At 44.1% G+C, this 288,358-nt stretch overlaps 8 protein-coding genes across 10 annotated transcripts; 3 read left to right on the top strand and 5 right to left on the bottom strand.

Moving 5' to 3' along the window:
- Positions 1–68,106: 68,106 nt before the first annotated feature.
- On the bottom strand, positions 68,107–72,242 carry spry1 (sprouty homolog 1, antagonist of FGF signaling (Drosophila)). Its single transcript, XM_086158227.1, has 2 exons — positions 71,642–72,242; positions 68,107–70,289 (listed from the first exon to the last, which is right to left on the bottom strand). The coding sequence occupies exon 2, from the start codon at positions 70,232–70,234 to the stop codon at positions 69,104–69,106; it is 1,131 nt and encodes a 376-aa protein (XP_086014353.1). The 5' UTR covers positions 70,235–70,289; positions 71,642–72,242; the 3' UTR covers positions 68,107–69,103.
- A 2,732-nt stretch (positions 72,243–74,974) lies between these two features.
- afg2a (AAA ATPase AFG2A) lies at positions 74,975–214,801 on the bottom strand. Of its 3 annotated transcripts, XM_086158224.1 has the most exons (17): positions 214,626–214,801; positions 211,402–211,526; positions 210,540–210,697; positions 208,925–208,983; positions 207,293–207,892; positions 206,525–206,654; positions 206,382–206,438; positions 205,800–205,923; positions 203,113–203,214; positions 202,522–202,675; positions 184,651–184,805; positions 174,454–174,663; positions 167,564–167,617; positions 167,178–167,257; positions 160,328–160,454; positions 95,110–95,274; positions 74,975–75,654 (listed from the first exon to the last, which is right to left on the bottom strand). In XM_086158224.1, the coding sequence occupies exons 1-17, from the start codon at positions 214,756–214,758 to the stop codon at positions 75,472–75,474; spliced, it is 2,616 nt and encodes an 871-aa protein (XP_086014350.1). In that variant the 5' UTR covers positions 214,759–214,801; the 3' UTR covers positions 74,975–75,471. The 3 variants fall into 3 exon arrangements, with proteins under 3 accessions (XP_086014350.1, XP_086014351.1, XP_086014352.1); XM_086158225.1 differs by lacking the exon at positions 95,110–95,274 and having other exon boundaries at positions 214,626–214,797; XM_086158226.1 differs by lacking the exon at positions 211,402–211,526 and having other exon boundaries at positions 214,626–214,778.
- Positions 214,802–215,877: 1,076 nt separating this feature from the next.
- nudt6 (nudix (nucleoside diphosphate linked moiety X)-type motif 6) lies at positions 215,878–225,250 on the top strand. The gene is made up of 5 exons (XM_086158221.1): positions 215,878–216,162; positions 217,162–217,365; positions 222,179–222,234; positions 224,100–224,154; positions 224,678–225,250. The coding sequence occupies exons 1-5, from the start codon at positions 215,934–215,936 to the stop codon at positions 225,058–225,060; spliced, it is 927 nt and encodes a 308-aa protein (XP_086014347.1). The 5' UTR covers positions 215,878–215,933; the 3' UTR covers positions 225,061–225,250.
- fgf2 (fibroblast growth factor 2) lies at positions 223,471–233,618 on the bottom strand. The gene is made up of 3 exons (XM_086158223.1): positions 232,918–233,618; positions 229,086–229,189; positions 223,471–227,485 (listed from the first exon to the last, which is right to left on the bottom strand). The coding sequence occupies exons 1-3, from the start codon at positions 233,318–233,320 to the stop codon at positions 227,300–227,302; spliced, it is 693 nt and encodes a 230-aa protein (XP_086014349.1). The 5' UTR covers positions 233,321–233,618; the 3' UTR covers positions 223,471–227,299.
- A 4,183-nt stretch (positions 233,619–237,801) lies between these two features.
- Positions 237,802–241,375, bottom strand: bbs12 (Bardet-Biedl syndrome 12). Its single transcript, XM_086158220.1, has 2 exons — positions 241,245–241,375; positions 237,802–240,180 (listed from the first exon to the last, which is right to left on the bottom strand). The coding sequence occupies exon 2, from the start codon at positions 240,166–240,168 to the stop codon at positions 238,252–238,254; it is 1,917 nt and encodes a 638-aa protein (XP_086014346.1). The 5' UTR covers positions 240,169–240,180; positions 241,245–241,375; the 3' UTR covers positions 237,802–238,251.
- A 203-nt stretch (positions 241,376–241,578) lies between these two features.
- cetn4 (centrin 4) lies at positions 241,579–244,456 on the top strand. Its single transcript, XM_086158533.1, has 5 exons — positions 241,579–241,648; positions 241,909–242,064; positions 242,147–242,275; positions 242,542–242,679; positions 244,213–244,456. The coding sequence occupies exons 1-5, from the start codon at positions 241,646–241,648 to the stop codon at positions 244,300–244,302; spliced, it is 516 nt and encodes a 171-aa protein (XP_086014659.1). The 5' UTR covers positions 241,579–241,645; the 3' UTR covers positions 244,303–244,456.
- Positions 244,457–252,622: 8,166 nt separating this feature from the next.
- il21 (interleukin 21) lies at positions 252,623–255,483 on the top strand. Its single transcript, XM_086158535.1, has 6 exons — positions 252,623–252,751; positions 252,836–252,877; positions 254,257–254,370; positions 254,462–254,503; positions 254,601–254,681; positions 254,781–255,483. The coding sequence occupies exons 1-6, from the start codon at positions 252,623–252,625 to the stop codon at positions 254,808–254,810; spliced, it is 438 nt and encodes a 145-aa protein (XP_086014661.1). The 3' UTR covers positions 254,811–255,483.
- A 15,239-nt stretch (positions 255,484–270,722) lies between these two features.
- adad1 (adenosine deaminase domain containing 1 (testis-specific)) lies at positions 270,723–276,258 on the bottom strand. The gene is made up of 9 exons (XM_086158157.1): positions 276,213–276,258; positions 274,267–274,389; positions 273,526–273,649; positions 273,039–273,212; positions 272,760–272,835; positions 272,438–272,594; positions 272,027–272,261; positions 271,532–271,664; positions 270,723–270,898 (listed from the first exon to the last, which is right to left on the bottom strand). The coding sequence occupies exons 1-9, from the start codon at positions 276,256–276,258 to the stop codon at positions 270,785–270,787; spliced, it is 1,182 nt and encodes a 393-aa protein (XP_086014283.1). The 3' UTR covers positions 270,723–270,784.
- Between the last annotated feature and the right edge of the window lie 12,100 nt (positions 276,259–288,358).

Raw genomic sequence — 288,358 nt, 5'->3', positions numbered from 1 at the left:
TCACCTTTTTTTTTTTTTTGTAGGGGGGAGGGAGGGCTGGCGTTTCCTACCGAGCCATTTCTACAGTCACATGCGGGCGGCAACAAAAGGCGACATCTGAGGGGGTGGGGTGCCCGGGGTCTTAGGGGCAAGGGGGCGCTTTGTGCAGGGGGGATATTGTGAAATCAGACGACTCCCATTTCCTTTCAATGGGTCCGTGTAGGAAATTCGGCCTTCTTCTTCGGCATTCTTCGTCATGACAAAAGTGCGGTTTCCCCATTGACGGATAAGGCCCGAAATCACTTTAAACGGATCAGCTGATTACGAGTGTGAGGGGGAAAAAAAGAAAACAGAAATTCCGTATATGTCGTTCACGTCCCGGCGCTTATTTCTGGATGGGTTAAAAAAAAAATCAACGCGATAAAGCGTCGTAAAAACATATCCGTGTGTAATAAAGCATCTATTAATCTGTAATTATATATTGTATATTTCCTGTGCATCGTGTATTTGCAAGTGTATTTGCAGTCCCTGTGTCCTCTATTGTAAGTCGCTTTGGATAAAAGCGTCTGCCAAATGCAATGTAATGTAATGTAATGTAATCCCGATCAATCGCGCCATTTTCTTTCCATTTTCCTCTTCTCTACAATTATTTGGTTTCCTTTTAATTGCCTCCCTTTTTAGGGGATCCTTCTTTTTCTGGCTTCTCCTGCAGGGAGATGAATTATTTTGCCAGCTGAATGTTTTCATAAGAATATTGGAGAAAGCCTGAAGAGAATAATGGCCAGGAAGTTCATTGAGCGTGTTCCACTGATTCTATTTCTAAGCCAAGAACCAGAGTCATTATTTTTCGGTCCGAAGTAAGTCTTTAAATCCCACGAGTGGTGCGTTTATTTATTGTTACAATAAATCCCCGGTCTTTCAACTCCTACGCCACCAGCGTGAGTAGAGACTCACGGTGCCGTTGGTGATCCCGTATGTGACTCGAATCTGACTTGTTTGCGAGTCACGTTGCCTCAGTTGCTGACTAACGCTGTTTCCTCAGCGACCTTCTAAATATATCGCTTATTCATCTGACGTCCTGTACGTGATTTTATGGTCACATCCTGTCGGTATCCTATTAATAGGAGCTTTTGTGCTGAGAAACATTTTTCAACAATGTAAGAAATCCTAAACTTCCTGCTTAGTTCTCACCTTGCGTGACCCCTCCACAAACTGCCTTTCCTAAGAAGCTCATTGCTTTTACCCGGAAAGAAGATTCGGAAAGAAGAGGGTCAATATCGTGTTCTAACTCTAAAGGTGGTTGTGTGGGTGGTTTGTCTCAGATATGAATTTTTCCATCACTGAAATTGCTTTATACATAAGCCAGTGCTGTTCTTAATATCTGAAAAATATACTGGTACGCAAACCCACTACCGCTTTCAACCAAATTCTAAAAATACATCGATATGATATTCAGATTTCTCTGCAAAAACGGGTTGGTGATAATCATTGTTTGTACTAAATAATATTAAATTTTTAACGACGTTCAAACAAGCCTTGACTCGGAGGTCTGCGAAATAATTTGCAATAAAATGAGAGACTGAGTGAATGGTTGTCCATCAGTGCACGTGGCCCCGCGACCCTCAGACGAATATTATTACTCATCTGTTTTTCAGTTTTCCTCCAATAATTTCAACAAATTAATAATGTTGAACCATTCGAGCTGTAAACTGTTTTACTTTTCTTTTTCTGAAAGCTTTCAGATCTTTGACTTGAAATGTATAAAGGCTGTACAGTCAACCCAGTGTTAAAAAAAAAACAGAAATGCTATTAATCTATTTCAATTTGGTTATGTCTATTTCTATATTTCAAAATATTTCTCCTATGCTATTTGCGAGCACAGGTAGGAGAAAAGTCTGAAAACCCCTGATCTACTACATGAAGCAGGAGTGTCAAACTTATTTTCACTGAGGGCCGTATCAACACAACGGTTGCTACATTTAACAGTAACAGTATAAATGGAATTAAAAGTCATGTAAAATAATATGTAACGATTCCCTAATGTTAATCAACTCTGAATGTATTATTCATTCCATGCCAAAATGTTACATATGCATCCCCATCTTCCTTGAAACAGCCTTCCATCCGCATCAACTTTTCTCTTCCTGCACATTTAGGGATTATTTGTATTCGTCAATTCCACTTGTTGAAAATACCGTGGATTCACTGCGATCTAATGGAGGTTACGTGATCGGCACGAATTGGGGGAAATTGTGCGTTTGACTCGTTTATTTTAAAACAACAGACCTTTTAAGGCCACATAAAATGACGTGGCGGGCCACATTTGGCCCGCGGGCCTTGAGTTTGACACGTGACATAAAGGATAAGATACACAACTCCATGTTAAAACTGAGTTTTAAGGTCTCACTCAATGACTGTGTTTTTTTTTTTTTTTTTAAACTCCCTCACAGCAATTTTTGGCAACTTTCTGCATTTCCGCTTTGACTCCCACGGCCTACAGAGGGCGCGTGTATCACTGTTCGGCATGGCCGGGACGAAAAATGAGGTGTATTATTTCACCCGGGGAAAATGTAATCAGATGGCTGTCTGATACGCGGAGCGGACCTCAGGAAGGATTTTACCTCCTGCTCCTGCGACAGTTGTTGAAAACAGCCCGACTCAGTTCCTGCAGATCCAACCCCCCCCTCCTTGTATCCCCATCCCTGTGACACATGTGACATGTTAGTGCATTTTTCACGACGGAAAGGCCGCCTGTCCATGTTCAAAAGCGCTGTCAGGGGGCGGGGAGGCAGTTCAGAAAAAAAGAAAAAAAAAAAAGCAAGAATAAACTTCCTGTGGGAGGAATGCGGCTGCTACCCATCACAGCGGGAATCTGTGGGATCACATACCAGGGGAATGGTAAATATTTAACATTTAATTTCCTCGCTGTAAGGTAGACCGGACACAGAGCAACAGCGCCTCCATATTAGAGACGATCCCAAACACGTAGACCGTGAGGGTATAGATTGAGAAGAGGCTTTTAAAATATTTAGGTTATAATTCCAAGCGCCTCTGGAATATAAGCCCTGCGGTGTCAATATCGATGGAATTTTTTCAGGTTGTGCTAAGGGACCATCCTGGTCCAAACCCTTGCATGCGAGTGATTTTAACTTTGCTTTAAGTCTAAGCACATTTAGATGATGTTCCACGTCCTTAACTGCAAAGCAGGGTTTAAAAAGATACACACAAAATACCTGTCCAAAAATAACTGAGAATACTGTCAGTTTACACAACAACGGGTAAAAAAGCAAAACTTTTATTGCGTTTCTGTATATATTGGATAATGTATATATCCTGTGCATCTTGTATTTGCAAGTGTTATTTGCAGTCCCTATGTCCTCTATTGTAAGTCGCTTTGGATAAAAGCGTCTGCCAAATGTAATGTAATGTAATGTTTCTGCTCGACCGATAGCATTTGTTGTGCCTGTAAGATTTGAAAACACCTCTGTCACCTCAGAAAATGCGCATCCACGTTAAGGTTGGGTCTATCGGGTCAACCACAACAGCTATGGCGGCATCTCAATCTGCACTCACTTGAAATTTACCCCCTTTGTGATTTAGAGTCACTCGAAGCAATGATTCCACTTCACTGTCAGTCCCTCAATATACTCGATTACTTCCCATTGCTGTTGCTGATGTCTTCCTGAAGACAGGAAGTTTCTCTAGTCATGTGCGTGTTTTATTTCATCAAAACACCAACTATTGACCCCAGAGTTCCCAATGTTTCCTACAGTCTGATGTGCACAGAGATTGTTTCCAAAAGGTTGCAAACTGCATGTAGAGGTTTTTGAAATGGAGTCTTGTCATGTAAATGATCTGGACATTGTGTCTACCGCTTTCTTTTAAAATGATTCCGTTGCCTTGCTGTCTGGTTTCGAAGGTGAATTTTAGCCAAATTATCATCATGGGTTCTTGGTTGGTCAATCTGAACCATTTGGAAAATGATGTCCTGCCACGTGAAAGTAAAATATTTTGAAAATGTTCAATGACTGTGTGTTACATTTCGGAGGCAATCAGGAGTGAAGCACATTTTAATAGAAACATGCTAACAGCTAGCATGATTAGCGTTAGACAGCTGTCTCCTTTGTAGCCTCTTAGCAGAAGCCTGTGCTAAGAACGCTTAACTAGCCAGCTTGCTAATAATAATAATAATAATAATAATAATAATAATACATGGGATTTTTATAGTGCTTTTCATGACACTTAAAGACGCTTCACAAGTAAAAAAAAAAAACAGAAGGAACAGAACATACACAGAATTATTGGGAAGAAGTCAAAATTGCAGAGTGTGGCGATGAGCGCCAGTCCAGGGACAAGCTGGAGGAGCTTCGCCGGTGTGCAGCTGAGTGTCGTGCTGCTGTGAGGAGGCAAGTGTTGGAGCTGGATGTCGGAGATTGATTTTTGGTGGAGGGAGAGATGGTGGAGCAGGAGGAGCAAGAAGATTTCGGCCCATGGAAATGCCGTCTTGCTAGGCGCCATCGGGATCCGGAGTTTCGAGAGGCTGGCCGGCTAGCTAGCCAGCCTGCTCAGGTTGCCGTCGGGATCTGGAGTTTTGAGAGGCTAGCTAGCCAGCCAGGTCGGAAAGCTAGTTTGGTAGCTTGCTGGACATTGTCCAGTTGAGCCTTTGTCTTTGGTTTGGTTGATTGGTTGGAGAGCGGGAAGCGGCAGCCAAACGCGCCAGCGTCCTCCCGCCTGCCATCTTGCAAAAAAAAAAAAAAAAACAACATGCAACATTGCATGCTAACATGCAATTTCTGAACACTAGGCAATGTTTTCACACTTCCACATTAATTTGTGCAGGGACTGTCAATTGTAGTTCACAGGAGGAACGAAAGAGGCCTCGTTCCGCCAATCAGAAGCCGGCTTACCTTGAAAATAAACAAAAAGACGGTGAAGTCGCTTCAGGGTGACGCAGCAAAACGTTGTCTTTCCTTTGGTTGTGAATTCCAAGATGGCTGCCTTACGGCTCCCCTTCTCCCCCCAGCCTGACTTCATGAAGAGCCCATTGTGCTCCCATCCAGTTTCCTTGGCGATGATTCATGGTCTGCGCCAACCAGACGGTCGAATAACAGACCCGTCCGCATCTTTGCTCAGACAAAAGGAAAGCCAAGACCCCGGGACCCTCAAGGCAACACTCACAGCAACCTGACGAGTTTTTTTTTTTTCCCCCTTTCCAGTCACCTAGCAGACATCCTTTTAATATCAGGTGCTGCAGCGGAGGGATATTCATATCCGCTCGTCGGGCTTCAAAGCTTCTTTTTGGCTTCGTGACATTATTTCACGTTTTACCCGCTCCGCTGCCGGGCTCAGGTTCGAGAAACAAAATTCCGTGAAGCGCAAATGTCGCATGAGCAGGTATTTAGTGCTCAGAGTACTGATGGGGGCCGGACTTTCTCAAACTTCATTTTAATGAGGAATATTTAATTCTGAGCAACTCTTTCAAATTCCTTAAAAAAGGAGAAAAGAGAAAGAAATAATCTGGAAAATAACCACAAATTACATATAAAAAAATCTTCAAATCCAAAGGAAATTACCTTTTAATGTGAAAGAAATATCTCATGTACAAATTTCATATCAACAGGAAAAAAAGGATTTTAGTCATTTAAAAAAAAAAAAAAAAAAAGAATAACATTGCCTCAGAATTATGATTCAAATTTAGGTTCATATTTTGTTAAATATTACCCCCCAAATCAGAAGATCAATGATCTTTCAAATTCCTTAAAAAAGGAAAAGAGAAATAAATCATCTGGGAAATAACCACAAATTACATTGAAAAGAATCTTCAAATCCAAAGGAAATAACCTTATAATGTGAGGGAAATATCTCATGTACAAAGTTCATATCAACAGGAGAAAAATTGATTTTAGTCATTTAAAAAAAAAAGAAAAAGAATAATATTGCCTCAGATATATGATTCAAATTTAGTTTCATATTTTGTTAAATATTACCCCCCAAATCAGAAGATTAATGATCTTTCGAATTCCTTAAAAAAAGGAAAAGAGAAAGAAATCATCAGGAAATTAATAAGAAATTACATGAAAAAAAAACTCTTTAAATCTGAAGGAAATCACTTTTTAATGTGAGAAAAATTTCATATCAACAGGAAAATCCAGTCATTTGTTTTTAATCCTTAAAAAAAAAGAAAAAGAATAATATTACCTCAGAATAATGATTCAAATTCAGTTTTATATTTTATCAAATATGACGCCCCAAATCAAAAGATTGATAAGTTTATGATATGAAATAAACTGAGAATTGAAAATAAAGTTTATTAATAATTACAAGAAATTAATGAAATTATGATTACATGGAAGCACATAAAAATTTCATTCAGTTTCCACCAGCTTCTGAAACTGAGAGTATGTTGGATGTGTGTATCCAGTTACTGCGTAGTACTTTAGACGTTTTTAGCAGTCACTTCTCTTGTTTACAGAATGACTTTTTGTGTTTGGATGACTGCGGTTGCATCAAAAACACGGCCAAATTATTAAAGAAAACAAACCCAGATGTCCAACCCTTTCTCCCCAAAACACCGCGACGGACGCTACTCCTTATTTGGCCTGGAAGCTCCTGTCTCCTCGGGAGGGATTAATCTTTGTACACAAAAGCTGAATCACTCGATTCCCCTAAGGTTCTGTGTCACGGACTCCCAGAATGGATGGTGCGCTTGTGATACATGCAGTCTCCTGCGCTGAATCACGACTTGAAACACAAGAAAGTCACTCGAAAGAGTCGGTCAGCAGATTCATTGAAGACTCTTAAATGGCTGTAAGCGTGAATAAAAGGGTGAATGGTTGAATGTCTTAAATATGGTGGCTGATAGGTGACCTGTCCATCTAAAACTGTGTTTCTCCACCCAATTTTTCAGCTTGGACCGGCTCCAGTTACATCATGACAGGAAAAGGTGCCGGGACAAGGAATGAATGGATGAATGAATTATGTAACATAACATGTAACATTACATATCACATCATATGTGTTTAAAAATATACATAAACACATATCATCCATGTTCTGCCATGGAGCGAGTGGCGTGGTACACACTGGTCACATGTATACAGACACACAACCGTTCACACACTCGCTCATCGGGACAATTTTGTTTTTTTTTCTTTTCTTTTCGGCTACTCCCAACAGGGATCACCACCACGAATAAAGCTCCTCCACACCATCTAACTCCATACCCTTTTTCACGGCGTCCCTTTATCTTCTCTCTGGTCTTTTTCCTGCCTGGAAGTTCCAACCCCATCATGTTTCTACCTATTTGTCCACTATCCCTCCTCTGCACAGGAACGAACCATCCTGGTCTGGCTTCTCTGACCTTCGCTCCAAAACATCTAACATGTCCCTCTGATGGACTTGTCCGTCCCCATCACCTCCAAAGAGAACCTCAACATCTTCATTTCTGCTCCCTCCAGCTCTGCTTCCTGACTCTGTCTCCAAACCATACAACATCGCTTTGTCCCTTGAGTACCTTTCCTTTCCTTCTGGCTGATATTCTTTTATCACATATTACCCCAACAGTTTTTTTCCAACCTGCTTCACCTCTTTTCCTTGCTTTGGACTGTTGACCCAAAGCCCTTAAAATATATATCCTTTTCTGCTGTAACTAATCTTCATTCCTCTCCTTTCCAGAGCAAACCTCCACCTCTCCAGATTTCCCTCCGCCTGCTCCCTGCTCTCTCTACAGAGCACAATGTCATCTGCAAACATCACGGTCCCAAGATTCCTGTTTAGCCTCATCTGCCAGTCCACCCATCATCACTGCAAACAAGGAGCTCAGAGCTGACTGATGGACTTCCTCTTCTACCTTAAACTTCTCCGTCACACCTCACCAACCTCACCACTGCCTCCCAGCTTGCATACATGTCCTGCACCAGTGTGATATACTTCCCTGCCTTACCGATATCTCTGTCCTATGTATATATATATATATATATATATATATATATATATATATATATATATATATGTATGTGTTGTAATGTGTCACATTATACTGTATTTTATGATCCTGTCCTATTTCAACCAGATTTGGTTCCATTACACTTTATAGCCTTGACTTTGACACTTTATAGTTTTATTTGTATTTCTTATTCACCCTCCTTTTTTTTTTTTACTGTTATACAATTTGCTACTATTATTTATTATTGTTGTGTTTTACTTGAAACTCTGGCACAACAATTTCCTTTGGGATAAATAAAGTTGTTCTTATTCTTATTCTTATTCTTATTCTTATTCTTATTCTTATTCTTATTCTTATTCTTATTCTTATTCTTATTCTTATTCTTATTCTTATTCTTATTCTTATTCTTATTCTTATTCTTATTCTTATTCTTATTCTTATTCTTATTCTTATTCTTATTCTTATTCTTATTCTTATTCTTATTCTTATTCCCCATAAGCCTGAGTGCAGGATAAGCGACAGAAGATGGATGGATGGATGAACAATATTTAACCCTTGTGTTGTCTTGCGGTTCAAAAGTGACCCACTACCATGTTTAGCTGAAGAAAAAAACACCTTAACCTATTTTTTTCCCAACTTGAAATATTATGACTTTTCCTAAAGAGACCCCATAATTAGAAAAAGTGATACTTCTTTTTTGTTTATGTTTCCATGTGGGCTGTACACTGCTAGGGTACAGAGATTGTCTTATGGGTCATTTTTGACCCGTCGGACAAGGGGAGTAAACACAATGTTAAGATCGCACGAGGGTTAAAGGATGACATTATTCCATTCTTTAATGTTGTTACTGCAAAAATGTTTGGAAAGTGACATCAAAAACCTTGATATTGTCCTTTTTTTTTTGCTGCGCTCATCATTTCCCGCATTTCATTTCTTGTTGTTATACCAGGAATAACTTAACATGTCCCTCAAGAAAGGTGTATCTCACTTTACAAACCGCTTTGTTTTGGGTTCTTTGCATATAGAAAACGTTTCCACATTTCCTCATATTTGATCCCCAGTGCATCGCAAGAGAGGAAAAGCGAAGAGTCATGGGAGCAAGAGCGCTGAGGAATGAGTGGGTCTGGAGTCCCTCACTGATATCCCTCCAGACTGTTTAGTTGACTCACCGAATGACGCAGGATCCGACGGAGCTGCTCCTACTTCCAGGAAGTGGAGTGCCGGAGTCGCCTCGCAATTACTAAGACGGACCATCACAGTTCCCCCCCGCTCATGGAAACTGTGAAAAAAAAAGAACTCCTTCGCTCCTCGCTGACGTCGCCATCGCTAGGCAGGAAGCGCAGAAACATCTGGACCTTATTTTCGAATAAAAGCTTATTTTCAAAATGTTTGGGGTAACTTTGGCGCTCACTGCGTTGTGAGAATTCAGAGGCTCTGCGAAAATGAAGGAGTGTTCTTTTTTTTTTTTTTTTTTTTTATAGTTTTATTTGTATTTCTTAGTCCCCCTCCTTTTTTTTTTTTTTACTGTTTATACAATTTCCTACTATTATTTATTATTGTGATGTTTTACTTGAAACTCTGGCACAAATTTTAAATTTAAGTTTTGCTTTTCTTATAACTCGCAACTTTGCAGGTGTTTTGAAACCAAAATGCGCCGATGACAGACGGCGCGCCCTGCGGATCTTGCGAGGAAATACAGCGGGAGTCGATTCTCTCAAATAAGATAAATCCCCTAAATGAAAACATTTCGCTAAGGAATATAAAGTGGGATATTGAGACATTTATCTCCTTGTCGTCATGGCTGCCATTCGTTCTCCACGTGGAACAACTACGTAACCCTGGCGTTGCGTTCACTGTCAAACCCGCCTCAAAAACGAGCCGTACTTTTTAATTTACATTTCTTATATTTTGATTTTACTGTCATTTTGCAGTAACAGACACATAGACGCGCCGTTTTTAAGAGGAAAAACAAATCCGCAAACGCCATCGATCTGGGATTCGTCTCCCACACTTAAGAGATTGTACATCGGAGGCTTCCTGTTTATATGTCCTAGTTGCTCCGGGGGGAAAAGGGGGGCGGGGGTGTGTGTGTGTGTGTGTGTGTGTGTGGGGGGGGGGAGGGGGGGGGGATCACGGCTGCATCACCGAGCTGCAGCCCAACAGCTGGGAATGGCCTCCGAGCCCGACGAGACATGCCGTTCCTATGACAAAATACCCGTAGAGCAACAGTAACATGTGTCTCCTACCACTGTGAGTCGACCCCCCCCACCACCACCACCACCACGCCACCCCACCCCAATCCACACACACACACACACACACACACACACACACACACACACACAGACAGTAATGCAAAGTATACTTAATGAATAGCACACTTGAGGCTGCAGGGTTTTTTTTTTTTGTTTTGTTTTTTTTGCCGGAACAGAGAGGGAGGGAGAGCGGCGGAGGGCCTCTGGATTGGAACCGGCCCCCGGTGACCTCCGAGGGCCATCTGAGATAATAAATCCACAACCCCGGGTTCCGGAGTGCTTTGGGCAAGGTCGGGGTGGCAAATTTCCCACTTCCACAATATCAGATGTTAATGTTAATTCCTTTTCGCCCCAATGTGTCATGGCGCAGGAATGTCTTCTCCTCCGGCCTCATCCGAAGGCCTGGTGGAATCTGTTGAAAATGTGTGACAGCTGTGAAAGTTGGACCCCCCCCCCCCCCCCCCCCCCGCACACACACACACACACACACACACGTACACGCATACACCCCTCCCTCCTCCCGGCCTGCAAATGTACACGATTTGGACTCAGTTCAGGACTCGAGGAAGGAAAAGCGGCGGGGAGGTTTAGGGGGTGCATTGTTTCGTTGCCGCGTTCATTTGCTCAACCCGCTGGTTCGATTCCTTTTTTCTTCTATTCATCTGTTTTTTTGTTGTTTTTTTTTCCTGGAAAAGCGTCCAGAAATAACCTTTCCATCCAGTGGAAACGCGGAAATGGTGTCGCATCCTCTCGTCTTCAAATTAGAAAATGGCGAGAGAAAAAAAAAAAAAAAGCTGAAAAGTGTTTGTCTATATGTGGCCCTGCGATCGATGGCTATTCCGCCTCTCGTCCAATGACAGCTGCATCCTGGAGTCCACGTTAAATGGTATTGATAATAATGGATGGGTGGAGGGTCTTGTTCATGCCAATACACCTGTCGGAAAATACAGATTTTAAAAATAATGTCTGCTGCTGCAGCTATCTGTTTAGCATTTCATTCATTAGCAACTCCTTATCCTGCACTCTGAGTCGTCGGGTGAAAGTCGGGGTTCACCCCGGTTTGGACACGGATGGGGATCCTCGTTTCCTGCCAACGACAAGCATAAAGGAGCAGCCGCTGGAACCCATGGTTTTATTTTTCTCAAGGTGGCAGTAAACAGGGGTTCAAAAAGGGGGGGGGGGGGGGGAGTCCGGGTCGCTCCTTAGAGCCCGAATCCAAAGACTCCCCAAGAATCGTGTTCGCTCTCGTGCTCGGCGGACGCAAATGGAAGGAGCCGTTGGTAACAATCATCAATGGAGCCACGGGATGTGACACCGGCATGGCTCTGGCCGCCCTCCCCTGCTGTCGTCGTCACTCTCACAGGCAGGACGGGGGCCTGGAGGGGTGGCGGTTCGGGGGAAGGTGGGGGCGCAGATAGTATTTCTCCTGGGCCAAAATGCACCCGCCAGACAGAGAGGGCTCTTTGTTGCCCCCCTCCTTTCTCAGAACGCCTTTCCCTTTTGCAATTGTGGAGGTAATTGCAGAGCTGTGCCCCCTAGAGCACCCCCTCCCCTCCCCTCCACACACACACACACACACACACACACATGTATGTCGATGCCCAAATCGTGACCTGCAATCGCAAAGAAGACCTTTCAGCCGTGGTGGCCGGGCCCGGAATGCACGACGAGTTTGTGCCGCCATGATGGCGTTACGTTACTAGGACACGCACGCGAAAAAAAAGGTGTTAAAAGCAGGCCTTGTCAGGGCGCGGGGTCAGGTAGGGTGGGGGCGCAGGTTTCCGTTACCCGTTTAAACACCAGACACCTGTTTAAATGGAGTTAGGATTATAAAACAATGTTTTAGAATTCCAAAGTGACCATTTCTGCCTGGATTTTCTAACCGAGATCAACACGTCGCCTTCTCCGGATCTAGAATTGACAGATCCCGTGACCGTGGTTCACTGACTGTCAAATGTTTTTGTGTGAATTTTTCTATTTTTTTTTTATTTATTTATTTTTTTACTGTTTTTACAATTACCTACTATTATTTATTATTGTTATGTTTTACTCGAAACTCTGGCACAACCATTTCCTTTGGGCTAAATAAAGTTGTTCTTATTCTTATTCTTATTCTTATTCTTATTCTTATTCTTATTCTTATTCTTATTCTTATTCTTATTCTTATTCTTATTCTTATTCTTATTCTTATTCTTATTCTTATTCTTATTCTTATTCTTATTCTTATTCTTATTCTTATTCTTATTCTTATTCTTATTCTTATTCTTATTCTTATTCTTATTCTTATTCTTATTCTTATCTCTGCTTTCATTGGCTAGTGTGTCCCTTTATCATCTTAGTTATTTTACTCATTGATCATTTTTATTATTTGTCACAGCATCCCCGATTTGCCATCTCGCAGCCCATTTTGCCACCAGAATAGAAACAATAAAGGACATTGATGCAATTTTGGCATCCAATGCAGAACCTTTGGAGCACAAACTTATCAGATTTGAAGAATTAAGGCTTTGGACTATTGTGAAATGTTGAGGTGTTTGGACCTCAGGCGCCCGCAGGAAACTCCCTGCGGATAGAATTGGTCATCAAAATAAAATCTCCAGGAATGTAAAAGGCACTGAAGATTCCTTACAGAGGACACTGAAGATGCTTTTCATCAAAAAATCAATTGATAAAAAAATATATTAACGTATCAAAATAATCAGAGGTAAAAAAAAAAAAAAAAAAATCACAGCTAAATTCAAAAATAATTATTCAGATTTTTGGAATCCTGAATTACATGAAATAGTTCACAAGAGGAGGAGGAGAAATGACAGGGAAAATTAAGAGATCTGGAAAAAAAAAAAAAAAAAGGGGGGGGGGGGGGGGAGTTGTCACACACACTCCTGTGCTTCCCCTCGGCGAGCTCCACGCCGTCCTATTGAGGATGCATTCCTGGCGCGACACACCCAAGATCATTGTAATGAAAATTCCTGCGCCGATGCCAGAGGGATCCAATTGCCGCTAATCCTAACGCGGAGCATCACCTGATCCGGGTTGGGGGTCGGGGGCGGCCGGGAGGTCGGAATCGCAGCCCCTGCCGATGGAAGGAGGATTCTAAACATGGTGTTTGTTGGAAAGGGGTGGTGACGGTGAGTAGCGGCGGAGTCGACATCTGTTCAGCAGTTATTTCACGATACCCTCGTAACTTTGCTCGGTCGCTGCTCCGCCTTTTCCCTCCCAAATGCTTTCTTAAGTGATCATCACGGACGCCGGTCGAGACGCTCTTATCGACGCTGAACTCTCGGATGACGCGGTCGATTAAATCCAGGATGTTTACAAACACTCAGATTCATTTTTATTCTGCCTTAAATCCACATGGAGTCAAGATAGCTCAAATAGACTTAAAGCTTTCATTTCTCAGCCTCGGAGCGTTATAATAAAAGCAACTATTGCGGGAATACCTTTTGGTCTGATCACATTTGGAAAGTCTTGCAACCCTGAGTTGCCCTGAATTCCCCCAGAGTCAAAAACTCCTTAAAGTGGTTCCTGTCTACAGCTGCTATTTGTAGTTTGACACTCGAGGAAATACAAAATGAAATTCCTGGCTCCGAAAAGCTACAACCCTGCAGGTTTTGCTGTAGGTACACGGCTGTGGACATCAGGACTTAATCGTATAACTCCTTGACCACCAGTTGGTCACGTGTGACAATACAGAGAATCGGGGGGGTTGTCAGGTGTCAAATACATTTTATCGTTTGGGGTTTTTAAATAGTATATAACAGAACCCTTAGCTGATCCCCTGGCGCCGCGAGATGGCAGCCGACTGCTCATGGTTCATCCATGATGGGTTAAATGTAGACAAGGAATTTCCCGCAAGGGATCAATAAAGTTTAATAAAGTATCATAAAAAAAAGATTAAAAAAAAAGAAATCGTCCCCATATGAGGACGCACTCTGTAATTTCAGGGGCTGCAAGGAATTAAAAACAAATAAATGCATGACAAACACAAGTTCGGGGAGGTTAAACCATTCATCTCAAGTTCAGTAAAAATTTTGAAATTTTTCCTACTAAAATTTCAAAAGAACAAACAAAAAAAAACACATCGTCTTTTTCCGAGAAAGGACAAATAAATAAATTTGGTAAAACAGTAACAACAGGAAGAAGAATGTAACCATTTTCCCTGTTAAAGCAGACAACGTGTGTCTGGCGGGGCGTTGCAGGAACTCGAAGAAAAATAAATAAAGTCCTCGGATATTTAGACGCCTAATCTGAAGGATTTTTGTTTGGGTCATGCCATTAGAAATTGGTCAAAATCATTTTTTAGCTGAATAGATCCAAAATAGGCCAAAATAATGGCTCTCCATCGATAATATGACGGGGGCAGCTCCGGTTGATTCCCCGATCGGCCCACGTTCATGTCATCTAGCTGCGGTACCTTCAGGCTGCACGTCAGATTCCCTTCAGCGAGGAACCACAAACCCCGACCGCTGTTTTACGACTTGCACATGCGCAGAGAGCTGGACACGGAATTTCCATGTGTTCACCGGAATTCAGGAAAAAAAAACGAAAATGTGAGTCTTCCAGCTGAGATAACGATATAGGATATTTTAGCTGTATTAAAACTTTATAATCATTTTATTATGGTATATATTATAAGTAATGACATGACAAAACTGACAAAATAGTTAATGTTCAGGGGCAGTTTTTCTTATTTGCTTTATTTTGCAAAAATCCTACTTTGACGATAACTCTGATTTAAATGTTCACCTTTAGTATCACAAAGTTGTCAAAAAGAAAAACGTCAAACTTCCAATTCTCCAAATTCTTCCTTTGAAACTCACTCATAACTCTACTGCCCATAAGAGAATTTAGATAAAGACAAAACTTTTTTTTTTATTATTCTGCTTTTTCTGCATCTCCCATGCATGATTCAACATAAACTCCATACTCTTTTGCAGCGCCGCGCACGTGTGTGTGTCAAGCGCTGCGCCTATATCCGATTACCGCTTATAGACCCCGATAAGCCAAGATGCTTTTCTCTTTTTTTTTTCTCTTCCTCTCTTTCTCCAAAATCTTGATTTAAAACAAGTCCGCCTGCTTCGAAGCGTGGAAGAAATCGCTAATGAAAACTTGGCAGGAAGCGGCCGTCTATATATCAACCCCTCACATGAGTGTTACACGAGCTTTTAATTTACAGCATTAAAACATGCTAGGACCGCATTACTATTTACCTTTCCATATCCAATAGCCCCGGCCGGTTGCCTAGGGGTTTCAGTCATATCCAATCCCAGCCCATTTGGCACACACTCTTATCTCTGTTTAAATATCCGGTTACTTCCCCCTCTGGTCCAGGCACACAGAGACATGTCATTAAGAGCAGTATCTCTCCCCCCGGCCTGGGCTTCCTTCCTGTACGCCTGGTGACGGATTGATTTTCTCCGGTAGGGATCCACTGCAAGAAATATTCGGCTGTACAGGTTATTTAATCTAGTGTTGAGTTCAAAAATGCCCCCCTCCTCCCCTCCCTCCACCACCACTATACACACACACACACACACACCTTCATCTAGCCGCACCACCTTCGTCCTGGAGGGAAAAAAAAAGTGAAAAACACAGCAATGCTTGTGTTTGCCAGTAAAGTTTCTGAGGCCAGTGTATAGGCGGGGGGTTTATTATCGAATTTTTAAATAAATGAGTAAAGCCATACTTCGAAAATAAAGGGAAAATATCAAAAGCGGAGTTATGTTATGTATCAGCTTTACAAGCGATGGCGATGGTGAAACAGCAATTTACAAAGCTGGAATTGGTTTGTTCTGAATGCATTTGTTTTTTTGTTTTTTTCTTTATAAAAAACATTTGTGCCCTAAAACACAACTTTTTTTTTTTTAGACTTTTGTATTTTCTATTTTACAACTGTTACAACAAAAAATGAATAAAATCAAATCAGTGGGAAACACTCCTATTTCCAATAAGCATTCATGTAAAAAGATTTCCGAGGAAAGCACAGAGATGGGGACTTGCTGAAGAACCTGGATGACAAATGATGATGATGAGGAGGAGATGTTTGGACCAGCTGCGTCTACCAGAAGAAGACAAAATAAGAGAAAAAGCGAAGAGGACACACCCCAAAGAAGTATTAAATAGATAAAAAAAATTCAATAAATATATTTTCATGTCAAAGATCATCATCATGAATTATATCAAGTTGCCTGCTCAACTCAGTCGCCAGAATAAGAATAAGAATAAGAATAAGAACAACTTTATTTATCCCGAAGGTAATTGTTATGCCAGAGTTTCAAGTAAAACATAACAATAGTAAATAATAGCAGGAAATTGTATTAACAGTAAAAAAATGAAAAATAAAATTTAAACATTTTTTTAAAATTTTTTAAAAATGAATGAGTTTTAAGCTAAGGGCGTGAGTTAAGGCGAAAGTCAAATTGATTGTGTTGGACAGCATTTGAGTTTAATTCATATTCTTAGCAAGAGCGGATGATGTCGTATCGGAGGAAACATCCATTCATTATCTCTGCTACTTTTCCCGCATTCAGGGTCACGAGAGCGTTTGGAGACCAATGGGCGACAGGTCGCCCGTGATCGACTTCACATATAGAAAAATAAAACCAGAAACTCTCTCACGCATATGTCTGGCCAATTTAGGATCTTCAATAAAGCTCCTGCATGGCTTTTGACCTTTGGAGGAAAACCAATGAAGACACAGAAAAAACACGGAGACTTGACACAGAACGCTCACCCTGTCAGAAATGAAGCAGGGATCCTCTTGTTATGAGGCAGAAGTGCTAATCGCTGCATCGCCTTGATAATATCTCGACCAAATGATCGTCGTCAATTTCGGTTGAACTCCTTTCCAGCAACATTTTCTATTAACCTTATTTCACCTTTGCAAGGCTCTGTCTATCGGTCGATGTGACCTGCGGTGCATTTAGCGACCCGAAAGGCATCATGCAAGCTTCTTGCATGTCCGATTGACAAGCGCTAGCAGCTGAGTTGAAATGCAGCTGAAATGGAGCAGGCGGCATGTTAGCTCAAGGAAACAAACTACAAACAACTTCATGTTGAACAAAATCTCATACACGGAGACATCACAGTGTTGAGGAAATAAGAAAACTTTAAAAAATTAACAGAAACACATAAGAGAAAGCAGCAGTTGCGGGAAAATCTCATATCACGGTCAGGTTAATGAACAACTCGTCCTCGAGGAAACATAGCGTAAACTAATGAACGTTACATCATTGCTCTCTTTTGGATCCGAAATGGCTGAACCAAAACGATGTGGATCAACAAAATCTCAAACCAGGACAAACCCCAATGAATGGTGGCAACGGATATTTCATAAAGCGGGGCTTCAGGCCTTAAACCCAAACTCCCCGCAAGCACTCGGGGTCAAATCCCCTCCAGCTGTTTTCCTCACAGTCCAGCATCTTGGGTGATCAATGGAGACGCTTCCCCCCATATTCAGCATGGACCCAGGGGGGCGTATCGATGACAGCCGCATGCGCGTTGCATTCCCACGTTTCCTCGCCGCTTGTAAATACGCGGGTCAACGACAGATTTCTGGGCTCCGTCTGGGAAGGACACGCTGGGGGGGGAGGTGCCTCATTTCTGAGGGTTCGCTTTTTCATGCTTGTACTTAAAACCCTCGGTCCGACCGGGGCGAACACTCCGAAATGGCACGTCTGTCTCGAAGTATAAAATTTTCTTTCAACACCCCCCCGCCGCCCCGGCTCTACCCGGGGTTCATTCCCCGATCGTGTTTCTCGGCGTCAAAGCGTAAAAGGGGAAAGGGGGCGGGGGGGGGGGGGGGGGGGGGGGGGGCTGCGGGCCCTTCGCACGTCTTTATCGTAAAAATATGTTTGTCCATTGTATAGATGCCCCGGAGTTGAACCCTCGGGGAGGGTAAACACAGGAGGGGGTTTTCGGGGGGCGACGCAGGCCTTTCCTTCTCTTTCAGCTGCGCTAATGATGTTGTGCCGGATCACAGCTGTTTCTCCGCGGCAGGTGTGCGTCGGGAGCTACTGCTCGGCTAGCGTCGGAGCGAATGCCAAAAAAACAAGACGGCAAGGAGGGGAGCCAGACGGGGGGAGGCGGTGATGGCACGCTGCGAGGCGCACATCCACGCGATATCCAGTCCCTCTGAGCGCCCCGAAAGCCGGATACAATATTCAATTGAGAACACACAACCCCCCCCCCTCCTCGACACCTGGCCACCGCCATGAGTGGGATATTGATGTGGGCTCCGGAGCCAGGGAACCACAGCTCAGCTTATTCCGAGTCCTTGGGCGATTTCACGCGGAATTTAGCTAAGAACCTTTGGACAACGACTCGCCTGGAGTTCTTTCCTTGGCGTGAAGACATGACTCCCCCCCCCCCCTTGCTTGTTCATCTGGGCCATGAGGACAAACCAGGGACTGGCCTTTCCCTGTCTGGAGCCAGAAACTTTGGGGGTGGGAGTCTATGGGGGCAGAATTGGAGATCTGTTTGTAAAATGTGGAACGCTCTTCACCAAGCATGTCAAAACCTGCTTTTTAACAGTCGGAGGTGTAGATCTTGTCGAAGATTATCTGTTAGCAACGGCCGTGCAAACGTTCATTTGTGCCACCGACAGCTAAACTCAGACGTTACGTAATGATGGACCTGCTTGTTTTGCAAATTGAGGCCTCCAGTGATGCAACGCGCTCGCTGTAACCTTTTACCCCGAGTTCCTCGGCTCAATTATAAACTATTACACCTCCAGGGGGAAAAAAAAGAAATAGGTAACCTAGCTGATCCAGAAACCCAGATAGGTGTCGGACGCTATCCCTTGTCGACTCTGTGAACTTTAGCATTCGCTGCAAAAGTCAGTACACTTCGGATCCGCCATTCTTTTCCGGAACCTCCCTCGCCTTATCTGATAAAGTGGCAAAATCTTTTCAAAATCATTTATTCGTGTCGGAAGCGTGACCAGGGTGAGACTCCCGTTCCCCCTCCAGCTAGCGCCTCTGGCTAATATTAAAGCGAGGCCATACGTGGTAAATATTAGCTTTTCTCTCTCCGTGTTGACAGTGTGTGCTTTTCCGCATACACACTGAACAAAGGTCTGCCATGTTGCACACCCACCGGGGGGGAACTCGGACGGGTCAGAGTGGAGGTAGGCGTTTGCTGCTTAACAGTGGTGGCTTTTCATTGTGTGACTTATGATTATGCAGTTGAAAGGCCCCCGCAGACCGGATGTGTCATGTTGATAATGGGAACAGGAGGCTCATTTTGCTCCTGCGCTGGATAAAACCGCTTGAGAAAGAAAGAAAGAAAGAAAGAAAGAAAGAAAGAAAGAAAGAAAGAAAGAAAGAAAGAAAGAAAGAAAGAAAGAAAGAAAGTATTCCATGTGCAGGCTGTGGAAAATGATCTGGAAGAAAAAACTGTCCATTTTTTTTAGAAAGGGCAACTTTAAAAAAAAAACGCAGATAACTTAAAAAAAATCACAGAAACACACCATTGACTTTAGTCATGTTGTAAATTCATATATTTTTTATCTGATTTTGTTTTATTTTACTCCTTAATGATAGAAAATACCTTGGAAAATAATGGCATCGGAAGTTGGAGCAACCAATCAATTGGTGTATTTTTAATTTTCTTTTTTTTTTTTTGGTTTGCAGTTTTTTTTTGGTCAAACACAATGTTTGAAATATTTTACTACATTTTCAGATTTTCATATAAATTTTCATTCTCATTTTTTGGCCTCCTTAGATGTGAGTCATAACTCAAAATTAGCATTTAGACAAAGTGAGAAAATAAGTCACCAATCCTTGGATCCTCTTCGGCACAAGACTTCTCTGACCTTCTCTTGAAAACATAACATGTGCTTGCCCTCTGATGGACTCGTTCCTGATTCTATCCACCCTCATCACTCCCAAATAAAACCTCAACGTCTTCATCTTTGCCACCTCCAGTTCTACCTCCTGTCTTCATCATTGTCACTGTTTCTAAACCATACCGCATCACTGGTCTCACCACTGTCTTTTACAACTTTCCTTTCATTCTGGCTGATAGTCTTCTATCACATAGTCTATCACATAGACACTTTTCTCCACCCATTCCAACCTGCTCGAACCCGTTTCTTTAACTCTTTTCCACACTCTTCATTGCTCTGGATTGTTGACCCTGAGCACTTGAAATCCTCCAACTTCTTGATTTCCACTCTCTGTAGCCTCACCGTTCTAACTGGTTCCTCTCATTGTTGTCGCTGTGACTAACCTTGATTCCTCTCCTTTCCAAAGCATACCTCCAGCTCAAGAATTTTCTCAACCTGTTCTCTCCTCTCACTACAGATCACAAAGTCATCTGCAAACATCACGGTCCATGGAGATTCCTGTCTAACCCCATCCTTCAGCATGTCCATCACCACTGCAAACGAGAAGGGGCTCAGGGCTGATCCTTGATGAAGCCCCCCCTCCACCCTCTGTTACACCTACAGCACACCTCTGTCTCACAGCTAGCATACATGTCCTTGCACCAGTCTAACATACTTCTCTGTTATCCCACTATAGTGACCACAATTCTGCACATCCCCTTTATTCTTAAAAATGGGCACCATCACACTTCCTCTCCATTCCTCAGGCATCCTATCACTCTCTAAGATCCCGTTGAATAATCTCGCCAGAAACTCTACTGCTGCCTCTCCTTGCCTATTCTATTCCTCCACAGGTATATCATCAGGACCACCTGCCTTTCCGCTCCGGATCTTCTTCACTGCCTTCCTCACATCACTTTTATTACTCTCTGCTACTTTGTGGTCTACAATTGTCACCTTAGTGGTCTACAATAGTTCTCATTATTCAGTTCTTCAAAGTTTTCTTTCCATCTTCCCATTACTCTTTCAGCATCTGTCAATACGTTTCCCTCTCTATCCTTAATCACCTGGACCTCCTGTGCATCCTTTGCATCTTTTGCTCTCTGTTTTGCCAACCTTCCTCCTTACTTTCCAAATGAGCATACTAGTCATGGTACGCCCTTTGTTTTGCCTTTGCCAACCTCTGTCTTTACCTTACGCTGTATCTCCCTGTACTTGGGTCTGTGCTCTTCAGTCCCCTCTAAGTCCCACTTCTTCTTTGCCAGCCACTTTCTCTGTATATACTCCTGCACTTCCCCATTCCACCAACAATTCTCCTTATTTACTCTCCTTCCAGACAACACACCAAGTACTCCCCTACTTGTCTACCTCATCAAACTAGCTGTAGTTGTCCGGTCATCTGGAAGTTCTTCCTGACCACTCAGCCTTTCTCAACTCCTTCCTGAAAACTATACAACACTCCTCCCTTTGCAGCTTCCACCACTTTGTCCTCTGCTCAGCCTCTGTCCTCTTGATCTTCCTTGATCACAGAGTCATCCTACAAGCCACCATCCTATGCTGTCTGGCTACACTCTCACCTACCGCTACATTGCAGCCACTGATCTCCTTTAGATTACCTGGTCTGTACAAGATGCAGTTCTCCTCTGGAAAAAAGTATTCACCGCAGCCATCGCCATCCTTTTCACAAGGTCTACCACCATCTGCCCGTCTGCGTTCATATCCTGGATATGAACCTGTCCGTCACTTCTTCATCACCTCTATTGCCTGGACCAACATGTCCATTGAAGTCTGCACCAAGTACTACTCTCTCATTTCTGGGGATATTCTGTATCACTTCATCTAACTCATTCCAGAACTTCTCCACCTCCTCTAACTCAGTTAACCAACTCTCTAACTTTTCCTGTCATCGTCCCAGTATTCAAAGTCCCTATCCTCAGTCCCAAACTCATGCCTTTCAGCTTCACGCTCTGCTTCCAGCGATTTCCACCGGTACCCTGTGGGTTATTGGCACCGATGGCGGTCGCTGGTAACCCGGGCCTCGACCGATCCGTTATGAGATTCTTAGGTTCAATTCGCATGTTTGGTTTTGGCACGAGTTTTACACCAGATGCCGTTCCTGACGTAACCCTCTACATCTACCCGGGCTTGGGACCGGCTCAGGGAGACACTGGCCTGTGCACCCCCGAGGCTGCATTCCTTAAAAATAAGTTATGTACCTTAAGTACAAACACACACAAATATAAGGCGTCTGCTTACTGTTGTGGTCGGACTCCATCATCATTGGCACCAAAATCATCTCCCTCTTTTGAAAAACCTTAAGCCTGACAATCTAAAACAGCCCAGTGTATTTTTTTTTTCTTTTTTTTTTCTCCCTGGAGCAAAGAGCGGAAACAAACAGTGCCGTGGCTCAGCTTTGCGCCGTCCTCCCCGTCCATCAGCACTTCCTGTCCCGAGCACCATGTATTCAATGTGACTCGACTCGGAGGCTCCTTGACTTGCAAATCATGAGTGTACGTGGGGTGGGGGGGCATTTTTCTCGTCGACCATGACAAACGACGATTCAGAGAAGTAGCATTCTGGAAGTTTCTAATTGGACTTTGAGTCTCAGTTCTGTCCCGATGCCTCGCATTATTTGTTTGACTCAGATCAACTATGAATTATTCATCAGTATATTCATTTATTCATTCATTATTTACCACTCAACCTAGGAACACGAGGGGGCCGGAGGCTATCACAGCTGTCATTGGGCGAGAGGCGGCGTTCAGCACCAGAACAATCGCCAGTTGATCGCAGGGCCGCATACGGAGACAAACACCCATTTACTGTCTCACTCACACGTCCGTGCAATTTAGTCTCCGATGAACTTGATGCATGTTTTTGGACTTTAAGGGAAAACCAGGGGAGCCTGGAGGAAAACATGCAAACTTCACATAGAAAGGCCTCCGAGTCAGAGTGGATCCGGGGACCCTCTCGATGTGAGGCGAAAAATGCTCTAATTTTATGTAATGTATTTCAGTCAGGTTCGGCAGCAGCCCATACACACATTATACTCATACGTATGAAATTAATTGTCTTAAAAATCCAGTTTAGAATGAGAATGAGAACGAGAACAACTTTATTTATCCCGAAGGAAATTGTCGTGCCAGAGTTTCAAGCAAAAACATAACAGCAATAGATAATAGTAGGAAGGAGGAAGAATAAGAAATACAATGAAACATAAATTGTCTTACCTGTTTTAAGGTCTTAACTACAAAAATTTGAAGATTCCCTGCAGCTGAGGGAAGAGGAAATAAGCCCTGTCCCTATTATGTTTTTTAAAAGCTCAATAGAGGTGCGATACAACTGGAAAGTTTTTCGCAGTGCCCGATGTGCTGCTGTCAATCCCTTCACCGGGCGGTTTGGTCAAGAAAGCAGTTCCAGGCTTACTTTTTGTATTTTCTTGTTTACAACACCTCCCAAATTGCTGATTGTGTGTGTTTTCAACAGCTAGAGACGGAGGATCTGCAAGATTATGCTGTCCTTTCCATAGGATACCATAGGATGCCATTCACTGTGCTAAGCTAACTAGCAAAAGAAGTTGCTTGCTGTGTATAAACACAGAGAAGAGTAGGGCATCTATCTTCCCGTCCTGCCGTCAATAACTGGATGTACAGCTGACACCAGATTCGGCAGATTTACACGAAGCGCTTACACACGTTACACACACTTTCCCGCAAAGACGTGAATAAAAACCCCGCTGCTTGTCGACTCAGGTGTTTTACTTACCTACCTGAAACACTTTGGCTCGGAAAACAGCGGGGGCTCAGTCAGAACTGCTTTTTTTTCCAGCTGAAAACATCAGCTCAGATCTGAAAAAGAAAGAGAGACACTTTCCTTAAACCAAAGAGCTTTTTTTTCTTTTTTGGGGGGGGAAAAAAAGCGAGCATTCATTGCTCAGGTGTTAGCAAACAAACTGTCTCAGCATGTTCCTTGGCACGGAGTTGTAGGAAAGATCAGAAGTCAGTTTCCTAAAATCGGCCAAAGCAGCATAAGCGGGGGCCCCCTATCAGCCTCCCCCCCCACGCACACACACACACACACACACACACACACACGCACACACAAACACACCCCAGACCACCTTCTGCCACTCCCTCCTTCCAACTTCCTCCCCACTTTTTTCTTCTCTTCCGCTCTTTGGCCAGCCGATGTGGTTTTTCCTTGGCCGACTGATAATAAGAGACACAAAAATCCTCTTAACCCCCCCACCGTCCCCCCGCCCCCTCGTCCCCCTCGTCCCCCTCGTCCCCCTCGTCCCCCCGTCCCCCCCGTCCTCCCCGTCCCCTCAACACCCCACCTCCCATTTTTCTCTCTGCTGAAATGAGTCACTTCCTTGCCAGGGTTTTGGTTGCTGGACCGCTGCCAGGAGATACCCTGCTATTTATTGCCCCGTTTTCCATCCCAACAAGAGCGAGTGTGTGTGGGTGTGTGTGTGTGTGTGTGTTGGGGGGGGGGTCTTTTTTTTGGGGGGGGGGGATTTAGTTTTTTTTGTTTTTCTTTTTCTTTTTCAGAGCACACCCCCTCCACACATGGACACACACACATAGAAATTCACCCTCCAGACAAAGATATACAGAACTTGAAGAAAAGATGCGCCCCTACTCACACACACACACACACACACACACACACACTTCCTGTCCTGTTTTCAAGCATCCAACAGAACACGTCCTCCCAACCTTAAGAAAATAGCAAAATTGAAGGAATCCTCCCCCATCGCCCATCGACTCCCTTTTCCGTGACATCCCACCGCGAGTCGTGGAAATAAATGTCGCCCCCCTTTCTTTTTCCTGACCACACATGCAACACACAAACACGGTTTTGTGAGGAGACGCACAAATAAGAATCATGAAAAAAACAGAGGTTGTGAAGCAGCATAATCCCAAACACAGATGTCTCGCGCTCTTGGTCTCCGTCCTCCGAGGCTCCGGCTGGATCTGTCGGGACCAGGGTCCCACGGAAACCCACCCCGTTTGAAATCTTCCAAAACAGATTGAATGCACCATCCTGGTGATCTCAACATGGATTTGCCTGGAGATTCACCTGCAGCTAAATGGTCTCCCAGTTCCAACTATAAAGTTGGTAAGAAATGTTCTAATAGCAAAAATAAGCATGAAATTTTGATTTTTTTTTTTTGAGAAATTTTTTGAGGAAATTTCTGCAGGGTATCGGAAAAAAAAAATCGGGAAAAATTTAGGTTTTCTAATATTTTTATGTTTTAATTTTTGCTTTTTGGAAAGACTTTCTTCTTTATAATAATTTAGAAATAAATTCAGAAAAAAAATGAATTATGCAATAATAAAGATAAATCTATTGAATGTCGCTGGTAAATTATTATGATATTGGAAATTGAATTAGGGATACAAACGTGCTAGCAAGCAAGCGAGCATTAGCTGCTGTACGCAAATGTTCGCGAAAATCTCAAACCTGAGGCCATCTCAAGTAGTCGGTGGGTGGCGTTGAATGTGTGTGTGTGTGTGTGTGTGGTGTGTGTGTGCCTGCATGCATGCATGTGCATGTCCACTTAATACACACAGTGCAGGATTCACACAGAGCTTCAGAAACACACTAACTCAAAGAATTAGACACCCATGTACTTCACACTCACAGTCTAACACGGACGCATGCACTCACACACACACACACACACACACACACACACATACACACACGCACACAGGATCCTCGTGAATCCAAAACATTCCTTTTAGCTCAAGTTCAGGCACGTCCCCCTAATAGAGGGGTTTGCATTTTTTTTATTCATGGGCCCTTCTTTGGAATATCGCTGCTTTATAACTATCAGCCTGTTCTTATCTTTCTTCTTTCTTTTTATCTTTTTTTGCACTTCACTCCATTGTGCCTCCCTGGTGCTCACTCCGGAACGCAGGGGGATCGTGATTTAAATGGGCTTACGAGAACTGCTAATCCACTGGAGGTGCATAAGTCACACAAAAAGGTAGCTCCTCTAAGAAAGGGAAAAAAAAAAAAAAAAGAAAGTGGAGCGGAATTCCACAAGGCGAGGGGGACGACTTAAGATCCGCGCTTGAGAGCCAACGGAGGCGACTTATTCACGGAATGATCTGGACCGGTGTGAATGGACGGCGGGGGGTGACGAATGGCGACGGGCTCAGGTGGCTGGAGATCATGCTAACGTAGCGTGACAAAAGGGACACGGGGGGAAAATGGAAATTCTTTGCCTGTCTTTTGGGTGAAAGGGGACCGGGAAGCATTTCCAGGCTTTCCAGGTCTCATCTTGGGTTTGTAGTCTAGAACAATACAAAACAATAAACATGGTTTATTGTTTTGTAAACATGGTTTATTGTTTTGTAAACATGGTTTATTGTTTTGGCATCTTTTCTAAGTTTCTATCTATCTATCTATCTATCTATCTATCTATCTATCTATCTATCTATCTATCTATCTATCTATCTATCTATGTGAAAATTAATTCATGGCAGACCTTCAGTTTAATTCTGTTTTTGTAATGGAATTAGCTATTTAGCACATCTGAATATAGGCCGCACAGGAATAAAATAACTAAATAAATATGTGTGTGCATATATAGCTATAAGCCGCAGGATGTAACCTGGGGTATTTACGCAGAAACATTTTTTTTTTATTTTTAATTGAATATATGCCAATAACATTTGTACAGGAAATTAAATTTGTCGGTGTTTACTGGTGTATTTGTTTTTTGCTTTTTTTATAGGATTTTAAAATAATTTGTCACCTTGAATCAGGGAAACAGGTTTAATTTTAGGAAATTTCCTCCTGATTGCTGGATAACTCCCTACTTATTTTTGAGCTTGTGATCATTTAAAGATACGTTCTTGCCAATGTGTTCAATAATTTTCCTATATTTTTGGGTAATTTCTAGTAAATCATCATATAATGTCTTGGCATTTCTATTTTTATTTTTCTGAATTGTTCTATGACTTCTTGATTGTTTCATTAAGATTTTTTCAGATTTTTCAGTCATTTTTCTTGGAAATTGTTGGCTAATTTAAGATGATCTCACATTTAGCGGTGGCGGCGACTCCAAAATATATAAACTAGGAAGCCAAATAACAAGCTCAAGTAACACCAGATGTCCACCCTTATTATTTTTTTAGTGAATATTAAAGCTATCATTGTATCACTTCAGCTATAACCAGGTAACTACCAGCGCCACTGATATTAGTAGTAATAGATTATTTATGCCTGTCTCTCCAAACCCTCATTTCCCCTCTCTCTATGTATCTGGTGGTGTATAAAATCAACTGCAAAACCATAACAACTCCGTTCAAGCGTTCAAGCCTTTCCCTGGAGTCGGTAACAAGAGCAATTCTCGGTGAGAGACGAAAAAGAGATTTTTGAAGCTGGCAATTAGTGGGACTGGAGATTAAACTTTTAATTTCTTGCTTTCTCTATTTTTACCCCGACCAGTCAAGACAGAAGGCCGCCCACGTTGAGCTTGCGTGTGTCCGAGGCGTCTGCACGATGAAAAACGGTTTTTACCGTCCAAGATGTCATGATGTTTGTGACATCTAATGTTTGGGTTGTATCATCACCGAAATCCTCATACGGGGACACTGGATGAATCTCCCTCTGGAATATTTAGGCCGGGCCATCAAATAGTTAATTCTCTTACCACAACACTCCAAAGCATCGGCGAGTCCCCTGGAACAAGTACTGCCTGTTTAGCATTGTCACAGACCATAATTTGTTTTTTATTTTGTTAAAGTAACCAAGCAGGTAGGCTTTTTTAATCTCCGCAGGGTGAGGCTTCCCCTCCCACACTTTTGTGGGACCCACATCGCTACATCAAAACAGAAACTTTGATTGGGAATAGTGTGGAATTGCATTGGGTGATGTTTTGGATCACCATGGTAACCAATACCACCAGATACCACACATAAAAAAAAAAAAAAAATCCCATGGGACTGAATGAGAAGTTGATTTGGACACAAATCGCAGAGATCGAAATCAATTTGAGATAAATGTTAGCGATGCTCTGGGTGACAGTGGCAATAGAAATTGGCCAAAAAGCAACGAAAACGGCAGGAAACTCCACCAATAGCTTCGCTTGAATCCAGACGTGCATAAATAATGTACATCTTGGACAAGACACCGGTGAAATTAGTTCGGGGGCAGTTTTGGGTAACCATAGCAACCCCCCCACAAAGACACACACACACAAAACACACACACATATACCCTTGTCCCCCCCTCTCCACCAACAACAGGCATCCTTACAAACTTCACATAGAAAGGCCTCCGAGTCAGATCGCTCTCCTCAAAGCTTCTCGTAAAAATTAATAATGTATTTTATCAAGACGCCCCTTCTGATCCACGCAGGTGTGGTTATGTTTTGAGTTGCCATGGCAACAAAATAACCAAAAGCCAATAAACTTCCTCTAGGTGTCAATGAGAGGTGAACTCATAAGCGATGACACATATGGGTCTTAAAGAGGCTGCTTTCTGTGTTTCTGTGGGAATGTAGTTCTTTTTTTTAATGTTCTCCCAGATATTTTCTGCGCGTGCTGTTGTTCCAAAGATGCTTTGTTCCCCGTCCAGCTATTCACCTGGAACATCCAGCCGTCGTACATTTATTCCGAAACAGATGGGAAGAGGAAGAGTGATATACTGGCATGTGAAGGAGACGGGAGGGGGATGGAAGAAGCAGTCGAGCGCAGTGCAGAGTAGTTTTCCCCTTTTTTCGGTCAAGGAAGTCAACGGAGCAAGTTTCCTCTCCTTGACCAAGTCCTCTTTGTGTAGGCTCTCCATGTTCTCCCCGCCTGGTCCTCTCCTGGTTATCCATGTTCCTCTCGTCGTCCAAAAACAGTCAGTAGGTTCATCGATAGGTGTGTATAAAAGAGTGAACGATTGTTTACCAGCGACGTGCAGTCAGTAGAGGCAGGTGAGGCCGGGCCTCACCTGGCATCGTGGTAGGAAAAAAAAGTGAAATGAAAAAATAATTTGAATGGTTCTATTTATTCAGTGATTTGTACTATAAAGTTATTTTCAACCTAACGTCACCATTTTTAGTCATTTTTTTTTCAAAATCGCTGAAAAGAAATCACATTTAGGATTTAAATATGAAGAAGAGCTGTGCGGTGACACGGCAGCCAGCGGAGCCCGCCGTGGATTGCGCAATGACTGTGCTGCCATGCTATGCAATAGACCATATTGCTGTCTCTGTGGATGTCACTATTAAAATTTTCAAACACTTCAAGCACTAATATATGAACTAAATTTCCATACTTTAGCTGATGTGTATAACTTTTTTCGTCAACAACCATAACGTGTTTCTCGTGCCGAGCGATCGCGAAGCGGCAGCGAAGACACACTAAGTGAGGCACGCAGTGACCGTGCCTCATGGTAGGGGGCACCGGTGATCCCAGGGAGCCTTTTTACCACTCGGCTAAAGAATAATAGAGTTTGCAATAGCAAGCTATTGTAAACAGTTAGCAAGTCAAGTGCAGCCATCCAGGTATTTTTTACTCTTGCTTGGCTTTATTTCCAAATGGAGGATTACATGGCTAAACTGAAAGAATTTTCTAAACTGGACTTTCAGTCAAAGAAGGAGATAATAAGTAAGGGAGGACCGACGCCGGCGCTAACAGATTTGCTTCACACTACGAAACGGAGGACTCAGTCTTTTCAAACAGAGTGGTACACACGAAAAGGCTGGCTGTGTGGATGTTCAGTAAGCAAGCGCCTTTTCCGCTTTTCCTGCATTCTTTTCTTAACTTCTGACAATCAAACATGAGCGGTCGGCCACTGCCATTCAAAGTCAGATCGGGCTAAAAACATTCGGGATGTCAAGGATAGATTTGGCTTTGAATGAACAGCAAAGATTCAACATCGGCATCCACAATGCTAAGCTAAAGGAAAACCACTCAGCGGCACATGGACATCATTTATGAGTAAAGGGAAGAGATGATAATGTTTTTTCATGTGCTTTTTTCTACGCTACAGTTTGTATATGTAAAGAATGCTGATATGATATTTTTAACAAAACACGTTAACTGCTGCCACTAAAATGGTGAATAAGCTACTCGGTAGGTTCCATATGTTTGTAAATCTGACTGATGTGTATGTGAACTCGTGTAAGTGCATTTTCATGCTGAATTTCCAGTAACTCCCCAGCACATTGGGTTAAATAAATCATTTTGTTTTCATCCCTCACAATGCATGTGGCAGTAAAATGGTGGATGGAGTTATTTTTACCGTCACGGGAACGCAGGAACCATCCATTGAGATTCATCCCGAATGTAATCCGTTTGGCCGCGACCACATTTGAAAATGGGAGATTGAAACCGTTTGTTCGCCGCCGGCGCCCCCCGATCCACTCCGCTGGGTTGCACGGTTTGGGCGACGGTAAAAATTCACGCGTGGCATCCGGGTGGATGTGGAACCGCCAGGCCCCACGATCCGACCACCATTTAATGTTTACCCAGAAAATATGTAATTGCAGACTTCCAGTTAATAGACTGTTCCAGAATGCTGACCACAATCCTCCCCCTGTAACATTATTATTATCTGCAGGCATTTTGGGACTCAGTCCCTCACACACACACACACACACACAGCCATAGATGCGTCTTTAAATAGAGAGATGATAAAACCAAACAAAAGTCATGGCAAAAGTTAGTTCCCCTAAATCTCTGCTGATTCTACTGACTTCACTTCAGTTGTTTTTTGTTTTTTTTTAAATTAGAGCAGTGTCACAAGGGCTCACTTATGATTATTGATCAGATTTCATTCATGCTAAGTTGGGTTTGATCCAGAAATGTGTGATTCATTCATTCATTTTCTGTATTTCTGTACATGCCAGGATAGAGCATCCCTGTCAATCACAGGGTCTATATATAAAAACATACAATATTCACTCAAATTCACACCCACGGATAATTTAACATTTCCAATGAACCTACTGACTGACTGTTTTTCAACTTTTAGGAAGAAGCAGAAGAACCTGAAGAGAACCCAAGGAGAGCATGAAGAGCCAACAAACAGAAAACCCAGTTAGAATTAAACTAGGAACCCGTTTTTACCTGTGAGGTGGTATATTTAGATATCGTTGCATTTACAGTTTTTAACATCATGACGATATATAGATCATTTTAATTCATCCACGCATCTATTGTCTTCTACTTATCGTTCGCTCAGGTTCACGGGGAATGCTTGAGCCTATCCCGGCCGTCATTGGCCCAGATGCAGCGTACATCCTGGACTGGTACTAAAAAAAATATTTGCATCATTATTTTTATTATATATTTATTATTATTATTATCATCCATGTTTTAACATTGATTAATTGATTTATTTATTTTTATAAATATTTCTCATTATTATTTTATTATATATTTTATTATACATTAATGCCAAATTCTCTAAAATGTTTGATGAACAGTCAGTAATTTGTCATGTACTTGTGTGATATGATATTTAGTTTTATTAATTATCTATTTGTTTATCTTGGTTTTCTTTTGGAGGGCTGAATTTTTTAAGCACTTTAACCACATTTATCTAATCACTTCAAGCCATTTTCCAGCCAAAAAGCCAAAAGGACTCCTTTCAGTTTCTTGCCTGTTGTTTGTGTTTTCTTTCTATCAATACCTCCCTCCTACGAGGGAAATAGAACTTCAGGTGTGAGACGTTATTTCCTGGACGTTCTCTGAGCTCCCAAGTCTCCTCTTTCACCCAGTAGCGCGAATGCGAAATACTAATATTCAGGTCTTATGGAAAGGAAACTCCCAGGTTTCCGGCCACAGCTGTAATTCCCACCCTGGATCCCACCAGAGGCCTGAGCTCTCCAGCTGTAACTCGAGGAATTATTACTTTACACCGGATTATTTTTACACCCGGCGTTCTTGTCACTCTGCGGAGTGAAGCCAAATCATGCCATCACTCCCCCTGCCCTTTTCAGAACGTCCCTCGGAGCAAACATCAGGAGAGAGAGCTGCGCCGCTTCCAGTACGTCATTAGCAGCTGCCAAACTGGAATATAATCCAGAGAAGGGTTACATTCCTGGATGGGGAAAAATAAAAGAAAGGAAAAAGATGCTGAGTTAATCCATGTTCATAAAGAATCTCACCAAAACTCAAACCTTCCTCCCACCTCGCAAAAACCACCGGTCGGTTTATTGACAGTTCTAAGTTGTCCTTGGGAGTGAATGAATTTAATGTCTCCGTATGAAGCCCTGTGATTGACAGGTGACCCGTCCAGGTAAAGCCCCGCCCCTTGCTCCAACATCCACCGTGATTGGCTCCAGAACCCTTCAACCCTACTGCCAGTGTAAACAACAGCCCCTTTCGCACCATCTGAACTTTTTGCAGCCTCTTGAACCTTTTTAAGAACTAGGATGTTTTTTGGTTCCTAGAACCAACCAGCTCCTTCTCCAAGGCAGGGTATTTTTAGACTTCTATAGGTACTGAAATGATGTATGTAGGTGCCTGGTGGTTGATAGAACTCATAAGTTATGACCATTACCAGAGACTACTAGCAGTTCAGCTGTTCTGATTCTGGTCAGCTGTTCTTTTGGGACAAAATGGGCAGCATCAGCGAGAAATTGACCAACAAAGAGGTCCAAGCTCTTCTAGCTTCTAGCTATGTTGTGTTCCCATGTTATCCAAAGTACAACGTGAGTCCAGCTGAGTTTAATAACACTTAACTTTCATGAAACAATCCTCCACACATCAACTCCTTCAAAACGAACCTAATCGTCCGCTAACCCATCTTTCCGTGCCACCAATGCTTCCAGAATAAGAGCTGTTAATATGACACCAACACCACATCTCCCTTTCCTCAAATCAGAGGCTGGACTGCCATTGTTTCCACAACCTTCAGAGGGTTATTCTCCCTCTATGCCGAGGAGGTTTGTGACTATCTGAATGTGAACAAGTAAAGAAACATTTGACTTGGAACCTCATGCAACATAGAATCACCTCACTGTTCTCCTCTCTCTCTTTCCTCGAACATGAACGAGGTTTTCAACGTCTCTAACATTTCCCTTTCCAAATGTCTCTGTCTCACAAGTCCAACCTGTTAGGTTTCACCACAGCTCTCCCCAATCTGGTCCTAGGAGTGGATGGTGGTTCTGAAGTGGTGGTTCTGTGTGACCCCTTCCCAGGGCACTCCCCGGGGTTTGCGGTGTCAGGGTATCACACCTGGATCCAATTTGTAATCGGCGCCAGCTGCAGCAGATGCCGCTAATCAAGATCCCTATAAAGGGCAGCGGCACGCTCTCCCTGGTGCAGGGGGATTGCAGACCACTGACCATCCCTGCCACGGCTGGACCCCATCCCTGCCACGGCTGGACCCCATCCCTGCCACGGCTGGACCCCATCCCTGCCACGGCTGGACCCCATCCCTGCCACGGCTGGACCCCATCCCTGCCACGGCTGGACCCCATCCCTGCCACGGCTGGACCCCATCCCTGCCACGACTGGACCCCTACCCTGTTATGACCGGACCCAGCCGGCCGGTGTAACATTGGACCCTGCCGTGACCCTTCCTGAGATCCTGCCGTGACCCTTCTTGCCTTCACCCCTGCCTGGGGCCCGTCCTGGTGAGACCCACCCCTGTGCAACTCTGTCTTGGGGCCAGGGGCTTACCAGTGACACCCTACCTGCCGTTCTACATAATAAAGCGCTTCTATCCAGATTCCTGCTCCGAGGTGTGGTTCCCTGCCCGAGTCCGCCCCCGTGACATGCGGTACCTGTCTGGTGGTGACTCTATGGGGACGATATGACGGCAGTTTCGACTGATAGTCCCTCCATGATATAAGAACGAAGGGAAGGTTAATTGCCAACCACAACACTGGGGACACCTTCTGACCCTGGAGCAAGCTTGTCACGACTACGTGCCCGGTGGCCACCATACTGACCGTAATGTGTCCTCTGCACTTTACCACTCCCAGGTGGCCTTCATGTAAACTGGTGAGAACATCATTTCTCATAGCTGCTGGAATAACAAGCCTGCTTCCTTTCAGCAAGAGGCCATCTTGCACTGTGAGAAATGCCCTTTCTGCCCAATACAGTTTGAGTCCTGGTTCATCCTTGCTGCATACATGTCATTCCTCCTCACACGACGGCATCACTCTGCTGCAGATACTGTCTCTCTTCAGCTTGTCCAGGTAAGTAGTGCTTGCTGGCAAATTGTCCACATCGATATTCGTGTCTTCCAAGAACTTTTTCTCTACCGATGTTACTTCACTCCTCACGGGAGCCCTCGACAGCATGTCTGCTGTGCAAAGTCTCTTCCCTGGGACATGTGTGATTGGGTAAGATAACGCATCAGGCACATTCGGAAGCATAAAATCAAAGAAGGGAGAGTATCCAGTGGCTTGCAGCAGGAGAGACTAATGGTCCAGCTTCTTCTGGAAGTGTTTGCCAATGAGAAAGTTTTGGAACCTCTCACATGCCCTCGTCAAGTTCAAGGCTTCTGTCTCGGCCTGTGTATATCTCTGCTCCTTAGGTGTGACCGACCATGATATATATGGTCTCCATCCTACCTCCGCCCCATGGAGAAACACTGCACCTAAGCCATGAAGATACAGCATCTGCTTAGACTCTGCACTCTTTGTTTGCATCATACATACACCCTGGTGGGGATGTCAGTGTATCTTTCAGGTCCTGGACATACTTACTAGGTCAGAGCCTGCAGTTCCTTGTCTCTCAGCCAGCCAGCGCGGGATGAACTACCCCAACTGGTTCACCATGCTGAAAAAGCGTCTCAGCTCACTTATACTCGTGGGCTTTTTCATCCCCTTCTCCGCCTCAGTCTTGCTCGGGTTCGGGCTGATGCTGATGGATCCAGCTGCATTCGCTCTGACAGCTTGGCATCCCGGTGGCAAGCCTGTTGCATTTCAAAAACTGGTGCACTAAAAGGACAAAGCACACAGGCACAAGATAGAGAATGTGGTGTATGCTGTCACTTGCACTGAGGATTGTGATGGTGTCTACATTGGAGAGACCAAACAACCTCCACACAAATGGATAGCCCAATACAGGAGGGCCACTAGTCAGAACAGGCCGCTGTAGTCCATCTACACCTGAAGGACAAGAGCCATTAGTTTGAAGACAGCAATGTCTGTATTCTGGCCAGAGAAGAGAGATGGTTTGAGAGAGGAGTCAAAGAAGCCATCTTTGTCAAAACAGACAAACCATCTCTTAACAGACGAGGGGTGCCTCGGACAACACCTTTCACAAACATACAACGCCAAGATGGAATTTGGACACACGGACCAAGACCTTCTGCACCCTCCGAAGAACCAGGAAAGACCCACCACCAGAACCAGCCCCTTGTAACGTCCCCATGAGCTTAAGTTAATATGAACAGGTTTCACTCCTTTGTTTAGCTTTACCTATTCACGTTCCAATCCAGGTCATCCCACTAAATTGCTCTTTTGTTCAAATGAACAACGCCCCATTAGCATAATAACCCCCCTTACACCTAGTTTCTGCGGATCCACTCTTCCATTTAACGACAAGCCACCATAAGACCTTCCCCAAACCCTGGCAGTTACATTTGGAAACTCCCTATAGGTCATTAGAACTGAGGAAGCCTCTCAGATGAAGGTTGAAACATCTTCCAGTGAAGAAATTCAAGTCCAGATGCCAAGACAAGAAGATTTTCAACAAGAATTCACCATGACCTGGATGACTGAGAGCCTCAACAGACAAAATAACGTGGTGTTCACCTGAGTTTCCTCCACGCAAGCGCTCAACTTACTTGCGACACGAAATTTCTCGAATCGCCTTATCCATCTGGACCAATCCTGTGGCTTGGAAAAGTCAGCTCCGGCGGTTGGATGCTAAACATAGCGCTCGGTCCTGCCATTAGTTTCCATTGTTCTGCGCATCGGAACTCTTCATCCTTTTTTGCGAACATCCAAAACTAACCTAACAGCCCCCGAACTCTGACGTCATCTTGCCGGGCCACCACTGCTTCCAGAATAAGAGCTGTTGATATAATACTAATACCACACCACAGAGGGGTTTCCAGGGCCCGCGGTTGAACATTTTCCCCCGAAGTAATCCGCTAACGGCAGGTTTTACATGGCAAAGCAGTGCAGGGAGAAAATAAAAACACTAAAAACACAAAATAAAATCTTTAAGGTTCACACCTTAAAGATTATCTGTACAACTTCGCTGTCTTCGAGGGAGGCGCTTAAAGTACGCACTGCAAACACTGTCTGTGGGAATGCAACGCTAAAAAATCCCTTGAACGAGGAGAGTTCTTGGAACCTCATTGGAGGAAACAATGAGATTGGATTCTTATAACTCTTTCTAGAACCTTTGTGTCCGAAAGCGGCTAATCGACAATTAAAAAACCGAGAAGCTTAAAACAGACTCTTATTAATTATTATCAACTTCCCGTTGGAGTCTGTGAATGTCATTTTCTTGGCCAATTTTGTGGCCCTGTGATTGACACGGCCAGGTTGAACCAGAAGCAAATTAAAATGTTTTCAGAAAAATAGACAAATAGCTGATCTTTGAAAGACTCTCAAGTAATTAACTTAGTTAATAATTTTTTTGAATATGCCAAAAAAGGCCGGGATCAATTCAACCCTACCAGATTTAATCGCCCCCCCCCATTCCCCCAGCCCCACAAGAAAACAGGAAATTTCTGTCTTCTGCTATATGAGCTTGATGCTATTCCCTGCCCGTCGGCTGAACTTGTTTGCTTCCTCCGGAGCAAAGAATTGCAGCTGTGAGACTCAAACATCGGTATTTTCTGCCATGACGGGGATGCGAGAGGGGGTGAAATTGATTTCAACATTTGTAAGCCATATGTTCACATGATAAACTCAGTGACACTGGCTCTCACACACATTTCATGACTTTTTTTTTTTTTTTTCTTTCCAACTTTGACCTTGGGCAAGATTTGTATTTACCACATCATAATTTCATTTATTTTATTTTACTTATTTTTAATCCTCCTCCCTTGAAATCAGATTTCAGCAGGTACCCCTCTCTCCTCCACCCACCCAGCTTTGAATAATCACCTGTGATATACATGTCAAAACATGTGCCTCGATCTGTGGAAGCGCTGAATTACTTTTGGCCATAAATCTGGTAACTATGGTAATAAATATCCCCATTAAAATAGCAATCAGAGAAAATAAAATGCAGATGTCCAATGGTTGTATAATCCCTAATTTTATGTCAAAACATGCATCTTGAACAATGTGCATGTGTGTGTAATGGCTTTTGCTGATCTCATGTTAACCATGGCAACAAATATCAACATCAAGTAAATGAATAATATCGCCCAGGAATTATTGAGAAGGGAATCTTGACCACTCTTTTGGCCTCTTATGAATTACAAGTCAATTGGAATGGCTTTGCGACAAACACAGTACAGGTATGTAACAGAAGCCTGTATCGATTCGTACAGGCAATCAATGGCTTTTGTCTTAGTCTCCTGTCGCCACGGCGATAAATATTTTCTATAATCACACAGTTTCATAGGAATGAACTTATCATGCATTTTCAACTTCGTCACCAACTAGTTCAAACAAATGTGTAGAAACATGACTGTTCTCCAGATCATGATTTATACAAATGGCTTTTGGTCATCTTCGAGTAACCATGGCGACAAAAGTCACCTTAAACAGCAAAAATAAACGAACATGGACCTCACATCCCACTGCCATGGATAAAGCTTTCCATTTTAGATATGAAAATGTGCGGCTAAGACGGCGCATGTTGGAAATTGCTAAGAATGATGTTTTTAGTAACCACGGCAACAGAAATCAGTTAAAAAATAACGCCCCATACTAATTGCTACAGTAAGAATGAAAAAGGAATGGGTTTCAGGCTGACTCCTCCTGTAGCCTTGCAAACCCCAACCATTAAGTTCTCATAACAAATTGGACGACTGTCGCTTTGGTTATGTTTCTTGTATCCATGGCAACATCACCCCTTTTTCATAGAAAATTCCACAGGAATGAATGAGAATTGGATTGGTGCTTCTGCTCCTGGAGCACTGCTAAACCTAAGGATATATATCTCAAAACATTGTTCAGGACAAGCAGGCATTGGGATTTGGTTGTGTTAGGTAACCGTGGCAACAAAAAAAAAAAATTGAAATACATAATTGATTAATGAACCCACACACACACACACACACACACACACACATAACAAGAATTTTGTAGGAATGAGGAACGGATTTGAAAATGATCAGGCTGTCGTGTCTGAAGAGGCTGATCAACAAGAACATTCAGATTTTCTGAGTAGGATTCTCTAGTTATTATTTTTTTATTGTCATCGCCGTCCGTGGCATGCTTTAACATGCCGTTCATCCTCCAGAAAAAGAAGCAGGGGGGGAAAAAAATGCATGAGCGTGCTATGCTAGTCCAGTAAAACAGCACATAATCACTCAAAAAACTTGAGAGGATAATTGCAGTTTAGAAAAAAAAAACCTGGCCAGCGGGTTTTCAACATCTTTCCTATCGGTTGTGACACCGGCGTGTTCGTCATTTTCGCGGGGTGAAATTACGAAACACGAGAACAACACCGTAAATCTCGCCGAAACTAACAAAAAATGACTACATAAATCTAAAAAAAAAAAAAATTTGCCATCATTTCACTTGCAAAAGAGCCAGCGGGTTTATTTCATGCCCTCCGTTGTTCCAGGAAGACTTCAGCGAGGAAATTGATGGTAAGAAAGACTCCGATTGTATTAAAGTCGTGATTTTATTGAATACATAAGGTAAAAGATGGGCGTTTTGCTCGTTCCTGAAGCCATTAAACAGCCCCGTCAAATAATACCGGGATAATAATACGTGCATTATCGTAAATAACCAGGATTCTGGAGTCTTTTTTTCTTCTTTTGGGGAAAAAGGGGGTGGTGCTGACATCCAGTGCTGAAAGAGAGCTGGAAGCTGCAGGCAAAGGGTGGTGGCGGGGGGGCATTCCTTGTATTTCCTCCCCCCTTTTCCTCTATAAGCGACCCGCCGCATCCAGACTCCGCCCCCTTCCGTGAGCCCAGCGGAGGTCGAGGAAACCGCCATTGAGGCCGAATGGAGTGGAACTCCTGGCATTGTCGCCCAACCCGACCCACCAACCCCCTCGCTCCCCTACACACTCCAAAGAATGTCCCCCTGTGTGTCCTTGCGAGTCACCAGAGCAAAGGGCCAGGTGGGAAACGCAGAGGAGCAGCGGAGCGGCGATGAGGAGGCCGGAAGCTGGAGCGCAGGAAAGTCAGAGTTTGGTCGTTTGAAGATCTTGGGACTTTCATGAAGGTCACATGACGTTGAGAAAAGGTGGTTTTTCTGTCTTTTGGTTTCGGTTCGCAGTGAGATTTGGGATCAGGATCATAGCGTTTCAAAAAAAGAAACCTCAGAAATCCAGAAATCCTCGTCCGAGCTCTAGAGAACCGTCCTCCGCTGCAGGACAATCGACCTCCTCTTTTTCAAGTCTTTTTTCGCAGAAAAGATGACCAACACCACAATTGCAATTCCGCGGTCTGGCCACTGGGAACATTTGCGTCCGTCCGTTTTCGGGCTCTGACGGAACCCTTGATTTGTTTTCCAAGCCTAATGGGGTAACGCTACCGTTCAGAACCTACATGTCGTCATAGCGACAGCCCATGAACTTCACGTGCTTTCGAAACTCGCATCCTGTGAATTTTCCGTCCACGTGCTCTCGCCCACTTGAAAACGCCACTTAAACCATGGTAATCTGTATTAAGCCACGGCGTGATGACTTTTCACGCCGGTGTCTTACGAAACCGCCTGCGTGCTTCCAGATAAAAAAAAAAACGCGTCCTGTGACGTTGGACATTTCGACCGTTCTAATTGTCGCATCGAAGCCGGCAAGACCTCAACAACCGGATCAAATCGACCGGTTCCACCAGCAGACCGTGCAAAAAAAGGCATCAGGATGCAAAACTCTCCGAGTCAGACTTCACCGTCCCAACGCGGACAATTGATTCCAGTTCCAGATCCTACGGTTACCATGGTTACAGTAACAAATATCTAGAAAAGATCTTTTGGTCGCTAAAAACGACCGCAAGAATGGCTCGGGTGACGATGTAAAAGAAGGTTGCGACTCTGCACTGGTTTTTTAACCCCAGACTTACGACAGGAAGCTGCAAAGTGTGAATCTGCACGCCGGCGTCCTGCTGTGACGGAAGCAGGAAGTCGGAATAAACAGCGCGTGGTCTTTGTTTATTTAATCCCCAGTGTAGGCAAAGAAATTTCATTTTCACTGTTAATATATATATGTATATATATATATATATATACATGTATATATAAATATACATTTTGTTTTTGTCAACTTTCAAGTTCTGTCCTAAACTTTGCTTGCAATATTTAATTACCGTAATTGCCGGACTATTGAGCGCACCTCAATATAAGCCGCACCGGCTAGCCGATCGCTATCTCGGCCTTCCTCCTGCGCACTAAAACCGTCAAAGTCGTCTTCTTCGGTGTCGGAGTTGAACGGACTCGGAATTTCCTGGTCATTTCATTGGTCCGATGTGACGAGGAGAAATGTTTTAGCGGCGTGAAGCTCATTAGCCCCCCAAAAGAAGTATATATGTTAGCCGCATCGTTGTTTACATGAAAAAAGTCGCGGCTTATCGTCCGGAAATTACGGTAGATTTGATGAATCCGATTCAATTCCACCAAATTCTCTAAATTTCATTTAAAAATATGACTTCTTAGCACAAAAAATATACATATATATTGTTTTTCAGTATTTTTTTTATTTGTATGACATGGATTTTTTGAGATCTAGAAAAACAAGGTCCCTCAGAATGGATAGACTCTCAAACTATTCTTTACTTCAATACTACATTTCTTGAAGTACTGAAGAATCGGTGAGGTTATAATACAGCTAGTATTGTTACCTCACCGATTCTCCCACATTTTTTCTTAGAAAGTACAAGTACACCTGAGTACTGCGATGGCCGTTATCACAGCGGGTTTGCCATGGATCGTAAACGTGACATTCTCACGAGACTGGTGGGGTGGATTTGATGCTAAACTACCACTTGGATCAGTTTTTCCAATTGGTTCTAGATATTAGGGCAACAGAAACTGGAAAGGTACTTTAATCCTAGTTTGTTTGTTTGTCGTTTGTGCCGATTGTTTAACCCGGGCCACTACCAGCAGGTGGCGCCATGGCTGCCATTTTGGCAGGAGATCGCCAACAGAGGCTGAATGGGAGAAGAAGTTTGAAACGTTCTGATGGCTTGCGAGATTTGCCTCCACGCAGCAAATGAGCCAGAGATAAACTGCCAAACTTTTCCTCTGTTGATAAAACCTTGGTGGGCTTTGAAAGAAAAGCTCTGATTATTTGGGGATAAACTCGGGGTGTTCGGTTAAAGAAAGGTTGAACGGTCAGGAGTGCGATGGATTTTTCCACAGCTAATAGGGAATGACCAGCTGCAGCATTCTGGTCCACAGAAGTTTGTGGTGAGTTTTGTTTGGTGTTTCAGGAATAAAGCTTGAGCTCATCCATGGCTCCCCCATCATTCTTCATTGTACCACTTTACTGACCCCGACATGAGCAACTCCACTTTGGCTAAGCAAGCCATGAAGAGTTGCATGACCACCCTGCAGAATGATTCGCCGTGCTCAGAAGACTTCTGCTCTGGAGGTACAGCCTGTTTGCTGTTGAGCGGGCGGAGAGGCTACTTTACCTGTCTGATTTGGGTAACGGGTCGGCAGTGGACCCGATGGACAACACGCTGTCACTACTGGGATCCGACAAAGGCAGGTTCCTTCTCCGCCATTGGCGGGTTCCAACACAGCCTCATAGTCAACCGGGCTCAGCGTCAGTTTGAACTGCCAGTGATTGACTTCTTGGGCCGTCGCATTTCGCCGCAAGGCGCAGTCCCATTGCCTTCAAAGGTGCAAGCAGTGGCAGAATTTACCTGTCCGGCATCTGTCAAGGCATCACAAGAGTTCTTGGGCATGGTGAACTTTTACAACCGCTTCCTCCCTCATGTTGCCCACCTTCTTCACCCACTTTATGGGGGTTTGCGGCTCGAGAAGGCGGGCGTCACAGTGAAGTGGACCCCATGCCCTGGCTAATGCAGCCTTCTTTGCCCATCCCGCACCCACGGCGTCCATAGCAATTAATAATGCATCTGACACTGCCATTGGGGCTGTAGTTGAACAACGTGTGGCAAATGTGTGGCAGCCTCTTGCATTCTTTAGCCGCAAACTGCATTATAGCCAATGCAAGCACAGTGTTTTTGACGGGGAAATGTCCACCGGCCGTCTCTGCCCGGTGGTTCCGGTGACCTGGCACCATCGTGTTTTTGACTCGGTTCACTCCCTCTCACACTTGGGAGTTCAGGCAATGGTGAAGGTGGTGAGCTCAAAGTTCCTCTGGCCTGGCACCCATAAGGACATCAAGTACTGGGCGGCTGCATTTGTGGTGTGCAAGTGTACTAACATTCACCAGCATGTTAGGGTACCCCAGACTCTTTGTCCATGTCGACCTTTGCAGCGTTTTGCACAGCGGGTGGCTGGAGGCTTTCCTGCGACAAGGCTGTTTCTTTCTTCTTGGGTCGCCCATTTCAGCGCCCCATCAGACGTCACTTCGGACAAAGGTCCACATTTCGAGTCGGTGTTCTGGTCGGCACTGGCGCGGTCATTGGGTCGACCCATCCTCAGACTAACGGTTTTTGTGAACGGTTCCACTGGACCCTCAGGGCAGCCCTGCCTGCTGCGTGCTCTCTGGGTGGAGCGTTTGCCGTGGATTATGCCGGGGTTGTGTTCAGCTCCTAAAGACAACCTGGTTATCGGTCGGCCGCCTAGAGTCCTTAGAGAATTTTTGCCCGAGAGATCTGCTTCTCCACCCCGTCCGGCCACAAATCCTTTCTTGCCCAGTCGCTCTCGGGTCCCAGTCCCTATTCGCCACTGTTTTCTGCGGTGTTTCATCCCTGCAGAGCGGATCACGCTGGACTTGCCGAAGCCAGCGCACAGGTTTCGCTGGCGAAGTTGTGTTTCGTTTCCATGTTCCCCGTCGAGGTTGCCCTCCTTTCAAGACCCGAGCATTGCTTGCGCGACCCCATCGCCGGTGTCTCCTGCCTCTTCGAGCGAGGGACGACGCAGTCATTATGGCAGGTTGTTTAATCCTGCCATGAGCGACCAGGGGCGCGGCCTCTCACCACATGGGACTCGAGACTGGGGCGTGGTTTAGGTCCTGGGCGTTCTGGTCCACAGAAGTTTGTTGTGAGTTTTGTTTGGTGTTTCCGGGATAAAGATTGAACTCACCCAGGGCTCTGCCATCTTTCCTCGTTGCACCGCAACATATGGACGTGTTTGCATTTAGAAATAATCAGCCTGCACATTTTCTGCTCTTTCTGATGCAAGATGTGATTTGCAGGAAGGAAAGGGAAAGCAGAAGGAAAAGCTCCAGCCAGAGCCAGAAATTAAATGTGCACGTGTCTCTGTGTGTGTGTGTGTGTGTGTGTACGTGCACTGAGTCTTTATGAGCCTCTGTCCCGGCTCTCCCATCAGACGGGGACTCGTGGGGTCCTGTTGCTCCTATCAGACGCATGGCGCAGTTAAACGAAATGACTGAAAAGTGCACTTTGAACTCGGCCCCTGGCCGAGCGCCCATTCAGGCAGAAATGTAAAAGTTCCTGTCCTCCAGGGGGGTAAAGGGGTTGGGGCAGAGGGGGGTGGGGTCTTCAATAAAAAGACTTATGGCAGTTTGGCAAGGGGCCCATGGATGGTCCGACAAGCCCTGACGGGCATTATTTCCTAGTGGCTTCTTTGTTTGGTGAAGCTTTTTTATTTTTTTGGCAGGGTTCCTATTGCGGCGAGCAACTTCCCATTGAGACCTCGCCCCGAACCCCCTGCCACATCGGCGTCGCCTCGGCACCTCGTAATTCTGCTCGGAGATGCCGTGTTTCTCATTGAACGCGCGATTTGTCTATAAATGAAGTAGCACCTCCGGGGTTATTGTTATCGCTGCTTTTTTTGTGAATGGCCTGCAAAATCAAAGTTCACCGTTGCTTTATTATGGAAGGACGTGGGGGTGGGGGGGTAATTTATCAGAGCTCCAGGAGTTAATGGTTCCCTCGCCCGCTTGTAAAAAAGAACCAGTGCGCCTAAATGAAGTTTTGGAGCACAACTTGTAATTTGCCAATAATGTGGAGTTACACTCTATTACCGCGCAGGCCCCTGTAAAAACTTTTGTTTTTTAAGAGTTTATTCATTCCCTCGCGAGCTATTTCCGAACAGGAATGGCTCCCGGAACGTCAGACGGAGTCATTTGAAGTAAATGAGCCACGGGTCTAATTTTTTTCCTTTTTTTTTTTTTGGAAAGGGTTGGCACGGTCCGGCCCGTCAGTCACAGTCTGCAAGCAGAGCACAGTAGCACCTTTGCGTTGCCCGGACTGCCTGTCAGCAGCCACATTAAGCCATTACACAAGTGTGGAAACAGGCCTTTTTTCGCTGGCCCACACATTCACTCTGTGTATATATGTGTGTGTGTGTGTGTGTGTGTGTGTGGAGGGGGCAGGGGGGGTACCATAATTACCCCCACCCTTGCCACCACCTTCACACACACTCAACTTCATACCCATCTCCCCTGGCAACTGCAATCATACAGGCCAAATAGCTCGGACTGATTCATAACTCCGGCAGAGGGAAGTGGGCCGTCCGTAATGACACCAATTGCTCCGACCTTAACGCCGTAATAGGACCTCTCACCGCATCGGCGAGGAAATGACCACAATTGAGGTTCTTCCACTTCCTAGCAACCGGAGTCAATGATTTGAAGGCAACTCGTAATACCTGCGCCCCGGAGATGGAAAACGAGGCCTTAATGAAGGCGGGGTTGTTAAGAATTTAGCAGAGTTGGGTGGTGGTGGCAGGGCAACAAACAGAAAAGTGGAAGCATGTGTGTCAAATGGTCTCTCTTGTTTCGTTTCGGCAGCCGACCAACGGTCAGATTAGAAAAGGCGGCCTTGGGTTCTCGCCTGGTCGCGCAATCAGGAAAGACCGGAGGGGAAACAAACACAGGCTGTGTGTTTGGGTCCCCGCTGGACACGAAGGAGGAGGCGGAGGAAGGGAAAGCGGGGGGGTTTGGAGGCTGACGTTTAACGGCAAACAGCTCGGGTCGGTGTTTTGTAAGTCTGACCCGGGTCAGATAATATTAGAAAATGCGTATTTTATGATGTGTTATATATCGCTCCGGTACCAGAGGGAGACGGGCCGGCTAGAACCCAAATGGAGGATTTCATAGGAGCAGGGAACCATGGAAATTCTCATTTATTTAACACAATCTGTGGGGGGGGGGGGTGGCTTATAAAGAGTAAGAACAACATTTACGGGGCACAAGGTGTGACTTTTACTGCACTATTTCAGAGAATTTCACCCAATTTGACAAATTAAATCAGTCGATGGTAAAGAGGTGAGATCTGAGAATTTTTACTTTTATTAATTCATTTGGAGGGTTCGGGGTGGGAGGGAGGGTGAACAGAAGTTCAGCAAAACCATTAAAATACCAACACGATTAATGTCGACTGAGTTGATTGGCTGGGATGTTAACAGCGCGAACGTATCCAGACTTTTCACGTTCAGGTGTTTCCCGCAACGCTCGTTTCCTGCGAATGTTTCAGATGGGTTCTTCGCCACCACAATTGCGAAGTAATGTAACAATGGTATAACAGTGATACTTTGTTCCACTGCCAAAAAAAATTCAAGAACGTCCAAAAGATCCTCGGGCCTCCTGCACATTTAACACGGTAAAACTCATTAGTTGACGAACTGGTCGATTAGCAGTCAGCGTAGAGAATGCATCGACCTTTTATGGATGCGTCGGTTCACTTCAAGCCGACACATGACGCGTTATTTGTTACACGTGTTTGGAACCGCAGCCCTAGAAAGTGAACTCAGCAAAGCAGATGTGTTCACTGACATGCTATCCCCACTTAGCATCACCTCAACCAGCTTTGCGAATCACGGGCCGGTTTTTGCGCTGGATGGCGTTCCCCACGCTCCCATTGGTTGGACCTCAATGAAAGTGCCGGCCGGTCGGCTGGATACCTGCAGGGATGATGTACGGATCCAGGAGGAGAATGTTATCTGGCGGATCTTCAGTCAGCCCAGAACGAGCCCGGAGCCTCGCCGGGCCAGAACAGCGTTCCACTGTCGGGCTGGCGAGCAGCTGGGAGCCAGGAGTTCGATCTTGGAGGCCCCACCCCGCTCACTGGCGATGTAGCCTAGTAGCCACAGAGCTAGCTTCCAGTCATGAAACAATTGTGGTTTCCCACAATAGATTTGTTTTTGCCGATGTCTGTTTTGTTTTGTTTTGTTTTTTTCATAGGTCAATGAAATCACAATAAAGTAAGAGACAAGAGATACAGAATTATTGGAATAAAATCGTAATATAAAGGAAATGTGGCTAGACTTAACTAAATAAATTCATATTCTGTTCTAGAATGTTATTTAGACCACACGTGTGGTTGTTTTATTAGCATTAGCATTGAGCTTGTTATGTTATGTTATGTTATGTTATGTTATGTTATGTTATGTTATGTTATGTTATGTTATGTTATGTTATGTTATGTTATGTTATGTTATGTTATGTTATGCTATGCTATGTTATGTTATGTTATGTTATGTTATGTTATGCTATGCTATGTTATGTTATGTTATGTTATGTTATGTTATGTTATGTTATGTCATGTCATGTCATGTTATGCTATGTTATGTTATGTTATGCTATGTTATGCTATGTTATGTTATGCTATGCTATGCTATGCTATGCTTTGTTATGTTATGTTATGTTATGTTATGTTATGTTATGTTATGTTATGTTATGTTATGTTATGTTATGTTATGTTATGTTATGTTATGAATAAGATGATACAATGATAATATAATATATACTTGTCTCACGTTATTTGAATATTATAATATATAATTTCCTGCTACTGTCATTAGCGGGCACTAACAAGTCTTTCTGCCGTGTCCTGCCCGATAGCCGTGTCCCTATATGAGGCCACTGGGTAGTCAAAGGTCACATTGTTTTTTTTCTTGAATTCTTGAATGAAAGGTATTTCCTTTCAAATCAGGATGTCTGGGTGAAAATGTATTGTACATTTATTTTTATTTTGTTTTCATTCTTGCAAAACCTTTCAGATCTGATAGGTTCAAATGAAACCTTCGGCCTCATTGTTCTTCATGGGATTTTTTTTTTTTCCAGAACCGGCCCAAAGGAAATAAGGTTTCGCACACGGCCTTGACTGATCAAATCTCACTTCCCCACTCTCTGTTTGGAGGAGAGAGAAACTAGAACGGGTCAGACTACTTCTAGAACTTTGGCTTGGGTTGCTGCAGGGATCTTCTGGCAGGAGGATTTTGCCCCTGCTGAAACACTGGAGGCATGGAGGAGATAACAATTGATAGCGCCCTCATTTAATGGACTGATAACATCCGCAACCAACCACTTTAAACCGCACCTGGGATGTGGATCAGACGCAGGTGTTGCAAAATGAGGTTGCGAAAAGTTTAAAGAGAAAGAATCGGGAGGATGGATCCGGAAGTCGCCCCGGAGGGAGAAACCGGGCTTCGACGGAGCTTTGGAAATGCGTTCTAAGTGTTAGCGGACTGAGGTTAAATATTAGCAAACCTCAAATGCCAAATTATATCCAAGTCGAGACGGGAGTGTTTTGTTGTTTTTCTTAAAGTGACGAAATCGTTTCTTTTTCTGTTTTCACCAACTGCGTCTGGGTGGTTTGGAGTATTCTTTGTTTCTGTCTTTCTCGTACTGTATCGGTCATCTCTACTTTGGGCAACAAACTTCCACAGCATTTTCAAGTCTCTTAGCTTAGCTTACGCTAAGATTGGCGAAGCATGCACCTTCTACTCTTGTGTGAGCCTGATAATGGTTGCTGAGAGACCCTGTCATTTGATCTAATAGAGTCCAGATTGGACCAGACACTGGAATAGTGCATCATCGCTCATTGGGTCCAGCTAGCCGAGGGCTAATCCCGATGTTTGCGGCAGGAGGTGGCAGCTCGCTCCCTTTTTGGACATCCATGGCGGGACATGAAACATGTACGTCTAAGAGTATTTTTCTGAAATCCCAGAATCGACCAACTTGCGGCCCTGACATCAAGTAACTGACATGTTTATAACCCAACTGGCATTGGATTTCCACGCTGTTCGCCTCTTTGATGTTTATTATATTGGCTGGGACGCAGGGAAACGACAAGAAGATGGTGAACGTGATGAAAACAAAGACGCGTCGAGCAAAGTGGAGAGCCGCCCCGAATCCGGACGCCATTTCCAAGTGAAAAAAATAACATGCGGATGGGATCGGGAAGAGGTGAGGCCGTTTGGCGTTCGTGGCCTAGAACCGGCCCCCGGAGACTGGCCAAAAACTTTAGTCGGCCTCTGCACCAGATGTCGGCCGTGATATGCAGTTTGGGTTGTTTTTTTGTTGTCCTGCCAAGGGAAAAGGGAGTGGAGAGCACTAGTTTAATGTGGTTCAGGTGTTTGACGTCTTCACCCCACAGCCCGCACAACCTGCAAGTCACTTTGTTTGACAAAAACACTAACCGGTTTTTCCTTTTTTAAGAAAGGAGATGTGGCGATAATAATCGAGCGGAGAAGGGGGGGCACCAGTGCCACCGCTTCAAGTCACGTCACGTAAACAATGGCGCTTCACTGGGAGAGTCTCGTCTTCCTTCCTGCCCGGCTTCCCATCCATCGTTCTGCCTGACTTGGCAAACTCAATGTCCCACCGGGCCATACACCCCCCCCCACACACACACACACACACCCACATCCCCACCTCCTCCGCACACACTCCTTCACCAGCAGCCACGGCTGGAGCAGGACATCCACAGGGTGAATGCATAAATAAAACCTGACTTATTCATTTATTTGTTTGTTTGTTTGTTTTACAGACTTTCAATTTGCGCTCAAAATCTTTCTTTTCTTTTTCTGTTTCTGTTTTTTTTCTAGTTCTTTTATTGAACTTTTCTATAATTTCTTTATGAATATTTTTACTTCGTTTCCAGATTTGTGACAACATTTTCAGAAAAATTTGCCCTTATTCATTATTTTTGGCCATTTATTCATGGTTTTACCAGTTATCAGATTATCTTTGTCCCGTATCCATATTTTAAATGCTTTAAAGCATAATTGAAAAACCATTGATTATTTATGATCTTATGAAATTAACCAAATAATTTTAAAAAAAAATCAAGAAATTCTCTATTAATTTTTTTTTAATTACGTCTTTATTCAAACTGAAAATAAATCATGTTTTCATTATCTTTTTTTCCTGACCAGTTTTGTTTATTCATTGATTTATCTATTGATTGATGTGTCTTCATTTTGCAAATTTATGTATTTAATATGAGTGTGAGTTCCCCGTAAAAGAAAATAATAATTATGACACATGAGTGCCTTATGGGGGTTGGGGGGGGTGGGGGGTCCTTGGTAGCTGGGTGGGTAGAGGTCCTCCCTCCTCCATCAGCTGGCTGATTATAAACCACAGAGAGGAAGCGAAAGGACGACGACAACGACGAAATGATAAATGACAGGATTCTCCGGTGGAAGCGGAACGTACCAAGTTAAAAAGCGGGGTCCTTTGACATGCAGATGATGGTGTGGTGTTGCTGGAAGAGCGGGAAGGGGGCTTGGCACCTACAGGGCACTAAACTTTTAACCCCGCCCACGACCTCCAGTCCTTTCTCATGCGGACCCTCGGAGCAGATTGATGGCGGCGGTGCACTTCCTCTGCGGGGGGCGCGACCTCTGGCCCAATAATGGCCGACTGTTGATTAGCTCGTCTCATTACCATCCGCGGCTCCTCGCTATTGTTCGGGCCTCCGGTCTAGGAAATGATAGATTACAAATTTGTCAAATCTCGCTCAGAGGAACAATCGACATCCGAGAGTGATTTCTGTTTTTTTTTTTGATTCATTCATGATGTCCACCAGTATCAATCCTCATTGCCTCTAGATGAAATGTAGCAGATTACTTCATTAATCCCTTGCAGGAAATTATTTTCTTCATTTTCCCCATCATGGACGACCCATGGGTGGTGAGCAGCTACGTAGCAGTGCTGGGGAGCCGTCATTGTCACACTTCAGCAGGTTAAGAGGAACTCGAGAATTGAAACAGGAACGTCCGATTACAAGACGTTGCTGTCCCCTACTTGAACAAGATCCCAGAGATAAAAACAACAATGATAACTATAACAATAATAGAATAGATGATCAATGGATTAAGGAAAAAATGATAATTTTATTGAAGTAATAGATATTGTATTTATAGTTATGACATAGGAATAATATAGTCTTGACCGGTGATGTGCAGTCCTTGGAGGCAGGAGAGGCTGTGCCTCACTTGGGAAAAAAATTGAAAACTAAAAAAGAAATTAAATGGTTATATTTATCAGTAATTTCATTTAACTTCACCGTTTTTTTCATTCCGAATCGCTGGATTTTCACATTTATTGTTAATGTATGTGTGGTGAGCCTCAGTAGCAATTGTGCAATGACAGCTTACTGCTGCCCCGCTGGAAGGCATTAAGGCCATATTGCTGTTTCTCAATATGTCACTGTTAAAATATTTAAACACTTTTGCGATATGAACTACTAATTTCTAATGTACAGTGTTTTTTGGCTACTACTGTATGTGTGTTAATACTTTCTTGTGCTGAGTGATCATATAACAGCTGCAAAGAGCACCAAAGTGAGGCACGCAGTTCTCCTGCCTCACGGTGATTCCAGGGATTCTTCCCGCAAATCCTCAGCTGCAGAATACTGCAAGTAAGTCGAGTGCAGCCATCCATTTATTTGTTCCTCCTTTCATCCCCCTTTTAAAATGGAGGATTATATATCCAAACTTAGACAATATTCTGAATTGGACTCGCATTGCACTTCATTTGTAAGTAAGAATAATACTATAATAACTTTTTTAAATCAAATGTGCTTTTTTGTGTGCTACCGTTTGTATGTGTGAAGAAAGCCGATATGAGATTTAAACATAAACCATTAACTGCCAATCAAATGGTGAATAAGCTGCTCTGTCGGGTTCATATGTTTATGAATTTAATTGCAATAAAGTCAGTGCCAAACCAGCCACGAACGTCACAGCACGGCACTGATCTTGGCATTCGCTGCAAAAATGCCCAAAATATGTCCATGAATGTTTTTTTGAAAGAGCCTTGTTTATATTCATAACTACCAAGTGATTATCCAAACTACTAATTTGTGTTATTAGAACTTCTGTAGATTTATGTTATCCAGCAATTCAATTTGAGATTTGGACAAGAAGGAGCTAGAAAGAGAAAATTATATGCTGAATAGAAAACGTGAAAAAATGAAACACTTGAATTGAATTGTGTTTTCAAGTGACGCGTTATTCAACGTTCATAAACACTGACATTGTTTACACCCTCTGTTTCCTGTAGATGTGAGTCGATCTTATGGTTTTATGGAGCGATATTATCTGGGTCCACAGTGGAAGGGCACTTCTGGCCTTCCTTTGGCACAGCTCACCGTCTCACCCGGTTCGGGGCATCATGACGGTGAGGTCATCTCAGGTGGCAGATAACCAGCAGAATGTTAAAAACCCATGTGTGAGGGAAACACATGGGTTTTTAGCAGTTCTTGAGGTCATTGCAAATGGGGTCAAATTGCAATGGGTGCAAACTCAGGTCAGTCATTGCAAAGGTGCTCTTCAGATAAGAACTTCTATGATATCAAATTTAATTTAAAAATGTGGTTTGAATTAAATCCAATGCTTTATTCCTTTATTTATTGGACTACTGGACTTGCAAGTATAGCCAGAGTGTAATCAGTTAATTATATTTAAAAAAAAAAAAAAACACGGTGGAATAACCCCAAATTTGAGATATCTATACGTAATGTGTTTTTTATCCATAAAAAAAAACTTGGATATTTTCAGGTGAATTGTTAATATAAGGTCATTTCTTTCCCTGCTTTTTATTCTTTTTACTCGTGAAATGTTTTGATATATTTTGATAAAACATTTTAGCAAAGAGTATACTGAAATAACCAAAAAACTAAAGAATCATCAATAAATGAATCTAAAAAATAACTAAGTTTTGATTCTTTAGCTATTGACGTCATGATAATGTTTTCCCACATAATTCCTATTTTAGCATTGGCTTTTTTTTTGGATTGTTTATGTGTCTGATCAGAATTGAAAGGGCTTTACAAGGAATATAAATTTCATACCATTTCTTGACAATACTTTCTTGAATAGAGGCCTAGCCTTTGAGCGAGTTCTTTAGTTTGTTTCCTTTTTTTTTTCTTTTTCTTAATTCGTTCAAGTTCTTCATTTCTTGATTTATTTTAATGTGCCATCTGACAGTTCAACGCTCATTTATTATATCCTGGCATCAGATACAACATAATAACATAATAACAAGAGGGAGGGAAAAACAAAAAAAGAACACCAGCCGAGAGATGGAGGGGATTTTCTTTTTTCAAATCCAGCGGCCTCGAATGAGGACTCTTTTAAAGTTACACCTGTATAGGGGCGGTGAGCAGGAAGGGGGTCTGAAGGCTTGTTGAGAAGGCCCCCTCAGGATAGGAAAAAATTGTGATGTGTGTGTGTGAGTGTGTGAGTGTGTGTGTGTGTGTGTGTGTGTGTGGGTGCGTATGCGCGCACAAACCTGTTGGGGTCTTTGTTGTCATCGCTCCCGACACTTCATTTATAAGTTTTAAAAGACTATATATACAGCAGGGAGCCCCTGCCTCACCATCACACCACACACACACACACACACACACACAAGGACACACACTCACTAACACACACTCACCTCAATACCGCATCTCTGATCTTCAAAAGGCAAATTGAGCATTTGATTGTGGACCAAATACGGACGCCATTACGAACACCAGCCTCAATTTGGTTGTAAAGACGAGGCGCTTCTAGACAAATCTTGTTCTCCTTCTTCCCCTTTCGGCTTTTCCCTTCAGGAGTGGCCACAGCGAATCAACCTTCTCCATCTAACCCTATTCTCTGTATCCTCCTCTCTCACACCAACTACCTTCATATCTTCTCTCACTACGTCCATAAATCTTCTCTTTGGTCTTCCTCCAGACCTCCTGCCTGGCAGCTTCAATTCCAGCATCCGTCTACCAATACATTCCTTTTCCCTCCTCTTTACACGACCAAGCCATCTCAGTCTGGCTTCTCTGACCTTCTCTCCAAAACATCTAACATGTGCCGTCCCTCTGATGGACTCATCCCTCATCCTATCCATCCTGGTCACCTCAACATCTTCATCTCCCGTCTTTTCGTCATTGTCCGTTTCTCGTCCGTACAGCATCGCTGGTCTCACCCTTGTCTTGTCCACCTTTTTTTCTTTCTGGCTGATAGTCTTCTGTCACATAGCACTCCTGACGCTTTTCTCCACCCATTCCTACCTGCTTGAACCCGTTCCTTTACCCCTTTTCCACGCTCTCCATTGCTTTGGACTGTTGACCCCAAGTACTTGGACTTGGAGACAGATGGTTTCACTTTTTCCCTTCACCATCTTCTTCCTCTCGCTCTCCCTCTCTCTGTCTTTGCTCTCCTTTTGTTCGAACAAAGCGTTCCACCCTTGATTCATTCTGAGTAATGGCGTGATAAGTTTCCTTTCAACTTCTCCTCCGCAGCTGCTCCTCCGCCGAGCAGGAGCACATGCAGACACAAAGATCCAGGCCTCCCAGGAACACCTTTTTCTTCCCCTCGGCCTGTTAAATTTGAAATATATTTGCAGGGGGGCTGATCGCGTTAAATGCAGGTACGTCGACGGGGGGTCGCGGGTTGGGGGTCCCGCGTCGCCTTTTACTCCCTTTTGATGTGATATTGGATGTTAAATCACGTACATTTTTCTCTGTTTCTGCATCACCTGATGTTCCAAACCTCCAGACTACTATCAGCCCCCAAAATAGAATTGTATCTATCTATCTATCTATCTATCTATCTATCTATCTATCTATCTATCTATCTATCTATCTATCTATCTATCTATCTATCTATCTATCGAGCCTTGACTTTGACACTTTATAGTTTTATTTGTATTTCTCATTCTCCCCCCTTTTTTTACCGTTTATACAATTTCCTACTATTATTTATTATTGTTATGTTTTTCTTGAAACTCTGGCACAACAATTTCTGTAGGGATCAGTAAAGTTGTTCTTATTATTCTTATTCTTATTATTTTCTATCTATCTATCTATCTATATATCTATCTATCTATCTATCTATCTATCTATCTATCTATCTATCTATCTATCTATCTATCTATCTATCTATCTATCTAGCAAGCAATCATGCTGAATATAGCATTTCCACTCTAGGAACACACAAATAGTGGTTTTGAAAGTATCTACTGCATTCTGTGATTCTATCTGAAGATCTATTCTGAGATCTATCCTTTAACAGCATCTATGTTTGCAAGTGTGCATGTGTGTTTGTGTGCACGTGCATGTGTGTGTGTTCTGTTGATATCTTCAGACATGTTCAGGTTCAAGAGAGGATCACTTTGGAAATTAATGTGACAATGAATATGTGATGCTATTAACAATAATACATTGGATTTGAATAGCGCTTTTCATGGTACTCAAAGACGCTATTACACACACACACACACACACACACGCATAGAAACACACACACACAAAGTGATGGGGCCGTGACCTCCCTGATTGTCTGCTCACATCCGGCCGAGCGCCAATCACGCCAAAGTGATTGACAGGTTTGTTATTACGGCCTCACAAAGTCACGTCCGGTTATTTTACAGATAAAGTGACTCAATGCCAGTTTCTCCCTCGGAATCGAACCTGCCTCCAAAGGAGACAAGGTATAAGGGGTCAAAACCCGACATAATCAGTTTGTAAAGTGATTTATCTTATTTTACTTTGGCCCACCGGGAAATTACAGATGAAATAGTGCAGTGGTTGAGTGAGGCAGGTTCAAGAACCACCTATACAAAACGTCAATCTCTCAGAATGCTAAGCTAACAGGGCGACACAGCCTTATTAGTCTTCCTCTGTGCTGGTAAACACACCAAACCCATTCTTGGCTGATCACCTGCGTACCTGAGTCCCCCTAGTTCACCCCCCCCCCCCCCCCCGACCCCCGACCCCCGACCCCACCCCGACCCCTTCCCTCTTCTGACCCCCTCAGGCTTGAAAGACGGAGATGAAAAGGGGAGACGGGGGGTTCGGGTCCGATCCTGTAATTCCTCAACACATTTCTTGAAGCCTGTGCTGGAGCGTGAGCCTAAAATCAACAACAGATAAGCCTTTTCTGTGTCCGCTCCCTTTGATCCGGAGATGGAGGGGGAGGGGGGCCCTTAAGCTTCCTGTTCTAGACGACCCCCCCCCACACACACACACACACACACCTCTTTTCTCAGGATTTAGGAGATACTTTCCACAGGGTCGGATTCTTGGGCTGCAAAGACCTGTGACGTGATGATTATTAGTGGAAGGATTTTCAAGGAACACGATGCGATGCAGGAAGTTGTGCTGAGCACCCACTGTTTACCGGAACGTCATAAAGTGCGTACGATTCGTTCATACAGGACAGAAAAAATAGGTGGAAAAACTGCCGGGAAATTAGTGATAGGAATTAGTGTGCGAGATTGAAAAAAGAAAAGTCAAGCAAAGAAAGGGAGATCACAAAAGGGTGAAATTGGCAGGAAAATAAATGGAAAATGGAAAATTAAAATGTGAAAATCAAAAAAAGAAATTCTTGAGTAAAAATAGAATAACAACCAAAAAAACAACTCAAATCATCGGTCCTGAAAGCGACAGGAACTATTTCCTGGAACTGAACTCACTTATATTAAAAGAAATCAAATATTATTAATAGTGGGTTAAACGCAGAGGTGGATTTTGCGGATGCTGTGCTGTACGTATAACCGAACGTGACAATATAAATCATCTTCATTCATTCATTCATCCATTCATTCATTATATTTGAGGGTTGCGGGGGTGTTGGAGTTTATCCCAGCTGTCATTGGGCAAGCGGGCTCTCCGTCAACTGGTCGCCATTTGATCAGCGCGCCACATATAGAGACATACAACCTTAACCCTCTCATTAACGTCATATGGAGACACAACCATTCACCCTTTCACTCATTTGTCACAAAGAGACATATAACCATTAACCCCTTCCTTCATAGCCATAAGGAGGAAGACAAGCATTCACTCTCAGTCACACGCCAAGGGAAATTTGATGAACTTCCCATTCATTCATTCATTCATTCATTCATTCATTACATTACATTACATTACATTACATTACATTGCATTTGGCAGACGCTTTTATCCAAAGCGACTTACAATAGAGGACATAGGGACTGCAAATACACTTGCAAATACACGATGCACAGGAAATATACAGAACAGTAACCCTGGGTTAGTGAGGGTTTTTTTTTTTTTTTTTTTTTGGACAGAGACACACAAACGTACACACACACACACACACACTGCATAGCCTAACTTGCTGCCAACCTGATCTGGGGCATCAGCGCAGTAAAAAGTCCTGAAAGAGAAACGTTTTTACCTGTTTCATTCATTCATTCATTCAGTCATACAGTCAGTAAGTCAGTCAGTCAACCGTTCATGCATCATAGATTCTGTTTATCCTGTACTCAGCATCGCAGGGGTGCCTGTCCAAGCTCCAGATTCCAGATGGACCGATCACCATTAAATCACAGGACCACATACAGTATAGGGACATACAAGCATTCGCTCTCGAATTCACGCATCCGGCAAATTTTTGCGATGTCCAATGAGCCTCCTCCGTGGTTTGGGACCGTGGAAGGAGAACCCAGAGGAAAGCCATGCAGACCACGAGAAGCAGAAACTGAAAGGACCCGTGTTGGAATTAAACCGGGGACCTTCCGAATGTGAAGCACGGCGCCAGACGTGGACACCCTCGCTCAGACGCTGTTGCTCACGCCTCCAGCCTCCCGGCCACCCTAAATTCAAATCGTGGAGGGAAAGCGAGGGGGCGACGTGAAGTGAAACTGAACACGGGCACGTTATTTTTATTTTTATTTTTTGTTTTTTTATGGGTTTACAGCTCCGTCGGAAAGGAGGGAAAATTAGAGAAACGTTGTAAAACCAACATCAGAGTATTAAGAAGAGTCGTCTGCGTATCATGAATGAGCTCACAGTTTGATGTTTGTGTTAAATTTAATTAAAGCGGGTTGCTGCGTCGTACCAGCAGCGGCCACAGCGGGAGGGAAGATGCCAAAGTTGTGGTTTTAATGTCACGTCCCGACCGCGCAGCTTCTGTTTGAAAAACACTGCTTTTAGCAGAATATCATTAAATATATCTCTTTAATATGATTTGAGGACCCAAGGAAAAATAGTTTGAGTCTCGCCTGTAAATCACTTAGTTTCAGAGCGTGGGTTAATGCTTTAATTATAACGTATCGCCGCGGCGGTCGACGTAGCGACCGGGCTTTGAAAGCCACGTTAAAAAAACCACCAGCGTCTGTTTCTCAGACGTGCGGCTACGCTAAAATAAGACTTTAACAAGACTTCTGAGGCAAGGGTCCCCGCTTGGAGACCAGTCTGTTTATGCGATGCCACTGAAATCTCGACGGCAGACGTGGAGCCGGAGGAGGTTTTCTGATGAAATTAAAAACTCCAGGGATCAGAAGCACCGATAAAAACATCTGTAAAAATGATCACGTGCCCAAATAAAAGTCTCTTAGTAACACAGGCTACACAGGCTACACAGGCTTCGACAATTGCAGAGGTTCATCTGCTAAAATAAAATAAAAAGTGAGGAAGCGCCGTTGCTCAAATGTTTTGTTTTTACTACCATCATTTTCAGACTGCGACAAAGAGACAGCTAGCGCCGAGGCTATAGCTGACATTCGAGCTATGCTTTATGCTCACTAATGTTCGCTAAAGTTAGCTCTGAGGCTAGCGGTAACTCTCTAGGTCTGTTGGATAGCCCTCGCTTTTCACAACTAACTGAGCTACAAGTAGCCTTCAGGCTACAGTTTGGCATTTATGTCCCAGCTATCATTCTGGCTACAGCCACATCTTTGCCATGACACTCTGAATTCAGGCTAAACCTGGCTCTCAAGCAACAGCTAGTTGAACAAACTCTTTATGACATAGCTAGCATTCAGGCTTCAGTTTACACTAATGCTACAGCAATCTCTCATGTTACTCCAGTCTCCTTTACTAAAAGCTACTTTAGCTCTAAGACTTGAGATCACTCCAGCATTCAGGTTACGGCTAGCTAGCTACATGGTTAGCACTCGAGCTGCAGACTTGTGAGTTTTCAGGTAACAGCTAGCTGAGTAAGCTCTTCAAAATACAACGCAAGTGTTCAGGCCGCAGGTGGCTCTCATCAATCATATAGGATACGCATAACTCCTGCATTACATCTAGCGCTCATCCTCCAACTTTCTCCTACATTCTACGGCAGGGGTGGGCAAACCTTTTGTCTCAGGGGCCGCATTGACTTTTGAAATTTGAAAGACGGGCTGGGTCACCACAAGGTACGATACATATAAAAATAAATGCATTTGTTAACAGTACATATCAGACTCGTCTGACATTCGCTTTGACAATAAAACCAGCTCGGTTTTGAAGGCTCTGACGTTTGCTTGCATTTCAGTGTTTTTATTGTGACTTCACGTCCAGCTCATTCATTTTTGTCAGTATGTCCTCAATAGAGGCTAAATCACAAAGCCAATCTGTGTGATGCAGCTCGGGAAAATTCTCAAGTGTTCTCAAGTAGCTCCAAAAATGAAATAATCCATTGATCCAATAAATCGATCGTTCACATCAAGCATGAATTCCGTACCAATCTTTGGGGGGCCGAATTAAAAAGACCAACGGGCCGGATGTGGCCCGCGGGCCATAGTTTGCCCACCCCTCTTCTACGGCTAGCTTTTGAGCTAAAGCTAACTCCTGGGCTGCATCTAGTTTCCAGCAAGCTCACAGGTCAGAGTTAGCTCAAGGGGTTCAGCCACCTTAATATCACCACAGCAACCACTACAACTCGCAAGTTCAAGCTAGCGCACAGGCTACAGCTTGTCAGGCTTTTTGTCGGTACCCAAGGCTGTCCCATTATAAAGAAATGGAAGATTCAAATGTCAGGAATGAAAAAATAGGAATGGGAATCAAACTACAAACTTTGCCAGGGGATATGTGTGTGTGTGTGTGTGTGTGAGAGAGAGAGAGCGGGAGAAATAAAGGATCAGCAAACCAGCAACTGGGAGGTTAACCATGGTAGTGGGTGGTGGTGGTGGCGGGGTGGGGGGTGGGGTCTTTCACTTCCAGCCGGTGTGACTGGCTGACTGATGGAAAAAAAGAAAAAAAAAAAAAAAAAAAAGAAAGTCCCTCGTGACCCCCCACCCTGTCGTTGCCCCCCAGCCGGGAAGAGCCGGACGGCACTAAAGCCCCCCATTGTTGTCCCCCTCAAACAGGATCACCAAGGGCCCGGCATTGAGAGGAGGGGTGGGGGTGGGGGCACTGGAGAAAGGACGATGTGTGTGTGTGTGTGAGTGTGTGTGTGTGAGAGACAGTGGGAGCGGGTTGAGGGGGCAGGGGCTCGGGGGGGGGGTTGGGTTGGGGTCGGCCCGCTAGCTCAAACGCAATCGTGTGATAGGACTTGGCCCTATCTAATCAAGGGCAGGAGGTCACTTCCGAACAACTGGGCAATAAAAGATTATTTCCAGCCACATAACAGAGGAGCCGTTAGGAGAAGGGGGATGGGGAGGGGAGGGGGGGGGCGGACGAGGGGAGGGGGCCGACTATGAGGGGAGGAAGTGAATTGAAAAAAGCCAGCAGACAGGAACCATCTGTCTGGATGCATCGTCTAATCTTGAAAAAGGAGAGGAGGCAGGGGGGGAGAAAAGTTGGAGGGAAGGGAAAACAGCAAAAGAGCGGGAGTGGGAGGGCTCGCGTCCCCTTCCCCGCAAATCTATCGATCAATCTATCGATCTGCTTGTCGGCCGTGCAAGCGCGCGAGATGCTCTTTGTTGTTCGGGCTTCAGGTATCAAAGGAAAAAGAAGGATAAAAGTGTTTGCGGGTGGAGGGGGAGTTGAGGGGGTTGGAAGGGAGAGGGGGGTGTTAGTGGAATGCAGCCACACAGAGATGCACCCCACACACACACACACACACACACACACACACACACACTCCTGCTCTCAAACACCTCCGGGGGGGACGAGGACATGATCTTGTCAGCATTAGGAATGTGAGGAAAAGTTTAGGCAGCAGAAGGAAGTACTTTGTTACTGAAGTAACGCTTTGGTTATAAAGTAACACATGAAAGTAATCGCACTGTCTGACATGCAGTATAGTTACACATTAATCGGTTATGTCATTGCTATGTTATGATTGCAGAATTAACCACTGAATTTATATTTATTTCTCACAGTTCTTGTTGTCATTGTTCTATTTCTTTTTTTTTCCACAAATGTTTTCGATTGATGATTTTATACCTTCTTTTTTTTTTTTTTATCTAGAGGAGGAACATTATTTGGTCCATGAAAATTTGAGGACTTGATTTTTCAGAATTTCCCCCCTTTTTTTTTTTTTTTTTTTTTTTTATGTTTGTAAGCCAAAAATAAATCATTTGACAGCAGGGATTTCAAGATTGTTTAATTTCAAATCAGTCAGCTGATCATTTAAAAGGAGCGATAGCAGAACTGGAATTCGTATGGACACGTAATTTTGGTTAATTTGGAATATGTTTAATTTAAGTCCAGAGCAAAGTCTGACTTTTTCACGCTCACAGTTTCCAATTAAAGCTAATATCATTAACAGCCATAAGAAAAAGTCTCTCTTGGGCCTCCGATCTAAACGTTGACAAGCCGATTGATGAAATATCAGCCGTTGATTAAGACCCAATCAAGACTAGCGCTCCCGACAACACATGGCCATCGCTCGCTAGAGTTGACCGTCTCGCAGGGATGGCCGAGGTTTGCTTATTCTATCGACCCGACATCGTCGTCCTCATCATCGTCGCCGCCAGCCGACGGGCCTTTTGTCCATAAAAGGAAAGACAAAGACAAGGCACAGGAAGCGAAGAGAAGAATGTGGTATCAGATAACTAGCTTATAGCAGGTTAGGAGGGGAGGGGGTGTGAAACTTTTACACTCCTGTGTGTGTGTGTGTGTGTGTGTGTGCATGCACCCAGGAGCAAATGCTTTAAGAGGCTCAGGCCCCCAGTGAAACACCTCAGTTGTGAATGGGCCCCTTGACACCTGATAAAACAGCGGCTCGTCCCTACAGGCCCTTTACGGTACCGAAGCAGGAAGGAGAGTCATCAGCTGACACGACAGGAAGTCGTAGGTAGTGGCGGCGACGTGATATAAAATTTCTTTTCATAAAGTAGTAATAGTTTTAGAAGTAGAGTAAAAGTATTAAAGAAAAGTGTCGCAGAAAAAAAATGTGATAAAATAAATTGAATAATGTCATGTAACTTGTGTGAATATGTCAAACCATCAAAATGAAAATAAGAAAAGCACGTTCAAAATTGTAACATCTGCTTTGAGGAATATGTTCTGCAATATAATGACATTTAAAAAACCATAAGATCAAGATTGAAAATAGAAGTAGTGTAAAATCTTTCTAAAAATCTTATTTTACTCTTACTTGAACAGTAAAATTAAATGAAATTTAAATGAAATGAAATGAAATGAAATGAAATTAAATGAAATGAAATTAAATGAAATGAAATGAAATGAAATTAAATTAAATTAAATTAAATTAAATTAAATTAAATTAAATTAAATTAAATTAAATTAAAGTAAATTAAATTAAAGTAAATTTTAAGCTTCAGTAGATCGTTTAAAAGAATGTGTCCAGATCTGCTTGACATGTTAAGTGTCATGATAAAGCTCTGTTATGTGTTGACGCTTTGTAAATATTCCAAGTTGACTTGATTTTGTTGTGATATCACCACATGTGGTTGCTCTTGAAAAAATTAAATACAGTGTATTGGGCTGAATCCCATGTATCTTGTCTGGATCTGGGAAAAGAAAGTAAAAGCTGAACAAAAAAAAGAATGATTTTCCTATTTCCTATTATCATATTATCCTATTCACATTTCTGTGAATGAAAAATCAAAAATGAAAAATCACGCGTGCGTTTTAAATACATATAGTAGTAGCAGTAGAAGTAGTGGTTAATATGACAGATATTGATATTTAAAATAATGATAAACAAAAGCTAAATTAATTTGATTCAATTAAAAAAATACAACATGACCAATTGATCTCAAAAAAGAAATAATTATGAAAATAAAAATCAACTGAATACATAAGAAAATAAAACAAATAAAAACGGTTATGTGCACAATGAAAACATGAAACATAAATAATTTTTTGATATAAAATTGATGTCATCACAAATAACAACAAATAAAAACAGAATTCTCATTGTTTAAGTTTCATGCTGACAAGAATTAAATTAAATTAAATTAAATTAAATTAAATTAAATTAAATTAAATTAAATTAAATTAAATTAAATTATCAAACGGTTGGTTTGAAACTCTGCAAATAAAATAGAAAGTCTTCCCAGAGGTCCACAGTCCTTGCTCCTCCTCTTATTGCTAATTTCTATTTTTAGGCCATAAGGGGAAGTAATGAAAACCAGATGAGGAGGAGGAGGAGGCAGAAAAGGAGGAGGAGGGAGGATGACTGTTTATAGAGTTGGTGGCTCAGACAGCAGTGATGCCCTGGCATAGAGCAGGATTGCCCTGTGTGTGTGTGTGTGTGTGTGTGTTTTGGAGGTTCCTCTATGACTCACGTGTGTGTTTGCACTTTTGTGGCCCTAAAAACCCCAGAGTGGTGTGGACGGACCCGCCGGGGCCGACAGCTCCCAGAGGCATGACGTCGGCGTGTAGAGATGCTAAATTTACCCGATGCAGATGCAGAGGGGGGCAGGAGGAGGAATATTGAGCATGTATATCCCTCCGTTGACTTAATAGTGACTCACTTCTTTTTTTTTTTCACAGAGGGAGGAAATTGTGAATGAGCTGGAAGAGAGACAAGTCAATGAGTGACTGGGGAATCGTATAAAAGTAATGCCAGTCTTTTAGAACTGACCAGAAAAACCATCGTAGGGATAACTTCAGAAAATAAATAAAAATTAAAAAACCGTTAAAAAAAAACAGGTAAAAACAACCAAAAATTAATCAACTAATCGGGGGAAATATATTTAATCAGAAAATTAGTTTGTGAAAATCTTTTCCTTTCAGCTGATCTCTTCAGCAGTCACCACAACCAACCATCTGCCTTCATTTAATCCTCTTCTCTCACATCAACTGACATCATATCCTGTTTCACTCCATCCATAAATCTCCTCTTCGGCCTTCCTCTAGACCTCATGCCTGACAGTTCCAACCTCATCACCCTTCCATCAAGATCTTCCGTATCCCTCCTCTGCACACTACTAAACCGTCTCGAGCTGACTTCTAAAATCTAACATGCGTTGTCCCTCTGTCTGTCCCCGCACCTTTTCCCTGGACTCCCTACAGATTACAATGTGCAAACATCTGCAAACATCGAGGTCCAGGGAGATTCCTGTCCAACATTCAGCTGTCAGTCAGCCTGTCCATCATCACTGCAAATAAGAGGGGGCTCAGAGCAGATCCCTGATGTAGTCCCACCTCGCTATGAACTTCTCGGTCACACCCTCGGCACAGCTCGTTGCTTTCTCAAAGTTTGCATACATGTCCTGCGCCAGTAACACACTTCTCTGTCAGTCCAGACTTCCTCACAAAGAACCATATCTCATCTCTCAAAACCCAGCTGTATGCTTTTTCTAGATCTACAGGGGCACAATGCAGTTCCCTCTTACCTCTCTATCAAAAGTTGAGTTCATAAAGTAATGAATTGGTCAATAAAGTTGAAGAAAATTATGACTATTTATACATACATACATATGTATATACGGTGTATATAGATATATACAAACATAATAATATAAGACATAATAATAATTCATTATGTATAAATAACTGCATAAATATTTATATATTTTTCTTTAACTTTTTTAATTATATTATATATTTAGATTATTTATTATTACACATAAATTTATAATTTTATTCATATACATATTACATTAAATGAATATATTGGCTCTAATTCTCTCATGTTTTCATGAAATCAGTGCAACAAACTATTGATGCAATCATTGAAAAAATCATGAGAAGGACGTGTTGAAGTGTTGGCTGAACAGCACAATAATTGGGAGACAAAAGTCTCTCAGATAAAAAGTAATATCATTAATGAGGATTCTCTGAAAATTTGCTGGAAATCTGACGTCTGCAGTGAGAATATAAACCAGCTGAAAATGAGCAGATAACTCTACGTGTACTTATATAAGCCAGGCTTGTCTATAAGCCACAGGTTTCCACGTTGTAACATGAGATATTTACACAGAAAGATGTTACACGGATTTTTTTTTTTTTTACTTTTAATTAAATACATAAATGCATACAAACATTTTTTTTTTTTCTGAACAGAGCCTGTAATACGGCGAATGAAAAAGATGAATAACATAATAATACACCTCGCCCGTCTCCTCTCTGTGCGTTCGCCCAGACGTTTTCAAGTTCGGGGCATTTTTTTAAATTTATTTTCTAACCTCTGAAACCTTTGTCGCTTTGTTGCAATGAGTCAGTTTTACACGCTGCCGTTTCCAACGTTTCACCATCGATACATCGATGCCAAGCTTACGTGCAGCAGCTCTATTTCCTTCTTTGACAGCCAGGTCAATCGCCTTTAACTTATAGGCATTTCTTCGTGTGTTTTCCATCACGGGTGAGTGTGAATGAAGCGTCATCTCATTGGTCCATTGGTGTGATGTGGCTGAATATTTTTGCGGCATGAAGCTCGTCGGCCCCAAAAAAATACATAAATTAGCCGCATCACTGTTTAAGCCGCAGTGTTCAAAGGATGTGGAAAAAGTAGCGGCTCATAGTCCGGAAAATACGGCACTAAAATTCAGAATCAACTACATTTTTTTAATGAATTAAATAAACAAATGTGATTTTTTTTTTAAAGAAGACATTAGTTGTCATTGCAATTTAAATTGTCCAAAAACATTTTTTAAAAACGGAAAAACTATAAAAACTCTCCTCTGAAACGAGGTGATGACAAAAAGAAAATGAAAAGAACAAAGAAATATTTTTTTAAAAACTAAAAATCATGGGATCATAGGGAATTCTACAAAAAGGTATTAAAAATGGAGTGTTTTTACATGCACAGTACCAAAATATAAAAAATAATTACATTAAAAACCTCCCGAAAAGAAGGTAAAGAAGGGAATTCCGATAAAAGGTGAGAGGAGGATTAATTTCTCAGGGAAATATCAATTAAACACATCCTTCCTGTTGGTACCGTCCACATTTCTGCTCCTCCTGAAACCTGAAGGAAAAAAAAAAGCCCCCCACTCCCTATTGTCTGCTGTCGTCCAGGAGCCCTGAGCCAATGGGGCTCTCGGATTGCAGCTCTGAAAGGCAACAGGAAATTGACAAATCGCTAATCCGCTCCCGTCTATTCAGGGCAACAAAAGGTACATTCCACCCCCCCCACACACCCCCAAAAAAAGGGGGGTGTCGGTACAGAAGGTGGCAGGACGCCTCATTTAATACATTAAAAAAAAAAGGGCTGATCAGGTGAAATAAAGCAGCTGGTCATTTCAAAAAGTAATCCGAAACTAGTTCCCCTCTCATGTAGAGAGGTGTGTGTGTGTGTGTGTGTGTGTGTGTGTGTGTGTGTATGGGGGGGGGGGTCACTACACTACTGGCGGCACGTGACCTCAGACAAGCACATTTTTGAAAATCTGGATTTAAACGGTAAATGTCTGACCTGTAAATTGAAGCCTGGTTGGGTTGACCTTTGACCTTGACCCATAACACAACACATAGACATTCTTATATATATCTTGAATCCTTAACCTGAATTTTTTTCTTATACATATATATATGTATATATATCCATCCCATATATATATATGAAAAAATATATATATGTATAAGAAAGAAAAAAAAAATCTTAATTTTATATATTATATTAATTTTATAAATGAATCCCTTTTTGTTTATTTACACACTAATTTCCAGTTTTGAATTTCACTTTTCAATATGTAATTTTTTATTTTAATTTTTTTTTCAAACAATTGAGTTCAGTGTCGATTTTCCTTCACTTACTTATATTTTAAGTAAGTGAGTATTTTGAGTAAGTTACTTATATTTTATCTATATTTAGTTTATGAAGAATTATTTTATCCATCAACGTGACTTGGACTTGTATAACAAATATATGACATCACACAGTTGGGTGTGCATGGAAGGGCAGTTTCTAACCCTTTTTTTTTTGCAGCGGCATTTCACACCTGGATGGGGGGGGCTGACTACTTAAACGTGTTTTCCAGCCAGTGCGGTGACTCCCCCCTTCACACACGCACACACACATGCACAAAAAAACCCTAAGCCATGGTACCTCACCTCCCACTCCCACTCCACCCCTTTTGTTCCAGAGAATTTCCTGGTCACTGTTTGTGAACTCGCCCCCCCAACTATTGGTATTTCTAGCTGACCAACCAACTTACAAAATGATGATCTCATCCCCTGGGGGGCCCCGGAGGTGGGGGCTGGGGGTCAGCAGACTTCCCAAGTGATAAATTCACTGACAGAAAAAAGGCCAGCCAAATGGGGCTATGTGTGTGTGTGTGTGTGTGTGTGTGTGTGTGTGAGTCGGTGGTGTCGGTCGTTGCCTTTAATGCAGGAACTGTGCCGTAAAAGCCCCCAACATTGATGGCCCCGGTTTATTATCTTTGAACAGGTGGCCCCGTGACTCATTATGGTCTCTCAAACACACACACACACACGCATGCTTACACACATGCACACACACACACACACACACACACACCTGTCAGGCTTGACAATACGAAGGCCATTTGTGAGTTTTAGGAACATTCGGGTCTTAAGTTTGTTCTCGAAATAAAGAACCAGCAAATGTTGAACCCTTTCAAGTAACTTCTCCTCGTTTGTTTCTTTTTCTTTTACCAAAAACAGGATCTATTTCAAAAGATGATCCAACAGAGACAAATGCCACATATTATTTTAACATCTAGCTCTAAGAAATACTATTTTGACATAATGAAAAATTGGAACAAAAATTAATAAAAAAAACTTTTACCAGGTAATTTTGGGAAGCCAATCCCCCCCATTAAAGGATGACTTTAAAAACTGTTAAAATTACGATTTCATAAAATACTGCATGGTTTTGTCTCGCTGTACTTTGGGTTTCTGGGTAAAATCGTGAGGGGGCTCTCTGGCGCCCCGACGCGACACACCGAGTTATTCCGCCCCTGCCTGAGAGTCAAATATAACATGGTATTTTGTGGTGGTTTTGAGTGGGAGTTTGCAAGTGGGGTGGGACGGAGGGGCGAGTGGGCGGGTCCGAGTGGCAGAAGGCGACTTCCTGTCGGCGTGGAAATATGGAGGCTTCGGGGATAATCATGTCAATGACCTGTATTGTTTAGCTTTCAAGGTTAGTGAGGAGAATCGCAGCGGAGAAACCCTGCAAGAATGTAAACAATCACATGTCAAGCTGTTTCAACTCTTTGCAGAAAATTTTCACCAGGACTCAGAACACACACACACACACACACACACACACACACACACACACACACTGCAGTGAATCGCCAGTGAATGACCAGCATCCTCCTTAAAGGGACAGTTCATCCCCCTGGAAAATAGGTACAGATAGAACTCTCTTCTTCCCGTTCGTTATATAGAGATAATGTATCGAAAAATTCCATTGTTTGACTTTGTGTTCTATCAAACACAGTGAAAATTTGAAAATACATGAAACTTGATTTTCCAAATTGCCTGAGGATAGCTGGCAGAGGCTCCAGCGAGTGCAGGATAAGCGGTAGAAGATGGATGGATGGATAATATAAATAGATAGGAATATATGCATATTGATAAATACATGTGATCGGATGCACGGTCCCTTTCGACAAAAAAAAAACAGACACACCTCTCGTAACTCCAACAATCGCCACAATCAAGACACCAGACCAAAGCTATTTTTCATTAATTAATATATTTTCTGCATTAAAGTTAACATAGTTTTCTTTTGTGCCACCCTTTAATTTTTCAGTAAGTATTTGATATTTTGTTATATTCAGACATGAGTAAATTTTAAGACTGTCTCTTGCAATAAATATCATAAAATAATAGAGCTTCACATAATAAATATTTTTTACAACAAAAAAAAAAAATGTTTTAAACAGACATTTTTTTCTTAAAAATAGCCAGAATTCCTCTTGGGGATTTTTTTGAGCATACAATTTACATAAAAAAAAAAAGAAAAAAAAAAAAAACAACAAAAAAAAAAAAAACAAAGAATGGGAAATGCCACAGAATGTGTAATGATGGGGTGGGAGAAGAGAAACATATCCAGGTGGAGGCGGGGAGAAAAAAATACTATGAGATGGATGTGCTTTTCTTTTTTTTTTTTTTTTCGGAACAACGAGCGGATGAAGGATGAGGGGTCGGAGGAAGAGGAGGAGGAGGTGGAGGGGTTAGTGTGGTAGCAACCAAAGACTCAAAACATACCTGCTCGCTATGAATACCAGGTAACAGCTACATAATCGCCCTAAAGTAGATCGTCCTTCACAGATTTGGTGGGCGGGAGCTCCCGGCGGGAGCTGCCTGCCTATAGAAAAAATAAAAACTTTCCATATATGCATGTCTTTGTATGGACATATACATATGTAATGTTGTTAATGAGGAAACTGAGGAGAGACATAGAAAACAGTTAAGGCAAACACTGGTCTGTAAAAACATGGTCCTGATCCAGAAAAAAACAAAAACAAAATAAAAGTTAAAAAAATAAAAATAATCGAGTGGTTTTCCGTTACTCCTTTCTGCCGAGCTCTTCGGGGTTTCGCAGCCGGGAGGAAGAGGAGGTGCTTAGAAAGTCTGATGAACGCCGGTAATTTTTTAATTTTTTTCGTTTCTGTCACTGTCGACTTAAAGCCCCCCTCCCGGTCGCCTCCCCCCCCCTCCCGCCCCCCCGAATCAGGAGGGCTTCTCCCGGCCCGGCGGGGCCCAGCTCTCCAGTTTGCAATACACAGTGTTGGAGTTCTTGCAGCGGCAGCCGGGCCGGTTGACCCGGTCGTAGCAGCCCTGGCACGCCTTCAGACAGCCCTTGACGGGCGGGTAGCAGAGCAGGCAGGGGAAGAGTACCGACATTAATCCCATGCACAAGAAGCGCGAGCAGCAGTGGGAGCGCGAGAGCGAGCACGGGTGGTCGGCGCACGAGTCGCCCTCGTCGTCGTTGGAGCAGTGGTAGAAGATGCCCTTGGCCAGGCACATGCACGTGCCGTGCTCCAGCGCGCTCTCCGCCGAGCACAGGCACTGGCCGTTGCAGGCCAGGCAGGAAGGCAGGCTCCTGGGCGCCGTGCAGTCGCCGCACTTGCATTTCCCGCAACGCTCGCAGATGAACTGGTGCCCGGACGTGCCGGCGGCGCCCGCGGGCGAGGCCGCCGTGCTCGAGAAGTCCGACTTCCCTTTGCCCGGGGGCTTGAGGGGAGCCTCTAGCAGAGAGCCCTGCTGGGCCGGCGAGAAGCCCTTGGGTTTGGGCTGAGTCCGAACGGGCCGCTCCGCCCGGTGGTGCTGATGGTGGTGCGAGTTCACGCCGGGTCTAGAGGGCGGCGTGCGTGCCAGGAGTCCCTGCTCGGAGGAAGCGCTGCTGTTGCTCCCCGAGCTGGCCGCGCTTCCGGTGCTAGTGGAGCGGCTGAGCCCCGGCACCCGGGACCCGCCGTGCTGCTGTCCCCCCGGCGCCGCCGCCGCCGCCGCCGCCGCCACACCGCCCCCGACGTGATGGTGCAGGTGGTGGTGGTGTAGGTGCTGGTGCTGCCCCGGAGGCCGGGACTCGTAGTTGTTGTTCACATTGACAAGGATGACCTCGTGAGTTCTCTCCTGCTTGTCCTGCGGCCTGGGCAGCGCCCGCGGCGCCGGGGGCCTCCGCGCCACCGAGGGCCCCTCCGTGTACTCGTTGGTGGAGCGGATGGCCTTGATTTGATCCAGGGACAGGATGGCGGCATGCTGGAGCTCCCGCTCGTAGTCCGACCTCTGCCGGCTCTCCGGGGGAGGCTGCTGGATCACCGCTAACGAACCGCCGGGGCCATGTTGACTTTGGAGCTCCATCTGGGGGGATCACCACTTCCGACATTCACCGTGGACTTGGCATGCATCGGAGAACCTGTCCAGGAGGGCGGAGAGATCGTCAGAGAAAACCGAAACATGGCAGAAGGAGAGCGGGGGAGAAGGAGGAGGAGGAGGAGGAGGAGGAGGAGGAGGAGGACTCTGTACGCCCGCTGGGATGAAAATGGCAACTTTGAGGGACAGAAAAGGGGGAGGGAAGGTAGAAGGAGGGGGTTTGTCTGCGTTAATCCGAATATTTGACTGCACGCTGGATGGACTTCCTGTTCCTGTCAACATATATCACTTCTGATCCCGTTAAGCGAGGCAAACCTGGGGAAGGGGGGGTGTTAGGAGGGTTAGGAGGGGGGCTATTAACCCCCCCCTCCTAACCCTCTTCCCGTACCTTCCTCTCCATCCAGAGGAGTTCGGCGGGGCCTGCGAACACTTCCCCTGCTCATTTCCATCTCTATGACTGGTTAACATTTAAATGCGCCGCGGCGGCGGAACGGGTACGCCGATCCAAAGGGGAAGCAAATGAGCCGCCTCACTTAGTATTCTATTACGACGCCGACGAAGGTTTCAGAGGGGTGCTGGGGTGGAGGTGGGGGGGGGGGGGGAGAAAAAGAAGAAAAAAAAAGAAGAAGTGGGGGGTTGGCTGGAGGAGGGGGGGGTCAGAGTGAGTTCCGAGAAAATTCACCGGAGGAGGGAGAAGTAAATAAAAGTGGCATTTTAGCTTTTTTTTTTTTTTTTTTTTTTATTCTGGATTACCGGGTGTGGATTGTGTCCCCGCAATCCGGATTAGATGACCGGAAGTGTCCATAGAAGTGGGCACGCTTCGCACAATCGCAAGAAAAAACACGCGTGGTTTTCCTCCGTTAAGGTTCACGCGTAATCCCTCTCTCTCTCTCTCTCTCTATCGGATGATTTTACTATTTGGAAAAGAAAAAAAGAGTGAGTTTAAGATTTACAAAAAAGAGAGATATTTGAGGGGGACGCGTCCTAAAAGAGTCGGCGGGGGGGATTTATGAATGAAAACAACCGCCGCGGGGGGGGAGGGGGTGCTTGTTGCCGCGGACGGCCACGGGCATGGACGTCCGTCCGTCCGTCCGTCCGTCGTGCGGGGATTAAATTTAACCCCGCTGCGCGCGTCTACGTGTACGTGCACGCGTCTTCACCTCAGTTTTCCACGCACGGAAGGCTGACATCGAACGCAACACACTTTTTTTTTTCACCCCCTCCCTTCATTTTATCCATTTATACGGTTACGTTTTTCATTCTTCCTTTTAATTACGCGTTTACGCGCCACCGGGGAAACGGACGATTACGCACGTATTATACATAAAAAGAAAAAGAAAATGCTTGGGTGCAAAAGGAGGTGGTGGTCGCGGGGAGGTGTGGGGGGGTACATACCTATATGCAACAGTCCGTAACGTCGAATCCATCAAACAAACGGCCCGTTAAAACCCCATCCTGACGTTTGAGAGGGAGGAGGAGGGTTTACACCGTGTAACATTCACGGCGGTTAATCCAAGTATCCCTTTACGTTAATCCCTTTCTTCTTCTTTAGTTTGATATCTCAGTATCGACAGGGGAGGTGTGTGTGTGTGTGTGTGTGTGTGTGTCCAGTGCAGGGTTAAGCGTCCCTCTTTCCGGTGGGAAATAAGGAATAATGACAAATCAAAAAAAAAAAAAAAAAAAAAAAAAAGTAAATCCAACGGTGGAGGAAGGAGAGGTTGGAGATGGATCTCCGCACCCGGGACAGGTCGATCCTCCGGTGGAAGGAGGCGAGGGTGAATTCCCCCCCCCGCAGGAGCCCCGCAGGAGCCCCGCAGGTTTAAGAAAAATAAAAAACAAACACACAAAGGGGCTCGATCTTATATCCAAGAGTCCTCTTCCTCCTCCGAACTCTTGCGCAAAAAATAATAACAACAACAACAACGAGAGGAGAAGAACCCAGAAAGGGTCTCAGACGGTCGGTGCGCTTCTCTTCCTCCCTCTTTCCCTCCCTCCCTCTCTCTCTCCACTTTTCTTTCCCTCTCTCTCTCTTTCTCTTTCTCTCTCCCTCCCGCACCCGGGCCCCGCTCCGCTCCGCACTGAATGAATGGGCTCGGCGGAGTCGGTGTTTGCTCCGCACGCCTCCTCCCATTGGCCGGCGGCTCCGCTGAAAAAGGATACGCCGCATCCGCTCCTGATTCATTGGGCAGATGTGGGAGGCCGGACGGCGGAGACGCGACGGGAACTTAAGGTGGAACCGGGTTGATCTGATGCGCGGGTTTTTTTTTTTTTCTTTTTTTTTTTTCTTGGCCTAAAGAGATGAAATGGGGTGGGAGGGTAGCGCCGGTTTCCGTTCTTCTGTTTTTCTTTTTTTTTTTTTTTTACTGTGACGCGTTGAACGATCGGTGTATTTATAGATCTGTGTGATTTGTAGTTTTTTATGGCGTATTTTTTGTTGTCCAAATCATCCAATTATACCTTTTAACGGTCTTCTTGTTAAATTTGCTTTTATGAAAACTCACGCTGGGGCGAGTCTATCAACTGTTGAGACTTAATATAACCTTAATGCACGCGTAATAAACGTCTGATAATCAAATTAATCGCCTTTGAATCTATAAGTTCGAAAGCAAAATCGTGGTTTTATCGAATAGAGATGCAGAATTAAGGTTGTTTTTCTACTATTAGGAAACCTCAATCAAACAAAAACTAAAGTTTGTGTCAAAAAAGAGGTTATAATATCATAACACCTCTTTTGATCCTCACTTTTTTTCACTTATTAAGGAACCACAACACCAATGGGGACGTTTTTTGTGAAACCAGATGATCATCCTCCACAAACAGTAGCGGGGAAGCGAATTATTGTGCACGGTTTCTTTTTATAGTCATTTATTTTGCATGATTCGGATAAGTCGACACCCCCAGATTGAAACCCCGACTCCACCCGGACAATGCGATTTTATAGACAGTCGGAGGCAGGAAGTCCCAGCAGGATGTCTCCTCCGCGGCGGAATGTTCCTATTACGCATCCCGGGGAATAAAGTGCGTAACGATGAGGCTGCGAGTTGCGCAGCTTCTCCGACAACAAGCGCCATTTCCCGGCATGCTGGACACACCGGTGGGCGGCCTATTGCATATTTATTTATTTTCTCCTGTTTCTTTTCTTTAGGATATGGGGCTCTGATAGCGGCCGGTTCAAAATCCTCCTGTTCCACCTTAAGAAAAAAAAAAAAAAAAAAAAAAAAAAGCAGCCCTTTAGGCAGGGGGTGGGCATGTGTGTGTGTGTGTGTGTGTGTGTGTGTGGATGGAGGAGGGGTGCTTCTCCCCCCCCCTTCTTTTCTGCTCCTGACTGTCTGGTTTGATTGGTGTCGCGGATGCGCTACATCCGGATCCATGAGAAAAGGAAGTTCAATACAAAGTCAATTTATCCCATTCAAATGGAAGAATCAATGGCCGGGTGACCCCCCGGTGCCCCCCCTTCCCCTCCGGTCACCCCGGGTTTCAAAGGAACGAGCACGTCTGTGAAATTATTACAAAAAAATAGATAAAGCAGTCTAGTTTATTTCTTTTTTTTTTTTTTATTTTACAAAAAAAAAAAAAAAAAAGGAATTTCATTTTAAAACAAGACATGCGGGCGACAGATGGCCGCCGTCCCGCCCCATCGAGGTCGGAAACGCGGGCGGAAATCTCGCGATTATAGCAATTAGTACCATTTTTTTTCTTTCTTTTTTTTTTTTCTTTTCCATACATGGCTGCGATGAGGAGGACCGTTTTTCTTATTTTTTCTGCGCTCCCCCCCCTCCGCTCCCCCGTGGATTTGGAGCCTCCTCCCTCCCTCCCTCCCTCCTTTATGGGGTCTAAGGACCTCAGGGGTCCTCCAGGCGGTTACAGAAGTGCCGCTGCACGGCGGGGAACCGCGACAGCGAGATATAACGTGTTGTTAACCAATGAAGCATTTATTACACGTTTATAAACACGAACCGGAAGTGCGTAAAAAGGGTTACTTTTTGCTCCAATGTTTTTCACAGAATGTAAAAATCCTGCACCTCCTTGGTAAAGTCGAGGTTGGAACATAAGGAGAAGTCAAGCGTGTCATTTGTCCAGCAGGGCACGTTTATATTAAAAATAAAACAGGTTATTTTGGGGACTCTTATTTCACAATAATGCAAAAAGCAGACAAGTGGCCGCCAGGGTCACCTCAGATGGAAAAGGAAATATCGTAAACCTCTGAAACGAGATGTTTTCTACTCTTTTAAATGTGTTTTCCACATTTTGCAGCATCAGACCGTTTCGCCTCTTAATTTTTGTCACATGAACGCTCAGTCACGGCGTCCCAGTTTTGCACCGAGGAGAATCTAATTTTATTTTTTATCCAACATCTGGTTGCAGAAAAGGCTCTGATTTAGGTTACATTATAAGTAATGCGGGAAAAGACAATATACATTTAGATTATTGATAAATGAGCATGATCTAATGCCTGGAATTGACAGCCGCTGCATAGGTTTACCTCAAAGACTGTCAGAAAATTGAAAATCCAGTCTTCCCAAAACCAATTTATTATTTTATCTTTTTACATAACCATTTTTAAAGACCTGGGGTTTATTTATGCATTTCATACGATCATTTGTCACACTACGTACTTTGAGCCAATCATCACCAAATCGCGGCTGTTTGACCCCGATGTCAGAATAAGCCGTATAGATAATCAAGTAATTTAGTCATCTCATTAAAAAAACGTAAAAAAAAGACACATTTGTTGAATGAATGAAAACGAAAAACAACCGATTTATTGGAACTCTGATGTTTTCAACGTGTTCAGCGGGAGCAAAATTAACGGCGTATATACAGGAAGTGATTCAGGGAGGAGGAGGAAGCGACCTTTAACATTAATGACGATCGGCGGCCGATCACATGATCCAGGAAGGAGGGCCCCGAGGGGTCGCGTAGAGGTCGCCCCGTCCCTTCCACTCAGCCTGATGACAAAACGTGACACAGCGGAAACGTCGAGCTTTTATATGCTTATTTTGAAAAAAAAAAAAAGATCATACCAATAGTACCGAAATCGATCCAAAAATGGCAAAATAATGCCAAAGGTCAAAGGACGAACCTGACCGCTCTTTAATTTTTTTGGTCATTCATTCAATTCGTGTGTTTGAAATGGAACTGGTTCCCAGAACAAAACGGTGCATCAGTGTTCTACCTGAATGTTGACATGACCCAACACACACACACACACACACATGGTGAGGTCAGAAGGCAAAGGGGCCGCCGGCGTGCCGCTGCTGATAGTTGATGTAGGACTGGATCAGGGAGTCGGGGATCCGGGGCTTAATGGCGTTCAAAGCGTTCTCAAAATGCGCGGCCTGGATGTGTTGGGTTTTGATGTCGTCCTGCAGGGCCAGGAGGGCAGCCTCTCTGCATACTGCTGTTATCTGGGACAGGAAACAGACACACACACACACACACACAAACACACACACGTTCAGGCGACCCTGTCGCTAACACGCTGTTGGGAATACATGCGTCATTGGAAAGCGGAGAACATCAAGACAAATACACAAAACTCATATCTATAAACACCGGTGTGTGTGTGTGTGTACGTGTGTGTGTGTGTATGTGTGTGTGTGTGTGGATGACACAGATTTCCATCTCCAATCCGTGCGGAGGTTTTTTTTTTTTTTTTTTCTTTTTTTTTTTTAAAAAGCTTAATTCAACAAATAAGGGGCAAAAATGTATTTATTTATCTATAATGGCAGAGATTTTTTTTTTTTTATTTGAATTTCATTTCATCTGTTTCTATGAATCGTCTTAGTTTAAGGACTTGACACGCTGTTTTATTCATTCTATTATTCTACATGTAGCTATAGCGTCTATATATTGAAACAAGTAGAAATGAAGATCTTTTTTCTTCATGATGTTATGGTTTCACGGTGCACGTCATGTGCACAAGACAGGAAATTCAGCCTGCTGACGGGGGTCACATGACTTGGCGGTATCTCTCGTATTTACTGTGTGTCGCGGCGGCGCCCGAGATGTCGCCATGTTTCCAGAAAGAGACCGGAGGAAGAAATGCAAGACCGTTGCCTTGGCGACGCCGTCAACCGCTCACCAACGTATGACGGTTCTGGATGAGTTTTCTGGGAAAAGCGTGCCGTGTGATTTCGGGCGCCACGCTTCCAGAATTACTTCATCTAACAGCATTATTTCTGGAAAATCTGAATTTCCTGCTGATTCTCTCTGATCATTTCTGGCTCATTTTTTAAATATTTTTATTTCTTAAATTGGATCACTTTTTTTCTTCTGATTTTCAGGTTTTTATTTCTTTTAAATGAACGTGAGACGCAAATTTGTCACAAGAGAATTAAGAGGAACTGTGGTCATTTTTTCCAGTTTTTTTTAAAATTGAATTTTAAAGTAAATATTTGGGTGAAATTCAGGTGAACCTCTGGTGATTTTCTTGGAATATTCCTGTGAAAATTAAGACAGAAAAAAAAGCCTTTATTACAGATTATTTTGCACCGCTGAGTGTGGCAAAGGCTTTTTAATCTATTCTTAAACCAAATTTTATTTTATATATTTACAGACATAGGTTGTCGGCTACTTCTTATGCCCTGTAATTACCCCTCGGGGGAACAACTTAAGTTTCTCTTCTTTTAATTCTGATTTATAAGCGCAAATAGAACATCCCGCTCGATTCCATCACCTTTGTTTTACCGCTGATGAAATTATGCAACAGCTGATATGAGTCCCCCCCCCACCACCTCCGATTAAAACTCGCTTCTGATTGGCCGGCATCGGCTGACGGAGGCCCTCTGCGCCCCCTTCCTCCGACCCCCTCCCTCGTGCACTCTCCAGCAGGGCAGCTTTGTTCAGAGCGCGGGCAGCTTCGCCATCCCTTCCCCCTCCCGCCCCCGGCAGGAAACTATTGGCCTGTACAAGCGCTGATAACGGCCGGCGGGAGGTTAGTGGGGCAGGCGGGTCATGTGACGCAGCAGCAGGCCGAGCGCGTACAGACACGCGGCTGCTCGGCGACCCCGACCCCATCCCCGATACAACCTCCCAGACAGGTGTGCTTCCTGGATCACATGACTCGAAGTAGGAGTGGGAAATATACATGCGTTGTTGAATTTTAATGTGAATTTAAATAGATTTTATCTTCGTGATCGCCCGTTTATTCATTCGTTTCTTCGGCCAATTAATTTATTTACTTGCAAAAAAAAAAAAAATTCAGGAACCGCCGCACTGACTTTAAGCACATTTTTAAGGAATCCCCAAGGATGCGTAAACAGACGAAACATTTTTAAGAAAGTGATTTGAAGTAATTAACATTTTTGTTGAATTTAATTGTGAATTTTAACAGATTTTATCCTCGTAATTAACCCGTTTATTCATTTGTTTCTTCGGCCATTTAATTTACTTACTTGCAAAAAGATTCAGGAAACGCCTCACTGATTTTAAGCTCATTTTTAAGGAATCCCAAAGGATGCGTAAACAGACGAAACATTTTTAAGAAAGTGATTTGAAGTAATTCACATTTTTGTTGAATTTTATTGTGAATTGAAACAGATTTTATCCTCCTAATCACCCGTTCATTCTTCATTTCTTTAGCCATTTAATTTATTTACTTGCAAAAAAAAATTCAGGAAACACGTCACTGACTTAAAAAAATTTATGACAAATCCCTAAGGACACAGACAGCCGAAACAATTTTCAAGAAAGTAATTTTAAGTAATTCACATTTTTGTTGAATTTAATTGTGAATTTTAACAGATTTTATCCTCGTAATTAACCCGTGTATTCATTCATTTCTTCGGCCATTTAATTTACTTACTTGCAAAAAAATTCAGGGAACGCCTCACTGACTTTAAACAAATTCATGAGAAATCCCAAAAGATGCGTAAACAGACGAAACATTTTTAAGAAAGTGATTTGAAGTAATAAACATTTTTGTTGAATCTTATTGTGAATTTAAACAGATTTTATCCTCATAATCACCCGTTTAGTAATTACTTTCCTTAGCCAGTTAACTTATTTACTTGCAAAAAAATTCAGGAAACGCCTCACTGACTTTAAAAACATTTATGAGAAATCCCCAAGGAGGCGTAAACAGCTGAAACATTTTTAAGAAAGTGATTTGAAGTAATTAACATTTTTGTCGAATTTTATTGTGAATTTAAACAGATTTTATCCTCGTGATCGCCCGTTTATTCATTCATTTCTTTGGCCGTTTAATTTATTTACTTGCAAAAAAAAAAAATTCAGGAAACGCCGCACTGACTTTAAGCACATTTTTAAGAAATCTCCAAGGAGGCGAAAACATTTTTAAGAAAGTGATTTGTAGTAATCAACATTTTTGTTGAATTTAATTGTGAATTTAAACAGCTTTTATCCCCTTAATCACCCGTTTATTCATTCATTTCCTTAACCCCTTAATTTATTCATTTCTTTAACCATTTATTTATTTGTAAAAAGATTCAGGAAACGCCTCACAGATTCTAAGCTCATTTTTTAAGGAATCCCCAAGGATTGCGCAAACAATTTTCAAGAAAGTGATTTGAAGTAATTAACATTTTTGTTGAATTTTATTGTGAATTTTAACAGATTTTATCCTCGTAATCACCCATTTATTCATTCATTTCTTTAACCATTTAAATTATTTGCTTGCAAAAAGATTCAGGAAACGCCTCACTGACTTAAAAACAAATTTATGAGAGATCCCCAGGGAGGCGTGAACAGCTGAAAGATTTTTGAGAGAGTGATTTGAAGTAATAAAAATTTTTGTTGAATTTAATTGTGAATTTAAACAGATTTTATCCTCATAATCACTTGTTTTTTTCATTCATTTCTTTAGCTATTCAATTCATTTACTTGCAAAAAAATTCCGGAAACGCCTCACTGACTTAACTGACTTAAGCTCATTTTTAAGGAATCCCCAAGGATGCGTAGACAGACGACACATTTTAAAGAAAGTGATTTGAAGTAATTAACATTTTTGTTGAATTTTATTGTGAATTTAAACAGGTTTTATCCTCGTAATCACCCGTTTATTAATTAATTTCTTTCGCCATTTAATTTATTTACTTGCAAAAAAATTCAGGATACACCTCACTGACTTTACGCACATTTTCAAGAAATAAATACATCAAGGGAATATTATGGACATTTTCAATGCCATCTACAGATATTTAGATAATTTCTTGCTCCTTTTATATATTTGTTTTTCCTCCATAACTTTTCCTGTTTGGACCTCGAGGCGCGAGTCCACTCTGAAAGCTCCCGACGGCCGAGACCATCTTCCTTTTCTCAACAGGAGCGCAGAAGGCGCCCGACCAGGGACAGGTGTTTGGCAGATGTCAGGATGCGAAGGCTGCAACCGCCCTGCTCCCCGGCCGAGCCTGTGCGGACCAAATGAGCGACGTGATTTTGGATCGGGGTAAACACTCCGAGTCCGGGTTAATTCGGTGTAAAGGGTTTCCCATCATTCAAGTCCTTCGGGCCTGTCAGTAATAATGATGCAAAACAATGAGGCCTTGGCGCCTGTTTACAAATGAGAGGGTCGGGGAAGAAGGGGGGGGCAAGCTAGCATGCCACATGTTGAACAATGTGATGTTTCCAGAGCGACGTCCACAAACCGGAACGTCCAAACAATCGCGGTGCAAAAAAAAACAGCAACATTTTATTATTGAAACGCTCCAAACTGCACACACACACACACACACACACACACGCACACACACATGTCTCCGACCACCCTCCCGCCGCTGTGTCTCAATCTCATGATTCGAGGGTTTGCAGTAGTTTCGGCTGTTTACGCATCCTTGGGGGGTTTGTTTTGTTTTTTAGAAAAAAGGAGAAGATGAAAAAAAAAAAAAAAAGAGGATTAAGAAAAAGAAAAGTCCGGAGCCGCCCTGACATGCACGGATGACGTGCACGATGGCGCTGCAGCCTGCCCTCCCGTGCACGCAAGCATTTAGACAGAAATTGAACACAGAGTCAAAAAGCCTGGCTCACTTTCGTACTTATATATATCCTTTGTGTACACACACACACACACACACACACACACACACAGAATTCTCTGTTATGTGTATTTTTGATAGTGAAATAAATTGAAAAAGAAATATAGGTGACGGAAGTTTGGCAGAGAGGATAAATCAAACGTCCCGCTCTCTCTCTCTCTCTCTCTCTCTCTTTCTTTCTATGTCTCTCTGTCAGACTTTATTTTCCAACCTTCTCATAAATCACGTCGGCGAGTCACTGAGATGCACGGCGGGTCCACGAGGTGCCACAGCCGCTCCCGGCCCAAGAGGAGGAAGAGAAGATTTAATCCACACCGGAAATGACACTCGCCTCCTGCAACATTCCCGTGCACCTCCATTTAACCGAAGACTGGTTCTTATGACGTTCGGGATTGTTCTGTCTCTCTCCGGCCCGTCGTCAATGGACGGGTCGCTCGCCAACGCTCGGGAATTAAACGTCCAGAGTTTAGCGAGGCCGCTATCGGACGAGATGATTATTTACCCGCAATTTAGGAATCTGTCAGTGTGTGAGGGGAACAGAAACGACACCGCGTTTGAATTTTCGCGCCAACTCGATCACGAAGAAGCTACGGACGGCAGCCGATAAAAAAGTGCAGGGGACGGCGTCGGACGGTAGAGATGACGGGAATCGGCGGGAATATCAACGCGACCACGGCGAACAGTGGCGAGAACTGGACTACGGCAAATAGCTGCTCTGCAATAGCGACCCAGATGTTTGCTTCCCCCTCGAAACGACGGCTATCGTAGAAATGCCCCTTCTTTTCGGAATATGACGTGTTCGGTCGGTTTGAGCGATCGCGTGCTCTTTCGCCCGATCCTCGGTCGTCAAGTCCTCGTCAAGAAATCTGCTGAAACCGGTGGATTACGGTGAAACCCGAGTCTTTTCGACATCGGTAACCATGGTGACGGTCTCAAGTCTCAGGTCCCCACGGCACCAAACTCACTGCGGATCGCTCTCAGAGGATCGGTCGGACACGGCGAACAACGTGGGAGGAGACGATACCCGCGCAATGGCGTCATTAAGGAACGTCCCGTCGGCGTGGAAACGGCGAGGAACTAACACCTCCAGGCAAGAACCCGCTATAGAGCAACAATAAATCAATCGTGGGGGAGGTTTTTTGATCGTGTAGACATAAAATAATGAAAATAATTCCATCGATTTTTCAAAAATCCATACATTTTTCAAAATGAGTTCAGAACACCACTAAATGACTTAAAAGGAGAGTTAAAATGAAGAGAAAGGTAACTGGATAATAACTTGCTGATTCCAGAGAAACTAATATTAAGGTCAAGGACATTTTACAGTTTAAGTAAGAATTTAGCAGAAAACTGTGGCGATATCACTTTCTGAGTGAAATAAATCTTTGCAGTTCTCGGTTGAAAGCGTAAACGCAAATGTGTAGGAAGAGCACTTGATTAATGTATGAAATTTACTTTTCTTTTCTTCCAAAGAAGTAACATCATTCAGAGATGGTACAGTCCACATTTGGGAAGTAAACAGGTTTACTCTTCAGGGGGTAAATGGAGGAACTGACGGAAAAATGAAAATATTCAATATTTCTGTTTTTCTACAAAATATAGTGCAGTTACTGTATAAAACAATACATGTATTTCAAATATTTTAGATGTAGGGACAGAAGAGTTTTATCTCACTTGGAAGTATACGAAGAATGAATCGACAGAACGCTTGCGTTTTACAAATAAAGTGCACGAGATATAAATCTACATCTTCACAATCTTCAGAATATTTAAATTTTTCCAAAAACAGAAGTACGACAGAAGTATGAGAAGCATTTTGAAATTGTAAAACGCTTGAGTTTTACGATAAATGGGAGTACATGTAGTGTTTTGACTGTGTGTGACACTTGTGATTTACGATACACGAAAGTATACAAAGTATACGGAGTATTTTGAGTATTTTGAATGTACGGCACACCGGTAATATCACTTTACCGTGACCGGAAGCGCGCATTTTTTTTCACTTTGCACAACGCTTGACATTTACGATCAACTGAAGCGCACAAACTATTTCAAACTCACAATGCTACCTGTAGCCTACAAGACGTGAAGGTGCAGTCGCTAAGGTAAAGCGGGGGAGTCCATAAATGGTACGACCCGGGCTCCGCAAACACGCAGTACTTCCTGTTTCGTGGCTTGGAAAAGAGGTAAAGTTCTTTTTCCGTAAAGTCAGCGCAGCGCTACGGTTCCTGCCGGGACTTTATCAGCTCTCGTGGAGGTGGAGGGTGGAGGGCCCTGCCCGGCGGAGCTGTTTTAGCACGGTAATAGCACGAGGGCGGGCACGTGCACGGCTCTTTTCGCCGCCGTCATCCGCCACCACGACACGAAACCCGGCGACCGATCGCTCCGGCTCGATCGGTCCTGAAGCACGGCACGGCTGTAAAACAACACCGGCCGACAAGTTTTTGATTTTCATTTTGTCTTGTAACGCCCGCATTTAATGTCGATATGTAATATGTGTTGAATACAAGAGATTAAGTAGGATTAAGGTAATCCTCAGAGGACTCAGCTCTCATTGTTGTATTTCTGCAAATTTCAAATTATATTGCTTAGCTTTCTTGGGAATTATGTCAGAATTTATAACAATATATAATCCTATATATTTGCTTTGATGCAAATGAACACACCCCAGAGTGTGTGACGCGTTTGGTGCGGCTAACACGACCCGCTAGGACACCATGATGTGGCGAACAGACGCTGAGGATTAATAATTTTCTTCTGATTCTTTTTGAAAACGATATGATTTCAATCCAGGTGTCACTAATTCACCACCGTAACCGGTATTTTGCACGTGGGGTTCAAGCGAGCGACATTTCACGTCCGCGCTAACGAGGTTTGATCGACACATGCGGAACGGGTGGACGTCTTGTGCAGCAACACGTGGAAAAATACAACACGAAGGTGCACGAACGCGCGGCTTTCACATTTTCAACCGCGTGCGAACACACACACACTGTGAATCAAGAAGGCCGGAGGCTCCGTTGCACTTGTCCGTCGCATCCACGGATGACGAAACCGGTGTGGCAGTGGTGAAAAGCAGCGTGCAACGGGACAACCTGTTCGGGACGATGAAAATAAACCCCTTCTGCAGAGGTGGAGAGAGAGAGAGCTAATACTGGCAGGCGCATACCAACGTTCTCAGGTCAAATCTGTCTGGTGTACTTTTCGCTTCCTACTCCAACAAAGGTGCCCAGTGAGTCTATCAGACGGCCTTAATGAAGGGCTTGTTAGCCGGGGGGGGGGGGGAAGAGGGGCGGCAGTAGATCCGCCAGAGCCGGAGTGTGTGTTTACTATCAATCCGGCCTTGTGTCTACGGCGGGCTACATCCAGCCCCCCCCCCCCCCCCCGCCACCCTTGTACCCCCTGACGTACAATCGGTCACATTTAGAGCGCCGAGGCCCCGACCGCCGCCGTTTTGGGCTGCAGGTATGAGGCGGGACGGGACTGGACGGGACGGGGGGGGGGGGGGGGGGGGGATTTTGAGGGCCGTGATGTCGGCACAGTCCCGGGGTTATTCGGAAGATCGCGTCTCCGTTGAGCCGTGTGGAAATTGGGCACCGTGACCCGAAGGGGGGAATGAAAGTCCCGAGACTAATGTCGGAATTACTGTCGGATATATATGAAGCTCAGGCGGGAATAACAGAATAATGTTCCTGGAGCACGTGCAGTAATGATGCAATAATAACTGCAGCTTTGACGCTAATGAAGAAATAACATGGGAATAATGGAATAATATCACTGAGGCTAATACTAATATTGTAGGAATAATGTTCAAATACCCCTTAAGTCGCCATGGGAGGAATGGGATTATATCTGAAGTTCACATTGGATTATTGTCAGTATAAAATCCACTAGTCATGCTGGAAAAATGGATCTGTCGAATGAGTGGAATTAAAATCCCTGAAATTAATGTAGGAATTATGGAAAAATATCCACCAATGTAATTTTGGTCATATCATATAATAATAATGATGTGATAATGTTAAGAAAAAAAAAAAAAGAGTATTGCGGTCGGCTGCCGGGGGGATAATGCGTTACATCGGGAATAATCATACTTTATTTTAATTTATCGAAATATTTTATCTTTCCGATGGAGCGGCTGCACGGAGAGGAAGTTTGAACAGGAGGTAAAAACATCAGGTCGCCCCCCTCGCCCCCCCCCCCCCCCCAGTCTACAAAGACAGAAGAGCCGCTGCATCCAATTTACTGAGAGGAAATGAAATAATACATAAATCAGAAGATGTCGGTGGGGAGTGGGGGCTGGGGAGGGAAAAGGGGGGGGGGGGGGGGGGGTTGGAGAACGGAGTTTCATCCTTGGAAAAGGCAAGAGAGGAAGTGTGTGCAGCGACATGGCTCTGCCAGGAGAAACAAGGCCTGACCACAACTCCATGTGAAACTTATTCCAGATTATAAGGCAGCAGAGGAAGGGGGGGGGCAGAGAGTTAAAAGAGGTGAGGTTAGGCATGGAGGAAGGAGTGTCACGTGGGGAGAAAGAGGGAGAGAGGAAACATGGCACATGATCATAAATAGCCGTGTGTGTGTGTATGTGTGTGTGTGTGTGTGTGTGTGTGTGTGCTTGCACTCTGTAAGGAATGCGGCCTCCGTAGAAAGCCGACGATGACAGTGAGTTGGAGCGTCTTTGGATCTACTGACTTACGGTTTTCTCCTCTGTCTGTCGCAGCTGTGACAACAGAGATGTCTCTTCAGGCTGTTATCGTTTAATTCCACGCCGCCGTTTATATCGTGTTTGTTCTTTGCAGGGAAAACAAACGATGCGAAATTCAGCGCGCTTGAATGATCAACAATTAACATTCAAAACAAGAGGTACCTGCAAATGGTAGATATAAATAAAAAATATTTGGAGATATCAGACTTTTTTTTAAACAGCCCTCTGAAGAATAAAAAAGGAATGATTAAATAGAATTAAAAAAATATATATATTCAAATTATATTTCAAAAATTGCCCATGTGACTATAACAATGAAAACCTTAAAAATGAGATAAAATTTATATGCAGCACTGATATTTACAAAACAAGGAGCGACAGACTTTCAAAGCAACAATTATTAATAAAAATCCTGTTATAACCCAACTCTAATCTACTGGAAATGCTAAAAAATGCTAAATTTTTTTTTTAGGTTAGATAGATATCTTGCCTCGCAGTTTGATTGACAGGTGGGAGGGGTTGTTTTTTTTTTTGTTTTTTTTTTAACGCTACCAATGTGGGACAGAAACCTCAGTCCATATCAGGTGTTTGGTCGCCACCCCCCCCACCATGTGGGATCGCACCTGTATCGGGGCTATGCAGAGTTTAGGCTCCCTGCGTGTGTGTGTGTGTGTGTGTGCGTGTGTGTGAGTGTGTGTGTGTGGGGGGTTATAGCTGGGCCTCGCCTTTAAGGGCATATTTGTCCTCGCCCCTTAATCAGACGAATGAAAGCTCCACATTCTCCCTGGACCTGGGAATCCAGGGATGGCATATTTACCAAACACACCCACTCCGTAGTGACCTTAGCTCTACGTGTGTGCATGCATGTGTGTCTGTCTTTGTGTGTGTGTGTGTGTGTGTGTGCGGCGGTGGAAATGTCAAGGTAGGTAAGACTCCACCTGTATGATGTGCTCTGCTGAAATGTTCTTTTTCCTGTTTGCTTTCGGACGGACAGAGCCGGCATACACTCTGGGCACGTTCACGTGTGTGAAAGCGAGCGCAAACAACATGCGACGCGAACCGTCGCTTCATTTCCTGTTTGCTCGCTTGTTGCTTTTTTCTTTTTTTTTTTTTTCCCAGTTAGCGAGGTGCATTCTCCAGGTCAGCTCGAAAAAGTACCAAATGCTTGATTTTTCATATCAAAATTTGATTTAATCCTGCAAAACTGGACATTTTTCTATCATTCGAAGCTAAAAACTGAAATAAATTTCTTGTCGCCATTAACAGGGCGAGTCTGCCGCACCCAATGTTGTCTTTGTATCATCGGGCTGCCTGTTTATGTTTCTGACTGTCTCCCTGAAAATCAGGTTTGAGACACAGCCTAGTTGGCTGCTTAAAGTCAACTGAGAAATTAAAAAAAAAAACAAAACACAAACCCCAACAATGTGGTTTAATTCAACTGAATTCAAATTTCGGGACGGGGCGGTCGTAGCGGCCCTGTATCGTGGCTCTGTCGCGATTTCGCTAGATTCCGAATCTCGGGCTCCTATCGGTGGTTACCGTGTTAGCCGTTGCACGCTTGTTTTGTTTTTTTAACGCCGTTGCCCCTGGTGATAGAAATCTTTGCAACAACAAATACAGGGTCATAAATCAGGCGGAGGACGGAGGAGTAACTGCCACAGCTACAACAGGTGTGAAGAGGAAACCATTTGTCTTCCTGCCAGTGTGGCGTTACCTGGTGTGTGTGTGTGTCATTATACAAGACCTTATTTGTGAATCCTTTTGTCTGTCAAATCTTGCAAATAGGCTTCAGCAAATCCAGCGCATCTGCCTCCCTCCTCTCTTAAACAAACAGTCATCTGTCATTTGTTGAGCTGTTTGTATTTCATTTAACCGATGCGAAAATTAACCAAATGGCACGGCGCCTGTCTGCGGAGGCACGGAAAAAAAAACAAAAAAAAAGAAGGGCGTCGAGGTAGATTTTTGTTAAAATGTCCAATCGCCACCTCTGGAACGAATCCTGTCCACCGTTACTATTATTAGACCTGCAATCGTACTGCACGATTCTAAAAATAAGTTACATTATTACATCATAATGATGTGACTGATTATTTTTTCTGATCATAAATAATTGCGATTATTATTCGTATTATTCTTGTTATTATTATTATTATCAATAATGACAACAACAACAACAATATTATTATTATTATTATTATTATCATCATTATTATTATTATTATTATTACTAGTATTGGTATTATTATTATTATTATTATTATTATTATTATTGTTGTTGTTGTTGTTGTTGACTATTTCTTGTAAAAAACAAGACCGCGGTGCCTCCTGACCTTCATTTCCTGGGAGTCACATGTCAGTCACCATAGAGGGATTCCTTGGAAGAAGACGTAAAGCACCCTTTTTCGAAACGAGAACTTAAAGCCAAAGCGTGGAAACAGTATGAAGTCAGTCCACGAAATTAGGTATTTTTGTTCGAGGAAGAAGGTACATTTGGTGAAACACTTTGGAAAATTTGAGAGTATTCCACTTAAGTATTTTCATTGTCCCTTTGAAGCCTGTTTGGATGCTTTGAAATGACGATCTGTGTTACGGTTCGATCCAAATGGATTACAACCAACCACAACGTCCAACCAGCACATTCCAGTGTTCTTTAATGGTAAATGGCATGATTTTAGGAGCGGTACGTGAGATGTGACCGCGTGCTCCGATATCGCCGGCCTCCGAGGGTTCACTCCGTCCTTCGTAAACTATCGCGACCGATCCCGTCCTGCTCGGGAAGCGAAAGTTTGTACCATTTGACATTGCTTGCTGTTTTCGCTGCCACCTGTGGTATCCGGCGCGTCTAAATCTTGGCATACAAGTACTGATCCCACCAGCACATTCCAGTGTTCTTTAATGGTTATAATGGCATGATTTTAGGAGCGGTAGGTGAGACGTGACCGCATCCTCCGACATCGCCGGCCTCGGAGGGTTCACCCCGTCCTTCGTAAACTATCGCGACCGATCCCGTCCCACTCGGGAAGCAAAAGTTGGTACCATCTGACTTTGCTTGCCCTTTTCGCTGCCACCTGTGGTCTAAATCTTGGCATACAAGTACTGATGTTACTACTCGCACAGAGCCACACTTTGGCCAAACGGAGAAAGAGGTTTTCAGACACGGCTCTAGTGCCGGTGGGGGAAAGAGCCCCTGCGGTTTTTAGGCCCTCGTATGCCTGACATAATGCCTTCTGTCACTCCTCGAACCTCGTGACCGGCCGAAGGGGTGGAATGTTCCGTCCTGCTTCACATCTTTCGAACGCGTTCGTCTTCCGAACCGTCTCGCTCGCATCGCCTTATTTTGTTGCCTTTTGTTTTCGTTGCAGGCGGGCGGCTGAAAATGCTAGCGTGGCATCGCCGAGGCCTGGATCCTGTCAAATTGGTGTTTGTCTCTTAAGTCTACAAAAGGAGGCCGGGGAGTGTTTGGCAGCATGTGACCGGTGCAATAAATCCCCCCGGGCCTCTTCCTGCCAAAGAAGACAAGAAGAAGAAGAAGAAGAAGATGAAGGGTAAAATCACACCTTCCTTCAGGAGCAACTGAAGCCCTTCTTCTTCGTGACACTACTGCTATTACAGTATCAAATGTTGCTTCTGTTTGCAGGAAAGATGGGGGAGGGGGAGGGAAGAGACAGCCAGCGCAGATTTCCAAGGCTGCAGCATGTGTGTGTGTGTGTGTGTGTGTGTGTGTGTGCCCTTGGTGGGGGTTTAGCAGGAAGCTAAGGATTGGGAAACCAGATGTCATTCCGAGGCAGGTAGGAAGACAGGTGATTTTAACAAGCCTCCAGCACTGAGCTGACAGGAGGAACCCCACCTCCTCTTCCTCCTCCCCCATCTCCGCCTGACCCGGCCTCCCTCTTCCTCTGAAACAAGCCTGAAATCCCAGGAATGTAATTAAAGTCAAAGCTCCAGGTCGGACCCACTGCCAAGGCTGAAACTAGCTCGATGCACCCATTCGTGCGTCCCCTCGGTGGTGGACCGGCAACTCCATGTGTGTGTGTGTGTGTGTGTGTGTGTGTAACCTCCTTCTTCGCCAGGTAAAGCAAATTCACAACAAATTTCACAGAGAATGGTTTAATATTGAAGCCGCCCGTTGTTGTTTTCATCCAGCGCCCGCATCGCCACGACTGCGTTTCAACCAAACGTAAGACTTGAAACACAACTTCACCTGAATACATGATCTGACGGGGAAACAACACACACACACACACACGACAATATCGTCGGCCTTGTTTAGCGACTTCATCCACGGCTCGTCAACGGGGTCACATGACCGGCTTCGGGCCATCGATCCACATGCTAAATATAATCCGCCCCGGATCACGGTGAAATCTATGTCACTCTCGGCTCTTGTGATGCCGGAGGGAGAATTAGCCACGGCGACGGATAAGACGGGAGAATGAGTGCGTATGGGTGTATATCTTCATTTTTGGCGCTGTGACTGCTACTACGCATCCTCCACAAGTGCAAAAACAGAATAGTTAGTGAACGAATGAATGAATGAGTTCATGAATCGCGTCCATGTTAGTCACAGCAGGAACCCTGGTCATGTGATGTGATCAGAAAAGGCATCATTTTGACCACGTTTTTGTTTTGTTTACATCCGCAGACCGCTAAAAACGTTCTCGACGAGAGAGGGTGGACTTGACGCCGAATGCGGTCGGAGAAAGAGCGGCGGCGCAGGACGCGTCAACCGATCCCGGTGCCAGGAAGTGGCGAGGTAAGGAGGCGAGGAGGAGCATCTGCCGACGGCGTGTACGATCTGAAAAACCGAAGCCGAAGTTCTGCTCCGTGGCCTCCGGCTTCAATAAATACCATACTTTTTGATTTATTAGCCCCCCGCCGCCACACACGCAGCCAAACGCACGGCTGGTCGATGCGCGTCGGCCGCAGCCTTTCCACCAGACGCCTGTTGCATTAACGCTCCCTCCGCCAAGTCAAATATAAAGGCCGAGCGCGAGGTGGCAAAGGGAGCGAGACGTCTAGACCCTCGCGGTCCTCTCGCCGCAACATGTTTTAATTTGCCGGAGGGCGGGGAGGGGGGGTCGTCGTTGTAACCCGTCACATTTGGAAAAAGAAAAAAAAAAAAAAAAAAAAAAAGTGACGACATGAAATACTGCGATTACTTCACTGAAGGGTAACCACGGGGCGTCAGTTGGGAAATAGGACCCCAAAAGGGGCGTGGGGTTAGTTTTAAGTGTACGGACGACAAAAAAAAAACGACGACTCCGCCCTCCTCCGTGCACTGCGAACTTGCACGCCGTCGCCACTTGTGAGGAGACGTGTTGCATTTTACGATGCGGAAAAATAAAATGTGGTAAATCAACACCGGACCGACCGTCTGGCCGAAAAACAAAACACCGGAGGTTGTTTTAATGTCCTGCAGCGAACGGTTTGTAGGCGGGCAACTCGTGGCGGTCTGACCGGTGACCACTAGGTGGCCGCGGGGCTTTTGGGTCACCGTTTTGAAAGCGACTGCGGATGTAAACAAAACAAAAAACATGGTCAAAATGATGCCTTTTCTGATCACATCACATGACCAGGGTTCCTGCTGTGACTAACATGGACGCGATTCATGAACTCATTCGTTCATTCATTCACTAACTATTCTGTTTTTGCACTTGTGGAGGATGCGTAGTAGCAGTCACAGTGCCAAAAATGAAGATATACACCCATACGCACTCATTCTCCCGTCTTATCCGGAAGTACAACCACCCACCCCATATAGCATTCACTCATTCACTCTCTCACGTGCACATCAGGGCAATTTAAGGTCTCCAACCACCAACTTCTTGGATGTACTTTCAGAGGAACCCGTCGCAAACTCCAGACAGAGAAGCTAGAAATAGAACCGGGGACCCCATTATCATAATTTAACCTTTTCATTTCTATTACTTGCGAGATGTTTCTGGTAGAATGACTTCACGACACGCCGCGTTCCTCGTCATCTTCATCGCTACCTTGTTCTCTGCTCGGTATCCAGTTTCCTGTCACCCTCACCACCGCCCGCCCCCATGAGCGTAAGGAGGTGTAAGTTTTATGTTTCGTCTTATCTAATTTGATCTATACTGTTGGTATGTACGATATTATACCAACACAGGTGAGACCCATCTCTCCTTCCTACCAGCCGCCTCTTGTCAGCTTGACAGTGGCATGTCTTTGGATTTCGACTTTAAAATATTTTTCCAGGGTTTGGGCAACCCCCCCCCCCCCCCCCCCCCGCCGCCCCCCCACAAAATGTCAAACACAACACCTGATAGCGGCGGAGGGTGGATGGGATCGTTTTCTGACTGCATACTTCCTCCAGGTGTACCCCTGCTTCAGGCTGCTGCCCTGGGTGGAGGCCACCGCACTCAGAAATCAGAGGAAGGGATCTTTCCGGATATGAAGGGGGCCTTATAGATGTCCTCTGACTGACCTCCGGAGAAAAGCGCAGACCGCGACCCCGGCAGGCCGGCGAATTTGTTAACCGCCGCTTAAAACGCAACTATTTTGTCCAATCGGCAGGGAAGCGTTTCATTGACAGCGGGTGTTTCTGTTGAGCTCGCTAGACGACTGTCACCGTAGTTGCCGACGATAACAATAATATTCATGCGTTTTACTTGACACTCAAGCGCACCGTACAGACATGTGCAAACAAAGAGTGACCGGCGAGTAACCGGTGAGCGGCGAGAGCGAGTTATGCCGGCGTTCACTCATCGGAAGATAAGCATTGGTATGACGTGAGAAAGCGTAAAAGTCTATAAAGTAAGAGAGCATTAAGGTCTCTGACGTATGATATATGTCTCACCTCTCCCAGCGCTTATACATGCAAGTCCATCACCAGATACAAATGGACACACAGACGGAGATATAGAATTGTTTCCCAACCGTTAGGCCTGCTGTGTGTGTTATGAGTTTGCCTTAATCTGGATTAAAAGATCCAAAGATTACATATGTATCTTATCTTATCTCTATTTTAATGCGAAGAAACTATGAAATGCGTATTACTTATCGATCATCCATACTTCTTGTGTACTTTTAGGCACACGGATGTGGATATTTACACAAATGAACTGGTTTCCGCAGATTTCCCGACTGAAACACTGGGGATCAAATATTTAACGGCTGCACTCACAGACAACATGATTGGTCAAACCGACGGAACGCGTCAAACTCTAGAGCATAGGAGTCAAACTCTGGCCCGCGGGCCAAATTTGGCCCGCACTTTAATTATATTTGGCCCAAAGCCATACCAAATGACTTTTAGAGCTAATTCTACAAATCCCAGAATTTTCTGCTGCTGTTTTGGCACGAAAATCCCAACAGGACCCATAAACGCCCTCTCCTCTGCTGACAGTAGTCATAGCGACCTTATGCTAATACTGCCACCCTGCTACTTAGGCAGAAAACAGGATTTTGCATGTGTGCAATATTAAGTTATATATTGTACAGTATTAAGCTATGCTTGTTCCATGTTTTGTTTTTAAGCAAAACTTGTTTGGGTTCATTGTTATATCTGGAAGAAGATTTTTTTCAATAAATATCAACGTTGGCCCGCGACTTTGTCCCAGTTTTGAATTTCGGCCCACTGTGTATTTGAGTTTAACACCCCTGCTAAACTAACATGGCTGACAAATGGCAGGCGTTAATGCAGCTATCTGCTCTTTCCTCCATTATTGTCGTCAACTTTGTCAGCCCTCTCCCTCCTTTGCGGTTCATTATCGTTGATTTGATACTCAAGCTAATTCCCGGTATCTTCACACGCTTTGTCCCGCCTCATCTTTTTCATCGGTAATGTGCTCACAGTCACACACAACTCGATCGAGTCGGCTCAAAAACACATTTGATTGACAGCGTCTGAGGTCGGCCGGGTCGCCCTCTGGGACGACAAGCCGCGGCCGCCTGTGCTTAACTAGCGATGCCTTCAATCCCCAACTCGTCTTGACCGATGCCGACTCTAGCCGACCGTAAATCCTGGGGAAAGTCGGGTGAAAAAAATCTTGTACTGTGTCTTCGGTGTTAGTCCAAGCTTCAAACACCTTCTGGAAGTTTATTTCTCATGTATGATCCAAACATGTCACCGGGAAGCTTTTCCGAACGTTACGATAAAATAATAATAATTAAAGGGCTGTTGAGAACTTCGGGTGAATGATTGGTGCCATTTTTCATTCATGAAACGCCCAAATCGGGGGAGACGCCAGATTAGCCCTTACCGGAGTAGTTTTACTTGTTTTAGGGGATTATTTCTGGGAAGGATCGGTGTGTGTGTGTGTGTGTGTGTGTGTGTCGCTCAGAGAGTGACAGAAAAGTGATCAAAAACGCAATCTGAATCCCGTAACACTTCAAGTAGATATCGGATGATTTTACCGAAAAAAAAAAGGTAGCCGAGCCTTTCGAATAAGATTCTACACCACCGCCGGGTTCCTTTGCGACTCGAGGATATTTGGAGTTCCGACGGACGAAAACAAAGTGAATCATGCGGCGCATGAATCCGTCACACAAAGGAGCATCTGTGTGATCGGTCCGAGTCAGCTGTGAGATCACGGGTCGGCGCCGTGACGTGGCGAAGGAACAACAGCGACAATGTAGACGAGCAGCGAGCCGCGGTGAGAAAGGCTGGCCAAAGTTCAGTCGCTGGATGTGTTACGATAAAAGGGAAGGTAATTTCCTAGTCGGTTCCCCGTTGATTCCCGCGTAAAACTTCTGTAAATTAAAGATTTTATTAGCAGTTACTGACAATTTAAGCTGTGCTGTTCCACAAGGTGCAGTACTGGGACGTCAACTTTTTACACTTATTGTAATATATCCAACTTTCTTTCGAAAAGGGAATATTTCGTATAATGTTAGTGTACAGTTCATGTTTTTTCTTGTTTTTGGGTCCACTATCTTTTATGTTTTTTTTTTGAACCATTTTTGCTTTCTTCTGTTTAATTTACAAAGTTACAAGTGATTTTTTTTTAAACGATTCTGACTTAGCTATAGCTATTTAGTAGCTATAGCTACTTAGCATAGCTATTAAACCTAATAGCGGCACACATGAAAAATGTACCTGCATAAATAATGGCGTGATTTCTGCATGATATAACGACACGTTTTTCTTTCCTATTGTCTGTGATCGAGCTGCTCCATAAACACATTATCTTTTGTCGGCTTTGGAACCATGTTTGCTTTCTTTTATTCATTTTCAAAGTTACAAGTGATTTTTTTAAACAACTCCGACTTGTAGGACTATAGGAATATCACTAGTTTATCTTCAGATCTAAATGGTTTTCCAAAAAGAAAAAATGGAATCTTCAAATTTTAATGATAGCTATTTAAAGCTAATAGCGCCAGCATGAAAAATTTACCTGCGTAAACAACGATTTGTTTCATGCTTATGTATTGAAACATTGTACGCTGCTATAATAACACGTAATTCTTTTCTATTGTCTGCGGTGGAGCTGCTCCATAAATCATAAACTGCACCGCGATACGGAGAGAACGAGGTGATGACGGTTCGGCTCGCTGTCTGTGCCAGACATTCTTCGGACGCGATGACGTCTCCCGGCGTGTTTCACATTCTGAGCAATCTGAGGGAGATCTAGACCTTCCACTCGGCGATTCACCTTTCGCTCTTAAATTCATTTTATTTCCAAGATCATCAAAACGAACCGCGATAGACGGATACAACTCCGAGCAAACTTCCACGCTAATCTGCTGCGCATGAACTCCTCCGATCGTAAACGCGTCCTTAGCTTCCGATTAGCTTGTTTCTGCTTTCGGTCACCGGATGAATTTGTAAACACGGAGGGTTTTCACCTCCCCCTTCGGGGAATTTCGACTCCTCTCGTTGGCCGGCGGCGGTAAATACAGGAAACGGGGCCGAAAGAAAGACGTTATCCTCAATAAGATCTCGACCTCGTTATTATGGTCTGCGGCGATAATAACATTTGACACCTGTTAAATGGAACCAATTAGGAGGCAAGAAAACATACCCGTGTAACACGTCTCAAAACGGCCCCTTTCGTCACACTTTTGTTACATATCAAAATCGTCGCGATGGAATAGTATGCGCACGCTTGCCGACGGGGTCGGGGCGATGCGGAAGTCACGGACTCGGGAATCGAGCGCTCGTTCAAACGTAATCAAGATAAGAAGATATCGCTCACCTCTGCTCCGGAGTACTTGTTTGTACGAGTCACGAGGTTGTCGAGAGACACATTTTCAGCCACGGGCATGTTGCGAAACTGAAGGGAAAATATTTCCCTTCGGGTCGGAACATCTGGAAGAGGCACGTAGACGATTCGGTCAAGACGACCCGGACGCATCAGGGCCTGTGGGGCAGAGAGTTCAGATTTACACGCCGAACGCTCTCTCGTCGGCGAAAACAAAAGTGACACAAATTGAATTTTCCACATTTGAACGTCCGGCTATTCAACTCGGCAAGCGCAAACAGCAGCTCCTCTATGAGGAGATCGATAAACTACCATCTAATAATGCCGATTCTTTGTTCACGCCTGGCCTCGTAGGTGCAAATGAAGATTTAAAGCGCTAAAAACAAAAGCTTGTCCCGGTTATCCAAAACAAACCCTCCACTTCCTGCAGATCGCGTCTCCACGACCCCAAAACAGCCCTTGAGCACCCAAAGCCGCGACTGTCTCACTTGTCACATGTCATTAAGTGACGGGCGCCTCTCGAGCAGCCCGGCAGACGGACAAACGCGCCCCCCTCCCCGCGTTCGGGCCGCCACCAGTGGCGGCGGTGTGTTGTGTTTGTTGTTTGGGTGGTTCGGCGGGCCGGAGGAGGAGGAGGAGGCTTTCGATGGAGGAAAGGGGGGCGAAGAAATGTCGACTCGAAGTGACAGTTTTCATTGTTGTCCTCCTGCTTGAATCCTGAGTGAGGCCAGGTTGTGAAACCAGCGGAGCCCCTCATCACCGGTCCAGACGGGACACACACACACACACACACACACACACACGAGCCGCGCGGGAGGTCGTGTCAGGAGCGATCAGCGGCGGTTTGATAGACCGGAATGGCTGTCTTTGAACTTACTTTATTTATTTATTCATCTATTTGAAACAGGAATCATTGCAGCCTGCAAACATACACGCGCGACCGCCATTCTTATTTCCAGTTGTTATTCATTTCGACTCGCCGCGACGGGATTGTCATTTTGTGGTGAACTAGTCCTTTAACGGCAGGGTCTAATTTCCTGGATATCCTACCGACGCGAAAAGTCGCCTCCTTTTCTGTTTCACATGAAAATATCAATCTTCTCCCGGGGAGAAAATGTCAAAGTCCGCATTTCTGACTAAAAGCCGTCGCGCACAGGATGCAGATTTAACAGTTTGTTTATCCTCTTCTTACTTCCCCTCCGGATTTCCACGAACATGAGCGGCCGACAGTTTTCCAGCTGTTTTATCTGCTGCTCTTTTTTTCGTGCATGTGTGCATGTGTGTGTGTGTGTGTTCTCGAGTATGTATATGGAACATGAGAGGATGGAAACCGGAGACAAACATGGGTAGCGGCCCTTAGGTAACCACAACAGAGCCGCGGCGAACAAAGAAGCGTCGGGTCAGGAGAGGAAACCTTCTTGTTTTTCAGGTGCCTGGATTCTTCCACTCTTTCGAGGAGGGAAAACGACAAAGCGTCGGGCCGGTCGGGCGCAACGTCACCGCGGTCGGCGGGCGGCGACAGGAAGCCGGAAACAGCCAGTGAACATTTATGAATAAGGAAGCTGCTGTCACCGTGGCTCCCACAGGGTTAAGGTTATTATTCAAGATGTGAGATTCGGGGCTATGTGTGTGTGTGTGTGTGTGTGTGTGTGGATCGGGGGGAGGACGGGGTGATCAGCCAGTATCAGCAGGCTGCGCCGCACCGCACGGAGGACGTGTCAGGGACACTTCCTGAGCCGCTGCACTCCCTGGGACGATCCTGCAGCGGCGTGCCAGCGCAAACCCGATGACCCCCGCTTTCACAGCGGCGCGCAACAACCGGCTAAAAGCGCACGCCCACCGAGCACCATGCCGACGCCCCGTGAAGCCGGCATCCACTTTTCTAGCCGTTGTTGCAAAAATAATCATTAAAAAAAAAAAAAAAAAAAAAGAAAGGCGCCACCTGCTCCTGATTGGCTGTTAATTCTCCCCCGCGTACATAATGGAGACGCACCCGTGGTGTTCGGGCGCGCAGGCTCCGAGGCGCCGCCGAAGAAAAGCGGAGCCGACCCTCAGCTTTAAAACTGCTAAACTCATCTGACTGGCCTGGAGGGCAATAAAGGCCTTTTTTTTTTTTTTTCTTCTTCTTCTTCCTCTCAGCAAGAGCAGGGGGGCCATCCATCACTTAACAAGATACACTTCCTGTTCTCAAGGATCCAGGGGCGGGGGTCGGAATGAGGAGGAGGTGGGGGACGGCCCACTACTAGACAAATTCTTGACTTGGCAGGCCCGGCGGGGGCGTCGATGGGGCTCCTTTTCGGATGACGGTGTCCCACCTGAAGCTTGGCCTGCGGAAGGCCGGATGGGGTGAGGTAAGGTTGGGTTCGGGGCAGAGCCTAACTCGGGCGGTTCACTTGAAGGGAGCGCCAAAACACACAAGTGGGATAGGAGACGCTCCCCGTCCCGCCAAAACGTAGCGGCTAAAAAAAGTGGTTCTTAAGAGTTACTGAACCCCACCTGGTTTATATTCACCTCCTTTATTGGAAATAAACAGTGATTTTTCAAATTCAAGACATAGGTATATGTTTTACTGGTGCACAAAATGCGTGTATTTCAAGAACAAAACCATGATTTTCACACAAAAACAGTTAGGACGCCGACTCCCATCATGTTCCGTTGTACGGGTGAATCAATCCCGCACATATTGGTCCCACCGCTTTCTGTTTTTGCTCGACATTACATTAAGAAAGAAAACACACGATATACCGTCACGACAGTCACAAGTTGACTCTTGAGCGCACCGAAAGCCCTGCAGCAATAGCCAAGCTATTTAGCGTGACCACCTGCAGCCGGCGACGGCCAAGCGGGGTGTGTCCTCACGGATTATGTGAGTCGGGTGTGTGTTTTGACCTCCGCCGAACCCCTGGGGTTCCATCGAACCCAGGTTAAGAAAATCCGGGCTAAACTATTAAAAAGGGTGACGCGCGTTGTTCGGCATCGCGGCTATTTAGCCATAATTCGGGGAGGAATAGTGACCGGCTAACACCCCGTCTGGGCTGCTGACAAAAACAAAAAGACAGAGAGAGAGAGAGAGGAGAAAAACAAGCCGTTGTCTCTCCCTGCGCCAAGTTTCACTGCAGATAACAACAGTAATCATTCCAGGCACTGCAGCCCCTCCCCCAGAAGTGATTACCCCCCCAATGACAGATGACTTCCTATCTGCCGAGTCCTGCACCTCTCCCTGAACGCCCAGGAATGCCGGGAATCTTCTCCTCCAGGGGGCCGCCTTACGTTGCCGGCCATCTTCGGGTCTGGAGCTGCTCCCGGCGCACGGAAATAAATGAACGCATTGAAACGGCGAGGCAAAATATCGTTATTCTTCACGAAAACTAAAACAGCGTTTAACAGAAATGCACGGGGTCACGGCGGCGGCCGTCCGAGCTGCCTCTGCTTCTGCCTCGAGGCCTTTTGCCGCACGCGGTTTCCCAACCTGTCAGTCCGCAATCCTCGCGGGCCTCGGTGAGTCATACCGACTCGGATTTTTCACGGAGAGTGCGCCAAAGTGAAGAAAAAAAAAGCGTGAAGGGAACGAAACGCTCCGCGCGAAGTCGGGAAGGTCAACTCCTTCCGCTTGGGCTTTTTTGGGGGGGAAATGAATCTGAGGCTATGATGTAATATTAGTAGAAACTGGCCAAGTTTTGGTCCAAACACACTAATCCTTACTATGCTGGTTTCCCAGCCCGCGATGTGAAGGGAAAAAAAAAATAAAAATAAAAACGCCAAGTCACGTCTTGAAGACCTGAAGAATAAAAGTCCTACATTAACAGTATCGGAGGGTATTTTTGTCTCGGCTCACCACCACAATACAGTCATTAAGCGCTAAAAGATATACCGCGATAACATCACGTGCTTCCCGGCAGGGGATCGGACGAAGCTTCTCACCATCACCTTTTCCATCGAGAAAAGGTGCCGTTCCATTCTCCCCTCTCCGGGGGAAGAAATAATCCAGTCCTTTTATTTCTGATGATGGATGCTACGCTAGCAGAGATCGGTCAATTGAACCAAATGTGCGATGAGGAAATCTCTTAGCCTGTCAACATTTAGCGCCGGTCTGTCGAAATCACGGTGCCGTATCGATGTTTGGGTTTTCTAAAGGTGGCAGAAACTGACAGAAACTTGGTTGAGCTTCGCACGGACCCTTTTCACGCTAATTCCATGCGATTCTAGTCGCGTATTAGTGAAATTGCACGTAAACACACGGAAATGAAAAGGCGGAAAGGCCTCAACATGGGAGATTGCGTGATGTTCGACATTAAAACTGACCCATGTTGAGGCCTTTCCGCCTTTTCATTTCCGTGTTTACGTGCAATTTCACTAACATGTGACTGGAATCCCATCGAAAGCGTGAAAAGGGTCCGTAAACCGACGAATAGTCGAGGCGATCCGGGGTTGCTCGTCGCGGCATTACAAAATCAATCATTTCTTAAACAGATCCATACTTGAGAAGACTCAACAGCATCGCTTCCTGTCTCCAACTAAGCGCGTGCACACACACACACACACACACACTCGCACACAGCAGCGAGTCTCAAGATTCCGAGCGAAAGCGTTTTTTTTTTTTTTTTTTTTTGGTCGAGGAATTTAAAAAAAAAAAAAAAGAGATGACATAATTCTAGACGGGGTCACGCTGCGCTGGGAGGGACACCGGCCCTGCTTCGCGTCAGTCCCGATTTTAACGTGGGGAGCGGATCAGAGGATGAACAGAGGCCGGGGCGGAGGGGAGGAAGGGAGGGGGCGAGGATGACAAGGGGAGGGCGAGTGAGTGATAGAGGGAAGGAGGGAAGGAGGGAAGGAGGGAGGGCGAGTTGGCAACCAGTCAAAAGTATGAGAGGCTTTCACTCTGGATTTTGCCCTTGAGTCAAACTTGCATCCGGCAGGCGAGGCCACTGCGTCCAAGAACCAAATAACTCCGGCGCAGTTAACCCCCTGCTGCCCCGCCGGGAGCGTGTACGGGCCTGGCCGTGCATGGATTGCGGCTTTTTTTTTTTTTTTTACGCATAAGTCATTTCGGCGGCTGATTTATGCACGTTAAAAATTAACCAGCCTTTTTATATTTTGCAGTGAGACGTCGCTTCAGGGGATTTTTTTTCCAAACAGGCATTGCAGGAAAACTGCAGGTCTTCAAAATTAAAAAAAAAAAAAACGGTTCAGCTAATGTCTTGTCAGCACTTCTGATGGTTAAACATGAACACTAAACAACTCGCTGTTGTGAAAACTATTAGCCTATTAGCTTAATTCACATGTTTGTGTACAGGCATACCAAAACTATTAAAGCGACCTATGAGAGCTTTTCAAAGTTTTTTTTTTATTCTCTTAATTCTGTATATATTAAGCTTAAATTGTACTTTTATTTACTTTTTAAAAAGACATTTATGAAAGGGGACACAACTGAAGGTAAAACCTGAAAACATTTGAGCCACAGACTATTTATTTGGAAAATCAAGGTACAAACGTCTCAATAAACCGCAATTCAGACTTTTTCCATACCTACTGTAATAATGTGCGCTAAATAAATACTTAATTGTGTTAAATAAAAGCGAAGGGCGGACAAACATCAATTCGCATGAGCGCCGCTTTTGCCGGCGTTTCTTTCCACCCCGTTACGACGTTGGTGTATAGCTGTGGAATTATGCGTGTTTTATGCGTGTTTCATGACGAGCGTGGCCGCCCGCAACTCTGCCACCGTCCAACACGCCGCCTCAACGCCTCAAACACGGTGCCGGGTTTACCGGCTCCATCGTCCGTTAAAGACTCACGGCCCGTCGGAAAAAATCTCGAGGTCAAATGGGCTTATTGTTTGTTTTGCACGGAAACATTTTGCTTTTTTTGATATCTTTGGCCTCGGCAAGAGTCGGGGCCCCCCGACCCTGCCAGACCACACACGGGTGGTGGCGGTCGCTTTTCTTTGGGGACCCGGCTGGCACTTTTGCCCCTAATGCAGCAATAAAGTCCCCAAATCTGTCAAAACAACTCGCACCTCCACCAGGAGTAAAAATGGCCTCTACAGCTAAAGAAAGCAGTATTATTTTAATATGTGTGTGTGTGTGTGTGTGTGTCGTCCGACAGGGAGAGGGGGAAAAAAAAAAAAAAAAGGTGAAGAAAAGCAGAGGAAATTAGACGGAGGCCATGTTGAAATGTCGACTCATTGGATGCCGTAATGAAAAGGCAGTAAGTGGCAGCCATAAAATAGGTGTATGTTTGCTTTGCAAAGAGGCGTTTCCTGCGAGCCGTCGGCAGGTCGCCGCGTCCTTTCCAACCCCCCCTCGCTCGCTGTAAAACCTCGCCGGCTCTGGTTTCTGTAAGCCACCCCTCGCCCGCCGTCCCAGCTCATCCCCGGAGCGAGCCCTCGCTTTCTTTATGAGCTCAAGTAGGGCCGAAGCCGGCGTCGTCCTCCTGTGACGACTCCTCGACTCCCCCGCCCTTCCTCAGCCGCCATTTCTGACACCGTTTCATACGTTCATATGTGGATTTTGAATTAATAGAGCGCGGAGAACCAACAGAGAGTGAACAGTCATCGTTCTTCCTTCTTCCGAAACAGATTGAAGGGTCTTTTGCAGGCGTGCCCGATATGTTGATCGCGATCTAGCGGTCGGTCGCAAAGGTAGTGTGTGTAGATCGCATGGCATTAAAACGTAAATAATAACTGTTCGCCCCTGTGTTGGAGGGGCTGTGGCATAACGGGGGACTTTTCCCACATTTTTTGGGACTGCCCTAAACTGATGAAATTCTGGGAAGAGGTGAAAAAACAAATAAGTGAGATTTTAAAATTAAACAGACCAATTGATCCGCAGCAATTTATTATGGGTACAGCATCAACAAGCGATTTAAGGAAAAACCAGGTGTTTTCGCTTAGAGTTCTTCTATTAATTGCACATAAAATGATCACAGTAAACTGGCTCAAACCCCACCCACCTACCCTGGACCAGCGGCGTCAGAGGCTTAAGGATGGAAACTGCATGGAACGCATAACAGCAAACTTACGACTTCAGACAGACCTATATCTTGACAAATGGGCACCCATTAAAAAATATTTGGAGAGTTGAAGATATTATCTCTATTTGACTAAGTGAGATGTTTTTTTTTTTTTTTTTTTTAGTTTTATTTTATTTTTCGCTTGCTAGTGAGGAAATAAGTGACCTATAAAGAATATTGTATAATGTGTATCTTGTTATGAGGTTTTGTAAGAATGTGTGTGACTCTGTTAAGGAACCTGTTCTAATAAATGTTCAAAAAAAAAAAAAAACCGTAAACGTCAGCTTATCCTCCTTGCTATAAATTTGTCACTTGACTGACGGACGGTCTGTCCGATCTGACCTTTTCTGACACGGTCGTCGCTGCGCATGTGCACATAAAGGTGCGTTCTAGCAAGCTAGCGAGTTAGCCTCCAATTTGTGCCTTCTAAACTTATGGGTATAAAAATGAGCCGGGGAGCTGGACCGAGTGAAAAGACTAAAACATATCACTTCCATACGATATGGGAGGTGGACTTTTTTTTACTATGTCATTTTCAAAGTGCGTTCGCCTCATCTGCTGGTCTGCCATCGCTATACCAAAAATGGAAATGCGGAGCGACGTTTTCAGACCGTTCATAAAAACTACGACGCCGACTTCCCTCCGAAAAGTGACCAAAAGGTGAAGGAACTAAAATCCCAGCTGTCAGGACGGCTTGACGACTCCAGTCAAGTTATCAGAATAAGGTATTTACCAAAAAAAGTACTCTGTTGCAGTGTGCCATAAGGGTTCATGCAGTGATGCAAGATCCACAAACATTTATTGTGTTAAGTATACTCAGAAGATATATCAATAAATATATATTCATCATTTTTAGTAGAGGTAGATCATTTTCACATGGTCATTTGAAAAGTAGCTCACAAGGCAAAAAAGCGTGGGCGTCCCTGGTCCTTTGTATTGATTTAAATCATCTATTGATCCCATGGTGACTATATTGAATATATATATTATTATTATAACAGGTCAGACTGAATGAAACGTGTAATGACGACATTATCCCTTTGTTTTACTGAAACACCAAGAGTGCAATTGTGATCTGACGCTTCACCCAGTGGATCTCATTACATGACAATGCGCTCGGCTCCAATGAGTGACCGTCTCACTCGCGCACACACACACACACACACACACACACACACATCACCTCCTCTTCACGGTGACATCTTAACTGCAAATGAAAAACCCAGCGTAAGAAAAAAAAAAAAGAAAGAAAAAAGCCATCATGCACGTGTGCCTCACACACACACACACACACACAGACACAAACACACACCCCGCTTCCTCCCACAGACAGACCGCAGGTGCCAGGCCCACCTCGGGGTCCCTGCCGGGCTCTCGTTAGGCCCGGTGCCATTCAGGCGGCTCCTAACACGCAACCCTGAGCGCTTTGTGTTTCTCTGACAGGCCTTGTCGTCATGCAGCGGCGGGGGGAGTCGGGGGGTCGAGGGGGAGGGGGCGCTGAAAGACGGGAGGAGGGGTTTTTTTTTCGGGCTTTGAACAGTTTTCAAAGCGCCGCCGGGCCGAGACTCACCTCGCCGTGCCGCGTGCCTTCATGTTTGCCAGACGCCCTCACCTCAGCAACAACACACACAGTTATACACACAGCTCGAACGCGGGACGTGATATATCATGCATAGACATATATTACGATCAAATGATGAGAATAACCTGGTAAATAAATTGGAAATATCAGCAAAATTGATATAAAAAAATTATAAAACCAAAAAAAAAAAAAAAATCATATTACATGATCTAAAAACAAGATTAGCTACATAAATTAAATACTCGAATAATGATACCTCAATACTTTACAATACCAGTGTAAATCATTTGATCACTATATTAGTGCTTATTAAAACAAACTAAAAAAACAAAACAAAAAACAAGCTACCGCATAATATATTTGAAAAAGGTATAAAAGAGTATTATGTGGATTTTTTTTATCCTGGTGTTTCCTCCTCTGTCATCTCCTCATTGTCGTCACAATCAACCAATCAACGTCCACCTCGACAACGTGACCGCCATTAAGTGAACATCATCCCTCACACACACACACACACACACACACACACACACGGAGGCACAAACACAAACATTCACACTCTCACAGTCACTTAGCGAGGAGACAAACCTAAACACGAGAGTTGCTGAGTGACAGCGGCGACTCAGACGGATTGGTTTCCATTTCAATGAAATCTAAACATTAGTTTGTTTACCTTGCCGAGATAGGTATATGTGTGTGTGTGTGTGTGTGTGTGTGTGTCAAGACACACAAGACACAGATAGAGTATGAAAAAAGAAAAAAATATATAGATTTTTCTGATTTAATCACATTTTTACTAGAACCTCTGGTGCCAGCCACTCATGACGCGTCATAACTTTAATAAAGTTTAATATTATTGTCTTGTAAGATGTTTATGAACATCACGGCGAGCATTAAACATTCATTAAGCATAAAAATCATATTTGCTTTTCAACAGCATATAGACTTCAGAAAAATAGAATATGAGTCACTTTAGTGAACTTTTATAGAGCGCTAAAATAACCATGTGACAAATATAGGTTCAATTTTTTTCACCTTTTAGGAAGTTGTTATCAAGGTTCTTATTGCACTTTTACTACTATGCACTGTTCTAATAAGCTCCTTATGGGGTGATATTTTTAAACTAATCCTCATAATATAAATATAATCACATTATTTTGTTGGCTCTTCAAATTCATAGGTTCTTCCTGGATGGGACCCCCGTCCTTCCGCTGTTCCTAGAAGTTTGAGGAACAAAAATGTCTCTCCTGTGGCTTTTCGCCATTCCCCTCTCACGCCACGCACGCCAGGCTTCGGATTTGTTAACCCTGACCTTCAGCCCGGACGGGCGTCTCGACGTGCGAGAGGAGTCGAGCGAAAGCGCGCGGAATAAAACGCACGGTCGGCTCTCGGGTCGCTTCTGCAATCACGTGTGGCGGTGTCTGGGTTTAATCTGCGACATCGCAGCAATTAGCCACATCCTGCAGGAGATAACGAGATGGAGGAGGAGGAGGAGGAGGAGGAGGAGGGAGCGAGGAAGAAAAAAAAAAAAAAAAAAAAATCCCCACCCAGCATGTGAAAACCTGTGTCAGATTTCACCCCAGACAAGGTCACCCTTTTTCCTCGGTCTCGCCTCCTTGATGCCCCCCTCCCCGGCTCGGTAACCGGACCCGGCGCGGGACGGCGACAAAAACCCGTTTTGTTCCGTCTCGACGGAGGCGCCCGTCCTCCCAGCGCCACCGCCGCGCGTCCAGCGCCGTCTCCCCTGCGCCGACCCTTCGGTTTACCTCGGAGGGGATTCCGGTAAAGGGGCGGCGCAGGGTGTTGGTGCAAATCGACAACAACAAGACAAAGACTTGAGCTTCCCCCTGCTTTCCAGAGCCAAAGCACCATCACCGGCTGCACAGCCAAGTTAACACTTGGTATGTTTGTAATTGTGCCGCATATGAAACTGCACGGTAATCCCTTCCAGCTGCCTCCCTCACTCACCCTCCTTCCCCACCGCCTCCTCTCTCTCCTTTCAGGGAAACCGTAGCTGCAGCTCCGAGCATGTTTTCCACGGGCCCTGGTGGATTCATCCCGTTGACAGCGCCAAGCCTTTTATGCATCGAAAAACACAGTATTCTCTTTCAGGTGGAGGGACGACGGCAGGGGAGAAGGGGAAGCCGGGGCGGCCGGGGGAGGGGATGGGGGGGGTCGGGAGGGTCGGGCGGCCGAGGACAGTCCGTTGCGACGGACTTCAAAATCTCGGTCCCCATCTCTTGGTGAACAAAACAAAAAAAAAAAAAAAAAATTAGGAGACAGGCAGAGAGCAGAAGAAGAGGATAGGAGGAAGAAGGAGAAAAAAACGACAACCCGGAGCACAAAAGAGTGCGTAATTAAGACAGGAAATGGGAGAAGAGAGGAGGACTCTGGGGGCTTTCAGACAGAGGCTGGCCGGGGTCACTTTTCCAGAGCGCGGAGGAGTGGGGCCGATACCCGAGCCGTCTGAATGGAAATCAGATAATCTGTTAACACAAGGCATGGCCCAGATCCCGCCTGCAGACTGACACGGATAGGCCGGTTCCTGTGGCACAAAGTGTTGCCAGGGCAACCAGCTGTTCCGGCCAAAACTTTCTGCCTCTCTCTCTCTCTCGCTCTCGTCTCTCTTTCTAGGCCGGCGGCGAAATGTATGAACGCAAAAACAACACAAGGCTGCGACAGGTAGGGATCACAGAGCCGGCCGCGACCGAGGAGGAAGTTCGCCACGTTTGGATTAAACACAGCCGACCTACTGAGCGGCGAGTCGGGCGCCGCCTTCGAGGCGTTTCATAAATTAAACTAGAGCGACCTTTCCGGGACAGGTAAAGGCCGAAAGTCGCAGCCCGGAGTTGATCAATATTTTCAGATCAGTTTTGTATTTTTAAAAATCTTTTCTCGAACACATCTGTGTATTTCCGCCGTCGCACAAATGCAATAGTGCTTGTTAAAATAGCAATTTTCACAATTGAGAGCTAAAGGCATCGCCAACTCGGACCGAGGCCAGACTCATTTCTGAGCTGTTTGGCCGACAAACAAAAAATCTGGATAAAAAGTGCCTCAGCACCAAAAGGAAATATTAGTTGATGACAAACTGCTAAGAGGCTGCTAACCGCTAGCTGAGGTACAACAGTCATGTTGCATTTGTTGTCTAAATGTCCCGCTCAACTCCTCATTGGTTTAAAGTTAGTTATTCATTTATTTTCAGTCAATTCTTTTTTTAAAACCACAGACTATCTTGAATTCAGAGCAGATTCGTGAGAATTTAAAATACGTTTTTTCAGGCATAACTGAGCACAGAATGACTTTAAGGCAGTAAAGAAAGCTTTTATTTTAGCGAGTCTGGAACTGATTAATCCATATTCCGTGGTTGGTTTTGGTACCATATTGTTTTGGGTTGCAAACCTCTTTGTGTAAGAACAACATTTAGCAGCCAATATTAAATTCTTATTCGTATTGTATTTACGCCAAACTATGAATCTACAGGGACGCTGAAGGTTGCTTGAAAGAGTGCTTGTTAGGATGCTAATGTTTGGCTCAAGGACGTTACTGTGAATGTCGCAACCCTTCACGTTAGCATTAGCAACTCAGAGTTTAAAGGTCACGAGCACCGGCGGTGAACCGCTTCCGACCCGGACGGCTGCGTTCAATTCAAAAAACGCATCTCCTAAATAACAGCTCATCTCGGGAGGGAGACGTTCAATGGACTAAAAGTCCGGATCCAGGCCAAGCGAGCTGGACTGAGACGTCCAACGTAGACATCAAATAGAGCATGTGGTAGATATATGACGCGGTAATCAAAACTTTATCCCGCTGCTGCAACCAGACCCGGAGTTACAGGGATCAACATAGACGTATTATATTCTCTCTCTGGGACGACAAAATAAATCTGACATTAATTACTTGGCAATAAAATCCCTTTTTTTTGGATCGCTGATGGGTTTCATTAAAGCACCCCGGTATCAATCCGTCAACGATGGGATCGATATCGGTCGATCGCGTCCGCCGGGAGACATGAATTTCTGTAAAAAGGCTCGGGGATCATCTGGCTTCTGCCCAACACGATGAGACCGCCACCGGTGGCCGAGGACGACTGAAATGTTTGCGTTTGAGTACAAAAAAACACATCCGGTTAAAGTATGTAAATGAAACCTACGCGTTAAAAATAAAGCTCGCTGAATTTGGGTTTTATTCCTCAGGGTTTGGAGCCTATACCAGCTGTCATTTAGCAAAAGACGGGGTTCATCCTGGACCGGTTCGCAAAATGTTCAAATATAGACACATATAACCGTTCCCTGTGTCAACCATGGCACATCTGGATAATTTAGGATCCCCAATGAACCTACTGCATGTTTTCGGGAGGAAGCTAACACAGAAAGGTCAATCCCACCGCTGTAGGATTCAGAGACCTTGCACCAGCATGCTGCCCAGCTGATCATTAATTTAATGTAAAAAAAAAAAGAAAATATTTGAAGTTTTCCGCCCTGACTGTATCGCAAGTACAAGATAAACTTCAGATTGTCGCAATAGCAATCAAAGACAAGAAGTAGCGTTTGCACTGCACGCGGCTCCCGTTGCTATTTTCTATGGATGCGTATTACAGTTGTTTTGGGTTTTTTTTTTTTACGCTCACTTTATAACATTCGAAACAGCGGCGGTTTTCCATTTGGTTCTTTGGCCGTGAAACCACGGGAGCGTTTTGCGGATGAAAAATAAAAAAATAGAAAAAAATAAAAAAAATCACCAGACCTCCTCCGGGCACGGCGGCAACCCAACTTTTCATCCGACACGTCGAAGGGAAAATGTGCAAGACGTGATAGCTGCTAACTAGCTACTGCGATTATCATGGTTGTTAGCATTAAAGTAATTATTATTATTATCATCCCAATCGTGTCCATCTGGCGATGCAATCAGGTTTTTTTTTTTTAGTGCCTCGTCCATGATCTAACTCAAGACACGTTCTACATTTACACAGCCTGAAGCACTAAAAGCGTCTCGCTCGGCCAAATCCAACAGCTCCCCCCCGAAAAACATTGGCTTTTACTGCTTCGGTACTCATTTACATTTCTCTACGCATTTGTCAAGAGTATCTCTAGCTGGTGGGCTTAAAAAAATAACAAAAAATTGAAAAAAAAAAAAAAAAAAAAAAAAGGACCGACCTGGCGATCGGGCGACGCTGGTCCCGATGAGGTGTTAGGATAAAAAAAAAAAAAAAAACTAACACACACACTCACAGTACCGTAAAAAGCGTTATTTACAATGGCCCGAACAACTTTATAGATTCCCTCTGAGGTGAACGGCGGGCCACGGCTCTAAATCAAGGCTGGTTAAAGGTAGCAATTTCACCCCCATCTCCTCCTCACCTCCGTCTGCAACCCCCTCCCCCAAACCCCAAACCCTCCAATTCAAACTGTTCATATTTTAAAAGAGGTGATTTAACAAGCAGCAGGTACAAATCTCCGGCAGTAAAGTCTCGCCACTTGATCCGTGCCGTTTCGCCAAAAACCCAGCTCTCCGATTATCCAGTATCAGACAAAGGGGGGAGGGCAGGAGGGGAGTCGGGAGGTTAAAGGGGGGGGGGGGACCCCGAAAAAACACCCCAACCTCACATCCACTTCAAGAGCCGAGGCGGCGCGATATTTGGCGGCGTACCGCAGCTCAAACTTCCCCTTCCTCTTCAGGGGAAACCATTTTTTTATTGTGTTCCACTGAGATAATTGCCAATCCTTTTAAATGAAAGGGTTTTTTTTTTTTTTTTTCTTTTTCTCTCAGCGCTGCGGTAATTACGCAGCGAGGGTCTGGTGAAGGGAAGGGGAGAAAACATGACAGGCAGGTATTAAAATTCAACGGGTGGGGCAGGAAGGAAGTGGAGAGAGGGATGTGTTGAAACAGAGTGAAGGAGGGAGGGAAGCTGCCTCCGTTTAGGGTTGAGGAGGGACATGTTTACGGTCTGAGGGCTGGGCCTTCTCCGTTTTTGTTTTTTTTTTTCTCTTGAATTTATTTCATTTGTCCGGGAGCGCAATCCTTTGCCGCGGTCAGGTGATTTATGCGGTGATCGCTGACCACCCCCTCCGAAAAAAAACAAAACAAAAACACTCACAGATCTCTTTCTCTCTTACTCTTTTTTTTGTTTGATAGGAACTTCCCCATCGAACCCTCGCAGCGGCCGAGCAGCTCCTCCGGCCGGCACAAATTACACGGCGGCGCTTCCCCTTCCGCCGGGCTGAGGAATGTCTGCCGGCGATGGCAGAGAGACTGGAGGTCGGGGCAACGCGTGGCTGCACATTGAGTCGGGGGCGCGGCGCCAATCACCTGAGCTGGACGATGCACAGGTCTTTAGTCATTACATTACATTACATTGCATTTGGCAGACGCTTTTATCCAAAGCGACTTACAATAGAGGACATAGGGACTGCAAATACACTTGCAAATACACGATGCACAGGAAATATACAGAACAGTAAGCTTGGGTTAGTGAGTTTTTTTTTTGTTTTTTTTTTTTGACAAAGACATACACAAACGTACACACACACACTGCATAGCCTAACGTGCTGCCTAACCTGATCTGGGGCATCAGCGCAGTAAAAAGTCCTGAAAGAGAACAGTTTTTACCTGTTTCTTGAAGGTTGAGATAGATGATGCTAGTCTTGTTGCTTCTGGAAGTTTGTTCCACCACTGAGGTGGTTGAACTGAGAACAGTTTTGCCTGAGATCGCTTAGAGCGAGCAAAAGGTACTGCTAGTAGGTTTGTATTAGAGGAGTCATTATCTATTTTCTGATTGGTCTGGAAATGCTGCGATAAAGAGCGGAGTCTCTGCATTTAAACCATCCAGGACCTGGGGCGTCAAACTTGTTTTGCTCCGGGGGCCACAACTGACCAAATTTGATGTCAATGGGGCCGGAGAGGTAAAATCAGAGCAGAATTACCTAGAAGCAACACGAAGTCCGAATTTTTCCTTTGTTTCAGTGTAAAGGAGAACACGTCATTTTAGAAATCTTAATATGTAATGAACTGCTCCTTTAAAAAATACATGACGAACAACCTGAGATTCATGAAGAAAAGTACTGTAATTTCTGGACTATTGGGCGCACCTCAATATAAGCCGCACCGGCGAGCCCAGGGGTCGGCAACCCGCGGCTCTTTTATCTTTACACTGCGGCTCCGAGTGGCTTGGGAAAATAAATTATAAATATCTAATTGAAATATATTTCATTTGTGTTAATTCATTTTTTTAACTTTTAGTTTTAAGTTGGGAGATTATTGTCATCTTGAAATATTAAATAGAATTATATTTATTATTTTTCGCCACTCAAAATAACGTCACACTTGCGGAAGCCGGTATACCCGCCAGCCGGTAAAGCCCCGATTTGCAGATGCTGTGCGCAGAAGTTCAGGAGCAGAAGTCCAATAAAACAGGTAAAATAGATATTTATGAAGATATTTTGCAAATATTTATTTTTTATTGTTTACTGACACAGTGATTTTTTCTTTTCCCGATTTATTTTTGAAATTCAGATCAAGGCTCCGCTACACGCTCTGAAAGCCCAAAGCTCAAAATGACTTAAATTACTTTAAGCGCAATTTCAACAACGCTTTTGTCTTCTCAGTTCTGCGTGCATTTTGTTGTATTTGATTTGATCTCAGGCAAAATATTTGGTGGAGTCTGAAACCCCTGAAATAGACACACCGCTTGTTTCTGGACTGTGAGAGAAAATGTGCAAACTCCAAAAATAAAGGATTTTAAAAGGGACCCGCGGTGCCATCTTCAATCCTATTAGATGGCGGTGCGGAATGTCATCGCACGAGACCACGGGCCTTAAAAACCTGAACCACTGAGGGATGGTCAAATGTTGCCGTGGAAACGGCCTTGACATACCACCAGTAAGAGATTATACACACCGAAGTCCATCTATTAGACACTTGTTAGACAGAAACAAAGCCAACGTGTGTTTTGTTTATCCAGCTTCTTAAAGTCACCCCGCCCGTTCTATATAAGCTCGACAATGATTGGCCGCGAGCAGGTTTGGCCCCCCGGCCGATCATTGTCGAGCCGGAGTCCAAGCTGGAGGGCCGGACAGATCCGTGACGGGACGTGAAATACGACGTCGGCGCTTCTGTCTGGTTGCTGGGCTACAAAAACACAAAATTTCGTTGAAAAAGACAGGGAAAAAATGAAGATCGGCATGAATATCTTGACGATATATAAGAATAATGACAAAATAATCTTCCTCTGGACGGGGGTTTGCAAAAGCAGAAATTCCATCCCTCATATTTGCCAGTTTCATACTTGTTATTTTTATTTCACCCGCCTGCTTTATGAGTGCCCGGTTTCTCATCGCCGCCTCTGAGAGATACGAGCCTGTTTGCAAACATTTATTCCTATCGTTTTTATTTTTAACATTAGACACAAGCGTATGGAGACACACATATATGTGCTCACACCGAAGGTGGTCAGTGTGAAGAAAGCAGCCGCTGCTGTAATTGCGAATTTTCACACTTAAAATAACAGGGAGTTTTTTGAAATTAACAAGATAAAGCGGCCAATAAAATCGGAAAAAAAAGAGATATTTAACAGACGGTATTTGGTCTGTCCGGGTTTTTTTTTTTTTTTTTAAACACACTATCATTTATCGTTTACACCCCCTCCGCCCTCTCCGGGATTCGTCAAAGGATCGCCTGTTGAGGGTGTTGAAGGTGTGCTTGTTGGCTCTGGAGAAGGTCGGGGGAGGACTGTGTGTGTGTGTGTGTGTGTGTGTGTGTGTGTGTGTGTGTGGTGTTGATGGGGGGGTTGTCATGGATGGCAGACAACAATGCCCCCTCTCAAGTTGGGAGGGCCCGTCAGTTAAGTGTGTTTTCCTGCAGGATAAGAAAGTGGAATCTGGTCAAATTGGTGTCCTCTTGAGTTCTGATGCCATGAGTTATGGGCGGGCGGGGGGTGAAAAAGGTTATTATATACAGTGATACGGTATCGTTGGATGCACGGGGATGAAATTATCCATCCCTTTCTTCCAGACGCTGCAACGGCGTGTTCCGCGTTAGCCAAAAACTCTGCGGGCCGGCGTGAGATCGTCCGGTGTCGCCGACACGACACCGAATCTGTCAAGTCGCGGTGTAATATCGGTGTAATAAGCGCGTTCTAAGCAGGCCAGTCTGTTAAGTCAACTCAGTGACGCCCCGTTTGCTGAGACATACATCCTTCCTTTTACAGGGGGATATTATTTTACAGTCTCCTGACCTTGAGCTCGCCCAGTGAAACATAACACCGCCCACCAGTCTATTTCTGCATTTGTCTTACAGTAAGCCGCCGGTAATTGAATCTTGCTCCCCGGGACTGCTCACCGCGGACGGTTGCCGCGGCACCGCTCCAGACCCGGTAATAATCGTAACCACGCAGTCCGCCGTGTTTGGGTTGTGTGTCGGGAACATGTTTTCACGAGAAGCGTATTCAAAGTTCAACGTCCTAAACGACCTCTCACGGCTTAAACGACACGATTCCAAATCCGCGGGGACGTGAAGGAGAGAAGGAACGGTCGGATATCTCGACGGCGAACGACCAACGCACAAACGAAACCCAACGAACTGGCCGTCAAAGCAAACAGCCGGAGGATTCGCACACCTTGGTAACCCGGAAACGTTTTTTTATTAAAAAAAAAAAAAAAGGCCTGGAAACTCCGCCTCTCTCATCTCAAACCCGCGGACCGGCCGCGCCCTTGGTTGCATAACACCTCCGGATCTGGGTGATTCCCTTTGGCGGGGGAACGACGCTCGCTTTCTAAAGATAGACAAACTGGTCCATTCGCATGCTGCCTCCCTCTCCCCCCCGGCAACCTCCACCTCAAAACCAACAAACCGCACGCTGACAGTCGCCGGCGCTCCGACGAGGAGCCTCTCGCCGCCGCCGGTCCACGGTGAGATTGTTTTTCCCAAACGGACGTGTTTTGTTCAGTACCGCTCCGGACCAGAGGAAGCCGCTGCTCTCCTTCAGCTTTCTTTTCAAAATCAAAAAGTTGACCGAATCCGCTCCTCGGTTGGAATCGGGGAGGGGTTCGTTGCGAGACGTTCGCATTTTTTGCAACGATTGAAGGGACGCGAACCGGGCGGCGAAGCACGTTTCCCGTTTACGAACGAGGGATTGTCGGGGACCGTTAAGGCCTGACGTGTCGGAGAGACTGGAGAATCGAGGCGGATGCAAACATGAGATCAATCCGGCTTCTATGTGATCAGGAGGATAAATTAACTTTCATTGCGAACAATTTATATTTAAATGTTAACGCATGTGTCGCTGCAAGGAACCAAGAAATGAACGAGGAATAAGGGTGTGATCGCATTCCATTCATAAAGACAGTAAACAATAAACCAAATAGTCAAAAAAGAAATAGACATATAACGGGGAAAAAATTAACTTATAAGAAGGAAAGGCAAAATCTTTTGGATAGTAACTTAAAGTTAGGGGAAAAAAAAAGGTACTTTCCATTTTGGAAAAAAACAAAATAAATAAATATCCTATACAAATTAAAGTGGAAATTGTCATGAAAATGTTAAAAAGGGTAAATTATACTTTAATTGTACAGATTGCCGAGATAAAATTATGTTGGAATCAAGAAAATAATAAAAAAAACACTCATTTATTCCATTTTGACAAAAGCAGACTAAGTGGCATTTTTAAGACCTTGAAACACTTTATAGCCTTGACTTTGACACTATAGTTTTATTTGTATTTCTTATTCTCCCTCCTTCCTGCTATTATTTATTATTGTTATGTTTTACTTGAAACTCTGGCACAACAATTTCATTCGGGATAAATAAAGTTGTTCTTATTCTTATTCTGATTAAGAGGGAAATAGAGTCCCATCTTGTCTTCCTAAGGAAAAAAAAATTAGTGTAATCAGCAAGAAACAAAGAGTAAGTAAAAAAAAAAAAATTTGATTTGGTTTCGAATTCGGGAGGATCAGCAGCTTTGGACCCCCGCCCCTCAAAGAAAAAAAAAAAAAAAAAAAAAAAAACTTCCACTGCCTTCAACGGCCATCTGCTTGCAATTTTGTGTAAAATCTGTTTCAAGCGGGTCCGAGATAAAGATCTCCCGGGTTCCTCAGATGAGGGTCTGCGCTCTAATTCCCCCCCTCCCGTTATCTCCATCCCAGGCCACTGCCACGCAGACGGAGGGGAACCTGCCGGGGCCGGCAGCGTTTACAGTAACACATGCGTCTTGACGTGGGGGGTCCAGCGGGGATGGGAAGGATAATAAAAAAAAAAAAAAAAAAGAAAGAGAAAAACGGGTGCGATCAAGCTGTTTGTGTGTGTCAGGTCGGGGTGGGGTGTGTGTGTGTGTGTGTGTGTGTGTGTGGGGGGGGTTAGCCGGCTGCCGTGATTAGCGCTCTTGATAAGGCACTGTTGATGGGCTGTGGAAAAGCGTTTTATCACCGGAGCATAATGGCGTGCAGGAAAGCTGTGAACCTGCACCGAGCAAATACGAAGCGGCCCACACCCACCAAGGAAACGTGTGTGTGTGTGTGTGAGCACAGTTCATGCCTATAACACCTTGCCTGCAGGTTATCAGTGCCAAAGAAGCTGTGCCGTAGAGGCTGCATGGTGTACACGGTGTGTGTGTTTTGCGTATCCCTGAAAAAAAACAAACAAATAGATCGATTCCTCAACCGTCTGTTCCCCTCCTTTCCCTTCGCGATCTTGCCCGCCCCGGCCGAGGATCACAAAAGGAACACCTGGCAAACACGAACGTTGGTGCTCCTCATCTCATCGTCACCCCTCCTTCTCCTCCCGTTGACTCCCTTCTTTTTTTTTTCTTCCACAGAGAAATAACTGCAATGAACGGCAAACAAGGTTTTCATCGGGAGGAGGAAAAGAGAAGGAGACGGCGGCGGCGGCAGCGGCGTGGGGTGCGACGCCGCCTATCCCACCCTTCATCCCTTCCATCTCACATGCCAGGAAGCGCTATTCAGACCAGGAGCTGCATGTACACGTCCTTCTCCACCCGCTAACACCTCACTTCTACACCCCCACCCGACACCCCTGACCCCACCCCCGTGGCATTCCTGAGCGTGTGCGGCGGTACTCGGGGAGCGGGCTATAACCTCCTGCTGGAATACTCCAGAAATATTGTTTTGTTAAAAAACGGGAGCCTTATAACGTTCAAACTTTATGGAAATGTACTAGGATGTAACCCCGACGCTGAGGGGGGCTGACGGGAGGGCAGAGAGAGAGAGAGGGGGGAAAAAAAAACTTTCCACAAGGATGAATTCAATTAAAAAAAATAAAAAGACTATATCCCTGTATCTGGGCCACGACAGCTTAATGGCTGGACAAACAGAGAAAACCTCCACCTTGAATCCCGGCTGAGCAGCCACTGCTCTGGCACGACCTCCGGATGACTTATTATGACTGCAATCTATCTGATAAAAGTAAAAAAAAAAAAAACCTCGCGTAGGTTTTTTTCGGCGAGATCCCGCACCGAGGCGGTTGCACGGCGGGCAAGATCCCGAAAAACGGCGCATCTGGGGGTGAGACGCTGCCGTGCGACTCTTTTTTGGAAAACACGAGCGACGGCGGCGTCGTAACTCAGCGCGACGTTTGTCTGGCTGCTGCTATTTTCACATGGGAAACATTTGGCCTGCCGTCACTTAAATATGCAGACATAAATTCAAACACTTCTTTTAGTTTGTTCTATAAAAGACACTTTTAAAGATACTCGTTTTTTTTTGGGGGGGGGGGCTTAACTGAGACCAAACAGTCAAACGTTTTAAAAAAAAATTCATTACTGCCAATAATTTGTCTGAATTTAATACCTCGTCAATTAAAACACCTGAGATTGACGCTCAAATCAAACATCAAACGCACAAAAACAACAAACAGCGATGACGTGACCCGAGTCCTGCGGCAGGAGGATGTTGATTTTAGCCTCGATCCCCTCGTAAAATTTTGCCGGGTTCAAGGCCCAGATCACAGGGATCTGTGACGTTGCCGTGGCGACCATCGAGGACGCACGGGAAGTACTCGCTGGTCGGGGCCGAATAAATAAAGAAAGAAACGCACACCAAGGTCCGGTCACCTAAACATCTTAGCTGGAAGCCGCAAACAGGGAACGAGGCCTGACCTGCTACGCTCTTTTAAAAAACTACAGATTTGTTCAGGAAGTGCAGACGAGGCCATTTGGTTTCAGGAGTCAGCAAGAAAACGCGACGGTTTCTCCCTGAGATCCCGTTAAAGTCACATTCCTGCCTCGAGAATTCTTTCGCCAAGGTCCCCCTGCCGGGGAAAATCCCCGGAGTCCAAAATGTCTGATCCAGACAAAATTCAGACCAAAAAAATAGAATAAACGGCGGCGTATTTGACGCAGGAACTGTGGACGACGGCTTGAGCTGCTGTGATTGGTCCGGTGTTAGTCGGGCGGAAACCAGGCAAGGAAAACTAAACAAAACTCTTTGAAAAATACTTGTTTGGTTTGTCTGTAAAGTATGTTGAAATGTGATAAAAAAATACTATACTATATATATTTTCACCAAAAGCACATCCGATATCGCATCGGGAAACTTCTTTTGAGAAGCGACTTCCTGTCTGGGGACTGTGTCAGTAACTTGGTGGCATTTTAACTGCAAGATTCCACTATAACATTTATGTTTTAAGAGTTAGCATGCGCATGTGCACGGACACACACACACACACACGCCGAAAACATAATAAAACCCGCAATACATTGTGACAACTGCCAGCCAGACATCCTCTTTACCACCCAACTTCCTGTTTACACAGGAAGTAAACTGCTCCTTGGAAAGTAGGCAAACAGGAGGCCTGAGGACGCTTTGTGTGTGTGCGTGTGTGTGTAACGCATGCACGTACGTTCCTGTGTGGGTGTGTGTGTTTACTTGCTTCAGGAAGAGCATGACAGCTTTACAGCGCCATCAAGTATTTATAACCTACAACCTTTTTAGAGTCCCTAACCCTGGACCGGCCCTGGCCGGGGCCCTCGCCACACGGGCCCCACTGTACTGTAACACCACCGCAGCTCAGGCCGTGTAAATCTCCCGGGAGTGCGCGTTTATGTGTGTGTGCGTGTCCACACGCCTACGTGCACGCGCATGTCCTGCTATGACAACAGACAAGCCATCACAGTCTTAAGAGCGGCTATTTGCCTGTCAAACTTAATCTTGGCTCGCAGTTCGACTGGAGGTGGCTTTTACTGTCTGTCAAGAAACAGAGGGAGGGAAGGAGGAAGGGAGGGAGGAAAAAAAAAAGCAACAGAGCAGATATTTCAAGGGGTGGAAAGTGGTGCATTCCATAAATAGTTTAACTTTCACAGCGAGGAATCCCAATTTCTGTGGGAGGCATGTTGTTTTTTTTTTTTTTTTTTTTTCTTTTTTTCGGGCCCGCGCACGGAAATGAGTATTTATGTACCAAACACCGTTGTGTAATTTGGGCGATCTCATTTCAAGCCGCGCGCTTTTGCAATTCGGATAATATAATACTTACCGTCTCGTAGCCCGCGGCTGCTGTGCTTTCATTGACACCTTCCCTCCCCACCGCACATCCCGGGACGCACCGTCGTTCCCCGTCGAAGCCAGCCCCGACCCCGTTCTTCCCTAGAAGGCCACAAGGTGCAACGGCCGCCCCTGACATGTGTTTATCCAACAAATTACCGAAGTTCGTGAAGGAATTTCCATCGAGTGTGGCGATCGTATATCACAAGACGCCTCAAAGTGCGACTGAATGTGAGACCGGAGCGCTCACCGCTTCCTGTTTGGAGAGGAGCCTTTTGCATTCCGTGCAGGATATTGCTTTCTCGCGCTCGTGCAAAAAACGAGTCACGTAAGAGAGACCGTTGTCTCTCCCGACGACGGGAAAAAAAAAATCGTAAATAAAAGCTAGCGTTAACGACATAATCGGTAAAGTTGCCGGCAGTAGCCGCTAGTTTGGTTGTGTGGGTGTTAGCGGGTCGGTGTTTTTCGTTACGTCGCGCCGACATTCTCTTGGATCGTGTTTTTGCATCCCCGACAAAGCCGGACCAAGGAAGTGCTAACTTTGGAAAGCACTTGCTCGCGCTAACAGCAAACCCTGTAGCAGGTGGATGTTAGTGTCGATAGCATCTTTGTTGTTTCCAGGTTAGTGCCTCTCGGAAACAGAAACAAACTCCCGCCATCCAAGAGGCAGAAGGTGATCGGCGGAATTTATGCTAACATTAGCAGCTAGCCTCGCTCTGGATGTTATTAAGTGGATTGTTATCACTACCTGAGGATTTCAGGATTCGGGATACCGGCATCTGTTGCAAGCCTTCGGACGTTTAATTTTATCTATGATCTGAGGTCTGAGGTATATCACCACGTGACTTCCCTTTGCTCGGGACAAAGAAAATTACCCGATTTGTTGTTTATCTTCCTTTTTTTTTTGACCCTTACATGCTGTTTCTGCGGCAGTGTTAAAATTTGTGTTTTCCCCAAAGTTCCCTCCGTATTAAGCCCGATTCCAGATGACAGGAAAAAAAAAAAAATCACAAATATATATACAATAATATATATATTTATACTCCATACACTTTATGTGTCTTCCAGCTCAAAGTGTGGACTTGTGTCAAAAAGGGAAAGGAGCAAGGAAACTGCTTTTCCAGTTATCTTTCGGGCCTTGGTGCTTCTCAGAGGGACGGGTGACGGTAATTCATCCATGTCCACCACCATATGGTTTACTGCTTTGCTCCTCCTCCTCCTCCAGAGAGAGAGAGAGAGAGAAAGGAGGGCCTCTTTCCTGCTGCCCCGATAAGAAAGCAAACCTTTTTAGATGCACAAAAAAAAAAAAAAAGAAGAAGAAAAAAACAGGTCACTTTCAGAAAAAGAAACCTAGGATTGAAGGGCTTCGGGAAAACGCTTCCTCCCTGAAACTGAAAGTGGCCATAATTTGACCGTGCATCCGTAATTTATGCCTGCAGAATAACATTTGTTTACATAAGCGGCGGTTCTGACCTTGTTTGGCTACATTAGGGGGGCAAAAATTTGTGCTCTTCTGTAAAGTGACTGTTTTTTTTGGGGGGGGTCGAACTGCACATATCTGCCGCAGTTACTGCAATATGGCAGCGTGAGTGTGTGGGTTTCAGGTCGACGTCGACTCAGGGAAAAACGTGACATGTTTTGATTACAAAAGCCTGTTGCGTCTGGTGACTCTGAGCTGTGTTGCATTTGATCGACAGAATTGGAACTTTAGTGCAGACGCTGCTCTTTGGGAGGCCGGCAAAATTCTTGCATTAGCTGAATAAAATAGAAATAGAAAAAATAGAACCTTGTTCTCAACAGCGGCGCAAATTTGGTTCCAGGAACTTTTTAAAGGAATATTTTCCCCGGGCAGTAAAGGGACCGAGATGTCAGCGTGAGCGCAATGCTCAAAAACAAACAACCGCGAAGAAGAGGAACACAACACAAACAAGACGGAGAGCGAATTTGCCACAGTATCCTCTGCTTGGCGGAAATATTATAGTAATATGCGGACGATAAGCCGCGACTTTTTTCACGTAAACAACGATGCGGCTAATATATGGACGTTTTTTTGGGGGGGGGGGGCTAACGGGCTTCACGCCACTAAAACATTTCTCCTCGTCACATCGGACCAATGAAATGACCGGGAAATTCTGAGTCCGTTCAACTCTGACACCGAAGAAGACGACTTTGGCGGTTTTAGTGCGCAGGAGGAAGTCCGAGATAGCGATCGGCTAGCCGGTGCGGCTTATATTGAGGTGCGCTCAATAGTCCGGAAATTACGGTAGCCACGTTCTATCAGATGGGTTTAAGTGTTTTTGTTATCTCCACCGGGCCGTTTGCTAACTGTACTTCTTTTGGCAAAAGTGTTTATCATTTGCTGCAGCCCTGGAAACCCTAAAATAGGTCTACAAGAGCTAAGCCCTCTTCGTCGCACCATTTCTTGCTACTTCTGTCCATTTTCTTGCAAGAAAACCACGGACCGGTGACCTCAGAAACGGCGCTCCGTGGTCCGCAACAGGTATCTGGTTATACGGCCGTGGCTTGTAAGTTCGACCGATCACCAAGAATGTGTGTGAGTTCGTACGGAACTGTAAACTGACCCTGCCTCGGAACAGGGTTTAGCATGGTTCTGGAAACCCAGGCCATTTGCTCTTGTACTATCCAAAAGACACAAACTGCTTCCTGAAAGGATCGTACAAAAAAGTTTGTACAATGCCAAGGGGTTCTGGATCCCCTTTTGCGTTCTTCTATAATCAAGGAAAAATATTTAGTCCAATCTGTCCCGTTGAAATTGATGAGATAGGAAAACTCTTAAAGTGCTTCCAATTAGCCGTCCATCCACCTTGCGCTCGCTGTGTTTTTCCAGAAGAGGAGTTTGCATGCGTGCGTAAGGTATTGATTTGCATTTGAAAATGGTCCTGAATTTTCTTTTGTTTTGACTTGTTTACGGTCACTTGATTTGCGCTCCAGACTTGGACGTCTCCTCCGAGTTCAAATTACCGAAAGCGGCGATGTTGATTTGAGACTCGGCCACGGCAATTGTTTTGAATTTTCACATAAGCGGGTGAAGTATTTTCTTTTCGATTTTACTTTATTTTCTAGCGAGGGGTCCGACGGTGGTTGTACTTTGGGCTCATCGGTTCCTGAGCTTTCGCCGCTCATCTCGACGCATTTCTACGGCCATCTGAACCGTCTCCTGAGTGGAGACAAGGCTAAACCGCAAGCCGGCTGAGCACCGCTCAAAAAAAAAAACAAAAATATAAAACTAAACCGAAGTACACAGTGTGTGCCGATTCCACCTGATAAAGAAGTGCCAAAGATAAAACTGTTATCTCGTATTTAGACTGAATTCAAATCTTGATAAGGCGTTTTGAAAGCCAACCTCACGGGAAGTTTCCTCTGAAATAAGTGCCTTGAATTGATCGTAAACACGCCTAATTAGGAGCGCTATTTGAGGATCAGGACTTCCTGTGTCCCAGGGCCCTGCCGTCCACATCACGCTGCTCGCATTTCAAATTGTTTCAATGTACGTGCATCGCCTCAGCCCGGTCATGGCCGGCCAGGAACGGCTGACCGGGATGTATCTTGAACACACCAAGAAAAGGACCTGTGGCTCTTTTGTCTCAGAAATTAGATTAACAACAACAACAAAAGAAGTGTTAACTGAAATATACTGTAAACATCTTAAATCCAAAATTCAGGCAATCAAACCTTTAACCATGTTTTCTATCGGTTCTATCCCCATGGATTTAACTACAAAAAAAAGAGGTGATTCCGTTGAGTCTTTCAATTCCATTACAGTTTGGGGAAAGTAATAAGGAAAAAGAAATAAAGTAATAATATTATATATATATATATATATATATATATAAAAAGCAATGCAGTATATACCAGGGGTCGGCTACCCGCGGGTCTTACATCGTTACACTGCGGCTCAGAGTTGCTTGGGAAAATAAATTATAGATATTTAATTGAAGTGTAATTTAATTGTGTTAGTTCCTTTTTTTAATTTTTGTTCTAAATTGTATGTACTATTTTTCGCTGCTCAAAACAAACGTCACACTCACGGAAGCCGGTATACCCGCCAGCCGGTAAAGTCCTGATTTGCAGATGCTGTCCGCAGAAGTCCCATTAACCAGGTAAAATAAAGATATCTGAAGATATATTCCAAATATTTATCTTTTATTGTTTACTGACACAGTGATTTTTTCCTAATATTATTTTTAAAATTCAGGTCAAGGCTATGCTACACGCTCTGAAAGCCCAAAATGTTCAAAATGTGTTCATTCCATAAATAAAATGTAATTTTCTCCGTAGCACTTTGTGGATTTCATAAGCAACACACTACACACTTGTTTATACAAAGTGTAATGGTAATAAAAAGCAATATATACAGTGGTACCTTTATTTTAGACGTCGAAAATTATTTGCGGCTCCTAGTGTTTTCTTTTCCATAGAAACCGGGTCCAAATGGCTCTTTGGGTGTTAAAGGTATCCCACCTCTAGTATATGCAAAAATACAGTCACAAATTATCTAAAAGAGTCTTGATGACTGTGTAAATGACTTATTTTTACTTTTTCGTACAGAAAATGGCTACACCCGGACAGCTGCCTATATAGAGAAAGATGCATCTGAATCACGGTTGTTATGAAGATAAATACAATTTTTGGAAAAAAAAAAATTAAAATAAAGACTTAACTGGCATACTAAATGGTGAAGCTGTTTTTACAGAGAGTTGTGAAGCGTCTTTTTTATTAAATGTTCCTTTCATTGTTTTTATTCATTGAAAAATATTAAACTCGCACGCTTTTGGTTTGTGCGTAGAGTCGCCACGTTCTGCAAACAGCAGTTATCATCCATTCGTTCTTGATTCCAATTTTGTGCAAATTAATGATTAAAAAATAGTAATAGAATAATAATGAGATCTCATAATGATAAAAAAGAAAGAGAACATTTGTGGCATTTGGAGTGCAGCTTCAATGTTCAAGTGGGAAACATGGGGCAAAGTCTTTGCACCACTTACATGTCCACAATATTTTTCTTCATTTCTGTGATAATAAATAATATGATTTGTTGAAAACCATAAAAAAAAAGGGAAATAATAGAACATCACCCCCGGAAACAGATCAGGAATAACCGAATAACCATAATCATGACAAACAGGAATACTGGGAAAAAAAAACTGCATCCAAGCGACTTTTTTTTGGAACAATTTGTGACTGCCGGATCTGAGCAGCATCGCCACGTTCTCTCTCCTCTTTTAATTATTCAATTATTTATTTCGCGTTCGGTTGTAGCCCCCCCACCCCACCCCGAGAGAGGGGGACTCAACATACAATTTCAGACCCTGTCCCGGTAGCCTTTAAGAGTTCTAATTGGTGCCCCCATCAGAACCCCCCCCCCCCCCCGCTCACCCACACACACACACACACACACACACACACACACACACACCTCCCCCCCCCGTATGGTGTTTATCCACTAATTGGGCCACTTCCTGAGACAGAGGCCAAACAGGGAATGGAGGAATGCATGGCAAAAGGCCACTCAGACAAGCTAGCGTCAGGGTTCGAGGGGTGGGGGTGTCGGGGTGACGGGGGTTTTGAGACAAATCACTGCGAAGACAGAGTAATGCACGTGGACAGATGTTTTCTTTATCTTTTTCTGTTCTGGTGAGAAAGGGGGGGGGGGGGGGGGGGGTCTGTGTTTCGGGATGGTATTCTACACGAGCGGCTCACGTCCCGGCTATTTTCTTTTATTTATCGATCCGCGGGAGGCGAGGGGGCATTTCGGCCGCCGTCACCAGAACGTCACCTCAGATGGGAAGGGGAGGGAACCCGTAAGACAAACAGGGAGGGCCGTCGCTGGTTTTTATCCCCGCTGACCATCTACTCGCTGTTTCGTTTGATGTGCCGCTTCTTTGAAGCCGGCCTGCGGGGTCTATTGGTGTTTTCCTGGGGTTAGAAGTTGAACCCCACCCCTGCCCCCGCACCGACAACCACCCCCCGTTTCCCCAGGCAACCCCCGTCCCCCGTCCCCGCACCGCCGACTTTTCAGTCGCACCATCACCGTGGTTACCCAGATTCTGCGGCGTTATGTATTTATTTCACTTAACCCGTGCTATCAGGCGTTCGCTGCAGACGGCGAAAGAAGAATTTAATCGCACGGGGAAATGCGTTTCCTTACCGTGCGAATGACAATGAACGCTTCCTCGAATCCTTGACTGAGCGCGCACGGCACATTTCCGCTTTTTTATTTGTTTTATGCCGATGGACGGATTGACGTTCTGCGACCCGAGCGCCGCCGGGCCTGGATTAGAAAGTACTTCCCTGTATTTTACGTTACATTACATTACATTTGGCAGACGCTTTTATCCAAAGTGACTTACAATAGAGGACGTAAGGACTGCAAATAACACTTGCAAATACAAGATGCACAGGAAATATACAGAACAGTAAGCTTGGGTGTTTTATTTTGTGCCGTTATTGACTGCAATAGTAGCGCGAAAGCACAACTCTGACCTCCGGGTCACATGACTGGGCAAGAGTCACCGCTCAATACCGATCGATATCGGCTGAGTTAACTGATAGCCACACAGGCGGGAACACGGCCGCCCCGTGAAAATAATGTTTTTATTCTTCAAACCCGATCCCGAGTATCTACGATCGATACGCATACGGATTATCCCCGTTTCTCGATTCCTGTGCTGGAAATTGACTACGATTGCGCCGCAAGAAGCGGAGAGGGAAGAAAAAGAGGGCGGGTGTCGATGCTGACAGTGACCAGGCCGGAAAGAAGGTCACATGGTGGCCATTTGGATGGGTGGGGGGGGGCTTGGGAGGCTGAAATGCAGCTGGACTGGTAAGAATGAGTCTGAATAAACAGACCGGGGCCAATCAAGGAAGAAGGGGGGGGCGTCTGTTGGCCAAGACAGACACAAGCCCCTTCCTGTTGTCCTAAATAGCAACGACCAAGGGAGCCGTATCCCTGCAGAACTTCCTGCTCCGTCGGCTCCCGGGGGACACGAGCCGCTGCGCCCCGGTCACGGCGGCGGCGGCTCGACGCTCTGCAGATTTCACGTCGAAGCCTCGGAGTGGACGGGAAGGGGGGGGGGGGGGGCGTCTCAGCATCGGGCCCTTTAAGGAGAGCCTTCCAGCGTGAAAAGAAACATTCCTCAGATATGATATAAGATTCTTTACAGAGAAGCCATGATATGGCGAGGACGACGGACCCCCCCCGCGCCCCCTCTTCATCCCGCGCATCCAATTTTAGGACTTTTCCAGGACGCTTCGATAGAATCTGGCCGCGGTGAAGAGACGGGACTGGAGCACCGAGGCGAAGGAAGGAAGTCGGTCTTTATCACAGTTTGGTTTTCCGCTCAAATATCCAGCTGATAATTTGAGTAAAGGGGATAAAAAGAAAAGCGGGTAGAGGGGAGGTCGGGGGACTGTCATTCGATTCTGGAAGAAAAACAAAAAGCCGACTCAAATTTAATGAGATCTGCATTATAAATTCATCCTTTCGGGCGCCAAGTCATCCAGGTTTCCCACGTCGACGAGGCGGAGAAAGCAGGTGGCCGTAAAACTTTGAACTTTCGGGGTGAAATTAAACCCGTGTTTTGACTGACGAAACAGTAACAGCATTGATTTTTAATTTTTTTTTTTTTTTAATCTCTCGGACGATATCAAACCGACGGAGGCCGGGTGAAGGACAAAGAGAGGCTGTAACAGCTCGGAGGTGTAACGCTCAGCGAACCCCCTCCCCCTTAAGCCCCATCTGTTGGCAGACGCGGTCATGCCGTCTGCAGGTGGCGTGCAGTGGCCCCAGCCTCGGCCGCGGCGCTCCAAAACAGGATGTCTGAAACTCCCAGGGCTTGGAACTTCCTCTCCCGGAGCGCCGCGGCCCAGAGTTCAGCCAGCTCCCAGCCTGGAGGAACGCATTACAGATCTGGCACGTGAAACGGTCTGCCGCTCAAACCCCCCCCCCCCAACCCCAAACCTTCCCCCTCTTCTCTGAGCCAATCCCCTCCTTAACAATTTTAAAAACTACAGAAATAGTCCCCCTGGTGCTTTTCCAGAGGAAAGAGATCTTTTTCTAGTTGCTGGGTTTTGCGTCAGCGAGGGCATTGAGAGTCCACCCTCCCCCTCCCCGCCGCTTGACGAAACAGGGGGGCCAAATTGAGCCTAATGCTGATTTTTTTTTTTTTATTTTCACACAAAAAAAAAAAAAATTCAAGCAGCCTTGACACAGTTGTGGCTACGGAGCGGATGTGTGACTCTCTCCGAAGGCAGGACCGGCAAATATTTTTTTTGCATTGCATTGTTTTTCGGGGCTGCGCGCGGAAACACGCGTCCTCCAATCCGGTGATTTGGTCGGAACCGTCTGTTTGTCGAACAGGGTGCTTTCGCAAAACAGCGGCGTTGCTAAAAGCAGATATTGGGTTGAAAAAGACGTTGGCGCTACCAATTCCACGCTGCAAGGTTCTGCAAGTACAGCATACCCTTGTTTTTCGCGTGATAGGCAAAATCCGTGAAGTAGAAACCTTTTTTTTTTTTTTTTACAATTATTATACATTAAATACTCTATTATACATTGAAAAGAAAGAACAAACCATTTTACAGGCTCAATCATTTGTTTCACAAATAAAAGTACTGTACTTTAGAAACGTTTTTTTCAAAAAATAACTTCTGTACTGTACTGTTAAATAATCATTTTAATCATCAATGTGAACAGAAGGCTTCAAATTGCAGAGATTAGCAGCGCCCACCGCCCAAACTTATCGCCGCTGTCGTCCTTATGTTTTTTTCTTCCTTCTTTATGGAACGAACGGAAGATTCATTCATTCCGTAACGCCGACCTACAGCCGCATAGCTTTTACCTTCCCTTAGCATGTCCAGAAGTTTAACTTTATCTGCGATAGATAGCATCTCCCGCTGCCTTTTGGGCCCTGCTGCAGGTGCTTTGGTCGCTCCAGAGCGTTTTGTCAACATGATGGGTTTTAGCGAAACTTGAAATCGCAAGAGAATTTGCACGTACGTAATGTAAATTCGGCAAGCTGTTTCACGTACGTGTACATATTAAACTGCAACGTTATCGACGCACAGGTAGAGAAGAAGCGGAGTGGCTTTTTAGCCAATCAGAATGCAGAACACAATGCACAATGCAAATCCGTGAAGTAGCAAAACCGTGAAAAGTAAACCGCGTTATAGCGAGGGATCACTGTATCCTTATTTATTTGTTTCCTCTGTAGCCCTCCCAGCCCCCGGTACCGGCCAACCGGGGCATATTGTGGATTAACTTCACAATATGAAAAAATACTTAAAAGTCATGCACTACTTTTAAAATAAAAATATAGTTCCTGTATTGTCTGCTGGGGATGCACTGTGCAGTCAGTGTGAGCAACATGACACAACGCCGTGTGACTCAGAACTGAAGAACAGATGTCAACAAAGCGGCTTCTGGGTCTTAAAATAGCATTTTGTCTTATTGTTAGAAATGCACCTGCTTTTCCGTTGGCCCCGACACCCTCATCAGCAAGATGTCATCATCAAAAAAGAGAAAAATGGACATCGCGTGTAGGGTTTAAAAAAAAAAACTGACCACGTCTTATTTGTTTGTTGAGGTTAACGAGAAAATCGATGCTTGGTGTCTTTGCAGGAAGTTTCGGTGCTCAAGAAATATAATCTTTGTTGCCACTATGAGACTCGCCATGAAGAAAAATACAACAAAATGTTTGGAGAACTGAGAAGAAAGAAGATGATTGAGTTGTAGGTGGGTTTGAGGAAACAGCAATCTGTTTTCAAGCGAAGCCAGCAGGTCAGTGATGTTGCCTTGAAAGCCGGCCACCTGACGGCGAGCAAATTAGCATTTGCATCCAAGCCGTACTCTGACGGGGAGTTCCTAAAAAGGTGCACGCGAAAGGCTGCAGAAATCGGCCTGAGAAACGACAAGCTTTAGCCAACATCGCCCTGACAAGGAATACCGTGCAGACAGAATTTGGACAACCCACTGAAACACAAAGTGCAGTCATTCGTAGCATTTTCTGTTGCAACTGACGAGAACCATGATAATTTTTGGAGCTGATGAGACTTTGACAGTCACAGAGGAGTTTCTTGAGTCAATGCCGATGTGAAAACGTCACAACGGCCGAGGACATTTAAAAAGTTGTCGTCGGTCCGCTGGACAGGGTCGGAGTGGTCCTGCGCCGTCGGCCTGGCGACTGAAGGTGCGCCTTCAATGATCGGGAAGAGCGCAAAAATGCAAAGAGGAAGTACACGCTGCAAGGGAAGGGGGCTGTTTTTGGACATTTCACTGTATTTTGCATCAGGACACATTGTGCAAAAATGGATGACATCATGGAGGTGGTTGTCCGAACTGTTCATTTAATTCGAGCCAGAGGTCTGAATCATTGTCCTATCAGTGACGGAAACGTCAACCATGGTCTTTCATACCGCACTGAAGCAAAAATGGTTAAGCCGAGGCGCTGAGCTAAAGCACTTCTTCGACCTTTGTCAAAAAATCGGACAGTTCACGGAGAAAAAAGATAAACTTGTTATGGAATCACAACGCACGCGATGGCTGCGGGACCTTGCATTTATGATTGATATTACAGGGCATTTGAATAATATGAACAAAATGTAACAAGGGCGCACAAAAACTGTCACACGGTTTTATGAGAGCATACGTGTCTTCAAATTAAAGCTCACAATATGGGAGAAACAGCTTGTGAGAGATGTAAGCGTATCTAGCATCAATGCTGACGTGAGACTGTACAAAGATTGCGGGATCGCTGTGGGAGTTTGAGAAATCGATTCAGGTCTTTCGGGAACTCGAGACAGAATTTGTGTTTCAATAACCGTTCACAGTCAAAGCTTCTGCCCTCTGACATGCAACTTGAAATAATTGATTTGCAATGCAATGCAGAATTGAAGATCAAATTTGCAAATTTCCTTCCACGACCCTAAATTAACAGCACTGGCTGCAAAAATCTTTGTAATGTAATGTGTATGTGTTCTCAGTTATGAACATTAATAGAACAAAACAGCGCAGAAAGCTCACACATAAGGACTTGACTGACATTCTGATATTTGTCTGCTACTTAGGAAAAGATGCCTGATATTGATGCGCTCGTAGAGGCTAAAAGATGCCAAGTTTCAGGAGCAAATACAAAGCAGGAATGAATCCTGTAAAATGCTGCTTTAAACAGTGAAAAAAAAAAATCACAGCTGCAGCTAAATGAAAATCTGCTGTTGTAAATACTGTATAATTCAGTGTTAGTCAACAGATTCATTACAAAAGAGTTTGGTGGAGCGGAATATGTTTTCTTATGCGTGCCATCCATGTTGTGTATGTCGTGTTTCATGTATATTCTATACATTTTATACAAAAACAAAGCGAGAGACAAGTTTACTTTACAAAATAGCTGCTACTTAAGATTTAAAGATGTGCAGAGTTAATTTAGTTTTTCAGAATTGCTTTCCAGATGTGGTAAATGTTTTTATTTATGAGTTTGATTTTCTTTTTTCTATCTCTAAGTTCCACATACTTGTGACCAAATATTTTGCGCCATCGCACAATCACTGCGATCAGTTATAATGCACACAAATAAACGTTAAACTGAGGCAGAGCGTTGTTGAAATTGCGCTTACTTGGAAGGGTAAGCAGTATCCCCTGACCAATTACAGGCCGGTACAGTTTCTCAAATGAACCCCCCCCACACAACACACACACACACACACACACACACACACACACTTCAGTACCATCCACCCATTGGACCAACGGTGACTTCATGAACGTGGCATGCTGTTTTCTCAATGTGGTTCCAATTGAGCCCAAACTGTACATAAACCCTGCAGGAAATGCAGCTGGGTGACAGACTGTCCAGAAATGAAGAGAAAAGCTGAGAAACAAAGAGTAAAGGGTGTGTGTGTGTGTGTGTGTGTGGGGGGGGGGGGGGGGTAAAACACATGTGAGGCGACGTGGAGGGGGTTCGGCGGTGGGAGGGGGGGGGCATGATTAACGATGCCGACACTTTGAAGACAGGAAGACACCTGGCGACCATCTTGTCTCGGCGGGGCCCAGACACACGGTAATGCTTTAGTGTGTAGGAATTAGGCCCTACGCGTCTCCCAGCTTTAGCGCAGAACCACTGACCAGATGGGGACTAAGCCGGGGGGATTGCGGAGGACTCAAGGAATGAGACGCGACTGCCGGCCGGACCGACTGCGCCGGCGTCTCCGTCGACTTGGCAGCATGCTTAAGAGGATGATGGATCGTCCGCGGGCCGGAGAGCCGGTCCACTTCCCCTCTCCACTGTGATTGTGTTACATCCCTCTTGCGGAGACGCGCCGCGGAAGACTAATGAAGTGACGGCGGCTGTGTGCATTTTCCAGAAATACACACAAACCGGCTCGCCGCGCCTGGCGGCATGTTGCTACGCGGAAATAATAATCATCGGGCGCCTCGGACGTCCCAGGCGGGTATTTTGCCATCAGATGTTACCCTTCTGGGTAACATACATATTAATATTATACATATAAATACATACTTTATTGCCTGTTTATATATTGTGTAGTTATTTTATTGCCTATCTGTATATTTCATATATGTTGTCTATTTTGTACAGTTTTTACATTACATTTGGCAGACGCTTTTATCCAAAGCGACTTACAATAGAGGACATAAGCACTGCAAATAACACTTGCAAATACAAGATGCAAAGGAAATATACAGAACAGGAAGCTGGGGTTAGTTTTGTTTTTTTGTTTTTTTTAAGACAAAGACGTACACGTGCGTACACACACACACACACACACACACACACACACCGCATAGCCTAACCTGGTGCCTAACCTGATCTGGGGCAGCTCAAGCATCAGCGCAGTAAGTTTTATACTTGTATTGTCCAGGACTACAGATGGAAATTAGCTATGAGCTACAATCTGGTACAAACATCTCTGCCTCTGTGCTTAGTGTCATTGTACACTGTCCATAAACTTCTAAACAAACAAACAAACAAACAAACAAACAAACGTGCCGATAAGTGCTTCGACTTCCGCACGAAACGGGTGGCGAGCAAGTAAAAAACATGTTAAACGGCGACTTCCCGAGCTTCCCGAAGATAGCAAGAAAGTGCTGGTAGGGGCGACCCAACGCAGGGGACAAATCTAGGGGGCAGCTGGAGCTGAGGAGTGCCTGGAGGGGGGGAGCTGGAGCTATTAGACCAAATGGGCGGGTGGATGTGGGGGTCTGTGATTGTTCCTGTGGCAGCAGCATCAAGTGTCTCTTCCCAAGCTAGTCTTTGTAAGTAATGGGCCGAGCGGTTGGTTCCAGTTAAGTATCTCCATCCACGGCCCCGAGGGCTGAACCGCTAGCAACATTGTCATTATTGGGATCCCTTTGAAGACGCCCCGGCGCTGAGTCTGACCGTCCGTTATGTTCTCTGCCCTGTTTCCAGGGGCGACCAGAACTCTTTCATACGCTGACTCTCAGAGGTTTTGGTCAATCTATACACTGTGATGCTTTAGCCAACTTAAACCCGCTGAGCTTGGAATCAGGGCAATGAGAGACACACCAAGAATTGAGCATCATTTAAAAGTATTTTTTTAACAAACGACCACATGCTATATAACCCTGACGCCCTCAAAGCATTGGGAAAACCGGATACAAAAAGTGTTGGGTATTGATCTTAAATATGGTGATCCCTCGTTATAACGCGGTTTACTTTTCACGGTTTCGCTACTTCACGGATTTGCATTGTGTTCTGCATTCTGATTGGCTAAAAAGTCACTCCGCTTCTTCTCTACCTGTGCGTCAATAAGGTTGAATCTTAACATGTACACGTACGTAAAAACAGCTTGCCGAATTTACATGGCGTACGTGCAAATTCTCTTGCGATTTCGAATTTCTCTAAAACCCGTCATGTTGACAAAACGCTCTGGACCGACAAAAGGGCCCAAAAGGCAGCGGAAGATGCTATCTATCGCAGATAAAGTTAAACTTCTGGACATGCTAAGGGAAGGTAAAAGCTATGCGGCTGTAGGTCGGCATTACGGAATGAATGAATCTTCCGTTCGTTCCATAAAGAGGGAAGAAAAAAACATAAGGGACGACAGCAGCGACGTATAATAGAGTATCTAATTGTATAATAATTGTTTAAAAAAAAAACAACGGTTTCTACTTCACGGGTTCTTTTCGGAACGTAACCCCCGCGAAAAACAAGGGTTTACTGTATCTTCATTTGTTCATCGTTTTCTATACTTATTCTGCACTGGTGGTCGCAGGGGTGCTGGCGTCTATCCCGGCAGTCAGTCTGCAAGTTGATCTCATGTATAGACATACAAGCATTCAATGTTTCATTCCCACGTTTGGACAATTTGGGGTCTTTTGGAGGAAACCCGGGCAGATTTGGGGAGAACATCCTCCACACAGGAAGCCCTGCTCTGTCTTAATCAAATCAGACGCCTTGCTGTGAGGCGAAGCGCCACCATGGTGTCGCAGTTGTGCGACAGGTTAGTTTTACACTACCCATGATGTGTTGTGCGCCCTGGAAGCGACATTATTAATCCCAGGCATGGGTAAGCCTGACGGGACGGGTACTAATTCCGACACATGAGGTAGACGAATGGCCGCATGCTAGGAATGTGTAGTGGCCAAATTTCGGAACTGCAAGTACGGCATTAGTCGTTTAGATACATAAAATCACCAAAGGCCCTAAAGTGAAAGTTTTTGGTGTGCTTGTTTTGGGACCCAAAACACTAAAATCTGGTCTTTTCTGTATCCCACTATGTGAGTGTGTACAAATGGAAAACTTTTGTACATGATCTTATTGTAAACCCGTCTTGGATACACGCTCGTTTCTGAAAATTGGAAATCGTGCCCTTTTCCAAAATCGACGAATATTCATTCTGAAAGAGTCAGGCGTTAGACTTCCATGGCACTTGGAGAAACCAAAACAAAATGTAAAATGTATAATGTCCCTAGTTCTGTTTCAGGCAATAGCCAACATGTCGGTGTCGGAGGAGCTGGTGATAATGTACATTCTGGTTATACCGATGCCGCGTTGTCTTCTTTTCCGTTTCTTTCGCCGGTTGCATTTGCGTATACTGCCTAGCACCGCTCCGTTAGCCTTATTTGGCTATGAGAGTGTACAGGATTACAACCAAAATGCACGCAGAGGTCGGCGAGAAGGCTCCATAACTTAAAGTTGAGCATGAAAAGTTGAGCTTAAAACTAATCGTGATATCACCTGGTCAGACCGATGCGAGGCGCGGTGTAGTCACATGACTATCTTCTGCACCCCGCGGTGAGCGAAATGGTCGGTCCAGCTGTCCTTGGCAGGGCAGCTAACGGCCAAATCTCCCACAAAGGGTCTCTTCTTACCGCCTGAGATTTACGCCGAATTCCTGCCCGGAGTTACTGGCAAATTCCCCCCTTTAGACAAAGTGGGCTCAACAGCCCGAGAATGAATTATACGACCAAAAAAAAAAAAAATGTCTGCACTCGCGCTAACAAAAACAGCGCGCAAGTGGCTGCCTCGGAGAACAAGCACTCAATGTACATGTGTCATGACCCGGTCTCTATAAATATACACATGGTAGGCCAGTACCCGCAGAACATGCCGCAAGGAAGAATGGCCCTTTGCAGTGGGCGCAGCGCAGAAGGTAGCAGCCCCGGAGCTCTAGTTAGAGCAGGTCTCAAATCAGCGCTCGGGGGAGCACAAAACACATGTTAGCTGTGTTATGGTTAGAATTAGCATCCCCCGGTTTTCAACGGATGTGGGTTTGATCCCTCTGGCCTCCGGGCTCAATCAAGTCAATCTAAAATTAGTGGGCTGCCTCTCTTTTCCGGAAGACAGATAATTCACCCTTGATTGTGGAGAAGGGAAAACATTGGGCGGGGGGCCGGGTGGGTGGTAGGGGGACGCAGAGAGCGAAGAGAGAGAGAAAGTCGGAGAAAGAGAGGCGCGTTACGAAGCTGCACAGTTGTGCCGTCGCCTAAAATAGTGACAGGTGCAGTGACCCAACAGCTGGCACCGAACGCGCTCGTAATAAAAATACACCCGGTGTGAGGGCGGAGGGTTGGCGGGGGGCGGCCGCCTTCAAAGCTGCACATGCTTATTTCTGCGGCTCCTTATAATGTTGTGGAACCGAATGCTCGAGCGTAATTGGAAGATTGAGACGTTTGAGTCTCAATAAAAAAAAAAAAAGGAAAAAAAATATGAAACTACGCTCCCTGATTTAAAATAAGAATCCCTCCTTGGATGGCAGGGTGGGGTGTATCCAGAGTGGAGGAGCTTCTAAAGGACACATAAACAAAATAATGCCTCGAAAATAAGACTTTGAACATGGCCGCGATGTGACATTTGAGGCACCAAATACAATGAACCGGAAGCAACTAGTGTTTCACGGCAATTTGCTTCTAACTGAAAATAAAAAGTCCGCCATCAGGCTCGGTGTAGTAATAACGACGTCGGTGCTTCACGAATCGACGAGCTCTTTCAAACTTCTTGTTTTGATGAGAGTTCAAATCGTTCGAAAGGATATCTGGCCTTCCCTTGGTGGAGGAAGAGGATCGTTCCGCCACGTCGGCTAACCTTTAATAACGACATACCGGCGAGGAACCGCGGCTGCTTTCGACGCCGGTCCGTTCCCTCACATCTCCCCGCGCACGTTATATAACGGACTCGGTAAAGCCGGTACCGCGGCGACAGCGCCACATTACCGTGACCGGCCGTGTTGCCACGGCTGCCAACAGGCTGGGTGATGCAGAGCCCAAAGGCTGCCAGAGCCTCCTTCTGTAACTTTGGCGTCGTGTCAGCCGGCCGCTGCGATTCCATCTCGAGGGGGAGTACGCGCTCGCCGGCCAACGGTGTCCGAAAACCGCGGAGGTTGCGGCAGAGGCCGCGGGGGCCGGCGAGGCAAATGAGGCCTTCTGCCCACAAATTACAGAGAGGCCGAGGGGCCCGGTAGCTCGGGCCCGCTCTGCATTCGAGTCACATCCGAAGCGGAGGACGGCCTCGCTTCCCCGCGGCCGAGGCCCGCCCAGCTGCCCGCTCACTCCGGTCTGCGGCCGCCTCTGAAAACAGGGGCTTCGCGACGCCTCTGGATATAAATTTCATTGAAAATTTTAAGGTAAAACGATGAAAAGAAAAGAAACTTCCCATCCCGAGAGTGAGAAACAACTGTTTGCGAACCGTTGATCGGTCAGATCCTTCAGGGAAAATATTCATTTGGTTTAATAATTGAAATGATTGAATTTTTTCTCAATCATTTATGTATTCATTCATTTACTTATTCATCTATTTACATGTAAACATTAACTCATGTATTTATTGATTTATTTTGTATTTATTCTTACGTATGTATTTATTTACATTTTAATCATCCGTCTGAGAACGATCCAGAGAAAATCTGCAACAAAACCGGCAACAAAATTAACGGAAAAAAACTTTAAATGAGTAAATTAAAATTTTGAAAAAATAGCTTGAGATAATAACAATAAAGCATCAGGTAAACTCTTGGCTCAATGTCAGATTAAATAAAACCTTGCTGATGTGGGGCATGTGGGGTTATATTGATAAGCAGATATTTGTTCTAAGCCCTGTCTTCAAGACGTAGGTCTAAATGCCATGCAGACCAGTTTGCATGAGAAAGAATCAGGAAAAAAAAAAAAAAAAAAAAAAAGGGGGAAAAAACATCATAGCCTTGGTTGCTGATGTAACGCCTTTCTCAAGCGTTTTTTTTTTTCTTTAATCCCTCATAAAAAGGAAAACTGACACAAAAAATATGCCGAGCCGCTCTATCCTGTTTTGTACATTTCCTGAAACCCAAGGTGTAGGGCTGCAGCGTAAGAGGGAAGGTCAGGCCTCGGCACTCGAGGGCTGGAAAAAACATCATATGGAGCGGAAGGCAAGCGACGGGGTGGAAGTTATTTCCTCTTTTCTCCACCTCCTTCTGTCCATCATTGGTGAAAGAGGTGGTATTCTCCTCGCAGCGATGCGGCTGGGAGGGCGGAGAGTGACGGAAGACCCGGGATGCACTTGCGGCCAAAAAAAAAAATCCTACATTTTTCACCATTTCATTTTTTTCCAGAACATTTTCTACACCAACCGGGAAACAGTATCTGGAGTTAAAACGCGATTGATATGAAGGGAAATTCATCCCCTTATGGAGCCGGTTCGTTTCACCGGCGTTACACAACGACTCGGGGAGAAGCCTTGCCAAGACATGTTAAGCAATCACCTGTAAAACAATGAGCGAGAAATAGAATCAGGAAGCGGAGCTTTATACAAAGCAGGCTTTTTTTTTTAATTTTTTTTTTTTTTATTGTATTTGCTATTTTAATAATGAAGGAGCGGGAAGGTGGCGCAGCATTAACGCTTTGGCCTCACGGCAAGAAGGTTTGATGCTGTTTGGGTGTGGAATTTGCCCGCAGTCCAAAAACATGCAGGAGGTTCATTGAGAACCCTATGTTACCCTAACATGTGAATGAATGAGTGAATGTTTCTATGAAATGTGTGAATCTGTGAGTGAATTACTGGTTTTTATGTCTTTATTTAGCCCTGCGTCTCACCCAATGACGGCTTGGTTCGACTCCAGCATCCCTTCCACTGTGAGTGCAGGATCTGCGGCTTAGATGAATGAATAAATTGTCATGATACATTTCAATGTGAGCTGGAGTGGAATCCCTTTAACCGGGCAGGAACTCACGGAGGGGAAGCTATTTCAGGAAGCGCTGCTTCTGATCTGATCGGACCAAGAATAATAATAACAGCAAAAAGGAGAAAGAACAGAAAGGAAAAAAAAAACAAAACGGCGAGAGAACAAAAGTCCCGTGCCAAAGAAACCAACGGCGTCACTCCTTCGCGACGAAGACCATAAACCCTGCGGCTTTCCTCAGGTGCTCCACGTTTCCTCGCAGATTCCCAAAGCGAGCGCGCTGGTTAACCGCGCAAACCGCCCGAGCATAATGCAATCTCCCACTCACTCACACACACACACACACACACACACACACACACACACACACACACACACACAAACACAGAAAAAAGTATTTGGCAGCCGTCCATGGAGCCGAATCCAGGAAAAAGGAAGCGCCGCGCGAGACGGGCTATTGCTGAAAACAACTAATGAATGGTTTCTGAATGATGTCAAATTTCTTTCCTTTTTTTTTTTTTTTTTTACGAATTTTCCTCCTCGTTTGTGCTTTTTTTTTTTTTTTCTACTTTTTGGCTTTTCTCGTTCCGAGCTGCTGGCGAGGGAGAGGGGTTGACAGACAGTGCTGCCTCTGTGCACGAGGACTCTCCAAACACAGAAGGCTGTCCTGGAATGTGCGCTGGCGCGCAGGGCGAGCTCTGAAATTACGGCCCCGGTTATTTCTAAAGAAAATAAAATTGATGCAATCTGTCGGGCATGCAGCTTTTAATTAGTAGCTTCCGTCTCCTAATTGGTTTCTCTGCGTTTCCCTCCATTTTAATTCGGGATTGGACCGATTGGCCGCAATGCATTTAGCGCGCTTTGTTTGTCTTGAGAGAAACTGAACACCATAATCAAGGCACAAAATTAACATTTTCAAGAGCGGCGGGAGCAAATTGGTGCACAGCGTAGTCAGCAATCCTTATTTTTTTTTTTGTTTTTTTTCTGCACGGGATGCGGGGATAACTGGAGGAACAATCTTGCTCTGTGCTGTAACTGTATCATGTTCTTCGGCCAGGCAAAACAAGGAATCAGTATTGCTGTGAAGCGCTAATGCTAATGCTAATGCTAATGCTGTTTTTTTTCCAAATAGTGTGACAGGCCGCAAATCTTCCTTGTCCTTTCTTACATACATTTCAAGCATCCGCTTCCCTGGGGTCAAAGGTCAGTGACTGGAAGCCCAGCACATTGTAAAAACGTGTTGCTCGGAGAAAAACTAAAATTACACATGCATTTATCCAAACACCTGCAATCTGTTCCTATTAGAGCCTAAAAGAGTGCGTTTATGTAACTACTGAAAGTAAATGATATCCCATCGTGCATTTTTTTTTTTTTTTTTTTCCTTTTCCCGCCATCCAGTAAGGGTTTATGGAAATTGTATCAGCACAAATGATTATTCATGACAGCGGGAACTGACTCATTTTTATGGCTCGCAACAAAGGAGGCGAGCTGGAAGTGAGAGCCGGGCGATCCCCGAAGCGCCTTCGCAGGCCGGCTACCCGAACTTCCAGCACGATGGTCATTATACGTTCATGGCTTGGGGCTACGACTCGGGCGCCGAGCCCATCGGAAGCAAATCTTACGGTCAGGTGACGCTGTTGGGTGCTTCGACCGTAAACCAACCACTGGAGCGATGATCTAGAAAAGCACCGTGCACATAAATCGTATTATTATTATTATTATTATTATTATCCAGAAGGGGGCCTGGGATAACTTCTCGGGACTTCATCTCAGCTGTCTGGTAATAATGATTACCATTACCGGCTCATACGAAGGACGTTCTATGACCGGATCTCGCGGTCGACCACCCTGGCCGGCATCATCCCTTTCCTCAAAATGATTTGCACCTGGACGCAGGCAGATGATGGCATGAAGGGGGAGAAGAGGGGGGTTCGTTCTCTCCCCACATACCGGTCATAGTTAAATTCCACATGATTCGAAAGGAAATATAAGTAAAAGTTGGTGGGACTTGCATCTGAATCACATGATTTTTTTTTTTTCCTGCTCTGACAAGCTCTGCGAACGGAGGCAATTCCGTGCTGTAGGAATAGCGTTTGTTGCGTAACACTTCAATTTTATAAATATTTTCCCAAAACAACTTCACTATTGGAAACAGAACTATGGGACAGGGGAAGGAAGAGAAGATAAAAGCAGGGGAGGAACAATACGTGTCTGGCTTGGTGCTGATGGTGTGCAGCTCATTCGAGGTCAGGCCCAGGTCTGGTTGCCTGGTACTACTGGATACTCATTCACACACACACACACACACACACATTCTCCGTGTCATCCTCCCTCATGTTTACTGTTTCCACCACCCAACAACCACATTTCCTTGTTACTGAGGCTACTCGAAGAACTCCCACTCCCACATGGAAGTTATATTCTCCACGCCGCGGTGAGGAGGTCAGGGCCGAGCTACGAGTGACGTCTAAACTCACACTATTTCACTTCACCGAAGGGCTGCAGCGCATTTGGTATTTTTGGCTTCGTCACTTGAATAGACCTGCTAAAAGCAAACAGACAAAAACATGCGGCCTGGTAGCGGATGTGGCCGACTTTAGTGGGGAAAACAGTAAAACCAGGAATAAAACAAATGATTAGCAGCTAAAATAAATTCAAATTGGTCTCGACAGAGATCCTAGCAGTTTACCCAATAAGCGGTGGCGCGAGGACATCGGCGTGTGGGCAGAAATTTGGTTTCCTGACATTTATGTGAACTGGATTCTGACGCGGTGGAAATACACGGAGCGAGGCCCGGCGGTCGCGTCTAATCCGCGCTCGCATTCGAGCTAAAACTGGCGCGGCCGCTCGAGCAAACAACACCTGCCGAGGCCCCGACTGTTTAAAAAGCGGCAACTTCCGTCTAACCGGGAAGGACTGGATTGTTCTTTTTTCTTTTATTTTAAAGTGAATCCTAGTGAAAAATAAAAAATCGTGTAATTAACAATGATGAATTGTTAGCCGACAAGAAAAACTGACCCCTTCTGGACGACAGTCAAAACTTGATCGTGTTGCTATTGGGAATCTTTTCCGCAGCTGCGAAAAGTGATGAGTTTGAATGTCGGACCCCGATCTAACAACATAAGATCAAATCCGCCGATAGCTCAACCCTAACCGATCCGGCTAACGGTCCGGAAAAGGTTTTTAATTGAGGTCGTAGCTTATTTGAGGAGATTGGTCTCGGAAAAGACAATGAAAAATCAACGTACGTATGTTGTGAATGTATATAAGTATGTGGACCTGTAACTGACGGGTGAGCAGTTCAAGTTAAACCCTGCCTTTTGTGCCAATGTCAGCTGGGAACGGCTGGGATTGGTGCGCAGGAGGAGTTATTTCACCAGTTTGACCATGAAAGTCTATTGTTCCATCTATCGCTCAATGTTCAGCTGCCGGTAATTGTCCACATCCACAAAATTTGAGCAAACTGACTGTACATTCTTCATCAGATCACTATACAGTATACCTTTGTTTTTCGCGGGGGTTACGTTCCAAATAGAACCCGTGATAGGCTAAATCCGTGAAGTCGAAACCTTAATCTTTTTTACAATTATTATACAATTAAATACTCTATCATACATTGTTGCTGTCGTCCTTATGTTTTTTTCTTCCTTCTTTATGGAACGAACGGAAGATTCATTGATTCTGTAACGCCGACCTACAGCCGCATAGCTTTTACCTTCCCTTAGCATGTCCAGAAGTTTAACTTTATCTGCGATTGATAGCATCTTCCGCTGCCTTTTGGGCCCTGCAAGGTGCTTTTGTCGCTCCAGAGCGTTTTGTCAACATTATGGGTTTTAGAGAAACTGGAAATTGCCAGAGAATTTGCACGTACGTCATGTAAATTCGGCAAGCCGTTTTACGTACGTGTACATATTAAACTGCGACGTTATTGACGCACAGGTAGAGAAGAAGCGGAGTGACTTTTTAGCCAATCAGAAAGCAGAACACAATGCACGACGCAAATCCGTGAAGTAGCGAAACCGTGAAAAGTAAACCGCGTTATAGCGAGGGATCACTGTAACCAGAGAGAAGGTTACAACAAGAATCCTTATTTCCGCCGCTCTTTCCCCGCGTGAGACCTCCTGGGTTCCCTCTGTCGATGCTTTTAGTCGGGGCTCGAAAATCAAAAAAGAACCGTCTCATTTCTGGGAAGCAAAAACTACAATGCGATCAGAGCTTGGAGCCGTTCGAGGGAGTTGGCCATTCGTCTCGCCTTTTACTGGCGGAGATTGGACAGCGATCGCGTGGATGAAACAGGCGCCCCGTGTCGTTAAAGGTAGAGAATAACGCCAATGGGGCTGCGGCGGGGAGGGGAGGGGGGGGGGGGGTTAGTAATAAAGATGACGGAGATATGAAAAGGGAAGTGGAAGAGGAGGAGGGGAGGCCAAGTAACAGAAAGTTCTTCCTCCATTTTACTTTTTCTGCTTGTAACCAGCGAGTTGGATGCTCTCTCTCTGTCTCTCACTCTTTCTGTCTGTTTACAATTAACGTGCCGCGAATGAATCTTCCACGAATGACCGCTCTACTGGCAGCCCCGACTAGTCAGGAACAAGGGAGCTATTAGCGGAGGAACTGAGGAAGGAAGGAAGAGGGGAAAGCCAAAGGGAAGGCAGCCCAACTCGGAGGCCCAGAGGAGGGGCGGGCGTGGGTGGCGGCGGCGGCGGCGGCGGCGGCGGGAGGGGGAGAGGGAGGTGACGGAGCAAGACAGAGGGATCAGAGAAGTTACACAGCGAAGACGAGAAGGGCGATAGAGAGGAAAGGCTTAGCCGCATCTCCCTGAGGCCATCTTCCCGACAGGAGCAAAGAGGAGGCCGGGAGGAAGTGGCATCCCCCTCGTCCACCCCGAGCCAGCGGGGGGAAAAAGAAAAAAGAAAATAGAGGAGATGAAAGGGATTAGCGCTGAGGTCTGGCCTGGAGGACAGTGGACCCGGCGGCCGCCGAAATTCTTTGATTTCTCAGGGAAGAGGATTTGGGATGGGACCTCCCCGCGGCCCTTTGACACCAGGAATATATAAGAGTGGTTCACGGGTGTGACGACCCTCCTCCCCACCTCACCTCACCCCCACACACACACACACACACACACCTCCCCATCAGACCCGAGCCAAAGATTTTCATTGTTTTTTTGTTTTTTGTTTTTTTTCAGCACAAGAAGCTTTCGTAACCTGACGACGGTTAATCGCTCGGACTGCGAAGCTGACACGAACTCGCAGAATACACACCAGAAATGCCCAATTCTGGACTAGATCTAGAGCGATCGAGGCTTAACGTGCACGTCCTGGAGTTCACGGGTGGGACGTGATTTAGGAGAGGGCTCGGGATACGAAGGGACATCAACCATAGAGTTAAAAATACAGTTGAATTCTTGAACGAAAAGCAGAAAAGAATGCGCGCAACTTCAAATCTAACCCCCCCGGGCACGGAAGGAATCTCAACATTTGAAGATAAAACTTGCAAACTGGAATAAGTTTTCAAAAGTTGTATCAATATTTGACGAACCAAAGTGCGAAGCTCTCCGTTGTGACTTGCGTGCTGTAGTTGTAGTAAAAGAGGCGCGGTTAAAGTCTTTGTACGCTAAAGGGATTCAATCTTGGAACCAGCACGGCTTTGCACAAACACCTGTTTAATGCCGGGTCGGCTCTGACCAGCGCTCGCACGATGTGGCCGGCTCGGAATGCAACACCTTCTAGTTCTTTGGGCGGAAAATATTGTTACGCAAATAAACGAATGACACGATAATTCGACCGCAGGGGCTACCGGGGTTTGCTATTCACCAGGGTTGTATTTAAGTTGTCAAATTCAAAGTTGTCCTTGGATTGAACAAAACAACAACAACAAAACAACATTCAAACTAACCAGGTTGATGCCTAGACTAACCAAAAGGAGGCTGCTCCTAATGTACCTCTGGGAACCCCGGAGCACAGAGACGGACTCCGGGGGCTTCAACGGGGGATGTTTGGGTCTTACAAAGGGGGTATTATTTGTTGGCTCACCAGCTGGCCCCCTACCACCGTCTATTCTCTATGTGTGTCTGACTATATCCCGATGGCGGCAAATGATGACTCCTTCCTAAGACAGAGGACGGAGCACGCCAGCTGGCCGATGTCCCTATTAATCAGTCTGTTTATCCTGAGTCCAAATCGGGGGGTGAAACTACCGGGGGAGTACGTTTCGGTGACTAAATCATACGGACGTCAGGATGGTGCGCAATGATATCATCGCAGAGGGGATATTGGAGTACGGTGATCCCTCGCTATAACGCGGTTTACTTTTCACGGTTTCGCTACTTCACGGATTTGCATCGTGCATTGTGTTCTGCATTCTGATTGGCTAAAAAAGTCACTCCGCTTCCTCTCAACCTGTGCGTCAATAACGTCGCAGTTTAATATGTACACGTACGTAAAACAGCTTGCCAAATTTACATGACGTACACTCTGGACCGACAAAAGGGCCCAAAAGGCAGCGGAAGATGCTATCTATCGCAGATAAAGTTAAACTTCTGGACATGCTAAGGGAAGGTAAAAGCTATGCGGCTGTAGGTCGGCGTTACGGAATGAATGACTCTTCCGTTCGTTCCATAAAGAAGGAAGAAAAAAACATAAGGACGACAGCAGCGATGTATAATAGAGTATTTAATTGTATAATAATTGTAAAAAAAAAAAAAGGTTTCTACTTCACGGATTTTGCCTATCACGGGTTCTTTTTGGAACGTAACCCCCGCGAAAAACAAGGGTATACTGTACTCTTGTTTTCGGAACACAGTTTCCGAACTGCGTTTGAGTTGGAAGATTCAAAGGGCTCCAGTTTGGAAGGAATGTTGTTCAATTAGGAGAAACACAAGAAATAATGGATAGTAATTCAAGCCTCGCTCATAATGCAACACCATAATTGACACCGTTAGGCAAAATTGTTCTGCTAGCTTTAGGAGTGGCTGCTGGTGCAGTTAGCAGTTAGCAGACATAGAACCATTCACTCTCTCATTCACACACCTGGGCAATTTGGGGTCTCCAATGAACCTCCAGCATGTTTTTGGACCGCGGGAGGAAACTCATGCCGAAATGGGGAGTAAATGCCCCCACAAGCCCACACACAAAGGCCTCCAAATCAGGATTCAAACTAGGGACCTTCTTGCTGTGAGGCGCCACTGTTAGCTGCATATCTGACTGAATTAGCAACAGGGATAAATATGGCACAGGTTAGAAGATCTGCTAACAAGACCCAAGATTTTCAACCCCCCCCTGGGGACGTGGACCATGACCGGACCTCTTGGTCCAGGAATGGGCAGAAGCAGGAACTATGGAAAAGAGTAAATTGTTATATTGTGGTGCACGTTAAGAGGTTGTGGCCTCTCACCCCAATGGACTAGAGGCTGGGGATATTATCACCCTCGGAAGTTCACGGTCAGTTGTTATTGGTGTTTGGTGTCTCACGCCACATTGGTGACCCCGCTCTGGACTTGTCCAACTCGGACCGAGTGTGTGACCACACCAAGTTGCGCAAACTCCAACAGCTGGCCATTCTTGCTGCAGCTTTGTCGCTCCTGGAGTTCGGGCAGAGCGACCCGTCTTCCCGGTTCCGGCACATCCAGGCCCTTTTCCACCCGCGTGGAGTTGTATCGGACGACGCCTCGTTGTCACTGCGCTGGACCAGTGATCCACAAGACCAGTTTTGCAGCTCTTACGTGACCCACCGCAACACGCTAAGTCCGCTGCCCTCAAACAGCTTCTGGAGCTGGCGGACGGACTGATTCCTGTCCCTTTCTGGTTTGGGCGATGGGACCGCTGTGGACACGATTGGACGACATGTCGTCGCTGCGCAGATCGGAGAAAGGCAGTTTCCTTTTCCCGCACATCTTCCTGCGCCAGCTCCCGCCTCCGGTGCGTGCGGCATTGGCTAACTCCCAGTGTTTGTCCGCCAGTGACTGCCAAGGTCTGTAAGAGGAGGCAGGCCGCATCCTGTTAGCTACCAGGCGGCTAGCCGTCCAGAGCGTGACGTCAGAGCCCCCGCAGATGGTGCCAGGGAATGTGGATCCAGCCAGAGTGGCTGGAGTGACTGCCCAGAGGGTGACGCGGGACCGGCCTCTGCTTTTTCCACCAGTGGTTCGGTGGCAAGGCGCGGCACTACGTTCCGCCATGCTCCTTGAAGCCGCCGAGTAGATCCAAGGCCAGCACTCAAGTGGTAGCCACGGACACCGGCAGACACCGAGCTGCTCTTCATCAGAGACTCGTGAAGCTCCTGAAAATCCGGCTCCCTCTGGCGCCAGCGGACATACAGGCCAGAAGCAGCGTCCCGCATTCTGAACGCTAACGATTCGTCAATTGCGACATTTGGCTCGAGGACCGTGTCGATTTTTTTCCACCCATTTTGAGTGGGACTTTATGTTTGCCTCCATCATGGTCCCCCATCATTGGCACGGACTTCCTGTGCGCGAATGGTCTGCCCGTGAACACGACGAACCGCTGTTAAAGCATCAGGGGATGTTTTTTTTAACATTTGCTTGCAGAATTTCCTTTTTCCACCTCGTCCGCTAAACAGGGTTGGAGCCCTTCATCCCCACGTTGGGACCACTTGCTTTTGTACGGGCGTATCGCCTAGACATGGGCAAGCTTGCGACTGCTAAGGAGGAGTTTGCCACCAAATAGTGTCTGGGGATCGTGAGGTGGCCCAACAGCCTGTGAACCTCCCTTCTCTACATGGTGCCCAAGGCCGATGGGTCTTGGGCTCCTTTGCGGTGACTTTCGCCAGTTGAACAATGTAACCGCGGACGACCGCTACCCCATTCCCCACATCAAGGATTACTCAGTGTGGCTGTCGGGGGTCACCATCTTTTCCAAGGTGGATCCGGTGCGCGATTATCACCAACCGCTTGTGAGTGCGGAAGACGTACCCCAGACCACGGTGATCGACCCGTTTGGGCCTTTTGAGTTTCTGCACATCTTCCAGTTCGACAGGAACCACTCAGACCTTCCAGAGGCTCATTGTCTCCGTGCTGCACGATCTTACGTTTATATTTGTCTATCTCTACCACATTCTGGTGGTCAGCCTGCCAGCTGATGAGCACCTGGAGCACCTGACACAGGTTTTCCATTGTTTAGACGAACACGGCCTCATAGTCAACCAAGCGAAGAGCCAATTTGGACAGCCGGGATTGACTTGTTGGGGCACCACTTTTCGCCGCAAGGCACGGTTCCATTGCCTTCAAAACTGCAAGCGTTACCCAGCCTTGGCCAAGGTGTTGCAGGAGTTCTTGGGCATGATAAAGTTCTACAACCCTTTCCTTCCTCACGCTGTCCGCCTCCAGCCGATTTATGGGTCTTTCCGGTCCACACAGGCAAAGGACATGGTTGACTGGACTCCGCAACAGGTTCAGGCTTTCGGTGGGGCTCAGCGCGGCCTGACATTGCTGTTGGGGCTGTGGTGTAACGGCGGGTTGCGAATGCACGGCAGCCCCTTGCGTTCTTTAGCTGCAAACCGAGGGAGAGCAAGCGCAAATATAGCCTTTTTGACAGGGAGTTGTTGGTACTGCACCTGGCAATGCGGCATTTCCGTTTTCTTCTGAAAGGCCGGTGCTTAATGGTGTACGTGGATCACAAGCCATTCACTTTCGACATGCCTAAAGTGGCTGAGCCATGGTCTGCTTGCCAGAGGTGACACCTCGCGGCCATTTCAGAATCCACAACGGACATTAGACACGTGTCTGGGAAATCCAAACCAGTTACGGATTGCCTGTTGCAGGTGCTCCTGTGCACGTCAGGATGGATTTCTCTGCTAAGACCGCCGACCAACCAGGCGACGTGGACGTCCTCGTCCTGAAGTCCACGCACACTGGCCTCAAGCTGGAGGATGTGGTTGTGCAGGAAGGCGGCCCCGCCCTCCTCTGAGACAGCTCTACCAGCCGTCCCCGCCCAGTGGTTCCGGTGGCTTGGCGTCATCGGGTTTTCGACTCCGCGCACCTTCTCTCACACCCAGGGTTTCGGACGTCGGCTAAGGTGGCTTAGCATTCGAAGAGACGTCAAGGAGCGGACGGCCAAGATTCACCGGCACGTTGAACCGTTTCCAATTCCGGCCGGGCGCTTCAACCACGTTCATGTCGAGCCGGTGGGCCGTCTACCTGCAACTGAGGACGTGACCCAGGCTTTTCTTTCATCCTGGGTCGCCTGTTTCGGCACCAACATAACTTCGGACAGTTAACCCTCATATTATGTTAAGGGGCAATTTGACCCATTGGGTCAATGGGTCAAATTAGCATAATATGAGGGTTAAGGAAATCTATCAATTAAATCGTAAGCGTCTGCAACGCTGCTGCATCCTCTCCTCATTCGGTCACGCCCGTCACTGCATTCTGCTCAACACACATGCGGTTACTCGGCACACACGTTGGACCACGGCGGCAGCCTCGACTAAGGGGCTCGGTGGTCAAAAAGAGAAGATTAATGGGCGTATTTTAATACAATCCTGCAGAAAAAAAACCCTGAATGCACTGAAAAGGGAGATGGTGGCTGAGAAAAGGTGAGGTGAAAATAATACCACAAACCTCAAGTGGCACCTGAAGGCTCACTACGCCAAATGCTTTCAGAAGGTAAAGTACAAGTCCTGTGAACATATTATATGCATACGATGTTACTTGACAACTGGCTTGTGATAACTTTCAAAGTAAGCTAATGGTAAGTTTTCCACATACTCTTGGCAAGAATGGGCTGCTAATTTCAGGCTAAAGTTAGCATAGTTACTCTAACGTCAATTCATTACTGTGTTACCGTCAATGCACAACATGCAGGGGCTTTTGGCAAATGTCATGCACTGTCATATTGACCCATTATGAAAATGTAGCAATTCAGGCTAGTTTTTGTTCCCCATGTGTCCAAATGAAGAGCTTACACACACACACACACACACACACACACACATACACACACACACACTTTTTGGCCGCTGCTCAGAAAAGAAAGATCAGAAGATGAAAGTACAGAGTTGGTTATTAAGCTATGCATTTCTCTTTTGCTTGTTTATGATAATTAAGACCATTCTGTTTTCTTAACATGGTTGTATTTGTATACTATTTTGAGTATTTTTAGGATAAACCTGCATTTGATTGTTTTATATCCAACTGAAAACCTTTGCGGAGAATTCCTTCTTTTTTTCCCCAGAACTCCTACAGAGAAACCTGGTGGTTAAAAGAGCAGCAGGGCATCGTCATCGATCCCAGCAGCTTTTGCTGCACGATCCAAATAAGGTAAGACTCGCAGGGGTTGTATGATGTCTGATTTAAAAAATATATGCATTATAATTGCACTGGCAGACGAGGTCAAACTGAGCATGTGTGTTTCTCATCCATCGCTCATATTTCGGGCATGTGTATGTTCATTGCACTCTGGTAAATTCTCAGAAATAAAGGTATGACTGCCAAAGTGAGAATCTTTTTGTTTTGGCCTTTTTTGGAGGGATGAACATTGATTCCACTGTTATCGGTGTGTAATCTATAATCCTTAGATTAGAAAGCATTGGCCATTGGGTGAAATTCCTTTATTATTAAAATTATTGCTGAAAATAGCGGATCTACAAGCTCACAATGTCTTGCAATGTGTTGAACTTATAGCTACTATTTTCACAACGAATGTGTGACACTATAATCTATACAATGAAGTATTAATTCATGAAAAAAAATGAAAATAAAATATGTCGGGAAAAAAGTTGAAATATGGAAATAAAAGGTTTCTGCCCCACAGCAATCTCCAAAAGTTATTGAACTAAACAAATTTATTAAAATGACTACACCTTTTTTCGTAAACAAAACTAGTATTATTGAGTTTTCGTCGACTGGAACTGCACAAAAAGTATCACTTGTAGAAATGACAATAATCTGGCTAAAACTAAAAAGCATTTTACTCCAAAAAACCAAGACTAAAAGTAAAATGGCTGCCAAAACCAACACCGGAGACCCTAAATGGCCCAGACAAGTGAGAGCGTGAAAGGTATCATGCTTCTATACGAACCCGACGCCTCACCTCATGACCCTGAATGCAGGATAACCGGCATAAATAACGAATAAATAAACAGAATTTTCCTTTTAAACGCATCAATGAAAATGCTGTAAAATATGTCCCGATTTGCAGCGCTACCACGATGACACAACAACATCAATCACATCACTTATTATATGGGTTTCTGCGATCGCCGAGACCAAAAAACGATTCTCCTCCAAATCGCAGCCGACCAAAAAACCCTTCGGCCGATCGAGAGAGCCGGAGCCATCATGGCTGGAGCAGCCGCAAGTCAGACAGGCACATATTTCTTATCAACCGAAGCTTTTAAGTGTGTTTTCGTTCATCTTTTAAAGTAAATAAACCGTCCAGGTCGTTCAATCTAATTCAGTATCTTGGCAGCGGCGGCGTGTTTACAGAAGTGACTCAGCGGCGTCAGGCGGCGCCAAGTGAAGTGGAACTTGAGAGGAGGAGCCGCGGCACCGAAAGACGGCAGTCGAGGCCGCGGGCGCCCCGAAAACCCACGAGGCGATATGCTTCCAAAGTTTTTTTTCGTCAATTTTGCCCATACGCAAGGGTTACGATCAATCCACGCCAGGTGTGATCAAAACAAAGTGCTCTCTGGATGACATTGGCGATAATCCAGGTGATTAATCTTTTAATCCTGATCGTCACAACAACCGAAAAGCCAAACAGTGCAAATGCAAAAAGCCTCTGCTGTGAAAGACAAATTTACACATGAAGGACCTGATTCACAAACTACAACAGAACAGAATGTGCCTTTAAACGCCCCACAATGGGGAAATAGCCCTTTGATTTATATATATATACATACATACATATACATATATATGTATATATACATACATACATATATATACACACAAACACACACACATATGTGTATATATATATATATATATATATATATATATATATATATATATATACACACACACACACACACACACAAACACACCCACACACCCACACACACATATATATATATTCACTTCCAGCGCTGTCTTGGGCAGCTGCCTGCCAGAGTTTCTCCTCACCTTAGTGTCTCTTTTTCCTAAATTTTCTACTTTTTTTTTTTTCTATTTACTTCTTCTTGTATGTGTATGTGTATGTGTCAGCTTTAGTAACAATTCAGTTAAGATCAACAATTTCCTTCGGGATAAATAAAGTTGTTCTTATTCTTATATATATATGAAAATGTATTTTTATAGATATAGACACACACACATACATATACTTTATATACACATGTTTTGTTATATTGGATTAACTCCTGTCGGTCCTTCTGGTACAGACATGCAGGATGCAACAAGCGGAGGGTCTAGATTTTTAGCGCCTATTTGATATCAAGACACATTAAACATATGTCAAAACATTACAATAGTATATAATAGTATGATAGTAATATAAACATATAATAGTAACTAGTATTACCAGAAATATCTGCGGGAGCTTTTTGGCTAATTCGAGCAAAGGGCTAACCGTCCTGTGTACAGGAAGCGTGAGGTATTCACGGTGGACGGGGAGTGATGAAGAAAATGTAGCAGCTCTGCAGAAAAAGATAGGGAGGGAGAGAGAAAGGGGTTAGGAGTAGCATTTATGAGAATAAAACAGATTTCCTGAACTGAAAGCATTCCAAGGGCGCCGGTGGTCTCAGCTTGCCAAGAGGCAAGACGACACATGCTGGAGATGTCTGCCAGGTAGCAGAGCACAAAGAGTCCTCATTTCCTCCCCGCAACCCCCCCCCCACACACACACACACACACACAACCTGATCAAAAAACAAAAAAAAAAAAACACTGTAGTTCCTGATGATTTCTTAGTGGAATTCCTTTATTCTTAGGATTTTTCCCGGTCTGACTGTCCGGTCTTCCCGTGTCTGGTCAGATCCGGGGCTTTTGTGCGCTGGTATTCTTGGATGCACACATGTGTTAACTGATCCTAATACAGCCCTTGAAGTTTGATATTTGCCCGGGGATCCTCGCAAACACACACACCACACACACACACAGACACGCACACTCATCCAGCTTCCCAGAGCTCATCCATACCTAGGTGATATCCCATTACTCGTTTGCGATCACATACACACACACACTCCTGTGCTCGTGCCTGTGCGTGTACGTACGCGCACACACACACACACGCGCGCGCACACACACACACACACACACACACACACATTCTGTTTTCTTTTGCCACTGTAGCTTAACCAAGCCACAAGCCACAACACTCTCTCCCTCTCATTACTGCATCTTAGAAACATTACCAGGGTAGGAAACGCTTTGAATACACTCAAAAAATTTAAAAAAACTTTTTTTTTTTTTTTCCTCCAAGGCAAAGAAAAAAAAAAGCCCAAACAGTAGCTGTGGTGGGTCAATATTGAGAAGTCACCGCAGTAGAGAAGCGGGGTCTGACATTTAAAGAGAGGAATACGGGTGACTAAAGGGGTTATGAGATATATATACGTAGATGCGTGTGTGTGTTTGCGTGTATGTGTGTGTGTGTGTGTGTGTTCATATGGTTAGGTGAAAGGTTTTTTGTACTGTTGTTTTAGGTCACATTGAAAGATGTCAAAAAAATCTGTAAGAGGAACCTTGGGAACCTGCGTGGACCCTATTAAGATGAAAAAAAAAAAACGGAAAATAAACAGGAAGTAAAATAGCAGGAAGTAAACAATATGAAATCAATACACAGATTGGAAACCAGGTAGAACGTCCACATGAACCCCTTTTGGTTCCAGAATCCTCGGGAACGAGGCTGTTTCTCGGTGCGTCGGGACGACACGTCCAAGAAACATCTTAGCTCCTTAGACCCGGAGGTCTTTTTACAGTTGCATAGGAATTGATGTGACGTAGGTGCTCGGTGATTGGTGGAACTCACAAGCCACACCCATTACCAGATACTTCTTGCGGACTGCGGAGAGCCTTTTTTAAAAACTATTGTGGTCACTAGTCAGCTGTTTTCTTGCTATAAAATAGACGGAGCCGGTGAGAAACGGAGCGAGGAAAAGTTCCGAGAAACATGTGATAAATAAAGCAAGAACAATGCCAAAAAAAATCAGCAGGAAATACCTTCATTTTTTTTTTTTTTTTTCAAAACAGCAAAAAAACTAAAGGTGGGAAAAATGTGTGATACCTGAAAGTCCGCAGGAAATGATTGACTTTCAGCCATTCACACACACCAGGGACGGGCAATTATTTTGGCTGGCGGGCCATATTTCTTATTTATTTTTTACACGAGGGCCAACTTGGTGTCATGTAAATTGAATAAAACGAAATTTGCAATTGAAATATTTCCATTTTTTTGGCATTTCATTTCCACTTTAAAATCATATAAATGTACCGACATTATTTCGTATGTAATCACCCGTTACAAAAATTAAACAAAACGGAAAAAAATAATTCGAATGTGGATTGAAAATACTTATTAGAATATTCAAATAAAATAATTTGGCGGGACGGATAAAAAGAGCAAAACGGGCCGGTTGTGGGCCGCGTGTCTCACACACACTATCACACACTGATGGTGGCAGGGCTGCCATGCAAGGCTATTGGGAGGAACCAGGGGTTAAAGGTCATGCCCAAAGACACTTGGACGTGCAAGCTGGAGCTGGGAATCGAACCCGCAACCTTCAAACTGCAGCAGCGCCTCACTTAGAAGGGGGAAGCCGAATATCAGGGTAGATATACAAAGCGTCGACGTGGCCGCTGCCGCCTCCGTTCCCCTCCCAGGTGCAACCCTTCCCCCTTCTTCTAAAAACGTCTAAATCAGTGTGTTTGGAAGGTCGGGGGCTGGTGAGGTGGGACACGTGTGAAAAGCAAGACTGATTTATTTGACGTTTTCCAGCAACGAGGAGGGGAAATCCCCGGCGGCAGCTGCAGGTGACAACCGACGCATAATTCAACTCGCAACATCAACGTTGATTAAGATCTCGGGCGCTACGTTCTACGAGAAAAGAGAGAGAGGGAAGGGGAAAAAAAATAAAAATAAAAAATAAAAGCGAAACTCTAGCTAATGTCTGAATATTTGAATAGCGGCCCGCTAATTACGTGGGCTGATCGCAATTATCAGCCGGGGAAACACTGGCAGATGTTCAGGACACTGGGAAGCCCAGACTATTCTCTGCACAGGCTCAGTTTATTTCCTGATGTCTATTATGATGTTTATACGAAATGTCTCTTGTTAAACAGCAATAATAACAGTGTAATAACAGGTCATTTCAGTTTGAAGGTAAGAGAAACGACAATCTGGTGAAGATTTGCTGTTTTAGTCATTTGACATCTCGGTTTGGATCCAAATCAGTTTCATTCGAGGTTCATTTTTTGGGGACTTTGATTTTTAATTGTTTGGCAATTTTGGTTTTCAGAAAATGTGTCATTTTAGGTTTTCATTTTGATATTATTTTCTTTAAATTTTCTGCTATTTTCAGTTCATTTCTGACCCTTTTTAGGTTGGAAAATTGCTAATAATTATGGTCGGGATATTTTTTAGCATCTGTAAAGAATCTCGCGGTTAATTTTATGATTATTTTCAAGAAAAGCTTTCAGAAATCGTTGAAGTGAATAGGACAAATCCCTCAAGTGACTGTGGAAAAAAAAGGAATTGAATTGCCGAAAATAGTAGGAATAAAAATAAAATACCATTAAGTTGTAAATAATTTCACTACTAATGTCAAGGTCAGCAGGACGAGTTTAGAGACTCGAGAGATGCAAATATTCGGATCCATATTTGACTTGGAGGAGGTGCTTCGGATTCCACTCGACAGAAACAAACTCAAACTCGAGCCGGGCCGCGTACGGCGGCGTTGGAACGGTCACATGTTCCGACGCCGACATGTCGAGGCCACGGCGGCTCGTGAAAAAACAAGACCATGCTCCTTGTCCCGATATTTCGGGGTCGTCCGTCGAAGGGCGGCGAGAAGATTTCGGAAAGGGCCGTTTGATCGATCGGGGTCGATCGCTGTGAAAGGAAGCGGCGTGCGTCACCTCTGCCGCCATCTCCTGGTCGGAACCCTCGCTGCCGTGTGACCGGCTGGTCCTGCCAGGGGAAAGGGGCCCATGGCGAGGAGGAGGGAGGGGGAGGAAGCTTATCCAATCAAATTGGCGGGTTGAGAGAGCGAGCAGGGGGCGGAGAGGAACATTATTATCAGGATACCGGGCAGATCATTGATCGGTATTGATTGAGACATCCTGAGCCAGCACCGCTTCAAAAATGGAAGGAAAAGGTATAATTCACGATGATCCAACTCACGGTTAACAGATTACCAATTCAATCTACCGTGTTTTAATCTGCTCAAAAAACCGACAGTGCGCCTTATAACCCAGTGCGCCTTATATAAGGGTCAATATTGAGCCGCAGAGGTCTCGCAACTATGGGAAGCAGCCGCCGACTCCATTTTCTCCTGTAGAAGAAGGAGCGCGCGGTGCATGGCGTGCATTTTCGTTTCCATTTTTGTATGTGTGTGTGTGTGTGTGTGTGTGTGTGTGTGTGTGTGTGTGTAAAGACCCCAAAACGGTTCTTTTCAAGAGATGCGCTTAGGACGCGGAGTTCGACCTCAAGGCTATCAGTCACGCAGTAGAACACGGGAATCGAGCAGCAGTGAGAGAATTCAACATTATAAAATCAATGGTGCAGAAGTGGAGGAAGCGGCAAGATGACCTGCAGCAAGTAAAGAAGATTAAACAGAGTTTCCAAGGGAGCAAAGCGAGATGGCTACAGTTAGAGGACAAACTTGAACAGTGGGTTGTTGAACAGAGAGCAGCAGGTAGAAACGTCTCTACAGTCGCTATTCAAATGAAGGCAACAGTGCTGGGACGCAAACTTAACATCGATGAATTTAGAGGCGATCCTTCTTGGTGCTTTTGTTTTATGAAAAGCTTTGAACTGTGACAAATGGAGTTGCAAATACCGGTAAGAGCTATCGGTACGTACGGTGCCGTAATGTGAATGCACTAACTTGTTTTGGGAGTGAACGGAGTTGTCAGAACGTCAGTTTGTATTCTATTAATGAAGTTTAACTGACTTATCTGACTGTTTTGTTGACATTCCCTTTAGCACGGCTCCATTTAGTGGATGCATAAGTCAACCCCAGCCACTACCGTAGCTTCTATTATATGCGCCTTATAATGCAGCGCGCCTTATATATGATTTTTTTTTTTTTTTTTTTTTTTAAATAGGGCATTCATTGAAGGTGCGCCTTATAATCCAGTGCGCTTTATAGTGCAAAAAATACGGTAATCTCCAATTATTTGAATGCTTTCTTATTGATCAATTGGTTTCTTTTCAATCTTATTTCTTTGGCTGATTTTTCATTATATCTTTTGACTTGGTTTCAACTTAACATTCAAGTTCCCTCTCTCTTTCTGTTTTGTTTCCGTTCCTTGACTCGACAGCGATCTAGAACGCGGTGAGCTGCCTTCCGAACTGCAGCTAGCGGAGGTATCGGGGAAAAAAAAAGAGAAAATACCATCGCGGCCTGAGAGACAGAGGGGCGCAAAGGGCTAAGGAGGGTTAGCGTACACTCGGCTAGACGGACAAACGGAGTGTTGAATAAATAATTCCCGGTGGCTAATCAATCAGCGTACCCCCAGGGGTCACGGGGGTCAGAGGCGGGCCCCTGGTGATTGGCGGCTCACAAGGAGAAAAGGAAGTGTAAGTTATTTGGGGGTGGGCAGGGTCGGGGGGAGCGAAGGGGGTCCCGTTCACCGACACGACTATTCGCCTCCCCCGCTTACTCGGGTGGCGTCCGACTCACAATACCTCCAACATTCCAGCGACTCTTGTCTATTCGTTTCCTATTTTCATTAAATTATTCTATCTGTCAAACCATTCTGTGTTTCCGGTTATTCAGAAACACATTTGGCTGTAAAAAAAAAAAAAAAGGACAAAAAAGAAAAAATACAACAGACTCCACGCTTTTTTACTCCTTCTGTGAGTTTTGGGAAGATAGAAAACTCCCTGTAAGAAGCTAAATGAAAGAACTCCCCATCCATCAGGGGGCGAATCCGAGCTGATCAATCAAATCCCGGGTTTGGTGATCCGTTGCTTCGGATCCATGGCGGATTTGAAAAAAAAGGGGCGTTTCCTCGACACCCCGCGGCTCCGTCCATCAAACAGCTGAGCCCCCCCTTAGAGTATCCTCCTCCTCCGCCTCCTCCTCCTGCCGCCCCACGCCTCCACCCCCAACAGCTGACAATGACTTCATTGACACCCGGGCAGCCCATTAATCTTCATTTGTCCCATCATATCCTGCTATCGGCATGGAAACGCACACACCGACGGTCAGCTGTGAAGGCGATGAAGAGGTGATGAAGAGGCGATAAAGGTGGCGGAATCCTGGGGGAACCCCAGCCCCCCATCTTTGGGAACTTTGGGATCATCTGGTTAAAAACAAGCTGTATTCAGTAGCTCTGAGTATCCCCTTGCTGTACTCACAAGCTGATAGCCGGGGAAATGAACTGCAGGGTTCAAACGAGATGAACGTGCACAAAAACTCTCGGAAAATGAACTGGTTGAACTAGAAAATGAACTAAAAGCTGGTTAAAAAATAAAAAAAAAAAAAGGACCAAAAAAATGGTGTTAGATAAATACCCCCAAAACAATATTTTTAATGAAGAGGAAAATAGGGTAAAAATCTCATTTAATCTATTTCATGTTTATTTGTTTTGCTTCATCAGTGGTTTTCTAAAATGCCTGTTTCTTGCCATTTTTCAATCTTTTTACAATTGTTTATTGCTTTGGTCTATATTTGCTCAAAATGTCACCAAAATATACTTGGCAAAGATGAAAAAAAACCACACTTTTAAGAATTTAAATTTAAATGTCATCGCTACTTGTTATTAAGAATAAGAATAACTTTATTTATCCCGAAGGAAATTGCTGTGCCAGAGTTTCAAGTAAAACATGACAATAATAAATAATAGTAGGAAATTGTATAAACAGTAAAAAAAAAAAAAGGGGGGGGGAGAGAATAAGAAATACAAATAAAACTATAAAGTGTCAAAGTCAAGGCTATAAAGTGTTTTAAGGTCTTAAGTGCAAAGATTTGAAGATTACCCATTTAAAACACACAGAATCACAGATAAATCACCGAAAACATTTTTTGAGTGAAATATCAAGTTAAAAAATTTGGGAAACCGTATTTTAAAGCATCAAATGATGGAATAAACTTTATCGTGCGTTGATGTCAGGGATCGAACCATCCCGCACTCTAACACATACCATCACCCACCTTTACCTAACACAACTATGACTGAAACAGGACCCGCTTCACACACACACAAAAAAAAAAATCTCCGATCTTCATCCCCACAAACCCAGGGTTACCTGGGGGTCTGCAAACACTCAGCAGGGGGGAGGTAATCTAATTTCTCAGCTGCCTGGGAGACCACTTCCTGAGAAGGAGGCCAGCTTGTGGAAGGACGCCTGGGGTTTCCCATCTGTCCACCCAGGGGCCTGACCCCCTACCTACTGTTAATACACCCCCCCTCCCATCCACACACACACACACACACACACACACACTTCCCTTCTCTCCCCCCTCGAGCACACACTCAGGCCATGTCTTAGCCGCCGCGCCGCTAATGGAGTTTGAAACGAGATAGCGACAAGTTGCAGGAGCGGGAGGAAGTTGCCGTCGCTCCCGCTCGCCGCAGCCAGGGATGGATTCTCCACACATGGTCCGGGGGGGGGGATTCACTGAGAAACTTGTAGATGGAGGATTTTGTCCAAGTATCTTGAAGAGTTGATGGATTTAGGCGGGTTGCGGGGGTAGCGCTGAACGACAAGCGACAGCGGACAGGAAAGCTCGTGATGAGAGGTAACAGAGTAGATATAGTCATGGAGTGCTCAAGTTTTTTGATATACTAGCATTTTATAGTTTTCAGAACTACTCAGCTTCATGCAAAGCCGACGTGAAACGTGTCGACTCCGAGTGTTCTTCATCAGACCGAGTACTTCAGGACGATTATTATAGTATTTCCTACTCAGTTTGTGCTTCGAGTACTCGGGGACTAATCTTTGACTGGATTTCATATGATGCAATACTTTCAAAATAAGCCCACACTAACGCTTTTTAAATTGGTTTCACTTTGAAAATAAAAGTTCTCTGAAACCATTTCTACGGTACTTAATGGCAATGAAAAAAAAAATTTTTTTTTTAATTATTTCTTGCCTGAATATCAATTCAACGGACTGCATATTTTTGAAACTTTTTATATGATTGATTTATTGTCAATGGTATGTTTGATTTTTGATAAATTCATATCACATTTGATCAGTGGCAGGCGGTGACTGTATATATATATATATATATATCTGTGATTCAACATGAGATGTATATATATATATATCTGTGATTCAGATATTTTTTAGGCCAGCAGAGAAGGCCTTGCAGGCCCTGACGGCCAACCATTGCATTTGATAAATGAATTAGATACTTGATATATTTGAAAATAATTAATATATCCATGTGATATTGGATACTTGGTTTAACGTATGTACGTGATGTTTTATAAGGTATTTATCTTGTAATTGACATATTCATGTGGTATTTGATGTATTTATAATTTTGTAAAATGTATACTTTGGGCATATTTATGTGTTATTTGAGATCTAGTCATTTGATATATATATATACAAAATTTGATGTATGATTTGATGTATTATATGATATATATGCATATCAAATATATATACACATATCGTATTGTTATATTAAGAGTCTGATAGATATATCATATATCACATACGTATGTCGAATATGAAATAAATATGTCGATATCATATACATAAATTGATATACATAAATATACATATACATAAATATCATCTACAAGTATTTATGTATTGAAAAAATTCATATAGAAAATGATATTTTTATATCAATATCTCAAATACATAGATACCTGTCAAGTGATAGCTCTTCAAAATTAAAAATAAATGCAGAAAACAATTTCCACTTCAGTTGGCCTCCAGCCTCAACCATCCATCCCAGGGAAAGAGACAGAGATCCTGCCCAGAGCAGGACAGGAAGGTGGAGAAGCAGCGGAGACGGGAGCGCCGGGGTCAATGGATGCCACCCCCCACCTCCGCCGCCTTTTCCCGTCATCCTCTCTTGAGGAGGAGCAGAACCCCTCTTTGATCAGCGCTCAGGAAATTTCATTAGGGCCCGAGATGGGCGGATAAGAGACCAAAGACGGCTTGGGTGGACGCGGAGAGGAAGGGAAGAAGATAAAGAGGGCTTGAAATAGAAAAAGGGAGACTGATAGCGAGGTGGATCTTCCTCCTCATGTGGAAAGAGGAGGAAAAGACGGGATGGAGACCGAAAAGGAACTCAAGATTCGTCGTTTTTTGTTTGTTTCTTGGCTCAAATGTAGAAAAAGAAGATGCGAGGTATCAACCCCTGCAGGACACCGTGTTGCATCCGGAATGGTAGCGGGTGTAAAAACAAAACAACAAAAACCCAATCAACCCAATCACTTCCGTGCTTCTTTCCATCCGTCTCAGTTTTCCCCTACATGGCAAGCCAGATACTCCTCTCCTAACTTCCAATCTCAGCCTGACCGACGCACCTCATGTTGACCGAAATTCGCGCAATTGCTGTTGCCGACAGGTAAGAAAACAATACTTCTACTCCGATACAGAAAGTCGGCTGATCCACGCTGACTACTTGAATCCTCGGACCGGTCGGGGTTTCACCCGAGATGCAGCCCAGACAACGCAACTCCAACTGCTGACAGGAATAGTGACCCTTCAACATGATTATTTATGAAAACTGCGGCTCTCACATCGCGCTATTACAGTGATGAACGAAGCCTCCCGATCGGACGACGACAGACCAGCGTCCGGGACTCTGTCATGTGACCGGTTTACGTTGAGCTTCTCCGGAATAAGCTGGAGCAACGGTCATATCAAACATACGGAATATCCCGAGTCTTCTGGATTGTTATGATGACAATCGTGCGTTTTATTGCTTCTTTGACACGCAAGGATATTAATCATATTTGGCGACGCACATTTGGGTGTTCGGACTCCATTAGAACATCTGGTACCCACACGTTAATGCCAAACATAAATCATTTCGGCCTTAGAAATAGGGCAGTGTCATCAATCAGGCTTTGTGATATGTCACGAACAAGAAGAGAATATTCTCCAACAGAAACCTTAATCGCAATCTTGTCCGACTTGGCCCAAGTGATAAGCGTGGAGGTGATGGGCCATACATTTGTTCCCTGTGGAAACTGAGCTTTCGGAAAGTGTTTCCGGGGAATTGTTGCCGCCCGCCGTCATCTGTGGTATCCCCCAGAGAGAAAGCGGGGAAAGAAAGAGGGTCCGAGAGCCACCTTTGACCTTATCAATCACTCTGAACAGAGGAGGGGAGGCGAAGCGCACACCATCAATCACCCGACGGAGGTGTAAAGACAAGCCGGGCAGCGTCTGTTTACCTTATCGATCATGTCGGGCCGGTTGGTAGCGGCGAGCACCGTGACGCCGCGGAGCTGCTCGATGCCGTCCATCTCTGTCAGGAGTTGAGCCAGGACCCTGTCGTCCACGCCGCCGGTCCCCGAGGAGCTGGACAGGGAGGACGAGACGGATGAGCGCGGTACAGTAAAGTGGTGAGATGGATGGACCAGAATGTAAATAATGTGGTATACACATATATCATGGTGTGTCTGGCCTTATTTAAAGCACGGTAGTACATGGCAAAGAGTACAAAGAGTCCAAAAGTACTATTAGTTTACTAAGTTACACACCTCAGAAAGTATTTCTACTTATTTCACCGCCACTTTCTAGCGTCAGTCCCTTTGTTTCCCTCGGAATGGAAATTACAACCAAAAAGTGGCACCATGTTACATTATTACCGTATATTCTTGAGTCGGGGCAAAGCCAGTAAAGAATTAAATGAATAGATATGAAACTGTTTTTGTTTAATGAGGTCAAAACCTGATGTGAAGTTATTACAGGGAACCCTGTCTGGGAGGACTAACTGGCATAAATATGCTTTAATTTTAGTCTCATACGAGAATGTGTTGTTAAAAAACCCAAAGAAAGCGTTAGCCATTGCTTTACTAGCGCAATGCATGCTAGCTGATAACAAACGGGTTGAATTGTGTTAACTTTGGCTCGGCGCAATGCAAAATATACGGTAATATTGCAACATGGTGCCACTTTTTGGTTGTAATTTCCATTCTAAGAGAAACAAAGGGACTGACGCTAGTCTACATAGCTTTCCAAGGGAGAGAAAGAAGAGAGAAATTGCTTGCGGACGTGTTCTCATCATTTTTCTCTGGATGCATTGACGCATCTAACCGAGCTAAACTGCTGAAAGAGCTCACGGGTGCTGCTAGTTTTAAATGGTAACTAAAGCCAAAGCACCGCGCGGACAGTTTTCTTACACAAGTATACAAAAGGCCGTCGGGAAAAGTGAAGCCCGCTCAAAGAAACGGCATCGGCAGGAGACGCTGGATGTTCTCCCGCTAGGATGTCAACAACTCGCTACTGTCGAAGTAGCATTTGATGACAAAACACTGAGCACAAGAACGATCGAGGAGGAAACCGATGACAAGTGACCCGGTTAGTCGGCACGGCGGTCCGCAAGTCTACAGTAAACGGCTGATGACGCTCACTCTCTCTGTTAGCATGGCGACGTAGCTGCAGCACATACACAAGTGACCGACTTGGCCAACTCTTGCCTCTTTGTCTTCATTTTGAAGCTCATTCTAACTTCTTTTATCAGCCTTATCCTCCTCGCTCACGTCCAATGTTCCCCCCTAAGCTGCACAACTGCACAATTGCGCACTGCTCGCACACTCTCAGCGCACAAGAAAAACGATCCAGCGCGGTGAGCTCACTGCCGATGAATTAGATATGCAACATTTTTTTCTGTGTAATATTGCTGCGTAACACTGTGAGTGACAGGTCCAGCCAATCATAAGAAACGATGAAATTACGCTGCTCAGCCAATCGCAGCATTGACGGTAAACGCGCACGCTAAATAACAATAATAACAGTGCGGCGGAGTTAAGTGATGCTAATGCTAACACGCTAACTCCTTATCACGGCGGTGAACGTGATTCGTCCGCTCACCAAACCAAAGTAAAAAAAGAATGCGGTTCTTTTAAGTTGGAACGGCTGTCAGAGTATGTGCGAATAGAAAAACAGGCGGTGAAACTGGGTACATTTTTTTCTTTTTCAAGTGAGAACATCTGCAGAACATGTAGCAAAGCTAAAGCAGTAAGCGAGTTTTCTGATGGAAAAATATGAACTGAATGGAAGCTATGATCCCAGGTGTGATACCGGTGTGTGGCCACAGCGTGCACATCTAATGTTGCTCGCAGTGGTCCTCAGTGTGCTCAGGGAGGTCGTCTGTATGTCCAGACATAAAAAATTAGAGGGAACATTGCTCACGTCCCTCTCGGGTTCAAATGCGAAGGGTTGCACGGATGACATGTTTTTGCACTGAGCCCGGGTCAACCTTATGACGTCACTACTGAGAAGGCATTGCAATGTAAACAGCAATGGTGGCCTATGAGGGGAATTTTTTTTTTTTTTTTTGGCATTTTATACAAACTAAGATATGTTGAGAGATTTTATTATCGTTTTTATGTAGCTGGTACAAATATTGATCCAATAGGACAAAAACATATTGGTAACCAGGGATCCCTTTAACAGTGTTGAACCCGGAGAAAAAGGAAAAATGAATGAATCGAAAAATCAGCAGGGTGGAAAAAAAGCTTTTTGCTTGTGCTCTAGAGTTTAGTTGGAGGAAGTCCATCTCTCTGGAGATAAAACTTGAAGACGTCTCATGTGGTGAGCTTCAAGGGGAGGGCTGCGGTTTGCAGAGCTCCAAGTCTTCACACCCAGAACGAAAGTCAAAGGAATATGGTGGCGAGGAAATATTTTGCAGCCGACCGACCAAAGATTCTCAGGTCTTTTGAAGCAGCAGTCAGTCAAAGTCCAGGTGCAGGTCTGGGTCAAATCCGGTGTCATGTGACCGGGGTCACGTGCACGCTCAGTGCTTGCGTAGCAAAATGCAGACAGGCCGATGCTAGTTGCTAAACACGAGCCTCACGATCTGGATGTGAAAACACGATACGTCGGGTATACACCGTAAATTCCACCATATAAGCCGCTACTTTATGCACACACTTGAGAACTGTGGCTTTTACAACAACAGTAGCTTCCTTCCGCCAACAACGTCACAGTGGACAAATGAAACCGTTTCAGCAAACCCGCTCGAATCTTCAGATCAGCCATTTTGCTCTTATCGCACACACTCAGCAAGAAAAAGAAGCGCAGAAATGTATTCGATCAGCGTGGCTGTCGGTATCTGTTCCGGAAAAAACGCATCTGCGTTACGTACCGGAAGTTGTAAATGTTACCGCCATTTACAAGGATCCCTCGCTATAACGCGGTTTACTTTTCACGGTTTCGCTACTTCACGGATTTGCATCCTGCATTGTGTTCTGCTTTCTGATTGGCTAAAAAGTCACGCCGCTTCTTCTCTACCTGTGCGTCAATAACGTCGCAGTTTAATATGTACACGTACGTAAAACGGCTTGACAAATTTACATTACGTACGTGCAAATTCTCTCTCAATTTCGAGCTTCTCTAAAACCCGTAATGTTGACAAAACGCTCTGGACCGACAAAAGCACCTTGCAGGGCCCAAAAGGCAGCGGAAGATGCAGATACGCAGATAAAGTTAAACTTCTGGACATGCTAAGGGAAGGTAAAAGCTATGCGGCTGTAGGTCGGCGTTACGGAATGAATGAATCTTCCGTTCGTTCCATAAAGAAGGAAGAAAAAAACATAAGGACGACAGCAGCAATGTATAATAGAGTATTTAATTGTATAATAATTGTAAAAAAAAATAAAGGTTTCTACTTTACGGATTTTGCCGATCACGGGTTCTTTTTGGAACATATCCCCCGCGAAAAACAAGGGTATACTGTATTTGATGACATGTTTTCGAAAAAAAACGTTTCCTTTAACATCTTGCTGCGTTAATATCCGGTGTTTCAACGGGGACGCTTGTGGCTTATTTATGTCCAATTTATTTCTTCTTAAAAAAATGAGTAGGTGTGGCCTACATATAGGTGCGCTCTACAGTCAGGAATTTATGGAAACAGGCGAGAGGCGAGCAGCCATATGCAGAGGTTAAAGTAGCGGGACATGTGCTCCTCTGACGTAAGGCTCTCGCTCCAAACCGCCGCTGCCGCCACTTTAGGCCGGATGGGAGAAACATAACTTTCTAATTAAGGTTTTTCTGAGAAACATAACTTTCCAGTTATGATTTTTCTGAAGGTAAGAGGAGCAAGCAATAAAACCCCGGCTGTGGTTGGTAAGAAGAGCGAAACCATAACTCTCTCGCTTTGGGTTTTCCAATCTCTTTCATCCCCCCGTGAACCCCTCAAACACATGCAGGAGTGTATAACATTAGCATGTATACACACACACACACACACACACACATAAATACAAGCAGGCAAAAATCACACACATGCCTTTCCGCCCTTCTTCACACGGCCTGTCGACTGAGACACGAGACCACGACTGCGCCGCCTTGACTTTCAAATAACGGGAAAGCTGACATGGAAATTTGTTTGTGTTCTGCATATGAGTGTTTTAACCACATTTTTACAACAAGAAAAAAAATAAAAAATATCTGTCAACACGTTCAAAAGTTCCTATTTGATGTAAAAACTTGTGTTTGTGTGTCATCTGCTTCAAGCGACTGGTACAATTCAGGATTTTTGTTACCGTCATAAAAAAAAAAAAAAGGGTCATAAGAGGTACAAGTCTTAGAAATGACATAAAAGTTTTTGGGTCGTTGCTTTCACTGTGCACGTACACACGCACACACATAAACACACACATGCACGCACACACAACCCTAAAAAAAAAAGATGCAAGGTGGGTTATTTTCCACAGAGCATGAGACGCAGATGGCCACCCTTCCTGAAACGCACACACACACACACACACACACACACACACACACACATGTGCACGCGCACAGCCCCTGTTGACAGGGCCAGCGGAAGTACCAGACGTCATTAGCTGAGACAAGGCTGCTGAAGAACACAAAGGAGCTCTGTCACTGGGACATGAAGACGAGGGAGGTGGCGGTTGAAAGAGAGAGTTCAGAGCGGCGAGGGAGAAAAGGATGGAATGGATGGACGATTAGTGAAAGGGGAAGACGGGAAAAGTGGGTTGGGAGGAAAAAAAAATGGGGTGATGTGAATGAATGCATGAATGAGTGAATGGACAGGGAGTGGTAGTGGGGGGGGGGGGAAAGGTGGTGACAGAAAATCATAACGGAGGAACGTTTTATTCTCCTTAGCGGCCGTTGAATATAAATTCAACAACTCTTCTTTTGAATTCTTCTGTTATTTTTTTTTTTTTTATCCTCTGTTCTTGCCTGTCAATCTTTGCTATTTAATGTCCGCTGCCTGTCTACATAGCTCTCCTCCCGTCTTCCTCATTTCCTCCCACGAGCTTGGACTCGTGGCAGGTAGGGCTGACAGATTTACAGGTGCTTCTCGTCCTTTGAGGCGAAGAAACACGGCGGCGGCCGGGAGGAGGAAGAGGAGGCGGCCCCGGCTGTGTCGACGGTTTCTCCGGCCAGAGCCACTTGGCTGATTAAAACCCGCGCAGGAATTGCAGGCTAATAAATAACCTCCGCGAGAACCGAGCCCGGCGGATTCTTCTCCAAAGGCTGAGCAAGACTCCAGGCGCGGGTACAGCGCCACCGCCGCCCCTCATCGTAAAAAAGTGGCTGGAAACAAGGAGGCCGGCGGAGTTTGGAGAGTCTACGGCGGCGGGAGCAGGGAAAAACGTTGACGGATGAGGACATGTCACTCCGGACTGTGGAAACTAGCTCGAGAACAGGTTTCTAAGGGGAGGAGAACAAACAGCGTTGGATTCTGAATTTTGTAGAAAGACAAATTTTTCGTCTAATTCCTTTTCAATGAAATGAAACGTTCCGCTAGCTTAGAGGAAGCTTGAAATGCACAGCAAATGGTCTAACGCGAGGCCTTCCGGAGGCAAGTTTACTCCGAGTACAGTTGCAAAGTACAGTTACTGACTAACGCTAGCGGGGCAGGCGCGACAGAAGGGGATCTCGAGGTCCCGGCAGAACTCGGGCTACTGGCGAGCAGCCGGGCGCAGATTTGCGGCGCCAGCGTCCAGAGGACTCAGGCCTCCACCTGGGTTCCAGCAGTGAACGAACTGCTAGAATTCTGGCAGCGGGTGAGCACTCGGCGCCGGGTGGTGCGGAGGCGACTCCGGCGTTCAAACTCGTCCGTGAAAGAAGCCGGGTCAGGAGCGAGCGGCCGGCCAAGAGGCACTAGCGTAGACTGATGAGAGAGGTCCGGTCAGGGACGGGTGACTAGCCAAAAGGGGCCGGCCTACACCGACAAGGGAAGCCCAGTCGGGTCATGGGCTTGTGGGTTGCCGAGCAAAACCGCGCGCCTTCCTAGCATACAGCACTCTTGCGCTTTCCCGGATGTGTGGAAAGTACAAGATGGTTCATTGGATGGGAGCGGGTCCATGTGTCACCGTGCGTGCAACAGTAAGGGGGCCGTTGATGCCACGCCCCAAAAATGCTGCATTTGGTTGGAGTGGACATCTTGCGCCCAGACAGAAAGTCAGAGTTTGAACACTGGGATGTAACGGCGGCACTCTTTTTCTCTGCTCCTTCCTGCAACATTTAGTTTCATCAGTGGGTTTACCAGGAAGCATGCTGCATATTTGCCCCCCTCCTTACACACACACACACACACACACACACACACACACACGCACAACCCCCCCAAACTCCCCGCCCAACCCACCCGCCCCCGCCTTCCCACCCATCTGCCGTGGAAGGGCACAATGAAGTGTTTGTGCTCCCCCGGTCCATGTCCTCTGTCCACCCCCGCCGTCCTCTTTCCTTTAAGCCACAGATGTTCACAGTGCCATCCCACTAAAAGCGCCTCCGGACAAGACTGTCCTCTGTGTCCGCCAGAAGCAGAGTAAAAAAAAAAAAATAAAAAGGAGGAAGAAGAAGAAGAGGAAAAAGCCACAAAAGTGCAAGAGGGCACCATGGCAACCAAGTGGCCAGCTTTGATAGAGCCGTCGTGAGAGCACTCGGGTGATAAAGTGAACCTTTGTGAGGACAAGGCCATAAATGAATCCGGGCCATAACTCCCATTAGTCATCACCCAACAATGAATGCGGTTCTTTTTTTAATTTCTTTTATCGTTCCGCGGCGAGTTCGGGCGTTTATTAATCGACGGATCATCAAAATTACCTTCCTCTCCGACTGGCGAGAGCGTCGATCTCATCGAAGAAGACTATGGAGGGAGCCACGGCCCTCGCCTTCCGAAACACCTGCAGGCAGAAGAAGGCCGGGGGGGGGGCGACAACACAGGACGGGTCATTTTTTTTCTTTTTTTTTGTTTTCACAATGGCGATGGATTGTTCTCAGCTGCCGAGCGTGCACAAACACGCACAGGAAACACAACCATTAATGTCAGGCGGCGGCGCTCGGCCCATCCGTTCAGGGTGTAAACAACTAAAAATAATTAGGCCCGCCGTCATATTAACGTGTCCGCAAAGATGCAGTGTTTCCGTGGAAACCCCTGAAAGTACTTATCGGAGTTGGAGGGGAAGTTCAAAAAAAAAAAAAGAACCCACCTCTCTCACCGCTCTCTCAGACTCTCCGACGTACTTGCTCAGCAGCTCGGGCCCCTGAGGAGTCAAAGGTCAGGAGGGTTAGGAGCTGGTTGCTCTTCCTAGCTAGCGGTCGACACGGGGGCGACAGCTTCCTTGCAAAATCGAGGTTTTCGGGGAAAAAAAAGCAGAGAGCGGTGAGATTAAGACAATCGTTAGACCTTAGACCTTAAAACACTTGATAGCCTTAACTTTGACACTTTACATTTTATTGTATTTCTTGTTCTCTTTCCTTCCTACTATTATCTATTATTGTTATGTTTTACTTGAAACTCTGGCACAACGATTTACTTCGGAATAAATAAAGTTGTTCTTATCTTATCTTATCTTAGAAGCGGAGATCGGCAGAGAGGCGATTAAAGCAAGGGTGAAAATAATAAAAATAATAATAATAATAATACATTTTATTCAAAATCCCCAAGGTCACCTTAGATCAGGGGCCCCAGACTCGCGGCCCAAGGAACAATATTTTGTGGCCCCTGGCCTGAAGTCAAATCTTTGTGTTAGTGCGGCCCTGCATCTTTTCTTACATGCATCTGGGGGTTTTATACAGTGGGTTTCAAAAATACGGGCAAGGAACAAAGGAAAAAGTAACTTTGCAATGTTTTTTTTTACTTCAAAATTTAAAAATAAATAAATAAATAAATAAATAATTGCTAAAAAAAACCTTTAGAGACATTTTTAAAATGATCTTTTCTTATCTTATTTGTGTAAAAACCCCAAAAACCATGGCAAAAAAACCAAAGCAAAATTAGAAAGATTGATTTAATAACCAGAATAGGCTTGAAAACATGATACTTCCTCTTATACATGCTAACAATTAATTTTTAATGACTTCTAGTGGCAAATTTTCCCACTATGACAAAACTTTCTCTTAGCTCAACAATATTTTTAGGGTGTCATTTCATCCATTCTTTTTGATATTCATTTTTAATATTAATTCATCATGTATTTTTTGGAGGAACCGTTCATGACATACAAAGATTGTTAGTATTTACCTGTTTACCTCCTTTACACTAAAACAAAGGAAAAATTTGGACTTAGTGTTACTTCTAGGTAATGAAGTTACCTGCCCCTTTGACATCAAATTAGGCCATATGTGGCCCCCGGACCAAAATGAGTTTGATACCCCTGCCTTGGATAAAAGGTGAATACATAGTAAAATGATTAAAAAGGTGAAATAGATGGGTTTTGAGTTTCGACTCAAAAGCAGGGGAATAGAGCAAGTATCCCAAAAGGAACCAGGGCGCGGTTGCATTTACACCCGAGGAACAATACTGTGCGGTTTATCTTAGATTTTTTTTGGGCAACCTGCGGAGCTGTTGCAGAACTGGGGTGATGTGGTTCTTCTGGAGTTTGTGGAAGGCCTTGTTGGAAAGACCGAAAAGACCGGAGTTTTCAATCAGGGAGGAGACGAAGCCATGGACACTGATGGCTGCAGCCTGTGGAGTCGATTCATATTGGGTCGATGGAAATAGGCGGGCCCAGTTCTGTTGTTAATATTGGACTAGGAAGTTAAAGGGGATTCAAATTAGCAGTAGGACATAGAAAGGTTTGGACATTAAATCGGTTTGGTCTTTAGATGTGACGTTTTATCGGCCCGTGTGTCTTATTCCCAATTCATTTGTTGATAAAAGGCTAGCTCGTAATCGTAGCACTTGTTAGAACCTTATGTCTTCACCTGGACTGTCTCATTTCACATGTTCCCAAATGAACTGGGCGCGATTTATTACCGCACCCGTTCTGCCAGGCGAACGTCATTATTGCATGATTTCTTTCATGAACATTGTATCACATTGTATATATTGTATCACTATTGTATCATGTAAGTAGGACATTGTATCTGCTATTAGCATGAAATAGTTTGCGGTTTTCCCTCCCAACCCTCATCAACCCCCTTTCTCTAGACGCTGTTGTCTTCCCTTTCGCTCTCTTCGTTTCTACCTCGACAGGGCGAGACAGAAGCCCGTCCAAATCGAGCCGGGATCCGTCCGAGGTTTCTGCCCGGTAAAAGCCAGTGTTTCCTCTGCGAGCTCAGAGAAATGTCGGGTTTCTGTCAATCGTTTTTGGGAATGCGGTCCAGACCTGCCCGGATCTGAGCGTCGTGGGACGACTCTGTTCGGATTTGACCCCGTAAAAATAAAATCCGACCGATATCGGTCTTTAACTTGTTAAAAGGGCTTACTTGGAGTTCACGGGAAAAAAAATAAAATGAATAAAAAAAATAAAAACCAAGACAGGGCCCCGCCTCTTGCACGGTTACCCAGTACTATTTCAATCCTCGCCGTGCTCTTTGTACTGGCTTATATTAATGTGAAACATCTGTGTCTCGCATGGCGGACGCGCAAATTACCCGCTGCAACCGTCGCCGTTCGCAGCACACCGCCACGGCTGTTATCGCTACTGCAGATGTTGCTGCTCGTCGCCATGGTTGCAAAATTTCAGGTTCGCAGCCGGACGAATGCGGCGAAGCAACCACCTGGCCTTCCCGGAGATCCGTTTCATCTTTGGCTTTAAAAATAAAAGCGCAACGGGCACGACGCAGACTCGATCCCTCGGAGATGTAGCCGAGAGTCGGTTAGGGTTAGCGGGCAAAGAAGCTGGCAAACCGGGGTGAGTCGAAATCCGACAACTTTCACGTCTGAGACAGCAGGTTTGCCACGTTGGACTTTGCGACGTGCTGCGGCTGCTGTTCAAAGGTGATAATTATCGAGAGCGCTAGCGAAAAACGGGGGGGACTTTTCGTGCAGGAAAAAGCAGGTTCTTCAGGTTGCGTTTCCGAGCGATTTACAAAGACCATCTAAGCGTTTCACCGACATGGGAACTTTTAACCCTTGTGCGATCTTGACATTGTGTTTACTCCCCTTGTCCTACGGGTTAAAAACGACCCATACGACAATCTTTGTATCCTAGTGGTGTACGGCCCACATGGAAACATAAACAAAAAAGAAGCATCACTTTTTCTAATTTTGGGGTCTCTTTAGGAAAAGTCATAAAATTTCAAGTTGGAAAAAAATAGGTTAAGGTGTTTTTTCTACAGCTAAACATGGTAGTGGGTCAGTTTTGACCCGCAAGACAACACAAGGGTTAAGCTATCATTGAGCCACTTGATAAGCGTTCGTTCATCCTGGGTCTTTGCCCGGCGCATCTTTGCTTTGCTGCTTTGTCTCCTTCCCTTTCCCTTGTTTCCTTCCTCCCGTCAGGCCTTTCTCTGCCATCCGTTCTCTACCTCCCCTCTCTCTCTCCCTTGGCTTACGGTGCCGCTTCCAGATGTTTTTCATCCGGCTCTTCGTCGCCTTAATCGATCTTCCTGTCCTTCGCGTATGTTTTCCTTGTCCGGTCGTCCCATCTGTCGCGCGACAGCGTGCGGACGTGCGGGCCGAGGCTGCCGCCGCGAACGCCGCCGCGAAACGACGGCTCCGTTTTTTTTTTTGTTTTTTTTTTACCCCCTCACTTTTGGTGCTTCTGGGCCCCCAGACCCTTCTCCCTTCCCCTACGGCTCCCAGGTACTTTTCTCCCACTTCACTCTGGCGCTTGGGAGTAGATAAACATCCACTTAGCCCCGGGAAGAACTTCCTCCCTCTGCGATCTGCGCTTTCAACACCTCCGGGCTGCCGGCAGAGACGACACTTAACTCCCAGCCCTTTTGTCTGCAACGGTGAGTGCCGAGGTTGAGTCATTAATCCCGGGTTCCTCTCGGCGTTGCGGCCGGGGGGACCGGGTGGAAAGCGAGTTTAAGACCGTCGACGCCGCGGAGATACGAGGACGGGGCGGGCGTGTGCGCCCCCGCGCACGTGCGCGCGTGCCTGCGCGCATCTGCGGATGTGAGTGTGTGCGTCTGTGAGCCGCTGCAGTGGGAGGAAACCGAAATTGACAAGATGATAATAGGGCTTTTTCACTCAGAGGAAACAGGGTGAGCCTTAAAGTATCCACATTTAAATCTGGATAACATATCTATGTCAAAGAAACCGCTGCGCTGGAAAAAACCTGATACTGTTATTGCAGATGCTGGAGACCGATCCTTCGGGAGGCGGGACAGGATGTTTTTTTTTTTTTTTCTTCTTCTTTTTCATCCCTCTCACTGAGCAGATTGTCTTCCCGGTGACTCGAAAACGGCTGTGTGACATTACGGCGCGACTGTTTTATAACATGTGTCATAACGCTTCGCCCCGGGCTTTAGCGGGGTCCTGCGGGGACGCAGGGAGCGCCATCCCGCCTGCAGGGAAGCTTAATTATCCCCGTTTTATGTCTTAAACGCTGAACATTAAACAAATCCGAGTTAAACAGAGTCCTCCGGAGGACTTTGTGCAATATATACTGTGCAATATTCAGAACAGAATATTCAGAATATTCAGAACTGTGCAATATTTCATTTCATAACAGCTGCACTACAATTTTTCCTTTTATCATACTATTGTGCACTCCTTACCTCACTTGTTACTAAGACACTTATAGTTTTTACCACTTTTTTACTAAGACACTTTATAGTTTCACTGAGACACTTTATAGTTTATTTTTATTTCTAATTCTGCCTTTTTCTTTTTGTTATTTATTACTGTTATATTTTCTGTAACTCTGGCACAACAATTTCCTTCGGGATTAATAAAGTTGTTCTCATCTTATCTTATCTTATCTTATTCTCCTTAATGAATTAACCCCCATTACAGCTACAATTTCTTACAATTTCTTTCTGTCTCTCCGTCACGGCGACGGCTGTGAAACCACGCAACGATCGCCGATCCGACGGGCCGATCAATCCGTCTCTGTCAGGGAGGAGGCCCGGGCGACGAGCGGTGTGCCGGGAAGATCGGGGTGATGAATGAGAGGGGGCGAACACGGGGTCAAAGGTCGGACAAGGAAGCTCTCGGCGAAGGAAGTAGGAAGACGGGACCTCCCCCCCCCCCCCCCCCCCCCCCCGGGAACATGCATTGCTACCGCAGAGGCTCCTGGACCGGCATTTCGGTTCATTTTCAAGCAGCAGGTTGGAGGCGTAAAACCAGACGGGAGGATCACTTGGCGTTCATTTTGTGCGCTTTTAGGTTCGTCTCCCGGAGGCTCGCTGCTATGGGCCGAAAAAGACTCTCCCACTGGAAACCAGGGAGGGCGGTGTTGAGTTCAATTTTGATAGTAGAGCATAAATGAGCCTTCGAGCTTCACTGTTTTCTGACTTGACTGTTTCTTGAGTCGAACTTGAACGATCTCCCCGCTTCTTTGACGTTTCCTCTGCGTCACTTGTGTGAGCCTGAGTATTCTGGCTGTTTTCTGGGTCATTTTACGCCAATTATTTTGGCAATTAAGGCTGAATATATTACCGTAATTTCCGGACGATAAGCCACGACTTTTTTCACGTGAACAACGACGCGGCTAATACATGGACTTTTTTGGGTTGGGGACGCTGACGAGCTTCACGCCGCAAAACGTTTATCCTCGTCACATCGGACCGATGAAATGACCGGAAATTCTGAGTCCGTTCAACTCCGACACCGAAGAAGACGACTTCGACGGTTTTAGCGCGCAGGAGGAAGCCCGAGATAGCGATCGGCTAGCCGGCGCGGCTTATATTTAGGTGCCCTCAATAGTCCGGAAATTACGGTACTTATCTGTTTTCACGAGACAATTTTGCATCAAATAAAGTGATAATAACAGAAAAACTGAACTAAAAAAATCTCTAAATTGCATCCTAAATTGCATTGTGCATGTTTTTAGGAACCACACGGTGATTTGACACAGTAATTAAATGAAGAAATCAAGAGATTAACAAATCAGCAAAACGTACATATGAGCCGTTTGCAGACTCAGAACTGACCAGCTCAAAATTTGGGGACTACCCTAATCCAGGGGATCCTTTTTATTTTTGCAAACCCACAAGGGTTCATTAAGGGACCTTGGTAGAGACCGGTGTGACGGAAGTGTCTGCGACATGCACCTTTAAACCTAACACTCAAAAATAACCCATGGGAAGAAGACGAATACAAGGACAACACGGAGGGGGAAGCTGCCACGGAAATAATAACCATGATCTATCGGCGAATAGGAGATGGTTCCGGGAACTGAGGTTCCTGGATCCTCTGCTTTCCCGATGCACGATGAAAGAGGTTCATGAGCTGCAAAAAGTTCCTAAATGCGAAAGCGGCGATACAGTAAGCCCCTGGCCAAAAAAAAAAAAAAAAAACAGGAAGGGCCATCTTGAAGGCCAAGCTCTATATGACCCGCTTCACTGGCCAGTCGGTGCCCTGCATGTCCGACTGGAATTCCCTGGATTATCTCGTCTCGGAGTTTCCACTTCCCAGCTGCTCATTAACACCTGATTTATTTCAACGGTACCCCCCGCCCATGTCCGAATCCATCAAAAACGGCGGGCCAACATATCCATCAGTCACAACGTATAAAAATGACAAACAGCTCATCTGTATAACGTGCATGAAACGTTTCAGCACCAAGACGCTTACATTTCGGATTCGTTTTTTTTTTTTTTTTCCCCTTCTTTCTCCGGGGCCGTATCCATCATTCTGAGCTGTTTACAAAATCTGAGACAAGGATTCACCGATCACGCGGTTTACGGCGACGCTTCAGAGAGCGTTCTTCCATCTCTGGCAAAGGCATTTTACATTGATGGAGTTTCTGGAATGCCTCCATCCCGTTATTGCGCTTATTTTTATTTTTTTGGTTTGTTTTGCTTTTGGCCGTATTTGGCAGATCCTTCCATCTGGACCTGATGTGAGGAGAAGCACCTGCACCCGTCAAATTCCCGGCGATAATAATTCGCAAGTTCGGACGAGAGCAAAATAGTAACGGTCTGAATCGGGTCGAAAACAGAAAGATCTTACTGGGGGAAAAAGTGAAAGGGAACTTACTTTGATAGCCAGGAAGTTGAGGCCGCTCTCATTGGCCAGCGCCTTGGCGATCATGGTCTTGGAGCATCCCGGGGGTCCGTAGAGCAGAACTCCTTTGGGGGGTTGGATCCCCAAGCGGGTGAAGGCCTCGGGGTGTCTCAGCGGCCACTCCACCGCCTGCCGAAGTTTCAGCTTCACCTCCTCCATCCCGCCAACGTCCGTCCAGCGAACCTGTGTGGCACAGAGTGGATTTGATTGGAGCCGAGTGAACTCGTCATTTTCCGGAAAAGTATAAACCCTGGCGATATAACAAAAAAATACACGGATTGCATAAATCAGGTGATATTTGGTTGAATGCTAAATTTACTGCTGTGATTAAAGTGTGCGGTTAGCTAACCAAAACACAACGTCAACGCAATGTCATTTCCTGTTGATGTTTTGTTAGCATTAATAATGTTGAAATGAATTCTAATAAATCCTTAGTAATACAAAAGAATGGGACTCAAATGTAGATGTAAACAAATGACGCCCAAATATGCATCTCTATTTCACAATAATGTTATGACTTTCCATCACTTTTGAAGAGAGAGATAACAAAAATGCCAATTATTCTCAATTCGGCCCCTTCAAAGTGAAATCTTGGGGTTATTTTTCGATCTAAGCGTGTACAGGTATCCAGTGTTTCATGTTTTGCCGCTTCAGGGATCTTCACAACCAATCATCTGCCTCCGTCTTAACCAGGGGTGTCAAACTCAAATACACAGTGGGCCGAAATTCAAAACTGGGACAAAGTCCCGGGCCAACATTGATATTTATTGAAAAAAACCTTCCTCCAGATGTAACAATGAACCTTTTCATATGGACCCAAACAAGTTTTGCTTAAAAACTAAATATGGAACACGAATAGTTTAATACTATACCATATATGCAACTTAATATTGCACACATGCAAAATCCTGTGTTCTGCCGAAGTAGCAGGGTGCCGGTATTAGCATAAGGTTGCTATGACTACTGTCAACAGAGGAGAGGGCGTTTATGGGTCCTGTTGTGATTTTCATGCCAAAACACCAGCAGAAAATTCTGTTATTTTAGAATTAGCGGTACATGCACTGCAAACTATACTCTAAAAGTCATTTGATACGGCTTTGGGGGCCAAATATAATTACGGTGCGGGCAAAATTTGGCCCGCGGGCCAGAGTTTGACACCTATGATCTAAACCCTCTTTTCTGTATCCACTTCTCTCACAACATCTCTTTCACTCCATCCATAAATCTTCTTTCTTGTCTTCCTCTAAGCCTCGCGTCTGGCGCTTCCTACTTCAATCCTTCTACATCCCTCCTCTCTAAATGACCAAATCATCCCTGTCTGACCTTCTCTCCAAAACATCTAACATGTGCCGTCCCTCTGATGGACTCATTACTAATCCTATCCATCCTCACCCTCGAAGAGAACTTCAACATCTTCATCTCTGCTATCTCCAGCTCTGCTGCCGGTCTTTTCCCCAAAATCACGGTCTCTAAAACCATACGGCATCGCTGGTGTCGCCGCTGTCGATACAACTATCTGCCGGGATTTCGCTCGCTGACTCGACGGGGACGACGCAACGCGATTTTTCAGCAACTCATCATCGACTATACCGAGAAATCATCAAAATACAGTGATCCCTCGCTATAACGCAGTTTACTTTTCACGGTTTCGCTACTTCACGGATTTGCATCGTGCATCGTGTTCTGCTTTCTGATTGGCTAAAAAAGTCACTCCGCTTCTTCTATACCTGTGCGTCAATAACATCGCAGTTTAATATGTACACGTACGTCAAACAGCTTGCCAAATTTACATAACGTACGTGCAAATTCTCTTGCAGTTTCCAGTTTCTCTAAAACCCATAAAGTTGACAAAACGCTCTGGACAGACAAAAGCACCTGCGGCAGGGCCCAAAAGGCAGCGGAAGATGCTATCTATCGCAGATAAAGTTAAACTTCCGGACATGCTAAGGGAAGGTAAAAGCTATGCGGCTGTAGGTCGGCATTACGGAAAGAATGAATCTTCCGTTCGTTCCATAAAGAAGGAAGAAAAAAACATAAGGACGACAGCAGCGATAAGTTTTAATAAGGATGCAAAAAGGGTTGCGACTGTCCGCAACGAGACCATGGTGAGGATGGAGTCTGCATTAGCTCTGTGGATTTATGACTGCAGGAAAAAAAAACATTACGTTGGATACAAACGTTATCTGCACAAAAGCGAGAATACTGTATCAAAACTTTGCTTTGATGATTGAGCCTGTAAAATGGTTTGTTCTTTCTTTTCAATGTATAATAGAGTATTTAATTGTATAATAATTGTAAAAAAAAAATAACGGTTTCCACTTCACGGATTTTGCCTATCACGGGTTCTTTTTGGAACGTAACCCCCGCGAAAAACAAGGGTATACTGAATCCCCCATTTCCTGTACCTTGTACCTAAAAAATACTTCTTGTTTGGAAGACAAAAATAACAGGAGGTGTTGTTGACTGTTGTGGAGTTCCCAGATGGACGGGACGGCTATTCGATCATTTGATCCCGAGCAAAATCTAAATCCTGCCGGGGTGAAAAAAAAAAAAAAAAAAAAAAAAATCACCGGCTGAATAACATCCGCCTTCATCATCGGCACGTAAAAAGGTCAGTCGTAAGGCGTTTATTGATTTCAGACTCTGGGAAAGAGGGGAAAACAGCCCCACTCACCCTCAATCCCAGGGCAAAAATATACTATCAAATATCATATACCCCCCCCCCCCCCACACACACACACACACACACACACACACACACACGACCGGGGAGGCCAAACTTTGAGGAGCCAAAACTTTGAGCATTAGCAAAAAGGAAACCATCTGGTTGGAGTCCCATCAAAATGTCTCAAGTCATTTTATCGAAAAAAAAAAATGGCGGCGTTATTTGTATTACCGAAGGCGGTCGATGATAACGGGCAGGGGTCGGTTCCAGGCCCGCCGATGTTCCTCACGGCCCTAATCTGCGCGGCTCAGAACACCGAAAAACTTGGCCGGCAGCGAGCGCAGCAGACCAAACAAACTCTGATTGCGCGCTGATGTCACCGGCGTTCTCATATAACCCCCGCGTACCAACACCCAACCTCCGGGAGGAACTGAAACGCAAGAATAAATTGCTCAGAAACGATCAGTCCTTCAAGGATGAATACAGAATATAGAAAGGATTTAAAAAAAAAAATAAAAGCGGAGGGAGTCGGCCAGGAGCTATCCGTCTGACAAAAGGAGGGAAGGAGGGAGTCCGGCAGCGGAGAAGCCAGATGAGATAAAGTGGATAAGAGAAGAGAAGCTCTCGTCCAAGAACGTCTCAGAACCCTCATCCTCCCGGGCTCATCCTTCATTAGCCGACCTTTCATTCTTCCCTCCCTCTCAGCGCTGCTCCATCCATAACCCTCTTCCTTCCCCCCCCCCTTCTTTTTTTTTTTTTTTTTTTTTTCCTAATTCACCTCCTGACATTTTCTTCCATCCTTTCTTTTTTCTCTCTCGTCCGCCGGGCGTCACACTGAGTGCTTCCACATAGTCCTGCAATAAATACCGCGGCGAAACCCCCCGCTGTCCGACTGCGGATTTGCACGTGCCGCGTTTGGGTTTTACTGCCCTTGTCCGGATGTAAACGTCCGGGTTTAATCACCGCAGCGCCATGTAGATGACGTGACCTCTGACCTCAGGGACGGATTCGGATTCTCCGGATTGCTCGTCCTTATTTTCACCCGAATGAGCAAAAAAAAAAAAAAAAAAAAAAAAGTGAGGCGATTTTCACGTCGGTCGGACGGGAGCTTCCGATTGGTTGCCAGGTGAAGATGGCGATATTGATCCGACGTCAATGCCGATCAACTGTTCCTGATGATTTCTTATACAGGTCATCCTTCCTATTAGTTGTCATGATAAACATCTATAACTTTTGGCAACTTTCTACGTTTTCGCCGTCGTAGCTTTCGGTGAATCGCTATGGTAACCGGAATACTTGCAGTCGCTTGGGTTTTCTGTTTCCACGTGTCTCGGCCGCACTTTCTCCCCCCCTTTATCTTGATTTCTGCCGCTTCTTCTTTCTTCCTCTCCTCCCCTCCAGCTTTTTTTTTTTAATTTTTTTTTTTTTTCCTGACCTCCTCTCCTCTTCCGTGCTCCTTCCCCTCGCCCTCCCTCCATCCACTCTCCTGCCAGAGGTAACACATCCCAGGCCACCGGCCCCGTCTCTGGGGAACGGAGCACCTAATGGAAATCTGGCGTCCGGCCACATACTGTAAATACCGAACAATTTATGGACGGCACCGAGCGAAGGGGCGGCGGGGAGGTCGGACGGAGGGGAGGGTTTGCACAGATGAAGAGCGAGATAGGCCGGATGCAGGGAGCTCATTTGGACGTCCAGGGTGAAATGGAGCTGACATAAAAGTGACGGCGGGGGGGGGAAGCAGGTGGGCAGGGAGGAGGAGGAGGAGATGGACATATGGAGGGAGAAGAACAACAAATAAAAAGATGGGTTTTCTGCACAGTGGCGGGTATTCACGGCTGGCGGCGGAGAAACGCACCGTAGCAAAAGTGCATTTTGTTTTTTGTTTTTTTTTTAAAACGGAACTCGGTGCCCAGATGTCATAACAAATCAGCTGTATCCCAAAGGGTTATTAATTATGTTTTGGGGGGGGAGGAAAAAAAAAAAAAAAAGGGAAAGAAAATATGCAATCTCCATCTGCTAGTGAAGATTTATGGCGACAGGGTTTTCAAGTAAGCGACTTCTGGAACTCCCAGTCCAAGGAAATATGGCAGACCGAGTCAGAAGCTTCCTTTAAATCAATTAAATCAAAGCGAGAAATGTTTTCTCTCTTCTACTTTTTTTCAAATCCTCTTCTGATTTATCTGCTTTTTTTGGGGGGGTTTTAATTCTTTGTGGCTACAATATCCACTTTATCACCGGTGAAAAACTTTAATACAATTTACAGCTGCATTTTATGTGTATTTTCACGATCTCTTCTTTATTTTCTATTTATTCCTTGATAGGGGCAAAATAATCAACTATAACAGTGTCAATAGGCTAAGGAGACGATTCACTTCTTTTTTTTTTTTTTTTTTTTTTTTAATCATTGGAGTTTCCTTTATTTAAAAATCCCAGATTCTGATAGGATTCTCGGAAAAGCCCGAATGAAGCATCAAGATCTGCGCTTCGATAAAATCCAGTATATTAAAAAGACGGGGTTTTTCTACGAGCCAATAAAGTCGGACGAATAACACACAGGAAATAACCTTCGCTTCGATTCACTGAAACCGCGGTCCAATTCCTCGCAGGAAACACGCTTGGCGTCCGGCGTGCACCGTCGGTCTGGCGTGGATCGAAAATGTAAGGAGTTTGACAGGGTTATAGATCGACGCACGGCGCTTTATTTTGAAAAGGATGTCTGTCAAAGCGCCGTAAATGAGGAAAACGGAGTTCCTCGAGCTGGTTTGTGATTGGTCAAAAGGTGACGCCCAACGATTCAATGATTCCTCGATAGGATCCCCAGGTTGTGCGCGGCCGACCGCTGGCTGACCCCCTTTATTCTTAGTATTTACAAAAAATAAAAAATAAAAATAAAACTATAGCTGGATTTTTGCAAGCTGTTTTCATTTCCCAGAACCAGGAGGTCAGAAAATCCCGCCTCATTATCCGATGACGTTTCGGTTCCTGTTCCAGAATCAGACTCAGCTCAGAAATGCATTTAATTTAAATTTTGCATAACGAGTTAACTTACCCAGAGACACTCTTCATCACGCAAAAGTAGCAGCAGTGGCAAGTTCTCATTTAATTTACTCTTAAATTCCTAAATTCTTGTTTTACCGTTTGCAACAAGATGCGCAGCTGATAAGAATCTTATTGTCTCATTGTGTTTAATCTTTTTTAAAAAATGAGGCATGTCTCGCAGTAATAATGTGTCTGATGCATCTGAGATTCACCACCTCGCACGTTGAGTCGGAAATGACGAGCCGAACCGACCGATCAGTGCAACGTGCTTTTGTCAAAATAGTGGCCTCAATCGGATTGGATGTTTTTGACTCACACCTCACACACACACACACACACACACATCACACCCCCTCCCTTCCCTCCCCTTCCTTTTTTTTCCTCTTTCTTACTATGAAACCCAGTTATTATCTTTTACTGTTGTTTTCCGAACTTTACAAGCAGCCTCTCAGGATCTGGCTCTTTGATGGGATGGAGAGGAGGGTTGCTGTGGGTGGGGGCAGATACGTGCACGCGCGCACGTGCAAATGCAAGTGCACGTACAGGCAAACAAAATAAATAATCTTGAAAGAGAGAGATGAGGGGTAGGTTCTAAAAGGCTTGTTACGGATCTGCCAAATGGAAATATTAAAACCAGACAGCTGTGGAAGATGATTTCTTTTAAAAAGAAAAAGAGAAACTGGTGAATAAGATGTCAAAAAAAGGAGGGATCGCCTGTCACAAAACAAACAAAGGGTTTAAGGGGGAACTTCAAAATTTATTTACATGTAAAAGGAGAGCCGTAATCTGCAAAAGCTAAAAAAAAAAAAAAAAAAAAAAAAAAGGAAAAAGCTCTCGGTACGTGATTCGAGACGTTTTCCGAAGGAACTGCAGGCGCGTTTTCATCCGGCACCACTGGAAGTTTCTTATATAAAATGGATTAGAAACAAATGTTTGCACTCATGTGGATATAATCAAGTCCGGGGGCTCTGAGGCCGGCCTTTCAGCCGAGCCGCGCAAAAAAAGGGGGGGGGACGTTTGGGGGGGTTTGAGAGAAAGACAGAGAGGGAAAAAAAAAAAAAAAAGAGGAAAAATTCCGAACCCTGCTCCTCTCTCTCTTGTTTCCAGGAACCGGCCGTGAGGACTGGACGTCTCTGGGTGTGCTCAGTGCACGGTGCAACGATAGGATGGACCTCTCTTCTTCTGTTTTTATTTTTTTTTAATTTTTTTTTTTTTTTTTTTTTGAGGGGGGATATGTTGGCAGGAACGGTCACAGACCCGATCTGCTTTCAATTACCGGTGGAGGATGATGTGAGTCCTTTTCCTGTCCCCGTTATGTCTCACACATGCAAAAAAAAAAAAAAAAAAAAAACAAAACACCAAAACATCCTGGAGTCTCTACCGCAAGGCCTCCTCCCATCCACCGCCGCCACCCCCTGTTGCATCTTCGACCCGCCGAAGGCAAAGTGATCGATCTCTCCTCCCGCTGGGGGGGTTTGCGGAAACGACCACGGGGGTCGGTCCCGCTCTTCCGACCCCCGACCCCCCCCCCCCCCCCTCGATCCCTGGGATCTTTCAAGAGATCCTCCTGTTGATGAACCTTTAAATTCATCTGTTTGGCCCAAACCTTCACAATTGTGTTTTAAATGAAGTGCGTTGGGTTGGGTTTTGGGGGGTGGGGGGGGGGGGGTGATGTAAACCAGTCTGCTTCCTCCCGGGGCCGCGGCAGGGTCGACTGCAACCGAGACATAACGAACATTGATTACAAGCGCAGGGTCCAATACCGATTGTGTCATTAAAGATGATGCTATAAACCAGGCAGGCCTGCGGTGGGAGTCTCTGGAGATTGCTCCGCTATTAATGATTATGTTTTTCCGTGTATAATCTTCCATAAAATATTGCCGTTTGGCAATTTCACTGAAATCCGTCATTGCTTCTTGCCCCCCCCCCCTCCCTCCCTCCCCAAACATCCTTTTCCATTTCTACCGCAGCCAGTGAACGACTCGAAAAGTTCAACACGCTCCGTCAAAACTCTGAATCGGGAAACAAAAATTTTACAACCGGACCAATTTTTCTCAGTGATGAGACATTTATGGCAAAACTTCAGCTGTAACGGAAGGGCGACCACAACCGCCGTTCACCCACGAACGTCCCCGGAATCCCGAGAGATACCGCTGCTTCCTCTTAGGCCCCTGTTTTCGCTGCAGAGCCGGTTCCACGCTAGTCTGGTATTTTTGATTTAATCAACTTGAATGATATCAACTGATTCAAAATCAACTCCCGCCCTCACTGCACATTCACCAATCCATTCACGAGTCAGTCAAAGTCTTGGTCAGAGCTAATTTTAGCTTCTAGGATGCTAGCTAAGCTGAGTCGGTCAGCGTTAGCTAGCCAAAAAGCTAACAGCTTCAGAGCCTTACTCTTTCCTGGCAACAACAATATAAGGTGAAGACGCAAACACACAAGACTGGAAGTAGGAATACGATGGAGGAGCAGTAGATCAGATTAGATTCACCTCAGCTTTAAATTGCGCCAGACGTCTCATTTATGCTCGCCGTTAAACCCGCGCACGGACAGAGCCTTCTCTCCGAACTCCGCGTTCATTTCCTCCGTCGCCGGTGAGCTTGCAGATGCAGCAAACAGAGCAGAGCGCAGTTTGCTAAAGAGCAAACAAGGGGAAGGAACACAGTAGAAACTCCGTCTACGTCCCGCAAATTATTTACCTCGGTAAGATGGGAGGAAAATGGTATTTAGCTAGCTGAAGTCGCTCTCTTTTTTTGTCGCCGACGCGACGGCACGGGATGTAGATGCTAGAAATAACAGGTGATAAACCAGAAGTGGCAACATCCGCTACCTCGGCCTCGAACCCTGTTGAGCCGCATTTTGTAATAACGGTGCATTTTGTAATAAACGTCCAAAATGTAATCACTTTTTCATTTCATTTTGTAACAAAGCCGCATTTTGTAATAAAGCCCCATTTTGTAATAAACTGCCCCAACGCATTTTGTAATAAATTTTGCCGTATTATGTAATAAGTTATTACATATTGAGAAGATTATTACAAAATGCACTTGGAAATGTAATAACGTGGTGCATTATGTAATAACAATTCTAAAGCATAAGTTTGTTAATTGTATTTTATTTTACTTAAAAGTATTTGTAAAAGCTAGGCCTATTATTAGTATCACTGTATTAGCCTAGTAGCAGTACTTAGCAATTACTATCAGTACACTATTCAAAGGTTGCATTAACAGAGAATATTCTATAAATTCCATGTTATTACATTTCCTAGAGAATAAAAAAGTTGCAAGTGCATTTTGTAATAATCTTCTCAAAATGTAATAACTTATTACATAATGCAGCAAAATTTATTACAATATGCGTTGGGGCAGTTTATAACAAAATACGGCTTTATTACAAAATGAAATGAAAAAGTTATTACATTTCGGACGTTTATTACAAAATGCGCCGTTATTAAAAAAACGCGGCTCAACAAACCCTTACGGACGTCCGAGACGACACGCCAGCCCATCCCAGAATTCTGAAGGCGGCGGGAAATGCTGCTCGGCGGAAGCGGGTTTGAGATCGGTAGCTCCGTCGCTTTGCATCGAGCGCTTCGCAGCCAAACATCATTCATGTCACATCTTTTTTTTTTTAAATGAAATTCAGATGGGGAGAGAACGGTCAGCTGGACGCTCTTATCGGCAGGATCGGCATCATTAATTCACTCGCTGACAGATTACATCATGAGAACAGGATGAAAGGATCTTTAAATGTTGTCATTTTCATCCGTCCCTCTCATCACCATAAAAGCAGAAATGGATTTTTAGTTTTTCGGGAGCCTATCGCAGCAGCGTCACCAACACCCTCCAGCGAACTTCTCTACCAACTGTACCTCTGGATAAGGTCTTTACATTACATTACATTATATTACAGTCATTTAGCGGACGCTTTTATCCAAAGCGACTTACAAAAATTGCAATTCAATAGCTGAAGATCCAAAGTACCAGTAATCGTTATTCAGAAGTCACCACTCTACAAAATAGCCATCTCAAAACCTTATACATACATACATTCATTTCTTGTCTTTTTTGTTGTTTTTTTTTTGGGGGGGGGGGTGCTAAGTGCTATTAGCGGTGTATTGCTCGGTGAAGAGGTACGTTTTCGGCTCACGGCGGAAGATGGGCAGCGACCCCGCTGTTCTGACCTTTCCCGGGAGTTCGTTCCACAACTGAGGAGCCGAAAAGAGCCGAGACCGGTTCGATCGTCGGCCGGGGGCTCCGAGCGATGGGGCGGACGGTCGCCCGGAGGCGGCGGATCGGAGGGGACGGGTAGGGACATGTGGTTTGACCGTATCCTGAAGATATGACGGGGCTGTACCGTTCACCACCAGGGTCTTGAACTTGATGCGGGCGGCTAGCAGGAGCCGGTGAAGGGACTTAAGAAGGGGTCCCGGCGAGTTCGGACAAAGAGGAGAAGCCTACCTTGGGGACATCGACGGCCACCTCCCTCATGGCGCTGGGCTTCACCACCGACATGGCCCACTGAAGGTCCTGCAGGGTGACCATCACCTTCCCGGTTAGCTGCCGGTCCGAGGGCGGGCTAGAAGCTGCCAGTGCCCTCCTGAGCGCGCGGAGTCCTGTGGGAAGACAGCGAATCAACATGGCCGTCCACTATTACACAACTACTATTTCATGAAAACATCCCGAATCATCGGCGTAAAGCAGGGTGGTGAATTCCATCAGAATCGCCCGATGACGTGAATTCACGCAACTTGAAACGGTCTCAAGAAAGGGAGATCGACCAGAACGTGCAGAGGGATTGACCCCGGACACGAAGAAAGCTGGTAGCTGTATTTTTTTTTTCTTTTTTTTTGCTTTAAACCCAAAATTGGTCTAACCGTTCAGGCTCACACTTGTCATGTAAGACGCGGGATGAAGGCTAATTCCCCCTTTTGACATCGGAAACAATCAGGCCGTCATTATTTTGGGGGAGAAAAGAGAGGAAGCCGAGGGAAACGGAAGTGTCGTTTAAAGCGCTTCGGGTTGAGACGCCCTCGTTTTCTAAAAAGCATTAAGCGATTTTACAAAAAAAAAAAAAAGAGGACGGTTAAAAAACATACAAAACAAAGATGAGTCAATGCCTTTGCATTTTTGCTGTCCCCCCCCCCCCCGAAAAAAAAGGGTCACAGGAAACCGTGCTGAAGAAGAACAGCTCTGGGCAGAGTCGGCTTTGCAAAATGATGAGGCGCTGAGTGAGCGCAGGCATACAAAACACTCCCCCGAGACAAAAAGTCACCAAAAAAAAAAAAGAGGAACGTGTTTATTCACAGAAGAGACAGGTTTCGCGTGCAAGAGGCTCTTTTTTTTTTTTTTCCGGGAGGAATGTGACTGCCAAGCCAGTGATTTCACACGTGGTGGGTTTGAAAACAAAAGCGTTTCGCTCAATCGGCGCGGCCAATGGCAGCGGGCTGAGCCCCGCCTGCCAAAAATCTATTAATATTTTAAATGTTAGCGTGGTTTTCGTATTTTTATGATGGACAGCTGGACGTGCCGCGCTTCTCCGGAGTTCTCCGCCGGACGGGAATCCGACCGAAAAAAGGCTGCCACTTCGTCCGGTGTTTTTTTTTTTTTTTGACGCGGCGCTTTGCTCTGCTGGATTCAAAAGCCGGCGCGTGGGTGTTGATGGGTTTATCACGTTACCGTGGCGAAAGAGTAACACGCGCTTCCAGGAGACGCCGTTTATTAACCAAGGCGCCGACAAGATCGTAAAAAAGGAGGACTTAGTTGAAAATAAATTCGGGCTCACATTCTGACCCAAGCGATCGATACATCGGGAACTCCGCGCAGCAGTTTCCCGCGAGTTCGGCCTCTCGTTTTTCCAGCTAAAAAAAAAGAAAACGTGAGCGGCGCTTTTTCAAGAAGGTGTGAGGAGTGTGTATTGGCGCTTGGGAGGGAAGGGGAGGGTTGTAAGCGCAAGAGAATTACACCTTAAATAGCGGGAGATTGCAGTTGCAACAAAACGAACCGCGATCACGTATCCGGAATCCCGGAGTCGGCGGATTAGACACACGCGTCCCTGGTGAAAACGTGTCCACGCACACATCGCAAAGGCCCGGATTGAAACGCCTCGCTTCCTCTTCTGCGGCGGAGACGAGGCGGTTAAAGCTCGGGGGGGGTTACGATCAGACAGGCCTGCATCCTGTTTATATTTTGCAGCGCTCGAGTGACTTAGGTGAGGGACGGATCAAGAAACGGAGCGAAGTCCAAACACAATGAGCGCAAGCACGGCTTGTCTTCCGCCCGAGTGTCAAGCCACGGTCAATGCGTTCCCCAGCGCAGGATGTCTTTCACTTCTTCTTTCGCTTTTCCTATCGCCGCCCGCCCACCATCCATCTCTCTCTGGATCCCCCGGGGGACCAGACATCCCATCAGTCAGCCTCGTCGTCTGCGTTAGAGCTTTTCTGAGAGCGCCACAGCCTCGCGTGCACAACAAAAACAGCTGTGCCGGGTAAAAAAAAAAAAAAAGGAAGACGGCGGAGAGGAGGGGGGGGGCAGGATGTGGATGGAAGCTGAGGTGAGGAGGTTGATGAGGACCATCGGCGAGAACATCAACGCCATCTGTGCGCGGCCCAAACCGCCAGCTGCCTGCCTGCCTGCCTGCCTGCCTGCCCGGTGAAGGCGTAAGCCACCGGAACGTGGACAGAAAACCCAGAGGATCTCCAGAAATACCTCCTTCATTTTGGAGTTAGAAAACAACCAGGGTTCACGCCTGATCCCCCCCCCCCCCCCCTCGTCTGCACCGCCATCTCCGCACCGTTTCGGTAAAAACCGATGGATTATAATCCACACCACCGGGCAACATGGGTGCTTGGTATTTAAACATCTACGGCAGGAGTGTTATCTGGTTCGATATGTCGCTCATCCTGAAGTCCCATCTGGACACTGGATGTTCTTTTGAAGAAACCGCGGTACCAGAATAAGACGCTTCAAAATAAAGATACTGCAGGATTCTACGGGCCCAGTCGTGGAAACGTGACCGATAGCGATATCTTTTTTTTATGATTCGGAGTACTCCTTGTTTACGCCAGGTACTCTGATATTTTTTGGTCCACAAAATTTGACATAACGTCACCCCACCTCCTCTTAAGACCGACATCAAGCCTCGCTCCCAACTCACAAGTCGAGTGCTAAGGTCGGTGTCTAGAGGAGACTGCAATGTTCCTAAAAGAAAGTCTGCCTTTTCTCAATCCGCCTTTTCCTATAAAGCCATCAAAGAATGAAATGGGCTTCCAAACAATCTAAGGAACATGACTGATTTTTACACCTTTACACGTGACATTAAAAATTGGATTCTGGAGCACCAAACATGCTCAAACTAACAATGCCAGACAGGTATTTCACCCCCAAAGTAATAATATCACAACAATAGCACTTTCAACTTGCAAAATACATATTTTATTGCCTGTTTATATATTGTACAGTTATTTTATTGGCTATCTGTATATTCTATATATATTGTCTATTTTGTACAGTTTTATATTTGTATTGTTTTCCCAGGACTACAAATGGAAATTAGCTATGAGCTAAAATCTGGCACAAAAATCTCTGCCTTTTAATGTCATTGTACACTGTCCTAATAAACTTCTAAACAAACAAACAAACAAACAAACAAACCCATGCAGTATTACCTACACCTCTGGGGCTACACATACACTAGCATGCAGCTACTCAAAGCTACATCACTGCTTCATCGTGCAAATGCGGGAGTTTGAAATGGGGTTTCGCCTAATGGGCAACATGGCGATCAGTTTTGTAAACATTTATTTGTTGATGGTTAAGGTTTTCAGTATGGAGGGAGTGATGTCGACTGAAACGATTAACTCAGCGGTTCGCGATGGCTTTGGAGGAAGGATAAAAACGACAAAATACATTTATAGAAACAAATTTTGAAGTGTACAAACTCACAGTGGGCTCGAGGTGCACAAGAATCACCCATTGCCGTAAAATATTACGTTGGCGATGCCTTTTCAATTTAGAGGCTAAATATTTGGGCCAATGTGTCATGTGACCAGGACTAGCCTCTTCACACACGTCAAATTCCTCAGAACGGGCGGGAACCATTTTTTGTAGCGCCCGATAAGCAGGCATGAACCCCAATAGAGGTGTTCTTTCAGACATTTATTCCAGATATTTCATTCGTCCAGTCGTTGCCAAACCTTCTTCTTCAGTCACTCCTTTACAAAAAATAAAAAATCGAATCGGAGCAGAAGCCATTGGTTCATTTTAAACCCCCTGAACCTTGTTCCGGTCGCCGTATGTATCTCAATGGACGTAGGAAAGGGTGAACAAAGAGGCGATCGGTTGGACGTTTTTCGCTCAGAAAAGATTGAATTCCACGACCCTGTCGCTCCTGACGACGACCCTCGCGCAAAAAAACAGCCCTTCGGAGAGAGTGGAGGTTCATGAGTCTGGCCTGATCGCACGAAGGCCGGCGGAAACCCGATTCAACAATGTGACTTTAACATTTTGCTACAGGGAATTTCTCTCTCTCTCTCTCTCTCTCGATCTCCTGACTCCTCTTGGCCGACTCCACACACACATTTGGTTTAGTTATGAAAACATCCGATGGGAAGGGAGAAGGAGGAGAAAAAAAAAAAAAGAGAAAAAAAGAGGAGAGGCAACACAACAGGATTTAATCTGAACCTTATGCGGACTCGTTCGCTTGGTTCTGTTTAGCGCTCCTCCTCTCTAGAATGCTTCGACTTCTCAAGAGATCTGGTGGGAATTGAGAGGAGAGAAAAAAAAAAAGATGAGGGGGGGCTTAATGTACAAAAATGCACATTTTGCAAAACACCGCGCCGGGGCGCAATGTAGGTACGGGGTCGAAGGAGGAGATCTCATTTGGTTAGTTGGTTTGGCGTTTCGGGACTTGTCTTAATTACGTCGGTCCAAAATAGACCCTTCTTTTTTGGGGGGGTCACATCCGCTGACACCGAAAAGAAAAAAAACGGAATAGAAAACATCTTTCCAGATGACTCCGACTTCCTTCCAGCTGGTCGCTCCGGCGCACGGTAACACGACGGGACGCGGCACTCGCTAAATTAAACGCTGAGCATGTGCTTCGCGGTAACAACGGGCGTCATCCTTATTTAACAGCACTTTGGTAAACACTGATGGCTTGAAGCCAACGTGAAATGCACCATCAGGAGGACATTCTGGCACGTTCTGCAGGGGAACCACAACCGTTCCAAATCCCCGACTAATGCCAGCTGCAGGAGGGAAAACCAACCAACTCTGGGGTTTTTGAAGTGACGATCCTTTATTTGTTGTTGTTTTTTTTTTGGGGGGGGGGGGGGTGGAAAGAAGACATAAAACTAACAAACCGCTGCATCAGAAACTCTTTGACCGGCGGAATTCTGTCTCGCCCCGCAGACTGAGCGGGTCATGTGACCAGGAAGGAAAGTACATGATATGAAACCAAGGCTCGCCACGTTAGCGGCGTCCGCTGAGCTGCAGAAATAAACTTCGGGGTCGTCACTTGAGCCGGCGCCACTAATTTGTTTAGATGTCTTTTTGTTTTTTTTTTTCAAGCATTTGACCCGCAGCCCTGTTTTATGCATTTGGATTCACATGCACATTAAAAACACAGGTCACCTGATGGCCCTTATTGGGGATGGAGGTACCTGCACTGAATTAGCACGGGCAAAGGCAATGTGAATGTATTTAATACAAAAAAAAAAAAAACACAGATGATTTACTGACTTATCAGGATGCAGCGACAAAAAAAAAAACAAATTCCTCAGTTCCACTGTGGTTCAATGTCACCATCAGAGCAGATGTTTGAGATGTTTGTCCCCACCCCACTGCTGCGGAGGAGACGCAGCAAAGCCCCATTGATGAATCGGCCCGGGCGCGCAGGTCTGGAGACGCTGGCTGGCGTTTAATATCTGCATATTTGTCGTCCAATCAGTAACGCGCGCATTTCTGTTTTTTTTTTCCCTCCTGCTTCACAAGAGCCCCATTGTCAGAGCCAGGCAGATCATCGCTCAAGTCCAGCCCGAACACAGGAAGGTGTGTCGAAAAAAAAAACCGAGTCCAAGCGCATTCCGACGGGGAAGAGTCTGGCTACGTGTGTGTGTGTGTGTGTGTGTGTGTGTGTGTTTTTTTTTTTTTTTTTTTTTTGCAATGCCGCATTGTGCATCGCCCGGCCCCCCGGACACCCACGAGCCCAGGCTGAGAGGCCGCACTGTCCTCAGATGAATTGTGAAATACTTTGGGCATTACACCATTACAAAACCGCAGGAACGTTTTCATTACTCGCCGGGGCTTCCGGAACACTCTTTGCACCTGTATTTACAATACCCAACATCTGTTCCCGGGGCTTAAACACCACAATAATATGTGCTCCGAGAGTGCACGCACGCACGGAGGCACGTGCACACACACACACGGATGACAAAGACAAATACGCTCTTGTAGAAAGCATGTGCAGACCCACACAAATGCATACAGTCAAAGCTGAAGTAATACACACACACACACACACACACACACACACACAGCTGTGACTGTGTAAAGGTAAGTGCCGGGGTTAAGGAGTACAAGCAGCACATTTCCGGATTTTATAAACACAGGCCTCAAATAAACCTCACATGCTGATCCGGCTGATATTTATGTGACCTGTCCCGAAATTCCACAAGTGTCTTTAAAAGGAGAGACGAGTTGGAAAAAGCTCTTTATAAGGCCAGGCCGCGGCGGTAAACATCATTTAGCACTGTTTGGGACACCGAGTCTTCCACGGCGAGATTTATGTCAAACACACAAAGCTCCGCTCCACATTTTTTTTTTTTCCATATTTGTTTTGTTTTCCACAGCCAAGCGAATCTTTGGGCTCGATTTCCTGCACCTGTCAGGCCCAAGAGATCAATAGTTCAGCTTCCACAGCGAATACTTGGCTTTTGGAGATTTCCAGTGAGTGTGTGTGTGTGTGTGTGTGTGTGTGTGTGTGTGTGTTAGCCAGATCGCTTTGCACGTTTACAAAGTAAATCGTCATGGCTTTGGAGTTTTCGATCGGACACGTGTAGGTTTTAAATGCGCCGCTTGATCTTTAACGCGGGAAATAACTGGGAGACCGAAAAGCTTTCAGCTGCTCGGTTGTGTGTTTATCATTCCACGTACTCAATTTTACTAGCCTCTTTTTGTTCCGATGGGCTTCCCCTGTTTACAGAGGCTTGTAAACAGTGTGTCCGGATGTGGCACAAACTAAACAAGCAAAAAAAAAAAAAAAAAAGCGCACGCACGCAGGCACACACACACACAAACACACACATTAACACTGTTTAGATTGTGGAAATGAGTCATCCGCTCGGGTCAGGGGGAGAAGCCCGACGGCAGCAGGACGACTGAAAGACGCCGGGAGTCCGCGTGATCACACAATGTCGCCCCCGGCAACACAAGACTCCGGGGGGGGGGGGGCGGCGAGGGGATGACGGGCCGCCTCGTGTCACCGGGATGTGGCTACGAACGGGGGTCACGGTGACATCCGGGGCCAAAAAACTGGCAGGAAATGGTGACGTTTGGAAGAAAGGAAAGATGGAGGGTGTTCCAAAAAAAAAAAAAAAAAAAAATGATATCCGTAACCACGGCGACACAGTTAAGCCGTTCGATTCATCCTTTTCACTCCCTCGATAAAGTCATGAAAATCACTTTGTCGGTGAGGAAATTCAGATCGGTGGTTTCACAAGCAAGAGATACGACGATAGGGATTAGCGTGAGGATGCAAATGCCGCCAGGGGAGAGGTGGGACGCCAGATATCATCGGAGGGAAATCCGGTGCTGTGCATCCTAAAGTGTGGGGAAGTATTTTTCTTTATTTTGGTTCAGGGACGCCGTCAGTTTTATTGTCGTTTTTTTTTTTTTTTTTTTGTTTCCCCCGTCACACATTTGCCCCTCCGCCCGATCCGCAATAGACTTTTTTAATGCATTCATGAGCTTTCAGTGTTCTCGTAGGCAAACCTTTTTGGGTCAAATTGCCATGGCAACACTCTTCTATGGCTTGGTGAGTTGGTTCAAAATATAACTGATCCGTCCCCAGGACTGGCCTGCGTTGCGATGAATATCCAATACCATCTAGTAATAGAACTAGATTCTGGATTTCACCGGCATTAAATATCAAATGTGTTGATGGATCATTTCATCATGTAAGCTCTGATACCAAAACACACACACACAAAAATACTTTCGAAAGAAAATGGCCTAAAATTGACTAGGGATGTATCAGGATCAAGGAGATTTACTTTTAACTGAGATGAAATGCTTAAATGACAGCATCAGATGTCAGGAGGCAGACATCGTTGCATCATCGAATGTTATATTCTGTTCCTATGAAGATGTTTAGAAAATATATGAAACATCTAAATAAATTAGAAAATTGCAGCATCCACTCCTCACGTCTGACTTGAGGACTGGGACAGAGAGATGTGACGCGGGGCCACATCGGATGCGGCAGAAATACTGTCTGGACCGTATTTACGAGGCGAGTCGCTGGCGTGCCGTCCCGGCATTTTTCTGCTGTGACTAAAGGGGTCCTGCAGATCATTTTAATACCGGCCGTAAATCTGTCCGCCCGGGGGGAAACCGCGATGAGAGCCACGTCCCCTTCAGACGAGTCCGATAGGGAATCGGCATCCGACACCGCGGAGCATCGTAGATTTACTGTTGGGAGCGAAATCCTGTTAAACATTAAAAAGGGGTAAAAAAGTTCAAAAATACTCAACCGCTCCAGCAGAGGAGGGACTGTGTCGACAAAGTTTAGTTGCCAAAACCAGATGTGCTTTTTTTTTTTGTTGTTGTTTTTTGTTTTTTTCCTTTTGCTCTATTATCCACCGGCAGATGCAGACGAGGCATCTTGCAATATACCGTCTGTCCACTAGAGGTCCTCGTTCTGCGTTATCGTAGCATCCTTTCCCCCGCAGCAGCAAACAGTGAGTGTATTTTGTTGTAAATAATCTGACAGATAGTTGACTCGTGATGGAGTCGGACGTAATCGATTCGAAAACGCGTCAATCTTAAAACTCGAGGTATTTCGAGAAGTTCCGATGACCCTGCAGAGGGACCCGTATAATACGTCTAACACTGGAGGTGGCACGGGGATGTTTTTTGAAGAAATACATTTTACACTTTACAAAATACTTGACATTTCCCTCAGTGTGCACCTTAATGGTAATATCACTCAGTGTGCACAGCGGCCGGTATTTTCTGTTTGACTTCGATGGGAGGAATGGGGGTTATGGGGTTATAGAAATGTAATTTGCTGCAAAGACTACGAAAAAAGACTCAACGAAGGAATCTCTCATGTATCAATCTCAAAATTATAAATGATACATTAGTTATAAACGTAATATAAATTCATGTCAGCATGCATTCATTCATTGTCAACACCGCTTATCCTGCACAGGGTCGTAGGCAGGGCTGCAGCCTATCCCGGCTGTTATTTAGCGAGAGGAAAGGGTCACCAGTCGATCACAAGGCAACAACAAGAGACATAAACCATCCATTCACCCACAAATTTACACGTCATGTAGAGACAAACCAGGGTCTCCTCGCGATGAGGCGCTGCAAATGCGTATACACTATATGGCCAAAAGTATTTGCTCACCTGCTTTGACTCGCATTAAGTGAGATCCCATTCCTAATCCACAGGGTTTAATATGACGTTGTTCCACCCCTTGCAGCTATGGCAGCTTCAACTCTTCTGGGAAGGCTGTCCACAAGGTTCAGGAGTGTGTTTATGGGAACTTTTGACCGTTCTTCCAGAAGCGCATTAGTGAGGTCACACACTGAAGTTGGATGAGAAGCCCTGGCTCTCAGTCTCTGCCCTAATTCATCCCAGAGGTGTTCTATGGGGTTGAGGTCGGGACTCTGAGCAGGCCAGTCAAGTTCATCCCCACCAGACTCTGTCATCCATGTCTTTATGGAGCTTGCTTTGTGCACTGGTGCACAGTCATGTTGGAAAAGGAAGGGGCCGGCTCCAAACTGTTCCCACAAAATTGGAAGCATGGAATTGTCCAAAATGTCTTGGTATGCTGAAGTTTTCAGAGTTCCTTTCACTCCTGAAAAACAAGCCCACCACCAAACTTCACACTTGGCACAATGCAGTCTGACAAGTTCCGTTCTCCCGGCAACCGCCAAACCAAGACTCGTCCATCAGATTGCCAGATGGAGAAGCTCGATTCTTCACTCCAGAGAACGCGTGGTTTCCACTTCTCTAGAGTCCAGTGGTGGCGAGCTTTACACCACTGCGTCCCACGCTTTGCATTGCACTTGGGGACACGTGGCTTGGATGCAGCTGCTCGGCCAGGGAAACTCATTCTATGAAGCTAATCTGAAGGCCACTGCAGTTTGGAGGTCTGTAGCGATTGACTAAAGAAAGTTGGCGACCTCTTCGCACTATGCACTATTCCGTCAGTTTACGTGGCCTACCGCTTGGTGGCTGAGTTGCTGTCCTCCCCAAACACTTCCATGTTCATATAATACAGCTGACCCATTCTTTCACAAACATTTTTAGGAACAGTCTGCATGCTTAGGTGCTTGATTTTACACACCTGCGGCCATGGAAGCGATTGGATCACCGGGTGAGCGAATACTTTTGGCCATATAGTGTACCTACAAGACATTTCAGTGTCCCCTGGCTGGCCGCCATCAAAGTTACGACCAACTGACCCGGACCTTAAAGATCACTATGTCTTGACCGTAACACTCGGCTGGGCAATAAATAAACCCACCTCTTCATTGAAGGATCCCATGGATCCTTGCCGTCATCTACGATCAAGAGCCGACATGACACGCCTGATTGTCACTGGTTGACGTCAAGATTTCACACAGAAAGTGCCCCCGCCGCCCCGTCCATCCCCCTCAGCAGGCCGAAATAGCCCTATTCCCGGATCTATCGGCAGCCCGCTATTGTAATTCGGGCAGGAAATGAACTGAAAGGGTGCGCGTGTGAGTCCCTGCACTTTCTCTCTGCAGCTTTGCAGGGTGTTTTTGGGGGGTCTTCATGTGCGTGACCGGCGCATGCTGGAGCCACTGTCACAGCCAGGGAGTTAAAGGGGGGGCTTTGTCTTTATTTGGCAGGAAGCCGTGCGCTGAGGCGAACACCCCCCACCCCCCCGCGGCTCATTGTTACCTGGCCAGTGCGAGGAAACAACTGCGGTTCCTTCTCGAAGTGTTTTTCTGCCTTTTCGGCTTTTGTTCTATTCTATCCGTGGAGGTGAAGGAGGAAAAAACAGACTGACGGGTGTGTTTGTGTGCCGAAGCCGTACGGGAGTAACACACCCCTCCCGGGTGGTTTCTGTCATTTTGTGCTGCAGCGGAGCATCTGTGCAGGGAGCCACTGCAGCGACGGACGGACGGCTGATGAGGCGGACACAAGTTTCCTTTTCCCGTGAGGAAGAAAAACGCCGCTCTCATATCAGGGATGGCATTTATAATATAAGCTAACATTAGCACGCGAGTAAAAGCGAAATAAACACGGCCAAAAAAAGAAGTTGGTTTTAAAACTGTCTCGGTGGGTTTTTTTTTTTTGAATCAAGAAAAAGTTATTTGAATCTTATTTTAATGAACGGCATGTTGGGACATTTATTTTTTACAGAGCTAAAAGTGTTGTGGTTTGTTGTGAAACACAAAATATGTTGGTTTTTTTTTTTTTTTGGAGCGGGTTCAATATATGCTTCAAAAGATTATTTCTGAGAAATAATGAAAACTAACTGGAATTCATTTACCTTTCCCATCTTACATTTAACAACATTAATAATCATAAAAACACATTATAGAAATAATTAGAGACAATAATTCTTATTTGAGCTGTTTGGGTTTCCAAATGTTCTAAATGTAGTAACGTCCTTTTCCAGTCAATTTCACACATGTATATCAAAGTCATGTTGAAGTCCCAAAGCGGGAAAAAAATAAATAAACAGAAATAAATAAATCATATTGAAGCCTGGAAGATATTACCTAAATGTCAGAAAGAAATTTCCCCAGTTGGCGCGCATTTCCTTTTAAATCTGCTCACAATAACTTAGCAGATTAGATACAGGGAGACTTATAAATAGCTTGTTTTTAAATCCTAATTACAACAAAAGCAGTGCAGTTGTTACTTTTGAAATTTTAATGGAACTTTTTGTTAAGATGCGGTTGCATGAGCAAATGTGTGTGTGTGTGTGTGTGTGTGTGACAGCGAGAGAGAGACCTCATTTCGGAGGCTGAGACCTGTAACGTTTTAAAAACCACTGCGCGGGGAGTCGTGAAGTTAATTTCCATGACATTTCCAAAAAACCGCACAGACATCACCGGGGCCTCGGAACAGCTGTCGTCATCTCCCATGACTTTTACAAGTTTTCACTGACCTTGTAAAGCCTGATCCCGCTTTTAACTGGCTGACCTTCCTGTCCTGCGACTTTTGTGCCTCACAACTTTTTATGTCATGTGATAAATGTGAGCGAGTGGGTGGAGCGGCGGTGCGTCAGGTCTACATGTTCTCCGCCTGCCTGCCTGCTTGGGTTCTCCAGGTTCTCTGTCTCGCTCCCACGGTAAGAAAAACACTCGGCAGGTGTGTTTAAATTCTTCTTGAATTTAAAGATTGACCGGCTGGGTGTCTCCATAAGCGGCCCTGTTGAGCCGCATTTTGTAATAACGGTGCATTTTGTAATAAATGTCCAAAATGTAATAACTCTTTCATTTCATTTTGTAATAAAGACGCATTCTGTAATAAACTGCCGCATTTTGTAATAAACTGCCCCAACGCATTTTGTAATACATTTTGCCGCATTATGTAATAAGTTATTACATTTTGAGAAGATTATTACAAAATGCACTTGCAACTTTTTTATTCTCTAGGAAATGTAATAACATGGAATTTATAGAATATTCTCTGTTAATGCAACCTTTGAATAGTGTACTGATAGTAATTGCTAAGGAGTGCTACTAGGCTAATACAGTGATACTAATAATAGGCCTAGCTTTTACAAATACTTTTAAGCAAAATAAAATACAATTAACAAACTTATGCTTTAGAATTGTTATTACATAATGCACCACGTTATTACATTTCCTAGAAAATAAAAAAGTTGCAAGTGCATTTTGTAATAACCTTCTCAATATGTAATAACTTATTTCATAATGCGGCAAAATTTATTACAAAATGCGTTGGGGCAGTTTATTACAAAATGCGGCTTTATTACAAAATGAAATGAAAAAGTTATTACATTTTGGACGTTTATTACAAAATGCACCGTTATTACAAAATGCGGCTCAACAGGCCCTGTGACTGACGGTTGACCTGTCCGGGTTGAAGAGTTGGGAAAACGCTAACGCTCCTGCAAATGCATGAATTGCTATTCCTTTTTCTTTCTTTGAACCGCCGTCACCTCATGAGGAACCTTCTCTGAGAACGCTGCCTCTCTGCGGAGAGTAAATCGCGCTTCTCCACCGGAGAGCTTCTGCACGGCGGCCCTGCCCTCCCCTCCTTGGCTGGAAACGCAATACACCGCGTACCCCCGGCACCGGGACCACCCAGGAGGCCCCGCTTGGGGTCACGCAGTCGCAGGAAAAACAAACAACAAGCGTCCGTGCGCACTCGCACACACATAACCACGATCGAGCGCGTGCAGATGGGCGCTTATATAAGCCGACGTTCCTGTTCGGCGGACGCTATTTTCTTTATGCGAGGTGGATTTTGGTCTGCGGCATCGGGGGGCCGGAGGGGTTCGCAACAAGTGGTGGTTTTGGTGGTTTCTGACAACGGGATCTGTAATACCGCCGAAATACTCGACTTCCTTTTTGAAGAAATATCAAAAGGTTTGCTGGCCCTTTTCAAATGGGCCACAGGCGAGTCGGGAAGGAGAACAGTAAGAAGAAGAAGAAGTTGAAAAATCATTTCGAGGAGGAAATAAGTCGGGATGAATTGCGGTTCGGGCAGAGCTGCACAAGCAAAGGTGGGGTCGAGGCGCTGGGGGAAGATTATAGAAATTTAGCAAAGGGGAATCGGTCTGAAGAAGTGCAGAATAATTGTTCCCAGTGAAAAAGTACTCAGGTCACTAAAGACATGGTGTAAAAAAAAAAAAAGGAAAAGGGACTTTGTGTTGTACCGCATTTCAGCACGAGGGTCACAGAGCTCCCCGTTTAATACCGAATTTTCGCCGCATTCTTACGGTTTGGATTAGTTTCCAGCCGACGTGACAAAACAGACTAATTGAGGAAAGAAATGCTTAAAAAATGAGCATAGAGATGTTAAAAGTAATCTAAGGTATAAAAATAATATCTGAGGGGAACTGGGTGGAGTACTGGGTGTTTTTTCTCTGTATTTGTATTGATTATATTTTACCTTATAACAATATTCAATTTTTTTTGTCCCCCAGCACATCACCATAACAACCAGCAGAGTCCTCCATAACAATTCAAGTTTTTATTGCCCATTGTTTCGTTTGCCGGAGGTCCGGCAAAAAATATCTTCTTTCGCTTTCGGCTTTCCCCTTCAGGGGTCGCCACAGCGAATCAGCCTCCTCCATCTAACCCTATTCTCTGGATCCTCCTCTCTCACACCAACTACCTTCATATCTTCTCTCACTACGTCCATAAATCTTCTCTTTGGTCTTCCTCGAGACCTCTTGCCTGGCAGCTCCAATTCCAGCATTCGTCTACCAATAAATTCACGATCCCTCCTCTGTACATGACCGAACCATCTCAGTCTGGCTTCTCTAACCTTCTCTCCAAAACATCTAACATGTGCCGTCCCTCTGATAGACTCATTCCTGATCCTCTCCATCCTGGTCACTCCCAAAGAGAACCTCAACATCCCTCATCCCCAGTTCTGCTTCCTGTCTTCTCAGTGTTACGGTCTCCAAACCATGCAACTCTCCTGGTCTCACAACTGTCTTGTATACCTTTCCTTTCACTCCGGCCGATGCTCTTTAATCACATAGAACCCCTGACACTTTTCTCCCCCCATTCCAACCTGCTTGAACCATTTTCTTTACCTTTTTTCAAAATTCTCCATTGCTCTGGGCTGTTGACCCTAAATACTTAAATTCCTCAACCTTCTTTGCTGCACTCCCTGTAACCTTATCATCCTGCTTGGGTCTTTCTCACTCACACACATATATTCTGTCTTGCTGCAACAAACCTTCATTCCTCTCCTTTCCAGAGCATACCTCCACCTCTTGAGATTTTCCTCCACCTCTTTCCTGTTGTCACTATAGATCACAATGTCATCTGCAAACATTATGGCCCATGGAGATCCCTGTCTAACCTCATCTGTCAGCCTGTCGATCACCAGTGCAAACAGGAAGTGGCTCAGAACTGAACCCTGATGTAGTCCAACCTCCACATTGAACTTCTCTGTCACACCTACAGCACATCTCACCACTGTCTCCCAGCGAGCATACATGTCCTGCACCAGTCAAGCATACGTCTCTGCCACTCCAGACTTCCTGAATAATTACCATAGTTCCTCTCTTGAAACCCTGTCACAGGCTTTTTCTAGATCTACAAAGAGTAGTGGAGACTAGACTGAGAGCAGAAGTCAGCATTTGTGAACAGAAGTGCAGTTTCATGCCTAGAAACAGCAAATACAACAGATGTAGTATTTGCTGTTTCGTGTTTTCTCAACAACTTTATCCCTCTATCGTTACCACAATTCTGCACATCTCCCTTATTCTTACAAATGGGAACAATCACACTTGTTCTGCATTCCTCAGGCATCGTCTCGCTCTCTAAGACCCAGTTGAATTCTACGATCACAGAAAAAAGGATATCCAATGAAAAATAATGGTAACAAGGATTTTCTTAGTTTCAATGCAATTTAAGGGTCTAAACCAGGGATGTCAAACATACGGCTCGCAGGCCGGTACCGGCCAACTGGGGGGTCCAAGCCAGCCTATGGAATAAATCTACAATATGAAAAAAAAACACATAAAAAAACATTCACTACTTTTTAAAATAAAAATGCAGTTCCTATATTGTCTGCTAGGAATGTGCTCTTTTAGTCAGTGTACGCAACATGGCACAACACTGTGCGACTCAGAACTTACAGAAGATGGCAGCAATGCAGCTTCTGGGTCTGAAAATAGCATTTTGTCTTATTGTTAGAAATGTACCTACTTTTTCATTGGTCCCGACACCCTCATCAGCAAGACCACGTTGTCAAAAAAGAGAATATTGGACATTGGCTTTTCCCCACAAAAAAGGACCGCTTCCTATTTGAGGTTAATAAGAAACCTGTGTGTCTATGCAGCAAGTTTCGGTGCTCGACAAATATAATCTTGAGTGTCATTATGAGACTCGCCACGGCGAAAAATACAATAGAATGCGTGGAGAACTGAGAAGACAGAAGATGAATGAATTATTGTTGGGTTTGAGGAAACAGCAATGTGTTTTCAAGCAAAGCCAGCAGGTCAGTGATGCTGCCGTGAAAGCCGGCCACCTGACGGCTGGCAAATTAGCATTTGCATCCAAGCCGTACTCTGACGGGGAGTTCGTAAAAAGTTGCACGCCAAAGGCCGCAGAAATCGTGCGTCCTGAGAAACAACAAGCTTTTGCCAACATCGGCCTGACAAGGAATACAGTGCATAACTATCGACGGATTTGGACAACCAACTGAAACACAAAGTGCAGTCATTCGCAGCATTTTCTTTTGCAATTGATGAGAGCACTGATATTACGGGTGTGGCTATACTGGCAAAATAATTTACAGAGTTTATGAGACTTTGACAGTCACGGAGGAGTTTCTGGAGTCGGTGCCGATGTGAAAACACCACAACGGCAGAGGACATTTAAAACATTGTCGTCAGTGCGCCAAACAGGATCAGTGGACTGGTCCTGCACCGTCGGCGTGGCGACTGAAGATGCGCCTTCAATGATCGGGAAGAGCGCAAAAATTCAAAAAGGAAGTACACGCTGCAAGGGAAGGGGGCTGTTTTTGGACATTTCACTGTATTTTGCATCAGGACACATTGTGCAAAAATGGATCGCGTCATGGAGGTGGTTGTCCGAACTGTTCATTCGGACAATTCTGTCCTATCAGTGACGGAAACATTAACCATGGTCTTTCATACCGCACTGAAGCAAAAATGGTTAAGCCGAGGCGCTGTGCTAAAGCACTTCTTCGATCTTTGTCAGAAAATCGAACAGTTCATGAAGATACTTGTATTTGAATAATCTGAACAAAATGTTACAAGGGCGCACAAAAACTGTCACACAGTATTATGAGAGCATACGTGTCTTCAAATTAAAGCTCACAATATGGGAGAACCAGCTTGTGAGAGATGTATGCCTAATGTAGCATCAATGCTGAGACCGTACAAAGACACGACTGCGGGATCGCCGTGGGAGTTTGGGAAACGAATTCGAGACAGAATTTGTGGTCTTTCAATAACCATTCACAGTCAAAGCTTCCGCTGTGCCCTCCGACATGCAACTTCAAATAATCGATTTGCAGTGCAATGTAGAATTGAAGAACAAATTTTTCCGATGTGGGTTTGGAAACATTCTGTCAGTATCTCTTTCCAGGCTACCCTTAATTAACAGCACTGGCTGCAAAAAATGTTGTGTCTGTTTGGGACAATTAACCTTTATGAGCAAGTTTTCTCAGTCATGAACATTAATAAAACAAAGCTGCGCCGACAAACAGCTGCAACTAAATGAAAATTTGCTGTAGTAAATACTGTATAATTCAGTGTTAGTCAACAGATTCACTACAAAAGAGTTTGGTTGAGCGGAATATGTTTTCTAATGCGTGCCATCCATGTTGTGTATGTCGCATTTTATGTATATTTTTTACATTTTATACATAAACAAATGAGCGAAAAGTTTACTTTCTTAATTATCTGTACAAAATAGCTGCTACTTAAGATTTAAAAAGCATGCAAAATTAATTTAGTTTTTTCAAAATTGCTTTCCAGATGTGGTAAATGTTTTTCGCTTATGAGTTTGATTTTTTTTTTTCCTGGACTTTCAATATTTTGTGCCATTGTACGATCACTGTGATCAGCTGTAATGCACAATGCACACAAATAAACATAAAACTTAGGCAGAGCGTTGTTGAAATTACACTTACTTTTCTTAATGAATCTCAGGCTGTTCATCATGTATTTTTGAAAGGAACAGTTCATCACATTTGTTCTCTTTTACACTAAAACAATGGAAAATTTTGAACTTAGCGTTACTTCTAGGTAATTCCGCTGATTTTACTGGTCCGGCTCCCTTGACGTTAAATTGCGCCGTACGCGGCAAAAATGAGTTTGACACCCCTGGTCTAAACTAAACTAGTAAAAACAGGGTTAAAGGTCAGAGGTCATTTACCTGCTTCTTTGCACACGGCGCCCAGGTCGGCTCCGACGTAACCGTGAGCGGCGTCGGAGAGCAGCGTCAGCTCCTCGCCGGTGGCGCTGTGGGGCACCGAACTCAGCTGCTTTTGTAAAATGTCCGCGCGTTCGGCAGCACCAGGGACGCCCACCTGCCAATGGGTTTATTATCAATAATAATAAAACAGATAAAAATCATTGAGCAGAACAGCCAGGAAACTGTGGCGGAGCCTGCTCGGGAACTTTTAGAAATCGAGCCGCAGGAGGACCACAGTTTTCATGGTGACACCAATATTTACTTTTTGACTGCTTTACGACGCCGGGGCAAGGAAAGTTCATTCGTACGGAACCTTGACAATACAGCGGACGTGCTTTTCATTGTGAAATACAATTTAAACCAGCGTATGGTTGCAAGAATTGAATGACAAATTCAATAAAAAACAGCTCCATCTTTATGGACAGTCTGGAATCGCTGTTTAAAAAGCCGTGAATGGATCGGTCGTGTAAAAATCAGGTGATTTTGGTTTTCGTGGCCACTGTTTTTTATTTTCTTTATTCTACGGGTCCTAGCGATAGTGCGCCGGCGTACCTCCAGTTCCTTGTCAAAGCGTCCTGGTCGGCGCAGGGCAGGGTCGAGGGCGTGAGGCCGGTTCGTGGCCCCCAGGACCAGCAGCTGACCTGAATGACCCTCCTGGAAAGCGAGAGACAAACAGAAACCAGAATCAGATGGCTTGAAGGCGTGTGCACAAAGCCGAAAAATTCAATACTCGCGCCATACTTTTTCCAAGTTGAGTATTTACTGTGATGGAAAATAGACGGCTACTGTGTCTCCTCAGTTATCTAACATATAACAGGAGGTCTTTCCTGCCTGAGGCTATCAGACTTTTTAATTCCTCTTCCTTCAGCCGCAGGGAATCTTCAAATCTTTGTACTTAAGACTTTAAAACACTTGATAGCCTTAACCTTGACAATCTATGCTTACTGTATTTCTTATTCTCCCTCCGTCCTACTACTATCTATTATTGTTATGTTTTTGCTTGAAACTCTGGCACAACAATTTCCTTCGAGATAAATAAAGTTGTTCTTATCTTATCTTATATAAATAAGATTGTAAATATGGAAGGCAGTAGAGCAGGAGGAAGGTCCGACAGGGGTCTTCCTGTATGTGTGTGATTTCGTCCCGATTTTGTCATTAGAGACCCTGCATTGTCCAGATGTGTGAATGAGAAAATGAATTGTTGCCTCTTTCTTCCCATTTGTGGCCCTTCGATTGACTGGCGACCAGTGAGGATGGATCAGACAATGGATGAACGACTCTCTAACCTCCTACATGTCCAATAGAGTCCAATAGGTCGAATGTAACTGGGACAACATTCATTAATCGTGGATTTTTATTTTCCTCGGTTTTGAAAAAGGTTGAGGGGAAAACAATGAGATCCATGAAGCCTTTCTCACGGTTGTTGGTTTTGGAAATCAATCTTACCGACATACGCTCGCACTTCTTAAGAGTTTGACGTGCGAATTTAGAGCGACGGTCGCTACGAGCAGCTATTGCAGGGCGGGGCTCGGTTATGTCCGAACGTTGGAGAGCGCCGAGCTCCGGGTCCGGGGGAATCGGCCGGGGAACAGCGTCCAAATGGCCAACATCTGGACGCAGATTTTGCACCAGCTGCTGACCGCGGCGTGACAGGAGGCCCAGAGACTCACTTGACCGGGAAAACACGGGGCTGATTAGCGGCGCCGAAGGGCCCCGTCAGTGAATAAGCAAAAACAGATATTGGAATCATTTGCTTTTGTTCTATTTATTAATTCGTTTTTTTTTTTTTTTTTTCCCCCCCTCGGAACATTGAAAGGTCATTTTTGCACGGCTTTGGCTAGCAGGTGGACGCAGTTCCTGTGTTTGAATAAAATCACATCCCTCTAATTATATTAACATTTACAATAATGTAAACAAGTCATTAGTGTTGAGGCCCTCGAGTTCCTCCGCTGCAGCGCTGGCAAATTCCTCACATATCATGTAATAAACCTGATTTTGGTGATTTAAGAGGCGCAAAAACTCATTTTCGGTCAGCCAAAACACACACACAAAATGGGTGAGCGAACTGATTTTCGCTCACACGTGTGTCAAGGTTTTTTTTTTTTTATTTTATTTATTTTCGCTGTGCTTTTAAGTCTCCGAGAGGTCTATCGGTGACGGTAACGGCTGCCCCGCCGCCGCTGCTCGGGATGGTCTGTTTGCAAGATGAGGAGAATATTTCTCCCTCCTGTCGATACCGCGGGGGGAGAAACGAAACAAATAAATTACACTGCGGGCAAGAATGCTGAGGAGCGGGAAAGGCTTTCTTCGCATTCCGCAATCAGCGCCGGCGACCTTGGATCCTCCTGTCTGGAAAACAGACACCCCCGGTTGTATCTTCGTCATAAATCCGATCCGAATGAGGACGCTTTTGTTTGCTGATAAACTCGCCAAATTGGCAGGTCGCGGCGACCTGAGGTGATTCGTTTCCCAGGCTCCCATCGGGCGCCATTGTGTTTGTGTGTGTGTTTGTGTGTGTGTGTGTGTGTGTGTGTGTGTGTGTGTGTGCGAGCGCGGAACCCCAACCTAATGCCCGCTGAACCCGACGCAGAACAAAAACTCAAGTGACTTCATGTGCTTTAAAATGAGATCAAATGCTTGGAACAAATGAGCTCCTTCTAGCTTAGGGGAAAATTAGCAAAACAAATATAAAGTGAAAAATATATATTGGAGTTTAAAAGTAACTTGGCAGTGGGATAAAGACAAGACAGGAGGAAGCAGACATTTTGACATTTTCAGAGCTGCAGGTATCAGTAACATCAGTTACGAGAGCAATTTTAGATTTCTTTTTTTGTTCATTGTAAATGATAAGGTGTCTGCAAACCGATATTATAGCATTTGATGTAAATGGCTCAAATGATAGGAAAGGTAAATGAATTATAAATTAAGAAAGAAAGAAATAACATTACAAATTATTAAGAAAATTTATCCTGCAGTGTTTATATTAAAGAAAAAAATAACAATGTAATATTATTCGGCATTTGGAAATTTTAAATTATTCAAGCATTTTAATAATGGTAATAGAAAATTAAAAAAATTAAAAAAAAAAAAAATTAAAAAAAATCACATTTCTGGATCCTTCCAGATGGGGTGGTTTAATCCAGTTTAAACCAGGGATACAAAGTTTAAACACCCCGCCCATTTTCAGGTAGTCTGTACATTTGTTAGGTTTGGATGGGTCTAATTCCCGGGACACTTACCGATCCGATCCCGTCCATCAGCGTCAGGAGGGAAGCCACAACCCGCTTCTCCACCTCGTTCTGAGCGCCCTCTCGCTTCGGACAAAGGGCATCCAGCTCGTCGATGAAGATGATGGCGGGCGTCCTAGGCGGGCGTTGTAGAATTGTCGTTACTAATATATTAAAATCATTTTCCTCTACTCAAATCTCCTGTATTCAAATTTTACCATTAATTGTTGCGTCTTAAAAACCGTCACCCAGAATGAGCTGCCGTGTACCGTGCGAGTGCTACGTGATGTATCCCAGATGGCGCGAAAACAAATCAAAGCGGCCCACGTGTGAAAAGGAATTCACTTTTAAAGTAAATGTATGGATGCAAAGCAAAGAAAACACACTTGCGTACATAAACGTATATAGACTATATCAGGAGGGGGCGTGAGGTGATAAAAGGACTTATTTTGAATTGCTTGATATATATTTAAAGTAAAAACAGCGATAGGACGTCTCATCTTCTGGTTCGCAGTTCCGTCTCTCTGATGACGGCTGTCAGGCTTTATTGGAAATAAAACAGCGGAGGAAGTCGATGGACGGAGTCCCGTTTACCTCTGAGAAGCTTCGGAGAAAATCCGCCGCAGCTTCTCCTCCGTTTCACCGTAGTACCTGTGGAGACACAAACCTCAGCATCAGACGGCCGGATTATAATCCCGGCGAGACGACACACACACACACCGCCGCCGAAGTCCTACTTGCTCATAATCTCCGGGCCGTTGATGACCGTCATGTGAGCGCCGATCTCGTTGGCGACGGCTCGTCCGATCATGGTCTTGCCGGTGCCGGGGGGGCCGTAGAGCAGAACCCCCCGGGGAGGAGGGATGCCTGTTCGGATGACATTTTTTACATTTTACAAAAAGACCGTGTTTTTTTTTCCTGCAGATTCCGACATGGTCACCTTCGACGAGGTTTGTTTTCATGAAATCCCTTAACGCTCCTCAATAGCGTCCCAACTTCAGTTCCTGCTATTTGTTATGTTTTATTAACGGTCATCCAGGCGCCGAGGACGATAGATGGCCTCTCTCTGACGACGCATTGATTGCATCCCTGCTAATCGCACTTAGCCACCAAACCCCCCCGAAAAAAAAAAAAAAATGAACAATGAAATTAATTTATGCATGTATGTATATGGTTCTGAGATGGCTACTTGGTTGAGTGGTCACTTCTGACTTCCTACTACTGGTACTTCGGATCTTCGGGATAAAAGCGTCTGCCAAATGACTACAATGTAATGTAATCATTGATTTCCGATTGAGCTCCGGTTTTCTCACGGGGATCGATTTTTCCCAAATTTTTCCCAAATTTAAAACATCGAGCCTGACCCCGGTGATATTAATCTGTGTTTTTTTTGTTTTTTTTTTTTTTTGGTTTTGTTTTTTTTTTTTTGCAACGGGGATCGGTTTAAAATTCTCATAACAAAATTCAAATGTCTCTTTTTCTTTTTTCCAACCCCGGGGACTCACCATAGCGCGAGAACAGTTCCGGGTGTTTCAGAGGAAGCTCGATTGTTTCTCTGATGGCGTCCAGCTGGCTGCTCAGCCCGCCGATCATGCTGTATGTCACCTTTGACCCTTCGCCGGTGGCGGCCGGCTCCTCCTCCCGCGCCTTTCCCCTAAAGCTCACTTTAGTGGCGCAGGAGAGGCTGTAGAAGGTGTCGGTGCTCAGGGCGCCACCAGGGGGAGCCGCGGGGGGTTTATGTGACGGCTCCGGGCTGAGGGGGGCCTCCCCTGACCCTGCGGGGGTGAAGGCAAGGGTTGAAGGATCCAGGGATGAGCAGAGGGACGGCGGTCGTTGGGGGGTGCTGGCCATCGGGAGAGGCACGTCCGGCGCTTCCTCCACCGCGAGCAGGCTGAGCTGCAGGGCCAGGTCGGCGGCGGAAGAGGAGGAGGAGGAGTCGCGCGTCGAGTTCGGCGCCGAGGGTTTCGCCGCATCCGTGCCGGAGGGCGGGACCTTCCCCCGGAGTGTGACCCCGTCCTCGCCCCGCACGCTCTCGACGCGGAGGGCGCAAGATCGGCAGAAGTAGGACAGGGAGAGGAGGTTCCCGGGCAGAACGATCTTTCCATCTGGAACGGGATGGAAATATAAAGATCCTTCCATGAGAACAAACAAGAAAGTCTTGCGTATATGCATATTTTTATACACAAACACAGACGCGCGTATGTGTGTATATATACATGTGTATAATGTTCGGATCCACTATGTGGAGCGCGTGAAGACTGGCGGACGGCCTTTTCTTCTTCTCCGCCGCTCTCTGCTTGTAATTATATGGTCATTGGTCCCGCATTAGAAACATCGATTTCCTGGGTATCGTGTGTGCCGAAGAATAATTCATTAATCAGGAGAGCGTTTTTGGACCGCAGCCTGAGAACAGCGCTGATGTTTTTCCCCTCTTTTTTTTTTTTTTTTTCTCTTCCAAAGCGCTCTGCTTGTAATTATGTCATCATGGAAATGGATCCATTTTCTTTTCATCATATATGCTGGATATTAATTTGCAAGACGTGCGAGATGCAATATAATATTTGCAGTAAGATGGAGATGAAAGATTTACCCCAAAAGAGGAAGGGGGGAGGGAAGCCGCCTGCAAACCATCTTTTACAAAGGGTTCACATATCTTGACCCCACATGCACGCACACACACAAAAACAGAATAATATGTGTGTGTCCATCTTTTCGCTCCTGTCCTAATGATCGTGCTATAAACATATTTTTTTCTAAAATCTTACATCATATAAGCACTGATTTACTCGAACAAAAGTATGTATTTCATATAATATTACTGATCATTAAATGTAGCACAGAACTGAATACTATATACATAAAGATGTAAATATATGTCTGTGAATGTAAAAACTTAAATATTATCCGCTTGTTATTTTCCACCTGTAATCATGATGTCATAAACACTGCACTCAAAATGATATACAGAACCAAAAACATGTATATTGTTTTATAGAATATCACTGATTATTAAATCAGTCTATTTTAAAGGGCTGGCACACACACACACACACACACACACACACACAAACAGGCCAATATAACACCAAAAAAATGGCTGGTGGGTGTTGGCACGGAAATAAAGGTGACTTACTCACCCAGTGACCTCAGGAGGAAGCTCTTAAACTCGGCTGTGTCCAGAAAGTCGTCCTTTGACCTGCGGGAGGCGCGAGAGTCAGACTTAACGGCGGATATTCTGGCTGTAGCTACATGAACCCGCCAGCCGATGGCAGCATCCGCTAGAGTGAAAGAAGCCGAAGGCAGCGAGTCGCTTCTCTTATGTATACAGTGATCCCTCGCCATAACGCGGTTCACTTTTCACGGTTTCGCTACCTCACGGATTTGCATCATGCATTGTGTTCTGCATTCTGATTGGCTAAAAAGTCACTCCGCTTCTTCTCTACCTGTGCGTCAATAACATTGCAGTTTAATATGTACACTTACGTAAAACAGCTTGCCAAAATATACATTACGTACGTGCAAATTCTCTTGCAATTTCCAGTTTCTCGAAAAACCCATAATGTTGACAAAACGCTCTGGAGCGACCAAAGCACCTGCGGCAGGGCCCAAAAGGCAGCGGAAGATGCTATCTATCGCAGATAAAGTTAAACTTCTGGACATGCTAAGGGAAGGTAAAAGCTATGCGGCTGTAGGTCGGCATTACGGAATGAATGAATCTTCCGTTCGTTCCATAAAGAAGGAAGAAAAACACATAAGGACGACAGCAGCGATAAGTTTGGCAGCAGCAATAAGTTTGGGCGGTGGGCGCTGCTAATCTCCGCCATTTAAAGCCTTCTGTTCACATTGATGATTAAAATTATTATTTGACAGTACAGCACAGAAGTTATTTGTTGAAAAAAACATTTCTTAAGTACAGTTCTTTTATTTGTGAAACAAATGATTGAGCCTGTAAAATGGTTTGTTCTTTCTTTTCAATGTATAATAGAGTATTTAATTGTATAATAATTGTAAAAAAAAAAAAATAAAGGTTTCTACTCCACGGATTTTGCCTATCACGGGTCCTTTTTGGAACGTAACCCCCGTGGAAAACAAGGGTATACTGTATCTAACAAAAAGCTGCATTAATCTGCTATTACAATAACTCGCGCTTACAATTATAACACCATTTACCTGGTTATTTTGGGACTGAAAGAAAAATATATATATAATCAATTCTTTTACAGTCACTGATAAAGAAAATGTAAAAAAAAAACAATGTAATCTAAGTGAGACAGCGCCTCTCTTTAGTCAACCAATCAGACATATTGATTATTTTCATGAATTATTCATGTATTGTTCAGTCACGTACAGATGGGGTCGGTTCCAGATGATGTCAGAGCCAGAAGCGGAGTTTAAAATGACACACACTTCTTTCACTGCTTCATTCACACTTGCAAAGTCTTCCATGAACCTGCTGACTGTTTTTGAACTGTGAGAGCTGACCACCCACAGACATATTGATCATATATTTCGATATGAAAAATTGATTTTGTTGGGTTTTTTTCTGCAAAACCCCTGAAATACAATGAACAGCTGATGACTAAAAATGTAGATTACCCAAAATCCAACCTCTCATTGACACCATATTAACCTGAGAACGTTCTTCATATGTGGATTTAAATTTGACATATTTTTAGTGAAATTCCGTTATAAATTCACATGTGAGTTCCCCCACATCGGAGTGACGTTTCAGCTGATAGAGGGAGGCGTTACCTGGAGGAGAGGAGGACCTCCTCGGCCCGGAGTACAGGGCCGGTCACGGGCTGCAGCGTCACGTCGTCCCCTGACTTGACCCTCAGGTTGCTCTGGACACATTTCTGCAGGCCAACTCGGCCACCAGGGAAGGCTGCAACCGGCCATCCCAAGCATACCTGCAACACACCAAGCGCGGGATGCTTAGCATTAATTAAAATCAGGATAGAATCCTTTTTCCAAATTAAGAAATGTCAGAAAAAGATAATCAACGCTATCCCGGTGGTCCCCAACCTTTTTATCGCCGCGGACCGCTCAACGCTTGACAATTTCAACTGGGGGGGCGGGGATTGTTTACACGTAGATTGTTTATATGTGACTATAATAATAAACGTGTATCCACGCTGTACTCGTATGCAACTGCATTTGCAGCTTCTTTGAAACATCTGTGGGAACCACCTGTTACGATAAATCCACATTTCAAGTAGAACTCCTGGTAGTGTCTGTTAAAATCTTTCTTTTTCTTGGAAGTTGTAGGCTCTTCGTCTGTCTCTTCACTAGAACGTTTCCCCTTCGAAAAGAAACTCTCCGTCTGACGTCTGTTTTTTGACCCATTTTGCTAGCTCGTGGGTTACATTTTTGGCGCTCAAGTCACCGAGATGTAGGATTACGGTAATTTTTCAAAATAAATATTGTTCAGACTCAGATAATAAATCCAACGGATATAATTGATTATGTCTTGGGCGGCCCGGTACCAATTGATCCACGGACCGGTACGGGTCCGCGACCCGGGAGTTGGAGACCACTGCCTTATACGACAACAAAAGCAGCAGTAGCTTTTCTCTGGTGTCGGGTTCGGATGTGTTTATTTCCCAGCCGTTACCTCCTGCTGCTCGGAGGAGCTGGTAAGCAGGACCGGCCTCCCGATGCAGACGCCGGCCTCCTTCATGGAACCGAGGCTCAGCTGAGCCAGGAAGGACCTGCAGCTTTTCGGAGTTTTGTCTTCGGCTGCGGAAACAAAAAATAAAAAGTTTTTGGAGGGCGAAAGATTCACGTTCTTTTGTTTTTCCCCAACAAGGAAGCAGTCAAACAAGAGACTTTGGAGGACGGATAAGACCAGGATACGTCCATCAGAAGGACGGCACACATGGTAGATGTTCTGGCGATGAAGTCAGACTGCGATGCACAGAGGAGAGATGCTGAAGTTGGCACTGTCAGGCTGGAGGCTTAGAGGGAAACCAAAGAGGAGATTTATGGATGGAGTGAAAGAGGAATATTAAGTTAAAGTGAGAGCTGGGGGTGAGATGGAGGAAGATGATTGGCTGTGGCGACCCCTGACGGGAGAAGCCTAGAAGGAAAAGATGAAGAGAAACAGTATCAACTTTCCCGAATAAACCCAGAGCATCCCTTTCCTTTACAGAGAGGCAATTTCAAGGTGGAGGTGGGACTCCATCAGGGATCAGTTCTGAGACCCTTCTTGTTTGCAGTGGTGATGGACAGGCTGGCAGATGAGGTTAGACAGGAATCTCCACGGACCGTGATGTTTGCAGATGACAATGGGATCTGTAGTGAGAGCAGAAAACAGGTAGAGGAAAATCTAGAGCTGGAGGTATGCTCTGGAAAGGAGAGACATGAAAGTTAGCAAGACAGAATATATGTGTGGGTGACTGAGAGGAGCTCGGGTGGAACGGTGAGGCTACAGGGAGTGGAGATCAAGAAGTTGGAGGATTTCAGGTACTTCGGGTCAACAGTTCAGAGCAACGGTGAGTGTGGAAAAGAGGTGAAGAGACGGGTTCAAGTAGGTTGGAATGGGTGGAGAAAAATGTCAGGGGTGCGAAGAGATAGAAGACTATCGGCCAGAACGAAAGGAAAGATGTACAAGACAGTGGTGGGACCAGTGATGCTGTATGGACTAGAATGAGTAACAATGACGAAAAGACAGGAGGCAGAGCTGGAGGTCGCGGAGATGAAGATGTTGAGGTTCTCTTTGGGAGTGACCAGGATGGATAGGATCAGGAATGAGTCTATCAGAGGAACAGCACATGTTAGATGTTTTGGAGAGAAGGTCAGAGAAGCCAGACTGAGATGGTTCGGTCATAAACATAGGAGGAATAGTGAATTTATTGGCAGAGAGATGCTGGAAATTCGAGCTGCCAGGCAAGAGGTCTCAAGGAAGACCAAAGAGAAGATTTATGGACGTAGTGAGAGAGGATATGAAGGTAGTTGATGTGAGAGAGGAGGATACAGAGAATAGAGTTAGATGGAGAAAGTTGATTCGCTGTAGCGTCCCCTGAAGGGAAAAGCCGAAAGAAGCAGAAGAAGAATTTCTACAAAACAATTTGGGTTGTTTTTTGTTTATTCTTTTATATATATATATATATATATATATATATATATATATATATATATATATATATATACACACACACACACACACACACACACACACACACACACACACACATACACACACACACACACACACACACACACACATATATATATACACATTTATTCCTGCTGGTTCTATCAACAAAAAATAGCTCACTGGATGCAGGATGTAGGTCTGGGAAATATCAGCTTCCAAATATATTGACTGTTTTTCCCAATTTAGATCAAGATACTTGAGCTGACTTTATTGTATATCTGTTTGTTTTTTATTTGACTTTTTCAGATATACGGAAAAAAAAAAAAAAAAGGACAACCGGGAGTGCATGGGCGTGACCGCTTCTCTGAAACACTCAGCAAGGAACGACAGAGAGAAATTTTGAAGCACGAAAATTCTACAATGTCTCTGAAATGACACATGATAGCTGTATACATTTGATCTGTCAATTTAAAGAAAAACACCATTATAAATAGAAAGAATAAAAATATACTACAATTCCTGTGTAAATGAAATCCTGGTCAACAAGAAAACTGATTTTTACGAATAATGGCAAACAATCGGTAAGCTATAAAGGTAAAGAAAATCATTTTATAAGTCTTCACCTCCAACAAGTCAGTTTTCATTACATTACAGTCATTTAGCAGACGCTTTTATCCAAAGCGACTTACAAAAATTGCAATTCCATAACCCAAGATCCAAAGTACCAGTAGTCGCTGTTCAGAAGTCACCACTCTACCGAATAGCCATCTCAAAACCATATACATACATACATATGTTCATTTCTTCATTTTTTTGGGGGGGCGGGGGGGTTGTCTAAGTGCGATTAGTGGGGTAGTGCTTGTATTCCTCTCCTTGACGCTTCCACACTTCCACATGTGTATCATCAGCCTTCAAGAAACAAGTAAAAACTGTTCTCTTGCAGGACTTTTTACTGCGCTGATGCCCCAGATCAGGTTAGGCAGCAAGGTAGGCTATGCAGTGTGTGTGTGTGTGTGTGTGTGTGTGTGTATGTTTGTGTATGTCTTAAAAAAACCTCACTAACCCAAGCTTACTGTTCTGTATATTTCCTGTGCATCGTGTATTTGCAAGTGTATTTGCAGTCCCTATGTCCTCTATTGTAAGTCGCTTTGGATAAAAGCATCTGCCAAATGCAATGTAATGTAATCAGGACCAACTGTCTTTACACTCTTCATCCTCTTCATTGCCTTCCTCACTTCACTTTTACTAATCTCTGCTACCTTGTGTTCTACAATAGTCACCTCTTCCACTTTCCCTTCTTTTTCATTGTTCTCATTATTCAGTTCATCAGAGTACTCTTTCAATCTTCCCATCACTCTTCTAGCATCTGTCAATACATTTCCCTCTCTATCCTTTATCACCCGGACCTGCAGTATATCCTTTCTAGCTCTCTGTTTTTCAAACTTCTATAGATCATTCTCTCCCTCCTTACTTTCCAACCGAGCATACAAGTCATCTTACGCCCTTTGTTTTGCCTTCGCCACCTCTACCTTTACATTACGCTGTATCTCCCTGTAATCCTGTCTGTTCTCTTCAGCCACACGTTTTTGCTATCCTCGCTTTCATTGTAATTTCACCAAAAAGCAGTCTTGATGATATTATGAATTTATCTTTCAACACATCAGCAGGCTTTTGCACAGACACAACAATAGCAAAGGGATGTTTTTCATCTAGCGGCTAATTTCAAAAAACATTCTTACCTTTGTCAACAAAATCGATGACAGCAAAGGAGTTGGGGTTTGTACTTTTGCAACTTCCGGAGTCATTCAGACCGATGGAAGTGTCTCCTTCGCCCCCCTTCTTTGACTTGCTCTTGTTTTTCTTAGATGACATTTTAATGCCTCCAAAACTGCCCCACGTGAAAGTGCAAACATGCGTAAACACGGAGCGGGAGCATCAACTTCCTGGTCAAGGTTTAGCCCCGCCCCTTTTTACCGTAGCGCATGTCAACTGGCGCATAGGAAAAACGATACAACTTTTTTTTTTTTTTTTTTTTTTTTTTATTGAGCACATATAGCATAATCAGACAATACTTATGTATAAACAAACATGGCAATATAAAATCAAATGTCAATGATACAAACAGACGAGAGGAAACATTAGAACATTCATTTTGTATGCAATCAATGAACTGTAAGAATGAACAGGATGAAAGACCTGTGAGAAATGTTTAATTCTAGAGAAAACTATACAATTTGTGCCTCATCGAGCTGCAAATGATACACAAAATCATGCACTTGTAATTCAATTGATAAATATTATACATGAACAAATCATACGACATGAACATTCTGGATTACAATACTGATAACACGTATTGATGTTTGGGTTTGTTTTATGCTACAGCACAATACACACAGTGTGGAAAAATCCTGACCGGTGACTTTTTACAGCCTGGGAATCAAATGCATGGAGCAAAGAAGAAGAAACAAAATAATTAGAATGCGAATGATAAATCTGTAATTGTTTTTATCTCCATAGTTTTCGTCTTAAAGTTCCTAAAAGAATTAAATACAACTTTAACAAAATTCCATTGAGCACCCTATTATTGTTGTGATTATTATTTATTTTGAAAAATATACATATATGAGATATACGTCACATAAGGTTTCATCGTTTTATATCACGCTGGATGAAATAACGTGAAAACTATTTTAATTTGTCTTTTGCTTTCCTTCCTATCTGATTTTACACGGATGTCAATGAATGGATGAACGTGGAAACCTAGCTAAGCTAACGTTAGCCTAGTTACTCTCAGAGAGCGGAAGCTAACATTTTGGAAAAATTAAATCGACAGAGTGGCCATTTGAACTTGGATTTTATTTGCGGAACTTAGTATTCCGTGGCAGAAACGGTAAAACAACAGATAAACAAGTCAAACGATGGGAAAGAAGCCCCTGCGTCGATTCACCAAGCATTACGGTATTTACACAACCCTGGACGGACGTTTACGCAACCAGGTCGTCCGCCGTGTGGACCGCACTCTCCCCGGCGGTGCTGGAGCCAGAATGGCCGCCTCCGCTTTGGTTTCCAAAGTCCTCCGGACCGGGAGGTTCTGCTGGAGCCCACTTTGCTCCAGACGGGTCGCTGTCCGCGCCTTCTCGCAGCGGCATCAGGTGAAAGGAGCCGGCGCGTTGACCGGGAAGGTGGACCGGTTCGGCGGGGTGACGGTCGACCTGGACGAGGCGGGCTTACCGGGAGACCTGAGCGAGGGTGCCTTCGGCGGGCTGCTGAAAGGTCAGTTCCGGGCCCCGGACGGCGGTCCTTGCCGGTGTCCACCTTTAACCCCGTGATGAGCCAGGGGTTCGGAACCCGGATTCCCCGCGGGGCTCCTGCATCAATGCACCTTCACACCCATCCACAAACACACCTATACGTTTGTTTTATTTTTTTTAGTTTCTTTAGAACATCCAGTTCCAGATCACAATGTACTTTTTAAAATATACTATGGGACTGGTTCCTGCAGTCACCCCCGCCTGAGATGCACTTACACCCACTTTGCAAAATGTGTTTTTGTGCATCTTCAGGGATGCACGAAATGACCGTACAGGGTTTGTGTGCACAGATGGTGTAAAGCTGAAGCAGTATTTAAAAAAAAAACATTTTTTAATCATATTCTGTTGCTTTATTTGGATTTCCCCTTTGCTTTTTTTAACAACGGTGCAAAAAAAATGAAAAACCCCAATGAAACACACAAGTTATTACCAAGTACCACTTTGGTACTGAACACTTTTCCCGCTGGTGCTATATTGTTCTAATTCAGTTTGTATGAAACCTTTGTGTAATATGCATTTGAAAAACATTTGATTGAGTTAAACAATGCAGCATAATGTTGACAGACAACGTGATCCCATTTTTGATAGCTTTATATGAGGAGTATTTTAAAATTACTACATTTCTACTTTTGCTTAAGTACTTGTGTACTTTATCCATGTCAGGATAAATATGACCTCCTTTTGATACTTGATGAATATTTGATTTGCTTGCTGAATTGGTGATGATAATAAATTACAGCCAAATCGATGTGTTAGGTACTTCAACCCTGATTTTCCTCGAGAAGTACCTTTTTTTTCCCTTATAAACTTTTGAGTAGATTCGCCTCGACTGGCCTCTGCTGTTTGTCATCTTGAGATTTTCCATCTGCCAAAATGAGATTAGAGCCCGTATCTCGTCTCCATCTTTTTGCTCTGTCCACTTTGATCTTCTCCAATGTTGCGATATCTGTGCCACCACAAGATTCTCTGGCCCGCTGGAAGGCGGAGGGGAAGGTTGCCGTGTGGCTTCGAGTCCCCATCGCACTGAGCCGTTGCGCCGCCGCCGCCTCCGCTCACGGCTTCACTTTCCACCATGCCAGAGGGGACCATGCCATCTTGTCCCTGTGGCTGGAGGACGGAGAGAGCAGACTGCCGCCTTTCGCAACTCATCAGGTTGGGGTAGCAGGTAGATGTCTGCCATTTCTAACTTCATGCTTCAAAGTCAACTGTTCCTTCCTGTTGAGATTTACTGTCAGAGGTTTCCAGGGGTTTGGATCCCAAGTACTGTGTTTTCTGTTCTATAAGGCGCACCTCATTATAAGGCGCATAGCATAGAAGCTACAGCAGTGGCTGGGGTTGCGTTATGCATCCACTAAATGGAGCTGCGCTAAAGGGAATGTCAACAAAACAGTCATATAAGTCAGTCAAACTTCATTAATAGAATACAAACCAACGTTCTGACAACTCTGTTCACTCCCAAAAGAAGCTAGTGCATTTGCAATACATAACCGTACGTAACGGTAGCCCTTACCGGTATTTGCGCCGCCTTTGTTGAAAACAATGTATTTCCAACTCCATTTGTCACAGTTCAAAGCTTTTCATAAAACAAAAGCACCAAGAAGGACCGCCTCTAAATTCATTGATTTTAATTTTGCGAGTTTGTCCTTTAACTGTAGCCATCTCGCTCTGTTTCCTCAGAAACTCTGTTTAATCTTCTTTATTCGGCACGGGTCATCTTGTGGCCTCCTCCACTTCCGCACCATTGATCCGTTAATGTTGAATTCTCTCGCTGCTGCTCTATTCCTGTGTTCTACTGTGTGACTGATAGCCTTGAGTTTAAACTCTGCGTCGTAAGGGTATCTCCATTGGGGTCTTAACACACACACACACATACACAAACACAGAAATGGAAATGAAAATGCATGCTTCGCGCAGTCATTTATCCCAGCATGCACCGCGCTTTACTTCTTCTACGGGAGAAAATGGAATCGGCGGCTGCTTCCCGTGGTTGCGAGACCTCTTGCGGCTCGATATTGATCCATATATAAGGCGCACCGGGTCATAAGGTGCGCTGTCAGTTTTTGAGAAGATTAAAAGCTTTTAGGTGCGCCTTATACTGCGGAAAATACGGTATTTAATACCCTAACAAATATATTCCTCAATATTTCTGAATTTCCATTGAATCTGATAGTGGACCAGAATTTAAAAAAAAGTCCTTAGCTTCAGCAGTTTAAGCAGTGCTATTCAAAGATTATTTATGCCTGCAGTTTGATACGTAGGTGTATTTCAGCTGAAAATTAGCAGCCACTATAAAGGAGGTACATGTTCAAGGACATCAAGACTGTGCTGTTAGTTCTACCCATCTCTTCTCAAAACCACCCGAGATGCAGTCGAGGCCCCCTTAGCTGCGGGGGCCGGTTCTAGTAAAAATAAACGTATTTCAATTGCTCAGAATACCAATAACACAGTGAAGTAAAGTAAAACCATTGTCCCCATATGAGAGTCTTTCACTATCATGCACCGAGACCGTGAATGTGGGGGCTGCAGATGAAGTTAGTGAATTAAAACTGTCAATTATTTTAATTGATTTTTTTTTTTTTTCTCGGCCGTAATCATGTGGTTAACATCGATCCATCATCTACCATCCATCCAGCGATCCATCCATCATTTGGATGATGCTTTTTCCTGCAAGCGGTGTCCGTGAAAACAATATTGTGATATCTCATATCGTCCATCTGAAGCACTTACAATAACTAGCCCGCTTGCCAGTGGTCGGTTCCGATATTCCGCTGATAACTCAGTCTGTCCTGGAAAAACACTTGCTTTCATTTATGATCCACCCTGCGGGGAAAACTCATTTCAGACGCTCGTATCCACGCTCTCCTTTTTTCGGTCGCTACCCGCGGCTCTTGACCTTAGGTGAGGGTGGGAACGTAGATCGGCCGGTAAATTGAGAGCTTCAGAGTCCGCATCACTGCAAACGCCGCATTTATGGTAAGAAAATAAGAATCGTAATATATATAATCTATAATTTATCTAAATATGAGAAAAGGCCCGGGAGCTTTGGCGCCAGCACAATCCAAGTTACATCACAGGTCATATTTCATCTTTAACATCAGGTTACATCAACTTAAAGAGTGGAAACTGAATCTACATCTGATATCCTCCTGAGGTATGACATAACGCTCTCTGCGTATAATTCATTTTATTATTACTCCTAATAACCCATGGCTGGAAGGCAGCCCTGATAAGATCCTGTGACTGTCCTGAAAAAAGGAAATCCAGGAAACAGATACACAAGTCGCAGTGAAGAAACTGAGGGAAAACGAAATCGTGGCTTCCGTAAAGACAGTTCACAAACAGGCCACTGGGAGGAACCAAATACTCGATTCCATAAATTACTATTACTTTTAGGGGACGGTCCTTTTTTTTCTTCTTAAATCTGTTTCTTAAGTCCCCCCTCTAGCAGAGATCTGCAAAGCCGACATGACTTTCGGGGAATTTTCTGACGATTCCGGGTTAATTCCTCACAGACGTTCAAGTCATCTCCAGTTAATTTAGGAGATTCAGAAAAACGAACCCGCTCAAATTTACCATCCGATCGTTTCAAACCTGCTGGGTTGTAAAGTGACAACTTGTGTCGTCTTATCATTTGGATTGTTTTGACACTTCCGTGAGGAAAAAATGTGATTTATTGATCTAATTTTTTTTTTTAATTTATTTATATGACCCCATTATTACTACTCTATCGGAAACAAAGGGGTAAGCAAAGCCGATGCCTGATGGGGTGCGTCATTTCACTCACATAGCAGGCGATCGTCCTCCAGCTGCAGGTCACTTCCTCTGACTGTCCAGCAGAGGTCAGGGTTTTCCCGGTACCTTTCGAGTTTTAAATCGAAAAGCGCTAGAAGCATGTCAGAACATGTCCACCGCGTCCTAAACCCCCTCCCCTCTGAGCCCCCCTGACAAACAATGATGAAACGAAGATGAGGAATGTGAAAGAAGTAGCCGATCCTCTGACTTTGACGAGAATGTGAAAAGTCCCTTGCGCTTCCAACCACCCGTCTTTGGAAGGACAGAATTTTTCATCAAAAAGATGTTAACTCAAAGCGCCTCTTTGATAGAAGAAAGTTAGTGGGAAATTACGTTCGTCGGGAACTCACAGATGATAAAGCCTCTTCTTCATCACGCGCGTTTTAGCTTTATGCTAATTTCCAGGTGCGTCAGAAAAAAAGGAGCAGGTGCCGATTGAACCTGCTGGCCTCACCGGCTCGTCGCTCGGGGAGTAAACTCGTGTCACCGAGAGCGAGTCAATGAATATAACTGTTAGGGAGGCAGTGATTGGCCACTTACATAAAAATCAGCCAATCATGAAGAAATCACCCAATAAGGACCCGGCTTATAGCTAAGTAATTAACTTTCTATCAACACAATCGGCATGCTAAATAAACAAGTTAGTGACACTCAGTGTCCAATGCTCTTAACCAGTTTTCAAGTGTCTCATCAATTACGTAACAGCTTTTGATTTTCATTGAAGCAACATTAGCATATGATGACGTTAAAAGTGTCTTATAAGGCAATAGTAAGACGATATTACCTATCGATTCCTAGCTAAACAAACAGCTGAACACAACACAGACTGTGTTCGATGTCAGGTGGAGTAGTTCTCTGTCACTGTACTATATTTTGTAATAATTACCTTTCTATGTAGTTTGTGCAGAGGTTCTGTTGTCCCGAGGTATTTTGACGTTCATTCAAACCAGCCGTTCAAATTCTGCTCTTGCCGATGATCCTTTGGATGGATTGAAGGAAGAGGAGTGTTCCGGGTGAACCGTGGCGCCCTTTGACCCGAAAGGTCAAGCGAAGCCAACGAACCCTCGAAGCTCATCAGCCCTCGAGGCGCAATCGACGCCGTTCCCCATAAAACTCGACTAATATTTGACAATAGAAGCCGTACTTTTAGTCTCATTCGTCCTTTTTTTTTTATTTTTATTTTTTTTATTTTCAATTTTTTCTTCCCCGGTCCTTATGAGCAGTTAGTTTCCTGGACACAAGAAGAACATAATCATAGCCTCCCTTAGTAGCGAGAGGGCCTCCTCCCACGGGGAGCCATATGGCATCAGAATCGCACATGACATCAATTTCCACTTGGAGGTCCAAGTCCAAGGCGACCGATCCCTCTTAACACATCTGTGACATTCATCCGAGGAGGCCCATCCCAGTCGGTCAGAGCAGCCACTGGAAAAGAAACCGGCTTCTTTTCCCCCAGTCGCCGTCCGGAGCTGTCGGCGGCGGTGCATAGCCGCCTCTCCTAGTCATGGACCGGCATGAAAAACAAAGGGCATGAAAATTTCAGCGCGCTGAGTGGGATGTCGGCACCGTGCAGAAGTGACGCTGACTCACCCCCGGGTTTCAATCGAACTCTGGAAAAGCGCAGATGTTGCATCACTTTTTGTAAGTCGCTTTGGCTAAAGGCGCCTGCCAAGTGACCGCAATGTAATGTAACGTCATTACGATTCCCCCGGTATTTATCTGGAAAGTGGAGGTAAATTAAAAAATAAAATATCCATCCCCATCGGGGGGGGTCAAAGGGGTAAAAGCGTCAGCGCCGCGAATCCAAAGTGCGGGAACCAAAATCGGTGATAATGAAAGAATACGAGCCGTCGGAGTCCTCCGAGTGTGGTCCCCGTCTAATCGGGTGGGTTCGGTGGCTGCGGGAAGTCGAAACGGCGTCCGCGGGATAAAAGGGTGTGTCACCGATCCGGCTCTTTGAGCCACGGAAGCGACGTTTCAAACGTGGTCTGGAAAAACGATTACACCTGCTGGATCTCGCGGTCACAGCACTCGCGGAATGCGAATATCGGAACAAGAAGGACTTCCAAACCGCAGAACGTGGATTTGCCGCCCACATGCCTCCGGAAAGCCGTGGTTGCAACCACAGCTTTCATTGGACGGCACAACTTTACTCGACGTTTAATTGTCCTTCCTCCCCCCTGCAGGCGCAGTCGTGGACGAACCCAACGGGAAAGTGCTGGTGGTCCAAGATAGGAACAAGGTAGTTTTCCGTTCCTGTCTCTTTACCCTCTGAAAATCACTCCGGAGCGACGGTAGGGGTTTGTCGTATCGTCGTAAATGAAAGGGGAAGCGGATTACGGAGTCCGTCAGCGATGTGATTCATTCATTAAAAAACAAACCGGCAAATGTTCCGGTTTGGTTTTCATGACTGGTTCTGAGGCTTTAGTCATCCCGCCTCCACGCTGCCCTGACAAACCTCCGGTTGGTTGGTTTTTTTTTTTCGATATCTGGCCTCTGGATGGAGGAGGAAGAGTCTCGATGGACCGCAGTCGACCTCAGACAAACACCCGCCCGCCCACTTTGCCCTCGGCCGCTGAATGAAGGCCCCTCTGAGGAGCCTCAGAAATGAGTTTTTCTACCTGTTGAAACCTGGCGGAGGAAATCTGCAGCTTGACTCGGCAAACATAAACAAACCAAGCAAGTTGTTCTGATCCAAAATGGGCTTTTAGCGCTAAAACGACCAAAATTTACACGTCCATTCGCACGCCGCCCTCCAGGAGGACCCTAAACGTGGGAGATGTTAAAAGAGGGTCCCACTCAGTCAAGACCCGCATGTAGCAGAACACCCAACATCTGGATCATGAGATTATTAGCTGAGATTATTTGGGTGTGTCCCCTTCTCATCACCCAAGCTGATATTCAGGATCTCTGAAATTTTGGACGCTTTTGGCAACAGCGTTTGTTACCGTTGACAACTTTGCCTCCTCCAAACTCAATTTACAGCGAAAGCTGAGGCAACACATGGAAACCGTACACAGGTCACTTATGAAACACTTTGCTCTAAGTAGCCGATTTGGAAACGGGAAGGACAAATCACAGCTGCCCATCTCAGGGTTGTTGTTTTTCTTTTTCCAGAAACGGTTTTGTCATAGATTGTTATCTCCTCCTTCCCCTCCTGCTTATCAAGCAGTTTACTGGAAATGAGTCCGGCCCTCTGTAACAGACGGACGGAGACGGAGGCAGCTCCCCCTCAAAGCGGCCAGCTGTTAGGCGGAAGGAGTCGGAGGGGGTCAAAGGGTTTGGGGCGACCCGAAAAAGCGATTCCTCAGAAAAGGAATCCTCTAACGGAGCACCGGGTTCGAGTCACAGCGAGATCACATGTAACCGTGACAACAATAAGCCGCTGATCTCTACGCAACATGGCACGTTATTATAGGATTCAACTGGATGCCTTTTTTTTTTTTTTTTTTTAAAAAGAAAACAAACAAGTCAGGGATTCATTACATAAAAACTTTTTTTTTTATTTTTGTTTCTACAGCACACCTGGTCTCCAAAAAAATAATACATTTCATTTCAATAAAGTCAATGAACATAAATGTGGTAGTGCACTCGTCTTCCTCTCCTCCGGAAGATCTACAAAACGCTGGACGTTTTTACTTAACAAGCACTGCATACAACATTAACTACAAAAATATATATATGTACATACAAATACACACACACACACACACACTCACAGACATTATAATTTAACCAGCAGCATACTGTTATTAAATATTAGAAACAAGTGGTGAAACTGAAAGGCAGGCCGATGGATATACGAGGCCGAAAGCGAACGCGTCCAGCCGCTCCTCATCCTCACCCCTCGCAAAGAGAATAAGGTCTTATCCGTTTATCTATTTATTTTTGCAAGACATCAGGTTCGATGAAGAAGCAATATTGTGAAACTGCTTTCCCTCGTGATTCAAGCTGAAACTGCCATGATGCTCAGTTCGTGTCCGCGTGTGTTTCCAATCCGCCGCAGTTTCGTATATGGAGCGCTTTCTCCCGACTGACCTTTGACCTTTTTGTTTTTTTTCTTTTTTTTTTCACCTCCCCACCGACCCCGGCTCTTCAAAACTGCAGACGAAGAACGCCTGGAAGTTCCCCGGGGGTTTGTCCGATCCGGGGGAAAACATCGGTGAGTGTCGCGCCAGTGGAACAACGTTAGCAGACGACGCACGTACATTCATTCAACAGCCCGTTAATATTCATTCCTCCGGAAATCCAAAGTTTTAACACTTGTAAAAGCAGCTTTAATAGTAAATATATCGGGAGTTCCCAAAGTCAGGATTGGCGGGGTGACTGTTAGCAACTGGATAAAAATATATATTAAAAAATAGGAAACAACACTAAATATATTAAGCTATCATTACAACAAAATATAAAAATCATAAGGGCTGGAATAAGGAAGAAGTCGTCTACTGCTCATTGACAATTCACGCTGTGTGTAAATCGGCAAAAAGTGAAAAAGGTTACGTGACAAAAATAATAATAACAATAATAATAATAATAATAAAAAAGACTGAATCAATGAAACACAACCTAGACCAAACCACGAAAAGCAGCACGAGTGTTTTTTTTTTTTTGTTTTTTTGTTTTTTTTTTTTATAAAATCATTTCCTCCTGTTGTGAATGAATTGTTCCAACGAACTGTTTCCCAGGAGTCACGGCGGTCCGCGAAGTCTTTGAGGAAACCGGCGTCCGTTCGGAATTCCGATCCTTGCTCAGCATCCGTCAGCAGCACAACCACCCCGGCGCCTTCGGCATGTCCGACATGTACATCATCTGCCGCCTCGGCCCGCTCAGCTACGACATCAACTTCTGCACTCGCGAGTGCCTGCGCTGCGAGTGGCTGGACCTGGCCGAGCTGGCCGGGACCGAGCACACCACGCCCATCACCTCTCGCGTGGCCCGGCTGCTGCTTCGCGGGCTGGAGCTCGGCTTCGACAGCATAGACCTGACCATGGAGGAGCTGCCCGCTGTCTATTCTGGGATGTTTTACCAGCTGTATCACCGGCAGATTCCGCCATCTCCAGGACGTTAAGGAGCGTGAGCCGCTAGCTTTTCCGTACTGCTGGTACCTTAAGCGTGTGACTTGAATTTACTTCTACTGTTGAAGAAATACTATTAGTGATGTGCAAACTGGTTATTACATTTTCGTAACCTCACACCTGCCAGGTGACAGCAAACGGGACTGAACAAAAAAAAAAAAAAAAAAAAAGAAGAAACTAAAACAAGGGTGCTATTCAGATATATCTGGGAACAGATGAACCGTCAGGTAGTCTTATTTATATCCTCAACCCCAGCTGGCTCCCCAAACCCCGCCGGGATCACTCAAGTGTCAGGATTGGATGCGCAGCCAAAAGGTAGCAGATGTGATAAATACATTCAAATCCCTTCCGCCTTCATTCCCCGATTTTCAGCAGTCGACGATCCGACGACACTTTAAAAAGGTAATTAAGACGGAGATGAAAATGCGTTTGGAGTCATGTGGGATCTTTATCGGCCGGCCCCCCAACACCACCCCCAGGTGGAGGTGTTGGAAAAACGGCGCTCGTCGGTGTAGACATTATTTGTGGAAATTCCGCACGTCACCGTCGGGACATGGCCCGGAAAGGCCTCGGCGGGTTTGTTTGTGTGCGAGCGGCATCGCCGTCTCGCCTCCGGCTCCCTGCTCGCCCGAGTGTTTGTATCCACCGCGCTCGTGTCAACAGCGATGACACAGTCGGACGGGAAATGGAGAGAAATGAGACACCGGCTTGTGGCATTTATTTAAATACGTGTTTAATTAACCCTTCTATAGACGCCGGCGTTGGCTAAAAATAAGCAAGGGACGCGAGTGCCGCTGCTTAGCTGTTAGCGGCTAACGCAGTGATGTCACTATACAGACAGAAAATGTCATTCAATCGGGTTTTAGTGCATCTGCGTCGCACGGGAACTAAACCGCCAACACATTTTCTGGTGACTTCCTGTCCATTAACCTGCCCCAAAAGTGGCGGCGCGGATTATTTGCTAAAAAGAAAACGCGCAATTGGTTTTACACGAAATCCCCGACACGCCAACCATAAGCCGGCATGAAACCACGAAACCGCACGAATGTTATGACAGGAAGCGGTGTCGTTCGCTGACGTTAATTTAACAGAATTCGGGTCATGCGGTTTGGGGAAGCCACCTGTCACCTGACGTGTCAATCAAGTGCCGTTTCTACTACGCTCACTCAAGCTAGGGTTAAAAATCCCCGACAATACCGTAACCACGGCCACAAAGATCACTTCACCTTAAGCGGGCGGTGACCATAAACAGGACAGCGATGTTTTCCCGACCGTTAAACGTCCGGTGTGACCTCGTGGACGTCGTGTCCACGGATCGTAAAACGCGATGACGTCCGGGAGGCCGTCTCGTCGTGTCCACGAAGAAAAAACTGCTCCCGGAGCCGAATGGTGTTTTAACAGCTTAGTCATGTAGTGATGCGAGCACGGATCCAAACTCTGACACGAGAGGGGAAACTTGAGCGTCATGGTTTGAATCACAGGGATCCAGAGCGTCTGCGTCCCGGTGATTTGGGGCCTGAGGAGGCGGCGGTTCCCCCATCTCGGTGTCGGACAGCAGCCGCGGCCGCCAGCAGGGTCGCCCGACCGCGGCTTACAAATAACGGGAGATATCCAGAAGGAGCTGGATGTGACCTCCGACCCGGCGATAAACGCCTCGGGACTTGGCGCGCTTATCTCTACGCTCGAGTACGTAAAAGAAAAAAAAAAAAAAGAAAAAAAAGGAAAGCTCAGGAAATGTAATGTAACCATTAAAAGTGATTATCAATTCCAGTAAGGAGTGTTGTAATTATTGAATTCTAAATGTTTTCAAATTGCTCCTGACAATCACTCGAAAAAAAAAAAAAAAAAAAAAAGTGAAAGCACTTTCTGAATCCTGACCTTTTAATAACAAAAATCCCTCACATTTTCGATGGTTGAATATAAACTGCTTGTTACAAGGTTGTGAATTGCAGGCCTGTGGTTACCAGGTAGCTGGAAAGCTTGAGATTTTGCAAGCGGTTTGGGAGGCAGGGAGGGTTTCGGAAGGCAGGTTTTTACAGGGTCTTGGATGCAAACCCCTGCTTGGGAGAAATAAAGAGAAGGCTCCTTTTGAACAGCGAAACAAAAATTTGCGAAGAAGGAGTGGGAAAGCGTCACAGCTACTTTGGCCGATGCCGATCGGGGGGGAACGGGGGAGTGAGGGGGTTGGACTTGCCGTCACATCATCGTCTTTCCGTACCTTCCTCCTCCAGATTAGGACTTGGCGGACATCGGGAGGAAGAGAATGGCCTTCTGTCCCGGCCCGGTTTTGGTCCCGGGCTTGAACTGGCCGGTCCGCTTCAGCGCCACGTACATGTTGGGGTACTTCCTGGAGCGGTAGGTGTTGTAGTTGTTGCCTTCAAGCCGCTCCAGGAAGTAACATTCATCCGTCGCTCGTCTCTGAGGAGGAATCGCATCATTACTATCGACATCTAGGAAGCGGCGAGGATGAAATCGCTGTGTCGGCAGGTGGTGACGCGCAAGAACGGAGAGATCGGATGTAGATGAGGTCTCGATCGGGACAGGCCGGGACTGACGTTTGTCTTTTTTGTAACCACGGTGACAAAAAACACACCGTAAATTCCCACAGGAATGAACGCCAATGAAGGACAATCCATCCACAAGCAGGAACATTCGGAATTCCTGTGTATTATTCCTGAGCAAATTCAATACGGATATTGCATCCTATGGCTAATATTGTACGCCAGATTATTAATTAACCCACAATCGGCTTAAAAGAATTAAAAAGCCATCCTATTTCTCTCAGTCACACTGTATTTGACCGACTGACTCGACTCCCTGCTCTGCCTCCAGTTCGTCAGCTTCAGATGACGCAAACCAAGTCAACAATCCAAATGAAATGATCCAAAACCAAAATCTACCAACCATATTTATCAGATTTTTATCCCTTACATTACTATACTTTCAAACGGACTATTTCATCCTAGGTGTTACATTTTGGGGGAAAAAAAAAAAGTTAAATGTTGTCAAAACGCATTGCCAAGACAAGCATCCACATCGGTGGGTCAACACTGGATTTCAAATTACCAGTAAGGAAAAAAGAACAGCTGGTTAAGCGTTCTTTGCCTCCAGAGATCGCATCTGTCGCCGCTCGCTTGGCGTGGAAGAAAAACAACCACACGACCCGTCGCCGCACGATCGGGTCGTTCCGTTCCGAAGAATCCGATCGGGTTTGTATCGGCATTAAAAGCACAGTTCCATTTGGGTTTTCAGTCGCCGTTTTTTGAACGTTCAAACGCCAGTGTTTTGGAAACTATCTCCGTGACCGTTAGACTTTAGAAAACAGCAGAAATGCTGTCGTACAGATGCCAGGCCGGGAGTTGGTGGGTTAAATCTGTGATGACGCTTCCTGTTTTGGCACAACAACAACAACAACAACGGCGAGAAACTGAGGATTCGTACGGACCGATGGCGAGGTGGAATTGTTGCTTCGACTTAAACAAAAAGCAAGGTGAACTCCACTGGTGAACAGCCATTGACTGCAACCTCTTAGCGTGCGCATTTCTCCCAACTACACGGAGACGGAGCCCATTTGCAAACGTTTCTGTTTTCCATTTTAACAGCTCGTAAAAGGGTGTCGGTTTATAAACAACCCATAGACGCCATGTTTGGTGGCGTTGCAATGTCTTCGCGTGGGGTATCGATGTAAACAACATTCGGAGAACGTTACGGATACTTAAGAATATCTGTACTTTTGGCTGCAAAAGATTATTATTGGCTAAACAAACTCCGGTGTCAGATGGCAAAATACTTTCCCCTCACGTCGTGTCAGCTTTCCCGTTCATCTTGACATCTGACACCTCTGCCGTTGGGACGTCGCCGCTTGTTTCTCATCGACTCAAGCCGGCATGTTTGACACGGCTTAACTTGTCGGACGTGAAACGAACCGGGCCGACAGACGTGGCGTGACGCGGCCGTTTTCTTTTATGTATTTGTTCAGGCGGATGTACGATGAAGACGGATGGCCCGGTTCACTTACCGCTCCAAACAGTCGTCCGTCTCTGTTCATGGCCAGATAGCGGTTCGCGTAAACCCCTTTGATGACCACCTCCCCGACCGAGGTTGCCTGGAGCTGAAGCTTTACTGAGGAAACAAGACAAAACACAGAAATCTTTATTACCTCTTGGAAGCTCTTTTTTTTTTTTTTTTAAATTGAAAGAATCTGCACTGTATAAGGAGAGCAGAGGCGAAACACCCACGGGTCTGTATCCCTGCTTCGAATTTTCGCAAAGCCAGGCAATCAAGTGGCCTCCGCGCGGAAGAGGCCAGGATCGGATTATTTACTGACGCTGCAAGGCACCCTTGTTCAACCCTAAGTGTTTATACGTTGCGTGAAATGACGTGCGGCAGAAAAAGGTCGGTGACCTCGAGGTCGTCCTCATCTTCTCAAGGCTCATTCATAATTAACTTTTAATTCGCGTGCAGACAGAGCCTTCTGTCCGTCTTCTGTGTTCATTTAGCGCCTCATTCTTTGAGTTTTCGGGGAGTCTGCTAATGTGTGGTAGTGTCGGTGTTTCGCAGTATTTTCAAGTGGGACCAACAAGAGGACAACAGAAAATGGCGGTTTTCTACAAAGAAGTGTCTACCGTGCTGCCCCTTTTTCTGTCTTTGTTAAAATGTACATTATCAGCGGTTCCTCCACTGTCACCGTTATCGTTATTGTCTAAAACAGAGCTTTGCACTGCCCTCTAGTGGATGTGTTGCTTAACAACCCTGGCGATGTAAAGCGCACGTGTGAAGCGTGCGTTTGAGTGATGTGTTAATTGGTGAATAACAGGCAAGGACAAAAAAATGAGTTATCGGGAAGGAAAACTTGCTAATGTTTAAGTGTGAGGTGTTAAAACGAGACGGACGAAACGGTGATATCGGGCATTCTGAATAAAAACTCAGATAAAAATAAAGCTATAAGTCAATATAGATGTGAATATAAACATACAAAAGGTGCAATGACTATCATGGCTGAGGCACTTAATAAATCAAATCTTTAAAAAAAAAGAAAAATTGACAATAACTCCAATGAAAAGTTCAATATTTCTCACCGCATTTCTACCGTTTCGTCCCTGTTTTCATTTCTCCCTGTTATTTTTCCCCTGGATTTAACGCCTCATTGCTTGAGAAGGGTTTTCTCTCGCAGCCAAGGGGGAGGAAGGCGCCGCTCGCTAACCCGCCCGAACCGCTTCCAAAACATTCTCCGGCATGATAGCAAATCTGTTCTGGGTACCTTCCCGCCAGCTCGAAGGCAACCTCCACATGGTCAAAATCAAAATCCTTCTCTTTCCGCGTGTTTTTTTTCCGCGTCGAGGCAACGCTGTTCGGCTCCGACGAACATACGCGATGTCAAACAGGGAAAGCGGAATGATGAGGCCTAGCAAGGGCCACTTTGATAAACATCCAGAATTAATTTCTATGGATGATTTGAACACATCTGTTTGCAGTTAGCAGCAACTCCCCGGATGATTTATGTCACAGATCAAAGATGTGTTCACCCTGTTCTGCTTGGAATAAACCAAGATCTCAAAGCTTTCCTCACGTCCGTAATGGCTCTCGGGGATCGATAATGCGAGAGAGTTCGCCCGAGGAGCCGAAGAAACCGAAGACGGAAAAGAATCCAATCGATGGGACGCCACGTGAGGCTCCTCAGGTACATTGCGTAACATTTCTAACTGGCAGGTTTGTCGTCCCGACGCTTGGCAGCACCGACGTGACCTTTACAAAAGAGCCATTGATGAAGCTCGGCCCGGGCCGCATTAAGGATATTAAACCATGATGCATCTAAAAAAGTAAAAACGATTAATCATAATTCTTGTTTTCTGACCGTGCGACAAAGCTCCGGAGCTCCAGACGTCGGCCCCCTCGGGCAAGGAAAAAAATTTGTTCTCCACCCAAGTCGACACAAATATTTGAATCGCTGTTTTTAATTGGTCTCCACTCATACGGCGCTGTCATACCTTGCGCTTCAGCCAATGGCGGCAACCGGGGACCGGTGTCTTAATCAAGGACACTTAAACGTGCAGACAAAAATTGAATCGCCGCGCACCCGTGTGATACTTCCAGCGTTGTATTTAACCCTCATATTATGTTAAGGGTCAATTTGACCCATTTCACCCATTGAACCAATGGGTCGAATTGACCCTTAACCTAATATGAGGGTTAAGGTTCTCCTGTTATGTTATTGAGTAACATAGTGGACGCGTGATGGCACTAGTCAGCTCCGCAGGTGGTTGTTGGGAGCGGGAGGGTGCAGGTGGAGACGGCGGCGGAGGAAGAAGGGGTGCAGCGTCCTGCGCTGGAAACCGTTACACTTCCAGTTCTCTTGAACGGTCACAAGGAAAACAAAACGAAACCGCAAATAAATAAACCTCTGGAAAATGGATTGTCTTTCAGCTGGTGTGGGATTTCATCCCCACCTGTAATGTCAAACTGTGGAAAACAGATGGGGGGAAAAAAAAAAAACGAAATAAAAATAATTCATCACCGCCTTTCCATGCGAGTTGAGTCGTCCGTATTTTAAGATGCGTCTCACTCGGCGGGGGTGATTTCTACGGTTACTGACAAACACGCCAGACAGGGGTGAATTATGTTGAATAAAGCCGCTTCCGCACGTCAAACTGGATTAAAACTGTTTATTTGTTTGGGCGCACCTGCTTGAAATGTCACTCGGGACCTTTCGGACTATTTCCTGGGGAAGGTCATCTGAGGACACGCCACGGAGAGCGACCCGCGTCTCCTCTTGTGCGGCCCGTTACGGTCAGCCGCTGTAACATCTCGCCATCTGCACCGAAAGCGGCGAGGGGACGGGATCTGCCGTCGCGGTGGCGAAATCCCAAACAACAGAGCGCCTTGCTGGAATAAGCGAGCAACGGCGTTTTGAGTCGACGCGTTATCAGAAGTAGCTTTATGACAATTCAGAGTCAGCGGTTGACCCAGGTGTCCGAGGTCACGACCCAAATGAGACACGTGACACTATTTCCTCTTCCCTCAGCCGCAGGGAATCTTCAAATCTTTGTACTTAAGACCTTAAAACACTCGATAGCCTTAACCTTGACAATTTTCTTACTCTCCCTCCTTCCTACTATTATCTATTATTGTTATGTTTTTGCTTGAAACTCTGGCACAGCAATTTCCTTCGGAATAAATAAAGTTGTTCTTATCTTATCTTATCTTATCTATAAGGCTTCTCGCAGAAATAAATGTAGCGCCAGAAAGAAAAAGGGGATTGTGACCCCGTTGGCAGGGGACCCGTTGAAATGGCCGATGTCTAACATTTACAAGCATCGCCATGGAATAAATTATAGCGATAACAATGTAACTACACAAGTTACGAGGAAGTTTTAACGCATCTAAACTGTTGCGCACGGTTAAAACGCTTCAAAAGCTGAAATGATCAATTCATTGAAAACACCTCAAAGTATTAAAATGTAATTCTTCAAATATGTAAAATGTAATGACTGTGGATTGACGGGACCCCAGGAATTCCCTGGCACTGGCTTTTCGTCCATGTTGTGCGATCCCTCCCCCCCCATGTGACATCAGCTGCGTTCACCAAATACTTCAGGCACAAAGTCTTATTGATAAAAGGTACCTGGGAGAAAAAAAAAAAAAACTTTTTTAAAACACAGCCGTTAAAATTTCCATAAAGCCGATTGGGACGTTTATGAGGAGAGGTGGCCGAAAAAGCAATCTGCACTCGGAGGGATCCGGGATTTTTCCCTCCATGTTGCATTGAAAAAAAAAAAAAAAAAAAAAAGGAAAATAAATCAGCTTGCCTGAGCTCCTTTCTAGGGAAGAAAAGTGAGGAACACAAGACCTACTATGAGGATCGCTCTTCTCACGGATTCCGTCCACTCCCCCGTCGGACTTTATCCTCAGGAAGAAGCCCCCGTTTTTACAGTACAGCCTTTTGGGGTCCTTAAAGTTCCCGGGGGGGAAGCCGCCGCTCCCGCCGTCTTCAGGCGTGGGGGGAAGTGTGGTGATTCCTCCCGTGGCCATCTCCTGCCGTCTCCCCCGCTTCCCGGCAACTGTTTCGTCTCCTTCTGGAGCGGCGCAGGAGCCCCGTCGGGGCCTCCCACCTCCCACGACCGTTCCCGCCTCCCCTCCTCCGCTCGGGCGAATCTCGCTCTGCTTCACCTCAGAGGTCGCGTTCCTCAAAGAGCCTCCTTTCAGGGTGGCTGGTGCCCCTTTGGCTCCGGCGGGATCTGAAGCGGAGCGTCTCATGGATCAGATGAGCCTCCCTTCCCGACAGGAAAAGTCTTGCGCTTTCCTCACCGGGTAGCTGGAGTTCGGAGGGTACTTCTCGGGGAGGGGGGGGAGGGTCGGTGGATGCACATGGGTTCCCCTTTTACTCCGCTGTTCTTGCACCAGTGTGTTTAAATGAAGGCAGCTGGTTTCGGGTCTTGTGTGGAAGGGCTTTCCCTCTCGGGCCTCAGTTCGCATGCGCCCTGGAAGCACCAATACACACACTCACACACACACACAAATGCTCACGCCCACTAACGCTCGCCGATTTGGTCCTACCGACCGACCGGCCGGGGGGAAGTAAAGAAAAGAGGAGGAGGAGGAGGAGGAGGAGGAGGAAGGGGCTCCCTGGACCCTTTGCAGCGCCAAGACCGGAGCTGTGGCGGCCATGTGAGCACCGGGAGTGTTTTCATGTGCTTTTCTGGCGCCACGACGAGCGAGATGCTGAAAAGGAGTTGGGGAAAAAATAACAGCGTGAAGTGGAAATTTAAGATTTAAACGCAGGAGTGGCTTGAAATTGCCATTCTCCGCTTTCTCGGCAGAGTGAAGGATCTTCAATTTTCGGTCCGGCAAGGCCGGCCGGCCATTTGCCGCTCGCTGGTCGGGGATTCTCGGCAAAGGTAACCACATCTGAGAATTTGACAGACATCACGACAGAAATCACTGAAACATCGAGTGTCTTGTTCAGGAGTAACAAACACTGGCGATTTTCGGGGAGGTTCTGGGATGCATTTCCATTGAGGAAAAACAGTCTGGGCACAAATAACATATAAAATCAAATATTGACAGTTTCAGACAAGCGGGAGTGGCTCATGGAAACAAAAAAAAAAAATTAATAGGAGGGTTCGGGCAAGCCTTTTTAAAATGTGTGTGTGTGTGCGTGTGTCAACACTGACAGTCACAGCCCATCATTTAGGTGTACAAATGGAATATCGATAAAAACTTTATGTATTAGAACCAACAAAATATGAACACAACAATACAGCAAAATGTAAACTTCAATAACTCGATAAGAATATTAAGGGTATTTGAGGTACGTTGGATTTTGGTTGACAGCACAATCGGCCAACTTCCACATCGAATTTGATTGGTCATCTAATTTTCAACTAAGCTTTTGTGGAACCAAACATTTACCGTCCAACAATGGTGGCGCTTTCGCCTCACGGTAAGAAAGTTGCTGGTTCAATTCCAAAGAGTGGAGTTTACATGAGCGTGGGTTTTCCACCCACGATCCGAAAACACGCAGTAGGTTACAAATGTGTGAATGAGAGGGTCTGACGTGAAAATGAGAGGGCGAACGGTCGTATTTCTCTACAGGACTGTCTCAGAAAATTCGAATATTGTGATAAAGTTCTTTAACTTCTGTAATGCGATTAAAAAAAACAAAAATTACTTTCTCACGATATTCTAATATTTTGAGATAGGATTTTTGAGTTTTCTTAAGATGTAAGCCATAATCAGCAATATTAAAATAATAAAAGGCTTGCAATACATCAGTTGATTCGTAATGAACCCAGAATGTATGACATTTTTGTTTTGGTAATTGCATTACAGAAGATAAAGAACTTTATCACAATATTCTAATTTTCTGAGACAGTCCTATATATGTGGCCCTGTGATGGAAGGGCTACCGGTCCGATGACACCCAGTGACAGCTGGGGGAGGATCCAGAACAGTTGGTGAGAGCCTGGTGAGGAGAGGTCAGAGGTCAGAGGTCAGAGGTCACCCCGCGCAGAGCAGAGACTCCCAGGAAGTCTAACCGCTCTCAGCTTCTCCAAACACACTTATGCCAATACAAACACTTGAAGAACTAATACATGCCGAGGTTTCCCAGAAACCCGTTTTAAGTTATTTGAAACCCCAACAGCTTAATGAAGTTTGAACATTATTTTTAGGTCACCCCCTCAACAGAATTGCGACATGGGTCTTTGTATTTGAAGCTACATCAGAAAGCTTTGGTTAGTAATCAAGTATTTATCGAGGACATTTCGTTTGCTAGTAATGTATCTCAATGATTTTAGAATATCTGGCGATCGAAGACGGTTTTCTTTTCGTTGCGTGAAATATGTTCTGATTCTGAGGTACTCGTGACAATCAGAGTGTATTGATTTAAGATGAAACCCAGGAGCATGAATACTTTAAATAACAAAACAGAGGGCCTGGGAAACATAAATAAGATTCACAGCCGGGCTCCCTGGCTTTATGTACGTTCACGCCGCTTTCTAAATATGGTTTCCAGGGACAACTGTTCAGTGTTTACATTCATTTACGAGCTGACGGAGCCTGAGACGCTGGGCCCATTCAAAAAATTCAAACGATAATAGACCCAACTTTCATGTTGGAACACTTAAATCAAACACTTTTTTTAAGTGCTATTATTTAAAATGCAATTATGTCAGCTCCAAATGCATCATAACTTGATGCACATGGCTTGATGAACATGACTGATTTTCACACATTTACACACGCCGTTAAACATTGGATTCTGGAGCACCAAACATGCTCAAACTAACAATGCTGGACGGGTATTTTGTGATACTGGCCATCAGATGTTACCCAGAAGGATAACATCTGATGGCCCCCGATGACCAAAGTAATAATATCACAACAATAGCACTTTCAACTTGCAAAATACATATTTTATTGCCTGTTTATATATTGTACGGTTATTTTATTGCCTATCTGTATACTTTATATATATTGTCTATTTTGGACAGTTTTATATTTGTATTGTTTTCCCAGGACTACAGATGGAAATTAGCTATGAGCTACAATCTGGTACAAAGATTTGCCTCTGTGCTTAATGTAATTGTACACTGTCCCAATAAACTTCTAAACAAACAAACAAACTTGTGTCAGCAATCATTATGGGTAAAAATGCAAATTATACAATCTTTCAATCCCATCGCATTTATCGTATTATTCCGGTGCAGCCGTGTTTTCTCGGCCCAGCTGGGGCACCGGGCCCACAATGAAATGTGGCCTCAACTTGACCTCCCGGATGTCACCAGCATTAATATCCACCATTACGGTTTCCTTCTGGATGGTGTGTAATGTGATGTGTAATGTGATGTAACACACGCCGCCCTCTCATTGCCGAGCATTGGCTGGCTTGAGGTTTTTTTTACGGCTCCCTGCTAAAGACCTTTTAATGCATTTATGTCACTGGACTATATTTAACGCACCACAAGGAGGGAAGATAAAGGCAGCGAAACATTGGAAAGATAAAAACTTAGATGGTTTGAATCTCGCCGTAGACGAAGGATGATATGTCGAAATACATTGCATGTATTAAAGGCTGTATTTTGATTAAAATGTAAAGGATGAGCCATATCAGCCATTCTTTTGAGGTTTTCTTTTTGCAGTATCTAAATATTAGTCATTTGTATGCGGTTTGCCAACTCTCTCTCCATTTCAATATACAAACTACTAATATTCACTACCCCTGGTCAGCCTTCCCCCTCCAATATCCCCCCAGCCCTACTTTAAAATAATGATTTAATGATCACATAGGAAAAGAAACGTGAGCTGGGCATTGGGCTTTTTTGGATTCAAACAACATGAACAGTTCCTGGAAGTTGTAATTACCCTTATTTCAATTGTCGTTGCGAAAGAACAGAAAAGAGAACAAAAGCCTAACTACCCTTATTTCAATGGTCGTTGCAAAAGAACAGAAAAGAGAACAAAAGCCAAAGCGGGTCTGAAAAGGCAGCCGCTAAACATGAGGAGTTTGTCAGGAGGAGCAACAGGAGCGTTCAGAGACCAAAATACATCCTGGCACGACACGATCCCTCCCATGCTCGGGTAGCGGAATTAAATTGCGGTTCTGGACAAGTAGTATTTGTTTTACCTGGCCGTACTGCGCAGAGACCGCGCCGTTATGTTGACTACTGTGTCAACTGGGTCAGGGTTGGTTACTAATGCAAATAGCTGTTCTAACTCATTGAACTGTGTCTGCTATAAATGTTGTGTTTTGCCTAATTTCAATTCGAGGGGGAGGTGGAAAAAAGAATTTCAAGTGTGTCAATATTTAGTGGAAAGGATGACAGGGCTTATTGTGCCAAAGTTACTTTCACTTGAGAATTAAGGGTAAAAACAGGAAGCACTTGAGACACGGAACTTGATGTTCCTGTATTATCTCACAAATATGATATGTTTGGAATTGTTTTAAGTAATAGTTGTACTCCCTTTAAGACCCTTTCCTGCCTTCGTCGTGTCAGACAGAGGCCAGAGATTATCTGTTAACCCCACGTCTCCCCCTGGTGGTAGAAAATGAGTAGCACTGCTTCATCGGATTGATTTCTCTGTGACACACACACACACGCGCACACACACTTCCTAAAAAGCGCCGACATCAAAACATTTAATGTTTTGATATTTGAGCAATACAGCAATAAAAGGGATGACTAATTCTTCTATAAAAAGACATTTTATTCTGACTACAAAATTTCATTGCACTATCAATATTTTACACATATTTGCACAATCAATGTATTAATAAGTCTGAAACCTGGACCTGGACAATCAAAAAAAAGACAGATAGATAGATATTTTATCTAGATAGATAGATAGATAGATAAAGACAGGCTATTGGGGCAAATAAAGGGTTCAAATAAATCAATAATAATATGAATAATAAAAAATTGTTGTATGTCTATTTGAGATCTTATGATTGGGTGAACCTCGCCTTTCACCAAATAACAGCTGAGATGGGTTCCAGCGCCCTCACAATCCTGAGAGGAGGAGATGAACATTCAAGCAAGTTTGTGCCAACTGAAGTCACCCAAAAGGAATATTTTAAAAATAATTGAACAACTATCACATCATAAACAACAGCCGAAGTTATTTTGGTATACTACCAAGCCCCCATAAAATTACCTAAGTTATGAAATTGCTAAAAGGTGCTTCTATTATAGCAGCATTAAATCTGCCTGTAAACAATCAACACTTCCCTGCTCCACACCTGTAATGACCTCGGCATCAGTCTGCAAGACTAGCAGAACCAGATCTAGGGCTCTTCTCCAAGCTGCCCACTTTACACTGGAGTTATCGTAGATTTTCACAGATGCGGCTTGGTCACACATCCCGGTCCGGATCAGAGGACTATCTTCCGCAGATCCCAAGACAAGCTGTGAGAAATTTGCAGAAATGTCTTGACTTCCGTTGAAGTCCTGCAGTTGTTGCCTCACCGCAGTCCTGGCAGTGTGGTTGGAACTCCCTCTGACGTTAACCATCACGGCTGATATGTAATCTATAAAACTCTCTGCCAGCAGATGCAGAATTGCACCCTTATAAGGGTTTGCTGCAGTTCCTGTTTTGGTCTCACCGTGGTTGTCCTGGCACTCTGCTTGCTTCTGAAGACGATGAACACACAGCATCTCCGTCACTGCCGCACCAGGCAGGAGGGATTTGTCTTTAAGCGCATGATGTAGGCGATAAGCACAAGCCCAAAACTGGTCCTCCAGCGCCTGCAGCGTGCAGTGCAGAGGGCTGGTGATGACGACTGTGACCAGCAAGCTGTTCCCCCCGGTGGAGAGATTCACAGCTGTTACTGGTGTCTGGCCATTGTTCTTGAAGTCCCTCCATATGACAACCTTAACTCCAGTGCCGACACAATGCTTGCTTAACTGCGTGGCATAAGTCACCACAACGGCCCCGGTGGCGCTCGCAAATTCCTTTAAAACACAAATCTTGACTTTTTCCACCAAGAGTATCCGATGTCTGCAGCACCTGTGTATCAGATCCTCGCCAACAACCCCGCTGACCAGGACCAGGTTCACGTCCAGCTTCAACAGAAGTGTCAAGACCTTCTCCGTCCACTCCTCCTCCTTGCTTAAACCCGACAGACCTGACAGATCACACACACGCCGCACACCTGTGAGCCTGTTGAAGCCAAGATGGCGATATGTGTGCGATAAATCTCCGTGAATAAGAGCCGTGTTGAGATGCTGGTGATGCAGGTGATGTGCAACTGAAGCCTGTTCCGAATGTAACAGAACAACGCAGCCCGGAGAAACGTGAGCCTGTTCCTCCGGTAAACCAGGAAGCACGCATGTCACCACTTTAGTAACATCGAATTTGGAAAAGGCGGCATCTTGCTGATTAGCTTTTGACTGAATACGCGCAGCTTCAATTACTAATGTCATTGATTTTTTGCACCCGTGGCTCAAACACCCAGCAATCTCTTCAATGTTGGGCTGATTTAACCGCGGCCGACCTATGGTGTGCACGCTTTTGGGCCTGGTCTCGCAAAAATGTCGACTTAGTCTTATTTTCCTTTGCCCACTGATGCCGACAGACTTGTGGCTGACTTTCCTTGTCTCGTGTGAATCAGTCACCGCAACGTTGGGTATCGGCGACCGGTGAAAGGCGAGGGAATCTTCAGCCGTTGTGGCGCAGCTAACTGACGGCTCCACGCAGAGAGTCTCAATTGAAACACAGCATTCCCGGCAAACGTCCGAGCAAACATCCATCCCTTCGGACAAAGCTGTGATGATGAGCGGTACTGGGATTCCCCTGTGGAGGCACTCCAGAGCAACACGGCTCCACACTCCTGCCAGAAACAGCAAGCATCCCGACCCAGTGTGATAATTCCTCTGGTGCGACTGGAGAGTCTCAAGGACCAGCTGGCCCACCCCGCAGGTCAACTCCAGGTTCTCAAACACTCGGATGCACGAGCCCGCAAGAGTGGACTCCCCGCTTGCCTCGTCCTGGATGAACTTAAACTTTTTATTGGGGCCCAAAGAGGAAGATGCGGCCTGTGCCAATGCTGACAGTTTCTGCAAACCAACATGTTGGCGCTGATTTATGACTGTGCTTCTTAGCATCACTTGATGAGCCTACACAGTAAAAGGAAAGGGTTTAAATCTGTTCTATAACAAGTTAAACATTACTTTTTTTTTTACGTGGTAAAAGACGATAAGCCACAGGATAACATCAAGTCATTGTAATTCCTCTTTCTAATCAGGATCCTTTGACGAGTATTTAGAATCCAAAACGTCAACGTTGAAAATCTTTAACTTTACAGTTCCCCCCCCAATTTTTTTTTTTTCAGTGACTGGTATCTACTATTCATATTTGCATATTTGTGGTTTGAGATGTTCTAGAATTTTTATTAATTTAATGACTAATTTCAAAGTCAAATCCTGCTTGTCTTTCTAACAAGTGATTTAGAGGAAAACAAATCTAGCTTATCAATGATCCAGAAGTAGATAATTGCGGTCTTGAATAGAAAGAAAGGATGAACCACTATGCATCAGAATACATGGTTAGTGTAAAAGGTGAGAGCACACAGGTACTAATAAAAGGCAATAAATTATTCAAGTTATTGAATTAAGTCAAGCATTGCAAAATATAATATAAAAAATGGTTCAGGTATAAATGACCATCGATGATCATCGATGACTTATTTGAGTATGAAAAGTCAAGGAGAGAGACGGCTGGTTTTGATGAACATAACGTGTTGACAAATGAATGCCAGATACAATTTCATTTAAGGGAAAATATTTGAAAAATAATAAATGCCATAAGTCTTTCACGTCTGCAAAATGTTAAATATAAAGGGGTCGTTTGTATTCTAACCAGCAGTTGCAAGGCAGAGTGTACAGTCAACATACTGCGTATTATTGTAGCTGTATTATTAGCGCTGCACGGTGGTAATTGGTAACTGGACACTTAGCTCAGGTAGCTTTCGTACATCGGTAAATAATTCTCCCAGTATTGCTTAGAAGAACGGTCTACGAGGTTTGTGGTTAGTTTCACATCATCCGTAACAGAAAGGAAATCATCAGAGTAAAACCAGAAATGTAGATAACAATTCAACGGATTTGTTTCGATTCGATCCCAGAACACAACACGCTATGGTCGCTAATTTGCCAATGTTTGAAAGACGTAGAAAACTTACTTCAAGTCAACGTTCGACCACTGCCTTCTACGGTTATATTCTCCTTAGAAATTCAAGGAAGAGCGAAATAATATGTTTGAAACTTAATTAGAGGTTCACACGTTATTCCACTCCCGTTGCCCAGCTGTCCAGCAAGGATGATTAGGTTTTGCGCATGCGTTAGTTCCGTGGTTGCCTGGAGACCGGAAGGGAGCTCAACAGTTGGTGGACTCGGTGGTAGCCCACCCGAATGATCCTACGATTGGCTAATGACATCGCGTCATAGCATTTCGCGGTTTTCTATTGGTTAACTTTCTTGTCGGTGAGCTGAGAAACTCGCTGCCGTTGTCGAGTCCTTTGTTGACATACGGTTACCAAACATTCACACTCCTAGTAGGAACTCTTGTGGCGGACTCGTTAATATGGTAAATACTGAAAAACCGAAATACAATTATTCACATGACCACAAATTGCAGTCACTCATCAAATTGCCGTGAAAACTTGAGAAGTAATTCGACTAACTTCAGCTTTAAAGTATTAGTTTCGCTCGTGAGCAACAGCATGGAAGCTAATGTTAGCTAGTCCTATGGTAACGTATATCAAGTGACTGATGTGGACTACGATTCTCTGCGATGCACACTTTTCGTTTGCAGGAAAGACAATCAACTTTTTGTTTTTTGAAAAGGCTTCAGGCTACCGAAAATCAACTGCTTCGGCCAGCCAGAGGAAAAAAGCAGGACCCAAAATCGAGTTGACCGAAGAGCAAAAGCAAGAAATTAAAGAAGCTTTCGACCTGTTCGACACTGATGGCACTGGCACGATTGATGTGAAAGAGTTAAAGGTAGCTCTGAAGAATTGCTTCTTTGAAAACATGTATTATGAGCTGTGAACGTTACAGGTCCTGTTGCATCTTTGTGCTCTAGGTTGCAATGCGAGCACTGGGGTTTGAACCAAAGAAAGAAGAAATTAAGAAAATGATTGCAGACATTGATAAAGAAGGTTCTGGAACAATCGACTTCAGCGACTTCCTCAATATGATGACTCAAAAAATGGTGAGATGTTATGACAAATATGTAGCATAGAAATGACCTGGACAACTATAGATGGAAAGAATCGTGAAAATGTTGCAAAAACTTAAATTTATGTTTCTCTAAGAAAGGGTCTGGGATGAAGGGATCACCTAAACTTTCAAAAGAATGCTCTAACATAGTTTGGAAGCCCCATCTGTGCCTCCCCCTGACCCAAAACCAAAACAGAAAATCACAATAAATCACTTGACGGTTAATTGCTTTGTCACATTTTTATTCGTTTTCAATAGAGTGAAAAAGACTCCAAAGAAGAAATCCTGAAGGCGTTCCGACTGTTCGACGATGACTGCACAGGAAAGATCTCCTTCAAAAATCTGAAGCGGGTTGCCAAGGAGCTGGGAGAAAACCTCAGTGATGTAGAATTACAGGTAAAATAGTTCATTTGTAGTGTGATTCCACAAGTTGCTTGGTGTTTTTTTTTTGTCAAAACCCTAATAACATTTCTATTTTCATCATGCACGCCAGAATTTAAATATGAACCACCATTTCCGGAAAAGACTACTAAACAACCTGTTTTACATTCACTGCCTTCACCCCTCAACTTTGATATTCCCAGATTGCATTAAAATAATCCTTTTAATTCATCTGATGGTGATGATGATGATCCAAGGAAACTCATTGTTTCTCCATTTTTTGGCTCATGGCAGGTGACATCCACAAAATGGCATACTCAGAGTCACTGTTGTTATTTTAATATTTTCTTTTGTGTCATCCCCTTTGTGACATCACCCCACCCCACCCCCTCACACACACACTCACACACACTTTAAACCAGGGGTCTTCAACATGGTGCCTGTCTCAAATCCCACGAGCGTGTTCTACAAGCAGCTCACCATAGCGCCAATTACCATCTAATGTTTTTGTTGCTATTCTTTTTCAATCACACTTGCACATGTATTAATATAATATTTAATCTTTTAAAGAAACGTAGCATGTCATATAAGATCATGAAAGATTTGAACGTGTAGACGATCTTCCAAAGAGACCTCGTAGAGTCGGGCACATTTTCTATGTTACAGCTGTATGCTGACGAACAGAATCATCTGCTGCCATTTAACCCATTTTAACACAAGTATTTGGGCGTCTGATGAGCTGCACGTTTTATGCACTTTATGAATGGTTGTTCGTATAGGGGACATTATTGGTGGCCAAAAGACATCAAAACAGACAAAAACCAGGGGTTCAGCATGCACCTTATCAGAATCAAATTGCTAGTTGCAGATTTGGTGATAAGTTCAACATGTGATAAGAGTTTTTAAAATCTGAAAAGTTGACTTGTGTGTCACATAATTGACAATTTGTACAAACATGGTGCAATGGCATACATGGTTTGTTAAAAATTGTTCATGGCTCGTAAAAATGGGACATTGTGATTTCCTTGGAATGTTGTAGAAGTGATCATTAAAATATGTAAATATTTGATGAGTTCCGTTGCATATTGATATTTATCTCTTTGTTAAATCACTGTTGATAATTATTGTGAGAAATCATTAACATGTTCAGTGCCTTCGCAAAGAGGAATAACCTTTATTGCCAGATTCAGTTATACATAGAGCACAACATTAGCAACATTTGACCACTGCGTTTAAACCATAATGGATGAACCATGAGCAGAAGGCAGCCAAGGAGTAGCGCCAGGTGAGCAGTTAGGATTTCAGTGTCTTGATCAAAAACACTTGGACTGGCTAGGAGGAACACAAGAAGCAACATACCATTTGTTCAAACTTTTTGTTTTCTGACTGCCCATTTCTTAGTAAGAACCATAGAAAGGTTGATTCCTGCCAATTATTAATGGTTTGCTGAGGCGTGATGTAAAATTATGGATTATGCCTGTGTCTGCTGGTCACCAAATGCCATGAGTGGGAATCAAATCGCTGACACGGGTTTTCTCATTGTTTCAGGAAATGATTGACGAGGCTGACCGGGACGGGGATGGTGAGGTCAATGAGCAGGAGTTTTTGCGAATAATGAAAAAAACTAACCTCTATTGAACATTTTTTGTTCCCGGGACCAGTTAAAGTTTAATCACAGATTGTGTCAAGATGTATTTATACAGTAGGTTTTAAGAACGGATTTGATCAGTTTGTAAATATATATTTTTAAAATCTTTTCTACGGTGTAAGAAATAAACAGGTTTCAATCACAGTTCCTTTGTCCGGTTTTGCTTAAAGATTAACCTGATTGATCAACCAGGTAAGTAGACTTTTTCAAAAATGACTCGATGTACAAGTTGTGTAAATTTGATCACATCTCGCTGCTTGATTCGCCTCGGCCGAGCACAAGAAACACAGTCGCAATCGAACAGCCCAGCGTTTGCACTGTAAACATAAATGAGTGGCGCGATCTAAAGATGAGTAACTCAGTAAGAATAACTCTCACTTCCAACTTGTCGTTACTGCAAGATTTGTGCACAACGCTCAGCAGCATGTGATCGTCTCATAGGAAAGACGCTCCTACTGATTCAATGTGATACATAGCGGAAGCCTTACTTGGGTCCAAACACCATACCCTGCTAAAATAAACAGGATATTGTAGTGACGTGTTTTTCCGAGCTGCTGGATGGCCGTTGATTATTTTGAGGATGCCTGCCAATGATAGTGAAAGGTTTTACCCATTTCAGACTGATAGGAAAATATGAATGTTGTATCCATTAAAAAAGTACATTCCCCAGATAAGGTTAAAGGTACAACTCTAAATAAGAAAGCACATTAAAAAATCCCTGCGTTGTTAGAGATCAGAACCCTGAGATGTCACCATTGCTTAATATTGATTTTCACTTATCAAATCTTGAAAATAACAGATTCTTTGAATACATCTACTGTCTTACAAAGACAAAGTAAAGAGCATGACCATGTTGTTGGCCTCAGAACCTGATGAATCTGATAGGTGTCGCTGATGAAGTGACATTCTATCACTTTTGTCATAATTTTTACTAAGTGAGTTATTCCTGGTGGGCTTCATTGGTATGTTTTTTTTATTATTTCCCTGTTTTCATCTTCAAAAGACTAAAGCAGATGCTTATCTGCCTCTGCATGCGCAAACATGCCTAAACTATGACAACAGTTGTTGTTTACTATTTATTTGTTATTTATGATCATTTATTTGTTTTGTTTTTTAAATCTTAATTCAGCATTGTAATTGAAACTTGGAATTGAGACGGATGAGCCAAATCAAAAGGGTGGTATTGCGAAGCTTTGTTTTATGTTGCCCTGCCGTGACTCAGAGCTGCTCCCAGCCTGCAGCTCAAGGTCTGAATCGGTCACCAGATGAAATCTGAAAAGCGAGGTTCGCCTTGTGCGGACACACATCCGCTTCATTCATCGCTCCTTGAAAACTCCTCTCTTATCACAAAAATGGTTTACTTTACATAACAACACACACTCAAGACGCGTGGGTTCATCTATGATCACTCACTCCTGAGTTTTTTTAGGGTGATTTCTGTTGCCTCGGTTACTTGGAACATTATGAAAAGTCATGTCGTATGTCTAGATCATGACTACACAATGTGCCATGTATGCCTACACACAGTAGGTGTATGACTAATAAGATAGCATGAAGATATTGATGACGTGCACATTGACACAAGTGGAATGAAAAATCTCTTGCAAGATATTCAAATTATGCTATTTATATGTAAATATGAGTCAACAATGAGAGTAATTTCTGATGGGAATGATCACCCATTACTTCCCAGGCTTTATTTATTGTTCACATAAAATGACACAATCTGGGTCAGAGCCTTAATTTTGTTAACAAAGGTACTGGAATATTAAAGATACAAAACATTTTTTTTTTATAACAGCACACGTTACAGTGTGATGGGAGCACTAGCAGAAATCCATTACTTTTAAGATCTCTGGCTGTTTGATCGGTTCAATAGAGGAACTTCTGACACCTCGAGTGTTTTCCTCGTATCCACCTGCCCTCATTTTCTCCCGTTCCGACATCCCAGAATGCATTTGTGTGGTTTAATCGACCCCCATCTCACTTTGTGGGCTGAACACTGGATTCTTTTGGGGGTTTTGTTCCCCCCCTTTCATTAAGTGTGAAGATATAATTCGATGTTATGAGATGGGAGCAGATCGGGTGATTGCACACATTGAAAACTGTCGTCTGAATCAAATATCAGTGTTTCTGGTCTTGGTATGAACACTAGATAATTACTTCATACTATGTTATTTTTGAAATGTTTTTGTTGGCATTTGTTGTAACTGTGGAGCAACATTCAGTTCAAGGGATAAAAAATACATATGATTACACATATGTAATTTAAATGTAATATATTTATAATATATCATTTGTATAACACATATAATAATGTAATTTATAATATATTCATAATACAAAAATTTGTCCTATGTATATGTAATTTAACTGTAATGATCTTGTAAACTTGTGACTGGTATTTTTGCAAGTTCTATGAACACTTTTGATTACAGGTAATACTTTTTTAAACAGCTTAGTAGAAATACTCTTCTCTTGGCAGTTTCGGAGCAATTGGCTTATGATCTGTACTGTATTTGCAGAGAAATTCCAATTATGTTAGAGGTTTTCTGTTGTCTGTATAGACTTTTTTTTCTTTATTCAACGGTTTTTACGATCCCGAGCAACAAGTCCTCTTATTTTCTTATGAGTGTGAACCTGAAATCCCAAGTTCTGATTTCAATAGTACAGCTTTGGGTGTCTGAAATCATGAATAACGGCTTTAAAAAGTTCGCTTATCAAACAAACGGTGGTTCTGCGTCGCTCATTGCAGTACAGAGGCCGTCCCCCACCCACGCTTTCCTGGTACTCTTCCAGAACATTTACAGTAATATCACTGCTTGTCCCTTTCACATTTCAAAACTTAGAGCTTTCTTTTTTTATTTGTACTGATTACATTTTTTCTAAAAAAGGTACAACCATATTTCAGCCAAAACTACGAGGCAACGCCGTCATGCTAAGTAAACAATAGCCAGACCGCATTGTTGGGAAATCCTACAATCGCATGTGGGTGGAGGAAGTAAACAATGTAAGATGGACAGTATAAACAAATCTGCGAGACAGTGTTGACGGTTTGGTTTGCCAACACAGACACTTCCGCTCCGGGGGCTGATCTTTCGATGAAAACGCCTCTTAAACAAATAAAACCATGGTGACTAATATTTCTTCTCAGTTACTCACTCACACACACACACACACACACACAGGCGGCATAACACTGCACTCTTCAATTAGAGACTCAGTTTTGCTTTGGGATAAACACCATTGGGTTGGTCTTAGTGTCAAAATGACATCACCCACTCCCATTCTACATATATATATATCAAATCAATATATCCCTTTATATATGTATATAGGACTGTCTCAGAAAATTATAATATTTTGATAAAGTTCTTTATCTTCTGTAATTATCTTCTGCAATTAAAAAAACAAAAATTACTTTTTCATGATATTCCAATATTTTGAGGTAGGATTTTTGAGTTTTCTTAAGATGTAAGCCATAATCAGCAATATTAAAATAATAAAAGGCTTGGAATTTTTCATTCAATTTTTAATGAATCTAGAATGTATGACATTTTTGTTTTTTGTGATTACATTACAGAAGATAAAGAACTTTTTCACAATATTCTAATTTTCTGAGACAGTCCTGTATAGTGTACATGCATACACATATGAATATTTACATAATTCTCTACAGAATGAGAAAGATTCATATATTTCAAATCCATTTCATCCTTTATGTACGAAAACTGCTGTTCTGTTTCTGTTAGTTATTTTGTTCATTCATCTCATTCTGTATTTACATTTTATATCATCCAATTTTTTTAATATTGTTTCATTTTTATATATTTTCATTAGATATATATAGATATTTATATCTATTTGTGTATGTAATACATATTATTTCTTGACACTCAAGGACAGTACAGTGGGGTAAAAAAGTATTTAGTCAGTCACCAGTGGTGCAAAGTTCTCCCACTTAAAAAAATGAGAGAGGCCTGTAATTTTCATTATAGCTACACTTCAACTATGAGAGACAGAATGAGGGGAAATAATTCAGGAAATCACATTGTAGGATTTTTAATGAATTAATTCCAAGGTAAAATAAGTATTTGGTCACCTAGAAACAAGCAAGATTTCTGTGTCTCACAGACCTGCAACTTCTATAAGAGGCTCCTCTGTCCTCCGCATGTTACCTGTATTTATGGCACCTGTGTGAACTGGTTATCAGAATATAAGACACCTTTCCACAACCTCAAACAGTCACACTCCGAACTCCACTATGGCCAAGACCAAAGAGCGGTCAAAGAACATCAGACACAAAATTGTAGACCCCCACCAGGCTGGGAAGACAATCTGCAACAGTTAAGCAGCTTGGTGTGAAGAAATCAACTTTCGGGAGCAATTATTAGAAAATGGAAGACATAGAAGACCACTGATAATCTCCCTCCATCTGGGGCTCCACACAAGATCTCACCCTGTCGGGTCAAAATGGTCACAAGAACGGTGAGCAAAATCCCAGAAGCCGAGTGGGGACCTAGTGAATGAACAAAGTAACAACAGCTACCATCAGTAAATAACAACTACGCCGCCAGGGAGTCAAATCCTGCAGTGTCAAACGTGTCCCCCTGCTTAAGACAGTACATGTGTCGACCCGTCTGAAGTTTGCAAGAGACCATTTGGGTGATCCAGAAGAGGATTGGGAGAATGTCCTACCAAAACAGAATTTTTCGGTACAAACCCAACACACTTGGAGGAGAAGGAATGCTGAGTTGCATCCAAATAACACCACAGCTACAGTGAAGCATGGTGCTGGAAGGGAAGGGAAGGGAAGGGAAGGGAAGGGAAGGGAAGGGAAGGGAAGGGAAGGGAAGGGAAGGGAAGGGAAGGGAAGGGAAGGGAAGGGAAGGGAAGGGAAGCGATGAGCGATGAGCGATGAGCGATGAGCGATGAGTGGTTGAGGGATTTTCTGAAGGGAAGGGAAGGAAAGGAAAGGAAAGGAAAGGAAAGGAAAGGAAAGGAAAGGAAAGGAAAGGAAAGGAAAGGAAAGGATGAACGGGACCATGTATCATGAGATCTGGAGTGAAAACCTCCTCCCATCAGCAAGGGAACTGAAGATGTAACTAGGACTTTCAGCATGACAATGATCCCAAACACAAGACAACGAAGGAGTGGCTTCGTAAGAAGCATCTCAAGATCCCGGAGCTCCAGCTCTCAACCCCATAGAAAATCTTTGGAGGGAGTTAAATTATCCGTGTTGCTCAGCGACAGCACCAAAACATCACTGCTCTAGAGGAGATCTGAGTGGATGGGCCAAAATACAGCGTGTGGAAACCTTGTGAAGACTCACAGAAAACATTTGACCTCTGTCATTGCCAACAAAGGGTACATCAGAAAGTATTGAGATTAACTTTTGTTATTGACCAAATTCATATTTTCCATCATAATTTCCAAATAAATTCTTTAAAAATCAGACAATGGGATTTTCTGATTTATTTCTCTCTCATTCTTCTCCCATAATTGAAGTGTACCTCTCTCATATACTGTATGCATGCAGTATATATACAGTATTTTATTCCTATGTTGATATAATTTTAACTCTAAATTATGCTCTCCTTATAATGTGCAATTTTTACATCTAGCTTTCTTTTGTTAGCTCTGTATTCCTGTTGTGAATAAATGCTGGTTTAGTTATAAAAGCATTATCATTATCAGGAAATTGAGGACCTGTGATGCCCAAAGCACTTACACAATGGAGGAACCAAACTGAGAAGATGATTATGTTTAGACACACACATAGGAAATATATCAAATTAGGACAACTTTAAACGGAGCTTATGTGCGCTTAAAAGTCTAAATAATGCCGTTTCCGCATCGCACTGAATTTATGTCGCCTAATATGAGATTCGGGTTCGACTGTTACGAGCCATTCATGTGCTTTTTACAACCCTTTTATTACTTTTGCTTTGTGAAATTCTCATTTTCTGTCACATTTTTCATGTTCACAGATAAAAAAAAATCTCACGCGAATGCATTTTCTTTTAATTCTTTTCTTTTTGGCTTTTCCCTTCATGGGTCACCGCAGCAAATCCACCCGCTCTATCCAACCCTATTCTCTGTACCCTCCTGGAAGATGGAGGTTATTTGGTTATATGGTGAAATAACAAACCAGATGGTTTATTATTTAACCGTAACAAATAGGATCAGGGTCTGGGAAGACACTCGCTGTAAATGACGGCAAGAGACAAAGAGAAGGAGCAGAAAACCACAACAAAAAGACAATTTCTCACATTCTTGTGCAGCAACTTGCGGGCCACAACCGCGAGCTTTGGGTATTTGAAAAGACCCTGTGTGAAATCTGCAAAAAAAAAAAAAAAAAATGGAAGCGAGCTCCGGGCAGTGGGATCATTTTGACGGTGCGGAGGAGTGTGATTTTTTTTTTTTTTTTTTTGGGAAGTGTAAAAGGGGCTGTTGAAGCCACAGGGAGGAAATCAATGTTAACACTTGTAATGGAAAAATAAATATGGCGTCTCCAAGCAGCAGCTCCAACCAGGAGGCTGTATTTATCCTCCACGGGGCTGATCGCCGCTGGCCGGGGAGGACAAAAACAAAATATTCATCATTTTGAGAGTGAAAACCCAGTGGTTGAGTCAATTCATCCCGCTTCACACTGCACAATTTTCAAGCGTGTGTGTCAAGTTTTTAAAAAAGCAGGTACGTCTACTATCAGAGCAACACCTCTGAGCATTTATGCCCAGAGTGGGTTGGGAGGGGTTTCTTGATGACAGACCGCACAGGGAAAATTATTTTCAATCATGGTTCTATGGACGCTTTCTGTGATGCACATCTGGTGATACCGGTCTGAGTCCCCACCCACCTTTTCCCTTACGCTGGAAAAAAACACAAGTGCGATTTTCTCCGGGTCTCACTTCCTTCTCATCGGCGGCGAAAGACATCGGTAAAGAAAGCGATGAGTGAAAGTGTGACCGATCAACGGTTCCTGAATTAAAAATATACAACTGATGCACGTTTGAGCGGTTGCCCTACATTAAAAAAACAGTTCTTCATGGAGATATTATCCTCAGGCTCGAAAAGAAATGCGGCATAACATTTATTTCAGTCTTCTCCGTCATTTCAAAGGCTTAGTGAGAATGCAACATGCTCAGAAAACACTACTTTTTAGATCTTCAGCGTTAGAAATAATGGTTGACCAGGGTCTGCTTCGTCTCATTGTAACACACATTGAGACGGAAGATATCCTGCAATTTTGACGAATTAAAAATTCAACGCTTTAGAAATAATAAATGCTGCAAACACAATTTAAAATGGAATCATTATTTTTGCATTGCATCATCTCATAGGACTATATCACTTGGTCAGAAAAGCCCCGTTCATATGAATGATATAGAATACATAAATAGACGCATTAATGTATATGTTTGACAACCTGGTTTGAGTTTTCACAACTAATAAACCCCACCCTTTATGATAAGCATCATAAAAGCCTAATTTTGTTAACATCACACGTGAAATGACATCCTTACTGTAATTATCATTATTCTTATAAATCCATGAATGCATTCAGTTTCTACAAATACCATTTTATCATGTTATACAGCTCAAAGCCACAAATTCTCTGCTTCATAATAATTGCAAGACAAAACTTTTTACTTTTTTTTTATGACCCCTTATTACGCTCTGCTTATCAGACCAAGCCCTGATTCTTGACCGCGAGTTGTACTTTTTTAAATTTAAACTTTCCAGGGCGGCTTTGGATGAATGGCACCAAACAGCATGCGAGAGCGGTGACGACCAAAAAAAGGCGAAAATATACAGATATTGTAAAAAGATTTAAAAATGATGGAAAGGTGACATGCGTCTTTCTTCACCTGGTAGCATAATAGTTGGTACTTAAAAAAAAAAAAACACACATCCTGTTTATTGCAATATCCGTGCTTTGTTTGTTACCATGATGCTGTGGCTGCATTCATGTTGCCACTACCTATGACACCGCATGGCTGCGGCTTCTCTGATTCAAAATGAAAATGGGAAGTGCTATCTCCCTATAGCTTCCTGCCCAAGGTTCACAGGCGTTGCACGCATCACATGACGCCACCCTTGATTCACGTAGCGGTAACTAACCATGGAAAAGAACATTTCATTACTCACTCAATAATTTCTGCAGTTTTCCAACTCTTGAACAAGTGGTTTTCCAATGTCCTCAGGGATGAGTATAAGAAGGTAAACAACACCGCTGTCCACATCACCGGTAAATCTCTTGAAAGCTGACACTGCGTTGAACTTACGGTCGCCGCCGATACTGACAATATGAAACTGCTCGCTTTGGTTCTCGTCACGATTTGTTGCAGCTCGTCGGCCCCCATCGACAAGCCAAAGAAGAGGGCAAAGTTGACGGAGGTCTTAGCCCAGTTGAAAGATGTGAAAGAAAGCCTGCAGGTGAGTCCGTGTTTCCCTTTTTACAAGTTTTCAGAAGAGTGGGGTCCCCTCGGCTAAACAGCATGCACGGTTACTGTCTTACAGAACACAGACCTGATGGTAAATACTCCGCCGCACAATCCCGAGGTAAGCAAACGTAACCCTTATTCGCGTAATGTTAGCTGTCGGGTCACCGTCGCATTTAATAGTTTCAGTCGCTTAGTCACTGCCGATACTCTCCCACTTACTACAGTTACTACTCGTCATGTGCAAACGAACACGGGAGCGAACGAAAGAAAACGTGTTCAGTGATCGGCAAGCTCTTTGACCGTAAATACGAGCCGAGAAAGAAAGATCCGAACACTAAAACCGTCACTTCAAAATAAACAAATCGACGTTATCCTTCCATTGGGTTACTTGTGCAGCGACGGCCCGGCGGAGAGATAAGCAACGGTAGAATACATTTTTTAAAAAGTTTAGTCCGTGCAAATACCGATTTTCAGACTCTTTGTTTTTTTTTTACTCAGAACAAGCAAACCATATTCTATAGGAGAAATAATATTTTAAGATTTTATAATAAAAATATGCTAAATGTATTTAGCTTTTCAAATCCTCTTGACATCTTCAGGCTGTTGCAGCCATAAAACTTGTTTTCACATTCTAAAGTACTCAAATGATAAACGGATTGTCGTATTTTAAACAGCCCTCGGTTTTGCTTTAACGAAGAATTTTGCTTCAACTCACTTAATGTCGTACCAGGACTTCTGGTGAACTACCGGAAAAGAAGCTGGAGATTTATGCCGCTAAAGTTTAATTGTTTTTTTTTTAATTTACACATATGTGCAATTTAAAAAGTGACTCATCTTCATAACCGGTTCAATGAAAGCGCAGCTTGTCGGGGCTCTTGCCTCAGACTCAAAAGTGAAAAGTGATGAGCAACCAAAGCGCGAGCCGACATTACGCCCAGCGTTTCCTCCAAACACCTCAGAGATGAAAAGGCTCTCTGTCACGCAGGAAATCTGACGCAGACTTTTCTTTTAAAACCCTGCTTGTCTATTTACTTTAAAACACGATACAAGCGCCGGCGCGGAGATGGAGACGGAATTCTGCTAAAAAGCTCAATACTAAATACGCACATCTCTGGAGGGCCTGTAGAATTATTAAATGCACAAAAATTCTCCCACAAACAGCTTCTTTTTAGAAACCTGAACAAACCAGTCAGACCCGCAGACATCCTATACCAATGATTTCCCACAAATAACAGAAACTCATCTCGAGGGGGAAAAAAACAGCAATCTATGAAACGGCGGAAACTTCTTTAGGTTTCAGTTTATGTAAAAAAAAAAAAAAAAAAACTATTATGGAGGGATGTGATTGAAAAGTAAACTGCGAGTCGGGACTGGAAACCAAATCAAAGAACTTTCATGGCAACGTTTATCTGGCATAAACGCCATTTTGAAAACGGTAAAAACTGGAAATACGTGCGGGCATTTCTGACGTTGAGGTATTTCTTTTTTGCCTCGCAGCGCTGCTGCAGTCTGCATGCCTTGCAATGCTTTGGTGCAAAGTTGGAAAGGACATTCAACGTCAGCGAGAAGAAACAAGCCAAATTTTTAAGGAGCCTCAGGCACGAGATCACTGTAAGTATATAAAAGCCAGAAACAGTCAATAATGATCAACACTGTGACTGACTAACCCTAAAAACACCTAATTTCCCTTGAACTCTTGCAGGAGAGTGCCCTGACCCTTTGTAACGCTTCAGAAACTGCAAAGGTATGTGAACATTTTGGGCGTTTCCTTCCTCATTCACTATCATTCACTATCATTCACTATCAGTTAACGTATTCTACGTTTGCCTGTTTGCACATAGTTCAACTGCGGATCCTGCGATCTGCATCCGATGGCAACTGCGCGGGATTTTGTTGACAGACTGGAGTCGTTTATTCAAATGGTGAGTTCATATGGCGATTATGCACATGTGTTTTAATTGCGGCGAGCGTGAATGCAGGCCCGTGTGAAAAAATAACCGGTGTTTTTTTCGTGTCTTTAGGCCATCACCAGACTGAGCCTGAGAAAGTGAAGATGAAGAACCGCAGAAATGTAAAGAAGACACTATGCCAAAAAAAAAAGCTGGCAGAGTCTACGTGTAGCACTCTTTTGATTGTTTTAAATTATTTAATATTTATTCCGACAGAAGTGGCGAACGCCACTCTGAATGTATAAAATATTCTCTGCTGCCATCTACTGGGCTCAGTAGCTCCCTTTCTTTTCCCATCCAAATGTTCATCAATATATTTGTCTCAGGTTATTATATGTTATTATATTTATACCATGTATAAATATGAAAGAGCCAGTGGAATTATTTTGACTGAATTTTATTTAAAAGTTACAAAACATAACAATTGTTGGCAACTCAGTTTACTGTTGACATCATACATACTATACTATCTGACAGTGTCCATCAGATGAAAAATAAAAGTTATTTTCCACTATGTAAGATTCTTGGGATTTTTTTTAATTTAATCAATTTGATTTTCAATCCAAAACTGTAATTACTATACCGAATCTAGTATAATCTTGGCAAGCTGTTGCATTGTTTTGCCCTCTGAAGTAAACAAAATTGCTGACACCAACAGTAATATGAAAGCTCCATTTTACTCATTTGTCACTGATCTGAACCAGATTATAGTCACTGAAGCCGCATGTACTGCTTTTACGCATTAAAACTGAGATTTCAATTGAAATTTAACGTCTAATACCAAGATGGTGCCGCGGATGGCTTAACACCAATGACATCGCCTGAACGGAGCCACCTGTCTAACTCATGGACGGGCAATTATTTTATTTAATTTTTATTTTTTTACGCACGGGCCAACTCGGTATCATGTAAATTAAACAAAATGAAAATTACAATTTAAATATTCAAATTTTTTGCCATTTTATTTCACCTTTAAAATAATTTATGATCACATAAATGTACCAATATTATTTTGTATGTAATCAGCCATATAAAATTAAAGAAAAGGAAAAAAAATAAGGAGTTTCTAAATGCAATATGGATTGAAAATACTTATTAAAATATTCAAAGAAAATTGTTTGGCGAGCTAGATAAAAATGCAAAACGAGACGGATTTGGCCCGCGGGCTGTAAAATGCCCAGGTCTGGTTTAACTCCTTAAGTTTACAGACACCACTGTAGAAACCTGCAGGTTTCTTTGAACCAAACATAGATGGCGCAATGAAATCACTGCAAAAAGCTAAATCCCACAGCAATTTACATTCTTTGTCATGTACTAAAGTTGACATCTGTACCTGCTCACCACTTTATTTATCATCCTATCTATTTATGCAAATATGTCCTTACTGTCCATATTACTCACGTGGACGACTACCTTATTTACCTTGACCAGACCAGACCAGGGAATTTTACTATCCGCATATACTGTATTTACTTTTAGAAAAATAACAGTAAATAAAATTATTTAATGCGTCGACATAAACTGAATTTTGTTTTGAAGCCTTACTTTGGAGGCATGTATGCACGTCGCAACTAATAGCACTCAGAATTGTCTGTACCCGCTAAAAGAATGATCGAATCAGAATCGATGCAGTTTTTAATAAAACCTGGACTACAAAGTATTCATTCACTGAAATCGAATGTAGAACCGCGTGTTTAGTTATGCGAGGAGCGGATTGCATTTTTTTTTTATGACTGCAGCTTAAACCGTCATTAAAATGAAGTATGCAGAAATACAAAAAAAAAAAAAAAAAAAAAAAAAAAACAGTGATGGAGATGAGGGGGAAAAAAGGCTTCAAAAGTGCTGGAAAAATATAGATTTGATGTTGAATAAATGATATTTTCAGTAACCCGACATGACTTTTTCTTGTCTCATCAAGCCGACTGATCAAATAACTTGTCGACTGAAAAATGAAACTGCATGAAAAGAAGACAAACATGAGATTGTTGTGGTATAAGAAGAAACACTTTTGTGATTTGTGAACAGTAAAGCGTTTCCTTGCAGACGATACTGAAACGTGCTACAAACGACAAGCTCCTACACGTTTTTAATCAAAATTTTCCACATTATAAATCAAATATGGGGTTTCCCAACCTGAAGTAAAGCAAACAGTCTCAATTTTTTTGAATCCCCTTTGAGTCATTTTAAATGTAACCTGAATTCTGGAAAATACTGCGGCACTATTTGACTATCTCTTCACCTAAATCAAAGCACGAGAAGCCCCCCTGCACCACCGGTGTACAGAAACGTCAAATTTAACATTTTCAAACATTTGAAATGTAGTCAAATCCTCAAACCAGGAACAGCTACTACTCCAACGCAAAGCACAATGAGGTCCTAACCTTGGCGACACAAACAACGGGATTTGTTTTCGTTTCACAAAACATCTTTGCAGAAGTAATTAACACAGAAATGAGCAAACTGTGGCCCGTTAGTTCTAGCAGAGGGCACACCACAAGTACAACTTCACCAATTCTTTTTTTGACCTGATCTGAGGCGCGTGGCACTCGACAGTAAAATAAACGGACTAAAAAGCGGATTTTTCAAAACTGGAGTGGACTTAAATATACATTTTTGTCTGAATTACGACCCGGGCCAGTGTGCAACATTAGTCAGTAAAAGGTTTCCATAAAGAGGGAAAACAACATTCAGCAGGCTGAATATGCTAGCGACTTCTAGCAGAAAAACTCTTTAACTCATTAATAAAAGCAACTTATAGTCTGCCGTACAAATGTGTACATACACAAATCACAAAAAGATCATTTCAGTCGGTTTCTCATGATCGCTAGAAGTTCAAGGAATGATGTCAGCTGGTGCTGCAACTGCTATCCATTGATGATGAAGAAGCTCTGCAGGAATCAAAAGTGGTCGAATCCCACTGGAAATTATTTGGGACTAATTTGTTGGATCGATATAAACCTAAATAAACAAGCTTTACTATTACCTATTGATATATACATTTTGTTTTCATTTTTTCCACTGTGATTTTGTCAAATTGAAGTTTGGCGTTAAAATCTAGGTGGGTTTATAAAGGAATGTACAGCTGTGAAAAATCACAATTTGTCCAAAAAAGAGGCTCAACGCTCTGGAAGCCCTTCTGATATTAAAAAAATGGACAAAAAAATTTTTTAAGTCAAATGATTTCAAGACCTGTCTTACCAACAGATCCAAATGTAAAATGTACAACATTGGAAATTGATCAGGACAGATGTATAAAACATTTCTCTATCCGCTATGATCAGTCAGGAAAAAATGTATCTACATAGAAAAATGAGAAGTCGATAGTGGATATTCTCTGAACAATTTTTAAAATACATTTGGTAAAATATATAAATCATGATATAAAATCATTAAAATGTAGATTATTATGTGAGAGTTAAGATAAAATGTTGCTTTTTGTCTCATTCAAAAATACTCCATGTTCATGTAAAACGGCAGTACTAGAAATTTATTTATTATTTATATATTTATTTATTACATAAATTTTGCTATTTGTACTTACTCATTGTCTGTGCTGTGTCAGAGTACTGTACTCTGCTATTGACAATAAATCTTGATCAAATCAATAAATCAATCTAGCAGGACAATGATAGCTCAAATCCCAAATCCTCACATTGAATTTAGTGGTGTTATTAACATTTGTTTTGTTTTTTTTATTTGCTCCACATTCCTTCTTAATGCTAACTGTTCATTTGTGTTCTAGATTTGAATGTTGGGCCTGAACTGCTTGAACTTTGTCTATGTTGTTTACGTGCGGTCCAATGTGTGTAAAACAATTGTAAAACAATCCGTCCTGGGTGGAAGAAATGGTAATATCGGAGACAACCAGGATGAATGATGGGTGGACAGACGGACAGAAAGAGCGTCACAGACAGGTAAAGGTAAACATTAAATCTCAGTCCTTCCAAAAAAAAAGCCTTGCAGGCCCAGTGGACCAACAAATATTGCATCTATTCAAAACAACCCGACGGATTCTGCTGTTAACCATTAAAAGGAGGATCATCTTTTCTTTCCATGTCCACTTCGCCAATTAAAAAAAAGTGGATTTAAGAAGACGTGACGACACGACTGTCTCGTGCAGTCGTGAGTTCACCGCAATGACCCCGTGGGTAAACAAGCGCACATCAACAAGCCAATACACCACATTCCACTCTCACAATGACAAGTGCAGGTTTTGTCACTACACATGCTGTGCTGTCGATCTCAAAGGGGATTTCAGTCGCGCAGAAAATTTTTCTGTCGTGCTGAAAATTTTCCTCAGATGTATGTCACACCTGCGAACAACCCATCTTTCCACGGTCCACCCTGAACTGGCAAGAACCCGTGTGGAGAATATGCCGAGGATATCTTCATAATGCAACAACATGCAAACGTCTTTTTCCCTCCAATGTCTGTCTTTTCCAACAAGCCACCGACTATTAATCAAGCGGCAAAGAGAGCTTTGGAAGAGATGCGGTATGCATTGTCAAACAAAAGGCTCTGAATGATGATCTCAATTTGATATTCCAAGATTGTTACAAGATTTGAGACATGAAAACTGAAGCGATTTGCAACATTTGTACTTGTACTTTGGGCCCATTTTCAAATTGAGAACATTCTTGCCATTTCCAGCCTGAGTTATAATTTTCAGTAAATGCCAAAACAACATTTTTCAAACATATCACGCATTTATCGTCACAATGCTGAAGCATCTGCAACGTGGAATTTCCTTCACTGCCCCTAAAACCACAGACCTGTTAACCAAATAGCAAAAAACTGGGGAGAGTCTCTGTGTCACTACAATCAAACATTGTGAAATGCAGCGCAACAAACCCTGCAGGCAGAGATTCGCCATCTCGATTGCTTTTCTGTGTCACAAAAAGAAAACAACCGGGACGGATGAGTTTGTGAAGGTTCTGTCATCCAGGTGACGGATCTCCAGAACAGAACCAGAAACAATATAGATGCGGGCCATTACTACTAGGCAGAGGATGCAGAGTCCATAGACGCAGGAGAGTGGACTTTCAAATACCAACAATTCCTGCCATAATGGCCAAAATGTGTTCAAATGTCAAACAATTGTTAAAAGAAATTCCCCCTTGACTAAAACGATTATTTCAATAACACGAGCATGACATAAGTTTATGTTAGTCCTTAAATATCCACTGACTCATATGTAACTTGGTAAAACACAAAGGTGTGGACATGTGGTAACATCTGACCATCTCCCCTCTCATCATGGAAATAAAGGAAATTAGTCATTCACCAACTCCCCCAGTTACGTTGATTTGTAGCAAATTAGAAAAAAAAAGACATCAGTTGAATATGTTTGTGGAGATTCTCAGTCATCCAGGTCATGGTGAATTCTGCGTGAAACATCTTCAAGTGAAGAAACTCAAGTCGAGGTGCCAAGACAAGATTTTGACAAGAACATCAGTTGAACACCAACTGATGAGAAAAGTTGACTCCTGTCAAATTGCAACACGTGATTTTTGAATAAAGGTCAACGCAGTGAGTTTACAACAAGATGCAAACCACTGATGTCAAGGCTGTAACACTTACAAATACTGAGTGTGTTTTGGGAAGTTATTGTTGGGTCATGGTGCGTTAGGATGTAGGATTAAGAGATTATCGTCTGGTTTTGTATTTTTTTTCGGGATGGAAAGGAAGGGCGTGAGAGGCCTCAGTTTTGCTGACTGCCTTTGCCACATTGCCAGGGTAGTAACCATGATGCAACAATTATGCTGGACTTTGGAGTGTCAATGAATGGAATAAGTGAATTTTGACGACTGAGATTGTGAATGAAGGGGAGGGAACAATCACAGAAAAGAAAACGCTCACAACCTGAAGCATCCCACTTTATCTGTAAAGACAGGGCGAAGAATAATGATTACATGCCAGCAGAACTCACTCAAATCATTATGTAATGTTTTGAGAGAGTGGTAATTGCCAACATTCAGAGCAACACTCCGGATCCCCTGCAGTTTCAATACCGCCAACCATCAACACTCCCTCTGCCACCTAGAAAACAAACTCCCTCTTCCACCTAAAAAACAAAGACTCCCTCTCCCTCCTAGAAAACAAACACCCTCTTCAACCCAAAAAACAAAGACTCCCTCTCTCTCCTAGAAAACAAACTCCCTCTCCCGCCTAGAAAACAGACTCCCTCTTCCACCTAGAAAACAAAGACTCCCTCTCCCACCTAGAAAACAGACTCCCTCTTCCACCTAGAAAACAAAGACTCCCTCTCCCACCTAGAAAACAGACTCCCTCTCCCACCTAGAAAACAAACTCCCTCTCCCACCTAGAAAACAAACTCCCTCTCCCACCTAGAAAACAAACTCCCTCTCCCACCTAGAAAACAAACTCCCTCTCCCACCTAGAAAACAAACTCCCTCTTCCACCTAGAAAACAAACTCCCTCTTCCACCTAGAAAACGAAGACTCCCTCTTCCACCTAGAAAACAAAGACTCCCTCTCCCACCTAGAAAACAAACTCCCTCTCCCACCTAGAAAACAAAGAAGCCCTCTCCCACCAAGAAGACAAAGATGGTTTATTGGACAACAGCACTGCCTTCAATACGATCATTACCCACAAAATGTCCCCCCTTGGCCTGCACACCACCCGTTGTGACTGGGTCCTAGACTTCCTGACTTCCAGACCCCGGTCTCATCCTCAATAGGGACAAGACGAGGGAAATGATATCAGACATGAAGAAGGAGAGGAGAGCCATCGCTGTGTATCCGAGAGCTAGAGGCGGAGAGGGTGAGGGGTTCTAAATACCTTGGTGTCCACATCGGTGAGGACCTCGACTAGTCATCTGACACCACACGGATGGTTAAGAAGCTCACCAGCAGCTATACTTTCTGAGTAGGCTGCTCAACAGCAGCTACTACAGCCGCATCATCGAGAGCATCTTAACCAGCTGCATCACCATATGGTACAGCAGCACCACTGCCTTGGACCACAAACGCCTGCAGGGAGCAGTGAAGACTGCAGATAAGATCACCAGAACCCCACTGCTTTCTCCGCAGAGCAACTACCACCGCAGAATCCGCAGGAGAGCTGCCTCCATCGCCAAGGACCATACCAGCCCCAACACGACTATTTACACTACTACTTTCCTGCCAAAGGTACAGGAGTGGGAAATACAGAATGACTAAAAAGAAGTCGTTCTACCCAACTGCCGTTAGACGGAGTCAATTACAATGTACTTCAGGACAATTAGATGCAGCTGATTGTTCCCTTCTCCCCGCTTTTCATTCAGCAAAGCCAGTGCTGTACTTAACTGTTCATTTAACTTCACTGTTTATTTAACTGTTTGCATCCAAACTGCAGTTTGGGGAGTTGCACACTATTAAAATGTCAACCTGCACTGTCTCAATCTGCACGTCCCATGAATAAAACTGTTCACATTTCAATTCACACTTTAACTTGCACATATCGTGAATACTGTTCACATTTCTTTGCAATGATATGCTTATTCATCGTCTTTTTTTATGTCTACTTTTTTATGATCTGGCTTCACCGCAATTTCATTGCATCCGGAAACACGTTTCCAGACTGTACACATGACAATAAACACTTTGAAAATTGAATAAGTTGGCAAGTACATCACTGGAAGCAGACACTGGTGTTTACTGATGAGATTACTGAAGCAGCACACGTCCTTTAGTGACACTATTGGTTCATATTTTGCAAAACATTGCAAAAAAAAAAAAAAAAACAGTAAACTCTCAGATTGAGAGATCGCAAGAGTTTCTCGACTCAAAAAAAAATCAGATCATTTTTATTGGTTGATGGTTTTTGCACAAAAAAAGCTAAATTTTCTATAACCCAATAATAACCACAATAGGCTGCAGCTTAGTGTATATGCAAGGTATGTCCGACGGATGAAGATCAGCGTTAATTAATTGATGATGGGCTTAAGACAGTAGCCAGTTACTGAACGCAACAACTTTTAGCCAAGTCCTACGTCTTACGTGAACAATTTTTTTTTTTTTTTGGGTCTGTAAACATAAACAAAAAATAAAAAAGGCTTCATAAACCACATCACATCCGCTGCTGCTGAATATTTTAATCATGAGTTTAATTATTGTGAACTCCAGCCTATTTGTTTGGTTGTTTGGTATGAAATTTTCAAATGAGGACGACTTACTATTATTTTCAAGGTTACTTTTTTCTACAGTGGCCCTTGTTTTGACGATCAAAATTGATGGGGAAAAAAAAAAGAACAGAAAATCCGGTCAGAACCAGGTTACTCAACAACAGTATCAATGAAAGCGTGAGAGTGGATATCAAAAGCGATTTGTATTTAAAAATGCGGTTTATTAGACCTGCACAACATAATCCAACATTACATGCAACCATAACTCTGCGCAAAGCCAAAGTGGCTGATCTCTACTATTAATTAAAAATTTTTATGATATATGTGACAAAGCACTGAACCTTGAATTGATTTCATGACACTAGAAGGTAGGAACATTTGATATCAAGAGAGAGCCAACACATAGCGACATATTCCATGGATAGAAATTTCCCCACCCTCTTGAATCTTTTCCGGTTAGCTGTATAGAAACCATTGATTTGTTGTGCTGCGTGTGATGTGGTAGCAGCCCTTACCATTTTTTTTTAAGCTCCACTCATTCCCCACCAATACGCGAGGGTGTTTTTATTCCCAATCTTTGAGAAAAATAAAATAAAATAAAAAATCCTTAATAAAAAGAAGGGTTGCTTCTTAATACAATTCATATCTGAGGGGCAGTTATTGTCACTTCCAAGTTCATATTACACCGTGTAAAAAGAAAAGTTAAAAAAAAAAAAGAAAATGTATACGGTTCAATCAGTGCCTAAAACTATCTGCACATGTCAAGAACATTTGACCTAATTTAGTTGTAAAGGAACTCCTGTTAACGTCAGACCATAATGACCACAAGCATCATCAAGTCACATGAGGAAATCTGAAATGTTGATGTTTTACCACCAACGGTTGGGGACACTCTGCGACCACATCGGGGTTTCACCATGCAGGTGATCAAGGAAAGTTACTTTATGATTAATAGGAAAAAACATAACCTCCCTGCCAAACCGGCCCACTCACTTCCACTGGTCTACACAATATATTGGCTGACAGCACAACAGGATATCACAAGCCTGCCATCAACAAACGCATCAAAGACCTAGAGGGGAAGCAAGAATCAAGCGTTTAAGCAGTTCAGTATGGAGTTCTGTTTCAGAGTTGCACTTTGGATGCTTTTTGTCATCGGGAGTCTTCAAGCGAAGCCTGTCAAGACCGAGAAGGGTGCCCCATCCGGAAAACCACTCAGATTCTCCATGAATGACCTGGGCTTCGTCTATCTAAAGCAAGATGTCTCCTGCGTAAGTTTTCTTTTCATTTGAAAGCATTTTTTCGGTATATCGGCACAAAGTGAGGGCGAGCTCCCGGATAGAGCGGTGCAGGTTAAATATAAGCTTTAAACGTAATGAAGTCCAAGATTCTTCACAACTGTTGACGGCTGCTCCTGTTTTTCACACCTATTCACATACTCTGTAAATGTTCTGTTATAGGGTCCCAATGTGACCTTCATCTCTCCAACAAATGTGAAGGTCAGCACAAACCGCAAACGACAAGCTCCCACAACTGTTTAAATCTCAACCAAATCACTTTGCCTTGTCTTTATCGCACCTGCTGTCTCATAGAGCGATGAAAAAGGACTTTTCTGTCTTTTTTCAGATACACTGTTTTCCTGCTGCGCTGAAGCTTTTTAAAGAGGGACTGGCAGATGCCAAAAAAAACTGCACAGATGAATATTACAGAATTGAACAGACCCTTGAATTTCTGGACCCAGAAAATCGTGTTCAAACACACGGCTCACCGCAGGTGAGTACTAACATGAAGGAATATTCCGCTTTGCCTATGTCACATCACTCGGAACTTTGCAAACCGTAAAACCCGTGATGCAATATTAAAGTAGCTTTCTCTCCTCACATCCAGAAACACTCTTCGGCGTGCAACTGGGACGAGAAAGAATCCTCCAAGCAGTTTGTGGAGTTTGTCAGTGACTTAGAGCGCCTGGTTCAACATATCAACCTTTGGGGTGTATTGACTGACGCGAACTGAAAGAAACATTTCTTCACTTCATTGTTTAATATACACTGAATAAGTTCTGATGAGTTTGTGAACACTGAAATAAGTTCTCATAATATGCTAATGTATTCTAATAATATTTATGATTTATTTATCTAACTTAAATTCCTATTGTCTTTATACATGTCAATTCATGAATAAAACTTGAGCAAACTAACTGTTTCGCAACAATCTTTGTTTGTTTTTTTTAAATATCTGAGCAAGTACATGTTAAGATTGAGAAAAGTATTCATTAGTCATCTTAGCCGTACCGCATAGAAACAAAGCTCAAAGGTATAAATTCATCTGCGGACAATGTCAAGGCATCGGTTTTGTGGACTCTGAAGATGACTCACTTCAGTTGCCTTGTGCTAAAAATATTTATATCTAAATATTTAAAAATATTTATTTATGTATATCTGGTATAAATACGTCCCTTAATGAATATCTTATTTAATAAATATAAACAAAGAATTACGTGCTGATATAGTGGTTATCACATAGAATTGTATAGAAAGGCATTGCCGGAATGGTCTTTGTTTTTTTTTTTATTTTTTTCACACTGACTGATGAGGGAAAAACCCTACATCTATTCTCTCACTCACTTTCTCTATCACACGCACACACACACACACACACAAACACACACACACACACACACACACACACACTCTCTACTAATATATGTCTGCATATAAACTGACAAAATACACAACTTTAATCGGGCATTCATTCTACATATAATGAGGATATAATTGAGGCATCTATACATATATAATCAACATGCCCTAGACTGGCCATTGTTTTTTTTTTGCACGTACTTATGAAGGATTAATTTTTCTGTTTAAAATAAAAATATGCATTCAAATGCAGGGTTTAAAGTTGATATTGGTGACAGAAGGTCCTGTTTGAAATGTAGACAGCAGCCTCTTAAATATGTTCATCAGATCATTTTAAGTGTTATCAAGCAGAGGGCGCTCTAAAACTTCACTATCACCTTGACTTCTTCACATACAGTAAGAACAGCATTAATTCTAATGCGATAGTGATGTGGCAAAAATGGAAATTGAAAGAGCAAACACATCTGTCTCAGGTTCTGTGCCCAAAGTTACAAAGTCACACAAATCTTGATATTTCCACCCTTATGAGGCAGAAAAGTCCACCCACAATCTCAACACACACTGAGCGGCAATGTGACGCAACATCGAAAACACAAAGGCAACATAAAATGAGGAGAAAAAAAAAAAAAAAAAAAAAGAGGGTATTGATGGCCACAGACCTGTGACAGTCACACCTTTCTATTTATCCCACTTGTGGAAATGTTGAAAAGTGCAGCTGTAAATGTGGCAGAAATAAATAATGATTCCCACAGCTGAACACCATGAGTTGTTTCAGGATTCATTATATTTCGGTTTTGTGATCCCAAAATGTATTTCACTGTGACGTTGGCTCATTTATCAATTTTCCCTACATTAACTACCTATATTGCGAGCAAAGTTTTTCATTTAAAATAATTCAATCCTCACTTGAGTTTAGCAAAAGTGGGTATAAAGAAGTCCGGTCATAATTGGTTTAGATTATAAGATCATAAGAGCACCTGTTAAAGAGAATACAAAGAAAACCGCCCCGTTCCACAGAGGACATACAAACTTTCAGAGCTGCTGAAGACCACTGGGGGGATTTTTTTTCAATCTTGCAACAGAAAAAAAAAAAAACCCATGGGTAAAGGAAAAAGAAGAGAAGATGCAGAAGACCATTTATAGCTATTCAGCCCACCCTTTCCAACCCACAACACTGAAGTCAATCCAGTACAGGGGCTATCAAAACCAAATTTGCTTTATCTGAGCACATTGACGATGACAGTGATGAATATGGGGAACTTTGTCAGGATAGCCTACTGGATTACTATGCTCTCTCATCTCCTTGAAGCAACTTCTCCACCTATAGTGGATTCAAATATATTGTATATGGAACAACACGTCAACTGTGTGAGTCATCTCTCCGCTCACTATGGCTGAAGGTTGTATACAAATCGGTGATACATTTTTTTTGTGTTTGTTCTACCCCAACAGCCATCAGACTCCAGATTCTACACTCCAAAAAATGTGAAGGTAAGTGTGTATTTTGCTCTGCAACGCTGAAAGAACCATTGTCGTTCGTTAATGAGATGAGACGCAACAGTGTCACCGAGATGTTAAGTTTTAAAATGGACAAAACGGCTATTGTTAAGTTAACGATAGCTTATTTCTGTCACAGCAGAAATAAGTTGCGCCACATGAGCCCATTGCCTTAGGTGAGCTGTGTGGGCTAAACAACACGAAGGTCAATAGGCAGGGGAAAAGTTTATTATAGATGTTAAAATTTCGCAACGAGCTCTGACAGATTTCAGTTGTGAGCTAATCTACATGAAGACTAGTCAGTAGAAGACAGCTAAAACATTCTTTCTCTATCAGTCAAAATGCATTACGACCGCACTGGACTGCTATATGAGAGAACTAAACGGAACGGTCAAGGTGGAATGCGACGACCCAAAGAGATATATCGAAGATTCTGTTGAATACTTCTCTCTTATCATCAAAGAGAGCAAAAAGATTCATGTAAGTATTTCATGATCACTCGTTTCAGCTGAGAAAAGGAATGGGTGTGACTTGGCAAACATTGACTCAACCAGGCTGTATCATTTGTTGGTTTCTCTCTAGCCGGTGTCAACGTCAAGGGAATGCGCCTGTGAAACGTGGCCTGAAACCGATTACAGAAACTTTTTGAGAGAAATGGACGTTTTACTTAAACGTCACAATGCTGAAAAGTCTCAGGGTAAGAAAAAACGCCACGCGCCGAGGAGGCAGCTGCAATCTCGCCACATGTGTCGCGGCTGATCGAGAAACACTGCAAGGAGTCCAAAAGCAACGACTCAATGCAAGGATGCCTGACTCAAAGCTGGCCGCTTAACAAGTGTTACATCTTGACAGTAAAGACTTGTTTTAAGAATCTTAAAGCACAGAAGGATCATCTCAAGACAAGTGGAATTACTGGATTGTCGCTATATGGATATAAGGTTCATTTTCACTTTGTATGTCAACCCTGTTTTATTCAAAAAGAAAACTTCTGTGAAGTGTATTTTAAGCTCTTATTGAGTTTGCTATTTGTTTGATTGTATTTGAGTAAGCCACTGAAGAATTACTACACTTAATATATTTTTTTGTGTATTTAAAATTATTTATATATGGTGGTGCCCTTAAACTTAAAGTATGTGGATATCCTGTAAGAACAAGAGATTGGGGGAGCTGAATATTCTGAATATTTGGAGTAATAAAAGTATGTCCTCAGAAAATAAGTGTTTATTTATTTGCCAATCATTAACACCATGGTAGACGTAGCAGGTCGCTCATTGTGGGAGGTTTAACTTCCTGAGTGTGAAATTAGTCAGGGTTCCCACAGACTAACTATGGAAAATTAAGTCACACTATCAAGTCATTTTTGGAGCAAATGCAACTACTGCACCCTCTGAGAGCTTAGCTATGTTCCAAAGTAGGTCAACCTTACAATTTGTAAGTTGGTGGGTTTTTGCCGGAACATTATGTGGTGGCATAATGATGATGATGATGATGAAGAGAATATCTTAACATGAAATAGACATTAGCGGTGGTCGTCAGCTATCTTCACACCAAAAATGCAATCGGTTGTTCAAGTGACAAGTTCTGCCAAGCACCCAAATCCATGTTAAGAACATTGCATAGATACTTTTACTATTATTGCAATAATCAAGGAATCATAACTTTGATATCAAATCTGAAATTGTAACATATATATACATAAATAAAGGCATACTGTTAAGTGAGCGGCATTCTATTTTCCTGTACAACATGAAGGACTCATGATATTGCCCCCAAAATATGAGTCACTGGTTCAGCTGGAGTCAGGCGATGGTTATAAAAACAGCGAAATACTAGGGTTACTTCTGATAATGATAAGGGGGGAGGCAACACTGAATTTAAAAAGGAATGATTGAGTGTTTGTTTCTTAAAGAGGCAAAACTGATTCCAACAAAATAGCATAAAGACCAGTAAGATGACATTTTTTAATTTAAACCGCCTGAGGCTTAATGAAACATGATGCGACATCTGCAACCTCTTACTTCTCTAGTAGCGGTGGAAATACTACATATAGAAAAATGTCAATCAGTTGGCAACCCCTGCACATTTTCTTTTATTTTCAAAATAGACAGAACAATGCCCCCCCCCCCCCCCCCCCAAAAAAAAAAACACACACATGTAATCAACGTGACAGAACCACCAGGAAATGCGCTGTTTTTCACCAATGTAGTGAGTGTGCTGCTGTGGTACTGGTACTACGGCTTCCAAGAGCTCAGCTTTCAAATGTTTTCACTGTATAACCACATCAAAAGTCATATATCCTGTTTACCTCCAAACCCATTAGTAACACCTCGGTGACTGGAACCCAAAAAAAAAAAAAAAAGCTGAATGCCTGCAATGAAAAGTGTGTAAGGAGATAAATTTTCACTTTATATTACTCTAATTTATAAGTTTCTGCTTTCTGACTGCACAAGGTTTTGTGCATTAAAAACAAGAGTATCATTAAAAAAAGCTTGAGGCGGTGATGTCACACTGTTCCCGTCTCAAAGCATTAATAGACTAATTTTGAGTTACCCACACAAAGTGGCAATTTTCAAAGACTTTAATGACTTTCGCTCTTACAAAATGGGAAAAGATGCAACAGATGCTTCTCTAACACAAGAATACAAGTCAAAGACCTCCTTGAAAGGAGTGGAGTGTGAGTTACTTCTCGGACAGTGGCTTGTACATCTGCATTGATTTTTCTTTTTTTACACAATCAATCAAATCCTACAGACAGATACGTATGACTGCCGTGGTATAAGAGTTCTGATAATAGTTTAGACATCATCTACTGAAGCAGATCAAATTCAAATGTTCATGAACAACCATTCTGCATACATTTGTACCTGTAAATGTACTATGCAAAATTAACAGTGGTGAAGGTTTGCTACAATGCATCATCCATGCAGTAAGCCCTTGCACTAAATACGACAAACAAGCATCAAAATAAGTAAGACAAAGTCAATAGAATATTGGAAACTATACATACAACTTTAAGTCTTTGTCCTTGCACACAACTCCCAAAGTGAACAGGTGTTTTTTTATCTATTTTCCTTCTGGTGGTAAAAAACATTAGAAAGGAAAAACCCCGCTCCTTTTACAACACAGCTCAAAAATAAATGATCAGTTGCAAGGCACACACAGGAAATAAAGGCACTTCCTGTATGGCCCGTAATTGTAAGTAGATGTTAACATAGTGGGTCAATGTCTATGAGGAGCAGCATGATTCACCTTGTGCCAGTCATACTATGAATTTGGAGAGGCTGCTGATGAAAGGACCTTTCAGTGATGACTTGTGTATTGATGATTTAAACAAATTTTACAGAGGGTGATTGGCAGCTGAAAAAAGTCCTTGGCCTGCCATGAAAATGTGACTTTTTGTCATTGATGTTTACTTTGGTACCCCTTTAAGCAACTCTGTAGAACTGCTTCCACGTTTTGGGTTTTCGGCGAGGGACAAAGTACCAAACTATTTGTGTTATCAGAAAAATATTACAAAAAAAGAATGGGGTTGAATTCCCTACCCAGCAAACTAAAAAATTAATGGCATCCAGAAATTACACTAACATGTGGACAAAGTGATTCAGGCGTGAGTTTTTATTCAAACAACCCCAAATATACTCAATCCTTACAATTGTAAACATTAGATACAATTCGTACAAAAACTGCTCTTGGAAGCACACATAGGGTTTCAATTACAATGTGTATAGAGAGAAAGAAAGTTTGGTCCCAAAATGTAGTTTTTAAGTTTTTAAACAAAATTTTTTGAAATGTCACTATTTATGTGACCAGATGGTTCACATGCTGAAGTTATCATAGACCGAAAGCTTGACTGGCCAAGAACCAAAGCCCTGCTGCAACAGGTATGTCCTCAACACCTTCTTCGCTCCCTGGTATGGTTTTGCCATGTTCTTCAATGACAAAATAATAAAATGTACATGTCTCCAAAAGATCATTTTAAATGAAAAACAAACCATGTAGAGACACCATGTAGGAACACTAGTTAAAATCAAAAAAGAAAAAAACAACCTTCATAACTGAATATTCTTATTTTGTTAAGGAACTACAGTGACACTATATTGATGAATCCAGATTTGGTAAAAGTGCAAGCACATGCAGGGTCATTTTATTTGGATTGCAAAGAACTTCCATAAATATCAACATTCCACATTATAAAATTGGTAAATATAACATTCTTCTCTGAAAATTGTACTGATGTGTTTTACCTTATAAGTAGACCCAGAACAAATTATTCTTTCTCGACTTTTGATTAACGCTACAAAACACTCGATGATGCTTGATAACACAAACATTTTAAGATCATATCTGTGCATGCCAATTAATGCATTAACCGATAATCACATTTTTCAGCAATTCAATACCGATAGCTAAAAAGCTGGAACCTTATAACTACAGTGGTTATAGCAGATCCGGCAATAGAGGAAATAAGGAATTGAAGTTAATACTAACTGTAACAACTAAGCGCACTCCATCACCGGATTACTGTTGTATTTCATCAATGCATATCTATATATTTGGGTTACCTTGGCCTCCCGGTAGGAACGTGTATTGAGCAAGTCTTGCCTCTGGGCCTCCTTGGCCACTAACTTGAAGCGGTGCAGCATTGCTGCTTTGCAAAGGCGGCTGGCCAAAGAAGGGCCACTCCGAAAGGGAGACCTATAATAAAAGAAGTGGTGTAAAGAGATGGCTGTAGTTGTAATGACAGGCAGGATAAGAAAAGCGACAAACAAGTATCAGTGAATTTATGTTACTATCTGCCAAAGGAACTAAGGAGTTTGGTACTGTATGTGTTCACAGCATTCAAATCTACTGCCTCGCAACATGCAGAAGGATACTTAAGTTCCACTTGTATTTTTCCCCACCAATAAATTTGGTCTTTGTTGATAAGGCTATAAATTGAATGATGTGCAGTAAGCAGAATGCAAAGCATTTACAGACTGATCATAGAGAAATATTAATCTCAAGAGACAAATGAAGTATGACAATCCGACTGTAACTTTGTGTGCTGTAATTCTTACTTCTCCATGGTCCTGCCCACCAGACCATCCACAACCTCTAGGAGAGTGTCGCCTTCACTCCAATTGATACCGTAGGTCAACTGGTCACTGTCTGCACTGCTGGTCACCACAGAAGGCACAAGACTGATCTGGGGTCTCATCATGCAGTAGAACGTGGGCAGTTGGGGGGTGAGCCCCTCTGTACGCTGGCAAACAGAGATTTCTATGCCTCTGAGATACCTACCAACCGATTCACCTGGGATGATTACAAAAGCCAGTTACAACCCTGAGTTTCATAGACTTTACTGTACTGGCCTGTTTGTAAAAACATTACACAAAACAGAAACTTTCCATCAGCACAGCATAATCAGAAAACCAGAATTAAAGTCTACCAATAGTATGACGCAGAGTATGACTGACAGGTTAACTTACCAACAAGGATACTTTGGACATAGACCGGCTCGATGAAGTGGCTAAGCAAGGCTCCCTGGAAGCCCGTCACTTGCCATTGAGTAATTTTGTCAGTGCTGGACATGCTAACACCTTTGGCTCCGAAATTCTTAACGGGTGAGGAAAATATTGAGAACACCTTGAAGAGGGACAAACTTTATGCGTATAAAGCTAAAAGTGGATATCTGCAATTGCATGAATATTGTTAGGACTCTATAATGTGTTTAAATGTTACAATCCTTTTGCATTGTAAATGTGATTGGAAAAAGTTAAAGCCACCAAGAAAGACCGTGAACTTCCAAACCTTGCCCTCCCTCACAAGGTGGAGACTGATCTCATTGTTGACTTGCCATGCGGATAAAGAGAACGGGTTCAGGCGCCTTATAATTAAGCAAAAACCAGAGGAAAATTAAGTGAAGCCAATAAGATTAATTAAATTCAAGAACACATATACCATCAAGACTGAATTTCAGCTTGTGGTTTTTAACTTAAATTCACTATCAAAAGATATTCTATAACCATTTACACTGATAACTTCACATTTATTTTGAACTGCTGCCACACCAAGAAAAAGCAGACTCACACTTTAGAGGGGATCTGGGCAGCTCCTTTTGGCAACTGATTCATGTAGAGGTGGAAGAAGATGTCTCTTTTCAAACTGAGGAGGCATTTGTTGCTGCTATTCTGCTGGAAAACGCACTTCTCTCTCAGTTTGGCTTCTTTACTGAAGAACATCAGCAGGTGGCAGTACAGAAACCTGCCATATAATCATGGAAATAGATGACTTCATTTACATGTCAAAAAAAAAGAGATCTTAGCCAAGAACCAATGCATTCATTTTAAAATCCATGAATTTGATGAAAGCTCAAAATAAATTAACAAAACACAGACCTTCCAAATCTGAAATATATAATAGTAAGAACTATAACAGTGAATGCTAATAGACATCAATGGGACATTACCACTACAATCACTTTTTTTTTAATCTCATAACTTTTGTTGTCTTAATTTGCAGGCGAAGAAACAATGAATACTGATGATTTAGAGACATGGTCATGTTTGTGTCCAACCTTAACAGCGATCGCCTTGCAGTAACAACTGCATGGGAATCATGCACGATGCTGCCTCTTGCAGATTCATATTCTTTGGCATTGATATTTCCTGTGCCAAGAGCAATCACCTCACATCCACGGGCTACAGAGAGGAGACAGTGAGAGCTAAGATAAACACAGAAGAGTTTGAACCAAGTGTCCAACTCATCCAAGAAGTATTACACAGGCATGTGTTTTATCGCTAAATGATAGACTATCGGCCAGAATAAAAGGAAAGGTGTACAAGACAGTGGTGAGACCAGCGATGATGTATGGACTAGAAACTGTTACAATGACCAAAAGACAGCAGGCAGAACTAGAGGTTGCAGAGATGAAGATGTTGAGGTTCTCTTTGGGAGTGACCAGGATGGATAGGATCAGGAATGAGTCTATCAGAGGGACGGCACATGTTCGATGTTTTGGAGAGAAGGTCAGAGAAGCCAGACTGAGATGGTTCGGTCACGTACAGAGAAGAGATCGTGAATATATTGGTAGACGGATGCTGGAATTGGAGCTGCCAGGCAAGAGGTCTCGAGGAAGACCAAAGAGAAGATTTATGGATGTAGTGAGAGAGGATATGAAGGTAGTTGGTGTGAGAGAGGAAGATACAGAGAATAGGGTTAGATGGAGAAAGTTGACTCACTGTGGCGACCCCTAACGGGAAAAGCCGAAAGAAGAAGAAGAAGAAGATAAACATATTCTAAAAATGTGCTGACTAACTTGTTTGCATAATGAACGCTGCCGTAGTGCCTGCACAGGCAGAGAACCCTGGGTGGCTGTCCATTAACGAAGTTATTCGATCTCGGACTGCATTTGGAATCTGAAGGTTGAAATCCTTCCTTGCTGGCAAGAATGCATAAACCAAAGATTCAACTGCATTAGCATGTATTAATAGCTGAAGGTGATAACTATACTGAAATTGTGTACCTACATTATGAGTTACAGTTTTAAGGGACTGATATTTCCCCATTTCACTTCTGTTGTTAAATCAAACTACACACAACACTCCATCTACTCCTGCATATAAACTTCATAGGGAGTGGAGATAAAGGGGGACATCCTTCGCAGTCCCTGCTCATCCAAAACACAAAAAAAAAATAAACTTTCTGCCTTTTTCCGGTTTTGCTGGAGCTCATCTATCGGTTGTTGATTCAGTCTTCACCATGACATAACTTGTGATAATATTAAACTAGATATTGTCATAAACTCTAACACTAGGAAAAGACCAAGCTGCAACTGCACTAAGACTTAAGACACCCAGCTTGCACGTAACTACTGAAATGACAGGAGCGTGCTGCAACTCTGCAAAGACTCCACGCCAACTCTTAAGATCTCCTTGTGACTGCCAGTCTTAAGAGTGCGGCTGGAAAAATCGTAAAGTGTAAGCCTTACATTATCATTAACTGTCACGCATTTGGTTAGCAAATTTGCAATGTAAATATGCTTCTCTTCTATCACAAAAAAGAACAAGAATTGTTATACAATGTAAAGGATTTAGATCTGATGTGAAAGACTCCTCTTTAACAGGCAATGGGGGAGGGATCCCTAAGAAACTTAACCATCCAGCAAAAATGTTTTTGTTTCTCCAACCACTGAGAGTCAACAGGGTTGGGTAGTAAAATACTCATACCAGCTATGAGAATATAAAATAAATATATATATATATATATATACACAGTATTAAACAAGAAGTATAGGTACTGACATTTTTAAGATTTTCCTTGACAATTGCAAAATGTGGACAGACACTGAAGTTCCATTAGGTGTTAAATCAATTTAGATGGAGATTATCTGACTTTTTAAAAATTTGATTTTACTTTGAAACGAAAACATCAATCACTGTTTTTAAATGCATGACATATAGTCATAACTGATCTTCATACAGCAACAACAGAATTTTGACAGGGAGAATTAATCATTTTTTGAATAAGTTGAATCCTTACAAGACAAACTTGAATCAAATGACATATTAGTCATAGATTTTTACCCGATGGCTCAGGTGGAACTGACTCCAGATTGTCCAAAGTTGGCAGTAGGTCCTGCAGAGCGAGTTCTGCTGCTTTGTGCCGAGCCATCTTCTTGGTAGTCCCCATGCCAGTCTTGTATTCAACCCCATTAATCACAATACAAAAGGCAAAGTAAAACCCTGGTATGTTGCCTGAAAGAGAAAGATATAAATAAGCATCAATAAATTACTACTCCTGTAGATTATCAGAGCTACAGCAAAGGGAAAAATAAATGAAACCATTACACAACACTTGCGGTCAACACATTCTGAGATGGGAGATTCTCGGATTCTCATCATTTTCAATTGTTATGACCCCCCAAGCAAAAACAATAATTACAGCAGCAACAACAATAGTATGCTGATGGAGTAACTGATTTTAAAATGACAGCCCACAAGACTGGACCAATTATTTCACATTTCCTTAAAAGTTCTTAATTTACATACTTCCTTTGTACTATGATAAAACTGGGATTAAACTTGTGCTACTGTGTAAATACATATACTAATGCACCTGGACACATCCTCAGTGATGTTCCCAGGATCATTGGGTGTTTCGGGTCTTTCAACATCATACACCCTCACCCAGGTGACCCAGCCAGGGCTGATCAGACCCCGGCTTGTGTCCAGTTGGCACACTAGCTACCATGACTCTCCTCACTTGAGCCACAGCCATCTTGAGGCCCTCTCTGTCGCTTCGGTGGCATTGCGGATGGCTCTTCTCCTATGATTGTACTATGAATAAAATTTAACCACATTGTTCTATTGTCAAATATTAAAAAAAAAAACAATATATACACAATATCTTCCTTCACTAAGTCTCATTGGGTTTCTCCAGTCTTTCAGGCCTAACTAGCTTCAAGGCATTATGTTGCTATTGGAGCTCTATCTGTTCATCTTGCATACTGGTGAAGGAAACACTTTGACCAAGAGAAGATGCTGTACAACAAAGCGGTGTGACACTGAAACAATGCCACATAATAAACAGTCCGGAACAAAGATCCTATTGTTAACTTTGACATTTTCATAGACTCTAAAAGTTGGCGGACATCATAAGCTTTGTTATCAATGTCATTGTACTATTAACTCACTTTGACCAGTAGTCTAAAACATTACCTCTCGTCTGTTTGATTCATAACAATATTTTAAAAATTGACAATTTTGGCTTGCAGAAATCACAATCTGGTATTTGTAGTTTGTGAGAAAAATAAGGAGCCCCAGATGAACAGGAGCACGAATGCTTTTCGGAACACACTTACACATATACTGTCGAGCAAATTGAAAACAAAAAGGTATGTGCAGCATAACAACACAGTTGGTTTTTTTTTGCAGTAAATGTAACATACAGAAATGAACTACCAATTTACCTGCGGTCACAGTCTCCTTCATTTCCACACTGAAATTCAAAACTTGGGCAAGCTGATGAATTAAGGACACAGCATCTGTCTGGCCACAACAGTATTTTTCAACCAGGAGTCTGGGTGATACTTTTGTCATGGCAGCATAATCTGAAACGTTAAAATAAAATAACACACTGGGTTTCATGTATTTGTTTTTCAAGGCTAAAGCTACATCTTAACAGCTATCCTCTACACAGATGGGAAATTTAGTTTCAAACTCAAAACATGGATATAACTACTATCACAGATGAATGATTTTATTGAGGGGTGTGAGGCAAATCAGGATCCAAAACTGACCAGGCTGGGGGCTGATTTTGCTTTTTTGACAGGACAGAGATCCAAAAGATTCAGTTGATCCCGATGGCAGGTCAAGGCCATTCTTTTTGAGCTTTCGTGCAGAGCAGGCTCCTTGGGATCCTTGGGAACCATGAAATTTGCCACCAGAGGGAAACATCCCAACCACCTGAAAAGAGGGAGGCAAAAGTAGATGCTGGAAAAACAACTAAAACCCCAAGGTAGAATTCAACTACTGATGAACAAAATACTGGGACCAAAGTGTAGCACACTTGTTTTATTGCGGTACTTCTACATCACGACATTTCCAGGCAGGTTGCAGTTGCATGAATCCTGAATCTGTGAGTGACAAACATGTCGTAACCGAGGGTTTGCGTGCAACTACAAAATAACAATTGCGGAGTTTCATGAGTAACGTTTCTGTCTTTATTTTTCTTCCATCATTACCCAGCAACACACACATACCGCACTTCTCCTCATTTAAGGCCTCTACTGTGGTTACAACTAATGACAGAAACAAGTCAAGAAAGATATGTTCGATACCTCCCTTCCTCAAAAAGAAATGTCCCCATTTCAAAACAGTAACAATACCAGTGCAAAAAAAAAAATTAGACACAGGCTCAAAAACGATGCCCAAATGAGACGGAAACCCAGGCCTGCCTCCAACATCATCAACCCGTACTCCTATACATGAAAAGAAAAACATACTCTGCCAAACAAACTACAAAACCGCAACAACAAAAAACATGATGCATGTCCCCCAACACAGCAAGAAAATACATCAGTTTACCATTTTAAAGCCAACAGTACTTCCCACAGCACACTTTCCTTATTTTCTGTTTGTTTTTTGTTTTGTTTTGTTTTGTTTTACACAAACTAACCAAATATGACAAAGTCCTTTATTAACTGTTGGCCTCACAGTCCTCTCAGAACAGGATACAATCTGATGTGGCTCAATTTTACTTTTGTATTCACATCAGAACCCAGGAACCCCTACACACCACACTTCCGCTCTCTGTCAAGGCGTCAAAATAAGAGCTCAAGGCAACTACTGTGGCAACAACAGAAACAAGTCCAGAAAGATACTCTACAATGTCAATTTATCACTCCATGCTTCCAGTTAAAGTGATATTTACAGCCTTTTCATGTGTAACCGTTACATAAACTTTCAAATGAGTCTCCTCTAACATCTAGTGAAATAACTTTACACTTTAAACGCCTACAACTATGCCTATTTCCCCTTTGCTAATTCAAGGGTCGTCTTCTTTTCGGCTTCTCCTTTTAGGGATCACCACAGTGAATCAACTTTCTCCATCTAATCCTATTCTCTGTATCCTTCTCACACCAACTAATTCCATATACTCTCTTACTGCGTCCAAAAATCCATCCATAAGATGAACCTCGTGCTTGGCAGCTGCAATTCCAGCATTTGTCTACCAATACATTCATTATCCCTACTCTGTACATGACTAGACCACCTCAGTCTGGCTTCTCTGACCTCCTCTCCAAAACATCTAATGTGTTGTCGCTCTGATGGACTCATTCCTGATCCTATCCATCCTCCTCACTCCCAAAGAGAACCTCAACATCTTTATCTCCACAACCTCCAGCTCTGCCTCCTGTCATTGTCATTGTTACTCATTCTAGTCCATACAGCATCGCTGGTCTCACCACTGTCTTGAACACCTTTCCTTTCATTCTGGCTGAGTCTTCTATCACATAGTACCCCTGACACTTTTCTCCATCCATTCCAACCTGCTTGAACATGTTTCTTCACCTCTTTTCCACACTCTTCATTAATCTGGACTGTTGACCCCAAGCACCTGAAATCCTCCAACTTCTTGAACTCCACACCCTGTAGCCTCACCGTTCCACCTGGTTTCCTCTCATTCACACACATATACTGTCTTCCTGCGACTAACCTTCATCCCTCTCCTTTGCAGCGCATACCTTCACCTCTGTAGATTTTATATCACAATGTCATCAGCAAACATCAAGGTCCATGGAGATTCCTGTCTAACGTCATCTGTCAGCTAATTCAAGTTTATTTCTTCGTGCTAAGCTAAGCAATGCTAATGTGGTCGCTGCTTTAAGCTAGCGCGAGGCATCAATTAAAACAACCTGTCTTTGAAACTCACTACGCTTTCATCCTTTCTAATTCGAACTCAATCCGATATAGTTTGAGAAATTGAAATATATAAATGAGTCGTGAGACAAAGTCCGGTTTTTGTCTGTTTCTTAAAACACTTCTATTATTACGGTCTACTAAGTGTTACTCACGCGCAGGCGGGCCGTCCATTAAACGCGGAAATCAGTCGAAGAGAGCGAACAAATGCATCCGGAAGCTAACGCCCATTCAGCGGTCAATGTGGCGGGGATGCCGGCGCCTATCCTGGCTGTCGCGGTGTGGAGGCGGCGTACACCATCGACCGATCGCCAGTCCTTCGCGAACCGCGATAGTCTACCTGGTGTCAGGAACTTTCCACTCTCCGCGAACAACAACGCATCGCCCTTGAACGTCACACACATTTCGGGAATTGGACATTTTCTTCCTCTTCGGTTTTCTTTTCACGGTAGTGATAATAGCATATATTAAATGAAATTAGCATTAGCCCCGGATGTTAGCTAACATGTTAGCGCGGTCATTTAACATTCGGCTACATTTTTGTCGAATTTAAAGTGGTACGTTTGTGTACCTAACCCCTCCCCAATTTTAACAGATGCACTGAAGGAATCCCTGCATTTTAGCCGTATATATGTTTGGATATCCTAAATTTTACTACCTCGCTCTTCAGACTCATAAGCTGGCTCTTGCACTGATGGAAGGAGCAGTACATTCTATTACCACATAAACTATATTTCCTGACCGAAAGAAAGCTAATTTGGGGGTTTGAAAAAGACGCAGACGTGGTCTTGGATTTTATTTTAACTGCCTGGTTGTCTGATCTAAAAGAAAGGATGATTTAAAAAAAAAAAAGCCTAAAGTGAAAACCGAGCATGTTGTGAGGTTATCTTACAGCTTTTATTTATTCAAGGAGTGTTGCCAGCAATTATCTCTTCGTCAGGAGCACCCTGATCATATTCACAGAAACCGAGGAAGCTTCACGGTAGCAGTCAGGCTTGTTTACTGTCTCCCCGCAAAGTAGGGTGCACTCACACTGCAAAGTAGGACACATACAAATGAACTACAGTTGGGCTCTTTCTTGCAGATATAAACAATTACAGCTTTTTTATTTCCAATAATTTCCCGAAGCTAATGTTTGTCTTTTCTATGAATACAGACACTATTTATGGCACAGTTGTCAATGCGATGAGGGAGAACTTGAAGAGACATTGAACACTGACGGTGAACTTTCTGAGGGGTAGACACTTAGCAGGGGGGCTTGCTTTCTAATCTCACGTCTGTGGCTTGTCTGTGCACAGGGAAGCTTCCTTCCTCTTAAGACATGCATCTGCAGATGGAACACGTAGCACACCTACTCAAATGCATCACCAGAGGTCACCAAAAAAAGTCACATTTTCCTCTTTTCATTTCATTCATGGTTTTAAACTGGTGGAAACGGATGCGTAGGCAAGACTTTTAGTGTGTGCATGTGTGACTTTCTCTATGTGTCAGATAAAGTGGTCATTTGTGAAACCCAAGACAATGATACATTTCTTAGAACATGCCTCAACATGTAAGACAACTTACAATACAGTGGGAAGTTAATCTGCAAATTTAATTTGTTCCTCAATGTTGTTCTTAAACCAAAATGATTTAAAACTAACCGTAAGAATTAATGGAACCAGCCATTTGAATCAATGGAAATGAATAAATCAATTTCCGACCCGCAAAGTTTCTCTGTTTTAAATTCAGTACAGGCTAGATAACTTACGTATAGTGGTGACACTGCATGGTATTTGGGAACATCAGCTCCCTTTATCGCCTCCTTGCACTTCCAGCTGAATCAGACCAACCATCTTTTGGGACCGTCCTGCAAAGCAAGATCAGCATGATCCGCCACAATCTCTCTTTTTTTTCCCCGCTGTCGTGGTCCACAGAATGAAAAAACATTCATGGTCTACCGCTCATCCTAGTCAGGGTCGCAGAGGATGCTGAACCCTATCCCAGGTGCCACTGGGCGAGATGGCAGCTGGACTGGTTGCCAGTCAATCGCAAATAAACAGACAATTTTCTCAATTGACCTGCAAGCTTTGGACTATGGAAGGAACCCCACGCGGACATGGGGAGAACATGCAAACCCCACATCGAGAGGTCCCCTGTTACCATCGAACCAGGGTCCTTCATGCCGTGATGCCAAAGCGCCACTGTGCCCCAAATGAAATAACAAATAAACACAAAAACAAGGCATTGAAAACCAATAATGAATTCAGCAGGGCTTTTGCATAACGGATAATGCAACAAGACTGACATATCACAGCTAGGGGTTAGCTGCCTGTTAGCGGGTAGTTGTTCAACTTCCAAATTTTTGTTAGTGTAAGACGACATTTTTTTGTTCAGAAGTGTTTGTAATCCGATTTTTTCTGGAGTACAGTTCTATTGGTAAAGTGAGATACGGCTGTGCATGTAACTTTCAAGATGTCATTTTGACACCTTGGATGATGCCTGAATGTTCCTCACTGACTCCATACACAAATACCCAGAAATCCCCGCGACACAGCCAGGCTCTTTTTTGCTGACTTTTCCTCAGCCTTCAATACCCTGCAACCATACATCATGGCGGTGAAGCTGTTGGCCCGTTTCCACCTCAATCACCGGCTCATTCAGTGGATCATCAGCTTCCTCACCACCCGATTCCTCCAGTCCCATCTAGTAGAAATGGTGAAGGAGTAAAAATTCCTGGGCACTGTCATCGACAACCTCCTGGGGTTCTTATATAACACTGAGGAGATCATCAGGAAATGTCACCAACCTGCTCAATACACTGAGGTCATTTCAGGTTAGCAGCACAATCCTGACCACAATCTATTCATTGGAAACATAATGACCTTCTCCTTCACCTGCTGGTTCCATTCCATCACCTAATGCGACAGGAATCCCCCGGAGTGCACCACCTCGGTCTACTCCAAAATAATTGGACAACTCCTGCCAAATTTTAAAAACAGCCAGAAAGATCCTTGCAGATCAGTCCCATATCTTACACCCGGCCTTCGAGTGGCTGCCCTCAGGTCGCAGACTCCGCTGCCCCACCTGCAAAACCCCCAGATCTGTCCAACCCCTCAATTCCAGCAACCTTGCAACCCCCCCACCCATTTAAATTACTTTAATTCAATATTCACAATTTGATGCTGTTACCCCATGTGCCCCCGAATTGCCTCACAGGGAGAAATAAAGTTTTTTCTGAGTCTGATTCTGATATCCAACATATGAATCCAACAATGGCATGCGGTCGGTTCAGTTTTGCTGTATTGATTGGAAAGTCATGATCAGCTTCACAGATCACAGTTCAGTTAAAGCCTCAGTTTCCCCCAGTTGACCAAAGAACACCCATTTTCGGGGTCAGAATTAGCAATTGAGAGAGTGAAAGTTAAAATGGAACAGGTTGCCTGCTGTGAATTGGGGTAATGTCACATAGAGAACAAACAACCCCTCCAGAAAGTTGGGAAAAAACTAACTTATATAATCAGTCACACTCGAAAAGGGAAAGGACGATATCTAAAATAAGTTTCAACGCAATTATGACTCTTCAAAGAAGACAACGGAAAATAAAAACCCAAATGAGTCACTTGACTGTTAGCATTAGCATGAATGGACCAGAGTGTCTATTTTCTGATTTACTATTTCAAAACGGTAGTACATGTAGAAAATAATTTGAACAATTTAACAATAGATTCTTTCTCAAAAAAATCAAGTTGATGCAGAAACCGCTCCCGCTTTTCCACAGCGACAGAGGACTTGTCTTTCTCTCGATTGCTTTGAAAAAAATTGAAGACGGAGAGAAAACTATTGAAAGGCTTGATAGTCAAGAACGTTATGCCTTTTGAGGAAACAAATTATCTTCAGTTGTTAGTTTCTTTCCAACGTGGAACCACGGTTTGAGCCATATTTGGAAATGAAACTCAACTCGAGAAATATTTGAGGATGCATAGAAAACTTTGCAGCAGCTACAAACCCGGGTAAGTGGTGGTCAAATGACATCCTTTATTTCTTCAACAGTAAATTACTGTCTTGATGACAAATATTTTGAGGTCAAACATTATAGTTCAGCTGAACTGTCCATGTATATTGCTGGTGAGACAGCAGGGGGCAATCTAAGCTAACCTGCTACGTAATCTTTGAACCTAAGGAGCAAATCTTAAAGGGAAACCTGAAATAGATTTTATTTACTGAACATTTTCGTCTACTGTTTAAACATGGTGTTTAAAATACTCAGTTTCGTGAAATGTGTTCCGTTTTTGCCTTTTTGGTTTGACCACAAGCGTATTGATGGATGAAGTAGAGTGAGGAGGCCAAAATAGCTGCAGCACATGTTATTATTATCAATATAATAATAATGGTCATTATTTTCAATGTAGTATTGTTAATATTATTATTGTTATTATCCCACTCATAATTATTCATAAATCGTTATTTCTACAACTGTTTCTACCACTGTTACTATGACAGGAAATAACAAAAGTAACAACAACAACAACAAAAATAATGCTAATAGTCATTATTAATATCATTATTATTAGTAGTATTATTGTTACTGCCAGTAGTAGTAGGAGCAATGATATTATTGCCTATAATTCTCTTTTTCTTTTTGTACATCCTAAAGTTGCATTTCTAAAATAAAGAAATATTACCCAATATGGACAAACGCTTTGTTATATCATTAAAAAAATGATTTTTACGATGTAATCGAATCGTTTGATGAATGCAATATTGTCTAAACAGATATTTTACAATGAAAAACGGCTCCTCGCTCACTGGCGTGCTAGAGGATGCCCGACGGCAAAAAACAAAAGACGCAGCTCTCCCAGAATGTCTCTACAAGTGTCACGTACCCGTAATGGGACGCAAAGAGCCTCACTAAATGCTTTACTGGATATGGTGGCCCCAGACCTTCAGAAACCAGAGCCTAGCGCCCCATGGCTAACGCATGTTTTCTCTGACAGCACCCAACCATTGATAAATAACAGCAGCTCTTCTTTGGGCTGCTGCTGCAGTCGCGTTCAGCTGCAGCTCTCCATTGCGTCTCCACAGCCAAGATTGAATCTTCCCCATTCATTAGACTAAGTGGATGAGGCTCTCTAATAGGGGCTCCCTTCCCCTCAATAATTGCCGTTGATTGGCGTAAATTAGACCCTAGTTGCCAGACGAGTGATTCTCGACGACGATAATCCGATTCCCAACTCAAACTAATAGGATTTTAACTCTGGCTTTGGCCTAATGTCCGTCTGCAAACCCTGGCTGTGGCCCTCTGCCCCATCCAGCCAGGGTCCTCTGGATCATATCTGGGCCAGGGCAAGATGAAGCATTGCATGGATTTCGGTGGGCGCTCGGGGGTCAGTGACTCTCTGCGACTCGTCGCCTGCATGAAATTCTTGGCATCAATTGGTCATTCATGTGTATTGCATCATGGAGGGAACACGCGTGTGAATGAGACGGGTAGTCTGGAGACGAGCACGGAGGATGGGGGTTGTCGAGTCGCTCCGTGAGTGAGCAATAAGACTTGGATTCGGGGACCGATGAGCACTCAGCGGTTGATGCCAAGAAGATCAAGATATTTTATCCATGCAAGTTCTTTTAATTCCCAGCCATTTTTTTTTCTGTTTACCATTATTCATTTATTAATCAGCCGGTATTTCAGGAATGATTTGATAATGTCCATTCCTACTTCAAGAAACTTTTTTGGATTTTTTTTTTCAAATTAATTCTTTTATCATTTCTAAAATATTTTACACCTGTTTTTCAAAATTTATGCAATATATAAACTCTGTAGACCTCTGTTCTGCATATACACACACTTACATACGTACTGTATACGCTGCACGGATTTTTGTACTCATATTTGTGCCAAAAACATTTATTTCTACAGGGTATATGTGTGACATATGCGCGCCTCATGAGTGTGATATGTCATTCTCTGCTGGTGTTTTCCTTTCTGGCAGTTGTCACCAGGGGGGGCTGGTCAGACTCCTGGAGCCATCCAGAAAACAACTTGTGCACGTCTCGCTCCGGAGGTATTAGATGGACACGCGGTTAAATATGACAAGCATTGAATGACTGAATTTGTAACGTAACTGACACACATTTACTCCGTAAGACACACCGGAGATTTTACCCATGACATCACTTTCATGATGTCCGGTTAAAGAAAGAGCAAAGGACTTCCAAATCATGACACACCAAAAGAAAATATAGCTTTTGCTTTTATTACACGTCATCGGTAAACATGAAGAAAGTTTTCCTTGGGATTTATCTGCAGAAACATGTTCTTTTTTCTTTGCGTTTGTGTGATTTAGGAGGGGCAGCCGCCGCAATGAAAGAGCCGACGTGGATCTCAATAAGGAATAAGTAAATAAACTGCGCGAGTAACACGATGACGGGTGTTTCTGAACCGCGTTGGATGTGATTGCTTTGTTTTTTGTTTTTTTTTTTTTGAACGGCGTTCGAAGCCTGCGGAATTAACTCATCGCGCCGCGGAATGATAAAACACTTGAAACGCCGCCTCGTCTCCGATCCGGCGGTAATCGCGACGATTTCTCGGCTGAAAAGAGAGCTGCCGTCATTCCCCGTTCCCAGCTCTTCCTGCATTCCCGCGAAAGAGGCTGAAAAGGAGCCGCGGCTGCAGAACTATCGATGCACTCAGTCACCGACTATCCCTTCCAAGCAGTATGAAGTCTATAAGCGGAGAATACTGAATGTCCTTTTGTCATTCACTTGATAAGGGGACGGTGCTACTACTAAGGCCCGAGGACTAATGAATCTCCACTCCATTACCGCTGAATCGGACAGATTGCTCTCCTGGAGAAATGAATTGAGTTTTTTGTATTTGTGAGATCATTCTCCCTCCATTAACTGCTCTTTATCCCGTCTCTTCATCACAGGCAAATCAGGTTAGGCAGCCATGATTAGCTGGGGTGGCCTCCCTTTTTAAAAGGTAATTGGGTTTGGCGGCTCAGCTGATAGTGCCATTAGGACCAATAAAGGCTGGGCTTGGCTCATCGAGTGAAACAGATTCTTCAGCAGCAGATGGCAGACGGAGGGAGAGGGCTCTGATGCATTCAGGACGAAAACAAAGTTTGTGTAACCAAAGTAGTTTGGGGGCATCCTCACTGTGCGCATACCCCTCCCCGCGCCGTCCACTAATATTTTTATCCCTCCGCCGCGGGGAGAAATGATCCATATATGCCTCCGAGGCAGAGAGCCCGGGGGGCATGAGGAATTATTGACACGGGGGGACGGGATCTGTAAAATATTTAGCCTGTTTTATATCCAAATTGGGATTTATTAACGGACTACATTCAAAATCGTGATTTTCATCTGGGTTGTTTTTTCGGGGGTTTGTTTTTTTCCGATGCGGGTTTTTAATCTGGGTCTTTTGTCCGCCGGTGACGTTCGCGCAGGGAGTTGGTAACCGCTCGCGCTGTGCGCTAATTGCAAAATGATTGGTTTTGTTATTGTGATGATGAATCACTGAAACGGGTTTTCGCCGAAGCCTCGGGGCTCTGACGTCAGTGCGGATTTGTGAAAACGACCTTTGCTTAAAAAGTCCCGACCGTGAAGAAATTTCTCGCACACATACATGTTTATATCCACTTATATTCCAGCGGTAATAGCCTGTTAAAGACACGAAGCGCGAGCGCCGATCGATCCCCCCCCCTCCGCCGGTCCGTATCATCCCCTGTCATCTGGAGCGAAGGAAAGGTGAACTTTCCGATTCCGAGAAATCCCGCGAAGCCCCGGGATAACCTTACGACATCTGGGGCTCCGTCCTGCAGGAAAAGGTGCATTAGTGGTGACAGGCGGGCCGGTGGGGACCAGCGCTGACGGGGAGATTTAGACGGCCGGAGGTGGTCATGTGTATTATGTGGCCGGGCCTTTGCTGCGACTGTCTCCCTCTTATCTCCCGGAGCGCGAGGGTCCAATCCCCTCCGCTCGTCTTATCTGCACGCTGGACACGGCCTCTTCCCCCCCTTTTCCCGGAATCTTCCCAGTTTAGCGAAACCGCGGTATTAATAATGTGAAAGGTGACTCTGATGCCGTTTTTCTTCATTGCCGACCAACTGCAAAGTTAAAGAAGCCATCTTTGTAGTATCATCTTTAAATCACTGGTGGGATTTGATTTCGAGACATCCATAATATGATCAAGTGGGTTTCTGGTGACCTTATCAACCTTGAGGATGGTCATAATTTTTTTTTTTCCGCAAAAACCAAGCAAACCCTAGTCTATGAAAGTTCATCGCTTATTTCACTCGGCTGGTATGGTTTCAGGGGCTCTTAGTCGGGGAGGTTTTTCCGAGGCAGGCGGGCAGCAATAAAAATACAAAGATCTTTTTTTTTTTTTCCCCTTCCTGTGCTGTTCTTGGTAATTATTCATTATTCAGCCGGGTAAAGTCCCTTGGGATGAAACATCCTGGTTTCAAGGGTGTCCTGCAACATCAAAACAAAACAAGCAGATGCGAAAACAGGAGCACGAACAGACCCGCCATCACAAAGACGCCGAAGTTGAAGCCGGGATTGACAGACTGAGTTACGGACGGAATTAGCGAAAAAGTCCGGTCGATAGTCGCCGCAAACACGGGATTCTCTACCCGTAGTCTGCAATCGGCATTAATCACCCAAACACCTTTTGGGTTATATTTCTTTTAGCTCCCGTCTAACTCGATTTTTTATCTTTCTGTCACGCCAGCGTTACATGAGAGTCCCACTGATATCGAGTTGCAGGTTTGTGTACATTTATGGTCCACAGCTTATTGTTTACCCATCTTGTTTAAATTTGTAAATTCTATATCCCGTACTGTACATACTGATTTTTCTTTTTTTTCCCATCTGATTCTCCATCATATATTGTTTTATCATCTTATTCTGTTAATATATTTCATATCCCTCCCATTCTGTGTATATATATTTTTCTTTTTCTATCCTTATATATATATATATATATAATATATCTAAATGTAT

Source organism: Fistularia commersonii, chromosome 13 (genome assembly GCF_037954325.1).
Source record: "Fistularia commersonii isolate RoL2024-O1a breed Wild chromosome 13, RoL_Fcom_v1.0, whole genome shotgun sequence".
NCBI classification, from domain to species: domain Eukaryota; kingdom Metazoa; phylum Chordata; class Actinopteri; order Syngnathiformes; family Fistulariidae; genus Fistularia; species Fistularia commersonii.
Note: the sequence above shows the minus strand (reverse complement) of the source record. Positions and strands in the feature narration are given on the sequence as shown.

Coding starts and splice junctions, on each gene's coding strand:
- spry1 (XM_086158227.1), bottom strand. CDS start 70,234: ATGGAGCTCCAAAGTCAACATGGCCCCGGCGGTTCGTTAGCGGTGATC.
- afg2a (XM_086158224.1), bottom strand. CDS start 214,758: ATGTCATCTAAGAAAAACAAGAGCAAGTCAAAGAAGGGGGGCGAAGGA. Junction 208,984..210,539: donor GAGGTCCTCCTCTCCTCCAG/GTAACGCCTCCC, acceptor CGCCTCCCGCAG/GTCAAAGGACGACTTTCTGG. Junction 160,455..167,177: donor CTCGCCAGTCGGAGAGGAAG/GTAATTTTGATG, acceptor CTCCCTGTCCAG/CTCCTCGGGGACCGGCGGCG.
- nudt6 (XM_086158221.1), top strand. CDS start 215,934: ATGGCCGCCTCCGCTTTGGTTTCCAAAGTCCTCCGGACCGGGAGGTTC. Junction 216,163..217,161: donor CTTCGGCGGGCTGCTGAAAG/GTCAGTTCCGGG, acceptor TGCCACCACAAG/ATTCTCTGGCCCGCTGGAAG. Junction 222,235..224,099: donor TGGTCCAAGATAGGAACAAG/GTAGTTTTCCGT, acceptor TCAAAACTGCAG/ACGAAGAACGCCTGGAAGTT.
- fgf2 (XM_086158223.1), bottom strand. CDS start 233,320: ATGAGACGCTCCGCTTCAGATCCCGCCGGAGCCAAAGGGGCACCAGCC. Junction 229,190..232,917: donor TGAGAAGAGCGATCCTCATA/GTAGGTCTTGTG, acceptor TTGTTTCCTCAG/TAAAGCTTCAGCTCCAGGCA. Junction 227,486..229,085: donor ACGGACGACTGTTTGGAGCG/GTAAGTGAACCG, acceptor ATTCCTCCTCAG/AGACGAGCGACGGATGAATG.
- bbs12 (XM_086158220.1), bottom strand. CDS start 240,168: ATGCTAAGAAGCACAGTCATAAATCAGCGCCAACATGTTGGTTTGCAG.
- cetn4 (XM_086158533.1), top strand. Junction 242,276..242,541: donor ATATGATGACTCAAAAAATG/GTGAGATGTTAT, acceptor CGTTTTCAATAG/AGTGAAAAAGACTCCAAAGA. Junction 242,680..244,212: donor TCAGTGATGTAGAATTACAG/GTAAAATAGTTC, acceptor TCATTGTTTCAG/GAAATGATTGACGAGGCTGA.
- il21 (XM_086158535.1), top strand. CDS start 252,623: ATGAAACTGCTCGCTTTGGTTCTCGTCACGATTTGTTGCAGCTCGTCG. Junction 254,371..254,461: donor GCCTCAGGCACGAGATCACT/GTAAGTATATAA, acceptor GAACTCTTGCAG/GAGAGTGCCCTGACCCTTTG. Junction 254,682..254,780: donor TGGAGTCGTTTATTCAAATG/GTGAGTTCATAT, acceptor TCGTGTCTTTAG/GCCATCACCAGACTGAGCCT.
- adad1 (XM_086158157.1), bottom strand. CDS start 276,258: ATGCCACCGAAGCGACAGAGAGGGCCTCAAGATGGCTGTGGCTCAA. Junction 272,836..273,038: donor GCCCAGATCCCCTCTAAAGT/GTGAGTCTGCTT, acceptor CTTAATTATAAG/GCGCCTGAACCCGTTCTCTT. Junction 272,262..272,437: donor TGTCCAAAGTATCCTTGTTG/GTAAGTTAACCT, acceptor TAATCATCCCAG/GTGAATCGGTTGGTAGGTAT.